The 284,936-nt window shown below is 42.2% G+C and overlaps 27 protein-coding genes across 47 annotated transcripts; 15 read left to right on the top strand and 12 right to left on the bottom strand.

Moving 5' to 3' along the window:
- Nucleotides 1-23,360: 23,360 nt before the first annotated feature.
- LOC122625644 (galactose mutarotase) lies at nt 23,361-24,649 on the top strand. Its single transcript, XM_043805747.1, has 2 exons — nt 23,361-23,748; nt 23,814-24,649. Exons 1-2 carry the CDS (start codon nt 23,422-23,424, stop codon nt 24,591-24,593), a joined length of 1,107 nt encoding a protein of 368 aa, XP_043661682.1. The 5' UTR covers nt 23,361-23,421; the 3' UTR covers nt 24,594-24,649.
- Nucleotides 24,650-61,618: 36,969 nt separating this feature from the next.
- On the top strand, nt 61,619-66,937 carry LOC122615047 (V-type proton ATPase 116 kDa subunit a1). Its single transcript, XM_043789884.1, has 4 exons — nt 61,619-61,719; nt 64,214-66,413; nt 66,479-66,650; nt 66,712-66,937. Exons 2-4 carry the CDS (start codon nt 64,235-64,237, stop codon nt 66,803-66,805), a joined length of 2,445 nt encoding a protein of 814 aa, XP_043645819.1. The 5' UTR covers nt 61,619-61,719; nt 64,214-64,234; the 3' UTR covers nt 66,806-66,937.
- A 9,365-nt stretch (nt 66,938-76,302) lies between these two features.
- LOC122626091 lies at nt 76,303-76,794 on the bottom strand. Its single transcript, XM_043806215.1, has 2 exons — nt 76,660-76,794; nt 76,303-76,603 (listed from the first exon to the last, which is right to left on the bottom strand). Exons 1-2 carry the CDS (start codon nt 76,730-76,732, stop codon nt 76,404-76,406), a joined length of 273 nt encoding a protein of 90 aa, XP_043662150.1. The 5' UTR covers nt 76,733-76,794; the 3' UTR covers nt 76,303-76,403.
- Nucleotides 76,452-77,251, bottom strand: LOC122626092. 2 transcript variants are annotated; one of them, XR_006326687.1, is made up of 4 exons: nt 77,127-77,251; nt 76,882-77,073; nt 76,660-76,817; nt 76,452-76,593 (listed from the first exon to the last, which is right to left on the bottom strand). XR_006326687.1 is itself a non-coding variant. In XM_043806216.1 (2 exons), exons 1-2 carry the CDS (start codon nt 77,209-77,211, stop codon nt 76,907-76,909), a joined length of 252 nt encoding a protein of 83 aa, XP_043662151.1. In that variant the 5' UTR covers nt 77,212-77,251; the 3' UTR covers nt 76,844-76,906. The 2 variants fall into 2 exon arrangements, 1 of the variants encoding a protein (XP_043662151.1); XM_043806216.1 differs by lacking the exons at nt 76,452-76,593; nt 76,660-76,817 and having other exon boundaries at nt 76,844-77,073.
- Nucleotides 77,252-77,286: 35 nt separating this feature from the next.
- On the bottom strand, nt 77,287-77,711 carry LOC122626090. The gene is made up of 2 exons (XM_043806214.1): nt 77,600-77,711; nt 77,287-77,540 (listed from the first exon to the last, which is right to left on the bottom strand). The coding sequence occupies exons 1-2, from the start codon at nt 77,673-77,675 to the stop codon at nt 77,335-77,337; spliced, it is 282 nt and encodes a 93-aa protein (XP_043662149.1). The 5' UTR covers nt 77,676-77,711; the 3' UTR covers nt 77,287-77,334.
- Nucleotides 77,712-112,292: 34,581 nt separating this feature from the next.
- Nucleotides 112,293-113,343, top strand: LOC122626250. The gene is made up of 3 exons (XM_043806442.1): nt 112,293-112,452; nt 112,507-112,622; nt 112,686-113,343. Exons 1-3 carry the CDS (start codon nt 112,404-112,406, stop codon nt 113,178-113,180), a joined length of 660 nt encoding a protein of 219 aa, XP_043662377.1. The 5' UTR covers nt 112,293-112,403; the 3' UTR covers nt 113,181-113,343.
- Nucleotides 113,344-113,781: 438 nt separating this feature from the next.
- Nucleotides 113,782-115,019, top strand: LOC122612583. The gene is given in 7 exon segments (XM_043786336.1): nt 113,782-113,886; nt 113,888-113,913; nt 113,972-114,028; nt 114,098-114,142; nt 114,201-114,233; nt 114,290-114,346; nt 114,408-115,019. Coding segments are annotated over 7 exon segments (765 nt in total). The 3' UTR covers nt 114,850-115,019.
- Nucleotides 115,020-115,037: 18 nt separating this feature from the next.
- Nucleotides 115,038-116,335, bottom strand: LOC122623511 (tetraspanin-12). The gene is made up of 3 exons (XM_043802718.1): nt 115,496-116,335; nt 115,283-115,390; nt 115,038-115,226 (listed from the first exon to the last, which is right to left on the bottom strand). The coding sequence occupies exons 1-3, from the start codon at nt 116,240-116,242 to the stop codon at nt 115,107-115,109; spliced, it is 975 nt and encodes a 324-aa protein (XP_043658653.1). The 5' UTR covers nt 116,243-116,335; the 3' UTR covers nt 115,038-115,106.
- Nucleotides 116,336-116,491: 156 nt separating this feature from the next.
- Nucleotides 116,492-118,141, bottom strand: LOC122611468. The gene is made up of 2 exons (XM_043784588.1): nt 117,972-118,141; nt 116,492-117,899 (listed from the first exon to the last, which is right to left on the bottom strand). The coding sequence occupies exons 1-2, from the start codon at nt 117,991-117,993 to the stop codon at nt 116,596-116,598; spliced, it is 1,326 nt and encodes a 441-aa protein (XP_043640523.1). The 5' UTR covers nt 117,994-118,141; the 3' UTR covers nt 116,492-116,595.
- Nucleotides 118,142-118,664: 523 nt separating this feature from the next.
- LOC122612915 (gastrula zinc finger protein XlCGF8.2DB-like) lies at nt 118,665-121,279 on the bottom strand. The gene is made up of 3 exons (XM_043786839.1): nt 120,849-121,279; nt 119,593-120,096; nt 118,665-118,918 (listed from the first exon to the last, which is right to left on the bottom strand). Exons 1-3 carry the CDS (start codon nt 121,165-121,167, stop codon nt 118,665-118,667), a joined length of 1,077 nt encoding a protein of 358 aa, XP_043642774.1. The 5' UTR covers nt 121,168-121,279.
- Nucleotides 121,280-123,395: 2,116 nt separating this feature from the next.
- On the bottom strand, nt 123,396-136,697 carry LOC122611466 (gastrula zinc finger protein XlCGF57.1-like). 10 transcript variants are annotated; one of them, XM_043784586.1, is made up of 8 exons: nt 136,408-136,697; nt 133,385-133,497; nt 131,120-131,235; nt 130,245-131,009; nt 127,504-127,671; nt 126,015-126,752; nt 125,128-125,340; nt 123,396-125,040 (listed from the first exon to the last, which is right to left on the bottom strand). In XM_043784586.1, exons 4-8 carry the CDS (start codon nt 130,777-130,779, stop codon nt 124,424-124,426), a joined length of 2,271 nt encoding a protein of 756 aa, XP_043640521.1. In that variant the 5' UTR covers nt 130,780-131,009; nt 131,120-131,235; nt 133,385-133,497; nt 136,408-136,697; the 3' UTR covers nt 123,396-124,423. The 10 variants fall into 10 exon arrangements, with proteins under 10 accessions (XP_043640521.1, XP_043640520.1, XP_043640517.1 ...); XM_043784585.1 differs by having other exon boundaries at nt 126,015-126,755; XM_043784582.1 differs by having other exon boundaries at nt 126,015-126,755; nt 129,711-131,009.
- Nucleotides 136,698-137,358: 661 nt separating this feature from the next.
- LOC122611469 (cyclin-Y-like protein 1) lies at nt 137,359-141,102 on the bottom strand. The gene is made up of 3 exons (XM_043784589.1): nt 141,009-141,102; nt 138,812-139,878; nt 137,359-138,737 (listed from the first exon to the last, which is right to left on the bottom strand). Exons 2-3 carry the CDS (start codon nt 139,629-139,631, stop codon nt 138,355-138,357), a joined length of 1,203 nt encoding a protein of 400 aa, XP_043640524.1. The 5' UTR covers nt 139,632-139,878; nt 141,009-141,102; the 3' UTR covers nt 137,359-138,354.
- A 255-nt stretch (nt 141,103-141,357) lies between these two features.
- LOC122611857 (calcium/calmodulin-dependent 3',5'-cyclic nucleotide phosphodiesterase 1) lies at nt 141,358-228,951 on the bottom strand. 7 transcript variants are annotated; one of them, XM_043785211.1, is made up of 10 exons: nt 205,948-206,122; nt 190,387-191,088; nt 168,360-168,632; nt 164,976-165,552; nt 162,252-162,365; nt 161,709-161,771; nt 159,286-159,873; nt 145,963-146,212; nt 144,690-145,827; nt 141,358-143,962 (listed from the first exon to the last, which is right to left on the bottom strand). In XM_043785211.1, exons 2-10 carry the CDS (start codon nt 190,871-190,873, stop codon nt 143,802-143,804), a joined length of 3,651 nt encoding a protein of 1,216 aa, XP_043641146.1. In that variant the 5' UTR covers nt 190,874-191,088; nt 205,948-206,122; the 3' UTR covers nt 141,358-143,801. The 7 variants fall into 7 exon arrangements, with proteins under 7 accessions (XP_043641146.1, XP_043641149.1, XP_043641148.1 ...); XM_043785214.1 differs by lacking the exons at nt 190,387-191,088; nt 205,948-206,122 and adding an exon at nt 228,591-228,951; XM_043785213.1 differs by lacking the exon at nt 161,709-161,771 and having other exon boundaries at nt 205,948-206,121.
- On the bottom strand, nt 156,095-158,372 carry LOC122611860 (polycomb protein esc). Its single transcript, XM_043785224.1, has 4 exons — nt 158,139-158,372; nt 157,933-158,066; nt 157,691-157,862; nt 156,095-157,181 (listed from the first exon to the last, which is right to left on the bottom strand). Exons 1-4 carry the CDS (start codon nt 158,196-158,198, stop codon nt 156,270-156,272), a joined length of 1,278 nt encoding a protein of 425 aa, XP_043641159.1. The 5' UTR covers nt 158,199-158,372; the 3' UTR covers nt 156,095-156,269.
- LOC122611861 (serine protease inhibitor dipetalogastin-like) lies at nt 162,956-163,989 on the top strand. The gene has a single exon (XM_043785225.1). It carries the CDS (start codon nt 162,985-162,987, stop codon nt 163,846-163,848), a length of 864 nt encoding a protein of 287 aa, XP_043641160.1. The 5' UTR covers nt 162,956-162,984; the 3' UTR covers nt 163,849-163,989.
- On the top strand, nt 164,357-164,689 carry LOC122611868 (chymotrypsin inhibitor-like). Its single transcript, XM_043785231.1, has one exon. It carries the CDS (start codon nt 164,442-164,444, stop codon nt 164,643-164,645), a length of 204 nt encoding a protein of 67 aa, XP_043641166.1. The 5' UTR covers nt 164,357-164,441; the 3' UTR covers nt 164,646-164,689.
- Nucleotides 167,237-167,892, top strand: LOC122611869. Of its 3 annotated transcripts, none has more exons than XR_006325566.1 (3): nt 167,237-167,436; nt 167,563-167,630; nt 167,697-167,892. XR_006325566.1 is itself a non-coding variant. In XM_043785233.1 (2 exons), exon 1 carries the CDS (start codon nt 167,246-167,248, stop codon nt 167,387-167,389), a length of 144 nt encoding a protein of 47 aa, XP_043641168.1. In that variant the 5' UTR covers nt 167,238-167,245; the 3' UTR covers nt 167,390-167,436; nt 167,697-167,892. The 3 variants fall into 3 exon arrangements, 1 of the variants encoding a protein (XP_043641168.1); XR_006325565.1 differs by having other exon boundaries at nt 167,238-167,436; nt 167,487-167,630; XM_043785233.1 differs by lacking the exon at nt 167,563-167,630 and having other exon boundaries at nt 167,238-167,436.
- On the top strand, nt 171,497-171,932 carry LOC122611865 (leech-derived tryptase inhibitor C-like). Its single transcript, XM_043785229.1, has one exon. The coding sequence runs from the start codon at nt 171,562-171,564 to the stop codon at nt 171,766-171,768; it is 207 nt and encodes a 68-aa protein (XP_043641164.1). The 5' UTR covers nt 171,497-171,561; the 3' UTR covers nt 171,769-171,932.
- On the top strand, nt 172,161-172,705 carry LOC122611867 (leech-derived tryptase inhibitor C-like). The gene has a single exon (XM_043785230.1). The coding sequence runs from the start codon at nt 172,289-172,291 to the stop codon at nt 172,493-172,495; it is 207 nt and encodes a 68-aa protein (XP_043641165.1). The 5' UTR covers nt 172,161-172,288; the 3' UTR covers nt 172,496-172,705.
- On the bottom strand, nt 173,234-173,705 carry LOC122611862 (trypsin inhibitor ClTI-1). Its single transcript, XM_043785226.1, has one exon. The coding sequence runs from the start codon at nt 173,602-173,604 to the stop codon at nt 173,365-173,367; it is 240 nt and encodes a 79-aa protein (XP_043641161.1). The 5' UTR covers nt 173,605-173,705; the 3' UTR covers nt 173,234-173,364.
- Nucleotides 174,165-174,401, top strand: LOC122611870. Its single transcript, XM_043785234.1, has one exon. The coding sequence runs from the start codon at nt 174,260-174,262 to the stop codon at nt 174,392-174,394; it is 135 nt and encodes a 44-aa protein (XP_043641169.1). The 5' UTR covers nt 174,165-174,259; the 3' UTR covers nt 174,395-174,401.
- On the top strand, nt 174,536-175,065 carry LOC122611863 (agrin). The gene has a single exon (XM_043785227.1). The coding sequence runs from the start codon at nt 174,649-174,651 to the stop codon at nt 174,880-174,882; it is 234 nt and encodes a 77-aa protein (XP_043641162.1). The 5' UTR covers nt 174,536-174,648; the 3' UTR covers nt 174,883-175,065.
- LOC122611864 (serine protease inhibitor Kazal-type 1-like) lies at nt 175,156-175,434 on the top strand. The gene has a single exon (XM_043785228.1). It carries the CDS (start codon nt 175,168-175,170, stop codon nt 175,399-175,401), a length of 234 nt encoding a protein of 77 aa, XP_043641163.1. The 5' UTR covers nt 175,156-175,167; the 3' UTR covers nt 175,402-175,434.
- On the top strand, nt 178,658-181,153 carry LOC122611859 (maltase 1). Its single transcript, XM_043785223.1, has 3 exons — nt 178,658-179,852; nt 179,912-180,258; nt 180,319-181,153. The coding sequence occupies exons 1-3, from the start codon at nt 178,662-178,664 to the stop codon at nt 180,533-180,535; spliced, it is 1,755 nt and encodes a 584-aa protein (XP_043641158.1). The 5' UTR covers nt 178,658-178,661; the 3' UTR covers nt 180,536-181,153.
- On the top strand, nt 181,394-185,457 carry LOC122611858 (maltase 2). Of its 3 annotated transcripts, XM_043785220.1 has the most exons (7): nt 181,394-181,467; nt 181,829-182,990; nt 183,062-183,212; nt 183,271-183,466; nt 183,524-183,664; nt 184,854-184,943; nt 185,018-185,456. In XM_043785220.1, the coding sequence occupies exons 2-7, from the start codon at nt 181,851-181,853 to the stop codon at nt 185,166-185,168; spliced, it is 1,869 nt and encodes a 622-aa protein (XP_043641155.1). In that variant the 5' UTR covers nt 181,394-181,467; nt 181,829-181,850; the 3' UTR covers nt 185,169-185,456. The 3 variants fall into 3 exon arrangements, with proteins under 3 accessions (XP_043641155.1, XP_043641154.1, XP_043641156.1); XM_043785219.1 differs by lacking the exon at nt 181,394-181,467 and having other exon boundaries at nt 181,738-182,990; nt 185,018-185,457; XM_043785221.1 differs by lacking the exons at nt 181,394-181,467; nt 184,854-184,943; nt 185,018-185,456 and adding an exon at nt 183,806-183,982 and having other exon boundaries at nt 181,745-182,990.
- A 41,224-nt stretch (nt 228,952-270,175) lies between the features above and the next one.
- On the bottom strand, nt 270,176-271,751 carry LOC122626538. Its single transcript, XM_043806836.1, has 3 exons — nt 271,570-271,751; nt 271,348-271,414; nt 270,176-271,298 (listed from the first exon to the last, which is right to left on the bottom strand). Exons 1-3 carry the CDS (start codon nt 271,723-271,725, stop codon nt 270,808-270,810), a joined length of 714 nt encoding a protein of 237 aa, XP_043662771.1. The 5' UTR covers nt 271,726-271,751; the 3' UTR covers nt 270,176-270,807.
- A 3,236-nt stretch (nt 271,752-274,987) lies between these two features.
- Nucleotides 274,988-276,085, top strand: LOC122617668. Its single transcript, XM_043793610.1, has 2 exons — nt 274,988-275,574; nt 275,630-276,085. The coding sequence occupies exons 1-2, from the start codon at nt 274,996-274,998 to the stop codon at nt 275,636-275,638; spliced, it is 588 nt and encodes a 195-aa protein (XP_043649545.1). The 5' UTR covers nt 274,988-274,995; the 3' UTR covers nt 275,639-276,085.
- Nucleotides 276,086-284,936: the final 8,851 nt, after the last annotated feature.

Genomic DNA, 284,936 nt, shown 5'->3' on the forward strand with positions numbered 1-284,936 from the left:
CAGGCTGGAATCGGCATGCAAAATAGTGCCGGGATATGGCCTAAGACAGGCAAAGGTGTCCTTTGTGGTCCGGACGTTACGGACGTAACGGACATTCCGGACACTCTGAGCTCATGTAAATCCATTTTAATTAATTCGAGACAGAGGTTATTTCCCAGCATAATAATGAAGCCGTGCTTCCGAGGGGAAAAGGGGAGAAGAGCGACCAGGACGAGTCCCTAAACCCTTAGGTGCGGCAGGATTTCGCAGAGGATTTGCATTTCATTTGAAGTGGATGAACGAATCTGGATTGTCGCTGCTGCTTTTGTCTACGAATTAAAACTGTACGATTAGAATAAATAGTGGACGAGTCAAATACGAGTCGCTGCTCACTGCTCGATCAAAAATGGCAAATTTTATTACATCAAATTGAAATGGCAAATGGGATTTGAATATATTGATTGCAGCTTAGTGCCGTTGAAATCGGTCTATTTGCATATTGCTTTCTGAACGACACGAACTTTTCGAGCTTTCGACGAGCTTGGCAGGCGACGGTCTTACCCGCTTTGTTCGACAATGCTGCCAAATCAGCTTACCGAAATTACAGGCCACTCGGGCGTATGCTCGATGTGCCCCGCCTCTGAAACTGTGTCCTTTTCGTGCCACGCCCTGCATCTGCAGGGAGCCCGAAATCTGCACTTTCTTAACTACATTACGCTCGTTGCGCAAATAAAATAAAATTTGAGGCCCGGCGGCAGTACGAGTATCAGGAGCAGAAGCAGAAGCTTCCTAAAAAGGGGCAAAGAAGGCACGTAAAAGTTGCTGCAGGATGGAAACTGACTAAACCGATTCGACTGTACAGCAATTTGGCCTGGCTCATAACAGTTGGGCCGAGCCGGCCGGCCCATCATTTATGCCTTTGAGCGCATAATTGCCTTTAATTAAGGTGTATTGCCGACTCCTGCAGGCCGGGGCCCAAACAAAAATTCGATATCGTGCCAGGGCTTTCAAATTGCCATGCAAATGCTGCTGCATCGGCACAAATTCACCCCCAACTCACACACAGAAATGTCGGGCAAGTGTCTTTGAGCTGTCATTAAACGCCAATCTGCAAATTGACAGCCTGCTAGTTAGCCGAAATGAGCTGCAGTCGAGTCGAGTCGAGTCCTGGCAGCCGGCCAAAAGGGTCTCTTAATACGAGTATGTAACTTACTTCAGTTTACTTGCGCCCCTGTGGGCGGGCGGCTTTTAAATATTCAGCGATTAATGCTCAAAGAAATGTGGAATTAATTACTCGTTTCGGGCATTTAGTCAATGGAATTTCAATGCACATTTTAAATTCATTCGCTGCAGGTTACAGGCAACTTTTGCCAAGACAGCTGCGCCGTGTGCATATGTAAACGCCTGTCCGCGGGCTAAACACGAGCAGGATAATCAAACACAAAGGCACACACTCGTGCTGGGAAGCCAGGAGCTTTGTTTGTTAATTAAGAGCCAGTAACAGTAACAAAGTCATAAAGAAGACAGCAACATTACAAGTGGAACAGGGTGGAAAAAAATACAACCCGAAGAGAAACAAAAATCCAGAAGGGCATTAAGTACTAACTGCCGACGCATCTAACACACTACCAACCTTAGACCTAAACAATAACCAAAACTTTAGGTTAACAAGTTATAGCTTATACAAATTATACTTCAGCTATCAGCTTTCGTCATAACATTACTTACGTTTTTTCGATATCAACCGATTTTTTGTAAGGGAATCGTAAGGGAAAATAAAAACCATGTGTGTTACATGAAAGCATTGCTGTTTATGTTTTTTTTTTGCCAAAGAACCTGCTGAAAATGAAAATTGACTTACATTTCGCCCCTTAGACTGTTGTTTTGTTGATTTATTCATAATTTCTGGAAATATTGAAGCCGTCAGTGCTGTGCGTTTTAAGCGATCCTGCTGCCTCACAGCGACTGTCACGTTATAATGAGGAAATTCGATTTCATTGTCACGCATTTCCAACTGCACTGCATGCGGCTCGCTTTCCCCGAACGCAATCGCAAAAATTACTCATACGCCCCGTGTGCGACAAACGTGTCTGGGAATCCATTCTGGAGCACATCACTTAAAGTAAAACCGAGCCCGGCACACGGCTGAATTTATTAATATATGCGCAGCGCGTTTTCCATGGCCATTGGAGCGAAATGCCGCTGCTGATGGTTTCTGGACATGGACATGGACTTGAACCACGACCAGAGTGTATAATTATGGATGTGCGTGTGTGCGTATTTGTGGCAGCCAAAGAATAAATTCCTCTGTACAGAGCACAGTGTGCGAAATTATGAAGTTGATTCTTGTATCTAGGCAATGTGGGATTTTCAATAACACAATGTAATTAAATGGCTAAATTAATGGTATTCAATAAGAACAACTTAAGCTTCTTCATAAATTTTAAATTTTATTTATTTACATATTAAGGGTATGCACTATGGGCGGAGATTATAAAATCAAAAGAGCTAATCCAGGAGTCAAGCTTCTTTGTAAGAGAGTTCCAAATTCAAACAGAACTCTCTGACTTGTGGTAGAAACTACACTTTCAGTGCACCACAACATCCGCAAATATTCGCTCCTTCTGCCACAACATCTTCCACAAAAGAAGGCATCAGCAGCAGCCGCAGCGCAAATGCATATGCAAATTCGATTTTTTAGCAAAAGCCGCACATACTCGTATTTGCATGCCTCCTCGACGCCAGGAGCGAGATAGGACCTTCGAACTCTGCCCCTGGATTGCAGGACTCCTCCTCAGACTCCTCGGCAGTAAACAGCTTCTTTATCTAACCCGTTTTCGTTCGCTCACTCGCTGGTTCTGGCGCAATTTTCGGTCTTAAGTAGAGCGGAAAATTAAAAACAAATTTGCCACAAATTTCATGTTTTCACTTTACCCTCTGCCTGCCATTTTTTCTTTTTTCTTTGCTCTTTACTTGCTGCTTTTCACCTGCAAATTGCATTTTTCAGGTTGTCTTTTAAAACGATTGTTGGTGGTACACATACATAAATTGCAAAAGAATTACCAAATCAAGTATAAGTTTAGTATTTATGTTGCTTGGGTAATCTTAAAAATAGAACCACTACCAATGCTTAAAATCTCTTTTTATAAATAAATTTATTTTTCTATTATTAACATGGATCAATATCTAAGGTTGAAGACTTTTAAAATTATACTGGCATTGTATTGATATATTTGTAGCACGCTATTGAACTTCTTCCGCAGACAGATGACTCGATTCCCATCGTTTCTATTGATTCCTGTATCCAAGACTTGAAGTAAAACTTCCGAAAATTTCCACCCAGCTGCCTCAGAGCCATTCAAAAATTTCGTGTCTGTGGCAAGTTACCTTTAAATAGAAACGACTCCGTAACATGCTCCCCTCATTGCGCATTCATACAAGGACATTTAAAGCAATTACGCCCCCGAGTATTATTCAGCTGCAACTGCTGACAACGGCCAAGGCAGTGGGCCAACAAAAAGAGAAAAAGAAAAGTGTCTGCAACTCCAGTTTCCTACGCTCGAGCTTCATTTCCAGGACCCCGAGTCCTGAGTCAGCAAATCGAAAGTCGAGCAGGCCGCAGAGGCACCAAAGCAGAAATAACTCGGCAGGCCATAGGATTTGGATATAGAAGGGCTGTTCGGAGAGACAATAACATTTAAATGATTTTAATGGCAGCTGTTCGATTTTATTGACTTACGCCCGTCGAGGACGCTTCGTGCATAGTCCTTCGTCCTGCGTCCTTCGTCCTCTGTCCACCCATTCCCATTGTGTGCGAATGTTATTTGCTAACCGAGAGTAATCAGTGGCTTGGGCTCGCGGTGGTCTCATAATCATAAAAATTATGGTTACTAGCGACGAAAATCTATGTCACTGGGTTTTTTGTGTGCTCCCCCCACTTTTCCCGCCAATTTTCTTGCAGAATCGCCGGCGGCAATCGAATTGCGCAGCCAAGCGAAAGTTGCTCGAGTGGAAATGCAATGAAAATATCTGGAAGTCAGGCGAAATGCTTGCGGCGCACCAAGATAATCAGGATTTCGCTGCAGCACAATGTTGTGTTTGTATACTTTTTCGACTCAAATATTTACCCCTGTATGTGGTGTTATTGCAATTTGGCCAGCCTTTGCCGGCGAAAGTCCTTTTTTTAATCGATATAAAAAGCAGAAAGAGATGGCTCAAACAGATATTAAATCTGAACTATACGCTGCACAACACTTTTTACCGATTTCACGAGGACGAAAAACACACGATTCCATCTGTCAAAGAGTGTTTGTTGTACCCCTTTATAGCCCCAAAAAGAAATATTGTTTAAATAGTGAGCGCACCTAAAAAAATACTGTTTTTTCTCGCTGGTACCCATATGACAACCCTGTGAGTTTGATTTAAATAAATAAAAATATATATATTATATACATAAATGGGTTTTTTTCGCCGAGCGGTCTGGGCACTGATATCGTGAAATCGTGAAATATTCGTAATTCGCATAGTTTGGTGAAAGAGTTGGAAAAAATTGATGCGACACACAAATCCGAATGCCAATGGCTATCATTACCATCTGTGAAGTAAACACATTCAATAAAAACACACAGTTTACTACGTTAGGTAAATGTACTGTGAGAGGGAGTCAAAAGCTTAAGTAGGCCATAAAAACTTAATGCCAAAAATGGAATATTTTCTGTGTAAAATATCAGTGGAGATTATTACAACAGTTCCGCACTCCCGCGAGTTAAGTAACCGGTATCTGAAAGTCTAGTAACCCGATTATAGCGTTCTCTCATAATACTGATCAATTTTAGGCAATTGTAACTTACTTTTTGAAGTAATAAAATCTTACTGAGATCAAAAAGCTTATTGTCTATAGATTCTATTTAATATTTGTGCTTCTGTAGAATAAATAAACTAAAAGTAGTAGTCGAGTAGTATAAATAAATATAGAAAAATATTATAAAAATATAATTTTGACAAATAATATTTCTATCTTACTTTTCCTTTACTTTTGTAAACTTCTTTATCATATTTCAGAATAATTTCTTAAGGCAACATATAAATTTGTGTAAAATTATATATAAATTGATACAATAAGAACTAACTGAAAATTAACATTTAGGGCAATCCAATTTTAGAGGTATTACACTGCTCTGTTATCAATAAAAGTCCCTCGGCAATTGGCAGCCCCATAATTAATCCTTGCTGCCAGGCACATCTTCTGGCTCCATTTTCTGGCTCTGTCATTCAGCTGGTTGCATAAGGGGCTCATCGTAATTTCACAGTCAATTTAAAATTAATGCGCCGCTGTCAGCCAGCCGCTTGCAAGTCGCCTTGTAAGATCCCCGACAAACGTCTTTGCAAATGCAAATTGCATTTTGTCATAATCCCAAATGCAGCTGCGGGAAGGATGGAGGCGGTGGGGTGGCAGGATTCTGGGCGAGAAGCTTTGGCAGGATAACAGGCGGAGTGGCAGGCTGACTGCAGGACTGCAGGGGTGTCTGGGCTCACATAGGTGCAAACAACCTTCAGCCGGGATAACTGTCTTGGCGCAGGATCCGAGTTGAAGCCGAAGCCGAAGGATCCTCGTATGCGTCCTGTGTTTGCCCTGTGTCTCGCCTCTGAGTGCAATGTAGTGTGCGAAACCTCAGCTGCGTGTCAAAAGCAGCCCGGGTAAAAAGGATATGGGGAATGACTTTGTTTGCAGTTGAGTTTAATTAAAAACGGATCTAACATTGAGGCTCAGGCTGGGCTCAGACCTCACATGGCAGGCTTGTTTGCAAGTTTAATTGAAGCGCAGTGCCGGCTCGAAAACTTGACATCTCTACAAATTTTCGGCACACACGAGAGTGGCGGAGAAGTTGGCTCATATTTCGGGGGAAACGTAAATTAATTTCGTTCAAGTTTTAGGGCCCATAATTAATTGAGGCGAACTGCGGCGCCAAGGGAAAGCAGTCGCAGTCGCAGTCGAATCGCATAATAAAAATGCAATTCCCATTTGCGGAATCTCTTGTAAATACTGATGAAAAGATTCATTTAAATATGCCTATGGGGTTGCCTTCGCATTCGCACTCGCACTGCATTTGTTTTCTATTAAACTTATTTACGAATGGCTCGTGAGCACCTGGAAAACGCGTGCAAATAAATTAAAATCCGCACATTTGTTTGCCAGCGAGTGCAAATTGAGTAATCAGGAGGCGGTAAATAAGTCATTAACGAGAAATATGTGCTATTGCCGCATTTGCTGATTGACTCACCGCAGCTGATTGCAAATAATATTTTTATATTTTACACCCATTAATAATTAAGAGTGTTGCGTAAGCAGATTTCGCAGTGCTTGTTGTTCTCTCGCTGTAATTGCTTTTCGGCAGCTGAAAGTAGGCAACTCGAATACTTTACGACACCAAAATCAGGTAGAGATTCACTTTGAGACACACACACAAAATGTATTTGGTTGGTGAATGTTTTGGTGCAACCATTTGCATTTCAATCTACTGGGATGTTACCCTGATTTGGACACAAACATTCAACTGCCTGGCTTAAATTCTCCTTCGCAGCACTGCCATCAAGATGTGTCCCCTTCGCATTCTGGCATTGGCCAAAATCAAACACATTTAACAAGTCATTTAAAACGCACCCAGCCGCCCACTTGGCCATCAATCCCCATTGGGATAGTTTCCCCAAGAGGATCACCCAGCTCCCAGGCCAAAATGCATGGCAGGACTTTAAATGCAGTTGCAGTTGCAGCTGCAGCTGGCAAGCAAACACTTTGGCAATTTGACTTTTGGTCAGCAGTGTCAACAGCATCACACACACACACATTAACGGCGATTGAGGGGGCGTGGTGAGAGAGGAAGGACAGCGCCCCAATCCTGGGTACATTCATTAATTTTCGCCACAAATTTTTGCAATTAAAGTTTACTGTTTGTTTATCAGTTTCGACTGGCGTTCTGTGGCATGAAAATCAAGCGCCATGAACACGAAGTCAATAAAACTTTTGGCGCTACTTAATGCGAATTTATAGTGTAAACATAAACACACATAGACGGCGAGTCCTGGAAAGGACATGGACTGCTGCCATTGCTGCCACTGCTGCTGCTGCTGCTGCTGCTGCTGACAAAAACGACAAAATTGTGTTACCAACAATTGCATAACAATCATTTCAAGTTTTCCTGCAAAATGGTACAAAAAAAGTTTTTATTGTTATTATGAGAACTACAACAGCAGCAGCTTTTGCTCTTGCTTTTGCTTTCGCTTTGACTTTGTGTGGGTGGCCAGGACATTCGGGTCTGCGGTAAGGATATATATATATGTGCTATGTACATTTATGTATATATATCTGTGTATATAAATGGCCGCACATCCTTTCGCCGGCGCTCATTTTGGCACCCTCAAAAGTGGAAAACCGACAACGGACAACCAGCAACATTCGCATAACTATGCAAAATTGTTGTCATTGTCTTTCGCTTTGTTTTGTTTAGCTTTTGATTTTGCCCACTGTTGTGCTGTCTTTGTGTGTGTGCCTGTGGGTGTGCCAGTGTGTGTGTGTGTGAATATGACTTTGCTTGGAGGTCGAAAGTTTTGGGATCCGCGGTTTCGGGGGAGTGCGTCAATTGCGGTCCGTTTTGCGGCTTCCGTTTGTTACTTGCAATTCCGTTCGCTTTTTTGGCCATTGCCGTTTTCCAAAGCGGATGCGGAAGTGGATTGCGGATCCGGATGCGGATGTCTGCCATTCAGAGCGACATTTTCGCCAGCGGCTCCTTGCAACTCGCCGCCCAGCGATCCCTATCTCCATCTGCTGATGATTTTTTAATTGCACTTGCCGCGAGTGGCGCGCTTCATTAACGCGGCACTCGTCATTAAACGGCAATTGACAGTCAGCACTGGCTAACCAAGAAAAGCATGTTTTTGCGCAGATTAGTGGTGTCAGCATTTTATTCTTAAGTAGTGACACTCGTCCAATTTAATGTTGTTATTAAATTGTTAAAAGTTATTAATAAATTATGGGGTACAAATATTCATCACCTTCTTCACATTTTTTCATTAGTGAAAATGTAAAAATAATTTATATAATCTACTCAGATGATTCTAAAGCTATAGTGGAATTAGAGCCACATTAAGAATGTGGAATAGTAGGAAAGTAATAAATTAACAAATTCTCTTCAAACAAACAGCTCAGCTCTTATAAGCAGTTTCAATATAACTTGTATAGATAAGTTTTATAATAACTTTGTATAGATAACTTTAACCAAGAACACATCACATGAAAGTGTTTTCTGATCTATTGGCTTGAAATACCAAGTATCCCGCAGTTGCAGCCCCTCATGCATCCCCTAATTTGTGTGCTGCGGCGAGGTCCTGGCATTGCAAACCCTCTGTGTGCGGTACAGCAAATTATCAACGCAGTTTACTTGCTATTTAGCACGTGTGCATATGACCTGCGGCCATTTCTGCTTTTGCAATTGCGATTGCTGTTGCGATTGCATCTGCTTTGGCGATGCTGGGGCTGTCGATATCCATAATGATAATGAAGATGCGGCCGATGAGGTTGATGGAGCGATGATTGCGATATTCGGGATCCGGGATCCGGGCGAGGCCAAAGGGGCCATAACAGTTGGCTGCACTTGGTGGCCAATCGAAATTGCGTATTTTGGACGTTCTCGGCTTAATTATGCGCTTGGCCCCTGAATATGCAATGCCAAGTTTTTGCTTTGTCAGATCGAACCCACTGACTTTGAGTCAATGGCGGCGGGGGCAGTGATATTCGGGGTGGCGGAGGTGTTCCTGTGCGTATCGGGGCTATGATAGTGGGTGTAGTAGGGTCTATTGGCGGAGGGTCGGAGGTCACATGCTCGGCAGTCGAATCATCATTGGCATTATGGGCGCAGCTGCCGTTGATTGCGAGTGCAAATTATGCATGCGCCTCAAGCTGACCGCTTGCGAGGGTACACACAGAAAACTGAAATTAATTGGAATAGAAATTGAAACTTAATTACTAAATTTAGATGATTAAATTTAGTTTAAACAACCAGTCACACCTTGTAGATACTTTTGAATCGATCTGAATATAAGAGCACATATTGCTTATGGTTTATTTGTTATGGAAAGTAGTGTACAAAAGCAACCTTAGATCAGCCACCTCATAATCAGTTAATTCATTAAACTTTAAAATATTTTGTATATTTAAAAAAAGTAAAACCACAATAATAATAGTGAGAATATACTTCCACTCACCTCTTTACACACATTCCCTATAATCAGTAACCTTTATTTCTCATGCCAGCCAATATTATGAATTTTTTTAAGTGTAACAGCCAAGTCAGTCAGTTATTGGCATGGCTGATTGGCCAACTGGACGGCTGCGTAATGCCGGCTGTTGCCAGCGTCATAGTCGTGGCTGTTTAGCGTAATTGAATTACCAATTTTCCGTTCACGGACTTCAATTTATGGTTATTAATGCGAGGCTAAGAAAGCATGGCCCCTCGCAAGTCGTTGACTTTCCGTAGGGAAACTTGTCTGGCTGCTGGGAAAAGTTAAAGCATTTGTATACCCCGGAGGGGTTGGGGGGTCAGTGGAAAATATGTGCAAAAACTTGGGAAAACTCGACTGCAAGCCAGGTGCCTGGTGGGTGGGGGGAAGGGGGGCACAACCGAATGCGAGTGCAATCCAAACTTCAAATAACAACAGGAAAATGCTCGGCGAAAGCAAAACTCGGCACAAAGAGGGAGCTTCGGCGAATGAGGAGAGCAAAAAGCAGCCGCAAAAATATTTATAGAAATTCGAAACAACCAAAAACGCGAGCAGAGCAAAGAAATTGAAAGCTCAAAACGCACACAAGCGTAAAAAGCAATAAAAAGAAAGCTGAGGCGAATATTTTCCACAGGACCTGGCAGAACCTTGAATACCCTAGGTAGCACAAACGGGAAATTGGGTTAGTACCCATACCAAACTGGGTATGGGGATATTAGGGATTGGGAGGGGGGCACAATAGTTGCCAGGAATAGTTTGAAATCCTTGCGAATGCCAAGTACTTGGCCGAGAATTTCCCTCGTCGATTGTAGTATCATTTTCGCCAGCTGATCCAAAGGACTAATGAAGAACATTACCGGTGAACCGTTCGGAAATTTCTAAGAACCCTTTGAGTTTGGCCAAAGTCAATGGCAGGCTTTGCGGTGGCCTTCCTAATGGATTTCTTGGCATAATTAACCCATGCCGCCCCCCCTGCAAGCGTTCGGGTTGAGTGGGGATTGGTAAAGTGTTGATGGTTTTCGGCAAAAATGCCAAAGGCAGCGCCAAAAAATATATATATTTAAGCCAAGTCATGCGTGGCCCTTTCCAGCTGGCTCGGCCACAATGCACACACCATATTTATATATGTATATATGGCATGTCCTGGACCTTGGAGGATGGAATCCGATTCGGACTCAATGACATTTCTCATGCGTGGCAATTTATGTGGCAGCGGGTTAACTTTAATTTGCTTTAGCCAAAGTTTAAACTATTTGCCGCCAAAGCGAAAGGCGAAAAGCGAAAGTTGTAGTCGCACATAAATCATTTCCCCTAAGCACTTATGTTATTTATACAATTCCAGCTTACTGCTCACAGCTTACAGCACTTGGAGCTGGGAAATCGCAGGGGAAATGTCGTAATAGTGCCGGCTGCTCCCATAGAAAATCCATAAAGTGCCCGACCACTCGTATCTGTTTCAATTTGCATATCTTTGATTCGCCAGCTATTGTTGGTGCCACAGCTCTACTCTACGTCCACTCACTTCTGTTGTTCCTGCTGTCAGCACAAGTCCCCAAGGACACACAACACAATGCCACAATGCCACAAAATCTACCACGCCTCTTGCTCCTTTTCGGCTTTTCGGTCTGTGCTTAGGTCCTTGGGTCCTTCGGATTCTGCGGGCTCACGCTTGGGGCTCAGGGATCAAGGCTCTCGGCTCTCGGCTCTTGGCTGGTGGCTCTCGGCTTTGCAGCCAATATCGCCACTAAGACGGAGAAACCATTTCATTTTACGTTTGACTAATAGAAAGGATTCATTATGAATTATACATATGCGCTGGCCTATGCGCGCATGTGTGTGCGTGTGTGTGTGCTAAGCCCAACCCATAAGCAAGGATATGCCATGCGTGTCCTGGATAAATTTGTTTTCGCCGAACGTGTCCCTGCTGGCGTTGTGGTAATTTTTTAGCCCTGGTCATGGCCCAAGTCCCTGGCTGGCAGTTTGCTGCGGTTAATTTTCAGCGGAGATTTGCCCAGGACTCGGGCTTGATTAGAATTGATGAAGTTGATGTGGCCAAGTGTCAAGGGTTGGGCCAATGTCCCCCACTCTCGATTTCTGGCCTTTATTATTTATGAGCCTGGCGCAACCTGCGTAACTGCAGTGTCACATTCGTTGCTTTAGGTAAGTAAACTTTCCATTTCTATGAATAATTTATTGGATATTGTCATGGTCTTACATCTAAAAAGCATTGACAAGATTTCTTTAGTACACTTTTGATATATTGAAGTAGATATTTAGTAGCGCAGCAATCAAGTTTTTATATGAATACCATGATAGAGAAATAAAGAAACTACATGTAACCCCTAATTCGGGTCAATGCGATTCCCAGATGTAACCAAACTAACCCAAGTGGCTTTTTAGAACAACATCCGAGATTAATTCCCAAAATTAACTCACCTTTTGAATATTCCGCCGTATTAAGTTTGACCATCCACTGATTTTCTTGAACCACGGCCCAAAAGCCCAAACTCCTGCCACATAAATAGCATAAATAACCAGGAGACAAGGCACTCAAGTGTGTGCACACCCAGGAATACACACACACGCACAGAAAACCAAGGAGCGGAATGCAAAACTATTTTTGATATTAATTGTCGAGGCGACAAAGCTGAGGTCAGAAGGACCCCAGAAGCAAATGGGTGGCCATTAATTTCCGGTCAAGTGGCTGATAGACAATCATAATTATTTATTTAGCACACATCAAATTGACCAAATGCACACGTGGTTGTGGTTCTGCCAATGGGCGGTGGCTGCTGGGCGGTGGGTGGTGGGCGATGTTTGTTGGGTGGTTTTTTGGGGGGTGGGGCTCGGAGATCTGCAGGATGGAGCGGTTTAGTTGTGCGGTTTGCCAAGGTGTTGAAATGTTTACTTTGTTCGAGGCCGACAACTACTGCGACTCGGAGTTAATGATGCATAACACTTGCGGTTGTCAAAGGCGTCGTGGGGGGGCGTGGCCCCACAATATGTGGGTGCTTACAATTTATAGACCATAATTGCAACAATTTTGAGGCCCCTGCACTCTCCCTTTTGATGCTCGCCCACGCACTTAACATTCTGATTTATCCAGTAAATGCACTCTAAAAGGGCCAGGTGGGCGAGGCGGTAGGGGTGGTAAGGGGGCGTGGCCGCAGGATGTCGAGCAATTTTAATGACATGCTGGCAGGCATCCAATCTATATGTTAAAACAAAGAGCAAGACTAAAAGGAACCTTCAATTTGCGCAATAGCTTGGAAATAATTTATAACAGTTCTGCAACGGCATCGTCGAACGAAAGAGAAAGGTGAAGGGCTGAAAGAGAAAGCAGGGAGAGCAACTTCTAAGGACATTCGCAGCGACATCAGGTCCTTGCGCGAGTCCACATAGTTACGTGCGGTAAAAAATGAAATCCAATAGGTACGACATTTGTTCCTGGCAGTTGGATTTTTGTTTTAAAAAGGTTTTTATTTTAAGGGGTCTCAATGGTGGAGCTAAAAATGAACTGCTTATCAATAAAGGAAATAGGTAAAAGTTGAATACGAATTTGAACTTTACTTTTACCAATTATCGCAATTTACTGAACATAAAATTTCAACCACAACAACATTGAGTGCATTGAAAACATATACAGCGCATTTAAACTTGGCCGCCGGCGCTCATTAAAAGCGACTTAATTTCTTCTGCGGACCCTGTCCCTGTCCCTGTTACTGTCCCCAATATATCATGTCAGCAATCAAGTCACAAAGAGAAAATCTGCTGACAGTTTGCATTTTGGCCAACGTCCGAGGACGAGGACGAGAACGAGTATCCCTCCTAGAAGCCCATCCCTCGGGCCTGGTAATTTCATGCTTGGCAACATTTCGCCCGCTCTTTGAGTCTTCCTCCTCCACATTTTTTTGTTTTTTTTTTTTTGGGCCAGGAAAGCGATGATTTTTTCATTGCCGGTCAGTGGGAGACAAATTAAAAAGTTTTACGCATCTGACCCGTCGTCCTAGAAGTGCCGCGGCATATTAAAAACTTTTATAATTTATCAAATATTCCTGGCTATTTTCGGACGCACGACGACAATTGTTTGCCGGACACATGACTGTCACATCGCCGTCCTTTTGTAATTGCCAACTGGCTTGGAATTTAAGTGGGTGAAATGCAGAAATCAATGGGGAAATAGGAAAATTATAAGTACACGCTTCGACAGTTCATTCTTTATGCATAAGCAGTGGGGCAGTTGGGGGAAAGCAGTTGGTGGGAAAGCACCCACTCCTCGAGTCACCTGCCACTCGCCGGCCCATCAATCTTGGTCTATGATAACGCCTGGGCAGGTAGCTCGTAAATCTCGGCGCTATCTGGCAGCTCCTTGGCTCACCCACCCCACCCACTATTTTCACATTTTTTTCCTGTTTTCGGTTTTTGTTCTACGCGGTGCGCTCCTATTTGCGTAGCTGTCAGCCCGCACATGTGGCCCGTGTGAGTGAGCGATGAAGGGGATGGATCGGATTGGATCAGAGGGAAAGGGGCATCGAAGTGCCATCAAATCAATTCTGGAAAGGCTCTCAAGTTTGGCCCCCGATGAAAGTTCGTCTTCGTCGGGCTTCGATCAAAATATTCATTGCCCGAGCTGGTTACATATTCATATTACCTGGCCACGATGTAGCACTCTACATTGTGTGGCGCTGTCTGCACTGCCTAGACAAACTACACGCAGATTAAATTAGTGTATGATATACTGCACTAGCGTTGCAAAGATTGCTCATATTTATAAGCTACACTTTAAAATAAATTTAGTTGATATTAGTTACATTATTATTATTATAATATTACTGGAATTCAATTCCCCAGGGTTCTGCGAGTGTAAGCTGTCTGACTTCAGAGAACACAGAGAACAATCGCTGTATTAGCAGGTGCATCTCATGTTTGAGTGCACTTCTGGTCGGGAGCTTAGCACGCATCGAAGCCTTTCATTATTGGTAATCGCACCACGCCATACGGCATCAATCAAAGGCAGCCGGGCTGGTTTAGATGCCCCAACCTCTGGGGTTATTAATCAATGACCGGGTGAGGTCGTGTCGGGTCAAAGGGTGCATTAGAAAGCCACTGGCTTAACTACTGCCAATCGAGTGAAATCAGTGTTCGGACATTGGCATTGCTGCCAGCGAGTGCAGCAGCGTGTGCACGGTGCGTATACGTAATGTGGCGAAGCCAACGGATGAGTTGGCTCAAAGGTGTGGCCACTGATTCGAATAGAAGAAGCCCGAAATGAGCTCCTGGCTGCTGTTATTAAGTTGCATGCAATTAAAATTACGCGCGTAATCAGAGCGAAAAAAGAAGGATAAATTCGTGTGATAAATATATTTCCTCCCGCACGCGTGCTTCGCGAAAATGTTGGGTTCTGCGGCGAAACGGAGTTGGGATCTCGGGCGTAATCAGGCTGCCGCACTGGGGGCTAATTAATTTCGCCACTTTACTCCGTTACGGGATCTCCAGGGTGGAGCTTTGGCTTAGCAGCCCGCTCCGCTGGGAAAAGCTCTTGTATCTGTGCGCCCAGCTTTGATTTTCACTCGTTTTCTTTTTTCCATTTTCCGCTTTACATTTGGTCTTTGTTTTCTTGTTTGCCACAGCTACACGTTTTGTATTTATATTCCAGTGAAGGTTGTATCGGGCCTCTATGGAACTGGCAAAGCGACTGGGTTAAACAAAGAGTCGCACTTTTATTTGGAATACGAAGGTACTTTTTAACTGCCAATTTTCTGTAATTAATTTATTTCTGTGTTATCATGCTACTTAAAAATGGCATTTAAATTAATCCGGATTTAAGCAATCGTCATTAATAAGGATCCTCCAGTACATACACAAAATGACGGTATAATTCTTGCTCAAAAACCTAACGAAATCCATAAATGTTGTACTATTTCTGTTTAAGCTTACACCGCAGCTCGCAGTCGATCCCTCCCCTTGAAAACTATAGCTCAACTCCTTTGTACTTATTTAATTTGGGCTTCTCTCCCACTTACTTATAATTTTTTCCCAACTAATTAAAATGGCTCATGTAGCTGGTGTTGCCACAATATTTCATCCCCCATAAGCTAAAGTGCAGCAGCAAAAGTTTAAATGCAATTTCCCAACGTGCTTACTTAGCTTGCCAAGCGCACGAGCAGGACCATAAAAATGGCTAAAGACAAAGAGCCGGTAACCAGGAATTGGAATCTTGGCCTCAATGCGCACGCATAAAAGTTTTTCTAGATGTTCTTATTTGAATTTTCTTTTTTTTTGTATTGTTCCGAGCCAAAATAGTGAAGTTGCAGGCTCGACGGTCAGCTGATAAAGAGAATGCATGGCAAGAAGTGCTGATAAAATGTAGCCGGCAAAGAAACGAAAAATGTCAGCGGGCGAACTACAAGTTTGAGTACAAAGCGCAGGGGGCGGGGAAAAATAAGTTTTCATGCGGCCGAAAGGGGCGTGGCACGATAAAGTTGCCCCATCGCCCCGCTGCCCCGCAGCCCGAGGAGCAATGGTTGTTGGCCAACTGGCGACACTTTCGAGGAGGAGCATGCAAAGCGAGTTCCCGGGCAAAGTTGGCAAACAACATTAGTTGATGGCCCAAATGGGCCAACATGGCGCTCGTGGCAGTCAATAATAAGCAGGCGACATGTTGGCCAGAGCACACTTTCGGCCATCTCCCAAAAAAAAGGCAAGGAAATAATACAAAACAAGAGAGAACGCTATAGTCGAGTTCCCCGACTATCTGATACCCGTTACTCAGCTAGTGGAAGTGCGAAGGCGAGTCTTCAACACTGACAGTTTTTTTCGATTTGAGGGAGTTAGAGTGGGCGTGGCAAAAAGTTTTTTGGCAAATCGATAGAATATTACAAGACTAATACAAAAATGAAAAAATATCAAAACATTTTTCAAAAGTGTGGGCGTGGCAGCTTTGGGCGGTTTGTGGGCGTTAGAGTGGGCGTGGCAAAAAGTTTTTTGGCAAATCGATAGAAATTTACAAGACTAATACAAAAATGAAAAAATATCAAAACATTTTTCAAAAGTGTGGGCGTGGCAGTTTTGGGCGGTTTGTGGGCGTTAGAGTGGGCGTGGCAAAAAGTTTTTTGGCAAATCGATAGAAATTTACAAGACTAATACAAAAATGAAAAAATATCAAAACATTTTTCAAAAGTGTGGGCGTGGCAGTTTTATGCGGTTTGTGGGCGTTAGAGTGGGCGTGGCAACATGAATCAACAAACTTGCGCTGCGTCTATGTCTCTGGAGTCCGTATGTTTAATCTCAACTTTCTAGCTTTTGTAGTTCCTGAAATCTCGACGTTCATACGGACAGACGGACAGACGGACAGACGGACGGACAGACGGACATGGCCAGATCGACTCGGCTACTGATCCTGATCAAGAATATATATACTTTATATGGTCGGAATCGCTTCCTTCTGCCTGTTACATACTTTTCAACGAATCTAGTATACCCTTTTACTCTACGAGTAACGGGTATAAAAATAGGAGAAAAGCTGAAAAGGAGGCAGCCTAAAAGACCTGGCTCGGATGAAAGTGTAGATGGAGATGAAGACTTCTTCTCAACAAGTTTAAAGTTGCTGTCGAACTCTTGTTTCCTCCCAAATGGAGGGTAAAAAGTTGCAACTTTCCGAGAATTTATGTAAATTCGTGCTGCATTAAAGATACAGAAGGCGCAATGAAGAATGCACAAGTTTTTTATTTGGAACAAGCTGGATCACGAAAAGTAGAACTTCCTTTCCACCTAACAGCTTAATCAATAATGCGATCTATGTGAAAAGCGAGCCATCCAACTCGGAAAATCCAGCACATCTTCATGATTTCGCTTTTCAATTATAGAGGTCAAGAGTTCAGCCAGTTGAGCAGATAAAAATACGGTTAATTAATGACTGACACTGATGAGCTGGCCAACTTTGGCTGCGCCGTGCCGCAGCGCTTTCATATTTAACCCATTTAACTCCTAATTAATACACTTCACACAAATTCATTTTAATTACACAAAATAAACGAAATATGCATACATATATGTAAATGCCGACTGTCACTCACTCGCATGCGTATATTTTCCATGTTAATTACGCAAAAATCCGGCGTTGTGGGGGCGCAAAGCGGGAAATCCTTTCACCAGGCCAACACAGCGACAGCGTTTGTTTGCCTGTCAGCGCCATTTGGCGAGCGATAAAATTAAAAACACAAAAAAAAAAGAATACGTAAATAAGGCAGAAACCAGCCGACAATACCGCCAGCGTCAAAATGAAATAAATTTTATTTGCGGAAATAAAAGGGATTGCTTACCTTGCTGGCGAACGGCACAGTAAGTACAACTGAAGTGCTGTTTTCAAATCAGGTTCTTAGGCGCTTACCATGTGATCAAACAGCAGTTAATATTAAATAAACAAACTACCTTTAAATAAAATAAGAATATAAATGATTTAGTTCAACTGAAAGTTGTAATGCAGTTGGGGAAAATATTACAAATACGTTCTTAATCCCACAGCTAATAGACATAACATTCTTGCGATGCATGGCTCAATTAACCGCGGGTTCAGATGGAGTAATTTGTATACTCGCTGCTCCTATATCCTGCTATTCAAGGATCTCGGTGCAAAAGAGTGCGACTACCTCAATCCCACACACCAACACACCCACACACACTCCATCAAACAGCCACTGAGGCACAAACACATATGCATATTTCGTTTGTAATTAGTGTCGCAGCGGCTGTTTCGTTTCGTTTCACTGTTTCGTTTGGCGCTGCCGCGTGTAAATTCAGGACATTAATTTTCTTAATTAGAGTATGCCAGTGTCCTTAATTGCCGACAAGGCGTCTCGCATATGCGACCATGTGCTCCATCTGGCAAATAGAGATCCAAATGCAAATGCTTATTAAATTAAATATGTATCTTTGAGTCGCTCGCCCACTCTCATTACCATATAATTGAGTCGCACAAGCGGATAATTCAGTTTTGGGCGCAAAAGAAATCTAGCCGCGATTTATTCGCATTAAAGGGAAAGTCGGGGGAAAATTGGGTAGATAAATGGTGAGGGAGTAAATGGTGGGCTCCAGTAAAGGAGCTCAGCCACATGCTGGTCGGCGAATGTTGGTCCATTATTTCATGATTCCTTTGCCATTTATTACCTGCAGGCAACGAACGCAATCGTTGGGCGAAATTACAAATAAAATGAATTGCTAACCGGCCCGGGAATGGATGAAAATGGCCTCCAGAGCTGGGCGGATACTCCACGTCCCAATGGGGTGGGCAAAACAAAAGGGCTCTCACCTGGACAATTTGTCAAATCGCCACCGCAATTGCTCTGGTCGAGTTTCGATTTCCGGCCAAAGTCTTGGTCTTGCCGGCATCAAGGTGAGTGAATTTTCCGCACTGCCATTGTGGGTGGAAATTAATTGAAAAACTTTGCGCAATCCACGCGGTTAGCTAATCGTCAAATACTTCAAATAATTGACCGAATTAAAATGCTGTCGAGGGTGCTTGACTAATTTAGGCAAAGTGCACATGAGCATTTGGAGAATGCTTCACTTGCTTCAATTAGGGCAAAAAAGTCAACCCAAAGGACATCACTTAGGTAATCCTGTTGCACATTCCCATCTCTCTTCCCAGTTGTCAGAGAATTTCTAGAGATTTATGAAACGATTTTGATGGAAAAGAAAAGGTGAATTTTTTTCCGTTCCCCAGCTTAGTCTTTAAAAGGGACAAAGTGTATGAATGCAAGCAGAAGGCCACATGAAATTCAAATTCCAAGATACCGGGCAACAATGCAGGAATATGAGAGAAATCTGTAAATTGTCATTCCGAAAACAATTCCCATTTCTTGCACTGTCAATATGGCACACCTCCAACTACTAGTAGACCTTCTCCACCCCGAAGGTCGAAATTGTACATTTTCATATGCCATGTTCCCATGCCGGAATTCATATTTCTGTGCATATGCATGTGCACAGGCAGATGAAATTGTTATTTTTTTCTCTTTGTGTTCTATGGAACATATAGGCAGGCATTCCGCACTGCCCTCTAACTTAACACGATTTTGCACTCGTCCTGCAGGAGGCCTGCAGTCCGAAAGTGCAGGATACAAAAACCGAAAAAGACTATATTGCATATAAAGTGAGCTCTTCGAGTGGGAAACTGGGACAAGTGAACAACTATGTAAATGGCTCTTCATTTGGACCATGTGACAGGCGAACTACTGTCGCATTTATTTTTGGCACATTGCACTGAGAATATTTTGCAATATTTAGCCATTGATTTGCTCCACCCTTTCATTATTTTATTTCTTTCTTTTTGCAGTACAATTGGAGCTTTAATCGATTTGGACAGGCATGTCCGAAGCAATTTAAATTTGAAATTGTGCCACTGCGAGCGGTAAATAAAATCACCAATTGCCAACCAATTCGGTTGAAGAGCTAAATTTTCACCCGCTGACAGGCCAATCAAATTGGCATAAAATGGCCAAGACCGATGTCCGACAAAACCGAAATGCGAAATCCGATATGCGGATATGCGGATCTAATTGAAATTCACGCCGGTGTTCGGTGTTCAGTGTTCGGTGTTCGGCTTAATTTTAAATCAAATTGCAAAATGCCAAACAAATTAATCGCCGTCAATGTGTTTAAGTCAAGTTGAATTTGCCGCCACCACTCTGCCGCACAGAACTCATTACAATTTTTAATTAATTTTGACAATAAGCTTCGTTGGCCAGCGAAAACGGTGTCCGCACTTTCGGGCTGACAGTTTGATTGAATTTGGCAAGGGCAAGGGTCTGAAGGTCCTGAAGGACTGCGGATTGGCATTGATTTTGGGCCTCAGTCGACGCGGGACTCACCTTTTCCTTTGATTTCCCCAGAAATGTAAAACAATGTCAAAACTTGTTAATGCCCGCAATCAGAAAACCAAAGTCCCAGGCCCAGCAGTGCACCTTTGTTTTCCATTTGCGGAAGCTAAAAATTGAAATGCGCATACACAGTTCTCGAATACGCGTGTCTACAAAATAAATTCAATATTGGAGTTTGCGTCGCGTTTTCCCAAAAAAGAAAACTGCCTAGCTGGGGAAATACCGAGATGATGACCACGTCGCCGCCGCTCTCCCGCTGTCCATCAATCAATCAAAGCAAAAAGGTTACCTGAGGGAGAAATTTGCATGGGTTCACGCAGCTTTCCCGGCGACGTCCCAAACAATTTGTGCGGCTTGCCTTTTTTTTTTGGTTCTCCTTATCCATTCCCTGGATGGTTTTCTTGTAGGGAGGCACAGGAGGAGGGCACAGCCTTGAATGGATGGGTTGAATGGTCCTGGCTGGGGCAAACTTAACCGCAGACGTATGGTCAGAAAGCTCTGGAGAATTGGCTCATGTTTTTTGCAAAGAGCTGTTTCTTTGCCTGCATACTTTCTGCATACCTTGTAGGAAAGGCAGGGTAGCTCAGCGATTTCAATGCCTGATAATATTATATATGCTTTTTTAGGTAAATGATTAGAAATTAGAACCATAGGACAACCCTTCTGAGACTTAGAACTATTGTAAATTAAATAGAACAATTTTACATTAGGCTAAACTAAATTCTTTATTCATAATATAAAATCTATGTATTAAAATATAAATATCTATATAATATGTTATATGTTATAAACGAGGTATCCAGTTGGCCCATCCCGGAATTCGTTGCCCGTTTGATTTGCATGTCCATTGCTGATTTCCTTTTGCGTTTTGCTTTATGCCTGAAGTGGCCGGGAAAGCAAGTGCAGAAAGCCAGGAGAAGAAAACAGCCGGGGGTAAAAAAGAAATAGAACTCGATGGCCGGGCGCCGTGTGGTAAATGGTTAAGGGCATGTCATGGCAATTTGCATTTTCAGCTTGACAAAGGATGTGCAGGACTATATAGCTATAGCCGGCCACGCCCTCCACGCCAGAGCCCACCTCCCCTCTACCCACCTACCCACTATTCAATTTTTGGCCGGGCAGCAGCTGCTGTTAATATGCAAACTGGGATTTCTTTTGTGGCTTTGATTTCGGTCCGAACCGAACCGCTGGACAATCACCGCTCGAAGCCACGGTGCCCATACAGCTGGAGCCTCATATTCAATATCATGTTCAATAATTTGGCCTCGTCCTGCGCCACCGTGCATGCATATGAATGTTTGTACATATATGTAAAAGCAGATGGGCAATATTTGTGGCCCTGCCAGCATTGATTGCCATCGCTGAGCGTTTAATTGACTTTCAAATATTGCCACTTCGGCTTCGGTTGGATAATGCGCAGGATACTGCGGCGAGCGGGATATGGGCCAATAAGATAATTAATGTCCTGGGAGATGGCCAGACCCTACACTCCCTCATCCCCTCAACCCCTCACTCCACCGAGCCGTGGAAATCTACCCCAGCGCCCAAGGCGCCGACAAGGACGAACTGAGAGCTGGACCAACGCGCTGATTGCCTGCGTTAATGTTAATTGCCCTTGATGAGTTTTATGCGCTGCGCTAATGAACAAATGACTGCACATCGCCAATATGTACGAATGAATGGGCCAATACGGCGGCCATATCCTTGCACACACCAACTATGTGCCCCACAGGGTGTGTTTTGCGAGCTAGGGGTCATAGGATGCTGGCATTGTTTGCCGGAGGCCAGGCAACATTTAATTGCCGACCGGGGTCGTTTGCTTTGGAGCGTTAACGCCGCAGATAGTGGCCACATACATGAAGGTGGTTAATTGAATATTTAGGAAAGCGAATTAAAGTCAGTTCTCAAGGGGCTTCACTGCGAATAAGGATTATCACTTCATTTGCCGAAATGTTTTTTATGGCACTGTACCTCTGTGCTGAGATGTGTATTAAACACATTTAGCTGCATAGTTTTGCTAAATTGGAATTAAAAGGAAACGAATATTCATGCAATTTACAAGCTTTCAACAATTTCCTTTCGAAAAACAATTTCCGAAATGTGTATTTCCCCTGAAGAACCGCTATTATATTATGGTCTACAAAACAGCGAAGCAGGGGAAAGTTACTCCATCAGGACTTGCAGCTGATGTTCTGCCGCGTATCCCAAAATTTACATTCAACAGACTACAAAGGGAATTTGAAACCGAAAACAAAAACAAAACCACCGCTGATGGCTGTCAGAAATAAAGAAGCGAACGTTTGCTAAATTACGTAGAAAACCAAATTCCTGCACCGCGTTGTCCCGCAATCCACTGGCAAGCTGCAACTTGCAACGTCGCCTTTTTGCGTTAATGTCGGCGACTTCAACTTCATTTCCTGGCCACCAAGGACCACCAAGAGCAGGACCAGGATCCAATTTGCAAGGAGCGGTGGCATCTGCATCGTAGGCGTATACGTAATATTGTGGGCAAGGCATGCAGCCAAGGCACAAGCCGAAAAATGTGGCAACAAGAATGTGCCACTCCACAGCCGCAATCACAGAGCATTTTGGGTGGAGCCAGCAGTTTTGGCCAAGACATTGTCTCTCTGTCTCTCTGTCGCTTCCGTGCCGGCCACTTAATGACTTCCGCAAATAAAACGCTTTGTTCTGGGACAAGTTTAAAGCATTAGCACATTGCTGGCAAAACACAGAAGCTTCAGCAGTTGCTTGTACATATTTATCAGACTGTTTTTGTGCTGCAATCTGCTAATGCATTTGGATGTGCGTCTAATGAATATTAATGACACCACCGTCCGTCGAGAGCCGGGAACGAATGGCAATAAAAATATTTCAATTAGAGCTCAGCTGCCAACACACGCGGCAAGATCAACGACTTCGTTAATGCCACAACAAGCGGAAGATGCAACTGCAACCGAAGACAAACCACACAAATGGCACACAAAAAGATAAAACGATGCCAGCACGTTGGCATGCATAACTGATGGCCAAGGGGGGAGAATCGGGTAATGTTGGGGCATTCGCATTTTAGAAAGTCTAGGAAAACACTTGCCCCATGGAAAATACCGCAGAGCAAAGCTATTCAGAGTTCCTTATTCACTATCATTGAATAATATGTGCTTATTACTCAGTTTTAATCAAAATAACAAGGCATTTACATATATGTGCTTACTACTCAGTTTTAATCAAAATAACCAGGCATTTCCTATCAAATTTCAGGGCGGGGGCAGGAATCACAGCTGAGGTCACAAAAATGTCTGTCACGGTAGAGGAGAAGAACTTCGGTCTGGCCACGAATCCGCTCACCGAAGCCCGGGAAATGGTTCGCTGCTACACGCTGAAGAACACCAAGGGCATGTCCGTGTCGGTCATCCAGCTGGGGGCCACTATCCAGAGCATCTCCCTGCCGGATGGCTCCAAGAAGGTGGAGGACGTGTGCCTCGGCTTCGACGACATCGCTGGCTATGTGACAAACAAGACGGCCTACTTCGGCGGAACCCTAGGGCGAGTGGCGAACCGGGTGGCCAACGGTGGGTTTACGATGGATGACACCACAGTCAACCTGACAAGGAACGTAGAGGTAATTCATTGAGTCATTTTTATGTATTTAACTTACCAATACCTATCTGATTCTTTATCATTCAGGATCAGAATCATCTGCACGGTGGATTCGTGGGATTCGACAGCGTCATTTGGGAAGTGGAGCAGAAGACACCAGAGGGTGTTGTCTTTCGCCATGAGTCCCCACATGGTCACGAGGGCTATCCTGGCACTCTAAGGTGCTCCATCAAATACCGCCTGGACAATGAGAACCGTTTGTTCATCAGTTACGAGGCCACCACCGATCGCCAGACGATTGTCAATCTCTCGAGCCACGTGTACTTAAATCTAGCTGGTCATTATGCGGGAGCCAAAGGTCTTGCAGAGCACACGGTGGAGATAGCTTCTAGTGAGATTGTGGAAACGAATGACATGCAGATCCCAACAGGGGAGTTAGCCCTAGTGGACAACACTGTATTCGATCTCCGATCACCTGCGGTCCTGGGAGATCGCCTCAAGCAGTTTGAGAATGGCGCGATCAAGGGTTTCGATAACTGCTACGTGGTCAATGGAGGTCAGCTGCTGAGATCCACCGTCAAGGTGGCCAAGATAGTGCACCCGCCCAGTGGCCGAGCACTAGAGGTCTGGACAGATCAGCCAGGCGTGCAATTTTATACCGCGAATAACATAACCAAGGTAAGTGGCAAGAAGGGATTCCATTACATGAAGCACGGAGCCTTCTGTGTTCAAACGCAGAAGTTTCCCGACGCCGTACACCACCAGAAATTCCCGTCAATTAATCTACAACCTAGTGATACATACCGGCACGAAGTTGTGTACTGGTTCAAGATCGAAAAGATCTGCAGGTGCTGTTATAAAAAGTAAACACGGACCTCGTAAATAAAAGTTCCCAACACCTTGGGTTGAGTTTTCATTTTTAATTGACTACCGGATTTTATAGAACATTACCATATATATGTAACTATCAAAAATATTTAAAATTTTGTTTCCAACTATCCAGTGATGAAATCGCTCTTCACATTATTTTCCCCATAGGATAAATAATTCAATAGAAATAATCGAAAAACACAATTCATAAATCAAGTGCCGGACTCCACACATTTCGATGCAATTTTTCAATTTTGGTTACGAAAGAGCTGCAGGGGCCACGCGATAACCGGGCTGTAAATTCACCACAAACAATATGCAGTTAACCAAATTTTGTTGCTCCAATATTGCACCTACATATGTACATACCTGTCTGAAAGCTCACTTGTCCGTATGTCCATATGTCCGTATGCCAGTGCGTCCGTATGTCCGTGCACATATATATGTACGTGTGATTGCGGCAAACCCTTTGGGGTTATCAGCTAACATGGGGCCACCTTGTCAAAATAAACCATTCAATTAGTGTTGGAAAATTGAAATTTCCATGCAGCCTGTTGATGCGGTAGCTGTGATAAGCTGCGGGCAATCGACCGACACCCTCCGCATTTCTTGGCCACATCATGGCACAAGAAATTTCATTAGCCTAACGAGTTGTTTGCTCGGCAGGTCGAGCTAAAAACTTTGTCATCTCTCGAACGACTGAAGTTGTGTTGCCAAAGCTTAGGACCTTGTTTGCACTTCAGTCCTTATGAAAATAACCTGAACAAGTGATTTTGTGGAGAAACCGAGCGAGAAAAATGCATTACCTGACAATAAAAATTGATTGAAATAGGTTTAAGCTTGTGCTTATAAATCAATCAAAATTAAAATATGTACTCACTTGGCAATCTAATCTACAAGAAAACGCATTTAGTTAGACTTCTAGGATATCTAGGATATCCAATTAGTTTACCAGAAAGCGTTCTTTGTACTCTTACTCTTTTGAAAGTAAAAGAATACTCCCAGATGTACTAAGAGACGACAATTCCCACAAACGACATTAATCTGTATTCAGGCAGTATGCTCTGGTCACATTATGGGCCCGCACAAATATTGTTAACAAGCTCATAATTAAATATTTGCACAATATTTTCCGTGATTAAAATAAAAGTTAAACACACACCAAAACAGGACAGCAAAAGTTGTTTAAAATGCACAACACACATAAACATGTAATGATGACAACCTCGGCTTCAGGTTAACCGCACAAACGAAGCTCACTAGAAAATAAAAATAAAAATTAAGCTCGCCGCTGCTGATTACCTAACAAACCAAAAAACCCAGAATAATTTCCATGCGAAAGGTTAACAGATTTTGTTAAAAATAAAACAGGCAAATGGGCGAAAAAAAGGCAACACAAACAGAATGCTAAACAATCAAGAGTTAAACTTCCACCAGCACTGCTTATGTTGCTCTTTAACAAATTCATTATAACTTTTGCTATTAAAAACATTAGAAGCGACTGTACGCATTCCGTTCAGACTTAAAACCGAGAACGATTCCCCCGCTTTGCCATATATTTACATACGCAGTTCGTCGGCTTGCCAGCCGGAGCAATTTAACCCAAATGCTTATCATTTAGCCATTTAATTTAACCTTTTGCCCGGCACACACATGCCACCAAAAAGGAAGGGGGCAGAAATTGGTGGCTAAAGGATATTTCTGAGTATGCTGTTCTTTTGAAAAGTCACTTCAAACTTGACATGAATGATATGAAACAATTTCAAAATTGTACCATCCAAATTATGTTATATCTTGAATAAATACAAGTACTTTTAATATTTTTTATATATATCTTTTAATATTCATATACAATTTTACATAAAATTTCAATTTTAAATTGTGGAAACCAAATTGAGTTATATCTTTAATAAATGTGAAGATATGAGATAGTTTGCTTTTAATTAAATTTAAAAATTAAATTACTAAAGTATTTCTTTCACTATGTTTTTAGGGTATCCCTGTGGTCTACTTCTTACCGCATTGTTCTTCGAACTTTTTGCATATCACAGTCCATTCTCTTTTTTCCCTGTCTTTGTTTTTAATACAAACTGCTGCTCATATTGCTAATGATTTTGGGTCACAGTCGTCCTCACACACTCGAACCCTTCGCACACCGATACCCACACCCACAGCCACAGAAGACCCAGCACCAAAACACACACTCACGTAACACGTATGGCAACACGTACTTGGGGTCCGTTGCCAGTTTTTCGGTTGCGTTGCCAGCCGTTGTTAAGTATACGCCGCATTCCTCTGTTTTTCGGGTGCTGTGTAATGTGGAAGCGTTCCTCTAAATGCCCCATCCTCATCTCCATTCCCATTCCCTTTCACCTGCGTTGTTGCACAAATTAAAAACGCGCAACTCTATCTCATTTGTTGCCACTGCGACTCCAGCATTTTATTAAAATGTTGTTGCTTTAAACGTGATCCTAGCTTTAATTGTTGTTACAACAAGGATGCTGCCTGTGTGTGTATGAAGAGGATATACAAGGAGGTAGCTGCTTTATTTTTTAGTAAATGTAGCTTGTGCAAAATTGTGTGCAATTAGTTAGTCGACAACTTTCGCAGATGAATTCTGGTTTTACCAACCAAAATTAGTGAACAAGGTTGTGTAATTGAGAAGTGCCTGGAAAACGAAACAAGCAAGGAAGATAATGGAAATAAATAAACTTCTTAAAATTTAATATTTTGCTACTTCTTAATCCGTTAGTTTTGAGAACGAATTTCATTCTTTCTGTGGTATTTTAACAAAAAATTATTAAGCTGCTTGTTCATATTTGACCAAGCGTTGCAAGAATTGCTAAATTTTGCACATTAATGCAACGCCTCAGGAACCCATCGAGACAGCTTTAAATTCAAAGAGACTCCTCTCAGCCAGACAGGATACGGATGAGCTCTACTTGAGCTCATGGTTATGCATCGGTTGCATTTGCCTGTTCGGCCCAACCTGGCAGATAACTATTCTGAGGGCGAGCTGGCATTAGGATGATTTTGTTAATTGAAATTCGACGGCAGAGTGCACAGGAAGAATTTCCTTTTGTTGCACGTGCATTGCGTATACGCACTGTGTAAACCGATGACGATGATGGGGATGCTGATGGTGATAATGATGCTGATGGTGATGCTGATGGCTGCTCCTGGTGCAGCTAGAGTAACAATGCCAGGCATTCGCTAATATCGAAGAAAGCTTTTGTAGTCCGCCCAGTGCGCTTCATTTGACGCAATCCTTGCCTTTTGTTTGCTTTTGCCGGCTCCTGAAACTCGACTTGCTGTTATGCCCACGTTAAGAGCACGTCCAGCGATTGTATTTTCATTTTGCTTGTAAGTCTTACTATCCTTTACTGACACTCCCGGTCCTCGTGGTCTTTCAGCCTGTAACTGCCCGCCAGGACCTCCACTTTGCCGCCTGGTCGTGCCTCGTTCCTCGTCCTTTCCTCGCGGCTTCTTCCTTTGTGTGTGTGCAGGACAATAAGTTGCCTTCCGCTTGCTTTGCACGCCATTGAAAACGTTAAACTTACGCTTATTGGTTTTGCCAGTATGCAGTTCACTACGTAATTACACCACCCAGCAAGTTGAGAAACTCGCAATGCAGTCTCTGCGATGAAACCATAATTATTGTAATTAATTATTTTCACGGTATCTATTTTCACCTATTAAAGTTCATTCTTCAGAAAACGATGCAGTGCTCTTTTGCACATTTTTACTGGTACGCGTTGTTTTAAATTTTACGCCAACTTATTGACAAGGCTCCAATTGAAAATCGGTTAAAATCCACCGGTTCTTAAACTATATATGAGTTTCATAAGAAATGGAAACTCACTACATCGGAATGTCAGGCGTAGTGCTACAACCATTAAGCGGCGGCCAAAAGCATAGAAATAAAAATGCTTTCAGTGTAATGAATTCCTCTGTTAGACTTCCTCGTTCTACAAAGGCTTATGGAGCTGCACTTTGAGCAAATACATTGAAAATTATTGAAAATATTGTATTTAATATAAATATTTGTTCATCATAATGATAAATTTAATCAGTTTACAAATACAAACAAATTTTGTACATAATTAAAGAAGCCAATTTCTATTGAACATTAAAATTAGCTGATTAAAACTAATCAAAATATTACATTTTTTCCCATATACATGCAAAGGAAGTAAAATCCTTTTCTCCAATTTCTCAGCAACCTTTACAATTTGTAAGCTGAATTTGCTGCCACTGGGGGAGCGAGTAAACAGCACAGTGCATTCATATCTAGGATATAGAAGAATACTACGGCTGACCTGCCTGTCAAAGTGATTGTGACAACTCGACGAGACAGTCAGCCTGACTTTCAGTTCCAGGACGTGGTGTGGTCCAGAGACCCGATGTGCCTTTCTAGCCATGCATTGCTAAAGCAAACAGTCAAGTTTACGGCTTGGCCTGGATGAAGACTTATTCTGGCCGAGCACTTTGTGCTGATTAGGAAAACGTTTCAATAATCCCGACCGGGATGCGGATGGGGATGGGAATGGGAATTGTCTCTGGGCAAAAAGCGGGCACAACAATTGCAGTTCAGGGCACTGGAAACGGAAGACTTTTAACCCAACCAACTTGGCCTTGCCGGTAATTAAGGCTTAAACATCAACAATGGCCAACTGTTGGGCCAAGCTCGCTGCCTAATTGGGAAAACTGCCTTTTGTTGTGTTTTTATTCACTTTCGTTTTCGTCGTCGAAAATCATCAGTCAGATGTAATCAGGGTGCCGAGAATACCGCATTGTTAATGCGGCATCAATATTAATTAAGCCGGAGGGGGGAGTTTCGCTTCCACATTCCGAAAGAGCACGTTGACTTGGCCGATCTGAGACAAGTGACGCAAATCTGACAGCACTTTGACAAGAAACGCACTCTAAGCTGGCTACCGCAACATAAGCGACATGTCAAATGCCAGGAGTGACTCGCCAAAGATAGGTCCTGCGATATCTGAACGATCTGGAGTTGGCTGCGAAGCTCCGCACCCCCCTCGCGGCTAAAACCGCTGCTGAAGTGGCTGACAGTTGACAGGAAGCCTGATAAAATTCGAAACAGTGGAATTTGGTTAGCGCCAAAAATAACTTTGCAAGCTGCAGCAGCAATGGGAGTAAAAATGTACACAGACATTTCGAGAGCTTATGAATTTAATTTAATAATTGGGTACGATTCCTTATAGCAAATATATGAACATATAGCATCTTTGTATCATTAAATTCATATTTTTTTGAATTTTTTCATATAAAGTAAAAGTTGGAGTCTTGAGATGGAGGCACATGAAAGCCACATTTCTTGCATTATCGTCGACCACAATTCGCCACTGTGCCGCGTCGCCATTCAGTGGCAATAGTTTATCGAGGCCCAGCAGCTGCTCGGCCTGGCCTGGCATTATTATTAATTATTTTTGCAATTAACGCGTCATTGTTGCTGCATCACGTTGGTTAAACGGCTGCGTAAGCATTTCAGCATTCCAGCATTTCGCTCTTTTGCGAACGAGTTTCGGCTTACACGCGTCATAATTAGCGAGCTTTGTGCGCGCGAGTTCGCTCATTTGGAGCCTTTCAAGCCAGGTCGTCCTCGTCGGGCAGATAAAGTTCGCAGCAGGCAGCAGGCAGGAGGCAGCAGTGCCATTGGCCATGGCCCCTGGGTAATGCCGATGGCTAAGGCTCATCCGCCGCTCAGGCGGGCGTAATCCGCTAAAAGTGTTGCTTATCGGGCGGCGGCAGTTCGTCACATGCAAAAACTTCCGGCGCAAAGCAGGCGAATGTGCAGATCTGCAGACGGCACTTGGTGGGTCGGGCTCATAAAAAGTTGACGCAACACGCCCAGAAGACATGTGAACGTTTTATTGGCATTAAGGGATCAAAGGCAGCTCCGTCACGAGGGTGGAACGGAACTCTTTGTGCGTCGCCAAGTAAAGGGAACGGCGTCGGCCATGTTTGCACAGGCATCCACTGGTACTTCACCGAAATTTTAACGCTGACACAAGAAAGATTTCAAGAACCGCTCACACAGACTAGCAGACAAACAGAAAAATGTATGCACCTGAAGAAAACGAGTAGTAAGTCTTACAAATTATATTAAAAATGCTGGTTTTATACCAAGCTAACATGGAAAATAAAACATTTTCATAGAAAGCTACTATCTTATAAACAATATAAGTTACTTTGCTTATGTTTTGGTTATTTTTCCAAGTGCGGAAGACGGCACGGAATGGCAACTGACGGCGACAAAGGCAGCCATAAACTTTTAGGGCACACGCTGCGTATACGCAATCAGCTCTGGGCAAACATTTACCCAAATAGTTTTCGTTTTTAAAGCGCCGAAAAGCGCAAAAAAAAGAAAAAAAAGAGCTTGCTTAGCTCGGCGTTTTATTAGCTGCTTATATGTGAATGAGAATTTAGTCATAAATCTGTAAACGCGCCGCCGCCCTGCGCACTGTCGCATGAAATTGAAATATAGTGTGATTTTCACTTTAGCCACTCGTCGAAGCTTCCGGACCACGCGAAAATCTCACTTCCTCCTCATTCCGTGACCACTGAGCAGCGAAGGCAGCGGAATTCGGTGTCAAAAGCTCAGAAATGCCAAGAAAGCCAGCAAAACAAGTGGTAAAAGGGGCGAAACGTACTGCGAGATACCCTGTAGAAGATACACTTAGAGGTTCTAGTGCCTAAGAACTTACGTTTCGGATTTCAATTCAAAGATATGCTTTCGTTTTCATTATTCATCTTCTGTTTAGATGCAGAAATTGAGAATGTACATTAAAAATGTACAACTTAATTCTTAAACTATAAAAAAAATGTAAGTAATTTTAATCAATTGCGTTACTTCAAAGGAGATTGAAAACAGACCCATATTATTGAAAACCATTATCTTGAGTTAACTGCGAACTGAATTCACGACAAAATTCCGCAATTGAGATTCTTCTCGATGACAGGGTGTGGCGAAACAAAGAGCAGAACCACTGCAAAGGAAGCCATTATCCTTGCGTTATTTATGACAATTTCCTTATGAGTATTGCTGCCCCACCCCACACCACCCACATCCACCCACAATGGATCGCCACCTCCGACCTGCCATTTCCCGGTGCCCCATCTATTCTCCCATGGACACATGTGCGTTTTCACTTTTTGAGGCATTTGGGAATGAATGGCGACGCCTTCGGCGTTTGACTTTAACGCGGACCACACGGATGGCAACTTTTCTCCATTGCGTGCAGTTCTCTGCCGGGAAAAGGCCGTGGAAATGGGAAATGGCGAGTGGCGAATGGCAAATGCAAAGCGTTTCCTTGCGTGTCTATCTAAATGTTATTATTAGTTATCAGCGGCGTTTGTTATTTGCCCACTTCGCCACTCGATTAATGCTTTTCTACCGTGTCGCATGCCATTTGCCTTGCCTGAGAATATTTTAGCAGGGCATGCCATCTAATATGCAGAAATGTTAATACAACTACCAAATAAATGGATATAAAAAAGTAGTTAAAGTGCCTGCGTAAAGCTCTCTTAAATGAGTCATTAAAGATTTGAAGTACTTTTGGGATTCCACTTGGGCAATTAGACAGAAACTTGTTCAACTTCGCTGGGAATAGGAAGTCAAAGAGCTAATATTATAAATAAGTCCTTCTGGGAAGAGCATTAAGTTGAATGCCTTGGAAGCCCTTCAGGTGAGCAGGTGAGTCTCGCAAATTCAAAATCATTTCAATGGCTCATAAAGTAAGCCTGCAATCTTGATTGGCATAAACTGTGGGAAAATACTTTTGCATTGCCATCCGCTCCTGCCGCCAAATGTATATTTACATATTTGTGCGGGCGCTTTATCTTCGTCATGCTGGTCATACATATTTAATTCGCATGTTTACTGGGGCACCGACATGTGGGGCACCCGATGTGGTGAAATGACCAATGCAAAATAATAAATATCCTGCAGGAGCATGCAACCTAATGGGCGTGTCACTCGAGTCGCGCCGTGTGGCGTGCTCATGTCATAATTCTAAAATTTGCGGTTGTCATGCTGCGCGGAAGCGAAATAGGGATAATGTTTACGTGAGTTCATACATTAATAAGGCTAACACTCTATTTATATAACTCATTATTTTAATCAGATTCTATTCGTTTAAACATTTAAACAAATGTTTCGTCCAGGAAAACATATCTTTTGAATACCTAAATCGAGGGCAATCACTTCTTGGCTTAATAAAAACTTCGAATAAAACCGTCTATAGTTCCTTTTATTTAAATCCATTTGCTTGGTTGATTTGTGGGAAAGCGTTTGAGTCATGACAGCCATTCCAGTTCGATGAGCTTCGGCAAGGAGCAAATGGGAGCTTCTCAGACAGATAACCGTTACCATATACATACGTATTCGAGTATCTGTGATGGTTAAAGATTCCGAGCAATCCTTGTATCTGGCGAATAGTTTAAGGTAATTTGCCGGGTTGCAGATGAAGAAACTGCTGTGGGCGGCGTGGTGTGATGTGTGTTGTGGCCTTGGCTGGGGCAACAACACTTTTCGGCTGCATAACAAATACACTTCAATCAATGCCAAATGGCCGTGCTGGCAATCACAGGACACTAACACCCATACATGTGCACACGGGGTTTGCTGATGCTGGTGTTGGTGCTGGTGTGTGTGGGCGCCACAAAAATGAAAACAAATTTTGGCATGATTGCTGATTGTTTGTCTTTTTCATTGTTTGGCACGAATGCTGCCGCTGCCAACGCAGGCGCACATTTATTGCTTCCCAATTGGAAATAAAAATGGAGGGGTGCCAGCCGAGAAGAGAAGAAGGCTTACTATGTAAAAAAAGCGGTGGCCGTTCAACTTCAGTTGAAACAAGAGCGGAAGCTTGGTTCGGCATACCGAAGCTTACATACCCTGGCAGTAGATATAAATTTAAGGAAGATCACATATGTATACCCAAAAAGAACTCTTTATTATTAAAAATAACGAAACTGATTTCTATTCCATTCTAATATTTTCAGTTTTTTTCTGACTCTTTCTATGCGATGTAAACTTAATAGAATCAATATACTCTCTCCAAGGGTATAAAAAAGGGGTACTGCTGGATAAAGGGTTTTTTTGTAGTTGAATACTCTTTTGTTTACAAAGTAGAAACAATGTTCAATGTTAAGGTATCCAGTTGAATTTAGTTCTACGTTTAATAAGAACTTTTTGCTAAATTAAAAACTAAATCACATTTGCTGTACGTTTAAGAACGCTTTAAAGAGTTAATCGTAATGAGGGTAACTTTGATATAGTTTTAGAATTGCCATCATTGGTGCAGTGTTGTACCTTTGATTAATTCCAGTACAGATGTAAAACATATTAAATAATAAATAAATAATAATAAACACAGAAATTCAAAATTCTTCTGTGTAAAGAGTGCATCTGCTATTCATTTTCGATAGTCCCAAATAGAAATCCGTTCGCCAAATCCACATACCCCGTTCCAGCTGCAGAGTAAGTTGGCACACTCGAGATGTACAAGGTTTTCTTCTTGGTCTGGCTTTTGATTTGATTTGCTTGGCGGTCTCGGGCTCCTTTTTTCGCTTTTCCCCGTTTGTTTCCCCTTCCCGTGCCCCGTGCCCCATGGGCTAGGATGCAAACATTTGCCGCTGACTCCGGGCTTTGCCGTCACCGCTGATTAAAACAAACACAATGCCTGCGTAATGACGACATATGTACGTCTGCGGATTGCTGGACCCACCCAACAGCCTCCAACCGGAAAAACTTCCCAATCCATCGCCTTTTTTTCCGCACAATTGTACAATTTCGGCTGCTTCTTTTTTTTGATTTTTTTGCGCCACGTTTTTTGTGCCGCACGCGTTTTGACTTTTTCTTCGCTCTCGAACATTGATTCATAATTGATTAGCATTACTTTAGCTATTGTTCGATTTATACTTGCGAATATATAGGTACATCAAATGTGTGCGTTGAAGAACATTGCCCTTGGGCAACGTCTGCGATGTTAAATTAAGCGTAAAATGTTCGGTTTGCTGGCGCATTTTTGATGTATTTTATTGCTTTGTGCAATTACTCTGCTGATTTTATGTTTATTTATAGCCGCCCAATATATATTTGCCTTGATTAAACAATAGAAATGCGCAGGGCAACATCAATACAAGGATATTTCATAATTTAATGCTTGCTTTAATCTTGCAGAATGCGACTTTACCTTGGTCGTAAAATGATTCCATTCGACCGGAGTAATTTGTTGAACTTTTCTTTCGTAATAAACTACGAGGAGTCTGCATGAATATTAAATTTCAAAACGTGCGCTGCAGAGGAGTATGCTTTAATAATTGCCAGAAGTATTCCGCTGCTGCTGCAGCAGCTACTATACATTACCCATTTTTAATTAGACCGGTTGTGCATAATCAGCTGCAAGTTTTTCTTGCCGAACTCCTGGCGAACGGACCTCAGCTAACGAACTGCGTGTTCCTGCTGCATGCTGCATGTTGCATTTAAAGTTTTCTGTAGCGCACAATGCAGGAAATCATTTTAACAGTTTTCCACCCCCCGCCCCGCCCAATTTATAATTTGCCTTCTGTTTCGCAACTTTGCTCGTATTTTCTATACACAAGTTCAGTGCACCCCCAACGCAGACAACCTGAAAAGAAGCCCCAACACCAACTTCGCCTTTGTGCCACGCTTGTTCGGCTACCAGGCGGCTGTATGGTGTGGTACCCATTAATCGCAGGGGTAGATCGGTGGTAGGGTATATCGGTACCAAATTATATACCAAATTATTCAGTTTGTATGTGTGGTATCACCAGTTCCATAAATCGGTGAGTATTTTGAAAAGTCTTGCTCTTTTTTGCAGTCGCGATGGCGGCTACTCCCTTTTTCCTTGCGGTGGTAACTTGTCTGTAATTATGAATGGCCAGCGGGCTAAAAAGAAGGTACAAAAGTCATTGACTCGCTGCTCCTGCACTTGCCTTTTTGTTCAATTAAAAGTTTATGTGAGCTATCTGCCTGTTTCATTTAATTTTCCCGCGAGTCCTCTTATTCAGTTTTATATGCTTTGAAGATGAGCGTGACCTGTTTAATTGACAGGTCAATTGCAAAGACGGCAAAAGGAACTCAGACCCAAACATGTGTTGGCATTTGCATGCTACTTCCGCAGTTTCGACCTCTCCACAGGCGGACGCATAAAAACCTCCAAAGTGTGTGCTTTTGAACTCAAGGCAGGAGGGAAAAAATGAGCCAGAAGTCACCTGCTGCCCTAAGGTCAAAGTGTAATCGAAGTCCTTTTCCCATAGCAACCACACACATCCTCTATAATTGCAATGTAAAGTGTTTAGACACAATTTAGTTGCTCCGAGGCTTGGAATTTTTCCTCCTTCCGAAGGATTGCCGAGTTAGGGATGTGTGTTGAAATGCCTTTTTTGCTGATTTTTTGCCTGACTGTTGGGCACTTTTGTTACTTAGTTTTGGCAATTGCCTTAATCATAATTGTGTGGCAGATTACCAAACACCAGAAAAATTTTATTTAACCTTTGCTTGAATGGTAGTCTATATATTTTAATAACTTCTATTAATAAACAATTCATAAAGATACCAATTAAATTCCATGTTATCCAACCTCATTGGTTACATAAAGAAATGTTTACGACAATATCACTGCAAGCATATAAATAGTACGATTGAAACTAGATCAACGTAGTTGTACTAAACTTGTCCCTAATTAATAAATCAAGTTTCAGAATTTGTTTTGTCATTTGTCAGCCCATTTGGATTCTCATTCACTTCCGACCAAAACAACTTGAATGTCCATTGATTGCGAAGAGCAAACGTAATTGAATACTTTCCGCATTTGTTTGGTTTTAGCCGCTTCCAAAGGCGCTTAAATACTCCTAACTGATACCGGGGCTGCCAATCTGGAAGCCATGACAAATAGTCGGCCATCAAGGAGCAAGGAGAAAGCGTTTTTTGTTTGCCGAAATTTTATCTATGCATGCTTCTGACCCAAGTCCGAGTAACGACCATCAAACAAACTTTGATTTATGACAATCTAGTTCATTTGATTATTGCTGCCGACAACTGGGCACACGCAAGGATAAAGCTAAGGAGATTTCATCTGAGTGTAAGTGTGTGTGTGTGTGGAAAACATTTTCATTTTCCATTCAAATTCAATGCTAATCTACTTGCACAACAAGCCACATTTCCTTGCAGGCCTAGCGGCTCGCTCGAGCATCATTTATCAAGGAACTGGGAACCGTTGTCCCTTTTTTATTTCCTTTTTTTTGCTTGGTTTTCCTGGCCATTTTGGATGGAAGTGCCTGTGCCGGGCATTATCAACACACATCGAGTTCATTATTTTTATCGTACAAGTGTTTGATACTTCCGTCTATCCCGGGCTTATATCACTCGGACCAACACGCGCCGCACATTAAGCAGCCAACCGTGTTCTAAAAGGGCCAACTTGTATACTAACGCTGTGCAACTGTGCGTATACGTAATCTGAGGAGTTACTACTTTCGAACGGGTTATAAGGAAATTGGTTTCGGAAGATTCTCAAGGGGTGTGTCCCTTTTGAAATGCAAATTTTCTACAGCTGCCTTTTGAAAATTAACTTGAGCTAGCTCCATATTTTAAATAAATTTCCTAATGAGCTAGCAAAGAAACAAAGCCAATACCTAAATACCTTAATATTTTGCAATTATCTAATTTGTTTTTATTGTATAAAGTATGGGTATAAAGTTATACAGTTAAAGTATAGATTTTTTAAGCATGTTGATTTCATTCGCCTTAATTAAGCGCAAACATTTTATACTGAACGTGCGGCTATAGATTTTTGTAAACATGTTGATTTCATTCCCCTTAATTAAGCGCAAGCATTTTATGCGGAAGTCAGCCGAGCTTTTCATTTGATTCCATTTCAAAAAGCATCTGCTGCTTTGGGCTTCCCAGTCATGAAGTGTTTGAAAGCCCGGCCAGTCAAGTCTTTGAGTCAATTCTCGCTCATTTCTATGCGACTCCTTGCCCTCGGAGTCTGTTTTTAATTTACTCCAGCCTCGGAACGAGTTGAGTTCGCCTTGGAATCACAGGAATCATAGGAATCACGGAAACCAGAGGAGACTGTCAGCTTCATCGCCGCCGGCTGCAGGTTAAGCGTCTACTTGAACCTCCGAGTGGTGGCGTTACATGAGCCGAGGTGTTTGTTTGGCACCTGGCTTTGACATCTGCACTCGCATATTCCACACACGCCCATAAATTGAAGGAGTGTCTGGGCCTCCAAGGGAGAAGATTTTAGTACCCTTTATTCCATGAATGCATACCTGATAAATACATTACGAAGAATATCAGAAATACTCTTCTTATGTGTGAGAGTACTCGTGCAAAATATTGTTAATTTGTCTTAAAGGCTAAAATGGATTTTGCAGTCTAATTTTGTTGTATAGTTTTAGCAATAGGTACTTTCTAGGCGATCTTCCAAAGTCGATTTCAGCATTCCTATTCTTAGTTTTGTCTACCACCTCGGGGCAATATGGGCTTGACCTGTTTTGGTTTCTTTGGCACTACTCCTGGTTAATGCTTCGCTACTAACAAACTGCAAACAGATTGCTGAAATGTCGCCAGTTGCTTCTGAGGGAATGAATTGGTGTGAGCACAGCTTAGGTCCTCTAACGGATTACGCAGTGAGTTCAATGAGGAAGTACTGCTTTTGCTGGACATGAACCTATTACAAATTAAAGAAGAAAACATGCGATAGTTATAATGAACTTTAGAAGAAAACGGATGAAAGGCAGAAAGTTTGAGAAAAAAAATCTAATAAAAGCAATAATTGGTTTGATTAAAATTACACCTTCGCAGCAGACACAAAGTTTTTAATGTACAACTTCGTATAATATAAGTTACAGGTATGCATAGCACTACATAAATATAAGAAGATGTAATTAAGAAGATGACTGACTGTACTACCTAGACGCTGCCTCTCCGATCGTTGTACTTTAAGTTGATTGAATGGAGAATTCACAAACAGCTATTTCCCTTCTATGGAAACTAAGCCTCCTCCATAAAATTTCACCCATGTCCGGGCCTTAGTCCTTGTGGACTTTTCTATAATTCCATGTGTGTGGTGCAAAGAGCCGTCAGCAAGTGGCCCCCACCCGCGTCCAGCAATCAAAGCCCCGGGTCCAAATACTCCGGCTCTCGGGCCCAAAAGCCTAATGAAGCAATTTCGGAAAGCCGCAAGCAGTGGACAGATGATGGAACTGCCAGCGGGCAGCTAATTATATACGTCGCCGAAAAGAGGGCTCTGTGGCAAAGCCGCTTTAATTGGCGCACGCACACAGTTATAGCCATGATTTTGCAACACACACACCAATCTTTCACATGTGCGTTTGTGAAATTAGCTGCGATTTCCTGCGAAAAATCCGCATCAGGTAAGCGCACAGGGGCTTTAAGCTCAAAAAATGAAATGATTCAATTCCCAATATACTGCCTAGCAACCAGTCATAATCTTACATCACTCCCCATCTCTTAAATCATTTGCAACCCATTTTTATATTTTTACATACGTATTAGACGGGTAACAAAAAATTGTACATTGTAACATTGTATGGCATAAGCTTTCTTTTTAACCCAATAAATAATATATATATAATTTATTAAATCAAAAGTACAAATAAAGGAATGAACTTAAGCATGATGTTATTATCTTAAAATGTAACAGTAAAAAGGAAATATATTGAATTTAAATTTTAAATTAAAATTATTAATTAATATGAAAATTTTCCCATGACTGGCAGTAGTCCTAGTTTTGGTTTTTCCAAGTGCTTTATATAAATAGAATTATTTATCCCAGCCTTCAGAATAATCTGTGCTCCTAACCAGGTGTTGGGCAAAGATGGAATCTTTTGGGAATAGACTTGCACCTAGAGTTTCGACATGGGGCGCGTAATTAATTATTTGCGTCACAAAGTTGCACCATTTCCATTCCTGCCGCATATTTTCGCCAGCCTCAATCTGCCGAGTCGTCGCCGACGTCGTCTGATTTCTCTTTGCATAATTCAGCCGTGGCCAGGCTGGTCACGTATCTGTTGCAAACGGCGTGATTAGGGTTTCTCGGTTTTGGCCGGGAACTCAGCCAGCAACTGCCGCCGAAAAAGAGGCCGGAAAAGCCGCAGCATGCGTGTGGTATGGATGTATAGTACATAGTGCTGCGCCTTGTTTCTGCCACCGCCTCATTAAATGGCGAAATCAAAGCCGATTTCTGCTGCTTTGCGGCAGTGTCACGGCATTTTAATTGTTAAGGTTTATTGATATTTGTGGGGCGATGGAGGCACTAAGCACTAATTTTCAATTATGCAAATGATACTGGCAACATTTTAATGAATGTAATTTGATATTTGCCCACCACCCAATGCTACAATAACCCATTTCATTTTTGGTTTGTTTAATTCTAAGACCCTTTCTTGGCGTTTTGTGATGTTTTTTTCTTTACTGGTCTCATTTGGAAAGTACGAGACAGACATAAATAATCTCAGCACCGCACATATTAATTGCGTGTATTTTTCAGCTAAGGCTGTCTAAGGCTTCATTAGTCGTCTAGGGAGCCGAAAAGTTCTTAATTGTTTCATTAATGCAACGCAATCCGTTTGCCTGGCACTTAATTTCATTTTATTTGCTGTCGTCACTGGTACTGGTACTCCGTTCCTGCTCCTGTAGTTTTTTTTAAATAATTGTGCACAATTATTTCACCCAATTTAACAGTTCTGTTGCCATGAGCATCGTATACATTTAAATGACGTCATTTATATTCCAGCGGGATAAGCACTTAATGCAAAATTACATCCAAAGCGACGCAAAATGGGTTGAGCTGGGTTGAGTGCCTGCCAGAATAAAAATAAAATATTCAATTAAACCCGTTCCGCCAGCATCCGAATACGAATACGTATAGGAATCAGAATCAGAATACGGATCCGGATCCGTTGACGGCGATATTAATCTGGCGTCATTTTTATTCGCCGAAACGCGCTACCATTTCTGTTTCTGTTTGCCCGCTGTACAAATTAATTAATATAATTGTTGCTACCACAACGCCCTCCCTCTGAGTTTTCGTTCTTTGCCTAATAAAATTGTATACCTGCGCGCTGACAGAGCCAAGCAATTTATTATTTCCACGGGGCACGAATCCACTTCAGCAGCGAAATGGAGTTGGCAGCGGGGCATTTTAGAGCTCTATATCTTTTATTACTATATTTTTCCCTATGCATTTCGTGCTGGGCTTTAGTTCGTCCGAAATATTCCCTAAGTTTAATGGGTTGATTTGAAAAGTTGACTGCACTTAAAGTTGATACCCTGATAATGAAAGTTTAATGGGTTGCTCCCGATAATATTACTCAATTAAATAAACTTAAGAGCTGAGTAGTAATTCTTCTCGAAATAATATAAAATATTTGGTATAATTTAAAGCTTGCTTTGCCATTTTTTATAAGACTAAATGGTACCAGGATTTTCTATAATCCCCATCCGAATAACAATGTTTGCTTATACGTTCTTTTAAATAAATCCATAGAGTAAGCCGCGATCAGCGCTCGACCGTATTATGCTAACCTCTTCATCCTTTTTGTCAGACTTTTATTCATACATACTTTTTCGCTTTGCAGAACGCAAAATTCGCGCTTGCCAAAAAAGAGTCGAGTAAAATAAGGCAAAATAAGAGCCCATGAAGTGTGTGTGAGTGAGTGAATGACTGCAGTGGAAATGCAAACTGCCAGTCAGTCAAATATAGTGAGTGCGGACTGCACTCCAATTCCCCCCGCACCCGGAAAAAAAGGGGAACTTCAAAATAAAGTGAAAAACATTGCCTACTTTTTAGCTGTAGTGCTGCGGTTGATGGGAGAATGTGAATGCGGCAGCTGTTTTTTGTTGCCACCGCCACAGGGCGCATTCACGACTGGTTAAAGTCATTTATTTCGAACAAATCATTTGCCACAACCCAACTAACGAAGCCTCGACGCCGCGGACCCGCCTTCAAACTGAAAACTAACAAGTTAAAGCAAGAACATACCCATCCCATTCACCAATTGATTGGATTCTTTGGCCAAGGGCAATTTTTCAAATGGGGGGATGTATTCAGATAGGGGAAGGATGAAAAAACTTTGACTGACGCTCGTCGTTGTCGTGCGATATAAACTTGGTTCGATGCCCAAAGTTATTGAGGCGCAAACAGTTGGCTCGGCTTAGACTTCCCTTTACAGACTTCCCTTTACAGCCACACTGCACAAAAAATGTGCTCCTAAATGGAGCATAAATCATTACGGTGATCTATTGGTAAAGGTAAAAAGAAAACCCCTGTAGCAAATTAATAAATATTTCTAAAAATACCGATAAGATGTTAAGCATTATAGAAAGCTTAATTGGTAAACGATATAACAATAAAGAAGAGCTAAAACCAAGGAAACATTTCAATGAATTTTTATCTTAGCTTAATATTATAAGTATATGTATGCTTCCAGTGCTCGGTGGCATTCTTTTCAGATATTCTCCACGCACTCGTAGCCAACAAATGTCTGTTGCTTAATGTGCAGACATAATAGAACTCGTAGTCGGAAAACCCCAATGCTCTTGTCTTTGAACTCACGCCCCAGACAAACCCAAACCCAAACCCGAGACCTAACGCCAACTTCCCCCGAAATGGCACCCTCATTGCCGTTCGGAGTTTGCCGTTGTATGATAAACTTTTCTAATTGTCAGTTTCAGCAAGTGACAAACGACAGAAATTATGTTATCTTATCAAAGTTGGCGATACTTTGCTTTCCCTCCCGGCCTCTTCTCCCTCCCCCCTCCGGTGGGTTGGTAAATTTAAGAAAATTATCTTTGAGTTCCTCCGCTTTTTGTGCTGTTTGTTCAGCTATTACCTATTAGCATTACAAAGCTCGTGTGGATGTGCGTTCCGCTTTGTGGCTGAAATTGAGTTGCTCCAAATTGACTTCCTTCCCGGCAACCCCAAAGTTTATTAAAATGCAGACAGTTTCTGTTTCTGTGTTGGCTTTGTTTTCTGCTATTTATTCCGTTTTCCTTCGCTGGCAGGCACTTAGCCAACGGAGTCAGCTGCTGCATTTCCCAGGCCTACTCGTTCGATTTTAGCCACATTTTGGGCCATATCATTTACCATGTCCGAGCCTTGACTGCAGTGTCTGCCAAATGTTTCCCTGATTGATAACCGTCGGGCGAATGTGTATTTAATAAATGAAATCCCCAGGACCCCGGAACGATTGATTTTGTCTTACAAAGAGTTGACACAGCCGAGGGACCCTCAGCAGATTTTGTTTTAGTTCGGTTCGGTCTGCAGTTTAATGAAATTCCTCAAGGGTGAGCCAGAACTCCCCGGCGAGCAGTGCTTTTCTTAAATAACAGTTAGACGAGCAAGCATACAGAGTGGTTATCCTACTTACTTCTCGTTCTCCCCTCTCCCTTCCTTCATTTTCCTTTGGATCCGCGCTGGAAAATGCTGTCAGAAATGAAAGGAAAAGGTCTCACGTAGCCGGGAATCCACGCTGAAGTAGTAATAATATAAAATAAACTTCTCTCCTCGTTTTAGCCATCATATTCCACTGGCTGTGCAATTTTTGTGTAGCGCTCTTTACGGCGTGAAGCGGAATAATTCAATCAGCGCCGAAGTGAGGAAAAAGTGCCAAAAGCTCAACTTGATGTTGGCCAAGTGGGAGAGTGGGAAAGTGAGATGTAGGAGTTGTCCCGTACGAAATCCGAGCAATTTAAACTCAAAACGCTTGCACTGAAGCACAGGGCGCGTGCAACTTAAACAAACCGGAAAAGCAAATACAACGCAGCGACACAGTTAAGGAGGAACTTCCTGTTTGCGAAACAACAGCACCCAGTTTTTACAGTTCCAAGGAAGAGACAGATAGACAGGCAGTACGAGTGGCACGGATACCTGTGTAATGGTAGCGAAAGTCGGGCGTCTTGGCCAAGAACATGTGCGCGTTGGCAGCTTAATTTCGTTTACTTACCTGAAAGCTGTTTATGTGCTTGCGAAATTACGAATTAAATTTTTAATTTGTCAAAAAGAACAACAGCTCGGCAACCGGAAACGTAGAGTATCTGTGTATGTGTACAGTGTGAGTGTGTGTGCTCCCATGTGTATCTGAACCAGCATCCTGCATCCGTGACGTTTGCCGTTCCATTTCTAGATGATTAACTGCAGCTAGCGCACTGATAACCCAAGCAAAGCAATCCAATTAAATCTGATGGCTTTATGGCAATTTAAAGCCAAGTGGCTCAATTGCTAACAAAATACGATAATTCACAAACATATAATTATTTTATGTAATGGGTTATGATTATTTATCTATTTGTATTTTCCTTGCAATTTATGTACGCCGTTTCTTAGCTTAAAAATATATCCATATTTACTATCGTTAAATCTTTGACCAAATTCACTTAAATTAAATAAGCATATAATCATCGCATAAACCCCTTTAAAAAACTAATAACACGTACCTTAAACTCCATCTACATTGCAAAGCTCTGAACAGATATGAAATTCATTATTGGATTATTTCTTGGGGGCTTCTGCATCATTAATTTTCCCTGCCGTCCCGATTACGTTTGTATAGGTGCTACATTGGCATACACTCTCATCGCCAGGATCTGCAGTGCATATGTGTGTGAGTGTATCCTGTGCTCGTGGGTGCCCGTGGACCATAAGAAATAATGTTGTTTATGCTGTGCAAACATAAAATTCCTTCTTACTCCTTGCTACTTACGTACACTCGCTCACTTTCACGAGCATATACAGACACACCTATACACATACATATATATTCCCGTACATACATTTTCACAATTTTTGTCCTTTTTCCCGAGCGGGTCGTATTCTTTTTTTTCAGCCGGCCTGCGCTGGGCAATAAAGTTGTTGGAATTTAGCTGAACCGAAAATAGTTTATGGCGGAAGTCATTAAGTGGCTCGGTTTACAGCAGCCGCAACATGAAAAACAGAAGTGCCCGCCCCTGGGCTCAGAGCCAGGATCCCCATATCCCCGTATCCTGAGGCCCATACGGCACGCCCCCTTGGCACACGCCCATTTTCTGGCCTCCTTTTTTACGAGATTTTTATAGACGAATTATGGTTTTTATTTGCCGCTCTACATGTGACCCTTTATGCAGCAGTTCTATTCGCCAGCGCACATACTTCTTTTTAGTGGGCAAATTTAATTATTTTAAAATGATTTGCGCACATATAAATACAGCAGGAAAAAGTGAATAAAAAACAAATGCCGACCGAAATGCGCAGTGCAAGCAAATTGCTTTTTTATTGTGTTAGATGCACGCTGCAACGGCATTCAATTAGGACTTCTTTATGGGCCCGTAAATGCGTTAGCCTTCGCAATTCCGTGGATTACCAACCGCAGGCCAAGTTTTGTCACACTTTAAATACTAATTTCATGCATTTTGCACTCCAAGTCAAAGACTTACCCGAACATGATTTGCTTTTATGACTTCGCCGTGCAAAACGTGAGGAAACTTTCGAAATTTTGGAGTTTTGATCCGGTCCCGGGGCTTCTTATTCGGAAATCGGCACGGCTGGCAGGGCTTTTAATGTATTTATTTTGGTGGAGTACCGAGATTGGTGTGGCAAGCGTAACAAACTTAATTTATAGCGAACTGATTCGTGTTATAATTTGTTGGTTAGATCCAAGAGCTCGTGCACGGCGCTATAACATCTAAAAACGGCTCACCACGTCTTTAATTCGCCTTTATTTCTATGTTTCACATAGATTTTATCTAGTAAACGTCAGAAATTCATATAGCAGCTGCGTTCTCTGAAAGACGGCTTTTCATTCTTGGTCTCCAAAGCTTTGCAAACAAAAATCGTAAATTTATAACTTGCACTCGCCATGTTCTCCATTAATTTTACTGTTTAGTTCAAGTTTCTTAACAAATTTATCACCTATAAATAATTGCAGTTTCTTCTGATTCCAAACCACGTTGCTTGCCTGTTTAAAATATGACAAACTATTGTTTGTTTAGCTTTATTTGAAATGGTAGCAACAATGCCAAAATTTATGAAGTCTTATACATATTAAACTAATGTTTTTTTTGTGAAATCCTTAAGGGGCTGTGAAGCAGCTTAAGCTTAAACAACACAGGCAAGTTTATTTAGTTAAACAACCAGCATAAGTCAAGTTCTCGGTGGGTAAATCTTCGCAAAATTATAGACATTATTTCACAAGACTACAGCTGACTGCTGAAGCTAATTGATAGCTCTAAGTATATACAATAAATATGAGCAAAAAATGTTATTTGTTTAAAGTTGTGCAACCGCAAAATGGCTCAAGGCGTGGCTGAAAGGATGATGTTGTTGTCGCCTTAACTGTTATTCGGGCGACGATTTATGAGTGCACACTCAGCATAATCAATTCTTATAAATTATTGTTATTGCTGGAGGTTAGCCAGCGGGATAACCCCGCAACTCCTGCGGGCAGCTGCTGACAACATTAAACAATCCCCGTGAGTTATGGGCTCGATGAACCTCCTTCGCAAATTCATTTGGTGCCGGCCACGAATTAAATGCGAGTTTTAAAGCCGGCTAACACACACACCCCCCAAACAAAAATGGGGTTGAACAGTTGCCGCAAACAGAGTCTGGCGCAAAAGATCAATGACTCCATTGAAGTTCAATAAAATCGTCCTCGGCCACGCTAGACTTCCCCAAAAACCAAGGTGCACCAGGCACACACACACACTTCAAATACACGGAAAAAATGATTACCTTTATACCATATGTTACCAACTATATAAATAATGTTTAAAATAAGTTCCCTTTAAGGGATGTGTGATTCGAATTCTACAAGCCATTTGTTCTATTCCAGCTGTCATATTTGTTAAATAAATCAAATGATCTTTTTTTGAGTGCACTTACCTAAAGAATGCAAAAGTACTCGGAAAAAAATTGGCGAGCGCCAATAACTGCGGCAGACTCAAAGAGCATTGTATGCATAAATAATGCGGCCAACTGGCCGTCTCTTTCCCTATTGCGCTTTCACTTCCCTTCCTAAAATGGGAAACTTCGGAAAACCCGCCAAGAACGAGTATATATATGAATTGTTTATTCTCTTACCACTTTACTTGCCATTTTATTTACTCAACTGTCTTACATAAGTGATGCAGATAATCAATTTAATGATTGTGGCTGTCTTCCAAGATACTTTTACAATTTATTATATTTCCTACACATATGCATATATATATATTCCGTTCCAATTTATATAAATTTGTGCAGATATATTAAGATTATAAAATTCAGTTTAGTCCAATTGCTATTGGTTCAGGGTATCCCGTGGATTTGGTTAGTGCCACTGCCACCAACAGACGATAAGAAGGATGACGACAAGGACAATGCAAATAAAACATGTCGCAAAGAACTGTCGGCTATTTTTTGCGCCATCCTTTTTCCATCGGCCATTTTCAAAAGGTAATTTTTTAGTCACTGCAGGTGGCAGTTGAAATGAAGAAGTTTGAACGCTGGAGAGCTTAGTTTTCTGGTATTGATTTGCCTGCCAGTGCCTTTTTATGTGTATTTAAGACGACGTCGGCCAACCAACCAACCAGAAGGGTGAAAGCTGTCGAAATTGATAATTGAATCGACCACAGAAAACGTCAATTGTTTGCACCTGCTGACAGTTTTAATTGAATTTATTTTAGCCAAAGGCCTCGGGGTTTTTGCGAGAATTCCAATTCCATTCCCGATGGACCACGGACGAAAGTCAAAACAAACTTTTACCCGTGACGGGCATTCCGAGCAAATAAATCAGAAAAGAAGTTTATTGATTAAATTAAGTAGGCCATCGAATTAAAAAGCAGGCTTATTAAATGTGATATTAATGATATGATATTAAAAGCAATAAAAACTGTTTGTCAGTCATTTAAAAAAATCATATTGGTTTTCTTAAAAAATCACCAACTTCATGATGAATTCCCATAAAACTCATTAAGCAGAATTAAACGGTTATAAAACACTTGTAAATATTTTGATAAAAATCCACTAAAGACGTCACTTGCAGCCCAACCTGTGGAACATCGTGCCACATACACGGCCCATTTAGAAGAAGGCCAGCCCCCAAGTCGGAAGTTCCGGGCCACGCCCACAATGATATATGATTGTCGACGCCCGGTGGCAAAAGTGCAAATTCAAAATCAGCAACAATGAATGCAGGATTCCGCTGCGGTGGCCAAACACGCAGCAAATCAGCTCAGCGCGGGCTGATCGGGCCAAGGGAGTGGCTGCGGATTGGCCAAGTACTTGGCAAGTGCCAAGGCGCTGTCAGCATAAAGTTAAGCCGGGGCTAAGCAGATGCCCGTTTGCGGAGTTGGCCACTCCGAGTTCCCAGGACCCAGTACCCAGGTCCTAGGACCCAGTTTCCAGCTTCCAGCTCCGGGCTCACTTCTCCACTTGCAGCACAGCACCTCTGCGGCTGCACATCATCAATCTTCTTAGACAGCGACAAGCTCCCCGCGCCCTCCCAGGCGGCCACTCTGCAGCTCTTCTCCTCTGCAACTGCATCAGTTTTGTGTACCGAACGTGCTGCCATTTCCTGCAGGTGGAGCGTAGTAGTGGGGCTTTTTGGGTGGGAGAGAGCTGCACTTGGAGAAATAACGCTCGGCGAAATAGCTGAAATAAACTAAACAGAAATGGAAGCTAGCTTCAGCTAAATATTCTATTCGGCTTATGCAAATACGTTGCAAGCTTCTGACTGAAAAAGTTATACTCTCTGGAAGGTTATTAAAATGCATTATAATTACTGAATGAATTGTATATATTTATTTTAGCAAGTTTCAAAATTGGTTTAAGCAAGTGGGGTATTAACATAATTATAGAGTAGAGATCTAATTTCCTTTTTAATTATATGTCTTTTAATATTTCATACATACAAGGATTTAAATTAAAACAGCGACTAATGACAATACCTAATAACAAATAGCTTTCTGATTTTTACTACATTTTTCCGCTGTGTTAATATAATTTACCACCCAATATATTATTTGGTTTGATATTGAGAACATGTTTGTATTAAGTACTTTTCAGAAGTGAGTCCCGTTGGCACACTCAAATACACGCAATAAAAACACAGTTTGCCTAAAAACCTATAATATTTTATTCGCAAATTGCATTTTTGTGAGTTATTTGGAGTGCTTTTCTCGCACCCGCTGTCTCGCAGCCCCGCCATTTTTGTCATCGCCGAGTTGTCTAACCTTTTTGAGTTATGCTCCCCAAGGCAACCCCAACTGAACCTGAACCCCGGCTCCTCCATCTTCCCCGGAATCCCCAACCCCAACCTGCTGTTGTGGCTGGTGGCGAGTCGTTGACTTGGGCTTCTTGGCAGTGGGCTGCATCTATTTTGCAAGTATTTTATTGCCGGGCTCTACTTGAACAACTACCAGCACTCCAGCTCCAGAAAGGTCTGCACTTTGTTATTAATGCGCATTTAAGTTTTTTCTTTTCCTGTCCCTTTGCTCAGTCAATTTTTATGCTTTTTCTGACTCTTGTCGGTTGTTGGTTGCTGGCTGTTGGCTGTTGGAGGGCAGAACGACACGACTTCACCTTTTTGGCTGGCGCTTTTGTGCGCCTTCTAATTGAGGAAACATTAAAAGTCAAGTTCTGCTTGCCGCATTGTTATAACCCAGAAAAACACGAGTGCACTGCAGTCTTCTGCTCCTGACTCTCCAATCCTCCTCCTTGTCCTCCTCGGGCCGTCAGGGCTTCCTTTTGTCAGCGTTGGTCCTTTTTTAATGAAGTTTCGGCTGCCATTTGTTGAGTTTGACTTTTTGACATGCAGTTGGTTTCGTTTTTTCGAGTTTCCATCAGTTGCCACCACTGCAATTGAAAGCCATTGAAAAGGCGTTCTCACAAAAGTGGGCAGGGGCAAAACGGTGGGCGCATCAAGCGCTCAATTAACTGGCTACAAGTTAGCACCCCCCAAAGGAGCAGGACCCTCGGATGTCTGGGGCTCGGGCTCGGATTGTCTGGGGCACATTAATCATCTTTTGCATACAATGAAATCCGCCAAGCAATGGGAACAAAACAGTGCAAGAAAAAGCGACCAAGCTGAGATTTAGTTATTACTTTAGGGTAATAACCAATATGGACAGATAGGATACTTTATGAAATGAATTTCGGTATTCATATAATAAATACTCATTTTAAGCAGCGTAAGTTTAAATCACTCCTGTGATATGCTGCTTATATAGACTAATATTTTGATTTACTTTTGATAGTTATTTTTATCAGTGTTCTGAACTATCCGCCAACGAGTCGGCTAAGGAACTCCTGACAAGTTCAACGGGCCAAGGAAAAGCGCTTCGACCCAGAGCCAAATGCTTAGCGATTATGCGAGTTTATAATAAAGCCGACGAGGCGCACGGAAAATAGGTCCTGCCATTAGTAAAAGGGATGCACAGGAGCGGAGCATCCTTGCCAGCCAGCCATTTGTCAAAGTAGTTTGCCGCCGTAACCTCGTCACTATCTCTCTTTCAGGGCCGCAGTCATTTATCATTTATGCGTTGCATATCGCATCTACTCGTACTATGGGTGTGGATGTGGGCGTGGCTGAAAAGGAGTGACTATGACTAGGAGTCATTTTCAGGCCTGCCACTGCCACTGAAAAGCAGCTGTGCTCAGCTCAAAGCCGCTGCTGATTTGCAAAGCCCGGGGCACTCGTCCGTTTGATGTTTTAGTTATGTGACATTTGATACTTTGAAGGACTCCAAAGGCGCCCGCACAGAACATTGTCGAAAACCGCAGTCTAATACTGGGGGAAGCTCTGTGAAAGGGAGTCCTTTTTGCATTCACACATTTCACGCGGATTTCACGCATGTCACACAGAAATTTGTCAGGATAACAATGAAAGAAGCGCACACGAAGAGAATATTTTAATACCCTTGACGATTTATTAAAAGTTTAACGTAAATTCAGAGCTTCTTCGGTTTGGATTTAATTGAGATTAATATTGTTCGGACGAAAAAATTATTATTTCTTTTTAAACTAGTAGTATAAAACCAACAGAAATCTCACAAACATGTTTGCCTAGCTTGTGCTGTTAGTTACTTGCAATTCATAACCATTATAAGAAGTATGAAATACCCTTAGCAAGTAGGAAATATCTTACTCTGGCCAAAATGAAAGATGGCCCACTCGTAATAAGCACACGCAGCTCGAAGGACCGAAAGATGGGCGGGTGAGTCGCTGGTCATACATTTCTATTGGTGCCGATTAACTAGAGTAAGGAGACTGCTGTGGGTGGATTGATTGATAGCCTAGGAAAATGGATTTTTCATATTTCCACCCCCCTTCCCACCGCCGCACAAGTAGTTTTCCTAATATTCTTGTCGCCGGGCAATTGGCACGTGTGACCGATACGCACACAGATGCCCCTTTCGCACACACACACGTGGGAAAAGCCACAGCGTGTTAGGCACATAATTATGACCTCAAATAGACATGAGCTTTGGCATTGCTTGTGTAAACTAGACGTTTTCCAAATTAATACTCATTTCGAATATCAAAGGAAAGGAAAGCCAGTAAATCATCGAACGGCAGCCATTTCAAATGTAACTGCAGTTCCGAGAAAATTCGACTTTGAGCTACACCATATGGCTGCCCGAGCCAAGTTTACGAAGTCAAACTCTGTTTATGGCCAAACAAATGACCAAGTTGTAATGGCATCCCATATTTGCTTGTTAAATGTGTTAATAGATTTGCCCAACTACTGTGTGCACTGCGGGGCCCTTGAGCTCCGTGTACCAGTGAGCAGATGCTTGGATGTTAAAGTACCTTTAACAAATTATTCCGCATTACTTGAGCATTAATACTCGCCAGCAATATGCTTAGGCTTTGTGGCTGTATGTTCTACATTTTGTGCCTGCAGAATGGTCGAATGTCCCAAATTCCCACAGGCAGTGCTCGAATTAATTGCGCAATTTAATGATTTAATATTTCTATTTAATAATTTCTATCAACCGAGAATTGTATACATACATACCCTAAGATTTAACAACCAATGTTAATACTGAATTTATTGATGGATAGTATATTATACTGTTTAATGTAAGACCAGACGGGTATGAAAAGCTTCCACAAATATTGGGCTAAGTATTGGGCGATCGCACATCCGATAAGTTTACTAACCTTGTTTGAATTCAAAATTTGATACACAAGAAAATGTTCAGCTTCTTTGTACAACAACTGAAAATGATTCCCTTTTTTTAATAACAGAGCGATATAATGCCGTACATTCTTACAAACAACGTTTTCATAAAATACTCAATTAAATTAGAATTGTTTTATTATTTTTAAGTGTACACACAAAATGTAATGTAATATTGCATAGATTTCTAGAATTATTTTTTAAGTTCAATAAGTCTTCAAAACAGAAGACGATCATTATCATTATTTTTGTAGAACAATCCCAATTGATACCTCTTTATCTTTTAGCCTATATCGACCTACTTTCTGAGTAAGAGGGAGTTTCTAGTGTTTATTTACTATTCCACTTGAAATCGCACTTGAAAACAAAGTTTCACTTTATGGAAGAAGGACATTTACAGGGAGCCTCAAGCGAGAATATGTGTAGCAAATATCGAGCACTTTTCAAACAATAATCTCAGAAACAAAAGATATCCCAGCACTTTAAAGCTACAGTAAGCCAAGTGGAAGTTCCTGAACCATTTCCCTGTGTATGAAACTCCTACCAAATTGGCAATTACTTCTGGTCATTGTTTTATTTTGGATGCCGGGACAAGTGCGAAAGTTTTAGCTTTGCCTTGGACTCGGATGGGCTCGAACATGCGGGATTTCCCTGCCGGCACAAATCTATTTTCCGCACAACTTCAGCAGCAAGTGTAGCCAATGTGTGAAACATGAGCAATTTCCAAAAGTTGCAACTCAAAAGCATAAATCGAAGCCAGGCAGCTTTGCTTTCCTCCAGGAATCCCCAGCCGAAAACTAAGCTTCAAAAGCTAAGGGAAGCTGGCTTACAACTTGCCCAAAATCGTAAACGGAATAGCCAAATGGGGATTCGGGGATTCGAGGATTTGGGGAAGAAGGGTACAGTGTTGCAATGAGCTTATGTTGCTGGCCACTTGCAATGCGAATATCTTTTTAGAGAGCCCGCCGCCCTCTTGGCAGTTGCATTTACAGAAAACCAATAAACTTAAATGGAAAATCCGTAGACTATAAATCATGGCTTAAGTCCATTTCCTACGTTGTCAATACGTTTCCGCTTTGTTGTGGGTTTTCAAAATGAACACATTCGAAGTGGAAAGCCAAAAACCAGTTGTAACCAAGCCTCCTAGCCCAAAAACCCCCCAGCCCCACCCCTCCCTCCGCCATCTGTTAACGTAAGAGCAAAAAGTGCAACAAGAGTTGAGTTGAGTTGAGTTGAGAAATGGTCATGATTGGACGACGGACTGCCCTCCATCCAGAGCGGCACAGGCTTCGCCTGCTTTACATTTTTTTGGCATGTCCATTTGCAAAGTCATTTACCCACTCCCTTTCGCACACACACACTAACACACACTAGCACACACACGCCACTCACTCAATATCCAAGTCAACGTTCAAAAGTCGCCTTGCGTCCTCGTCGACGTCGTCCTTTCACTGGTCCTGGTTGGATTTGACAGTCCTGCCTGTCAGTCAATATATTTGCAGCGTGCTTGTTGTGCAGCGTTTTCGACAACTCATTTTATTAGACCGCACGCACAGCTGCGGTGAAAATAGTAGGACACTCTTTTAAAAACCTCTCAAAGCATATTTTAGATTTCTTTGTTACTTTAAAAATTAAATATCTAAATAGGTTTATAAGATCGATTTCGATCTAATGTATATTTGCAGCGGAAATAGCCTAAATTTTCTTTAATATTTTCCAGAACTGACAAAAAAACTTTTTTTGTACAGCTTCAAACTATATATTGAAAATTATAATCGAAATTTATAATTGTATTTCTTTTGTATGATCTAACCGATGTCTTTGTACCAAATTATATTTAATCTTTTATATCACCTTTAAAGACTATTACCTATTTTCTTGGCCACAGCTGTACATACACTCTCGGCTGCTCTTTCCTTCTCACTGATGGACTGATGCACTCGGCGGACTCGCACGTTTGCGGTCAGACCTAGAAAATTGATGTGACTTTTTATCACCAAGGGTCGGGGCACTCGATGAACTATGTTCCTCGATTTCGGTATTCATCTGTTTCATCTGTGGCCGTTGACATTGTTGCCATTGTGTGGCTCAAGCAAACCGAAAGCACGAGCAAAATGAATCTACACGGATGGGTTTTTTCTTTAAAACGAAAAGCATTCTTTTAAGGAGTGCCACACGAAAAAGCTTCACATATTAATCAGCTAATTCAATTCCGTGTGGATATGCTCTATTAAATTATTAATAACATTAGGAGGAAAATGAATTGGAATTAAAAGGAAATCATGCAAGCAACATATAAATTATGTATTCCTAATCAGAATCCAGACATGCCATGTCCGTGCTCCAATTCCAAGGCAGACTCATAACTCAACCAATAATGCCAAACAAATTGTTGACAGGCGAAGGCAAATTCGTGATACATAAATTATCTGCTGGCATTTTTTATGACTGTCACAGTGTCAGCGGATAAAACACGAAGCTACATAGTAACTAAGCATTAAAGATTCACGAAAAGTAGATTAAACGACTTGGGATTGGTATTGTAATGACCATAAAACTGCAAATGGAAATGGAAATGGGAGCTTTATCAGGGCTCCACCACCTTAGTAATCTGTATAATAAAAATGCCCAATATTATTAATAACACTCCTTTGGGGTTGCCCCAAAAACGCTAAGTAGTTGGCCATTTCAATGCCCTGTGCACAAGCTGGTCTTAACCCCCAATGGCCCACCCAACTGGCTCCTGTATAAATACCACAAAGCAAATAAACACGCGCAGCTCACGGCCAAACAATATGAGATATATTGAAAACGTGCATAGCAACCCAGCCACTTAAGGCGGCCCGGCGACAGGACGCTAATAAAATCTGTGCGGTCAGTCGGGGTCTTCGGAACCCAGCATACCCATTAGTCGGATAGCATTCGAGAAGTGTGCCACATCAAAAAATATTTTAAAGTTTGAAGAGAGCTGAAAAATCTGTAATTTCTAAGCATATATGGAAACGAAAGCCATTAACATACAAGCAATAGTGATGAACAAATAAATTATTAACTTACAATAATTCATGCTACAGTGTGTAGTATACACTGACAAATATAGTACTAATATAAAAAACCACATGCAAAAACCAGTTATCCAATATCAGTTAAATTTGCCTAAGACGCCCACAGCAACGCGTTTCGCCTACACCGTAAGAAAAAGGACAACTATAGCTAGGGGCTGAGGCGGCGCAGCTGGGAGTCCTGGCTTCTTATGCGGCAGTGTGGGCTGCAGGACAATAGGCTTGGCCAAATATGGGTTTATTGCTTGTAAAAATCCATGTTAATAACATCAACAAAGGGTGTGCAGCGGAAAAGGGTAACTGGAGAACAGGAGCCATTCAACGTTCTGTCCGATGCTCAAGGCTGTACAGCAACATAAAACTTCTGCATTGGTATCCTTTTCCTACGACTTTCAGCACGTTCTTGCCAATACACACACACATACACGCACATACGAACACAAAGGCGACGGAAAATGGAGGAAAGCCAGGCTTTGAGCTGAGTCCTTGCAACAAAAAATGTAGGGAAAAAAGGTAAGGCATCAGAGCTGGCGCCGCATCATTAGTGTCATATGTGAGAAAGGTGGTGAGCTATTTATGTTATTCACTTGGCATAATAAATCAAAAATTGTTGCCAATAAATTTATTATTGTAGATTATCTTCAGCCACCTTCGGCACAAAGGTAGTCGTCTGCCTAAAACTGAACCAAAAGAAACAAAAAACAAAAAAGAGCAGCTACATAAACCAAAAAAAAATGCAGATGTCGAATTTATATCTACTGAGCTGCTTTTTATGAGATTTAACAATGCAGTCTAACGAAAAAATCTCTATATTTTCGCTTCTGTACTAAGTTTTTCAGCGCCTGATAGCGGATTTTCTTGTCATTCAATTAAACTGCGAAACTTTGTGCGCCAACAAGAAAGCATTAACTGGAGTATTTTTTTTTCGTTTTTTCTGTTTTTTTAAGTGCCAAGAACATGGCGACAAATGGAAGTATTCTAGCATCGATTCTATATTAACCAAATGAGTCGCGAATGGAAAGAAATTTTCGGATTCTAATTGATATCTATGCTGCTTGCAACCTTTTCTGCCATTCAGAGCTAATTCAAGTTGTTATTATAATCAGCTAAATGCAGTCTCGCTACGGAGTTTGAGCCGCGTTTCGTTTCTTGGCTGAGCGATCCGTGTTTCCAGGAAATGTCTGCCACCTGCTCGATTTAGCGTCCGTTTGGCTCGCACTTGCGCTATATTTGCGCCAACTAGATAAAAAAAAATGCACTTGCCATCGCAAACTCCACGCTTTTTCCACGCCTTGCTTACCTGACTGTTCAGCGCTGCCTGAGTATCTTAAGTTTTCGCCATTTTTGCTGCTCCTGGTTCCGTTTACTTTGAACTCCTGTGGACGCCAAATAAAAACTGGCGTCAGTATCTAGCGGGCATCTCCGCTCTCCAGCCACCTACGTATTGCCGAATTTGACAGCTGCTATGTCTCTTTTTAAGGCCGCTTACGTCATTTGAGCGGGATCTTGTGTTTTTTTCCACTCATTTCTATGCTGTCCCGCATTCGGTCGTGTTTGGGGCTCACATCGACGGTCTAAGCCAATCAATATTTAACACATTTAACCCTTTGACGATAGCGAACAATGCCACGCCTGCTATCCTGCTACCCGCTGATCGTCCTGCGTAAAATTAGCATAAAATTTGAATTTTACAGCCAAGTGAGGCGTATGCAGCGCGTGATTGACAGCAGTCAAATTCAATTGAAAGCAAAGGGTGCCATGCTCAAAAAATGTGGAATGAAATGAAATAAAATAAAATTTAATTCAAATAAAGCCAATTTTGAAGCGTTCAGAAGAAATATGCCAACCCCCGTAGGTACATGGACTAACCTTTTGCCTCTGGGGCGACCTTGTGGCGAAACTTTTCACGTGGCGTCTACTTTTTCTCCATTTTACCAAATTTTCTTCGTCCGTTTTTGTTGTTTTGGTCCACGTTGATCTGATGCCAAAGGGATGCACAGCGAATTGGCAACGTATCGGCGGCGACTCCAGGATATTTTGGCATGGCCCGAGGTTGCCAAGCGCGTGTCCTGGCGGGAAATTGTTATTGGGGTTGGGGAAAATCCGGCGTTCGGTCGTCGAAAGATACCTGGCGCAAATCAATGACGCTTGCTTTTGAGAATATTCCTAGGGATAATTTAATTTTGTCCATGCAATCGCATAGTGCAAAATTCCGAATAGAAAAATGTTGTAAATATGAAGTTGTTCTACATATTTTGGTTCATATACATGCCAATTGATTATGTCACATCAATACTATACAACATGTTTTATTCATTAGTTATTAAAATTGCAAAGCAGCATTCAGCAACTATAAAAATCGTTTGTGCTTTCCGTATATATTTAATCAAATAATATTCAAAGTATTCGGAGGTCTGTTCTGTTTTATAATTCAATTTAGACAAAGTACACGGCATATATGAGCAACAGGCTGGCCCATAACACTTCGCCATAACAATGAAAATGAAAATAAAAAATAATCATATAATATAGTTGAGCACACGCAGCACCAAGCAAATTGAGACAAGCACGACAGGCTCACAGGAGCCACTACGATGATATTTTTGCCATTGTTTGAAGCACATGGAAGAGGGGAAGCGGGGAGGGGAAAAGCGGGGAAAACGCAACAGTTGACTTTTATGCACGACATGACGCAGCGCAGCTTTATGTACCCAATCGGTTTACTTTTCCGCTGTTACCCGGCACAACCCCGAACTGATATGCATTGCAGTTGAGCTGGCGCACAACGCGGCGTATGAGTAATACCCGTGACAATGTCCATAATTGTCGTGTTTCCCTCTTCTCACCAAAAGGTCTCATTAAATTTGGAATGGCTGGGAACTAAGTATGGGAACTAAAAGATACCGCATTTTAAGGCTAGCTAACTCATCATTCAATTCTTGTTTAGCTCATTTATATAAATTAAATATATAATAAATATGTCTAAAAGAAAGCTTAACCGCTGGAATCGTATTTTACACACTTTTTAACCGTTTCCATTTATTTTAACAGCACGCGGAAATTATTTACAACTTTTTCCCTTCGCCATTTTCCAAATAAACACACCAACAACAATTAAATTTATTGTCTAGACTGCCCGCAATTGTTGTGTAAGCCCTAACATTGTTTTAGCCACAAACGATATATCATTTCGCATGTGGCACGGCATATTAGCGCTGGTTTTTACAACATTTTCACACATTCTCATTTCTGAACAAATTACGTGCATTACTGCGGAACAAAAGTGGGAAGCAACAATGGCTGAACCCTTTTCACTGCAGAATTTCGAGAGTTCGGGGTTCTTAGGGTTTTTTGGCATTATGAAAATGCTTTAAGCAGAAAATTGGATTTTTTCATCTTGAATGGAAAACAAAACACCAAAAACAGGAAAAAAAAAAGTGAGGCAATAACAGTAAAGCCCCCCCGGTAGCTACAAAAAATAATAAGTATTAAACATCACCCAAAAGAGTGGCGAAACAAAAAACAAATAAATGTTAGATATGCTGACAAAGGTAGTACAATAAATACGAAATGACGTTGCTGCCACGGCTGCTGCTAATGTAAAATTTTACGTAGCATACTTTCGGGCCCCCTTGAGGTGGGCGTAAGGGGCGTGGCTGGGGCAGTGGCCAGGAGTTCTCTTTTTTTCGGTAGTTCGTAATCGTGCCGATTGTTCTGTTTCTGTTTTTTGTTTGGGTTCTTTAATTTCATTTCAGGCCATTCTTATTTATTTAACATTAGTTTTTATTTTATGAGCTACAAAGCGAACACTTGCCAGCAAAAATGAAACGAAATGAAATGCGAATATTGCCGAGCATAAGCACACAATATTAAAACGTATCTAAACTGTAGATTGAATTTAATGCGGCTTTTATAGTGGGACATAAATCAAGGCTACACAGTGCCTAATTGTTTAATCAAGAGTGTAAACGATGATAAACCGGGGCCATAAAAGATAACCCAGCGATAAGCCACCGCCTTACGAGAATTTTGACTCACTCGCCTCAGTAATATACCTACATAGTACACACAAAATTCCATTCTGGGCATGTGTTTACCCACAATAAAGCCCCGAGCCCGAAAATCACTAAAGATAACGAGTTGGCGAGTGCCCCTGGAACTGCAATTGCAATCGCCACATAAAACAGGCCAGATCTGCGCTATTTCGCGTTGGGAAACACATCAGAATCCAATTGGCTGCACGTTTGTGCGGCAAACCACGCCAAAAAGCTCTTACACTGCCGGCTATTTTGCTGCAACTCGTACATATTGGCATTAGACTAATCCAGAGTACCGCACGCAACAACTTAGTTATTGGCCATAGCCGAAAGCAGTCGGCAGGAGTCGGCAGAAGTCCTGGAATTTACCGGGAAATTGGCTCACTGAGAGAAAAGCGTGACGTCAAAATAAACTTGTACTTTAGAAAATCACATGGAACTTTGGCTTATGGCAAGCTGAATATATTATTTGATAAGGCATTACAAATTGTACTTAACACATAATATCAAACATTAATTATGTTATGAAAACACTCACTCCATTTATTTTAGATAAAATACATCTGGTAAAAATATAATATTTAATAAATGTAAGCAACTAATACCGATTTTTTTGAAAGTGCATCTACTTGGGTCTTAACTGCGTTTTTTTGGCCCTGAGCAGACGGAATGGTGACGCACATTAGCCGATAGTGCAACTCCAAAAACTCAGTGGCCCAGTCCCTGCCCCATTTAATGTGCAACAGCGAAAAGTTGAACGTGCTGGCAGCTAAATTCCTTTTTCATCCTCTCTCCTTGGCAACAAACACACTCACTCACACACACTCGCTAACTGATGGCCATTATCAGGATCATTATGTGGCATTAGGAGCCGCGCCACCAGGATGATGATGTTGTTGCAGCTGAAAGTTGTATGCGATTTATTTGCCCCCTTGTCTGTGTGTTTGTGTGTGTAAGTGTGTGTGTGGACGCGCATGTGTGTGAAAAAGCGAATTCGAGCTCATTTAAATAGCATAAATTAAGATGCTTAAGCTCATTAAGCGGAAGTTTTTAATTAGCAAAACTGGACCGAAGTCCTTGTAATGACCGGCGACTGGCAGGTGGTCGCTTATCATCCCCGGGAAAGCCAAAAGGCCATCATACCATCAAGTGGTTGCCAAAAATTATACTAATTATACAGCTAATGCAGCTCTCACGAATCTGCGTCATCTATGACCATGATAGATAAGCTACGTGAATCACAAAAATCCGTTGTAATTTTGTAAATAAGAAAACAATTATATTTATGAATGTGAGTATATCATGGATTACATTTCAAATGAAAAACCGATAAAGGGCAAGCGTTTAATCTAAAACGGAAAGATTAATTACTTTGTGTGTACGATTTTGAAGTTAAAATCAAGTAGAGTGGAAAAACTTGACTACCGAAATCGAGAAACTCAAAACGCGATACTTTGAATATTTTATGAGACTTTTCAATAATGTTCTAATACTCAGTTGCCTTTAAATTTGATTGCTCGGCAATAGTTGAATATCAGAGATTTATGGGCCATAAAATAGAGAGTGAATTTGCGAATAATTTCAAATGAATCATGTGCTCCGTTAATCAAACGTTGCCATACCAACCGGAGCACGTGACTCACGATAAGACCGGCGTACTTAAGACGGTTTCCATAGACCGCGCCTGATAAACAAAGCACTCGACTTTGGGGCTAATACCAATTGAGCAGACATAAGGTTGCCATTCAGGCTGCCTTGCCTTTACACATCCTGGCAGAAATCTTGAAGTAATCCCTGCGTTTTGTTCAGGTGGAATGGTTGTTTTCGGGTGCTGCCACTTGCAACAGGAGATAAGCAGGTTTAAGCCTGCGAGAATTATTGAAGTTTGCCAAGGGAAGTGTGCAGTCCCTGAAAAGGATTACACATTCAGCTTAAAGCTATAATTAGAGTACGCAAAAGCTATTAAATTTCTTTGGATCCAAGCTTGTACTCGTATAACTATACTCCGAAGTTTTAGACAGTAAAGACAGTTAAATGCAATCGTGAATAGAATGCTGTTATTTCACCAGAAATAGTTGGTTTCCTTCAAGTTGAGTTGCAACAAGATAAATGGACTGCAATATATGAATGCAATGAGAACTTATCTCGGTTCATTTTCAACATTCATGGCTTTAATATCTCATTCACCTTTTGTACGACTGCCAATGGCCGATGATTGATTGATCACCCCCTCAACCGCCTGGTACCTGGTGGTGTCTTAATAAAGTCTGCATCGGTGGCAATGCCATATCAGCGGGTGTCATATTGTTGCAACACAAGGGACCCACTTGCCCGAATAGTGTCAATCAGATAATGGAGTTGTGTGCGTGGGTGGTTGGAGTGTTGGAGTGTTGGACCGTTGGAGTGTTGGCCAACTCGTGCTTACACTCAATCATTGATAATGCCTTGGGGAATGGCCGGCCGCAAGAAAATTGACCAGCAATCGGAGGTTGCTGGACTGGCATAATTGTGTTTCGGTTACTCGCCGATTACCGTCTCTCACCGGCGATAAGCCACAATCGCAAAGTGGTTTCGAGCGTGTGATAAAAAATGAATGTAGGCACAAAGATTATGAAGCTCTCTCCCATGGCAATTGGCCCAGTGCACTGCCGTGTATTGGTGTATTGTTTAGATTAGCTCCAGTCTAATTGGCCATAGGGCTCAACAGGTCTTAGGCGATCGCACAGTTCTTTCTGCGCCGCTGAGGTGGCAGGTCGCGAAAAAATCTAGTAACTACCATTTGGCAACTTTACTTTCTCACGTAGTGTAAGTGTAGTGACTTAACCCGAAAGTATCCTTAAACAGTCCTGACAAACTAAACCTATTACTGGCTCTGTCAATTCAGCTCGTTGCCGCAGTGACTACGTGAAAGAGTGCGGCGTTACTCATACGCCACGTTGGCAATCATGCTGCTAATGCGCGTGTTAGCCGTATTCCTTAGCCATTTCTTGGCACACACTCAATGTTATCAGTTCCCTTAGGGTTAATAATAGGTTATCAATGTTGTCCAAGATAAGCTCTAACTGGGCACATTATAAGTGTTCGTTCCTTCTGAACAGAAAAGTTCGGTTGCCACTCCGCACGTAATTATTCAAAATTGCATTTGGTTTAATGATAATTTCTTCAGCGATAAGGTATCTTAATTGGGAATTGATAATCACTCGATAGCGTTCATTGAACATCGATTTTCATTAGCCTGACACTAGTATTGAACTATAAAATGGTTTATGTCTGCTATATGGCGCAATAATCGCCTTGTGACGTTAGAGCACGTGATGGATGGATCATGTGGGGCGTACAAAGTTGTACCACTCAATCGTCAAGTTGAAGTCGAATTTGCCACCCAACCGATTGGCGCTTCGATAATATTTTTACGGCCCACGAACGGATTTCTTAATGGGCCCCGTAACACCGCCTGCAATCCGAACAATCCAACAATCCCCAGTGAACCCGTAATTGCTGACATAAACCAGCGGGAATGGAAAATGGGAATGGGCAGGGGAATGGGAATAGGCCATAGGTACTGGGTACTGTGGGCACCCGATAATCAGGCATTTGCGTGAAGTTTGCCCCCAAAGATTTATGGTCATCTTAAAGGCAATTGTCTGGTCTGTGCAGATTTATGGCTTAGACTGATGTACAAACCTAAAACCGATAAGCGCCGACTTGCACTGATTTATCCACAGATGGCCATCAGCAAATCCCAGCCGGCTGCAGTTAATCAATTCTATGAACCGTTTGTGCAAATTACAGAGAAAGCTTAAGTAAAATCAATTCAATTCCAAGTTGGCATGCAAGTGTCTCATAGGGAAATCATTTTTGAAATCAGCTAGAAATATCTTAAACACATGAGCCAAGCGTACGAACATTCTAAATTTAATTACTTCCTGTTGACTTTCGCGTCAAAGTGATAATGAAACGATTAACGATAATAAAACCAAACTTCTGGATATTTTCAATTGATTGATATGAGAACACAACCAATTGTTCTTCATAAGATATTATTTCATTTGTAGCGACTGACATTCCATTGCTTTCAACCATTTACGAAGCAACTAAGAATATCAACAAATACTTTAAATCCCACAATTCCGCTTGGAAGAAACCACTTCCCGGCGCTGTAAATCAAATTTCTGGTGTCTGTGATAAGTCGAAACTATCAAAAAAATAGCTGAAGTGAGGCCACAGACTGCTTGTCTTTTTATCAGCCAGTCGAGAGCGAGAGTCAATCATGATTTTATGGCCGGACAGGCGGGGCAAAATCTCAGCCAGGCATTGGCCTAACCATAAATATCCATAATCTGGCCTGCCCAAAACGGTTATCAGAAGACAATGCACTGGGTCCTGGGGCGGGTAATAAGCGTTTAATGCAATAAAAGACTCTCGGGGCTTATTTATAAACCAACTGATTGGCGGTAATTGTTAATAATTTCAAATTATTAATGCGCTCAGCGCTCAACGCCCACTCCAGATAGTGCCCCGAATGCCAGTAGATGATAACAAGCGAAACGATCTCGATAGACAAGGTAGCCTGTGGCCCGTAATCTAATCTATTTTGGCCAGGTTCTGTTCCGAATTGTTGGGCTCCACTTAGGTGATTGATTGCGACATTGGCAGGCACTGCATTCAAGTGGACCGGATCATAAACAATGTGCGTCATTTGGATCAACATAGTTGCGTCCACCTGTCAGCAGGCGGCCCCATTAAAGCTCGGCAAAACAGCTCATTATCCAAACTGATTAGTAAAGTGTGACAAGCAGCACTACAAAAAATTACAATATTCTATTACTCTTTAATGATTGTTAAATTTCCCTTTTCCAAATAGTTTCACCTAATATAACTTTTATTTATTCCAAGTTTATATGGCTTTTGAATTTCTGTTTTGCTCATGGTTCCTATCATTTCGACACCGTTGCAAACTAATTTTATTAGTTATTGCCCTTTATCATTGTTGGAATTTTCGGTGACTAATTACTACGATTGATCACATGCCTCGGCCATAAAAATGTCTAATAAAGCTTCAAAAGTCAATTTTTATGTGCACCTAAATTACGTTGTCATAAAGGCAAATAGTATTTTAAATTACACCAATTAAGAACATGAAAAACTACATTTCAAAAATCTCCATAGAAAATAAGAAAATATCGATCTCTATTAATTATAGATCCACCATTGAACTACACATTTTGTCCTAAAGAACTCAAATTAAAGAAATTTATATATTTTATTTATATATTAATTACTGTCGTTTTTTTTGCAGTAATAGACCCTCGATTTGAACATGGGTGACATGTTCCGCAGCGAGAAGATGGCCTTGTGCCAGCTGTTCATCCAGCCGGAGGCGGCCTACGCCTCCATCGCCGAGCTGGGCGAGAGTGGATGCGTCCAGTTTCGCGATCTGAACGAGGAGGTCAGTGCCTTCCAGCGGAAGTACGTCAACGAGGTGAGGAGATGCGACGACATGGAGCGCCGCCTCCGCTACGTGGAGTCCGAGATGAAGAAGGACGAGGTAACGCTGCCGGTGCTGCGACCGGAGGAGGAGCCCAGTGCCCCCAATCCCCGTGAGATCGTCGACCTCGAAGCTCAGCTGGAGAAGACCGACAACGAACTGCGCGAAATGTCCGCCAATGGAGCCAGCTTGGATGCCAACTTCCGGCACATGCAGGAACTCAAGTACGTGCTGGAGAACACCGAGGGCTTCTTCTCAGACCAGGAAGTCATTAATCTGGACGTCAACCGAAAACTGGACCCAGAGGATCCGGCGAATTTGCCAGGAGCCGCCCAGCGGGGTCAACTGGCCTTTGTTGCCGGTGTTATTAAGCTGGAGAGATTCTTCAGCTTCGAGCGCATGCTGTGGCGCATTTCCAGAGGAAATATCTTCCTGCGGAGAGCCGACATTGATGGCCTTGTGGCGGACGAGGAGACCGGAAGACCTGTGCTGAAGACCGTCTTCGTGGCCTTCTTCCAGGGCGAGCAGCTGAAGCAAAGGATCAAGAAGGTCTGCACGGGCTACCATGCCGCCGTCTATCCCTGTCCCAGCTCGCATGCCGAGCGGATAGATATGATCAAGGATGTGAATGTGCGTCTGGAGGACCTCAAGTTGGTCCTCAGCCAGAGCGCCGATCATCGCAGCCGGGTCTTGAACTCAGCCTCCAAGCATTTGCCACGCTGGTCGATTATGGTGCGCAAAATGAAGGCCATCTATCACATCCTGAACTTCTTCAATCCCGATGTGACGGGCAAGTGCCTGATTGGCGAGGGTTGGGTGCCCACCAACGACATTGCCACGGTTCAGGATGCACTAGCTCGGGCCTCGAAGGTCTCGGAGAGCTCCATACCGGCCTTCATGAATGTCATCGAGACGAATGAGATGCCCCCGACTTACACGAGAACCAATAAGTTCACCAATGGCTTCCAGAACTTGGTTGACTCGTACGGCATGGCCTCATATAGAGAAGTGAATCCGGCTCTTTACGCCTGCATCACATTCCCCTTCCTGTTCGCCGTGATGTTCGGTGACTTGGGACACGGCCTGATCCTTCTGCTCTTCGCCTCCTGGCTAATCATCAAGGAAAAACAACTGTCCTCGATCAAGGAGGAGATCTTCAACATATTCTTCGGCGGCAGATACATCATCTTCCTCATGGGAATTTTCTCCATTTACACCGGATTCATTTACAACGACGTGTTCTCCAAGTCCATGAATATATTCGGTTCCGCTTGGCACATGAACTATACGAGGGACGTGGTCCAGGATGAAAACCTCAAGTATATCACCCTGAGGCCAAACGATACTGTTTACAAGACATATCCCTTCGGCATGGATCCCATTTGGCAGCTGGCCGACAACAAGATCATCTTCCTAAACACCTTCAAGATGAAGCTGTCGATCATTGTGGGCGTGATCCACATGATCTTCGGCGTCTCCATGTCGGTGGTTAACTTTGCCTACTACAAGAAGTACGCAAGTATTTTCCTGGAGTTTCTGCCCCAAGTCCTGTTCCTTCTCCTGTTGTTCGGATACATGGTCTTCATGATGTTCTTCAAGTGGGTCGTGTACAACGACACCGTTGAAGGAGAGCTTTCGCCGGCCTGTGCTCCGTCTATTCTGATCCTGTTCATCAACATGATACTGCAAGGCAGTCAGGACACTCCTGAGCCCTGCAAGGAGTTCATGTTCGAGGGTCAGAAGAGCATCCAGCAGGTCTTTGTCATCGTTGCCGTCATTTGCATTCCTTGGATGCTTTTGGGAAAACCTCTGTACATCATGATCAAACGCAAGACGAACGGGGCTCCGCCACCAAAGCCCGAGGGCGGTGGAGGCGAGGGTCATGGTGAGGACGATGCCATGGGCGAGATCTTCATCCACCAGGCCATCCACACCATCGAGTATGTCCTGAGTACGGTCTCCCACACGGCGTCGTACCTCCGATTGTGGGCCTTGTCCCTGGCTCACGCACGTAAGTTGCACTTTTTATTAATGTTTTTATTCATTATTAATAATTATTATGTTTCATGTTTACAGAGCTCTCCGAAGTGCTGTGGAGCATGGTGTTTTCCATGGGATTCAAGTACGACAACTACCTCGGCGGCATCCTCATCTATGTGTTCTTTGGGGCCTGGGCGCTGCTCACAGTCGGCATCCTGGTGCTCATCGAAGGACTCTCGGCCTTCCTGCACACACTGCGTTTGCACTGGTGAGAGTCGAATAATGAGCACGCATTTCAGATGCATTTTAACCTTGTTTTGCTCTTTCAGGGTGGAGTTCATGAGCAAGTTCTACGAGGGCGCGGGTTACGCCTTTGAGCCTTTTGCCTTTAAGACCATTTTGGATGTCAGCGAGGACGACTAAGGAGCACGGCTCGAGAGGTCAAAGGAGAACGACAGGGCGCAGGACGCACTTCCTTAAAGCAGTATCCGTTTATTCGGTTCTATCTTTCGTTCTTTCACGGAAAAATAAATTTCGTTTGATATGCATACAGAGTGCTGGTGACTCCCTCTGTGTTCCTGTCTCATTTCTGGGTTTTGTCTGCCGACGACAAATGTTTGGCATATGCTTTCTGACAGCTATGCTTTGGGCACGCAAGTGACAACTGCAAAGCTCGGTCTAGAAAACACATCTTGTGTGAGCGAGCATACGCACACATTCCCAAACGGACTGACTGCATATTCTAGCAACAATCTCAAAGCAAATTGCTGGATATCCGCAAAAGATAGTTTGCTCATTCGTGGGTGTGTGTGTGTGTGTGTGGGAAAGTCCGAATTTTTCTCATTAGAAATGTTGTCATATGCTGAAATTATGTTGTCAGTTCGACTGTCCTCTGGGCATTGAGTTGCGAAATTGAACACTGGGCAATTTAAATAATAATATTAGACAGATCGCATCATTGAAAAGGAGGCGTTGTTGTTTCTGTTACTTGGTGCGTGTGAAGTGCCCATAATTGATTTATTCAGTGACTTACTATAGATAACAAATAAAAAACCCCATATGTAAAATAGGAAATTTTTACTGAGCATAAGTAAAACATACAACAATATATTATTTGTAGGCGAACTAAATCTTTTTTTATATAACTATAACTAACATAGCAATCAAATTGAAGCATTCCATGAATCACATACCAACGATTTTCCCAGAAAAAAAATGGTTAAATGGCGCGAAATTCTTTTCAATTTCAATTTTGAGCATTAGCCCTCGGTTCTTTGGGTTCCTGGGACCTTTCGCCGGTGTTGTTTTTGCTTCTGAGCTGCCCTCTGCGCGTTTCCAAATATTTGCATTCGAACTCAATTGGCTGCGTTTTGTGTTTATTGCCTATTGCTTGCTGGCAAAATCGAACGTGTTCTTTGTGTGTATCTTTTTTGGGTTTTCGCTGTCGCTGTCGTTGTCGCCGCCATTGCTCTCCTGCCAAAAAATATTTTCGCGAGCGGCGGGGTGTTGACAATCGCACAATGGACATTGGACATGGGACATGGGACATTGGACATTGGACATTGGGCACTAGGCACTGGTCACTGGGCAATGCTCAGGTGCTTTGGAGGAGGACAGGTGATCCACAGGCAAAACACACGCAATGCAAATAGGAATTCAAACAGGCTGCAAACGCTTTGAACCCGCATGTCAAATGCTGTTTTCCCATAAACCGAACAACACAGGCGGCTGAAAGAACAAGAGCTTGTGCTTCTACTGAGTTGGGACACTAAAATACCCTAAGAATACCATTGTGCCAGTGCAAATATTATTTTTTATACAAATACGCTTATATTGATATTCTTTCTTTTCAATGACATTCGAGATCGGAAATAAATCAGTTTAGTTACGCCAACACATTAACACATAAATAAATAAACAGAAGTACAAGTAATGTAAAGGAATATAATTTCACAAATTTGTAAGAGGCACATTTAATACTGGAAATAAAACCAGGGTATACAAATCAATTCGTTTCCTATAAAGAGCTTTAAATTCTCAAGGAAAATTCTGTTCTCTAATAATCCGAATTAAACTTCTGTGACACTGACCGATTTTTGGAAACCAATAGCCAAACTGAGTATGCCACAAAAAAAGCAATGAACTATCTGCCACCCAGCGGCTAGTCGGGAGTTCTGGCCCGAAGGCATCCATGGTTTAGCCGTGTTTGTGCAGCTGACATTCTGGTCAAGTTCCCTGCTGCCGCTGCGCTGTTTGGGAAAATACACCATTTCGCATTACGTATACGCCGCGTTTCGCCAACAACAGCAGCATCGGAAATAAATGCAACGAAAACAACAAGGGCAACTCAGGCAATTCGGGCGATCGGCATATAAATATGGCTGCAAAATACATTAAACAAATAAATGTTTGTGCATGCATAGACAGTTGGTCGTAAATTATGTGAACTGGCCTAATGCATTTGGCCTCGTATTAATCAATGTTTGTGCTGGTTTTGGTGTGGCCTCCATTTTTTGTGCCCAAACAACTGCGGCATTTGCTCTTTCGAATTTGCTTTAATTTATTTGGCCGTCGCAATTATTTGCATTTTGTTTTATCAAAGTTTCTTTTGGCATTTATGTTTTTTTCTGGCAATGTCGTTTGATTTTTTATGCCCGCTGCAATAGCATAAATATAAATCAAACTGTTCGGTGTCGTTGATTTTCAACGGGATTTGTTTATAAATCCGCAAACACATCCCAAATCGAAATAATAGTTTCTACCTCGCCCCATAAATGCATAAATGTATCCATAGATATTGCTTTTTAATTGTTCGTCTCTGCATGTTTTCTTTATAATTTTGTGTGCGTTTTTTTACGACATATGCAGCCATTGGCCGCCTAATTGAATAGCAAAGCAAAACTAAATGAGACTTTTATTGTTTCCCCTGCACTTTTATTATTTTTTTCGCGTTTATTTCGGGATTTATTGGAAGCAATTAAATAAATATGCAATTTGTTGAGTTGCTTTAATATATATTATGTGGAATACTTGACCAAAATTCTGTTTGCATTACCAATTTATTTGCTTGACGTACTAAAGCTTTTATAACCATCGAAACTCAAAGCATGAGCTCAAATCTAGATCAACTTCTTGGTGTCCCAATTTTATTATCACTTGCCACAAAAGCCACGACCAAATCACCGAATACGAAATTACCCCGCGTGGGCTTTACCAGATTTTACGACCACGTCCAACAAAGTCCGTAAATCAAAAGCAGATAATTTTCCAACAGCTTCACTTTCTTGCGGCCTCACCTATCCCAGCTCTCAAATCCTCGATTCCAAAGAACCAAAACCAAAACCAAAACCAGAACCAAACCGAACCGAAGCGAACCGGACAACGAAGAAATAAAATAATTGTTCACTGAGAGAGCCACAAATTATAAAATTTTTACGCTTACTTTCCCCATCTCTGAGGCCACTAAATTTACATACTCCCATGACGAGCGACCGCCCACTCAGCTGGACGCACGTTCCAAGTTTTCCTTTATTTATGCCTGCGAAAAGGACGAAATCGAGGACCGACTACCGAGGACCAGCAGGCAAAATGGCCAGGAAAGTGGTGGAAATGTTGGAGGTGGCGCAGGGAAAGTGTGTGAGCACAATTGCGCGTCATAAATTTGAATTATTGTGCTCTTTGCATTTGACAACGACTTAAAAGCACTTGCAGCGATTTGGGCCAGCTCAGTCCAGTCCAGTTCAGTTCAGTTCAGCGAGAAGTCCGAGGCAGTCAGCTGTGAACATGTCCTTGAGACATGTAAGCGAACAGAGTGCAGCACTGAGAGAAAAAATGGGGAACATCTATTGCAATCAGGGAAAACAACAAATAAAAATGTATAAGAGTTTGTAACGAGCGCATTTTCATCGCTCAAATGAACAAATTGATTTTGTTTTAGCTGCGTTAGTTAATCTATTTGGTTTTATTTAAACATAAAGTTTTGACTAATATTCGTGCATAAAAAATTAATAAATATTTTAAATAAATGTAGTATTCTTTTTCTGATTCGTTCTGATACTGAAGAATAAAATATTACTAAATGGATTTTATTCGCATATTTTATTCGAAGGTAAATGTTTGTTTTATGTGTACAAAACGCCGCTAAGCTCACACCACCGCGTTCTTTTTTCGTCCTGCGCCTGGCCGCCCCTTATGCTGCCACGCCCCCAGGGGCAGCAACAACAATGCCAGGGACATTTTTAGTGGACATTTATTTTATGCTTGAAACGCATTGAAATTTGCGCCCGAGGCGCCAGCTTTGTTGATGATGAAGTCGGTCATCTCTGTGCGGTGGCCTGTCTTTTGTCAAACCATAAAATATACCCCACCATCCACCATCCTCCATCCACCAGTGAGCGGCCAGCTTCCTTTTCGGCTGTCAGTGGGAACAGTAAAGTGCATTAGCCATTTCAGCACTTGACGCACATTCATCCGAGACCGTGCCGAAATCTAATTCCTAATTAGCCAGAACTGCACTGCAGCTGCAGCTGCCACTGCCTCTGCACTATGGTGGTCTTAGAATTGTTAAGGTTCTAATGTTTGGAGCGGATTCGGAGTCTCCATTTCCATCTGTCAACTGAATCCCCTGACAGACAGCTGAAAATGGATTAATTCGTCTCTGAATGCCAACTGAATGCTGACAGGCGAGCCAAAGCCGCAAATTGCTCAAGATATATACATTCTGGAGCCGCATCAAACGAAAGCCAAGTAATTTGATATTTTGAGAAATACTCATATACGACTATATAAGGGAGTTGCATGCCACAGGGCTGGCGCATGGGTGGCGTTGAATTGACCATGTTAACAATAAACAATTGACCACTGACATGACAACTAACGAATGTGCTGGCCAAAAATGCTTCCATCAAAATTTACTTTGTGGTAAAAAGAGTCGTTACAGAAATACCTATTCCACACAGGACTTGAAAGGTGCTACAGCGCAACATAGTAATTTTTTATTCAGTGCAGCCTAATTATTTGATATTTAAAACATGCGAAATAAAATAACTAATAATATTTCAGAGATTTGTATTTTTAAGTGAGGGTTTAGTATATGTTGTATCAAAAGAGCAATTTTTTTTTAGAAAAAGTTTTTTATTTTATTTGAAGTTTCTTGGGATGCTTTTACTTTCTATAAACATGTAAGACCTTGATTAGTGAGTATCAAGAACGCTTGTGGCCAGCAATAAAACTATTAAACGTTCTTGCACTCGCAGACACATACATGAATGGCCTTTGTACTCGTTCAATTGTACAGCAATTTTATTTGTATTTTTTTTTTTTTCGATGTTTGGGTTTTTTTTGGAAACTCTGGGCCATGTCTGCACAAATGTTGCATAGCAATTGCTTTGTGTGTTCAATTTTTGGTATAACAACAAACAAGCGCATACCCCCCACACACACACACACTGATGCACACACACACACACTGATGCACACACACACACACTGATGCACACACACACACGCACACGACAATGGGCAGTCAAACAAATGAACAAGAGCGCACAAATTTTGCAGCTGTCAGTTGCACGAGCTTGGACACGAGGCACAACAGGAGGCACAAAGCAAAATTTTTATTTGCTGAACGAAAAAATAAAAAGAAAAAAGAAGAAAAACCAAGGAAAAACGAACCACAAAATTGTGGTATAAAATAATTTTTTGGTTCCCTTTTTAGTTGTCTGAGAAATGCAATGGCTGGCAGCCAAAAAGTGGGTGTGCGGGTGGGCGTGGTCGCAAATTGTTAAATGCTTAGATGTCTGCAAAGAATTCGTCGCCAAGAGGCGTTGGAAATGGATTTTCCATTTTCCGTCGCCGTCACGTATACGTAATATGGCCGATGGCAGCTGCCCAATGCCGAATGTATGCACCGCAAAGGGGAGTTTTTCGCGGGGAAATGGTTGTTGATAAATGTTTTTAGTTCGCCCACTCCATCGGTGGTATGAAAAATGGAGTATTGATAAATGGCATATTGTTTTAGTTAGCGACAAGTTTTCCGAGCTTGGCAAACAAATTATGACGAATGCAAGTGCATTAGCTACTAAATCTTTTGTAAATAAAACCAATAAACTCATGGAAGTATAATTTACTTTTCTTCTTTTGTAAAATATGTTTATTTTCAAGCTGAGAGAATATAATTACATTTTTACATTCTTAAAAGCCACTAAAAGGTAAATTAATTGATATTCACAATTTTATATAACTACTCGGCAACTGTAAACTAATAGGCTACACATCCAGACATTCATTAAATATATATTTTTACGTTGTTGAAGTACTTCAGAGACCAATAGAATATGTGGTATCTTATAAAAACAATATGGTTGCCAGGCTATTTAACATATGACCGCACTATGCGAGAATCCTAGGCAGTTGTAATTACGCTTACAATCAGCAGCTAATAAACCTCAAAGCAGCCATTAAATGCAATGACTGCTTAAAGCGTTAAGCACACACACACACACAGCAACACTGACACACATACACTCACAGCACTCGAAATATGGCCACGTTATCCTTTGTTGTTACTGCCAGTGAGGCTCCTTTGGCCAGGGTCACATTTAATTGTGCGCCATGTTCAACAGGCCATTGTACATGCGTATTAAATGTAATTAACTCATTATAAATGATAACGTGGTCGCAACGAGTCGCCTCAGGTATGTCTCAAGCCGCCGAAGTGTCCGCCACACAGCCACGCAGCCACCGAGGACGAAGGACATGGGAAGGACCCTCCGCCTATGCCACGCGGCTGTCACAGCTAATTTAGCCGGGCAGGCAGCAGAACAAACGTGTTAGGTTGCCACCGTGCTGGGGGTAAATGCGGAATTATTACCGGAAAAGGACAATGAGCCGCACTGGCTATTACTCAGGTTGGGGGCCACGCAGGACTAGGATTTCCTCGCTCCAGGACGTGGTAATAAAAACTCTTTTATGCGCTCGAGTGTGCCGCTCCCAGTGATATTTGGTTTATTTTATAGTTTGTCTCTCGCTTTATTTTCACACTCTTGCCACCTCGAGCCATCCTTTTAATTATGTAACACGCGCCGCCACTGGAGTGTTGCCTTACGCACTTCGGTCTTCGCTCTTCGGTCTGCGGTTCTTTTTGGTGGCAAACATTTCCATTTTCCTGCCACCACTTTTCCGCACTGGGGATTTTCCCGCACTTCCGTTGGCCAGTAGTTGCGTGTCCTCCACGTGTGAACTTGATTCAGATAAAGCGAAAATTCTGATAAGTTTAATTGCTATCCTAAACGGTGACAAAGCGTTTGTCCCTATTTACATGGATATGTGAGTAGCCACAGTTTAGTAAATTCCATTAAAAATATTATATGCCTAAGTGGTTATGGGCACACGCATTTTGCACATTTAATTCGTTACCACATTTACGTGCCATTTAATGTAATATACATTTTAATACGACTGTAGATTTCACCATTTAAATAAAGGTTTATCCAAAACCAGACCGCAGTAACTGACCAATTATAATTATTTTAGTAAAAAAAACAAGTATTTCTAATGAATTTAATTTAGTCCGGGTTTGCAGCTGGCTAAAATTCCTGGAAGCTGTGAAAAACTCAATTCAAACTTTAAGGCAATTACAGATAAGTTTAATTGGCAAAGTGCTTTGGTTAAATGATGACAAAGCACTCGCATTTTTCAAGCGCAAATCATTTGTGTTTTCTTCCCGTTAAAGGAAAATCCGTCAAGAAAACTTAAAAAAAATATGTTGAATTCAATTCAAGTCTTGAAAACAGAGGAGAGTCAACGAGGGAGAAGAGTAACTGCCAACATTTAGCATCAATAGCCGCATTTGCTTATATCAAGTGAAAACTTTCTTATCGGCAGCACAGCGGCAACTTCAATGACAAATTGAGACAGCTATTTGGATGTGGATGTGGATGGGGATGTGGTGGTGCAGCAATGAGTGCGAAAAGAGCCGAAAAGTTGGCTAACACATACATACGTATATAGATTGGTTTGTCGCTGTGACAACTTGCCACTTTGAGCACGTAAATTTCTGTCGTTTCTCGCCTTTTGAATTGATAAGAAAATTCATAAAATTTCCTCGAATCGCAAAAAGAAAAAGGAAGTGAATGGAGATGGGGATGGGGATGGGGAAATGGAAATGGAAAAGGTCGGGCCAAATTCAGAAAACGCAATCCGACTCAAGTGTGTCAGCAGCCGTGAAAGTGGCATTTGAGCCAGGCTGCAAACTTTTGCTTTCGCAACTTGCTAATCTAATGAACAATTGTGGCTGCAGGCCACCTTTAACACCTCCTTGCCCCCAGGACGAACTCTGCGTGAGCTCCGACACTCCAGTGCCTCCTGTTCCTCCTCTGCCTCCTGTGCCACTTGTGCTGCCATTGGCAGCCCCCGGAAACTTTGTGCACTGCAAATGCACGGAGATTAAAACGAAAATTAAACTCGATCTGGAATGTCAAACGGGTGCCATTTTTTCGGGCCCTGCCCGCCTAATTGAATTTTCCGTCAACGGTTTCGGCAGGAATTTAATGCAATTTGGAGAGTTTTTTAAATTGCAAGCAAAGTTTGCAGACGACGAACTCAAACAAGTCAACAGTCAACTTAATTGTCATAATTTGTGTTTACAAACTTGACGAATGTGCTAAAATAAGAAAAAAACAGAAATGTGTGTAAAAGGCGAAAAGGAACCCAATGAGGATCCTGGGGCATATGTGGCCAGCTGGCTGAGCAAAGTTTGCCGCTCAAAACAAACTAACAAAGGCCAAAGCAAATAGAACAGTAGCGGCATCCGGGAGCAAGGATTCTGCTGTGGCAAGCGAAAGCCGAGCACAAAAGAAAATCAACCAAAAGAAAAAGGAGTAATCCAAGCTAGGACTCTGTCGTTCTACTACCCTTTCGATTTTTCACCACTCTGAAATCCCCAGAAAAAATACAAAAATTACAGTTCACAACATATTTTATTTTAGTTCGCAAAACAACTATTTGTATTCAGAGTTTCCCTTTAAAATACCAATAATCTGCCCATTCAAATACTCAGTACAAACAATTGACATTCCTATGGCATTAATACCAAAACAAATTAAAACAACTTTAATTTATTTATTATATATTTGACTAAGAAGTGTAGAGTACTATCACCCTTAACTGAGGAGGGCAAAAATATTATCACCTAAAAATACCACGGCGAGTGGAAGCCCTGAACTAAAATTGGACACTTAATGCTGGCAAGAAAGAAGACGACGTCAGAAGACAAATAAAGACTGTGCAAATAAAATCTAATAAAACCAAGGACACAAAAACTTGAGCCAAGCCTGTGAAAATGAGCTAAATGCTGCGAAGGAAGTGAAATGGGATGGGTGGGGCTGAGATTGTTAGGGCGAGGCGAGAGAGCAAATGAAATAAAGTGCCAGAAGTATGTTTCATTAGCGGCAGTTGCAAACCAGACAACAAACAAACCAAAGGACAATGGTCGTCCAAGGACACATGCTCCACTGGAGCTGCCTGATGAACTTCATACAGCCGGCAAAATAAACGAAGTTCCCTTCCCAGTAAACTTATACCGGCAGCAATTCTTGCTTACGCTCCAAACGAAAAGTCTGCATCTTTAAAAGGCGAGGAGAACCTTTAATAACTACGCTTACAAGACTAATTGTTTTAATTACATTTTCTTTTGAGCATGCAAGCGAATTCGAATTTAAGCATGAGAGACCGCCGGTCTGGTCGATTTGATCGACTATCAGATACCCATTACTCAGAAGAACAGATGGACATGCTAGTGATTCAGATGAAGAAGTATAATTTAAAAGGTCGGAAACGCTTCCTTCATCCTTTAGCCTTTAACTCTACGATTAACGGGTATAAAATGCTTAACAAATAAAATTAATACAAATTTGACAGTGTTAGGCATCGTCTTTAAATTCATTCATTTCCAAATATTCAATACAAATTGCCGATTTCGTTATCATAAAACGGCCAAGTGTTATTTGATGATTTGTTTATCTTATCTTTTCCATATGTGTTCATTCCAAAACTTTGTTATTTTTTTTTGTAGGCAGACCTCTTTGCAAGCCTTTTCGCTAATAAAGTGCCCGCAGGGTTCCTTTTCAGGAGTCACAGGATTACAAGTGCGAGCATTTTGGTCGAATACCCAAGTATTTTCCTCGACGCAGGGGTTTTCTGCTTTATGCCGCCTGCAAAGCGCTTTTAATATTCGAATAATGTTAGGAAGCAACGGCAAGTTTATTAATTGAACTTACTGGTTCTGATTGAGACGACATCCTTAAACATCGTATTGAAGAGCAGTACATACAATATATTTAAGGTATACATGGTAACTTGTGAAGTAACAGAGAGAGAGAGAGAGTTCCTGAGAATCTTAAACGACCTAATGTGATAACCATTGAAAATGTAATTTCTACGGATATAGATCATTATCAATAACAGTTAGCTGATTTGTACAAATGAAAGAGCATACATATATCGGAAAGAAACTGCTCATCTGATTTACCAAGTGTGCTTTAAGCAAAAGTCCTTGCATCCCTTTTCGCCATCGAAAAAGCCACATGGCTCCTCATTCTTGTGAACACGATAGCATTTACGAGTACGCTCGTTGTAGCTCCAAGTGTTGTCTTGATAACAAGTTATTGTACCGCCCGTTCGCCTGCAAACAGCTTTACAAATATTTCATATATATCTACATTAAATAATCGAATAGGGCTCTTACTCTGATAAACTGGACCTGAAGCGTAAGTTTGGCTCCATGCAAAGAATGACAGAGCCTGTACAAAGAAAACCCTTTGGACCTTCATTTCACTGCTAACTAAATCAAGAGTACAGCGGAAGCCACCATAAATGAAATCTTTATAGTTAGAAACCGTGACCAATTCTTAAATGTCAACTGTAAGAGTTGACAACAGAAAAGCAAGTATATTTTAAGGCAACTTTCGAACATATAACTCCAATTGGGATATTGTCCACGATTCCTTGGCGCATATTTTTTCGCACGTGTCCATCACGTGAAAGAATCCACAAGGCTGCATTAAATATCGGGAGATCACACATTGATTCTTTTTCTGGTCCCAATAATATGTTTTCATTTTCTGGCAAGGGGGTCCAGAACCTGGCTTGAAGCACAACTCTGAAAGTAATAAACTTTCGCCATTTAATTCTTCATTTATGGTTAGTCAAAAAACAAACCGGCTATTATGTTTTCCTCATCTTCCTTGTTCCCATGACAGACCAATAGGAATAACAGCAAAATGAAGAACTTCATTTCGCCGCAGCTGCAACAGTTTTAACTCAAAAGCAATGATATATTTTCATTTAATAAGCTTATAATGCAGCGTGACAAACAAAATGTTCCCTTTTATAAATATGTGTGTTTAAATTTTAAAGCAATAGAAGGGAAAAAGGTCGAAAAGGTGCGTTTATTCAGTAGGATTCATCCTACTGTCATTTGACTGAGCATCAAAGTATCTTTGCGCACAATAGTTCGCTTTTGTCGAACCATTTTCAAGGCAACAATGGCAGTTTAATCTTATTGCGGCACGCAAAGTTTGAAAATAGAACAATGAACAAGCAAAGAGGCAGCAAAATAAATAAAAAAAAAAAAAATTAACCGCGAAATGCCGCAAGTGCTGTCATAAATTTTAAGCGATTTTTTAATGGCCACAACGTCTAGTTTTCACATTATGCTCGCTCTTCTGGTTCTCTGCGTTTTAATAACATTTTATGTGCGAGAAGGCAACGCCGTCGAGTCACGATATTTCAATTATACGCTCAGTATGAATTGTGTGACGAATAATGGTCTTAAGCAATGAGAAATCATTTTTAAAATTACAAGCACATACATGGACACAGTAATTCACTTGTTAAATATTTCAGCATTTATGCCACAGTTGATTCGTTTAGTTCACTCACATGGCCTAATCGCTTAATTAAATCGTATCATTGACTATAAAATTGTGGGCAAAATCCACTCAAGCAAATAAACTGTCAGGCCCAAAACTCAAAGCACTTCAGAGCAACCTTCAGCAGATCGGCGGTAACAATTTCCCTCGTTATTAATCTCCATTAATCAAACGAACACACACACACACGGGCAGCAGGGTAAACACTTCTCGAATGGGCAATTTAAAGGAACTTAGAAGGCTTAGCCAGGATAATCGGTGGGTGAGGTAGGCAAAAACTAAAACTAAAACAAGAACACAGTTTCTATACAATTATGCATGAGACATTAGGGATAGTTTTGACAATAACTCAAGCAAAAGAAACTTTATGTGTGTGCCTGGGCTCATTATGCATACTTGAATGATTTGCTGCTTATAAGTTCTGCGGACTCGTAATTCGAAAATTATATGTGTGGCTTTAATTGCTCACTCAGTTGGACTGAAATGTTGGGTCATAAATACGAGCCTGAAAATCGGTTAGTATCGCTTGGGTTTCCATATGATTATTAAACTTTACAAATTTGTTTTGAAACGTGATCTAAAAATAATAATAATGATTGTTTATGTGAATGAAGCCATAAAATTAGTGCACACTTTCATAATCCTGTTTTAACGCTACTCTATTATACACGTTTAAACAAATCTAGTTTACCCTTTTGCTCAACGAGGAACGGGTTATAAAAGTCAATTTCCAATAAATCCTGATTGAATGCATGAGCGGAAACTTTTTCTAAATGCTACCAAACGTACTTTGTTGTTCCAAATCAGATCAATTGGGCTTATTGATAGTATTGCTGATATAAAGTGCTGGATTTTTGTTGCTGAATTATTTATAAAGTCCAGCTATCAGAGCGGCTCACTCATGCTGGCGAAAAAGCAGAACTGCAGCCTAAAGGACACTCACACGAACACACACTCGTACGCATGGACGCATACATATGTACATGCACTCATGCTGGTTTGACATGTTTTTACAGTTGCATAACAAACAAAAAAAACCACGCCAGTCAGCCCAGTTAAAAACGGAGGGGATGGAGGGAGGGATGGGGGGTTGGGGGTTGGGCAAAGCCAAAAAGACTGCAGGCAAATGTAGTGACAGTTAACATTAACACCAATACAAGCGTAAACATATGCTTACACGGAAGGAGGGTGGTGTTGGTGTGCAATTGGGAGTTTAATGTGTGTGTGTGAGTGAGTGTTGTGTGTTCGATTGCATATGCAGATCTCCTAATGAGCCGCCATTGCAATGGATTGCAACGGAGTGGATGTTTGTTGCCGGATGCTTGTGTTTGTGTTTGGCCGATGTAGCTGCCAATTTTAATTGAATTAGAAAAACACAGAGATGAGAGTTTGGCAACACTGTAAATATTTAACATATTTCTTCAGTTATCTTAAAACCAAATGTATTAATATAAACCTTCTTCAAAAATCTGTGCTTAACAAAGTTTAGTTCATAAAGTACAATGTTTGAAATTAAAAATAAAATATTGTATATTTTATAATTTTCCTAGTGCATTTCAAGCACAGATAGGCAGGCGCACAGAGGCAAACCGACATGCAAACACACTCAAACGAGCATCCTGTTTTTGGCCTACAACATCCGCACACTCATGCACTCTTCAGCAAACACACACACACGCACACCCACCCACACATGCAGACAATTTCACAATGTCACTCAAGCAGGTACTAAAGTTAATTACTGCAATTTCCGTGGAAAATTGTTTTATGCATTGACAGCATGAGGGTTGAACCGACGACTACCGTGTGTGTGTGCTGGTGTGTGTTGGTGTGCGATGGTGTGTGTTTGTGTGGTCCTGCCACACGCTTATATTATTAAGTGCCGCTATTTTTCGGTTACAGCTATTTTTATGGCTCCTGCACATGCGTGGGTGTGAGTGCATTCCTTTCCCTTCCCCTTCCCCTCTGAAAATTCAGCGCAAAATTTCGAAACGCGGACGAAACTTTCCAGGTTTAATTGTTTTCGAGTATGGGATGTGGGCTAAGTCCCCTTCGGGTAACAACAAAATTAGACAGCGGTCTGCTGGCGAAGCTTCTAAATTATTAGCATAAAACTAATTTCGCACTAATACAATTTACTGCTTTCGGTTTGGCATAGAAATTTATATAGTTAAGCTGGGCTTAGCTTTATATCGGCTTTAAGCTACAATTTGAATGCCAGCTCATTTGTGTCCCACTTATTAAATAGTTATCTTTTATCTAATTGCTACATTATTGTCTTTCTTATCATCTATATAACATATTATTTTCAGGCATACAAATTAAATATGCTTTAAGAGTCTTACGACTTAAAGTCAACGAAAGTTAGTATGTTCAAAAAAATTGAAACTATTTTTAAAAACTATGATTTTAAAGATTTAAAATTTCAATTACCATTTCAACATTAGACAATTATTATTATTCACTTGTAAAAACGTATTAAAATTTTAGTTTTTTTTATTAAAAGTACATAAGATCTCCTTTATATCACTTTCTTACATTTATCATTTCTTTTTGTCATTCCAGCCGCGTTTTAAAGAGAGATATGGAACTTTTTACCGCCAAAGGGCATTCACCCTGCGACTTTTCACTCGATTGCACTGCTATGACCGCTTTTGTTTTATTTTCAGCTGTTTAGTTAATGGTTTAGCGTGTTACCCGGCGCTCTGTGGCAACAATTCTTGTTTATGCGCCGCAAACATTTTTACCACTCCATGCCACATGCCCCGTGCCCCGTGGCCCAAGCCCATACACACTGCTCCTTCCCACGCCTGTTGATGGCATTAAATTTTATTTCACTCAAAACCGCGCTGGATTTCTCATGTGTCCCATGTGCCTTCGGCTTTTGCTGTTGCCATGGCCAACATTGTTAGCTTTGACGGGTGCACATGCCGTTGTATTTAAATAAATTGCAGCCCTTCGCCATTGCAATTGTGGCGCAAATTGCGCTAATTTCGCTGATTGTGTAGTTTTTCTATACGCCGAGCAGAGCAGAGCGTTCTCCCCCATTTTAGCCGTTGATAAGCTGCAGAGTTTTATGGCATTTGGCGTGGCCAACATTTGATTGATATTGGCCAGACAGCCTCGGTTGCCCGCCCATCACAATGGATTAGATGCGATGGAAATACAATTAAATTGTCCGTTTTTCCCATGTTTGCCTTGAAAACGAAAATGTAGTATTATTGCCAACATTTTTGGCAGTTGAAAAATCTAAATTTAATAATGGTTCCCAAAATGCTGCCATCTTTTAGGAAAATCTAAGCCAGTTTGTTGACCAAACTTATCCCTTGTCCAGTTTTGGGTATTCTCACGCCTTTTAACTCAAGTAATTGACCTTCTTGGTGCTGTGGGGGTTGGCAAAGTGAAGACAAGAGCCACATTTCTCGAGCTTAACAACTTTCACATCACTAAACCACTGAAAGTTGTTGACTTTATGCAACTTTTTCGTGGCCACCGTCAACTACGTGAGGGTCTTTGCCAACACTTCAGACCGCCATCAAACACCATCCTCTAAAACACCCAACCACCGCCAACCACCCACCACCCAATGCCACCCACTGGAAGGTTGACAAACAAGTTTGTTGTGCCTTGCATTTTTTGCACTCCAGCGACATTTCTTCCGCACAAATATAAACTCGATAAAGTGGGCGTGGGCTGTCCAGTGCCCAAAACTGCTGGCGTCAGTTGCTTTTAACATAGCCACACACTCCAAAGGCTTACGCATGCACTGGGAAAAATAATATTGCTACTCATGGCATTCATTCTCAAATGAATAATTTAAAATAAAGATAATAGTGGCAAGTGTACAGAAATGTTACGCTGAAACTACAGAGGTATATTTTACTATTTGTATGACATTTAAATATTTACCTATTTCGATATTCATTCTTATATACTATCTATATCACTTGATTTGTTTATTTATCTTTTTATAAAAAGGGGTTTTTTCTCAATGCACATATGGGTGCAAAATATATATCTGTAGACAAGCACTCACATATCTTTGTGTACATGGCCAAACGACACGTGCTGCAATTGAATTTGTTCGCACAACGCAATAGAAAACACCCACTGAAACCGAACGGAACGGAATAGAAAGAAACCGAGTTAGCTGAGAACTTAAAATTATTGCCCCTGAGAAGGACACGAAATCGTGTTGATCCTTAAATTTAGTATTGAAAAATAGTGTGTTTTTACCAAAAAGATTTGTCTGTTTTTGGACATCTGTATAGAGAGAAATAGTTTCGCCTATGAAATAAAGTGCAGTAAAACTATCCCAATAAAATTTGTTTATTATAAAGTCCCATATAATATTTACAATTCTGTTGCTGTGCCAAAAATTATAGCCAATTTCTAGAAATAACATAAATATTGGTCTGAGAAACTCAGAAACGTTTCCGAAAGTAATATTTGTTTAGTATAAATACTGAAAATATAATTGAACTCCTACACAAATGTTGCTATGTTGTTGTTTGCTCTGTGCTCCAGTTTTGTATTAGTTTATACTTCGATTCCCGTTCAAATATTAAGTTTTCCCTGCCGGTCAGCAGCATATGGAAAAATCTGTAAAATTTAAAGTCCCAATATGCCGCATTTTAGTTTTCGGTAAACGAACGCACACACACATATACACAGAAGAAGAAGGGCTGGCAAAAATACACAAACGCTGCAAATTCTTGTTGAAAAATCTAATGCCATGCCACTTGCCGGTGGGTCAGAGGGCAAAATTCAGGGGGGAGATGGATGGAGTGTGCAGACACGTAACGCGCTGAAAATGCTCCAGTTTTCCGTCCTTGCACGCACGCATGCTTCCGCAGCGCCACCAGCATGGATGCAGGACGAAGGACGAAGGACACGGGGCGCAGGACGCAGGACACAGGATGCAGGACGCTTGCGGTAAGCACTTTTCGTTTTGGCCGTGTCCTCGAGTGAAGCTGCTTTTTGGCCAGGTCACCGCCTTCGCAGAATCAGCTATTAATATGCCGTGAAAACTTTCACCTGCCCAACAACTGGCAACTGCCAACTGGCAACTGGGAACTAACTGCAGCAAGTGCATTTCATTAGCGTTTTTAACAACATAAAACTATTAATATTTAGTGCACGGCTTCAGCGAACTATAAACAAAACATAAGCAGTCCGAAACGAAGAAGAGGATGCGGACCAAGTCAACACCAACTTAGACAGAGCCAAAAACTTTTGGCTAAGCGAAAACTTCGGCCGTCGACTGGTAAAATTATTTTGAAATTAAGTTTCTCGTTGCCGTTCGTTGCCGTTGGCATTGCTTATTTATGGCTGGCATTGCGTATCGATCGATCTTCAGCCGCCGGCAGCAACACAGAGGGCGAGTAACTTTTCCTTAAATGTAATTAAAAATGTCGTCGAACTTATTTACGAGTGTTGTTTGCATAGTTTGGCCAAGTTTTCAACAGCCAAACTAGGCCGAAATCGCGCGGAAATCGCGTGGAAATGGGGCGGCACAACGTTCAGTTCCTTAAAAAGTCGCTGGATATAAAAATGCATTTAGCACATAGTTAAGCCGAAATCAAATTAAGTTTTTATAGCCCTTCGGGTCCTCGATGGCGGTGCAGCTGCAGTTTGAGCGGGTTCAGCTCAATGATTTGGAAGTAAACTGTTAATAAAAACTACTTTGAGTGCCCAGTAAAAATTGGAAACGTAGGGGTTCCATTTTCCCCGGCTGCACTTGGAAATAACTATTTTCCATACCTCTAAATTTGCTTGTAATAAACTAAAAACTAAATTGTACCTAAATTTTTGCATTTTTGTGAAGGAGAAATATGTAATGTATGTATGTGTTGGACTATATTCCAATAAAATAATATAAATAGTTTTAAAAGAAATGTAAAGAATAATGTCCTTTATACAACTTATATTAGTGTTTTCTATAAATTACCAAAAAAAATATATACTTTGAATGACATTCAAGTTGATTCTATTTTGTGTAAGTGCACCTAGCGACAATCTGAAATCCCCAATTATCTTTTGTATCGATAAAATCCCCCCAGATGAGAATCTCCTTTGACGTCAGCTGAGTTGCAATATCGGGGAATGTTCAAAGTGAGCACGCATCGCCTGACATGTGTGTGACACAAGATCTGAGGGGAAATTCACGAACAGATTCTATTTGCCCGCTTTCAATCACATTTTCAGATTTTCGACATACTTTGACCTTGAAGGGAGGATGGTGGTGCTAGGTGGATAGATGGATGGATGGAGGCCAAAATGGAACACAAAGTGCCGTCAAAGTTCTGCCAAAGCGTCCGTCATTCATGGCAACGTTTCGCATTCATTGCAACTTTGGTCCGAAATTGCTTCTCAACGTTTTACTCAACCAAAAAACCGTTTTACTTTGCGGTCAAATGTAGCATGTACATATGCACCTCTCAGCCCCAACGACGACCTTTCCCACCGTGTTGCCACTGGTGCCACCCACACAAACCAACCCACCCACCCAATTTCAGCGGCAGCGGAGCTTCAGCCAGAGCCAGAGAACCAGGTCACGCCCACTAAACAAACGCTCTGCGGTATGCTGTGAAAAAAAGTTGTTTGATAGTTCTTCTTGTTGTTTGAGGCTGCCCAACTTCCAGCCCCCAGTTCCCCCAGCTCCACCCACCTCCTGCCCCCCAAATAGGGGCACCCACTGCCTCCCCTGTGTAATTTATGTGTAGTAAATAACATTTTCCGTAGTTTCTTTTCCACGCAAAGGGTCTTTTGATTTAGACCTTTAGGTTGCAGTACTTTATAAATTTTATAATTAATCAAATGCTTATTTTAGAAGATATTATAACAATTGATACATTATAGTCTTAACATTACATTAGCGTGTGAAACTTCACCCATGAATGTTATATGTATACCACAATTGATTCATAAAATCAGGGTATTTTACAAATCGGACTCAAACGAAAAGATTTTTCTGGCGCCTTTTTTTCCCCACTCGCTTTGCGCGAGTTTCAGTTATAGTTGTTGTAGTGGATTTTGACCTTGTGCGGAAATAAAACTGAAAATAATGGCAGTTAGCGCTAAATGGAAGCAAAGTTGCAGCAGCATTAGCGCTGAAATCCTGAAATGCGATATGATGAAATGAGGCAGAAGCAGAGGAGACCCTAAAAAAGGAGGAGGGAGTGGCCAGGATATAGGCGAGCGATAAAATGGGGGCTTATGTTTAATAGTTTAATGAGTTGTGGAATGGCTGGGCTAAAATACAAAATCTATTACGGCATGCTAATAGTTTGCTTTGCACAAAATAAAGTTAAATGTAATCCGAATTGTTTCACCGAACTTCCACCGCATGCAGTGCGTTTTAAAAAAATATTAATATCTAAAAAAGCATTAGTGGATATTTTACTAAAGTGGCTAGCTGGATTGCACTTTACTTGCGTTCTATGTTTAATAGTTTAATGAGTTGTGCCATGGTTAGGCGTAAATATACAGTTTACTTTATACATAAAAATAAAGTTTATAATTACCCAAATTGCAATGTAAGTGTTTTACTCAAATGTAGCACTCGAATACGTAGAACGAATACCAATATACCTATTTAAATAGCCATTAGTGGATTATTTATAAAAGTGGCCAACTTGCTTACACTTATACGCTGCAAATGCTTTTCAAGTTCATTTGTTACCGGCAACCAAAATGCTGTTAAAAAAACGGCAAGCTGACAGCAATTAATATGCCATTTGGTGTATGTTTTCCCTCTCGTCCTTCCACACCCACACCCACACAGCCACACTCGAGGACACCGTGGTGTACTGTGGTTCCACTAATGTTGATTAAATGGCGTGGGAGTCACGCCTGCAGGCGCAGATTGCACTCGTTGCAATGTCCTTGCGATGCCCCGGGGATACTCTTCCAAATTGAACTGCATGCTGTACACAGCAACGATTGGATGCGATAAGTTAGGCGCTTAAGGATACAGCTCCAGATAAATTCTGGCTAAATACCCGCTTAAGCTTAAAAAATAAGGTCCTAAGACGAATTTTCAAGTTAAGTTCCAAAGAAAGGTTAAAATGGATATGAAGCAATTACAGTGATATTTGTAGTTCTTTAAGTTATTGAACATAATATCTATAGCATTTTCTCTATTCACATATTCTTAATATTAACTGTATCGGATTATAGATCAACGTGTTTGCTTTATTAAAGTCTTGTTTGGGTTGCCAGAATACCCCTGCATCCTTTTGGTTTTTTCCCAACGAAAATGGTTGCGAAAAATGTTATAGCCAAATTCATGATATGGTTTACCTTCCCATCACTTCACGCCCCCCTCTCGCCGTCTTTCGGCTATGACATAAGCTGTCCAGGCTCAGTTGGCAGATGAGTCAGTGGCTAAGTTGGTAAGCATTTGTTATGCCCACACACACACATACACACACACGCAAGCACAAGGGCAACACCAGGATCTCGGTGAAAAGGGGAGTGAGTGTGGGATGGAAGTGAAGACACCGCGCACATTTTCTTTACAGCCATTTACCAGGCGATTTACGTAAATCTTTTATTTATACAGAGAACGTATAAGTTGCAATTTATCAAAATCTAAAATGTTTACCCGCACAAGTTATTCACTTGAAATCTCTACAGTGCAGCGGTTTATACGTATGTATGTATTCATGTGTCGGGCATCCTCGTGGCTGGCCATATATATTCGTGTATCTATGTATGTACTCGTATATCGCAAATCCTAGACGTATTGTAGTTGGCTGCGTTACGTATACGCGATGTGTGCCAAGCCAAAGGCGGAGGCACTGCGTCCCTCGAGTCTGATGCCAGCCAGGCAGCAGCTGAACAACTGTGCCATGCATATGCTTATTTGTGCGAGAGTCCCTATAAATATGTATATGCACTTCAGCACGGAGAATAATTTTATTAAACATAAAACATTATATTACTATCCAGTACTTTATGAATATTTTTTAAGCATGAGCACAGAGGTTAAATAATGTTCTAACACAACCCTGATATTTTCGTTTGAAACAAAGTAATTCATCCAAACTAATGAAGTATTTTCTCGCTCTGTACGTTTATATGAATGTGTATTATTTTGTGTTTTGCGCGCACAAATTGTCTTGTGACAGACAGTGAAAACTACAGAAGCGGCGCCGAGGATGTGGCGGATGCCTCTTTGGCAAGCCCGCCGCCATGCCCACTTTTCCATCCGCCCCCTTTGGGCATGGTTTTAGTCAATTTGCGGTTGGTGGCGATGCAATGTGTTTTTCATTTGCATGTGTGCCCGTGGAAGAGTCTACCCACTAAAAGTAGTTTATTTCCATCTTATCTCTTTAAGCCAATAATACGCCCACAAGCCCACTTAAATGTGCAGTCACGCTATTATTTTTATTCTCGTCGCTAAGTGTTGCTACTTAATTTATATCGTATTTACTCGGAATATTTGAAGAATTTACTGTTACTGTTAAATGTACATTTTAAATGATACCTTAATTATTTCTAACGAAGTGCTTATGTATATCATTAATGTTAGCGACAAGAAAAAACACCAGAGTCAATGTTAATAAAGATATACAAAAATTTGATTTCAAGCTATCAAAATGTTTGCCTCTACCTACATATTTTTGAATGTATGTATATAAAGCTATTGTGTTTTTTATATTTTAATTGTGTCTTAATACATATTACATCTTATTTTTATGTTCGCTTTGTTCGTTATGTTGTGTTTTGTAAAGCGAATGGAAAATTAAATTAAAAATTCCAATGCCAAAGGCGGAATAGAAAAGCATCCGCTTACCTGTTTCAAACGACCGGCGAAGTACTTGTTCCTGGAAATCGGGTAACTTTCAAAGCTGATGTAATATGTATTTTTCGCTTTTCCAGCGAATATATCGCGGAAGACGTTTTATTCTTTTAAAAGGTTGTTTAGGTCAAAGTGTTCCTTTAATTCTTGGATTTGGTCAGACATCAGCTGTTTTTGGTAGGCCAAATTCGCACACCATCGCAGACCTTTATTGCTGCAGCTTTGCTGGAGGAGCTTTAACTCCCACATTATTGTATAATAATCACGAGAGTATTTGGCTTAAATAGAGCGAGAGCTTTTTAAGGCTAAGCCCACTGGGTATAAGAGTTCATCTATGTGGCATTTTGAACCAGCCGTGGGACTTTTAATAGTGGGAACAGTTTAGTATTAACAAGAAATAGACTGGCTTTTCAAAAGCCATTATGTCCCAAACATTTCATAGCAATAAATATGTTATATCTTGTATATGTACTTTAATATACTCCGAGATTTATTAGGAAGCAAATGTATTATTGCACTAAAACAGTTCTAAACGCATAACTAAATACTTATCAAAACTAATTACATTTTATATATGAGTACAGACAACACAAAAAAAATAGTCTATCCAAATGAAAATATTTCTTTTTCCAATCGAGTGCATAATTCTAATGCATGATTTATGAGACCTTCAACTCGCGTGCTCCAATTAGGCGTTTATTAAACAATGATATTCGTAATTGCGGAATAATTTCAATATAAATTTGCATCCGAAAAGACAACTTTTCAATTAGTTTCATTTTGGGTATAATTATTATACGCAAGGCCATATGAAATGTGTTAACAAACTAAATTATACCTAATCCCCCTAAATGTTCACATCTGAAAATAATTTGTCATTAATTAGAGTTGGGGCTACAATGCACGCATTACCATAAATGCAATAAATGCAATTTACTAATGCCAACATCCTAAACATATCTAATTAAACGTTTTGAGGGCCAAAGCCGAGGTCGCCAACAAAAATATATATTACAAAACTGATACGGATGCCAGTGTTTATGCGAGCCTAAATTCCAGCAAAAGAAAAAAGCAATAAATAGTAAATACATTTGGAGCTTTGCAGTATTTCCGAACCGCAGCCACAAAAATAAGCAGCTCATTGACAAACTGTGATATCTAAAAAATAATTACAAAGCTCATTTGGCCGAAATGAGGGCACAATGTGGGTGGTGTGGCATCTACGGACAAGCAGAAACACACGTAATCACCATCTAATAACTAAAATCCAAATTAGCTAATTCAGAAATCAACACGCACAATTGACAAATTATGCCGCAGCAACATTTCCGGCCAATTGGCTGCGTGAGAGTCCAGATCGATGGGTGGTGGGATTTTCGGGGCGGGTGGCAAGTGGCATGTGGCAGGTGGCAGGTGGCAAGTTGACTCGGATGTTGGGCACGTGCGGAAATATTGTCAAATTATTGGCAATACGAACGCATTTGTTGTTGCGCCCCTCTAAATTGCCTCGTCTGCTCCTGAGTTATTCATTAAGTGGCATTATTCGCAGACATTTTCCACTCATAAATAAGAACCACAAACTGCCGGCGATTTAAACTCGATTCAGGGGGTTGGGGCAATGGTTGAATGGTAGAGTTTGTGAAGTTTCACAGGTGAGGTGGGGCTATACCCTCCTCCATCTGACATTTCCACCTCATTTACAGTTCAAACACGTCGCATGCATTAACCCCAGGCTGCCTGGTTAAGTGCGCGACGCTGTTGATGGGACTGCTGCTGCCTCGCCTCGGCTTCTAATTATTAACTAATAACATCAAATTGATTTGCAACAACATCCAGATCAGAGCCCACACGACTCACTTGCTTCACTGGCCTTACACTGCAAGAAACATACCTTGTGGTAAGGCAAACTTCCCTTATGGCTCGAAATTTTCGATCATATATGTGTACTTTTTGAATTTTAAAAGTCAGTGGTGACTACTATAAATCCAACTATGATTATGACTTCATACTGGCTTTTGAAAATGTAAATTTTGAGTTTTGCTTCCATTTTTTATAATAAACACAATACATTGGGGTTAGTACTTTAAATAGAGGAAAACACCTGGACCGTAATAAATATTTTTTACCGTGTTTTGTCGCTTCATTTCGTTTCATTTCGGTTCGGTTCGTTCGATGTACTATAATTAACATGCATTCCACATGATTGCCCCGCTGGCGCATAAATCTCTAGCACTCATACAGAGGACCCCCAACCATTGAGCACTCAAATGTGCCCCCAGCTAACCCCACGACTAAGTGGAGGCAGCAATCAGTTTGCAGCAGCAGCAGCAGAGTCTAGACCAAAGCCCAAGTAGGAAATTAACATTGTAACATAAAACGTGGCCCAAACCGGCCATTGAACGGGCACTTAACTTGCAGCCAACTAACCGAGAAGGAGAAAAGGAAAGCCGAGCGGACGGACAAGCGGACAACCGGACTGCTGGACGAACGGACAGACGGACAAACGGACAAGCGGACAGCCGGACGGACGCTGCTCTAATGCACGATGATAGATGGCATACGATACGTTTCAGCATTTGTCAGCTTGTCTTCGGCGAAGCGCAACACAAAGCCAACGCCCCCCGTCCAACGCCCTGAAAACTCCGGAAAGGAAAAGGCGCGGTGAGCATAAGGCGGTGGGCGGTGGGTGGTGGTTAGTGGATGGTGATTGCGGCTGTGGGTGTGGGTGTGGGCGCTAGCGAAACGAAAAACCATTTTCACGCTCACGCGACTGTTTGTAGCAAGTTTTCGTTCTTTCCGTTCTGCTTTTTTTGCACTGCCACAACTATCAACTGACTCACACCTGGCAATCCACCAAGGCGCTCCATCCGACGCGACTGGCCATTTTCTTGGCCCCAGAGATAAGAGTTAGTCAAACCCTTCTAAAGACGTTTTTCTCTTTTTTTGGGAAAACTACCTCAATTATAGAGTAGACGGCTGAGTACCTCGGTAAAAAACAGGGACTGAAATAAAATTATATTAGATGTCAGGAGAGAATTGGATTAGTGTGCACTAAAAGTTATTATTATTAATTAATCATTCATAAAATGTTTTCCATTTATCTCTTTATAGTTTTATTTATCAACCTTTTTAAGATTCCCTGCATACCCCAGGAAAACAATATATTGAGGTTTTATAACTTTAGCAGGAGACTGGGAGCCACCTTCACCATCAGAATCCAAACCTTTCTGAGCCGTCTCAAGTCGCACGTCGCGCGGCATAATTTATACGGCGCTGTCTGCGCCGGAAATGGGTTAATTTGCTATGATTTAAGCGTAAAATTATTGAATTATTGGCGCTGAAGATTTAGTGGTATTTTTCGCGCTTCGTTTGAGCCCCAAACAAGGTGCAGTCGAAACCGAAGGGAAATAAAACGAAAACAAAACGGAAAACAGAATAGATAACCACAAACACTGAAGCGTATTTCGAGTTTCGGATTACGGGGCGGATGAGTTATCCGTTCTGCATGCGATGTGCCAGAAAGTTGGGCCATTCCATTGAATGCATTTAGCAAATTGCTGATATTTTCTTTGCTCTGTCTTAGCTTTTAGGCAACCCCAAAAATAGCATGTTCAAAGGGGATTAAATTTAAATCGCTCAAATTTAGTTAAATAGACAGGGCACGGCCAACATGTGAATGCAATGACTCAATACTCGTCTGAAATGGTTTCGCACACAGTTTATTTGGCTCTCCAAAAGTATTTGTTATTTTAATTAAAGCTTACTTTTGTATAGTTTCCTAATAACTGCTAATAATTTTAAAGGGAATTATAAAAGAAAACTTATTATTCCAATCCATATTGTAATCCTTTCGTTCTGAATTTTATGTTTCGATAGCATTTGAATACAGATAGAGCTCTTATAACAACATTCTATTCACAATAAGTACGGTAAAACATCTCATCGTGGTTGATCATACTCAAGTTGTGTGTTTCAAAAGGAAAAGTGGACAGAGACTGGCAGAAAACAAATGCAACAAGAGCTCAGTGTCTGGCACTGAATCTTCTGCCCACTTCGTGCTCCTGCAGATGCATTTCTCATGCAAAATATGCAAAACTCTAAAGTAAGCTTTTAGAAAATTACAAGTCCAGAGCTTGATAGGGATTCGTTTGCGCACACACACCCTGCTATTACGTATATTTTCATGCTTTATATTTATGGGCAATGGGCAGAATGCGTTTGCTTTAGTTTTTGGCATACGCAATGAAGATAAACGACATGCAACGAAAAAATATCGTCAAATTTAAAGTGCAATAAATCAGGCGGCCATTGGAGACGTCCGGGGACCGAAGTCTGGTCGTCTGCCACTTTTCAGTTGACAGGTCTCGAGCGGAAGTTGCGCCATTTTGCGCAGCGTGGCGGTTTCCGGCATGAAGTCTCAGCCATAACTATCCGCGCAGACATATTTTGCGTAGCCCTTTTTTCCACTTTTCCGTCAGCTAAAGCCCATCCCTTTGAAGTGCCCTTTGAAGATTTTCCAAGGAAATCAGTTAACCAGAAAAGGGAATCAAAATAGGAAAAATTAAGCCAAAAATGAATCAAGTTAAACCAATTTCTGTGTTTTACAACTCAAATAGTGAGAAAAAGTTATATTAAATTTGATAAAAGCCAATAGTATTACCAAGACAAAAAGATTAATCTTTAAAAATACGTTTCATTTAAGAGATCGTTAACAGAGTTAAGCTGACATTTTTGCTTTATTGGCTCACTGGCAAACATAAGAAGAAGAAGCTGGATTATGAAATCTAAAAGCTACGAAAAATCATTTTAAAGTGAAGAGACATTTTTGAATCGCGGTTTGCTTTTGCCTTCAGGACTTCTTTGTACCTCTTAAGGCTTTTTATGGCGGCCATCATTGGCAAGTCGTAAAACGGCGAGTGACGACACCCAGCACATGGCGTCAAATATTTCATAAGCTCGTGCTTAAATTTTTTACATGCCCCACATGGATGAGAGGTGGCGATGTGGCGAGAGGTGCTGCCAGCTGTGCGGATTGTAAACACGTGATATGAGGGCACAGTTGTTTATTAGGCAGCAGGCAGCTAGCCCTCCTACGAGTTAATTATCAGGACACCCTGAAACCCTGACCATCTGCATGCTCCATCAGAAGGACAATCAGCCCCAACTGGACAATCGAAAATATCGCATTGACAATTGATTGACACACACCCGCTGTGTGTGGGGCTGATTTTAAAGTTTTTAGGAGACGGTGGGGCGGATTCTGCCGCCATTCATCACATAATCGTTTCGCTCATTGCCTGAGTGACCGGGAAAGTATGCTAATAGAATGAGCGTCGCAGCAGGCGGCAAGATATGTGCACTGACAGAAAAGTAATTAAAAGTCGTTAATTGGAACACCCTAATTTAGTTCACCAATGTGAGTAGATAAACAAAAGATGAACTAAGGCAGATAAATTTAAAAATATATATAATTCAAATAATAATATAGTCATATATTTAAACACTACTAAGATATATTAATATATTTTATATATTATTTGCTATGTTGGGTTGAATAATAATTTCCAAAAAAGTATTTGTAGTGGCCACCACCTCAGTATAAAAAGCTCAATTTGCGGACCATCCAATTAGTATGAGGGAATTGAATCGAGTGAATGTATACTTTTTGACAGTGTACGCGTCTGGATGCCACCCATATGTCTGCAGCTATTCATGGCGTCGATGCTAGCAACAGGCTTCTTGTTTTCCAATGCAACCAAAGCGGCAATAACAAGTACAACACAAAGAAAAACAAGAACACCAGCAGCAATTCATTATGAGTGAAGCATTGGGGGAAAACCGCAAAACCCAACGAGAACTTCATCAATGCGGTTTTCGCATCCAATGCATTCTCGATTTGATTCGTTGGCAATTTTCCTTTCTCGCAATAGGAATTTGTAATCACGCACGCACTGTGTGTGTGTGTGTGCCATGGATTTCCCATTGCCAATCCCCGAATTTATGGCTAGCTTAAACTAAACTGCCACTGCAAGTCAAATACGTTTAAATGCGCAATCTATTTTTTGATTTCCCACACCGCAGGACCTTAAATGAAGTTCCCTTAAAGGGATGTCAAATAAAATCGCCACGATAGAAATTCGAGTCGCGCCAAATAAAGTACTCCAGCAATCCGGTAGCTGCATCGACTAATCCATTTTGGCCGGCTAATGACATTACTTAAGTTATTATTTTCCATGCTGAAATGTTATGCTCCTGCCCAAGGACAACTGGCAAAAGCAGTCGCTACAAGTGCTGCAGCATCAACAAATTCGCCTGAAAGAGCGAATTTTCTTTCAACTTACAGCTGCAGTTGCCTCGATTTAGCAGTTGCTTGAGTTCTTTTTGGTACCCTCTCTTTTGGATGTTAGTGGGTATATTACGATTTTGCTGGATAGAAATTTTCAAAATCAAATATCTAAATTATACATAGAAATTGTCGATAAATAAATTAGTTTTTCATTTTTCAAAATCAAATATCTAAATTATACATAGAAATTGTCGATAAATAAATTAGATAAGCATACAAATGAATTTTCATATTTATATATGTAAGTGCACCCATATTACCCAATTTAATTGAAATGCTTTAGGAAACCTAAGGTCGTCACTGGTACGCCAAAATATCATTTCATCTATGTCTGTGAGCAAGTTTTCGCGAAGGGCATTTCGTGTAATGGACTTTAATGGAATTACAGTTTTATATACACTTTTGTAGACCTTTGTACCGGCTTACACTTCAAAATGGTATATATATCTATACGTAAGTATGTATTTCCCGGTATGTGTGTTTCAAGTGCATGGCATAAGCACGAAAAGGGCGCTCGTATTTAGTTACAAAGTTTACTCGAGCTGGGGCTATTATATTATTTTTAAGTGCCACCAACCATGTGTGCACTTAACAACACCGGAAGCAACTGCCAAAGCGCTGCTTCAACTACTTCTTCAGCTGCTTTTCCGTGCTTTGCTTTGCTAGCATGCTTCTCAAGCAATTTGGCTAAAATGCAAGCGAGCCAAGGGCCTAAGGTTCGAGAGGTCGCCGGGGTCAGCTATTGACACTTTGAAGCTCCATTCGAGTGGGATAAATCAATGGCCCGCCAATGGCGAGCACGTAAAATATTTCACAACTCTCCTTGAGGTCAGCACGTGCCACTTGGCCACGCTTAATCTTCGTTAGTTTTGGCACTTTTCTCGGGCTTTGCATGCCAAGCAAACACGCTGCAACCACCCACATATATACTCTCACCCACACACACCCACACACACAAACTGCAGGAGGGCGGTTAGCTGGTTGCTTCCTCGAGGGGCGTGGCTGCAAGCCAAACTCATCAAAACCAGGCGACAGCTCCTGTGGGCAGCGAGCTGGTCCCAGCTGAACTCATGGTGCTGGGAAAATATTTTGAGAAGGAAATGAGTTTGCGGTGCTGAATCATTTCTCCCTTTTCTTGGCTTAAAAAGCGTGAGGTGCGCAGTTTGTGGCCGGCCGTTTTCATAAAAGTAAAGAATGTGAAATCATTTTAAGCCAAGCATTTAATATACATAGCTTATGTACTAAAACTGCAGCTCATTTTTGAGATTAATACTAAGAAATACTTATACTACTAGTCTTACTACTACTACTAATAAGTTCTTTAGCCTAGAATCCTAGAAACACATGTATTCCAGCTTTTAAATCCTCTCCTAAAAAAATAGATCATTGACATTCAATTACACGGGAGGAAGTCAATCCTTTGCGCAAAACCGAGCCACAAAAAAACTCCTTAATCCCTGTTAAAAAATACTTCATGTATCCATAACTTATGTTGTCGTCTCGCAAAATCGCGAGTGTTTTTATTCATATTTTGTGGGAAAAATCAGCGATTGCGTGTGCGTAATATGAATGTATGGAACTGCTGTCAACGCGAAAAAGCCAAGAGGATCCTGTTTAAAATGCAACAGCAGGAAAAAGTCAGTGCCAGGAGGTGGCAGCGTGGGGTCGGTCATGTTCGGCGATGTTTGTGCCCCGTTGCAGCACACAAAAGTTGCATGCGCAGTGCCTGCATGTTTGCCACATTGGCAACATTATAAATGCAGGAGCAACAGCAACGGCAACGGCAGCGGCAGCCGCAAACTATGCAAATCAGACAAATGCATCGCTCGAACCCACTTTTGGCCTCTGCTAGTCCCTTTCTTAACTCGCATCCTTCCCCAAAGTCGCCCACAACATGTTTGGCTTCAGGAAACTCATGCACGACAAAAAACAGTTTTAAGTCGCATCATTAAGCTTCAGTATTTTTATAATAAATATGAAATAAATTATAGTTTTTAGAAATAAGATAGATAATTCAAATTTTCAACTAAAGAATATATACTGCATTTTGAATGATATTTGGTTAAGTGCAAGAAACCCTTAAAAAGTTGTACTTAGTATGAAATTGGCTGGCTTTCAGCGCAGTTTGCGTTGCATTTTCTTGTAAAGTGTTCGCCTTGTCTTGGCCCCACCCACCGTTTTCCACCACCCCCCGCGCACTTCGACTTCCACCACCACCGCCTGCATCGTTGCATATGTGGCCAAATGGGTATTATCTATAAAATGCCCGCAGGTACTTTTCCACTGTTTTGGCCATATTTCAATGCGGCCCGACTGCTGATAGCAACTGCTGCTGCTGCTGCTACGGCTGCTGCTGCCACAGCCGCTTCGCATTGTTGTAAATTTTGATAATTCAGCGGGGAGCGGAGTTTTGGGGCAGAAACTTTGAAGTGGCATTAATACGCCGAATGCAGACACACACTCACGCTGACTTTTCGAGGACGAAGGATCGGCTGGCTGGGCGCCCCTTATCGCCGACTTTGCTGGGAGGCGCTTCCGTTTTTGCCATCATGCCACCATTGTTTTTGGGTTATGGTGCACAATGGTGCCGTTTAAATTAGTTAGCTTTTCGGGCCATGTTCGGCTCTGTGTGTCTACTTGTACGTACGTATGTGGCTGACACAATTCTAGTCGCCGTTGACTTCCCATTGAATGGGCCTCGTTACTATGCCTTATCCAATTCCGCAAACCATTCCCAGTTTCAAGCGTCAAGTTTGAAGCCATCGTGATTGTTGTGGTTTCTAGGGATGTGGCTTTCAACAGAAGGGTAGTGATGGCTAACACTTGTCTACTACTCATATTTAGTATACAATTTTATTACCAGCACATACATATATATTATTGCATTATTAAACAATCATCATCCAATTCTACTAACTTCTAAATATTTATTTATCCAGTTAACTTTTATTATTAAAATCCATTCATGAAACCAATTACCCATTTATATATTTATGTTAGCTCTTGTTTAGCTAAATATTTTCTCTGCTAAAGATTATTAGCAGGTCGACTTCCGTCCTCTCTTTTTGCCTGTCAATTTAGCCCCGTGACTTGGCCATGTATTAGTAATATGTTGTGGCAAAAGTTCGAAACCATCGAAAGTTTTTGGCCATTGTTTAGCCTTGCTCGCCGCATGCTCTGCATTTAATAACATTTAATGTTTGGCTACCTCAGCGGTTACCCATTGTGTTGGCTGGAGAGGGCGCTCCCAGGGGGCGTGGCACCCAGCATGTACATTTTTCTTATAAATATAAATGAAGTGGATCCATTGTTGCACTTACCGCATTGTTAGCCTTTGGCTTATACTGCAGCTTGTGGAAAAAGTACCTAACAAGGAATATGCATGTGGCGTTTGCATATTGATTGATTGTCAAATTGCATTATCAAGCTGGCTGAAAGCCCCTTCAATGCAGCGAGGATACCGAGGAAACGGCGGGGGGAAGCCACAAAAACTCTAATTGGATTGGTTTTACTCAGCCAAAGGACTAGATTTATTAGGGGGCAGGGATAAAACATAATCGTCTTAACAAGCAATTTGGGATGTAAGCAGAGAACAGAAAAGATTGCGTTATTTTATATGAAATTTAAACCCGAAATAAATGACAATTAGGATAAGTGTGTTAATTACTTTGAATTATATAAAATCAATTTTTATGTATTTTCTAAAGCCTTTTATTGTCTCTATATTTACTTTAAGCTCTGAGCTTTTAAGCAATCAAAACGTTCTTAATGCTTACATCTTTTTACAAATGTCGAATGGTTTGATTTGTACTTTGCTTAATTTAATATTAAAACTTTACTTTATATTCCTTATTGCTTATAAATAAATGTAATGAATAGTAATATTTGAAATACCAAGTAAAGCATCACTCTTGACGTATTTATTTTTCTTGGAATGACTTGAGGTGAAGTCTCGGACATCTAAGTTCTGAGCTCCGCTCCACCTATTTCCCAACAAGTTATTTAAGACAGTAGTCATTTACCTGAGAGCGTGTTGTCCAATTCAGTAATCCAAGGCATCAGGAACAGCCGACCATTCCTCCAGAGGGCCCTTGGATGTAACAGCCCTCCTGGAGGATTCCCTTTTCTGTCTGCCAGGGCGAGATGCCCTTATCCCCTTCCCTTCTGCCCCGAGCTGTTGCAGCCTGGCTAGAGCAACATTTCTTGATTGCATTTTGAAAGAATAATGAAAATTAGCTGCCACAAGTACAAAACACACACAGGCACATACACAAACAGGAGAAACTGCGAACGGTTAGCAGTGGGTTTTCATTTTCCCTTTTTCCTTCCCATTTTTTTGTAATTTCTGAATTGTTTTCTTTTTTTTCGTGACTGGAGGGCTGGTTGGGTGTATTGTTTTTTACGTATTCCGCGCAGCTATCAAATTGCTTTTGCCGGCGCATTTTTTAGTAGCACGCGCAGCACACAAAGCCGAGTTTCAAGCTTCCAGCTTCGAGCTGCAAATTCCACTTGGCCGCCGGCTAGCAGATAGTGAAATTAAATAAAAATGTAACACAAAGTTTGCCACGCTGGGGTTTCTCGTTCTTGGCTTATTTGAATTTGAATTTGAATTATGCTGAATTAAGAATGCTTCTTGTTGTGCCAGTCGCACTGCAAAAGAATTCGTGCACATAGAAAAGATAACTTTATTCAAATTTTAATTGCAATATAATATTTCCCAAAACTATAGAAATGGTTTCTTCAAATTACTAATAAGTTGAAATAAATAAATAACTTTTAAAATCACTTTATATACTGCTTACATTTTCCATTAAATGCATTAAATGTTGTTTTTTTTCTGTGCACCTATTTGGTACTTATTTCCTCTTTTGGGCCACGTCTTCACTTCGTTTCGATATGCAGAACTTGATTAAAGTTTGCCATAAAGACAATGGGGAATAAAGACTGCTGGCAAATGCATAATTCATTGCAGTTTGCCTTACAATTAGCGCACGACCTAAAAAATGCATTAAACTTTCATCAACACAATACAGCGCACAATGTCTGGGGCAGTTAAAGTTTAAAGAATACAAATTCCCAGCGCAGGCGTCGCTTGGCCTTCATAAATCTTCATTACTGGACGGCGATGGCGGCGAGGTGGAAAGCGTTGAAAAGTGAAAATTCAGCGCTCTTAATGAGCATCGTTGAGTAATTAGCCAACATTGCGGTTGCCAGACCTTATCCCTATTTCCCATTCACTATTCCCTATTCCCTGTTCCGTGTCCTTTATCCTTCGGTGCAGCTGCATTCACCATCGTGGCTGCACAATTTCCTTAACTATGCTTAATCAATTATTTATTGAAGTCGCCGCGGTTTTTCTTTGCATTTTTTTCACATCCAGCACCGTGGCGAAGGCAATTCAAAGCTGCCCGGAAAAACAGCTAAAGCTGCTTGGACTTGGATTCCTCTTTGGCTGGTGACCTCTTCTTCAATGGCTGCCAAGGAATATTTACTGCATTGGGGTTGCTGGATAAGTGTTCTACAAATGAGTTCATCAATTAACGCTGCAACCGGACCGCAATTGGGTGTGTTTATTATGAATGAAGTGCTTAATGTATTGCTTTCTATTAAATTAAAAAGGTCCTGGGGCCACTCAGTTTAAATAAAAAGGGACGTCATAGTCGAGTTACTTGACTTTCAGAAACGCGTAGAAAAACGGAGAACTATTTCCAGACACTAGCGTCTTAAACTAATATAAATTAACTCTTCTTCACAACAATTCCGAAATGTACTACTGAGGCTATTTTGTGTCAGACCAAGATCTATCGACACCTGTTAAAGGGCATTTGCACAGCTTTGAGCCCTTTCAGTCAAGGCTGATTCAGCTGAATCCGGTAATTAAAGTAACCCACATTCTATTGGCTTTCTATGGCATCCGATTGCTTTCCCTTTTTATGGATTTACCTGGTGTTCACTGCTAAAAACACAACAACGCACTTTAGTGCCCCACAAAACATTTAATTGGCCGCTCAACTGTAAATTCACTCGACTGCATCAAAGATTTACAGCTTGGTCCTGCAACCGAGCAGTCGAGGATGCTGGATCCTGGATTCTGTATCCTGGATGCTGGAGGGAATGGGTACTGGGTAATGGGTGCAGGATTTTCCAATTGCTTGGACCGAACGGGCAGATGTTTTTGGTCTATGCAGGCGGTTTGCATTTGGCATTTATTGCTACGCCATGGAAACTCCAAATTCAACTCCATCTACATCTCCATCTCCTAGATTCTGACTCCAAGCTTGCATTTCTGTTCCTATTTGGGCTTGGCCAGGAGCAGCTGCACTTGGCTCCTCGGCTGTTTGTTGTTTGTCCTGGCTCGACTCTAAGTCGGCAAATTCAAATTCAAATTGTGTTGAATGTAAGCCCGTGAAGGACGGTCATTCTGGCCGAGCAATAAATTTGCAAATTGTTTGCTGGCACTGACTTTGATTACGTTGCTATCTGTTAAATATAATAATTTAGCTGTACTTTGCTCATTGCTAAAGAAAATGGTGAAGCCTGGATAAATATAATAATAATAAACCTGAAATTTATTTCTATTAAAAATAGTTTCCAAATTTAATTGTCAGTTCTGAATGCAAGTGCACAGTTACGAAAATAAGACCTGAGCAGTGCTTGTATTTCCTCGTGCAAAATTGATCGATTCAAACTTGTATTTCCTGATTAAATATCAATTTTGAAAAGCTGTAACCGAATAGACACTCAAAAACATGAATGCCGCATATACAATGTTGCAAAGTTATGTTTGGGTTCAGAGAAGTGCCGTCCTTTGGTAGATTTCACACCGGACAGACAATCGTTCAGCTGTAAATTTATATTCAATTAAAAATCATTTCTTTGTCAATTATTTATTCATTGTGCAACGATTCCTGGCAAATAGGACGCCGCTCTGGCTCAGACAGTCAGACAACCAGTCAGCCGTTCATTAAATTTATGAAAAATAAAAATCAATTTTTATTTATATATTTGTTTTTTTTTACCACCAACAATTGCGCTGTACATACATCGCACACGGGCAAAACTCCAGCCATATTTATTGTATTTCATCTATTTTTTGCCCACTCCTCTTTCGTGTGCATGCGAATTGTGCATTTCGCAGTTTTACTTGGCTGCAAGTTGAATAAATCAAAATTGTTAATCCATACATGGGGTCTATAAACAAAATCAAAGTGGGGGAAAACATCAACTTTGCTTAAAGCTACGTTATTTTTAAAAGCAACTCATAAATACAAATTTTCATTTGCCACTGTATATATATTCTTTTGATTCCCTTTTGTTAATCTTTTAGTGGTTCTTTGACTTAGTTTATGGATTACATAAGAGTAACTCTTTACACAAAATCCAAAACAGACCAAGTTTCAGTGAAGCCCAAAGCTGGTAAATCCAACCTAATCAGTTGAGTAAAACTAATAGTAAACAGTTGATAATCTCGAAACTCTGTGCAAGCCATATAAAAGTGTTTTCCTTGGCATCGAAGCAGATTTTGAACCTCTTGTGTGCCTCCAATGGGCACACATTGTGCCATGTGTGTAAGCCCCATAATATATATCGATAATATTTCATTACGCCCCCCTCGACCCACCCACTCCTCCCCCCCTCCCCATTCATTCACAACGACCACTCCCCCTTGAGTGCGTCGAAGTGCCCACATAAATTTGGCAAAAGTAAATGCACTGGCATATTGGCCAGAATGTTGGGCGAGTATGGCCCCCAAGTCCAAAAGATGTTTCCCGGGCGAGGGCAACGCAGTTTGCTTGTAATGGAGCTTAATGCAATTTCCGAGCACCCAGCCAACATGATTTCTCACAGCAAACATATTTTCACTTTGAACTGGCTGCCTTTGGTCAGTCAGAGAAGAAGGAAAACAAGTTAAAGGTAAAAAAAATATCGAAGGATAAGGGAGAAAACGAGTAGTAGAGTGGGGGAGAAAATGCAATTTGTTTGGCACTTGTTACGGGGCGTATACTCGATGTCGACATTTGCCACTGCGGAGTCTTGCTAATTAGCTGCTGGCAGATTTGCAGCCAGAAGAACGCCACTGAGCTGAAAAACAGTGAAAGCTAACGGGCAACATCTGAGCCAAGCTAGAACATGAATGGCATATTTTGCCAGCTCCTCCGATGGCCGCATAAAAAATCGCTTAAGTTAAGCGAAGCGTCAAGTCGTTTGCCCGTCTGTGTCCACCACAAAGGATTTGGCCAGTTAGCCAGCCAACACTCGAGTGCTTCAGTGGTTCCTCCCGCCCAAAGCCGGTCTAGAGATGTACCCAAGTCCCGATGGGCTTGAAACTTTGTTGGCAGCACTTTTTGTGAGTTCTGCTGTTGGCCAGCTGCTGTCTGGGGGCATGCGAAATGCAAAAGTATTTTTTTGCGGAACAAGGCGAACACAAAAATATTCAAACTGACACTTGCATTTTATTTTTATGGGTTTTCGGCAAATCTTCCAACTTAAACGGCAAATCATAAGTAGTTTTCTAAGTTTTCCAATAATTTTAGTTCATTTTGATGAGATGTCGAAACAAACTATTTGTATAAGTAATATTCCGTATACATTATCCTTAACAAGTTAAAAGTTCAATAATAAAATGAAGTATTTAAAGTGACTTTTTTTTGTAAGTAGCCTCTTAAAATTGATCAAGTATTTCGGTGATGAAATAAATGGTAAATAAAGTGGAATAAAAGTATATGCTTAACCACAGAAGCATTTACTACTCAAAACTTGAATGCCTAATATATATGGTAAGCTCAAAGTGAAGAACTTCAAATGTAGGAGTGGTTAGGAAGCGGATGAAGTGGCTTTCAGGCATTTTTTGCAACTCCAATCGTGGTTAACTCGACCATCTCTAGCCGCAGACCAGTGCAAAACTAACCAACTGAAATGTTGTCTTTGACATGGCTGTCGGTTTATCGCGCCGCTTGTCAGCACAGCTTTCCCGCACCCGGTTTTTCCGATTTCCCCCTTCATTTTTTCAAGCAGAACAGCTTCGGTTGCATGTCATTTGCCAGCGGGGTGGTGGGGAGGATGAGAAAAGCGAGTCAAAGAGGCTAATCGAGAAGGGAGCAAGCTGGGGACCTGGGGACGTGGGGATGTGGGGGCGAACAAGTAACCGGAACAGCCTCAATTTATTTGCACTTATGTTGCCGAGGACAAGAGGTTAACAATGCAAGTGGCAGCTGCTTTGCTCCTGTTCGTTTCTCCATCCTTCTGTTTCGTTCCGTTCTGTTCTGTGCTGGTTTATCTCCGTAGATGGCTGATGGGGCCACACACCTGTGGCCAAGGTGGCCAAGAACCACGGCGCCACTTAATTGCTTAAAAATGCGAAAATAATTGCACCGAATGCATTCGAGCCAGTTCACGAAAAGGGCCCACGGCTGCACAGAAAGCCATTCAAGTGATCCCGTTGACCGTCCGAAAAGCGTCATGAATTTTCATTACTTTAACGGGAAAAAGCACACGGAAAATGCACTGCCATTTCGGCCAATGAGCGACAATTGCCATCGCATTGCATCTGCATCTGCATCTCCGGTCCCCGCATCTCCGCATCCCCGCTTCCTTTTGGCCACTTTCTGGCGCTTAACGTTGGCCTTAGCCTTCAGCCATGCAAATTCAATTTGGCAAAAGGACGTCGAGTCAGAAGAAAACGCTCGAAAAAACACGACGACATACGTTCAAAAGTCGCGAGTCGCAAAGTGAGTGGCAGGTGAAGAGAGCGACAAAAAGTCCTGCGAGGAAAGTGGATTTGCAATGGTCGAAGGGGTCTTACTTATACCAGAAAATCGAAGATGAAATAAATTTAAATTTAAATGTAATATATTTTATACTTTTTTAAATAAATTACTGAGAATTTCTTATGAATGTTCCGCCATTAAATATAGCTTTCATTACTTAAAGGGTATGAGAGGAGGTCTAGTCAAGGTCCTAGCGTTTTTTTCTTCCTTTGCTGTTCCAGTAATATGCCAAAAAAGGGACGTCAAAAGGACGACTGCAATTGGGGCATCTGCCATTGTCACTACCTCCTTTCGACAGTGCAACATGCGAGGTTTCAGCCTCAAGGGCCAGCCATTTGCTGACTTTTCCTTATCTACGCAAGCCGATTTTCCTGAACTGCATCCACTTTGCGTCCCATTGTGGCGGGAATGGCACTTATCCAAGGTCTTTGAGGCAACTGTAGCCGGTTTTGGTTACATTAGCTTTCACTTTTTGCAGATGGTCGTTAGAAGATGAAAGCTAAATAATAGTTGAAAATACTACAAGACACCGAAGTTTTGAGCAGAACGTGGGAATCAATGTATATATTAAGGTATATCTAAATGTAATCCCCTTTATTCTTATAATGGGTGATGGTGTGGTATGGCATTTAAACATTGGTTTACATCTGAAGCCGAGGAAATGCTTTTATTGTAAAGCTTTAAATATGCTTAACTGATATTCTAAGATGAACAAAAAATTTATAGATTTAAATACTGTAACCACTTATTATTCTTAGCAAAAAATTCAAATGGTAAAAGCTATGGTACGTATGAGCAGACATTTGCATATTTTTTCATACGCCTTTTCTTTTCCTCCTAAGTACTGGCCAAATATATGTGGTAATAATTTCCCTGAACAATCTACATGCTGGCAGCAACAAAGGCAGTGATGCCGCCCACTTTAGTGGTAAAAATTATGCTATAATTCAAAAACAGTGCCCACAAACACACACAGACGTCCATGTGGCGTTCATTAGCACAAAACCCACACATTAATTCCTTGTCTCTGTGTGGGTGTTTAATCCTCAGGGAGCAAGAATGCATGCTGGTGTGCCATAAAGGATATAAGCCGTGTTTTTAACACGCCCTAAAATGTGCATGTGTTGGTAACTTTATGTAGCACCACGACTGCAGCATTAATATCGAAAACTCAAGGCGAAAAAATAGGTATCCTAAATAGCAGTTTTACGACTCTTAAATGCCCTGTAGCTGGAAATTAAATGTTTTTGTTGTTTAACAAATTTTGTTATTTTCACTTCTATTATTTACAGGCAAATATAATCTTGTAACTATTTTTCTCTCTCTTTCGGGATCTCAGAGTAGTTTCTAAAAATTACTCATTCGCAGTGTAGGTTTAAATAGTTTTTTCTTATATAAGTACTTAAAAGCACTTTTATTAGATTCACTTAAGTGCAGGAATTTTAAAACTTTTGCTTTAGGAAATTAAAATAAATAATAAAATAAACTTTACAGACAACTATTTAATAAAGAAAATATATTTAAATTTTATTTTCGATGGTCCAATGGGTCCGGCCAATGTGCAAAGGCTTGAGAATTTGGCTTAAATGGCGACACGGAAGAAGGACATGAACGAAGGAGTCTGGGGACGAGGCCAATTTCAGCTTCGGTGATAAATTCTGTGTAATAAAGAAGACGTTAAGCAAACGCCACGGAGAATGGCAAACGAGACTGACAAGGACAACAAGGACCTCCCGTTGCCTGGACACATTTTACACCTTGCTGCAATAGCACTAAAAAATTTTATATTATACTCATTTTGGCTTCTAAAAAAAACCTTGTATTTTATAGTGTAAACGTTTTAGGGTTCGCCAGTATGCAGTGCCAACTAATTACGCTCATAAAAGATGGCCGTGGCAACCCTAGGGAATATGGACCAGTGTTGTCGCCGCTCGATAGTTTCAGATTAAATGCCAAACCATTGCTTTAAAATGAATATTAAATTAGTTTGTGTACCTTATGCCAAAATTCAATACATTTTGATCATTGAAACGTAACCGAAAAGACCTCACCAACACAATATCAATCGTAAAACAACATCTCGTATTGTGATGACAGACTAATGGCATTTAAAATTTATGCAAATTCATTATTGATTGTGATTATTCAACTATACAAATCACCAATGGAAATTATGTGCGTGCCATGCCTTTCAGCCATTTGCAAAATGCTCGCCAATATGTACATACAAAATTAATGAACCTAATGTGAAAATATTTTTGATTTTTAATTTTCTTATACGCCAATTGTAATTTGTGTTTTTGTTTCGGGTGCTACCTAAAATCATGTTTTTGTGCACCTGTTTCAACAGCAGAGAAGTTGATAAATAGGTGAATGTAAATGGTTAATTAATAATGGATTTAAATAAATGGTTTGGCACTATTTAATTTTATTACTACTAAATATTTAAAATACTTTTCTAGTACCTTGCAGCGGTGTTCAAAAAGGGTAAAGTAAAATGTGATGATAGGCTTGCTGAAAGATCTAAAAATCTGTTTTCGATTCAATAATTCAATGATGAATAATTTGTTTTGAGTGAAAGTAAGAAGCCGAGCAGCCCTAATAAACGCAAGCAAGCACAAAGCTCCAGTTACATGGCTGATAAAACCACAGCTGGACACCAGGAAAGCCATTTCCCACCTGAAAGTGAGCTCCTCGACTTTTCCTCAGGCGACTTGCCTTTGCGATTGCGTTTGTCACTTCTCCGCAGCAACGGAAGTGGGCTGCTGGGGAACTATCAAAGTGCACCGTGCACCTAGACGGGGACTTGAGTTTGACACGTTTAAAGGCAGACAGCTGATGCTGGGCGAAAAAAGGGGGGTGCTGGGTGGTGTGTGGTCTGAAGGCCGCAGCCATGCAACAACCACAAGCCAAACAAGCGGCAACAGCAGAAAGAAATTACACGCAAGCAACAAGACAACAAAGTTGTCAATGTCGATGTCGACGTTGTTGGGCAAGCAAAAAATTTACATGCTCCTCATATCAGGGGCGTGGCCTGGAGAATTTCCCTTTTAAAGGGGCCCATCAACATTCAAAATTTAAATTTTAAAGCCCAATTACTTTTAATAAAATACCTTTAGGGTTGGCAAAATATTTACACTTATTTTATAGCCAATTTGATCTCATATCTGCAGTATTCTAAAGAAAATGTTATCTTATTTTAAAAAATACTTGTGATTGTGTGACGGGAGGTAAAATATGTTAAATAAAAAACCAGTTTAAAAATTCATATTTTTAAATTTTCGAGTGACTATGAAGCCTCTGATCCTTATGGTGAAAATGCAGCTGGGAGTGCGGCTACAACTAAAGCTAAGATAACGTTTCCAGGGCCACACACCACCCACCGCCCACATTTTCCCTTTTATCCTTTTCCCTTTCAGTGTTTAAATATTAGCTGTGAAACAAGCGCTTTCTTTGTTGCTTTTGCTCCAAAATTGCTGCTGCAATTACATACATATGCAATGCCAAAATGCAAAACGAAGGAGTCGAGAATTAAGCGCCAAGTGAGAGACAACACAAAAAAATTGGCATACAATTTAGCAAAAAAAAAATGGAAATGCAACAACCAAAAATATTTTGCTTCGTTAAGTTTTTGGTGTGCATGCGAAAACAGCAACAATAATGTGTTAATGTGTGCAAACATACACACACACACATGTAATATAAGGGCAACCGCAGAAAATGCAAAACACATGCCAAGGAGAAATTCGCTCCATTGAAGAGAGTAGGATGTGGAAAAGGACACGCCGGATGTGGCACTGCATCCGAAGGATGATGATGCAAGGACTTGGGGACACAAAACGTCGTCTACTCCAAGCACATGCAAATGTAATAAAATAATATAAAATAGAACTCAAGACACTGGTATGCGGGCAGAAGTGGGTGCTTCTGACATACGGATTTGTTGATCAGGGATTTTAAGATTTCCATATTACCTGCTTTGAACGACATGTTTGCTATTCAATTTATTTTCTTGGCATTTTTATTTAAAAGAAATGCTTTGAAGAAAGACTACATTGTTGCATATGTATGCTTGAATTATTAAAACTAATGTTTTGTGAACCAAAGAAATTTCTTATGATGATTTTGTTAAAAGTTTTTTAATAAATATTTTGCAGTACTTTTTCTGAATTTATTCTTCCGATTTACACAACAGTTTCATTTTGCCAAATTAGTCCAGATTATCCTTTTTTTTACTTTCGAGTTTGTTGCCTTTTAAAAAGTTGAACAAATATGAAAATATTTCCCAATACACATATTTTTCATCAAAACGCAGCTAATCAAACTCAACTCCCAAAAAGCGGAAATAAATGCGGGCAAGGAAGCAGAATTTGCGACAATGAGTAGCGCGCAAACATATTTATTTCGCCATGAAATGCACATGCATACATGTGAAAAACTGAACACGAGCATAAATATAAGCATATGCACATATAAGCACACACACACACATACATTATGGCGCATTCAGGACTCACACATAGAAACACACACCCACACCAAGACATGCGTTACTCGTGGCCCGGCATTCATTTCATTTTTATTCCGCACTCACTTTTCACTGTTAGTTATGTCTGCTTGTGGTTTCCTTCTTTTCACGTTATTTATGTTTATTTGCATATATTTTATTTCATTTTATTTTTCTGGGGGAAATGCATAGAGGAACGGAAATGCAACTGAAACACGCTCATTTATCTCCGCATACACCACGCGAAATTTGCGGCTAAGCTAAGCTAAACATAGCATACTTCTGAGCACCCCGGGTGCTTCGGTTGCTGAAAATGCATCTGCTATGTGAGTGGTTGGAAAATTAGTAGACAAATGTTCGGAATGTGTAAACAGTTACAAATTTAAAGCTGCAGTTCCTTGAACTCAGAAATAAATATATGAAAATCCCCATCAGCAAACAAACACACGCTGAAATGATTTTCAAATGTAAATTCTCATGTGCACAGCTTATGTAGGTATGCCAATATATCGGCGGCATTTAAGCAGCTAAACATTTGTCAGCAAACAATCGTCTCCAAACAAATGACAAGTAATGCATTGAGGTTGCAAATTATTAGACAGGTTAATTATGTGAATTTACCCAAAGGCAATCTAATGTTATTTAATGGTTAAACATAACTAAATGAATGTATTTAATCCTATTAAAATGAATTTTAAAATCCCCCTAGGGATAGCAATCATGTTTAATTTTATTAACTTTAAATATGAAATTTTTTTCGAAATTGTATTAATATTTACATGTATATACTCAAACCATCTGCTGCATAAAAATTATTGTAGCCTCGAAATAATATATATTAACGTCTAAAAATGTATGATAATCAAAAGTGCAGGGAAATTCTCGCCTGCAGGACTGGCTGTTCTAAGCAATTCATTTTATGTTTGGAAAACCTGCTAGCAACAGATGTGCAGAGTGGACAACAAAAAGAACACCAGCCGGAAAACGCAACATTCCCATCGTCATCAGTAAAATATTCGAACCATTTTGCTGCCGCTTCTTTGCCATTTGTAAACAGACCGCCCAATTCCTCCCAGGAATAGAGTGGGTCCCTTAGTCATGTTTGATTTGCAATTTTGCACAATCAAACTCTTTCCAAGGCTCGAAGTGGGTGGAGCCGGAGTTGCAGCAGCAGCCAGCAGGCTAAATCCCAAAAATTGCCAATAAATTTGTACTGTTGACTGTGTGTGGCTACAAATTTGCTGCTTGCATATTTTATTTGTGTAGCGTATGTTGTGAAAATTCAAATGCAAATGCAGGAGCTGTGACCAACTTCAGCCCAGAGATACATAGTAGTTTATAAATGTAAAAAAAAGAGTTAAAATCCAAGAAAAAAGACGATAATGGGATTGTGGTACTTGAATAGATGTTGTATATTTATATTCCTATAACAGCTTTATGGAAACGAAAACAACGACAGCAATTTGAATGCCTCTACTCTTTACTTAACACCCAATATTAGAAAATGATTTTGTATAATTACTCAGAAAACAAACTAAATCGTTATTTAACCAACATTTGTTGTTTACTACCATTGTTTTATTTATTAAAAAAGCCTTCCAATTTAAGAAAGGGTCGAAGCGTAAAATTAATGTTGTGTGTAAGGTATTTCCAAATCATTGATTAGGCAGCTCGAAGGCCGGAAACGAAGCAATGGCCAACACGGCGTATGAGTGTTGCGCGAATATTTCAGCAGTCACGCAGCACTTACAACTGGGCATGTTCAAGGTATTTGCGGGTATGTGTGTGCAGTCGTGTGTTATTTGGTGTAAATTATATGGCTGAAAGATGCAAAATTAGCCAAATAATGGCTGCCTAATGTGCCGGAAAGCTGGCGAGCAAAAGTTAATGGCGAAAATCCTTTAGTTCCCTCCCCATAATGAAAACATAAAACGGAGCCACTAAAAGCAAATCGACAGCGCCACATATTTGCTAATCCAATAAGTGTTAGCTGCTTCACTGCCTGCAAAAAGCGGGGGCATTAAAGGGTTAAAGGAACGCATAAAATTTGTATACATTTTCGCCACTCAGTGCGCTTAAACTCGTTTCTTTAGCTAACAAAAATAATTCAAGCTGGCGTTTTATTTTATTTATTGCTGCCCTGTCAAACGTGTTTCGCGGTAATTGAACGGACTTTAAATGCCAGCTAAAAATTGCACAAAATGCGGGCTAGCACAAACGGCTTTGGTCCAGGTTTTTCTTCTATTTATTTTATCCTTCCTTTTTTTATTTATTTGCCTTTGATGTGCAACTAAACTGAGGTTTGGGTGGGTCGACGGCGAGGGAAAGTAAAGCCAAATGCAGTTGGGACTTTATGGCGACTCCTATGCAAAAGAAGCAGTGCTCGCCAACGCGACGACATCGAAACTTTTCCTATTTTTTGTCCTTTTATTTTTGGTGTCGTAGTTTTAACCAGAGAAATTGTTCGGTTATATAAAAAATAGTGTCAGGAAAAAAAATTATGCAAAAAAAAAATACACAAACTAAGACTTCATATTTACCTTAACAAAAAATAAACTAATATAAATATATATCTGAAATATAATAAAAAACGTATCTCTGTTTTTTAAAAAACTTAAAAAATTCACAAGTAACTAAAATGTTTTTTTTTTAAGGCATAAGCTAAGGCATCGAACTATCATATGCAAATTTTTAAAACCGATTCGAGGAAAATTTAATTTTATAAGTGAGAACAGAGATTCCTGCATCACCCCAGTCCGTATATGATCCTAAAATACTCAGGGTATTATGACTTTCCATGGGGAGAAAGTCGAGCTGAAAACTGCCCCACATAAAGAACAATTTTCGGGTCGAAAAGGCGCTCCATGGCAGCGAAAATGGCAAACTGACTTCAAGTGGCATTTTGACATTTTGTTGAATTTCAACTCGGTTTTCGTTTTGGGATGAAACGATGGGAGTTTTTTGGGTGGTGTCCGGGGTTTGTAAAAAGTGAAAGGGGCGTGTTCAGGGGGCCAGAAAACTCGCAGGTGGCTGGGCATGCAAACGAAATGCAAAGAGACGCATATTTTTTTCGTTGCTTAAATTAGAAAAACAATTGCCAGCGTTGTGGGCAGTAAAAGCTGCAACTTTGGTCAGCAGGTTGACCACACAAAAAGTTCGCAAAGCATTTACTTTTTACACGACGCATTTCAACTTCGCAGAGCTGGTGTTAAAACTTCCCCGTTTTGGAGTCCCGTTGTTACACATAAATTGTTTTTTAAGCCCGATACCTTTATTTTTGAACATTTTTTAAAGCATTTCTGTTAAGTTATTTGAAAGACTGTACTTTACTTACGAGGAAAATATATATAATTTTATCAATTAGCATCACAGATTTAATTCTTTAAAAAATGTATATAACTAGCAGGAAATTGTCGTATTTTTTAAATAATCATATTTTCTCAAAAACCCTTTTTTAATTTTTTCACGTGACTCGAAAACTTTTTGCACCATCTCTAAGTGTGACCATCACCTGGAATTATGATCACATATCTTAACTATCGATATGGCGCTTTATATACGATTTCTGTCCGGCGAAAAGTTCCGTTAGGAGCAAGAACAAGAGTTAAAGCATTGGTACCAAATAATATTGCTCCAAAAGTTGTTGTCTCTGTCCCAATAAAAATGGAGTTACGCAGCCGAACAAACAGGAGACTAGTGGACTTCCTCAAAAGTAAGATATCCAATATTAGCAGTCCTTAAATCATATTACGAACTATTTGCTTAGGCGCTGGCGTTTACGAGGAAGGCATGGACATCGAGGAAATGACCGAGCTAGCAAGTGTCATGCAGCAATCTGCGAGTATCAGTCCCCAGGACGAAGATCTGGAAAGGGCTCTGCAGGTGGGGAAGTATTAAATTAATAGGAATCAATAGTAATTAACTTGCGTTGGTTGATTTCGGCAGGAGAGCGAGTTGGAGTTTTTGACCTCGCACCCTAGTGCTTTGCACAATTCCACGATGATCATATCGCCGCAAATGACCAGGAGGAATCCCTCGGACATGGACAGTCCACCGAGCGAACCAATCCGCATAACTTTTCGGGCTTTGGTGCATCATGCCATGGACTGGAGTCCCACCTCGGAGAATCGAGTTCCAGATCGCAAACGAAGTGCCGCGGATAACAACCAAATTGTCGAAGTAGGTGGCAAACGTTCCAGAGCACCGGTCATCAGCATAGGCCAGGCTCCGGTTGAGGAGCCCCACAACGGCGATGTCACACCCGTTCTCCAGGGCAACGAGGGCGACTCCGGCGTCAGTTGGGAGGAGGTATCTCTGTCCAGCGCCAGCGATAGCAGCACTTTACCTTCCATCGGTGAAATGCCCGATCGCCATTTAATTAGCACCAGCAGCGTCGCCGTTTCGGATTTCTCAGATGTCAATGAAATCAGCCAGGAATAAGCTGTTATTGCCAATGTTTTGTAGTTTATGTTTCCGAATCGAATGCAGCAAAGATTTTACAATGTTTATGGCCCCAACATGTCTATAAAATGAGTACTCGAATATGTTACCTATATGTATGTCACATTAAAGGATTGAATGATTGCCCAAAAGTCTACCAGAACAGCATTTGGTTTTTATTCGAGCTCTATTGGCTAGAACTTTCTATTTAAAAATACATACATATGTATGTAAGGTTCTTTAGGACCTTTGGATTATAAAGTTCACAAATTTCAGAATATTTCCAAAACTGGATTTACATAGCGATGTTTAAATATTACAACATTTTACATACATAAATTCGTGTTTTCGAATTGCGTTAATTGGCGTTAGAAAGTAAAAATGCAACAGAAATTGATGACCTTACTTTAATTATGTACATATGCATTTGAAAGTTATAAATTAAGCCCGTTGTTCAACACTGTAACGCTGTTTTCTAGGAATTAAAACTTTTTATGTTTAGCTGCAATTTGAAGGGAAAATTGATCTAAATCGAAATTTTTAGGTAATTTATAAGATGTTAAAAACATTTATTTCAGCTCAATGTTACATACATACATACATGTTCCAGAACTTAACATTAATCAACACTAAAGATTTACTAAACATTTTTGGGAGTGGACACACTGTTCGCAAGGCTTTCCACATTGTCAATTTGCAGGAGCTACATAGGCGTTAAACATTTGTTAAAAATGTAATTAAAATCGGAGCAGTGGATAAACGATAATATATTAAAGGGTTATTCATTGCAGGTCCCTACCAAAGATACCTCACATTGTGGGCGATGATGATGAATCTCAAGGAGCTTTGTAAGACTTCCTTGATCTTGATTTTAATAAACATACATATATATTTTTTCTTTGTATGTATGTAAATAGGAAAAGTGCTACAGAAAGTGACGGGAATACAAACGAGTCCTCTCTGTAAGTATCTTATTTTTTAAGGTTTAGATAACTTATTAACTACTAACTTTATAACTAGGGAAAGCGAACAGGATGACGACAACGAAGATGAGTGAGTAGTTACAAAGTTTTAAAGAAATGAATTTGTTACCCTTTTTCGAACTTTAGAATGGATCTGGATGGTGCCGACTGGTCGCCGTATGTCACCTATGAGGCGGGCGCACCGTAAGTTACATATCCGTAATATGAGGAACATCTTTTGATAGGCATTCCGGTTTCTCTATAGAAGACGTCCTCTCAATCCCTTGAAGATTACCGAAATCACCGAGGTACCGAGAAATACATCGGAAAACCCCTCACCTAAAATAGAGCTTCTGAAGCCAGAGACTTCGCAGCCCCACTGCCTGGGAGTTCGCAAGCGTCTAATCTTCTCTCGCGCCAACTATGCTCCATCGGAAACTATTGGGGCTCGCGTTTCCAGACGTAGTAGGGGCAGTTGGGCACCATACGTCCATAGCATCAGCACTGCTCCCGAAGCTGCAGATGACACCGCCTCGGTATCACCAGGTCAGCTGGCAAAGCCCGTGGATGTCACCGAGTTCTTCCATCGTGTTTCTGTCGGTCTCGTCGAGCAGCGCGTCTGCTTGAAGCCTTTCTTGGAGTTGCGCAAACGGATCGCTCGCATGGTGACCCAGACCTTGAAGGAATCAAAGCGGATGCGCAAGTAATCCATGTAACATCTAGGTTTACAGCATCCATGTAAAGAGAACCACTATATGGATAATGGTCACTAAAAATTTAGTTTTGTAATTCTACCACCTAATCTGGTAGGTAAACAAACAGTAAAAAAAATATGTAATATTTTCGGTTATGGCCATCTCATTCATAAAGTTACTGAATAGGAAAACTAAATAAATAAAGTTAACCCAAATCCGTAAATTTAATTAAATTAATATAAAATATAAAAGTAAATTAAAACACAAAATTAGTATCCACACTGTTCGTCATCCAAATCGGTGCAATTGCAATAGTTAACATCGGGAACGTTGTCGGAAACCAGATCATCCTCGCCAATGGTCACACAGCGCACGTTACAGGGATATTTCTGGGGGATTGACTGATTTAGGTGCTATCGATGGATAGTAAAGAATCTTAACCCACCACCACGACCAAGGGATGTCCATCCTCGTCCGTGAGTCCCACATTGTCGCAGCCATCTCCCTCATTCTGCCGGTGAACTATGAACTTGGTCATACAGCAAAGCACGATCTAGAAACAGGATTGTTAACTTAGGAGGTCTTAGCTTAAAATACTACTAGATAATACTATCTTTTGGTTTTGTCTCATTTCCATTGTCAATTGCCAATTACTTACCAGGAACTTAAGGGCCAGGACCCATAGGGCCAGCAGGATATAAAAGAAGCTCCACACCGCACTAACGAACACCGGCAAGCATCCGTTCGCATTGATGGAGTCCACGGTGAGAGCGGGAAAAGGCTGCCGGCTACTGATGGACTGCCCCTCACCGGGCAGAAAGTTATTGAAGCAGCTGTCGCAGGAGCGCTTGCAGCAGGCGAAGGGTGCCAGGACCATCGAGGAGCAGTTATTCTCCCGACGTGGCATCCACTCCGCGTTCATCCAGTCCTTGTAGCCATGCACCCCGCAGCACTCCTTGTGCCACTGCAGTCCGTCCCACAGGAGCTTCCACTCGGGACACGTATAGTACATGTCGATGCCCCGGGTCAACGAGGTGTCCGCCGCATTCTCGAGGACATCGACACCTCGGTAAAGGTTCCAAACGCACCCGAAACCGGAGGCAATGATTACGCAGGAGTAGAAGGCCCACACGGATAGCAAGAGGCGAATGTTGGGCGTGCAACGTCGCCTCCAAATTCGCCGCCACATGGCAATGCTGCAGAGGAAGGTCACCACTAGCTGAGCCCCAAACACGTAGATCCCAAACAGATAGCCGTAGATCAGGCGGCACTCGATCTCCGATAGATAGCCGGTGAGCACGGCGTGGTAGTAGGCGGTCACCACCAGGATCAGCAGTCCGATCACGGCCTCGGTTATTAGCAGCAGGTGGAGGTAGACGGAGGCTCGGCGGAAGGGCTGGCGCATTTGGTCATCCTCGTGGGCATCAGTCCAATATTTTGGCTTGTCGACGAGGTTTTAGCTCTGAACTCGAATTTCATTTGGATTGACGCTGATGGCAAGGACTTATATGTTTGGATTTTAAAGTTTAAAACTTGTGCTAAATAAACTATGTTATTAATGACCAAAGTGATTTAAACCAATAAAGGTAATATGTAAAAACCTTTTTTTATTTGGTATGCAATTGACAAATGGATAAACTTAATTATATCAGTTTAAAACTTTTTAATTTGAGCTTGATCAGTTGGAGCATATCCCAGAATAGCACGCTGCGAGAAGTTGGTGGTCCTTCAGTCTTCCATCCATCATGGGACAGTGGGTCACCGCACAAAGCTAAACTTGAGGACGCCAGACGTGTAGTCCATGTTGGGTCCGATCTGTTTAGCATCCACCTGTATCAGCTTAATGTTGTCCAGGCAGCGCGGACTTTGAACTATTTCCGGATTGATATCGCTATGCCGGATCCACAACTCCAGGGGACGACTTCGCCACCTTTGCTTGGCCAAAATGGCAATGCAGCTCCAGACGAAGGACTCTCCATGGCACCTGGATCTGGTGATGTCGAGGACTCTCAGCTGTCGACAATTGATGACGAATTCCAGCAGGCCCAAAGGACTCTCCAACTGATAGCCACACAAATGAAGTTCGGTTAGCTCACGCAATTGACTGGCGAGTTGCCGCAGCATCTGATCCTCCAGGCACTGCAACTGATCGCCGTCCTCCTCCTCCGGCTGGCCATGCAGCTCCAGGCGCGTCAACTGCCTGAGATTACCCAGCTCCCTGAAGAATCTTCCATAATCGTGCAAAACTCCACTAAAACGAAAGGCCTCAATAAGTCTGACTGCTCCGGGAGGGCTGGTAGGACGAGCTATCCTCGATAGCACATCGAAGACAAAGTTTTTTGAATATATCGACAGCTTTCGCAGGTGTGGCAATCTCAGTAGCTGCTGCGTAATATCCGACTCCATGCACAGGTGGTAGTCCGCAATCTTGATGTGCTCCAGTGTCGGACACAGCTGCAGATCCGCAAGATCACAGCAATTCACCTCGTCACAGTCCTCCATTATATCAAATTTGCGCAGTCTCAGCTGCCGGAAGATATCCCTGAAGTGCTGCGACTCCAGAAACTGGCAATCGTCCAGGCGGAGATCGGTAAGGTGCTCTAGGTCGCATAGGTACTTCCCGGTGATTTGGCAGCCCCTAAGTTTGAGGCTCTTTAGGTTGGGAAGTACCCGGTGAAGCAGTCGCACATCCTCGTCCACGAAGCGAACGCGTCCTCGTCGATGTCCATTGCCCAACCACTCCAAGGAGTGAATCCTCTCCAGGGTGTGGCTACTAAGCAGTCGCAGTCTTCGGACATCCAACTGCTGGCAGCTCAGGCGCTGCATGTGCGGAGCCAGGGCCACAATGAAAGCCACAAACTGTCGGGAATTGGTTGCCGAGCGACCGAACATCTCGTCCTGCAGGACAACGTTGTGAACACGGGTCCTCCAGAGCATCTGCACTATGCTCTCCAGTCGCCTGTTCAACCTGCCGATTTGGAACTGCTGGTAAACGTTCAGCTGGCGGATGATCAAAGCCAGGACATCGTCATTCAGCTGGAGCAGCGATGCTGCAGTGGGTTCTGAAAAGTTAAAGGACGATCATCTGAATGCGCTCAAGGTTATAGGTTTTTTGTTTTTGGCCAATTTCTTACCTGTATCGCTGGCGGACGTCATCTGCGGTCTGTTCTCGATCGTGGTGCTTGGAATACTAACGAATTCGAGACGTTGCCACGGTCAGTCCCATGCTACCTAGTGCGAAGGTCATTTAGGGGTGGGTTTCCAGGCAAATCGGGCGGAATTTGCGCTACCTAAATGACTTATCCTTTTGGAGATGGCAAAACGAAGCGATAGTTTCTAAAGTAGCTCAGCGATATAAGGCTATACAGGACTACCAAAAAAAACTTTAATCCTGCAAAGTGTCGTTGTATACCTCAGTTTTAAACCCAGTTACCAGCTGAAAAATAAATATTTAAAAGGTTTCTTGAAAATCAGTTTTTATGCTTATGCTGCGCGTTTTTGCAGCTCATTTATTTGTTTTGTTTAGTGCTTACTACTTCATAAATTTTAATTACATTTTATTGTAACTTGTACAATATATATCGCCCGGCCCCGCGATCAATGAGTATTTTCAGTGTGAAAGCAAAATAGATGCATATCAATGATAATTTTTTTACAATTTTCAATTGTTCCCTGCATTCTAAGTGTATTCAAAATGTGCACTTGCTGCGATGATCGTGAATGAATTAAATTAAGTTAAATAAAACCAAGTTGAGTCTTTAAATGTTGAAAAACACAGTTTAACATTTTCCGTTTATTTGTGTACAGTTACAGTTTGTTAAAATAAATTAAAATTCTATTTTAATTTTCTGCAACTGATCGGTTTCACTTATGATCGGATTCACTTCCTGCTTGACTTGCGTCAGCACACCAGCCGGTATTTGCGGATGCGGATGCACGGGTGGTGGCGGCATCATAGCATCCGGGTGATTCATCTTCATGTGGCGCTTCAAATTGCCGCGCTCGACGAACGCCTTGCTGCACAGTGTGCACGCGTGTGGTTTCTCACCCGAATGGGAGCGCATGTGCGAGACCAAGTGACCTGCGAAACGGACAATGGAAGCGACATGAAGATCTGATCGTCGGGGATCTTGAATTTCGAAAACGGCTCAGGTAAGTTTTGGGGGCTTGCTCTCACAGTCGTTGTTGGCATGCAAATTAGGCTTAAGAGGTTTATGTCTAGTCATCTTTTGTGTTACCAAGAAACCGAAATCTTAAATATTGCTTGAAGAAATCTGATAGGTATGTAAATCAATTACTTTAGCACTGACCTTAATATGTACTTATTTGTATTATTTATTCGGGAACAATATTTAAATAATAGAATTGTATTAAAAACATAACAAATTACTTTCAATATGACTTGATATTCTATTTTGAAATTGTTTTTGTTTACTGTTTAATTAAAAGGGCTACCAATAATAAAAAACCTGCAATCTTTTCAAGTGCATGAGTATTTCAGTCTTTTAACTAAACATTAAAAAAATAAACGATTTTTGATTTGGTTTCTGACTAGACTTGACCGCCGAAAACGACATTTGAAGGCTGTGAAAGCAATCCCCACAGCAGCAACTGGAGGAAAGGATTGGGATTAAGGTTTTTGGATTATGACTGTAGCTGGAGCTGGGGCTGGGACACTATGCTGACGCCACGCCACGCGTGCCTCCACTGGATGCATGCCACGCACAGCAACAATCTCAAAGCTCGCTCACTCACCGTGGCACCGAGACATGTGGTTGATCAGATGATCCTTCCGCGTAAACGTCTTCTGGCAGTTCTCGCAATTGTGCGGCGAGTCGCCCGTGTGCAGGCGCACATGGTTCGTCAGGTGCTCCTTCCGCGTAAAGGTCTTCTCGCAGTAGGAGCAGCGGTGCGGGTAGTCGCCCGTGTGCAGGCGCACATGGTTCGTCAGGTGCTCCTTCCGCGTAAAGGTCTTCTCGCAGTAGGAGCAGCGGTGCGGGGAGTCGCCCGTGTGCTGGCGCACATGGTTCGTCAGGAGGTCCTTGCGCGTAAACGTCTTGGTGCAGTACGTGCACTTGAACGGTGTCTCACCCGTGTGCTGGCGTATGTGGATGACCAGGTGCTCCTTGCGCGTGAACGTCTTCATGCAGTAGGAGCAGCGGTGTGGCGACTCTCCCGTGTGCTGGCGCACGTGGTTAAGCAAGTGCTCCTTGCGCGTAAACGTCTTGGAGCAGAAGTCGCACCGGTGCGGCGTCTCGCCTGCTTGCGTGGCAAATGTGTGTGTGTCGCGCGAATGGGACGAGAAAATGTTTAGAGATTAGTAATCATCGCCATGGAACAAGGGGGCGGTCATGGTTTGGGCTGGCAGGTTGCGGGTCACTGGACACCTGGCGCGGATTGGTTTTTGTGTTCTATCTCCTCTTGGCGACGGGGGAAATGGCTGTGTGTTACAATCGTGTGTTCACTGTCTCCACGATCTGTATTTAAGGAAAACTAACTTCAAGAGCCCAGAGATCTGATCAAAAACAGATTGAAGCGATTAAAAAGTAAAGTATTCAACTTTGATAGCTAAACTTTTATACACAAAATTTGGAATTAGCAAAAGGTTTTTAAAACTTGGTGACTTTTAAGTTAAGTCTTATTAGAACATGTTTTTATACAGAGCAACAACCTTTGCAAATCTACTCTGTAAATGACTACGAAAACATGGAATTGCTGTCAGGAATTCTAAAACATAACATAACATAAGTAATATTTGTATAGTTAATTTCTTAAAGAATTGAGAATAGTTTTCCTATTTTAAAATGTTATGTTAAATAGCTATGGAAAAGTAATTGATCCACGAGGAACAGTGGAGTGCAACTAGCTTTTACCCCAATCCTAGCGAGAGTTCGTTATCGCTGCGCCGCCAAGTGTCTGTGTATACAGGGTATTTCATGTGTCGTGGACTGTAGCTGGAGGCTGGGATCGAGGAACAGGAAGCGGGCTTACGATTCGTTTTGTCTCTTTACCTGTATGCCAAAGTATGTGATTGGTGAAGTGCTCCTTGCGGCTAAAGCTCTTGCCGCAGATCTCGCAACGGAACGGCGTCTCGTTGGTGTGGGATCGCATATGGTTGGCTAGGTGCTCCTTGCGCGTGTATTTCTTGCCGCGGAGATCGGTAAGGTGCTCCAGGTCGCAGAGGTACTTCCCGGTGGTTTGGCAGCCCCTGAGTTTGAAGCTCTTTAGGTTGGGCAATACCCGGTGAAGCAGTCGCACATCCTCGTCCATGAAGCGAGCGCGTCCTCGTCGATGTCCATTGCCCAACCACTCCAGGGCCCTCCAGAGCATCTGCACTATGCTCTCCAGTCTCCTGTTCAACCTGATCAAAGCCAGGACATCGTCATTAAGCTGGAGCAGCAATGCTGCAGTGGGTTCTGAAAAGTTGAAGGACGATCATCTGAATGCGCTCAAGGTTATAGGTTTTTTTTGTTTTTGGCCAATATCTTACCTGTATCGCTGGCGGACGTCATCTGCGGTCTGTTCTCGATCGTGGTGCTTCGAATACTAACGAATGCGATCCGTTGCCACGGTCAGTCCCATGCTACCTAGTGCGAAGGTCATTTAGGGGTGGGTTTCCAGGCAAATCGGGCTAAATGACATCCTTTTTGAGATGGCAAAACGAAGCGATAGTAGCTCAGCTATATAAGGCTATACAGGACTACCAAAAAAACTGTAATCCTGCAAAGTGTCGTTTTATTACTCAGTTTTAAGCCCAGATACCAGCTGAAAAATATATTTAAAAGGTTTCTTGTAAAATCAGTTTTTATGCTTATGCTGCGCGTTTTTGCTGCTCATTTATTTGTTTTGTTTAGTGCTTACTACTTCATAAATTTTAATTACATTTTACTCGTAACTTGTACAATATATACTATATATATATATATATTTCATTTGTTGTCCAATTTCTGTCGTATAGGCATATATATTTTAGGTATATATAGTGTTGTATTGTATCTGATTTATAGTACATTATTGTTTCTATTTAGTATTGTTACTGTTTGTTGCTTTTAATGTTTACGTTAATTGGGGCGTTCCAAGCGTTTTCTTCAGCTTCTGTTCATTTCTCCTAGGAAACATTTTCAGCGCCATCCCAGCGGTTTATCATTAAGGTTAATGGGTGTGTGTCTGTCGATCAGTGAGTGTGTGGTGGAGAAAGTTACCTCTATTCTCACGGCTTGCACTACGCAACTTACAAGTAAAATGTTTCGTTTCTTCATTAATATTGCAACACAAGTGTATGTTCTCCTTAAACTGGCTGTCCACGTACTACACATACATATCCGTTATATATTAGTCAATAATCGTACAATAATATATATCTCTATATGCATTCTATATACTGCGCTCTATACACATCACCAAAAATCCAAAAACACCCAAAACTAACACGGATACTCAGCTACATAATCATAGATGTGTGATAGTGTGTTTGCGACTTTGAAAATGAGAATTTTTAGTGTGAAAGCAAAATAGATGCATATCAATGATAATTTTTTTACAATTTTCAATTGTTCCCTGCATTCTAAGTGTATTCAAAATGTGCACTTTGCTGCGATGATCGTGAATGAATTAAATTAAGTTAAATAAAACCAAGTTGAGTCTTTAAATGGTGAAACAAACAGTTTTACATTTTCCGTTTATTCGTGTACAGTTACAGTTTGTTAAATTAAATTAAAATTGTATTTTAAGCATTTAATTTTTGATAATTAAATGTATAAAATGTTGAATTAAAAGGAAGCATAATGTGTGGGTCGTGTGTCTGTCAGTTTGTCAGTGTATTGTGTTTTCTTACTAAATTATTAAACTTTGACTCGTGTTTAATATATTTTTTTTAGATTTCCATTTTCTTTTTTTGTAAAATTGAAAGCAGATATGTTGTTGCTTGTGGCGCTTGGGGCTTTCTCGTCAATTATTTCACTTTCTTTTATTTCGTTACGGCTCTAACTTGTTCTTAATGTTTGTTGTTTTCAACACAAGCACAGTTAAGGGTTATAATTAATTTTAGAGTTGTGCCTAGTCGTATATATGTATATGTATGGGTTGTTGTTGTTGTTGTTGTTGCTTGTTAACTTTAATAGTGGGGTAATAACTTGTTGTTATAGGTTTAGTATTCATATATCATAATCGTAATTGTAATTGTAATCATAATGATTGGGCGACGCGCCCAACTAAAAACTACTCCCTTTCCCATGCGGGAACAACTCGCTTCTCCATTCCTTCGATCCGTGTTTTCAATTATTACTTTTAGTAGTTCAACTAACATTAAATATAATAACTTGTTTGTTTAATCCCCTTCATTATCTCGTTAGTTGGGTCTGCCGTTATGCTGCTTCTGTTTCCGCTGTCATATAATAATATATATCTCGTAATCATCACAGCCCCACTTTCAGGGCTTGATATATTGTAAACTGGGTTAAGGACTACACTTGGCCAATATATGTGAACGTTTTCGCGCCTTTGCTTGTTATCAATGATCCGCCTTGGAAAATGCAAAAATAATACAATTGTGATAACAATTTTCGATAGATTTCCAAGGGTCTGGTTGCGTGTTATTTACAAACTATAAGTATATATTATAATTGTATGCCTATGCATATCTGCATATGTTTATGTATGATGAGGATGCTTTCTATGAATGTCGCTCCATAAGGATATAATCATAACTTAGTCAAAACACAATAAAAATACAAGATGGTGCGCTTTGCTGGTTACGGCAACCAAAAGCCCTTTCTTAAAGTGTCTAGCGAGAAAATTGGCTGCGTCGGATTGGTTTTTGTATCTGTTGGTTTCACTAAGCGCAGCTTAGGAACAACTGGATATCACAACAAACCATATCAATCGACTCAAGCAAAATCACGCGCCGCCTGGCACACATTTCAAAAATGTAGAAAACACGTGAATAAAATTAGACGCTAAGCGCCTAAGCATTAAAGATACACAAAAAGAGAGATACCAAGAACAAACTATGAGATGATTCGTATTGCACGTTAAAGCTGGCGGCGGCAGACTAGTTGAGAAGTATTTAGATTGCTTGCGATTGCGGAATAGCTTAATAAGTTCCTAGGGTGATTTGATTTCAAATTGTTTGTTTAGAATATTTTACGAATAAACATATTCATAATTGCCAACGAAATATTGTATAAACATCACTTGGATTTCGGGTTTTAGAAGCCAGGACATTTGAACGGCAAACCTGTACCATTTCGTCCTAAAAGTAAAATTTTACTATCCACACTTGCTTTAAGAATCGTCACACCCTAGAAACCCTGCATACGACGATTTCGCTTGGGGCCGCAGATCAGCGTAACCAGCGCGCTGCTAAAACTATTGTACATACAACTAGCTGCTTATATGGGGTGCGCTTGTTATGGTGTGTGTCCTATTTAGAGAAGTCGCGTCAGCTCGGCTCACTAGCACTGGCTCACTGGTGGCACGCTTGCCTTCACCACGCCGCTTGCGACGACGCAGTGGCCGCTATTGAGGTGCTGGTCGTGCTGCTGGAGTGAGCTGTGGTGGGAGTGTAGCCGTGCAGGAGGGGCTACTGTTAGTAAACAACCGGGTGCTGTTCCACGTTCGCAGGCAGATGCTGCAGCTGGATGGCGGCGCGTGCCAGAGCACTAGGGTCACTGATCAAGGCGATGGGCGGCGGCTGCTGTTGCTGTTGCGGTGGCGGGGCCTGCGGATGGCCCTGCTGTTGCTGCTGGTGATGCTGCTGCTGTTGTTGCTGCTGGTGTTGCTGTTGCTGCTGTTGACGATGCTGCTCCTGCTGGTGATGGTGAGCCGCCTGTTGGATGGACAACTGAAGCAGTTGTTGCTGCTGCTGCAACTGCTGTTGCTGCTGCTGATGAGCAGCCACTGCAGCCTGCTGTTGATGTTGGGCGGCCACTTGTTGTTGATGCTGCTGATGTGCAGCAGCCGCCTGTTGCTGGGCTGCTTGCTGTTGGGCAGCAGCGGCGGCTGCGGCCTGTTGCTGTGCAGCTTCTGCAGCGGCTGCTTGCTGCTTCTGCGACTGCTGTTGGGCAGCCGCATTATGTGAGATGAGCGTGGAGGTAACCAGAGGCACCAGACCCGGAGTTAACTGGACCGCACCGCCTCCGCCCGCCGCTCCCGCCGTGATCTGCTGGATGGTGTGCATCGTGGTGGTCGCCGAGTGGTGGGGAACTGAAACGGTAGGAGGACCGGTTAAGTTGGGCGACTTGGGCACGGGGAGACTCGCTTGCGCTAGCGCAGTCGTGTTTGCCGACTCACTTATGATCGGTTTCACTTCCTGCTTGACTTGCGTCAGCACACCAGCCGGTATTTGCGGATGCGGATGCACGGGTGGTGGCGGCATCATAGCATCCGGGTGATTCATCTTCATGTGGCGCTTCAAATTGCCGCGCTCGACGAACGCCTTGCTGCACAGTGTGCACGCGTGTGGTTTCTCACCCGAATGGGAGCGCATGTGCGAGACCAAGTGACCTGCGAAACGGACAATGGAAGCGACATGAAGATCTGATCGTCGGGGATCTTGAATTTCGAAAACGGCTCAGGTAAGTTTTGGGGGCTTGCTCTCACAGTCGTTGTTGGCATGCAAATTAGGCTTAAGAGGTTTATGTCTAGTCATCTTTTGTGTTACCAAGAAACCGAAATCTTAAATATTGCTTGAAGAAATCTGATAGGTATGTAAATCAATTACTTTAGCACTGACCTTAATATGTACTTATTTGTATTATTTATTCGGGAACAATATTTAAATAATAGAATTGTATTAAAAACATAACAAATTACTTTCAATATGACTTGATATTCTATTTTGAAATTGTTTTTGTTTACTGTTTAATTAAAAGGGCTACCAATAATAAAAAACCTGCAATCTTTTCAAGTGCATGAGTATTTCAGTCTTTTAACTAAACATTAAAAAAATAAACGATTTTTGATTTGGTTTCTGACTAGACTTGACCGCCGAAAACGACATTTGAAGGCTGTGAAAGCAATCCCCACAGCAGCAACTGGAGGAAAGGATTGGGATTAAGGTTTTTGGATTATGACTGTAGCTGGAGCTGGGGCTGGGACACTATGCTGACGCCACGCCACGCGTGCTTCCACAGGATGCATGCCACGCACAGCAACAATCATAGAGCTCGCTCACTCACCTTTGCAGATGAAGTTCTTGGGGCACTTCTCGCAGGCGAATGGCCGCTCCATCTCCTGGCCCTTGGTATGGCTGCGCTGATGGAAGAGCAGATTGCCCTTGAGCGGGAACGATTTGCCGCACGTCTCGCAAGTGAAGGGCCGGTCACCGGTGTGGCACCGTGACATGTGGTTGATCAGATGCTCCTTGCGCGTAAACGGCTTGTTGCAAACGTTGCAGCAATGCGGATTGTCGCTCGAATGCTGGCGCATATGATTGTTGAGGTGCTCCTTCCGCGTAAACGTCTTCTGGCAGTACTCGCACTTGTGCGGCGAGTCGCCCGTGTGCAGGCGCACATGGTTCGTCAGGTGCTCCTTCCGCGTGAAGGTCTTCTTGCAGTAGGAGCAGCGGTGCGGGGAGTCGCCCGTGTGCTGGCGCACATGGTTCGTCAGGTGCTCCTTGCGCGTGAACGTCTTGGTGCAGTACGTGCACTTGTGCGGCGACTCGCCTGTATGTTGCCGTACATGATTAACCATGTGATCTTTGCGCGTGAACGCTTTCGTGCAGTACGTGCACTTGAACGGTGTCTCACCCGTGTGCTGGCGTATGTGGTTGACCAGGTGCTCCTTGCGCGTGAACGTCTTCATGCAGTAGGAGCAGCGGTGTGGCGACTCTCCCGTGTGCTGACGCACGTGGTTAAGCAAGTGCTCCTTGCGCGTAAACGTCTTGGAGCAGAAGTCGCACCGGTGCGGCGTCTCGCCTGCTTGCGTGGCAAATGTGTGTGTGTCGCGCGAATGGGACGAGAAAATGTTTAGAGATTAGTAATCATCGCCATGGAACAAGGGGGCGGTCATGGTTTGGGCTGGCAGGTTGCGGGTCACTGGACACCTGGCGCGGATTGGTTTTTGTGTTGTATCTCCTCCTGGCGACGGGGGAAATGGCTGTGTGTTACAATCGTGTGTTCACTGTCTCCGCGATCTGTATTTAAGGAAAACTAACTTCAAGAGCCCGGAGATCTGAACCTTGAGGCCGATTCAAAAACAGATTGAAGGGATTAAAAACTTTGATAGCTAAACTTGTATACACAAAAGGTTGTATAGCAAAAGGTTTTTAAAACTTGGTGATTTTTTAGTTAAGTCTTATTAGAACATGTTTTTATACAGAGCAACAACGTTTGCATATCTACTCTGTAAATGACTATGAAAACATAGTATTGCTGTCAGGAATTCTAAAACATAACATAACATAAGTAATATTTGTATAGTTAATTTCTTAAAGAATTGAAATAGTTTTCCTATTTTAAAATGTTATGTTAAATAGCTATGGAAAAGTAATTGATCCACGAGGAACAGTGGAGTGCAACTAGCTTTTACCCCAATCCTAGCGAGAGTTCGTTATCGCTGCGCCGCCAAGTGTCTGTGTATACAGGGTATTTCATGTGTCGTGGACTGTAGCTGGAGGCTGGGATCGAGGAACAGGAAGCGGGCTTACGATTCGTTTTGTCTCTTTACCTGTATGCCAAAGTATGTGATTGGTGAAGTGCTCCTTGCGGCTAAAGCTCTTGCCGCAGATCTCGCAACGGAACGGCGTCTCGTTGGTGTGGGATCGCATATGGTTGGCTAGGTGCTCCTTGCGCGTGTATTTCTTGCCGCAGACATCGCACTGGTGCGGCGTTTGACCTGGATTTGTGGGAGAGGGTAGCAGAACAGAACGGAATTGTTGTATATAGGGAATGTCGTTTGATCTCGTTCGACAAGACAAAATCGCATTCGTTAGCGCAAGCATTTTCTTTTTTCTCGCTTAACTCGAATCAGCGGCCATTTCTCCACGAGGATCTTTGCGGAAGCTCATTGGAGAAATGTTGGCGAATCGGAGAAAAAACAAAATTTCAGATCCCCCGACCCATCCTCGCGCACCGCTCAGTCTTTTCTTCTTTTTTTTTTTTATGATAGTTTAGTGGTTGGGTGGCTGCGTGGGTGGGTGGGTTTTTTCTTTCGTATTAAAATCTTTTCTTCGTTTTTTTTCTGTTTGGTGTGAAACTGGCCGTGGCTTGCGTTGTTGTGGTTTCGAACGAACGAAGCGAACGGAGGCTGCTGGCTCGGGCATATGGACGTGGGCGTGGTGGTGTCAGATGTGGTGTGGATTGTATGTGGTGTGGATGTTCATTGGATGTGTGTTTTGTTTTGTTTTGTTTTGTGTGTGCCTGTCAACTCTGCTTCTACTCATTGCTGGTCCTCAGGATGTTGTTATTTTTTTTGTTATCGTACTTATTCTTTTTTACGTTTTTGTGCGGAACGTGGGGTTCCAGAAGAAAGTATCGCCAAAGAGCTAAAGTTAAGGTAGGTATCTAAGCCTACATAGCAGATATTATGCAGATTATGAGCTGGGATGTGTGTGTGTTTCATGTGTTGTGTGTGATCCAATTGCTTTCGTGTGATCGAGTGTTAAATGTCGCAGTTACACAGAGACGTTGGCAATCGACAAGCAGCAACAACGAACTTTTCTTAGCTTTTCTTAGCTTTTCTTTACTTTCTTGACTTTTCTTTGCTTTGGTTTGGACACCCTGTTTGACAGCAGAGAGAGCGTAGACAAAGTTGCACAGGCATTAAAATCGAATCGAATCGGGAGTGAAGGATTGGACTTGGACTTGGAGTGATGGAGTGGAGCGAGCACTGGATGAAGTGTTTGGTGGTGCATGTGAGCATGATTAAGACTTGGTGAAGCTGGGGATGTGTGATGCAGAGATCATGGTTGGGGGGAAATGGAGCGGTATGAGCGAGTGAGCGTGTTTTCTTTTAATTTTGTAGCGGGATTAGGCGAGGAGCGTTCTCCAATTCTCTGGAGATTCGCTCACTTGAAGCGTTAGTTGACACAGAGAAAAAAAATCAGAACAATATCTATACCAAAGTTGTTCAGATTCAAAAACAATAGCTTGAGTGCAATGGGTGTATGCAATTATTAAATTTATGAAACCCTAAAGCACAATTAGTTACTATGTTTCTGAACTGATTTGCAATACTATCCTTAGAATGTTATATCATTTAAAAAAAGGAATTCATGCGGTTCTAGTGTGAGTATATATAAAGGAATTTAGAAAACATTTCTAAGATGTTTTTATACGAAATGAAATTAGGATTTAGGCACTTTCTTTCTTAGCAGGTTGTCAGATAAGTGAGATGTTTGGCCAGGAAAAGGTACCAAATTAATGACCAAGATGAGTTTATGTTTTTTCTCTCTGTGTGAGTACAGTGGGCGGGGCTGTGGGAGTTGCGGGTAGAAGAAGCACAAGCGATGAGCGAGATAGAAGTGTATGAGAGAGTGGGTGGAAGAAGACGTAGGACGCACGATGAAGTTTATATAAATTTTTTGCGGTGCTTTTTGTCAATTCTTTTTGATTGGTTTGGTTGGTTGGTTGAATTTTTGATTTGGTTCTTGGTTGGTTTGGTTGGTTGGTGTGATGTGGTGATGGCTGTTGTTGTTCTTGTACTCTATGGATAGAATTTGGTCTGACTGGAGTTGGTCTTGGATTTTTTTTTTTTTTTTTTGGTATTAAGTTCTGAGAGAATCTGATCTGTCTTTTTGTTTTGGCGCTCGCCGCTCGCATTGTCCGCCCCCACCAATCAATCACACTCACCAGTGTGCCACATGTAGTGGTTAACATAGTGTTCCTTGCGCGTAAAGGACTTCTTACAAATATCGCAACGATGTGGCGTCTCACCCGTGTGTTTGCGCACATGGTTGACCATGTGCTCCTTGCGCGTGAACGTCTTGGCGCAGTACTGGCAACGGAAGGGCGTTTCGCCCGTGTGCGAGCGGAAGTGATTGTCCAGGTGCTCTTTGCGGGCAAAGGTCTTTTGGCAAATGGTGCAGGCGAACGGTTTGTCCGTCGAGTGCCGTTTCATGTGCCGCTCCAGGCTCGTATTGTTCGCGAACACATTGAAGCACACGATGCAGGTGAACATGGGCCCGCCAATGTGGATCTTGCCGTGGCGCGTCAAATCCTGCGACGTGGTGAACCCCTGGCCGCACACCTGGCACATAAACGGTTTCCGTTCGCTGTGGTAGCGCCGGTGCACGATCAGCTGGTACCGGAACTGGAACATCTTGCCGCAGATGTCGCAGACGTGCGTCCCCGTCGCAATGGGCGTACCGTCTGGCGCCAGCGCCACGTTTTGCCCGCCACCATTGCCGCCATTGCCGCTGCCGTCCACGCCATGAATGCCGCCCTCCATTTTAGGCATAAGCAACTCACCCGCCGTGGTCGTGGTGCCCCCACTGGTGGTGCTCCCGCCGCTGCTAGTCGAGCTGCTGGTCGTCGTCACCGTCACCTGCTGGCCCCCATTGCCGCTGGTGGCCGGCGGTAGTCCTCCCCCCGCCGATGCAGCTGCCGCCGCGGCCGCTGCTGCATTCGCTGAGGCCATTACCGCTGCAACGGCGGCATTATTCGTCGACGCCGCTGCTGCGGCTGCCGCTGCACTTGCCGCATGGCTGGTGACCTGTGGCGGAAGCGGAGGAGGTGGTGGCAACTGGCCTCCGTGGGCCGCTGCTAATTGATGATTGACCACATCGCCGTGGATTTTGCCAAAGACCTCGTGGTACGTGAAGAGCTGCGAAATGTCCTCAATGTTAACCTTGTACATTTCGATGCCGTGCGGCGGCTTGCCATCCTCTTTGTGCTCGGATTTAGGAAGCGGTGGTGGGCCGCCCAAGGTGATCGTTGTCCCACCAGTGGTCACAACTGGAGTTACTACTGATGGCACCGAGCTGGCAGCGCTCACGTGCTGCATTCTTGTGTCCAGATCCGGGCGATCGTTGTGGCGTTGCTCGTGCCCTGTTTTTTAAATATCCTAATGATGTTATTGTTGTTGTGTTGTTTATGGGAGTTATTGGTTTGTTCTTGTTGGGAGTAGTTGTTGTTGTTGCTGCTGTTCTTGGTTGTTGTATTTCATGTGTTGCTGTTGAGGAGCGCCTACATATTGCTGTTGTTGCTGCTGTCGACTGCTTTCGCTGAGCGTGGCTACAACAAACAAAAAAGGCAAGTGGAAGGTGGAGGTGGTGTCACTTAATCTCTGGCTGCTCAGGTATTATTCACGGTCTTTCTTATCGACGCTGACGGGGGACAATTACCATGAAATTGCTGCTGTTGTTGCTCAGGTTCCTGTGGGGCTGATGGTGTGGCTGCTACTGTAACAGTTGATCCATGTGAATGTTTAATTGGCGCACAACCAATCTGTATTGTTCACCTGCAAATGGATGAAAATTATTGGTTGCGGAAAAGGGGTATATCATCTACGGGAATATAATGTATGTAAGATGCTACACATTTGCTGCATACCCCAAGGCGTTAACCCCGCAAACTGAAAACTTCCTTACGAAAGGACTATTCATATGATATTTAGCAGGATGAGCAGACAAAGATAACCACATGGTCGAGGTAAAGGTGTTGGTCTTGTGGCATTTTCACAGCATCCTGGAGTCGAAGGACATTACAGATTTGCAGTATAAAGTGCGACCATTAACCGTGCAACAATGCAAATGTCATATGCATGTATGTATGTGCACACAAGTACAGTTGAGGCCTAACCCCCCCCCTCACACACACACACTTAAAGTAAACAATCATCACCCAGGACTAATTTATGTAAAAAGATGTTGGGCAGCTAGCTCTTCGTTTTATTGATTTCGCTGCTGGGCATTAAAAGTGATATAAATTGCCCATTAGCGGACCACAGGACTCACACACATACACACACACACCCATATTGCTATGTATGTCTTCATCACCGAAGGAAGAGAAAGAAGAAGAGGGCGCACAATGAAATAACTTTATATAAATTGTAAATGGCAAAAAGCAGCAAAACGAATGACAAGAGACACGAAACTGGGAGTGGAGCTGAAATTTGAGGCTGTTCAGTCGAGGGAGGGGCAGGATCCAGGATTTAGATATCCAATCAGAGAATGCAAGCAGAAGAGTGTGAGAGCGCAACGAGAGAGACAGAGGGGAGAGCAAAACGAGTTAGGTGCCGGGGGAGGTGATGTAAATATCAAGAAGTACAAATCGATTAAAGACAACGCGTAAGTGTGTGCGTGTGTAGGAAAAACCGAGCTGCGAATTAAAGATGGATGAGAGAGTGCACGAGGGGCGAGAGCAAGGGGAGCTCCAATAGAAGAGAAGGAGAGCGCGCGCATGAGCGGGAGAGGTGGGGAGTGTTTGCATAGGTCCTGGTTTCGCCCCTTTTCGCTAAGCGCTTTACAGTTACAGCTTACAGCTTACATGCTAAGCAAATGCTAACGAGAGAGAGAGGAGAGGTGTGGAGCGGAGCTCCCCCTTGATTGCTCTCTCACACTCTCTTGTTTTTCTCGAGCAAATAATTCAGCAAACATCGAGGAGAGCGCAGAGCGGGAGAAAGGACACTAAAAAAGGGCGCCACTTTTAATGTGGTGAGGTAGGAATGTTTCATTGATGTGTGTGTGCAAATCTCCAAATACATATGTATGTCTTCTGCACGCACATGTGTGAGTGTGTGCAAGTGCCCAGCCCGGGCAGAAACACAAAAACAACAAGAAAAAAAAGTGGGCGGGTTTCGTTTCGGGCATGTAAAGTGCTGATGAAGCCAAGCACAGAGCACAAGACAAATGGCCCAATCTGGAAAGGGGGTGGACCCCCCGCCCCCTATTAAGTAACTGTAACTCAAGCATCGCCACAAAACGAATTAATAGAGTGCAAACCACAAACGCAGGTCAAAAACCTTAGTACTCTATCAACACATCTAAAGTATTTTGTAGAAACTACCGGCAACTATGCCCAATTCAATTTATCTAAGCATATCTTTAAGATTATAGCTTCAAAAGTTTCTTCTTTGATAATATATTTTTCCTACGATTAATTCAGTGAATCACTATAAATAACATTTAAAGCTAATGATAATCTTCAAACTAATGGATAATATAGAATTTATCAGTCAGATTATCCTAGAATCATTGCGATCGATCTACAATAGACTGATGACATTATTAGTCTATCTATAGGATGAAAGAAATATTAAAGACGAAACTTGGTTAATATATCATTTAAATGGTTCTGGAAAACTTATCTGTTGATGAAGTAATATCCACCTGTATATAAGGTAACAAGAAAAAACCGACACGATTCAGGTTTAATTTGTATCTCTGAGATTGCACTTTTAGCAGTTGCTTTCCAGCGAATTAGGTTACTCGTTACGGAAGGGATTATAAATTTCAAAATCGCTGTTTTATACAAAAACACTGAGCCATATGGTCCAAATACAAGAATGATCCGTATCAAATGGGGTTGAATAACCCCTTTGGGTGGTGAGAGGTAAAATCACCCTGTATCTTGATGTGAAAGCAGCGGCAATTGAAATCACTTACCTCATGTGATTCTCTTCTTGGCCCGATTCCGCCGATTTTACTGGGGAGGCTCGCCAGGAGCGGACTTGAAGGTATATTTAGACGGATGCGGAGGTTCCTTTGGGGCGGGCCACCTGCAAGCAGAAACGAGAGGGGAGACATGGCAACAATAATAACCAGTGAGCAACAGTTTGTTTGCGGTGTTTATGTTTACGCGAAATATTCAAACGGCCCGCGGTACAGTCTTCCCCTTTTCCCTTTGCTTCCAGTTTCGGTTTCAGTTTTGGTTCCACTTCCACACACATACCTACATACTTGCATACGTGTGTGGAAAGAGCGGACGGGGGGCGAAAGCAAATCAAGCGAAAATTTATTTGCAGTCAATATATGTATATGTACATACATATGTATGCAAAAGTCACAAACACAGCGAAACTAAGGCTGCGTCTGCGTGGAAAGAAGAGCAAAAATATTCTAACTCTAATTGGAAAGGGAATGGGAATTGGTATAGGGGGGTATTGCAAATTTTACATTTCCAACTATTCCATTTGGAAACGAGCGGTGCGGTGCGGTGTGGTTTCGGTGCTAACAAATCAAATTAATTGTATCTATATCTAGAAGAGCTGTATGTGCGTGCATCTCTGTGGCCAGCCAGTCTTCTCTGCTTTTCATCTAGATTCTAGACGGGGGGCCTCTCCTCGTTCTCTACTTCTCCCCACTCTGCTTTGCTTTTGGCTGCCAGCAGGGAAAAAAAGTTGTGTCTTTCTTGCCATGCCGCCTCCTCTTTGTTCCCTTCTTGCCCACTGCTTTTCGTGCACTTTTGTACACGGCTTTGCTTTTTTTTATTTTATTTTTTTTTGTTATTCTTGTCTCGTCTCTCTCTCTCTCTTGTCTGCCTCTCTCCCTCTCTTTGCCTTACATTGTCTCTCATTATTCATTGAACGACAACGGCAACGCCACCCCTTAGCCCCCTGGCCCAGCAACAACAACGTTTTGCACGAACGACGCTACGTACAATTCCCAGCCGCCTAAAGCGGAAAACCAATAAAAACGAATTGAATCGCAAAGCGTAAGTACAAAATAAAGCGAGGAGGCGAGACAGAAAAATGAAAGCTGAGAGAGCTGCTAACGAGCGAGCGAGAGAGCGCGAGAGATAGAGAGGGAGAGAGTGAAGCGAGTACAGGCGGCGCGTCGATACAAGTTTTGCCTTTTGGCTCACATTCTATATGCCGAGATCCGAAACTCGAGTTATAGTTATAATTATTGCCGCTGCTGCCGCTTTTTATTTTTAATTTTGTTTGTCTGTCGCTCAAATTTCGAACGAGAGAGCGGCAAATCGAATGGGAAAAAGAGCGAGAGAGGAGGATCGAGTTGAAGAGTCGTTCGTCACATTTTCATTACAGCCAATTAGTGTGCATTTCATAATTATTAAACAAAACTCACAGGCACACATCTAGGCACAATTGGAAAAGCCAAAGGAATCGAAATTTGGAGCTGTGTTCTAACATATGGCGGCGAAAAAAAGTGCCAATTCGGAGAGCGCCACTGATCGCTTAAAGTGCTATAGTTAATAAATTTCAAAAAATGCAACCCTGCGTCTCCCCTCTTCCTCTCTATAACTTGCAAGAATGACACGATGATGACGTTAATGGGAACTCTGTAGCTGTGGATGTGCGCAGCTCACATACACAAGCACACACAGATACTCTCGCACTCACAAACACTAATACACTGGCAGCAAAGTCGACCGCAAAGTCATTTGATTAAGAATTCTCGCATTCTTTTTTGCATGCGAATTTCACAAATAAACACAATTGTTTCCAATCAACCCCGGTACTCTCCCCTGCTTGCCCCGACCCCTCTAGCAGCTACCCCCTCGTACAACACTGCAGTTTTTACATGCTTTAAAAAGGTTGTTCGGTTCGTTCTTATGACGCCAGTATATGAAAATTTACTTGATATTGCAACGGTGGTGGTGGCGGGCACACTCTCCGGCGAATGTGTGTGTGTGTGTGTGTGTGCAACAGTAGTGGCAATCAGAATCGAAACGCCGCGCGGGTGAGAGGCGGTGGTGAACGGCGAACAGAGCAAAGCAAACTGAAAACTGAATGAGACGCGGAGGCAGCAGAAGGCGAGCAGGCAAAGGCGACCGATGTAAAAGTTCTTCGTGCGGCGCGTTCGGGCGGCAGCCGAAAGCACAAAAGTCCAGTGGGAGCACCAGTGCAGCCGGTTTGGCTTTGGCGAGGATATCTACGAGCGCGACTCTTTATTTTTTTTGTTATTTATTCAACTCCTTAAATGTGGCAATGTAACTAGGTTGTCTAATGTTATATCTAGTGTTTAATAATCAGCTATTAAATTCTTAAGCTCTGTTGCCATCCTTTATTTCGACAAACACTTAACAGATTAAAGTAGCTGTTACAGTAACATTAAAAGAATAGTTAAATGTTGTTTCTGTTGTTGTTTACTAAATAAGCGTGTCATGTTGCTGTATAGCTAATAACAATGATTGGATTACCCCGACCTTCTCAGCTGTAAGGGTTTTATAATTTACCTCTGCCTTACAAAGGATCAACTGCTAAAAGCTAACATTAACGTAAGCCACGTAATAAAATACAAATTAATGATTGAAAATCCGTCTAAAGCAATATTCTAATTAGACGAACCCTACTTCAACTAAATTTACAAATCAGAGCAGAAAAAGAACCAAAGCAGCACCTGGCTAGAAAGAATACAAATGGCAGCACTGGCCAGAGGTGTGGAGGCAGCGAGAGAGCGAGAGCGAGTACGAGAGACACCGCAAGATACAGATACAATGCGTGCTCGAGCCCGCATGTGTGTGTGCGTGCGATTGCGTTGTTCTTATTAACGATTCGCTGCCGCCGTCTCCGCCTCTCCCTCCCCAACCCCTTCTCGCAGAAGTTCTGCTTTTTTGGGGCTTGGGCACAAAAAGGCGGCAAAACGGTTAAGCACACAAATTCGACCGGGTCCAATTGACCACTTTGAATATGAATGCGGGCATCGCCAAATCGAATTGCACTTACCAGCGATATAGTTAGGTTTTATCCATAGACCAGCGAGCTACCACTCCTTTTTCTGGTTGCAGCAGCGTCCCTTTTCAACAGACGCCGTTCCCGGATTGCTTAATGGCGATCTTGGCTTTGTGCCCCGATCTCGGATATCACTCTCCACTGATCACTAACTGCATTGCGCGCACTGTACACTTGTGGTTGGCCATTTAATTAGAGCGGTGTCTTTATTTTCTTAACATTTATCGCGGATCCAGAGTTTTAGTTGCGGGCGGAAGAGCGAGAGAAGCAGTGTATAGAGCTGGAAGAAGTATCGATATGACATCGATACAACGCGGCCAGTGGGAATCGATAGATCTCCAGCGCCGGCAGTGTGACCGTGCTTTATGGGCATTGTAACTTGATAAATACCAAAAGCACAAAAATACGGAACTAGAGATGGCACTGCTTCGATAGCTTTGGAAATAAAGTTTTGTTTTTTAATATTAAATAATACAAATAATTAGCAGCGTAAATTTAATAGATTTTGGTGTGTAATAATTGAAATATAAACTAACCTGGTTAGAAATTACTTAATTTGAAATGAGATTTATTGCATATGCAAATTTTGTTTTCATAATTTTTTGAAAAAAATTAAATGCGTAACGAAAATTACACAATTTTTAAACCAGATTTTGGGGGAAATGTTTTTTTTTTTTAATGTACTCATTGGATTATGCGACACATTTTATAAAACTTTCAAAATAATTAATGTGATGTAGTTTGAAACATGTTTTGAAATCTAGATAAAGTGGAGAAACGTCAGTAGAGATTTTTGTGGGCATGATATTTTATAGAAAGACTATCTTTATAATATAAAGAAACTTTCTCTATCATATAGCCATAATATTCCAATCTGAAAACAAATGGCTTTCGATTCGAAAATCCGTTTTCGAACAAAAGAGAAAAGAACGAGGTTATAGAAAGTCTATTTCTTTGATTTGCTTTTATTTAGCTTTATCGTAAAATAAATTACAAAATAAAATACATTTTGCATATAATTCGTATCCTTATATGTCTAGTACATTAATTTACTCACAAATCTTTTGGGTTAATATTGCGCTGTGCTCCTTCCAACTCTCGCTCGGATTTTGTTTGTTTTCGGTTTCGTTTTCCTAATGCTAAGAACCAAAAAACAAATCAACTAATCAACTTGCCGCAGGCCGCGCCCCTAAATCTTTTTGTGCCTGAAGCCTGAAGACGCGGGGAAGCCGAATATCCGAATATCGTTCATCGTATAAAGCTAAATGGAAACTATACGAATCGCACGAAATCATGTAAGGACATTAAGAAAATGGGTGCAAAGTAAACAAATTAAATTCGTAACAAATGTACAGGGAAATGTTTTGGGCGCGGACGCTAAGTAAATGACGATTTTGTGGCCGCGAGGCCAACCGTTGAGATTAAATTGATTAGATGCCAGCTGGGTGGCCAAGTCAAATACAATATTTAAGCCTTTTGTACAAACAATTCTCTACTGTTCTGTTTCTGTGATCATTCGTTTGGCAATTGGTTACGCGTTGCTGTAGTACTTCTGTGTCTCTGTTTAAAATCATCATCCAAATCCTTGGCTGCATCGGTAGTTTCGCTAACATACATCGATCGCATGTATATGTAAAAAGTGGTCCTTAATTCGAGACGTGTGGTTAAAACGCTTTTCGTGTATATATAAGACTGTGATTCTGCACGTATTTAGGTGTTCCTTTAGAGTGTGCTGGCTAAAAAGCCTACCCCCGCAAAGTTAATGCAACCGGGTGGCCTACGAAATGAATCTGTATCTGAATCTGAATCTAAATCTGATTCAGCGGAGAGCTACGGTTCTCAAATAACGTTCGATCGGACTACGGGACTACAGAGTACGGATCTCTTGACTCATTGCTCATTGCTGCTGTTGGTTGTTCGTTTCTAGTAAGCTAATATAAATCACGATAGTATGGCCACGCTACGTCGCGGCCCGCCCTGACTGATGTTGTCCATGGAGGACCACTTCTTGATCCCGTTCTTCAGGGCCTCGGCGGTGACCTTGTCCTGCATCACCCGCGACATGGCCTCCAGCTTCTGGGCCCGCTCCTTGGACAGCGGCTCCGTGGGGAAGTTGAGCTCGTTGGCCTCGGCGAGCGTGCGCAGGTCGAAGTAGTATTTGGCGTACACCGAGGACGGCACATTGATGTTGAACTGCAGCAGCTCGAGGAACTGGCGCTCCAGCTCGTTCATGTCCTCCACGGTGATGTCTTTGAGTATCTGGCAGTAATCCACGTTCCAAACGGCCTGGTCATCCCACACCTTCGAGGCGAGTAGAATGGCACCTGCCGAAGATCAGTTACGGATTAGTAAGCATTACTATATTATAGATGTTACATCCACTCGCATTGGAACTCACCCAACACCATGCGCTTCCAATTGCAGGGCCCCACGTCCAGCTCGGCGTAGGTGAGTAGCCGCTCCAGGTAGACTAGCGTGATGATCGCGCACTCGGCCGTCAGCTGGGCGGCGTTGAAGAGTGTGCGCACGAACTTGTAGATCTGCCGGTGCTCCGGGTTGTGCGTATCGTAGTTATCCGGCACCTGGTCGTGGGTCAGCGGATGCAGCTTCTCGTCGAAGATGTCCAGCCGGCGATCCGATTGCCGATTCTTGATGTGATAGTAAATGGCCAGCGAGACGCACTTGACCGTATTCTTAAGATTCGGCTGCGACACAGTGCTGTCGTCCAGATAGATCGTCGAGCAGGAGGAGCTCTTCTTCATGCCACCACCACCGCCGCAACTATTGCCGCCGGGAGTGCTGCCGCCGCCTCCTCCGCCGCTGCCGGCCTGCTGGGCAATCTGCTGCTGTGAGCGCTTGCGCGTCATGCCGCCGTTCTCCACCTTTGATCGTTCCAGGAACATGGTGGCGGCGGTGGGATCCACCGAGGGATCCTCCTCGCCCTCCAGCGCCTCTCGCTCGGAGATGTGCTGCAGATTCTGCTGGTTCTCATAGTTGTCACCGCCGCCGCCCTGCTGGTTGTGCTGCTGATTGTGGCCGTGTTGGTGGTGGTGCAGGTGCACCGTCGACGCGGATCCATGGTGGCCGTCCAGCTGGTGCTGCGACGTGTGCGGCGGATGGCTCAGCTGGTGGCGCTCCTCGAAGACGGGCGGCATGTCCTTGGACTTGCGGTCCGACTGCGGACTGGAGTACGCGCAGCACGAGTTCTTGTTGCCCATTTCGCCGATTCGGATTGGGTCGGTTGGTCGGGCGCTCAAACTAAATGCAACTTGGCTTGGCACTCACTCGCTCCCTCGCTCGCTCGCTCTCTTGACTAGCGGATGGATTCCGGATACGGATCCTGCTCCTGGCAGTCGCTCACGCTCGGTTCTCGCTTTTGGCACTTGGTCGTCGTGCGTCTATGTCTATGGGCATGGCGCTGGCGTTTCTATCGCTCCACAATTACCGCTGCCCGTCGAGCGTTTACTGCAAAGAATAGAGATAACGCTTAGCCTGGGCTTCCATTCGGTCTTATCTGCAAATCTGTTCTCATCCCATAACCCATTATTAATTGCACTGCCCTTCTCGGCGGGTGCTATTCGATTTCAGAGGAGGTTTGCCGACTTTTCCTAGTTCTGGATGCTACCTGATACCTGTTTATAATACATTCGAGTGCTAACTGATATTTTGATATGATCTACGTGATAGCATTACTTTACCCTTGAAATTACCAATCTAAAAGAGCTTTGTAGAGAAGTGAGATCAAAATATGAGGTTGATAAGAGGGCAAACTGTCTATTTGATTGATTTTAAAGTTTGGTATACTCTTGCACATATGAATTGTGGGGAAAGGCAGCTGTAGATATGATAAAAACGTTGTTGTTTTAAAAGATAATGGCGTGAAACAAGTCACATGACGAAACCAAAAGATTCCATGCACATGGGCCTGCAGTGAAGTTAAGAAAGTCCACTGGGCAGGGTATACGAGCATTCGACCTGCAGGCTGTGCTAGTTTTACTATCTACCGATTATTTGCTCTGTTTACAGGCGGAATCGCTTTGGCTTAAAGGCCGGCCAGATTGTTGTGCGAAAAGTTAATTAGCCCGCGACACGACACTGGGCTGCAGGTTGCCTAATTTGGCGAGGTCTTTGCGTTATTTTCGCTGTTTTCTGGTTTTCTGCGTGGGGAGCACGACTTTTTCTTCTTTTTCCTATTTTCGGGAGGGGCGGGGCGGCAGCGAAGCTTGTGACTTTGTTTACGGCGTGGAATACCGGGCTATTGGATAATTTGTCACCGGGTGGACAACTACTGATGGGCCAGTTCCCCGATTGCCGAATCGTATCACTACTCAAATCACTTCGAGCGTTTTTCCCCGCACATTAATCATTGCAGTGAATGAATGAATGAACGCTGGCGCCGCTGTCGACGCCGGCAGCGCTGCTCGGCCTCTGCCCGGAGAAACACCCACGAATGGCCACCAAATCGGAATTATGCCGAGATTGCCATATATGGTGGCTATTAAACTGATGGCGCGATGGCCGCCAGTTGGGCGAGCAATTGAGCCAACACTTTTCACACATCTTTGGTGATTTACTCGCGTTTTTTGTTTAATTACCTGCTCGAAAATGAAATGTATCGTATTTTATAAATATCGATAAGTATCAGTGTCAATGTGGCCGTTGATGGTTAGCACGAAAATACCATCCGGCTTAGTGTTGATTGTTGTAAAAAAATACCAGACAAATGCCTTAATCCCTGGTATTAAAAACGTAAGTAATGGAACTGTATTCATCGATATCATCGTTTTGACCAGGTGGCAACATTGAAACCAAATACAAGCGCGGGCTTTCAATAAAAAACATTTAAATTACCTTATTAAAAGTCTTCCAAACAAACAAACCATCGCCAGTTAGGTTTAATAAGAATTTTTATTAGTATATTAAAAGTCATATGGTGTTATTATAATGTACTTGAAAGTATTTCGTAATAAGCATACATCTCAGCCATATACCCTTTATCTCAAATATTTGTTTGCAAATTTTAGACCATCGCCGTTAGTTTATGCATATTAAATGTTGAGTTTAACATAGTAGGAAAATTAAAAACGTCTCATTAGTAGGCTTTTGTTTTGAGAAAACTTGTAAAGTACACAATTAGTTTGCTTATACGATATATCAATAACTGGGCTAGAAATGAACAGATGAAACAAAGTTATTTACAGATCTCAGTAATATGCGATTTCGGTTTTTGTTCTGTTTTTGGTGTGGGATGGCTACTTTATTCCCTTTAGTTAGAGTGCATTCGCTAATATACTACATCTTTTTGCATCCTGTGCAAGTTGTATTTACACAAAATGTATTTTTCATATTTTATTGGGGGGCTTTATAGTTAAGTAGTTCATATTATTATTATTAAATGTAATGATTGCTTTCAACTTATTTACCGTATGCAAGTGTGTATTTCATATTGTTCCATCAGCTATGTTTCTCGATAACAAGTTTGCACATCGGCCGGAACTATTTAATATAGTATGTCTATGTGTGTTAATGATACTACTAGACTACGTTTTGCTAATAACATTGAATCGTAAACCTCATATATGTATGTATATATCCGTTTGCATACGTTCGATTAGTAGTGTTTCTCATTTTCATGGCTTTCTCAATTTCAACAGAGATAAATAACAACTTTTTCAGTTTCCTTTGAAGGTCTGCAGCCTAGCGCTATATTAATCAGGACTTTGTACAGATTTTTGAGAGAGGTCGCTATACACATACGATATATGTATTTTATATGCGCATCGCTTTGAGCGTTCAAGTTTGATATACACTAACACACACTGTTTGTTCAATAATATTTACGGTCCGCATAATAGGTATTCGGTATTCGGTATTTGGTATTCTGGCGCTATATTTATCCCATTAGTGGGTGGGCTAGGAGTAGATTAATGTTTGTCTTTAATTTGTGGCTATGGCTACTAGTAGACATCCGCTATACACATCTGCATCTGCATCTGCACCACGATTTTTCGTACATTTATCGACTACCTTAATAAAGCTATGATCCCAATTTCAGCTGATAATTTGGTACCTTACTGCTAAGCACTTTTACCACTGCCCTTTGACTCTCTGCTGTCTCTGCTGTTCCTCGACTTTTTTCCACTTCAGTTTTCCCTCATTTCCGCCGCTTTTCGCCTGCTGCTCAAATGGTAAAGAGCAGTGGTAAATCTTAAAAGAATGGTCCCGCTATCAGACATTTTGAAAAACGTTTGAAAACATTTCAAGTTGATTAAGGAAAAGAAAAACCGAAACGAAAGGAAATCAAATCCTCCTGCGACTCAAGCCCCCAACATCCTGCTCTCACTTTTGTCCCGCGCTCACGTATAAAAATAAATATGTTTTGTAGAAACGTGACTATTATATCCTTAACAATAAATATTATATATCCCATCGTGTAGGTAGCTATGTGCATTTGTAGAGTGGAAAGTTTTCGAAATCCTCGCTTTCGTTTGGTTTCTAGAGTTCTTCTTTTTCAGGAAAAGTCTGTTAGGGGCTGGGGTTGGTGTGATGGAGAGTATATACAAGTCGTATAGCTAGTTGTCAGGTATTTTTTGGTTTAGCTTTTAGTTAGGTACTTAATATCTAGACAGATCGTCGAGTCTGTCACCACTTCTCACGAAAACCACTCGTCAAATTGAGCAATTCGAATGCTTGGTAAATGCAAACACACAAAAACACACAAAACACGAAAAGTAAGGTGGCAAATAAAAGGTGGAAACGATTACAAAAATATATATGTATTTAATTAGAACGAAATTGCGTACATCGAACTTATACAAATCATACGATAAATTCCACATTTGACTAAAACTAACGAAGTACAAGTACAACTGAATTCTAAATATAAATGCTCGCAACGAACCAACAAATTCACAACAAATTCCAGTTGAACTCCTCGCTATTTACATCTACGCGTTTATTTTCCTCTGTTCGTTTGTATTTGTGCCTGGCCATTTTCATAGGTTTTCTTCTGTTTTTCAATTAGCTTTCCCGCTTGCAACAACAAAGTGTACACTGTACAGTATACAGTGTACAGTATTTATACATATATATATCAATATTAGTGTACCGCAACTAAGCCTATTTATATGTATGTAGATGATGTACGCTAGTCTAACTCTACCACAATTCACATAGAGAGCGCATTTGAAGCGTTTTGTTATCTGTTAATATTCTAGGCTGATTCTAAGCTTAGTAAACAATATTCTTGCAGCTTCGTCTCGTTCGTTCCGCACTTTCTCTCAGTGTAACCATCAACGTGTCCTCTTGTGTGTTCTGTTTCATTCCGTTTTCGTTTCCGTTTCAGCTTGCCGTTGGCCGCCGGCCGACAGGTGGCGCACTGGCCCCCCTTAGGCGGCAGCGCCATCTGCCGGCTCCGCCGCAGCCTCACTCTGCTCGCCATCGGCCGCTTCCGTTTCCGGCTTGCTCTCCCCCTCGCCCTCCTCCGCCGCTGCTGCTGCTGCAGCTGCAGCTTCTTCCGCTGCGGTGGCCAAAGCGCGGGCCTCGGCATCTGAAAAGAGGGGAATTTTTAATGTTCCAATTGTTCACTGCATCGTTAATTAATTAAACTTAAATTGCATTACTTCCCAGACCACTTACTGTTTTGGACAAACAATATTTATGCTTCCTAACTCGTTTTATTCTTAAGCCATGCTCCGATTATGATTTTTTATATTTAAAATCTAAATAAGACATATAGTATATGACAGTAAGTTATTTGAAGTAAACTGAGGAAATAATATAAGGAATGCTATTTATCCAATTTAAAATTCCAAGGAATTTCAAGGCGTATCAAATACTGCGTTTTAAAGGACCTGTTGATTTGAAGGCACATAACTTCCCGTCAAATCCTGCAACTTTTCCTCTCATCACTTAGTTTAGATCGTAATAGGATTGGGCTTGTCTTTTAAATGATAAGGAGGGGTTCTTGATTCTTGATGCCTAATGACCGCTCTTTCGGCGCCGTTCCATCAGCTCTGCGTAAGAAGGTTTCGCATGAATAATAAACGCCCACAGGCAGGCGGCAGATCAAAGCGAAGGTCAGGTCAAACTCAATTAGCGCCCTTAATGTGACTACAAAAGGCGGCCGAGTCGCCAGGCAATTAATATGATAATGAAAGCGCATTACACAGAGATCTACGCTGAAATGTGGCATTTCAGTAATAGTTCCTTACTTCGAAAGCTACTACTAAGTATATCTATCTACCATCGTATTTGCCGCAGTGCATCGAACTCACCTTTGACGGCCTGCTCCTTCCATATCCGCTTGTTCTCCACCAGGCAGGTGAGCCACGGCTTGGGTATGTTGAACTTGGAGGCGGCGCTGACGGTGAGACTCTTGCGGGCGAGGCACTCGGCGGCGGTGGTCTTGGCCTCGGTGCGATCGCGTGGCTTCTCCATGCTGGGCGTGATGCCCGAGTTGGGGATCACGATGGCGGAGTTGGTCGTGGAGTTGGCGGTCGGCTCGTGCTCCACCAGAGTGGCGGGCTTGGCCTTGTTCATGGGCGCAATGGGGGCCAGGATGAGCTCGAGCATGTCGGACATGACGCCCATGCTGGGCTCCACGATGAAGTCGATGAAGCAGATCTGCGACTCGGCCACCAGCGTGTTGTTGCGATCGCACAGCGGACTGAAGGGCAGGCCCAGCTCCTTCTCCAGGTCGCCCTGGCGGAAGAACTCCTCCAGCAGGAGCATCGTCCAGCGATGGTGGACGCCCCACTGCTTGGCCGGATGCGAGATGTCGCAGCAGTGGAGCACCAGGGAGAGCACCTTCTGCTTGTCGATGGTCGCCTCCTGGAGCGTCAGCAGCTGGCGCATGGCCTTCATCTGCTGGAAGTGATTGGTCATGTCGGTGCCGAGCACCATTTCGATGACCAGGCCGCGCAGCTCGCGGAACTCCTCGCGCGACAAGTGCGACAGGATGTTGTACTCATCCTCGCGCAGCAGCCGGAAACTGGCGCTGGCGTGGTGATTCTCCAGCACAGCCCGATCGTTGTAGAGCAGGGCCGTCTCCGATCCGGACATCACGTGGAAGTTGTTGGTGGTGCCGGTGTGCTCGTAGTCGTGCAGCAGGGCGGCCAGCAGCGAGGCGAAGATCTCCAGGTCGGTCAGCCAGTTCATCAGACCCGTGTTGCACAGGCAGTAGTGGATCGTCTGCATCACGTCCACGGCGTGCAGGTTGTTGTGGTACGGATTCCGGTACCGGCAGTAGCCCTCCTCCACGCGGTGCAGGAACGCCTCTAGGATTCCCGGCGCAATCTTGAACTTGTGGATCGAGCCGTAGCGGTTGAACAGCTCGTAGGCCACGTACTTGACCACCTGGCCACTGGCCGCCTCCGTGAGGGCGAAGACGTCGAAGGTCCAGTCGTCCAGGTTCTGTGGCGGATTGAGAGATTGGTTTTGGATATGATGGAGTACAAAGATGGTTTCCTATTGCTCTATTCACAAGATATCACTTCGTATCGAAAGGATACTGTATAGGCACCTATATAATATTTCTGGAGCACCCACCTTGAGCAGCCTGACCACGTCCGGTGGGAAGGCCGTGAGGGCCGAGCTGGAGACGCGGCGGTACATGCGGTCCACGAAGATGCCGGCGCGGATGGCGTGGGCCACTGAGCGGAACTTGGGCTTCTCGTCGCTCTTGCGCCGGCTGGTGGCCATCTGGCGGGTGAAGGTCGAGGCCAGCCACTCGCGCACCTCCGGCGGCACTGCATCCGGCTGCACCTCCGACAGCTCATCGTCCTCGTCGGCCAGGCGCCTGTTTGAAGGAGATCCGGATGAGGGTGGGGTGGGGTGGAGAAAAGAGTCATCTGTTAGTTGAATTGCACTTGAATGGGTTTTCCGGGTTAATCGGTTACCAAAACAATACTCAGAGTAAATGTACAAAAATGAAACCGAATCTTAAGTTGGTTATCTGCTTTCAAGTTCGACAAGCTATAGCTAAGTTCAACTCAAAATGGAAGCCAAATTTGAAACAAGCAAAACTTAAGAGGAAACCAAGTTTCAGTGTTGATTAAAATTTTGCACGTAAAAAGGAAAGTTTTTCGTGTTTTTTGGGGTAGAAACAAAGTTTAGTTTTCGTATAAAAGTTTAATTAGTGAGCGCAGGAAAATAAGTAGTTTCAGTTGGTTAGAGTAACAATTACAGATGCAGATACGGATACGGATACAGATACATTTGCATGTTATATATTTGCACTAGCTAGTTAACATCTTGAGAAGTTGGGAGGCGTGGTTTTGTGGGGGGAGCAGAGTGGGTGGTGGTGGGGCAAAAGTTTCTACTATGCAAAAAGCTAACAAGAGCATGCTTTGTGTGGCAAGTTGCAAGTGGCATGTGGCATGTGGCTTGTGTTGCGCTTGTGGGCGGCTGTGAGTGTGTGTGTGCGTGTGAGTGTGTATTATGGGCGCGGTCGGTGGCGAGTCAACGGATTTTCTTAATTGCATGCCAAGTATCTGTGCATATCACGTGCAACATCAAAAAACGAGAAAGAGAACGAGAAACGCAACGGCAACCGAACTTCGTGCGAGGTACGGCCAGTTTCACTTGCCACAGTCGCCAACTGGCCCACAAAAGCCAGTCTTCCCAGTCTTCCTAATTGGCTCCGGAATTCGCTCACCCATGCACAGTTGCAAATCCGTAATAATTGGCCCTATCAATGACCCTCTCTTTGCAGTGGGCACCCAATCAATGCATTCCCTTGACAACCAGGACATCCCCCTGCCCGGCATTTGCATGATTGAGCCTCACAGAGTTCTTAAAATTACGTAAGCGGATGAAACACAACCCACATTATTCCCAAAAAGTGTTTCAGTAATGGGAATATGGAAGTATTCAATTATTGTAGGCTGCTATGCCTTTAAAGACGCTTAATACTAATAGTTTATTGAACACAATTTGCCAAGGCAGTACTAGAAATATTGTTGTTGCTTTTTTTTGAAATGGTATTAATATTAGTAACTTAAGTTTCTTGCCAACCAACGTTGTTGTTATAAAGCCAGAATCTTTAGCAACGTTGCCTTTTGGCTAAGAGCTCAAAGTATTGGATGACAACAATGGTGAATATTAAATTCCCATTAAAACTTCAAACGAAATTGACAGTTTTCTTGGAAAATCATTTCATTTTCCTCTCATTACTCGCCATTTTCCTCGTACCCACAATATGAAAGCACTCTAACTGAAATCTCAGCAAAAAAGTGAGGGAAAGAGAAGGGACAAGTGACTTAAGCAAATTAGAGAATGATTCAATTATGGTTAATTATACTAACTTCGGAGCTCATTCAGTGGCCCCCTTCATCACCTCCGCCCCTGCTCGCAAATATTATAAGCTGTCTGTACGCGATTTCTGGCCAAGATTCTCGAGTAGCTCTTGGCTCAGTGGGTTAACACGGTTAGGTGAGCCACGACATGAATTCCTAACTAATGAACGCGGTTGGCTTAAGTGGAACAGGGATTTTAGTAAACCGAATGGCTTTTACGGGGTATTTATTCAATTTATAAACTAATTTAGGAGTCAAGATTTAGTTGGCAGCAAGCAATTTCACTATTTGGTGAAGTGGAGCATCAAAAGTTAATAAAATAATTCCGTTTTTTCATTACTAATATGGATATAGATAGTTCACTTTTTTGTGTCAGATAATTATCTCTTTGAATATAAGAAGATAGTAGATAATGATTCTCACATGATATGATTCTAATATGGATAATTCACTTTTTGAGTCGGAAAATCAGCACTTAAAGGATCACAAGATAGTAGATACTGATTCCACTTAAAGAACCTGCATCCACTGTGTGGCTTTCAGTATAGTGTGCAATACGCTTTCCTTCCTGGTCCAGTAACTCCCCAACGAAGTCCCCAGAAAGGGGCGTCCTTCATCCCGCAAGGACGACGTCCTCGCAGGACACTCGCTATAAAGTGCGGCGACAGTGTGTCATGTGGATATTTATTCTCTGTGCACTTCCTACCAATGTTGCGGTATGCTATTTATTTTGCAGCAAGTGAATCACTGGGCTTTCTTTGTTTCAGACTGTGTTGGTTTTGGGTTTTGCGTTTTGGTTTTTGGTGTGGTTTGCAGTAGAATTACTCCGATTTTAATACCATTCGCTCAGCATGGCATGCTCCACTTCGGACACACAGAACATAGTGGATCTTGTCTTAGAGTTTTTGCAAATTATATGGAAATCCGACTGGCTATGCAAGATCGCACCTTTTCTTCTTCTCCTGCGTCTCCTTGGCGCGATACTGAATGATGAACTGTATCAGCTCGACGGTGATGACGCTTTGTCGGCTGCTTTCACGCCTCAGACGACTCATGGCGCGAACGGCGACGACGACCACGGTGGTAATGACGGTCAGCCGGCTGGAGCGGCTCGCCGATGGCTGCTCGGATACGGATACAGATACAGCTACAGATACAGATACTCCTGTTGGCTCAGGCTCAGATACAACACCCTCCGCGCGGCTCGAGCCTGGTTCGTACATGGAGTTCAGCTGGAGGTTGACTTTGTGGCAATGTCGTGCCCGCTGTTTTGGCACTTGGAAATTAATACATCACTTTCACGGGGGGGGGTTTTTTTTGGGTGCTCTGCTCTATTGGGGCGACAATTTCACTGCCACTTCACTCTCGTAATTAGCTGGCAACACAAAATGCGCTTTTAATGACGGCGGAATAGCAAATATTTGTGCAGCACTTTTTTCGGGAATTCTTCTTTCTTGTTATTCTTTCTTGTCGCCGCTCGTTGTTCGTTGCCCGACTTTTGTGTACTTGGCCCGTCGCGAGTTAAATTTAAACTGAATGGCGGCGAGCTGGGAGCGAAAAAAATTTACCCGCAAGCGGTTAGCGAAATTTTGCCACAAGAAGCCGCCATTCCCCGGGAGCTCCAGCTCCAGCTCCAGTTGCGTGATACTGGAAGTCCGCCGAGTCCTGGCCCAGCAGGATTGCGTGTGCACAGGCCGGCACACGCCAACTGCAGGACGAGGAAAAAAACTGGAGCCGACCTCCAGTTTGAGGCCGGGAGAAAATGGAAAACTTGGAGAAAACTGTGCTAGCTGGCCCATATCAATTATGTCAGCGCTAAGACATCGCCGAGTCATGCCAAGCCCACCAGCGCACTATTATGTACCAAAGGCCAGGCACTGAGCGAATGATCTGCTATTATATGGAATATTGACCACTAAATATTGTCTTTAGAGATGCAAGAAAAATATGGAGGGAGCTACTAAATAATTCAAACTTTGTAGGTGAATTTTCTAGAACATAATAAGGATACTGCACCAACTTAAATCTACATTATTGTTACCACAAACTCACCCTGCAAATACAAATAGCATAGTTCTCATCAGAACTGAAACTAAAATCTGAGAGCTGGCAGCTTCGATTTGCCTATTTTCCAACCTTTTTCTCAATATTTCTACCCAGTTTGTGAGAGTCTTTTAATGGCTTCAATACCATTTAATTGCGTGCCCCTTTGTCCTGGCAGCGTACTGCCAAGCTGGATCTAGTCCACTCGCATACACTTTTACCATTTGCCACAAAACAATTACACAAAATGCCAAGAGGCATCCGCGAAACAATAGCAACAAAGTATCCTGAGGAAGAGCGACTCTGGCCGTAATAACCAGCAGAAGTAGTGGGAATAAGCGGAGCCTGATAAACACGACAACGTCACGAATTCATTTAGCCAGAATTCGGAGCAGCCAGCCAAAGTATCTGTGGCTGAAAGAAACTTCTGTTTTTCGGGGCCTTGTTTAATGACTTTCCACCCACCTCCACTCCCCCCGGCTGGCCATGCGATTTTTATGGACTAGGAATGGTTGTGAAGGCAGTTTGGAGGAAGGTAGTCATAAAACGAGTGCCAAGAAGCCACCAATTTCGACCGAGTTCTTTTGCCAATTGCATTCACCATTCGTGAGCACTCGACTTATTTTCTTTTGATTCAATTTTCATTTGCCGAGCGTGCAGCAAATTGCGTGCTGCGGCGTTTGCTAAAATAAATTGCATCGGTTATTGGCACATTTGCATGATTTCTCCATGAGCATTCACTCGACTTCCTCCTCCGCTTCCCTGGATTCCCTCGATTCCTTTGCGATATGCAGTTGGCCAGCACGCGAGCTTTAAGCTGGGCAAAATGGCTTGAAGTGTGCAACAGGTTGCAGCTGGATTGGAACGAGTGCCACTCTACAAAGCGGTGCATATTCTTAGATCTATATCAGCCAGTTGAATTTCAAATATTTTCATAATAAACGAGTTCTTCCTGGTCACTTATAAACCTATCCTAGTTTCCTGCTTACCTCTACAAAATGGGCAGCCTAAACTTTCATCTTCAAACTGTATGGAAATGGTTCCTTAATGTTTTGTGGACTTTAGTTTGGGTCATTTGCCGAAGGAAGCTGGGCCCATAAAGGGGCAATGATAATGCGTTTGCCTGGAAGCCCGGCTTTTGCCGCCCAGCCACCCACTTTGCCCGGGAAACATGCTACTTAATAGTTATGCGTGCAATTTCCTGTGTGAGTACTTGTGCCCCAAGCGCTTTGTCCTTGCTCACAGGATGTTTTTGTGGGCCATTCCTGGTTGTCATCGCCATCGGAGGCACACGGGAAATTGCTGGCAAATTGACAGCTTTGTTTTGTGCCAATGATTTTGCGTTGACGGCGGCTTTTTGAAAACTCACCCACCAAATCGGCTCACATGTCCCAAAGCCCTGGGCCCCACAAGCGGAATCCAAGCCCACTCCCCAATATTTATGGAATGGGCGGAGATTGCACAAGGACGTACGTGTAACATAATACAAAAGCCAGGGGATAACTCGGCGAGGGGTGCTTGAATAGTTCCCACAAGCTAAGTAGTAATATCTTAATGCTGAAAGAGTTTCAGGGTTTATCTCTTCATTCTAAAATCTTTTTTAAACATTTTTCTTGTAATATATAAAATACTTCCCAGGATTAATTAGTGCCAAATAAATATGTATACCACCGTTAATCTGATGACTCTTGATAGTTGCATAAATAATTAATTTTTTTTTTAATTTTTCAAAAGTTTACCCAACTGTTTTCAATTAAATTTACAAGATTTACAGCCAAAGTTCTAGCAGTGGAATATCTATAAGGTGCCATTCTTAAAAGGTTATATATTGAATATCTTGAAATTAAAATTTACTTCCGAAACAATTCAATAGCGACCCTCGCAGCTGGAAGTACGCCCACGGCTTTGAGCGATTAAAGTGCGTATTCGCTTTGTGTTACCAGAAAGGCGGAAGACAGGACGTCGCAGAGCAGGACCTAATGGCTGGACAGCAGAAAGGACTCCAAGGTCCTTTCACTTGATGCGACTATTTAGGATATTTGGATACATTTCCCCCCCTCCCCTTCTCAGACGACCCCATTCCATGCGGCACCTTCGAGCTGCCGATGTGGCAGAAATTGGCAGTTAACATCATTTGTTATTGATTTTCGCATTGGATAGTTGCTGGATAGTAGTATCAGCTGTGCCACGGCACTCGTCCTGCGATTGTCCTGCGTCCTGTGGGGTTATTCCCTTCTTTTTCTGGGTCACTTCCATTGTACTCGCCGAAAGATGATTGATGATAGGGTGTAAATTCATACGTATATACGATACTCTATTGTAACCTTCAACTTGGGCAGCGTGGTTGGGGTTTCGGGGTCTGTTGACCCAATTTCTAAGCGGTCGATGGGGGAGCTCGCTTCTGACTCATTTGAATATTATTCGCAATTTTAATTGGACCCTGCTGCTGATGTACTGGTACGTACCTACTATATGCTATATACGCAGACCGCTTAATTATAATGCACATACATCACTTAATCGCACCTGACAACCAGAGTTAATGACTATTAATGGTACAGTTCCAATTACTTGCTTGCCACGCCCTCTCGCCGCTGCCGCCTCTTCTGCGGCATGATTGCAGATTGGTTGCCTTTAATTGTGATTTATTGGATGTATTGAATAATTGCTATTTATTTTCGCTGACTGACAGCCCTTCTTCACATATTTTCCACTATTTTGTCCGTTCAGCGCGTTGTGTGTGCGCCAAGTCCGAAAACGAAAACTAAAATACATTCAATTTTTTTTACCACCTTATCGGCATGAATGAAGCCGCAAAATGGCATTTAATTTGTGAATTTTTAAACAATAGATATCTGGGCCGTTGATTACGGCACTCACATGCGCAGTTCTATATCTATATCTATCTGCCTTTGAAATTTTCTTTACAGAGTTGGTGATTCCTGCAGTTCCCAGTAAAGGCTTTTTCGAAGTTTTATTATTATTTGTTTTTATCATAATTAAACAATGCCAAAATTGCGTCAGCGACAGCGGCGATGATAAGATACTTTGGATATCGTCGGTTTTATGGGTCTTCAGTGTGGGCAGATATGCTAATCGAATGGGGAACTTATAAATTGGGGAGTAATAAACTTAGATTGTTGTTATAACTGGGTGTCTCTCCACTTAGTTTGCGATATTTAGAAAGGATATTTCTGTATTTCATTATAGAGAACCCCTTATTTAATACCCTTCAAAGTGTGTTACACTAATATTACTTTGCACTGATATACTTTTGTTTCATGAGGCATATTTTGCAGCTCTTCAAATATATTCTATCAACTTTAATACCTTTAACAAGAGAGAACGCTATAGTCGAGTTCCCCGACTATCTGATACCCGTTACTCAGCTAGTGAAAGTGCGAAGGAGTCTTCAGCACTGACAGTTTTTGGCGGTTTGTGGGCGCTAGAGTGGGTGCAAAAGTTTTTGGCAAATCGATAGAATTAGAAGACTAATACAAAATGAAAAATATCAAACATTTTCAAAAGTGTGGCGTAGCAGCTTTGGCGTTGTGGCGCTAGAGTGGCGTGGCAAAAGTTTTTGGCAATCGATAGAAATTAGAAGACTAATACAAAATGAAAAATATCAAACATTTTTCAAAGTGTGGGCGTGGCAGTTTGCGCGGTTTGTGGCGTTAGAGTGGGCGTGCAACATGAATCGATAAACTTGCGCTGCGTCTATGTTCAGAGTCAGTATGCTTAATCTCAACTTTCTACCTTTTGTAGTTGCTGAGATCTCGACGTTCATACGACAGACAGACGGACAGACGGACAGACGGACGGACAGACGGACGACAGACGGACGGACAGACGGACATGGCCAGATCGACTCGGCTATTGATCCTGATCAAGAATATATACTTTATATGGTCGGAAACGCTTCCTTCTGCCTGTTACATACTTTTCAACGAATCTAGTATACCCTTTTACTCTACGAGTAACGGGTATAAAAATGCCCCTGATTACAAGTATATTCCCCTGAGGTTTTTTATTCCCCTCCGGCTTTTCAGCTTCGTAGATTAAAGTAATTTTCGGGCTTTTGGAAATTCTTAGTCGGCTGCCTTTTGACGATTTGTCTTCATAAATCGAAAGTGGGCGTACGCAACGCCCCCCTTTTAAGAGCTTAGAACCTAATTCCGGGATTTTCTCGGCCTGATTCCGTGGGCTTTTAGTGGAAACAGTTTCCACACCCCCAACTCCCCCAACTGGCCCAACTGGCTGACTTGTGAGCTTTGCCAGAAACTGACACGCTTAACTAATTTCGGTGTCGACGGCACATGTAAACCGAATTAAAGTGACAGCCTCCTCCAAGGAGGAGGACGCACCTCCTCCCCATTCCAGTGGCTCCTTCTTGCCGGCGGCGCGGCTCTTGGCTTGATTAATTTTTGGACCGACAAGTGGCAGACGCAGATCATCATCGTTGTGGGATTGGGATTTGGATTCAGATTCAGATTCGGATTCGCATTCGGAGTTGTGGTGACGCGGTGCAGGGTGCGGGTAATTGCGTATTTTGCGAGTGAGCACACAAAAAGACTGCAGAAGCAAATACACAAATGTACTCAAAAAAAAAGAGCCTCTTATGTATGTAGATTTCGAGGTATGTATGTTTTTTAAGACTAGAAATTCATTAATATTCTCTTTTTTGAAAGAATTTTAAAAAAGCGCACTTTACAAATTGTTCTATAACATAATGTTCAGACTTTATAGTGACATAAGAAGTTACCCCTACGATTTCAACCCTTTTTTTGTGCTAAGCATAACTTATTTCTTTAATTTCGTTGATATTTTCGTTGCTATAGCTATGATACATTTAAGTGCGATTTTTTCGAGTGCAACAACATGAGACAGACAGCGTGGAACATCAAGGAACATGGAGGAACATGGAGGAGCATGATGGGAGGACAAACCGCAGGCGGATGATGCGTCGCTTGGTGGAGTGGTCGTAGTCGTTCTCGTGGATGTGACTGTGGCGACGGGCGTAGCTGAGGACGTGTGTGGAGCTGGTGGCCGAGGAGCGTGCCGAGATGCATCTGGACAGACAGACAAACAAGTACGGATGACAAACATAATGCAGCGCGCAGGAGGAGCCCCACTTGGCTTTTCAATTTAATTTATGGCCCGAAAGAAGGAAACTAGAACAATGGCTGCGGATTGGCTTAGCTCGACTTTGCGTGTCAAGGCTAAAGCCTCGACGAGTTCTGGGAATCATCGCCCAACTTCGACAGCTTAATGCCGATGCCAAGTCGTTCCGAGTCAACTCCAGCTAATTACTCACAACCACCAAGTGGAGTGGAACCTCCACTACCCCGACCCGGTTCGCAGATCCAAGGAGAGCGGACAGCGGGCGGCGGACGCAGACGATGCCAAATCCAATCAGCCAAGAACGATGTGAGCCAAAATATATACATATATGTTAACCATACTCAGAACTTTGGGATACCCTAGCCTGAACATGCTACTGCTTAAATATTAGGAAAATAAGGATTCCAGCAAAACTGCTTTGAATTTTGGTTCATACTCTCAAAAATGCATACGTTTCCATCATGGTAAAGCACAATAGTTGAGAAAGGCCAATGAAACCGCAGGAAAAATATGGGAAAGCGAGCTATATATGTACATGTTTGCACAGCAAATGAAAAATGCGGCTGAACCTCCATCATAAATTCCGCTTCATGTTTATGTTGCAGAAGTAGTGTTCCATTTGGGAGCCCCATCAACATTCCCATCGTAATGAAACAAGCTATTTTCATAAGCTTCCATTAGATACACCCAAAAACAAAAAGAGCCATGATGGAAATGGCCTGCACTTTCATCAGACGAGAGCGTTCAATAAAAATTCAGCTAGGGTATGGCAAATCATTGTGGGACTCCTCCGCTCGCTTAATCAGCCTGCTGGGAGCTGTTATGCCTGGCTGGGATCGCTGTCCGCCGCCTGGCTACCCACTCATCCCGATTCGCATTCTCGTATCTCGCAGTTTCAATTTCGTCGCGCTTAAACCACACATTTTAACCCGCGCAACGGCAGCAGATTGGAGCTGGATGGCAGTGCAGCAATGCATATAAATGACGTAGCAATTGGAAGCCATTTGTTTTGCGGCGCTTTGCTTTGTTTCACAATTAGAATTGCCAACTGGGGACACGCAGCCAGCTTGAAGGCGTTTACATAGCTTAAAGAGCAGCAGCATGGATTGTATTTAAGCAGAAGTATTTATCTTTAATGTGAGGTATGTAGCATATGAAAGTGTACTGTCTTTACTTCATTGGCAATAAATAAAGGAATCAGTAAATTGAATTAACAACTGTTCATTATTACATCTTGAAACCTCGCCCAATTATTAATTGGATTTATTAGATATAATTTGAGGCAGTAAGCACTGTAATGCTATCTTAAGGCTAACCAACTAGGAACTAAATGAGGGAAATGTTGTAAGTTTTGGCCACGTGAGTTTTGGTTTGTGGTTGCGCCCGGATGCGCCATCAGATGGAAGTCGTTTGCCTGCGGTTCCATCGCCACACGGTGGCGTCATCGCACACGTAGACCAGCACGCTGGCATCCCGGGAGAAGGCGATCTGCCGCACCGTGGCCACGCTGCGCGAGTTGTGCAGGGTGGTCATGTGGGCGCCCTCCGGATCGCTGGGATCCAGCTCCCACACATACACCTTGCCCTGCTGGTTGCCCAGGGCGATCACCTTCTGCCACGGGTTGAAGCCGAACCTCACGAACCAGATCTCGCATTCGTCGTACTCGAATTCCGCGATAATCGTGCAGGAGGAGTCGCTCGGCTTCACCTGCTCGAAGCTCTGATGCAGTTGTCCCGGCTTCCAGCAGACAATGGCATTTTCGCAGGACTTGGAGAGCACAAAGTTGCCAAACCACTGCACACAGTCCACGTAGTTCCTGTGTATATCCCGCGTGGAAAAGTCGGGGAAATGCTTGGTCACCGTGGGGAAAGGCAGGGTGGACTTCTCCTGGCTGAAAGTATTCGACAGCTCGATCTTGTGATGGAATTCGGGCGTATTCAGACACCACAGTTTCAGCGAGTGATCCATGCCGCTCGACACAATGCGATCTCCACGCATATTGAAGTCTATGGATAGCACCTCGTCGCGATGTCCCTCCACTCCGCCCAAGATGGCAATGCACACGTGACTCTGGATGTTCCACAATCTAATCGCGTGATCCTTGCTGCCCGACAGCAAAAGCTGCAGCTTGTGCGGATGGAACTTCAGCTCGTTAATGGCCTGTCCATGGCCGATGTAGTTGCCCACCGCCTCGTTCTGCTCGACGTCAATGACCCTGATGACTCCGCGGTATCCAGCCGCGGCCAAGAGCGGCGAGGAGGTCTTTAGGTCGTACGACCAGGCGCAGGTGTAAAATACCTCATCGGGCTGTGAAGTGAATTCAAGTTTGGTTGATATATTTCGAGAGTGTGAAACTATATTCGTACCCATATTGTCAGTTATTCTTGGCTAAACTAACAAAATCAGCTTTAACTCAATACATTGCTGCCTAAGAATTTTTTTTCTAAGAATATTTTTTAGTATTTAGAAGTGGCGTAAATGGAATTTAAAACAGCTAATTCATGGAAAATACATGCGCTACTTACAGCTTTAGTGCCTCTGAATAAGACTTCTAATCAAATTCTAACTGGAAGTGCTAGTTTCTGATATTGCGAAAGCAAATTGCATATAAATAGCTCGTAAGAGTGGGTGAGTACCTAGCGAAATGACCATTAAATGGTAAACAAATAACAAAAGCGATGCCCTATTTCAAACGTTGACTAGGCTAAGCCACATGTTTTCTTCAGCTAAGAATCCGATGTTCAACATAAGATGCCCTAACTTTAGCCAACTGATCAATAGGGTCTGGAAGATAGTTCTGTCTCCTGGCGACTCACATCCGGATCTGCGTAGCAGTGGAGCAGCTGCATCCCGCCCTGTCGCGGGCACTCGTAGACGGTCACCCGGTTGCTGCCCGCCGTGGCAAAGACCTGGGGCTCATCCTTGCCCAGCAGCGTGTTGAAGGCGACGCCGAAGATGTTGGCTCCGTGGTTCTCTTTCACGTGTGTGCTTCGGGGTGATTGATTGGAGGTGGAATCGGTTCAGAATCAGTTGCCAGCGCAGTAATTGGGTTTCTTACTCGTATTTGTAGGCGGCGCGGCTCTTTGGCTTCGATTTGGTGCTCCGGCGGCCGCGGCGCTTGCTCCGCGTGCTGGACGACGGGGACTTGCTGCGCGAGGTGGTGCTGTTGGTGGTGTAGCTGGCCGACTCATCCTGCAGCCGGCACAAGGCCCAAAAGATCCATTAATTCTCGGTGCGCACAACCATTTGTCATTCGCTACTCACGCCACATGATTCCTCCGACTCGTCGGGCTCGTTGCCGTTTTTTACTTTATCACTGCTCATTGCGAACGCGCGGCACGTTTACACGCTTAAATGTACCCCAATTAGGCCCCGACTTCAATAAACTATTCGATAATGCTGCTTTAAATGTTTAAATAGCGAGGCGAGCAAGAAATGTTTTTTTTTGGCGGCAATAGTGTGACCCCAGTCACGGATCGCGCAAAATGCCAAGGCATTGCAGGCAGTACGGTCTTACCATTGCGTAGCGTGGCCACCTGGTCACGATCAGTTGGCCAGTGTTGGCAAACGGTAATCGGTATTTTATACACAGTTAGGCGGGAAAGTTAGAAAGTTCAAAAACGACAAAACACATGCGCAAGCTAGTTCTTTAATAAAGAAAACAAACAAATGTAGGACAGTTTACATGCCATGGATTCATGTGCGGTATTCAAACTTTGTACACGTATTCACAAAATTACACTGGTCGACAGAACTAGGAGAAATGCTGCTTGCGAGTGATGCAAGAAGTGGAAGTTGTAGTTTTTCAGAAATCGGTTCATTTATATTAATGGACAACCAGAAAAGTCTATGTAAAATATTTAAAGAGGCTGTTTTAATTTTATTTAACATATATTACTATTAACTTTCACATCTTCCAGTTCTTACGCCTTCAAAAGCTTACTACGTCGATTGGAAATATTTAAGAATATCTCGGAGTATTTAATTGTTTTTGTCAAATCGCGACAACGAAACATTTACAATCACGCAGGGCGCGGGTGGGAAACGAAACAAGTGTCCTTCTTTTTTTTTTTGATTAGTCTAGGATAATATATGTAGTTATTTACAACAGAAGCGAGCAAAAGATTTGGGGAAGGGGACAGAGGCTAGACAGAAGATTACAGCAGTGGAAATCGCAGACAGAGGTCAGCAGACAGATAGATTGGATAGAGGAGAGATAGAGATTTAGAGAGATAGAGAGACAGAGTTCATAGAGTTATGTGTGTATATATAGAAAGTAGTTCATTCTGGAGCTGTGTGGTTGTTGTTGTTGGCTTGTTAACGCAAACGTGAAACGATAAAGGCAAACCGAACGAACTGAAGAGGCGTAACGGATAACGTTAGTCTAGCTTAGAAATCAAATTGCAAGTACGTTTTGTTCGTCGACATGGACCTGGCCCAGGTGGGTGTCCTTAGGCGCCGTTGCCGGTGCACCGCCGCTGGGTTACTGCAACTGCCACTGCTGCCGGCACTTCCCACCTGACTCTCGGCCGCCTTGGCACTTGGCTCTGTGGTTGCGCTGGTGGAGCTGCTGGATGTGGAGGTGGTGGCGGTGGTGGTGGTGGTCGGTGGTGCAGGTCCCTTGTCGCCGGGGTCCTTCGAAGGACTCTCCTCCATCACCGATTCCCTCACGGTTTCCAGGGCGGGTTGAAGCTTAGGGGCAGGTGGTGCGATGGTTTCGCTCGTGGATGCGGATGGTGGTGGGCCCGTTGGGCCACTGTGGGTCTGCGGGGCCTGGGAAACGCCCTTGGTGCGACTCTCTATGCTGTCCTGGTTGTCGGCTCCATCTGCACCTCCACCTCCAGCGGCATCTGCACCTGCACCTGCTCCTGCTCCCCCAGGCGTCGCCTCCTGCAGGCTGCAACTGCTGTTCGAGTTGTTGTTGTCCTGCTGCTGGTCATCTCGTCCGTGGCTGTGGCGATTGCAGCTCAGGTTCTTGCAGTTCCCATTGCAGCCCCCTCTGCAGAATTAGTGGCCATTGGACATTGAACATTGGACATTGGGCGCCAGTTTCGAGTGCCAAGGCAGGCGGTCAAGTTTTTCGGCGCCCAGCAGTTGGCAGTGAGTAACAGCGAACCGGTGCGAATGGGCAATTTTTGGGTTACGAGACACCACGTTGATTTGATGTTGCATGGCATTCGGATTGTTCGTGTGTTTTGTGTACAAGTTTTCGTGTATTTTTATTTTTTTTAGGTAAATAGTTTGGGCAATAGAAAGAAAGAATATATAAATAGAACATCAGTTGAGAGATTGTGATAAAGCTTTTGGGTTTTTCGGTTTAGTAGGGGCACAGAATTGGACTTTTCCCACGAAGATTGCCTCACTATAAGCAAAGTCGCCCTGCATTTATACAAAAATTGTAAAAATAAACAATATAAAAATGCAGGCTTATAACTGTTTGCCTACTACAGAAATACAGATCAAAAATTCCATTTCCTTTTTTTAGGGCAAGTTTTAAAAATGCATCAGCTGCGAGTTAAAACAAAATGTAGACCAAGTGGTAATCGTAGTTAACTCCGTAACTCTGTGAGTTGTTTCAAGAAAAAGAAAAGCATTAAAATAAATTGGAAAACGACTTCAACTCAACCTCACTTGGCCATGTAAATCGAAGAATCGTGTCATGTGTGGGGCTCGGTAGGTGGAAAAATGTTTATTAATTCATGTTCCCGGCACCTGAACACAATGGATGCCGCATACTCCATACATATGCAGATGACATTCGGGAGTGGTTTGGGGCAGGGGAAAGGGGGGATTTAATTGAAAGTGTGGTAAATAATAAAAATGCACTGATGCATTGGGCTCGTATTTGCGGAGTGTTCACTTCTGCGGCTGGGAAGCGAACCAAAATCGGGTTGTAAAATGCATTGCTTACCGGAATACGATTTTAGCATTTTCAAAATCAATAAAAATTCCTCGTTTTCTGGCATGCCAAAAGGGATTAGGCTCAGTATTCAAGCTAACAATATGCTTTATTGCTAGCTGGAACGCAGAGTCCTGGAAATATCCTCATAAATATGGTTTCAATTTTAGTCCTTCAAAAATATTCTAGTTGAGGTTGTATGTCGAATTCAAAGGCGAAGTTATAGCAGAAGAGAAGAGAACGGATTGAGTTCAGTAGAAGCACACAGAGAATTCCATCTGGCGAACTGAGTAGACGTAATGCAATACACCGAAAGAAATGGCGAGCACATAAGTAAGACACCGAGAATTGAGTTAGAGACAGATCTTCAATAAAATACGGTGCTGCGATTCGTTAGGGGCGGTGGCGGTGGCGGTGTCGGTGTTTTGGGGTCTTAACCTTAGCTTAGTAACTCTCAAGATCCGAAGAATACAGTACAGTACAGTTCAGTTACACAGTATGCATTACGTAAGGCTAGGCTATGGCTAAGAAATACTCGATCTCTGCAAACGTTCTATGACAATGAGTTCGATGAGTTATAGAGGACAGTATAGATACGATTGATGGGGATGATGATGAGTCTAGAGTTCCTTTTTTACTGATAGAGCAAGGCAAAGAAATGGATCTCGATAATCGAAATACACGAACTGAAGAGAGAGCACTACAAAGAATGAGGATAGAAAAAGTCGTTAACAGAGTTAGAAAGAAGTTGAAAGTAGAAAATAGAAAGAGGTGAGGTAGTAGGTGGTGAGATAATAGTGGTTATTGTGGGTTATTGGATTCATGTAGGCGCGAATTGGGGTATGGCTTTACTATAGAAGAGATGTTAGAGTTCAAAATCAACAGAGTTAACGACAAAACCAAAGCGACAAGGCTGGCTCGATGGGAACACTTACTCTTCGCTCTCAACGGATGAGGACGCAATCTGCCCCAACTTTGTTTTACCTGTTGTGGGGCTTCTGCTCAATAACACAGACACACACACAGTAACAGTAACAGAACGGATATAAAAAGAAAAATATTCAGATATATGTATACATTCAATAGGTAAAACTCGAACCTTCGTTCGTTTGGGAGTTGGGAGTATGTTTATTATACTTGTATAGCGAAATTAGATGATTTGATGATGGGTAAAGATAACTATGATGACTATAGGTTATCGCTGAAGGGAAAGCTTGCCTTGGGTGCAAATCTGAAATTTTGAAACTACGCAGCATTACAGTTATCTTGGGCCCTACTCAAAATGGTTAGCAAGGCCTACACCAATTCGATGGGAGCCCCAAAGAAGCCCAAGCTGAAGCAGAGTTGTCCACAGATCACAGATCACAGATCAGTTCGATTCGACTCGCTATCCTCTAGCTGGCGAAATGTTTTTTTTTTTTTTTTTTTTTTTTTTTGGAAATATCTTTCTTTGGCCTAAAGCCACCGCTTTCACCTACCTTGATTCGTCTATGAAGACGGCCTCGAGCACACGAGCCGCGTAGTGCAGATTCCGCTGCATGTCCTCGTAGGCCACGGCCTCATGATCCATGCGGCGGAGAAGACTGCGTATTCTGTGGATTTAAAGACCATAGTTTAGAGATCATAGGTTTGGTACTGTGAATGGGTAAATATGAAATAGTATCACTCTACAACAGGAAGGCAAGCCGAAGCTTAAATTATGCCTGGATTATACAAAGACACTATAAAAGGAGTTCATTCATGGTATATTTTTTTTATATTTGAGTTTTTTTTGGACACGAACAAGCGGAAAACGATAATGTAATTAAAAAAAGATAGCCTCTAGTATGTATGTTTTTTGTGCCCGTTTGATTTCCAACTATCACAAATAAGATTAACTTAAAATCCACGCTTTTCGTTGTGGTAAAATATGATAATATTTCGGTAAGATAAGCAGGAATGAAATTAAATGATAATATTTACTGGGCAAGTCTCTCGAATTATGGAGACCCAATTTTGAATTCAAGAAAGAAAGTAGGATTGAGAAAAGCCTTGTAAAAATCCCTTCTTTGTTAGCGACAATTTGTCAAGGCAGAATAAGTTAATCATAAACGTGAACGTGATAGATTGGAATGTCTCGCTATAAGTGTATAATTTCTCGGGGTTTATTTAAAAATGGGCCCATATTCAGTATTCAGTTCAGTCTTTCTCCTCCTGAGCTCTACTATAGACATGCGTTGTGCTGCCCTGATCGGTTTGTGCCTTCTCGCACTTATTGACTATTCTGAACAGCACATACATATACCAAGGCATGTATTCGATGTACATTCAGATCGTTGCGTGTGTCCATTAGTGAATTTCCCTGTATGCGGAGCGGACGGGAAAACCTACGGCAACCAATGCTTTCTCAGCTGCAAAAAAGTTCGGTTGGCGAAAGAAGGCCCATGTGATGATAAAGATATAATGGAAGTTGATGTCACCAAGTCTTATGTTCCTTTCCATATCCATGGGCCTAAATCGGAAATAATCACATATATTCCTGGGTTTGAACGCGGCTGCGCGTGTCCATCAGATTTGAATCCTGTATGCGGATCGGACATGAAAACCTACAGCAACGAATGCTTTCTCAACTGCAAAAATGTTCGGTTGGTTAGACAAGGAAAATGTGATGATAAGGATGATATAGTTGGACCAGACAAGTATCCTGTCGCTTTGCTCAAACACCCTGGTTGCGTGTGTCCAGCAGCGAGTTTCCCTGTATGCGGATCGGACGGGAAAACCTACGGCAGCGAGTGCCTTCTAAGATGCGCAGATGTTCGGTTGGCTAGACAAGGAAAATGTGATGATAAGGATGATAGAGTTGGATTTGAACGCCTTAAAATTATTGACCCTTGGTTTTCAATACCTGCGAAAGTGTTTGAAAGCCCTGGGTTGGACCCTACAAAACCTTGCTGGTGTCCATTAGTGTATTCCCCTGTATGCGGAGCGGACGGGAAAACCTACAGTAACATATGCCGTCTAAAATGCGAAAATATTCGGCTTTTGAAAGAAGGACGATGTGATGAATATGAGTTCATTGAATTCTCGAGACCATAAAGTATCGAAACCGCTGTTCCTCATTTTACACACACTTATAAAAATGCTTCCCAAAACACAAACACTTTCTGCCCAGACATTCAGAGAAGAAGCCCTAAATTAAATAAATATACGCTCTGAATAAAATATAATAATTTACCATTTGTTTGCCTAACTCCTAACAACGGAACTCACTTAACAAAAAATGTACTAAATATTATAGCCATGTCTAGGAATATGTCAGAAAAAACTCAAATAAATGTAAGGTCACGATTATCTTCTTAAAAGACATTTTTTAAAGTTCAAACCTATTGCGACCTTTTAATGTAATCCGTTGTTAACGGCTAAGCATTTTATACAAAAGTAAGAACTAAGTAAAATTAACATTAGTACCAATACATCTATCGATTCTGAGTAAAATGTGTGACTGTCCTAAATTACGTTGTTGCAATACCCCAATACGTGAAATTAAAATGTATCGCCTCCAAAACGAACCACTTCCTGGTGCATATATATAGTACATCTGTACATCAGTGCATCTACTTGTACTTGTGCGTCGATCGGCACCGATCGCATTCGCCACATTCGCATCTGAGCAGTCCAAAGCGTAAGCCATGAGTAGCCCACTTTTCACCGCCCTGTGCCTGCTTGCAGTTGTGCTCCTGACTGGCGCCCAGGTCACGAGACCCCTTTGCCCGTGTCCAAGAATACATTTGCCTGTCTGCGGATCGGACCACGTCACCTACGTCAACTTCTGCGAACTGCAGTGTGCAGCGGAAGTTAAACACATTGAAATGGTCAAGACGGGCAGATGCTAGTGTCAGAGATACAAATAATAAATGTACACACATATTTCACCTTATAGTGGTAATGAGTGTGCCGATTTGGCTAAGCTTAAGTGCTGAATTTAACAGAGCCTAACACGTGAAATTCAAATGTAACGCCATCTACTGGTGCCTTTACAAACCAGTGTCGATCGGGAATCTGTACTATGCACTTAATACCTATACGTATACTTTTTAAAGATATAGAGGTTTCCCTATGGTTGTCAAAGGTGCGATCGTCACTAGGTTTCTATCCTGTTTTTTTAGTACCAAATACGTACTATAGTTATTATTAGTAATTGGCAGTTTTTGATAGAAACTTACCTCCCGGCCGCTTTGTTAAGGGCATCTGGCGTGTCGACTGGCGGCAAATTCTCCGTATCCCATTGCCCGGCGGCGAACGACATATTCGAGGGCGTTTCGAAGGAGTGTCCCGACTCCTGCGGAATATCGGTGTCGCCCCGCAGCAACGAGTTGTTGCCGACGCCCACGTTTATCGAGTGCATGGCGGTATAGTCGGCCGAATCGCGACCCACGACCATTTCGGTTTGCGATAGATTGGCCGACGAGATCTGAATATTATCGGCCAGATAGTTGGTGGCATTCGGCGATGATGGTTGCATTTTCGCGGCGACGGCGGCGGCGGCTGCGTTGGCGGCTGGTCCGGAATTCGATGGGCCCTGATTGCTGGATCGGCTGTCGCCGGCGGACGCGGATCCGTTGGAGCCACCGGCACGGAAGCACAGTCGGTCCGCAAGTGGTTCACTGAGCGGCGTCTGGGCGAAGCCAATTCCCGGCACTGTGCTGCTGCAGGCGGTGGTTGAGGGCGATGCCAGTTGGCCGTCGAATTGGTTGAAGTTGCGGCTGTTGGTGCGTCGGATAATCGTCAGTGAGCCGTGTCCTGCAAGAAAGCCGGAGAGAATTCAGTGGGCGAAGGAACTGACTCGGCTGCTTATATAGTTATATCACTCTCACTGTTGACACATTGATTAAGGACCTACTGGGATCAACGAAGCTCACAAGGCCCCCAAAGGTCGTGAAAAGGCAGGGATTCGGGTGAAACGAGTACAGTGGCCACAGAGCTATGCAAACCAAGATTCAAGAGGTGTATATGGGTTTGGTTTTATATTAATACATAATTTAAACATAGATGAGGTTGCGAAAACACTTCTATTCGCCATGAATAAAAAATTAAGACACCTTTGCATTTTGATTTGCCATTTTTCATCCGTTGTTCGATCAAAAATCGTTGGGCCAGCATGGCAATGGACAAGAAATCAATAATTTATTCCCATCATTTGAGGCCATTGTAGCGTGGAATTCTTTATTTAGCTTAGCCCCCCCTGAGAGGGGAAAATGCTTAACGAGCAGCGAACAAAAGCCCCAAAGAAGCTCCTACCCCAAGGCATTTCCCTGCCCCCAAACCCCCCGCCTCCAGTTCCCCCTGAGTGGCATCATCCTAAGTTGGCCCTAAGTTGCCATCCCGGGCGTGTCGAAGAAGTGCAAAGGATTTATCTGTGTGTGTGTTTGTCAAGTGGGGCAAGTCGGGGCGCAGAGAGCAATCTATCTGCAAATACCCCAACCTATGGAGCTGCGGAGTGGAGGAGCGAGAATCTTAACTGCATTCCATTTATTTGGACACTGCAAGCAGCTAGCAGCTAGCAGCTCGAGAGAAAGGTGATGGAGCAGTCATAAAATCCGCTTTATGCTGCACTTAAATTTATGTTACACCCGAGATTCTTTCGCTTAACTGCTAGATACGCGGGCTCTTTATCGAGTCGAGTTTTGGGATGAAATGTTTTATGCTCCTTTTATGGTAGTGGCGCCTCTTCACGTTCCACGTCCTTAATGACTTTCAACGCTTCATTTTACCCCACAATGTTGGGCAAAATGCTCTGCTGACCCCACCTGGCATCGCCTTACTACTAAAAACCCAATTCCAGTTGTTTTCTTTTTCGACCCATGTGAGCGCGGTGGTGGAAATTGCCGGCAATTAAATGGTCTGATGGCCGCTTAAAGTGCGTTTCGCAACTGGTAACATGATCGATGGGCCACCATCAATCTTTTCTATGCACTAAGCTAGTTTAGGTTTCCACCTATATCATATCATATATACTCGTAAATATATTTGGCATAAAACATGCCAGTTTTTTTTTTAATGTCTATATTAAATAAAGAAATGTGGAAGTGGGCTTTTCCATTTTTTAGGTAGCTCAATTAAAACTACTTACTGCAAATTTACTTGGCAGTGTTTTACTAGATATATTCCGCTAAAATACTATTTTTCCGTACTATAAACATATATGCATTTAAAGATTATATGCAGATAGATGCCAACTGATTTATTTATTCTATACACAACCTAATTCATGAATATTTCTATATCATTCTATATTATTCAATATTTATAAATCAATATTTTTGCACCACATAAATTGTTTGTTTTGGCATTTGCAGACTTGTGATATGCTAGATTAAAAACTGCTCATATAGTGCGAAATTATGGATTTAACGCTCTGAAGTCTAACGACTTCCTGGCTTATGGCTATATAAATAAGATTACCATCAGCTGATGTTCACTTTATTCTGCGAATATGCATTGCTACATTCCCGTTGCACTTTGCCTGTTCGCTCTTTTGAATTTGACAAACGGGGTGAACGAAAAGGAGAGGTCAACTTATTGTGCACCCGGTCGGTGCTGGGATCAAAGATATAATCAGTGGAACTCGGGAAAATAAATGCGGTGAACGCTTGCGATCAGAAGATGGTTTTGTCATTTTTGAAGGTATTACAAAAGATTTAATATTTAAGTTCAACGGCATTAGTTCGAAATAGTTCTTTGGATCTTAGTACTCTTTTCAAGTTTCTTTTCTGTGTATTCTGTGCATTTAAAATCCGACATTTTTAATAGCTATATGGTGCGAAATTGTGGATTTAACGCTCTGAAGTCTAACGACTTCCTGGCTTATGGGTATATGAGTAAGATTACCATCAGCTGATGTTCACATTATTCTGCGAATATGCATTGCTACATTCCCATTGCAGTTTGCCTGATTGCTATTTTGGACTTGACAAACGGTGTGAAATTTAAGGAAACCTTCTCTTCTTGCGCACCACCTTTTAAAGGATGGTGCTGGAGTTACAATCTGGACGTTTGGAGCTGGGGAAGATAGATGCGGAGAAGCAAACATTGTCTTCAAGCCTCACAAAAATAGTTAATGAATAAATGATTAAAATGTAACTATGAAATACTAGTTACTACTACTACTAATGCTTATGATGCTTATGCTTTCTTTCGGGCTCAAAATGAGCTCTCTATTTGTGGCCAAATTAATTTGGTTAATCCGAGCAATGTACCAAAATGCAATTACGACAACCGCGGTGCATGCCAAATTTCAATTAGCCGCTTTGGATTTGGATATCAACCACAACAACCCACGAATTGCTATCCCATCTAAATTCCTGCAACTTGCGAGCGATGTCAAACCGACTTAGCCACCGCAATCTCCGCAGCTGGTGCTGAATGGATTATGCCAGCGGTATCCTGTCCTCAAAATGGAAACTATAATGCCACCTCCCCACTACCCACCTCCCCACGGAGCCACAAAACCCGGAGCACTTGGTTTAGATGATGAAATATGCAAAAATAATGCACACAACAGCGGGGACACATCGGAGGCAAAATGCCATGAGCTGCTCTTTACTTACTTGCCACTTGACCATTTATGGTCGCATTTGAGCCACTGCCACTGAGCTCGGAGACCGTGGGACTGGCGGCTTCCTGTGCCGGCGAACTGACACCACCTGCTCCTCCGGACGCCGATCCCGTTCCCGTTCCGCTTGCAGGGCCAACTGACCCACTCGCCGCTCCGCTCGCTGCACCACTGCTGCTCGCTGCCGCACCACTTGTGCCGCCGGTGGTGCCCGCCCCACCACTTGCCTCGTCCCGCTTGCTGGGCAAAGTCTCCGGCGTGCTGGCAACTGAAAGTAGAAGTCGAGGTGTTATGACTTGCTACCTTTTGTCAAGCATTCTGAATGAAGTATATTGCATTTGAATACATCTATAAAAACTAAATTTCAATTGTTTAACCAATGTTTTTCTTAAACATGTATCTACATTTCAGTGAGGGATCCAACAGGTTTCTGCAAGGCAATCAGTATTCAAACTATACCCGCTTGTGCACACATCCTTGTGAGCCCCAAATCCTTTTGTTGTCCTTCACTTGCTGCAAATCCCTCGTTTCTAATGCTGTCGGGCTTAGCAAAAGTGTATTTGTGTTGTGTATTTTGTTTGCTTCTTGGCCAAAAGGGTCGGAAAACGGAAGGGTGTGACTTAGAATTAGGCGGAAAATGGTTCAGTAGATGCCGAAAATAAAATATATCACTCTTATAATAGATTTAAACTAATAGTTTAAATTTGATAAATTATTATTCAAAATGAAATTTGCTGCTTTGGCTTGGGATCATCGCTATTTTATAAACTTTGTCTGTTATAAAAATGAAACAAAGTCGTATGCATATATTAATATTCAAGTATTAGCTTAACAATTTATTTAAGTGCATATTTATACAAGCTGTACTTTATAAAAAGAGCATTGGCCAATCACCATGGCATTCGAGAACTTCCACTTATTCTCCTGCTGCTCAAGTTTTTCTTCAGCTTCATCGTGTAATATCCTCTGCTTTGATTCAACCAGGCTAAGCTGCCTCCTTTGCCACTACAAGATTAGACTGAAATTGCTTTTGTGCGTTGAAAGGATTTTATTAGGCCAAGCTAAAACAGATTTTTTTTGTGCGAAAGTTGCCAAGGCCAACAGCTGCGAGCAACTAGCGAACTAGGAACAATAAGCGTTTACATATATATTTATAGAAAGATTCCAGTTTGGATTGCTCATGCCTAATAATGCGTATACGCCACGGCGTCGAGATGATAAGCAGTTCCCATTGAGTACCAGATTATTTACAAGTTGTATATATTAGGTTACCTACAAATTACACAGTTACAGCTAAAATCAGTTTCACCAATTCATAAACCAAACCGCATATAATTCATTTCCCTGAAAAACACTTTTGACACGCTCTATTACTGCAGTTTTTCCACCAAACTACGGCTTGCGAAGGTTCTGGATATCTATAAATAAGTGGCATTCAAGTGTGGAGGGTCTACTCTTGCCCAACCTGTCTAGCATTATAGCCATGCGTTGCCTAGCTTTCTTCGCACTCTGCCTGCTTGCTCTTCTGGCCCTAACTGTGGGCGAGAAGGAGAAGACCCCTTGCATATGTCATCGCAACTATGATCCTGTGTGCGGATCGGACTCCAAGACCTACAGCAACGAGTGTGAATTGAAATGTGCAGTTGAAAACGGAGCCTCCATTACCATTAAGAAGAGGGGAAGCTGCTAGGAAACGGAGCATGGATCCCAATTGGTTGTCGAATAATATGTGAATAATAAATGAGTCTTAAAGAGACAAATAAAAAAAGTTTTAACTATTTCTTCAATAATTTCAAAGTGACGTATTAACCTTTTTTCAGACTTTACAGTATTTGTTTCCAACAAATGCCAGTGCAAAGTATTCAAATATTAATTTTCATTCAATTGGTATAACAAAGCCGGAACGGAAATATATTAGATGAAAATCAACTGTCTACAGAGCACTGAATTTATATGTGTGCAATCTTTTCAGGCTTCTGTTATTGACCCAATTGTTGGCTTGGATTCTATTTAGACAAATGTTGCCATAAATTTAGCCAACAAGTACAAAAAATAATAATAAAAAGCCCTACCATGGCTGCGAAATGAATGTATGTTTATGGGGTTTTGTGATTGGCACTACAAATAAAAAAAATGTCTCTCGTTTTGTGTCTATTAATTAAAGTAAAACGCAGTCTTGTTGGAACATTCAGAGGAATACGACTGAGAGCATCGGGTAATATTGAACTTTGGAAGTGCTAAAGTCTCGATTTATTGCTGTAGTTTTTCCAGCGAAGTGCGGCTTGCGGAGGTGGCAGGTTAAGGCTTATCTATAAATAAGTGTCGATTAAGTGTGAAAGCTCCAGTCTTGCCCAACCTGTCTAGCATTAAAGCCATGCGTTGCCTAGCTTTCGTCGCACTCTGCCTGTTTGCACTTCTGGCCCTGTCTGTGGGCCAGGAATCCAAGGTCTTTTGCCCATGTCCTCGCAACTATGATCCTGTGTGCGGATCGGACTCCAAGACCTACAGCAACGAGTGTGATTTGAACTGTGCAGTTAAAAACGGACGCTCCATTACCGTGGAAAAGAAGGGAAGCTGCTAGAGAACGGAGCATGGATCCCAACTGGTTGTCGGCTAACATTTGTATGATGAAAAGTGAATAAATCGTTAATATGTGTAAATATCTCAAAAATATCTATGCTTCTGGTATCGGACGAATCGTTACAGTTTAAACTACAAACGGTACTGTTTTATAATTCTGTGGTTCAAATAAACACGACTTGAATGGCACACTCAAACCATTTCTAAAATATTTCCAAAGTGCTGTAATTACTTAACATTTTGTCAGACATTTATACAAGCGTTGACATATATATTTATGTATAGAAAGATTCCAGTTTGGTTTGCTCATGTCTAATATTGCGTATACGCCACGGCGTCGAGATGATGGGCATTTTCCATTGAGTACGAGATTATGCACACGTTGTATATATTAGGTTACTTAGAATTTATACAGTTACAGTTAAAATCTGTTTTTTCGTACCAATTCATAAACCAAACCGCATTTAATTCATTTCCTTGAAAAACTACTTTTGACACGCTCTATTACTGCAGTTTTTCCACCAAATTGCGGAGATTAAAGTTTCTGGATATCTATAAATAAGTGGCATTCAAGTGTGGAGGGTCTACTCTCGCCCAACCTGTCTAGCATTATAGCCATGCGTTGCCTAGCTTTCTTCGCACTCTGCATGCTTGCTCTTCTGGCCCTAACTGTGGGCGAGAAGGAGAAGAAATATTGCCTATGTCATCGCAACTATGATCCTGTTTGCGGATCGGACTCCGTGACCTACAGCAACGAGTGTGAATTGAAATGTGAAGTTGAAAACGGAGCCTCCATTACCATTAAGAAGAGGGGAAGCTGCTAGGAATCGGAGCATGGATCCCAACTGGTTGTGATGAAAAGTGAATAAATCGTTAATATGTGTAAACATCTTAAAAATATCTATGCTTCTGGTATCGGACGAAGTTTTAACTACAAACGGTATTGTTTTAAAATTATGTGGTTCAAATAAACACGACTTGAATGGCACACTCAAACAATTTCTAAAATATTTCCAAAGTGCTGTAATTACCTAACATTTTTTCAGACAAGCGTTGACATACATATAATATATATTTATAGAATATTTCCAGTTTGGTTTGCTCATGTCTAGATGAGATGATGAGCATTTTCCATTGAGTACGAGATTATGCACACGTTGTATATATTAGGTTACTTAGAATTTATACAGTTACAGTTAAAATCTGTTTTTTCGTACCGATTCATAAACCAAACCTCATTTAATTCAAAAAAAATATGGCTTGCGAAGGTTCTGGATATCTATAAATAAGTGGCATTCAAGTGGGGAAGGTCTACTCTTGCCCAACCTGTCTAGCATCATAGCCATGCGTTGCCTAGCTTTCTTCACACTCTGCCTGCTTGCTCTTCTGACCCTAACTGTGGGCGAGAAGGAGAAGACCTATTGCCTATGTGATCGCATCTATAATCCTGTTTGCGGATCGGATTCCGTGACCTACAGCAACGAGTGTGAATTGGACTGTGAAGTTGAAAACGGAGCCTCCATTACCATTAAGAAGAGGGGAAGCTGCTAGGAAACGGAGCATGGATCCCACTGGATCATCACTGGTTGTGATGAAAAGTGAATAAATCGTTAGTATGTGAAAATATCTTAAAAATATCTATGCTCCTGGTATCGGACGAATCGTTAAAGCTTAAGCTGTGTTTATACAAACGGGTTTGTTTTAACATTCTGTGGTAAAAATATACACGGCTTGAATGTCAAACTCAAAAAATTTCTAAAAGATTTATTTTTACATTGTGCTTATGATTTTTTCAGACTTCGAAGTATTTATTATCAATAGTTTCATGCCAATGCAAAATAATCCAGTTAAGTAAACAAATATTCCTATTTATTCAATTGGTTAACAAAGCCGGAATTAACATAAACTAAATGAAAAACAACTGTTTTTCTTTTTAAACATGTGTTGTCATATCTTCCCCTAAGAAAAAGCCAAAAATTGTAATTTTAACAGCCTTACTAGGTCTGTGAAATTAAACCACATTTTTAAGGTGTTCAAATTAGTATCACTTTATTTATAAATTTACAAGTAATTACATTTTTAAATCCTGATGAATAATGTGGAAGATAAGTTTATTCAAAGTGACTCATCGAAGATTAATCTTTAGTAGCAAAAGCCACTTGATCGAAAGTAGTAGGTTCGTAAATCACTGCAACCCTCGGAAGTGGGTACTAGTTTTTCGCAGTGTCGCGTTTCGTACGATTCGTATTGGCGATAAGGTGTTCAAGCGCTATCAAATGCAATGCCAAATACTCTGGCTGATAAGCTGATTTATTTCTATATTTTCACATTGATGATTAATACAAGGCACTTGTATGATTTTATTTCTGGATTTTTCCTTGATTTTTCTTTGGTTCTACTGTCGAAAGGATTGTGTGTTTCTAGCAGGTTCCGCTCCTCAGAACTCCCATACTGCGTCCCTGGCGTTCGACACTTCGCTTTACACAGTCGAACTCGCAGCGATTTGGATAGGTGACCAAGTTGGATCCACACACGGGTTCGTAGTTCCGGGGACAGGCACAGAATGGCTTCTCCGCCTTCTCCGTGTCGTCGCAGCTAATTGGCGATATGGCGAGGGCCAGGAAGAGGCACAGGGCCACTAGAATGCTGAGGAATTTCATTGTAACTGGGTTAATCCACTTGCAAGACTGACTCGATACTGGAGCTCCACATATTTTTTCATTCAATGGAGCTTTGGCTGGCTTCGATTTGGCCACCTATCTTATCAGCTCTCGTGGTGCTTTGAAGTAGTGGGTGTTTTTTGTTTTTAGTACAGTGTGATTGCTATGCAGTTGAAATACGAGCTACGAGTATGCCAGTTCCTAGAGTTTGCTATGCTAAGTACATACGAGTATATGCATTGCAAATTATTTGAATAATTTATGGGCTCCGGCACTTCCAGCTTAATTACTTATTTAGCTTATCGCAGAACCAAACACGCAATTGTTTATATTCGAAAAAAAGCTCAGACAGAAAAGCTAAACGACACTCACTCTATTACTCACTACATTTAAGAGCTTTTCCCCCCATTTCTCACTGCCTTCTTATCGGCGATCAGGTATAGTCGAGGGAATTTCCCACTCTACACAGAATTTACATGCACTTTGCTTCGCTTTTTAAGGGGCACGGCAATTAATGAACCGCCCGCCTTTTTGTGAGCCAATTTACACGAGTCTAGCTATTCAATTTCAATTGGCATTCAATTTCAATTAGCTTGGCTGCCTGCCCCTGGGGAAATCCAGCTAAGTTGGATCCAGTTGTGGAGTCACTGCCGCCATGAGAGGTCTACTTCTGGTTCTGATGCTCTGCATTTTCGCCATTCTGACGGCCCGGGCTCTAAACTGCCAGCCGTGTAAGTTACTGGAAGCCCGCAAGACACATGCAAATGAAACGAGTACCCAGCAGATGTGAGAAAAAGTGGGAAGTGTTGGAGGTTTTGGATGTTTTGGGGGCGGCAGAGCAGTGCGAAGTAATCAGCAGCTTGTTTGACTAATTAGCAAAACTTACGCACACACAAACACTCACAAAGGCATCGACAACTTTTATTCACACTCTCGACAAGCGACTAATTCGAAACTCAGTCTTAATTGAATGCTCGCAGCGAAACGACGACGTGTTGCGCACAGAAAAACCTATTCATTCCATACATCCACGTAGAAAAAACCATGAAGTTTCTGACTTTGCTGGCCGTCCTGGGCCTTTTGATCGCCCTCTTTGCCGGATCCACGGAGGGCAGCTATTGTCCTTGCGACCTGAAGACCAAGGGCACTGAGGTCTGCGGCTCGAATGGGGTTACCTTCAAAAACCGCTGCGAGTTCGAGTGCAGCCAAAGGGATTACAAGAAACTGGGACGCACCCTGAACATCAAGAACGAAGGACCTTGCAGCTCGACGATCTGATATGTTTCTAAATCTTCGGTCCCAATTGGAATTGGAGTCAAATCCGTAGATACTGTAGTGATGAGATAGTTCTCGAGCTGAATAAGTAACTATCAAAAGCTTAATACTCTTGTTGAAACCATCTGAAAATGCTTCCTCTCGTTTATCAGTAATGTATATTATAACCAAGATACTCTAAACAAATAAAGCCTTGTGTTTATTAATTAAACTGAAACGCAGTCTCGGTAGAACATTCGGTGGACTAGCACTGCGAGTATCGGGTAATTTTTCATTTTCTAGGGAAAAATGAAGTTCATGGCTATAATGACTCTTTTGGGCCTATTGGCCATGTTATTGGTGGCTTCATCGGAGGCCAGCTATTGTCCCTGCAATCTGCGAAAGGCAGAGGTCTGTGGAACCAACGGGGTGACCTACCAAAATCGGTGTGTTTTTGAGTGCACTCAGCGGGAATATAGGAAGCTCGGCAGAAATCTGAACATCCAAAAACTGGGATCTTGTCCAGCCATGCAGTTCTCTTGATACAGCAATTACTTCATACTTAAATGAAAAAAACAAAAATAATAAAGAGTAACCACTTATATGATCAGCATTAGACACGATGAGCTTTTTTCTTTAAACGATTTCAAGTGTTCACTTGAATATGAATAAGCTGTGCGGTGTTATTTTCGGAAGTACTATATATATTTTCACGTAATGCGCCATTAGTTTAATGGCATAGATGCCTTTCTGGACTTGTAATTCTTAATAATCATCTGTATTTTAGTTTACATATAAATTCTCCTAATTAATAAATTGCGTATCACCTGATCTTATTTACATTCGAAATGCATGAACAAGGTCTAAATATAAGAAAGTTTAATTTCTGTTTTATAATCTGTTTCTCGGCGAAGCGCATCGGTGTGTATATATGCAAATAGCGCCATTCAATGCTAATTAAAATCGCCGCCGAGTGCGTCATCACCTCGTTAATCAACTGGTGACTTTAGGTGGGAGCTTATTTCCATTGACACTTTTGGTTCCAGCAGCTCGAAGGCGCTTTCCGCTGCGATTAAACAGTCGCCTCACGCACATCAATCAAATTTATGCATAATTAATCGTTCGCCAGCAGCGATTCGATTTTCGGGAGGATGGCTGATGGCTGGGATTTGATTTATTAACTCTGCACACTGGCTTGACTAATTGAATCCCAATACGTGCGTCGCTCAACATCCAAATTGGGAGCAAACAAACCAACTGGCTAATACCGAAGGCGAAGTACTAACAAGACCGAACAGCAAGTCTAATAAAAGTTATGGGCCGCTTTTACGGGTTTCGGTGGAGCTACTGGCATTGGATTTATGACAGGAAGCTGACAGCTGCAGTCCGGAATTCTACTGGCCGCAATGTTATTAAAAAGATAATATCACACGGGTTGAATCAGAGGCCCAAATGGGTTTCTATCTCGTTCCAGGGAAAGATTATATTAAATGAAATCATTCTAGTGGAGCTCATAACTAAGTAAGCTGAAAACCAAAGTTCAGCCACTTTATAGAGTATTTCTAATGGCCATGTTTGCTCCTAAAACTTGTAAGTTCACATATTACCTATGTAATAACGAGCAAACAAAAAGTCTCTTTTCAAAACTGTTCGTTAGCACAATCAATATTTTTGTTTACCTTGTTTAGGGTGTGAAATAATTCCCCTCGTTTAAACTTTTAGTTTTATTGTTAAATAGTCACAATGGGAACAGCAAACTAGATTTAACTTTTAACTCGTTTAACTGACTCGCTCTCTGCAAATAACTTATATGGGCAAATACGAATTTGTAATACCAATTTGTAACGAAACGCCGAACATTTATCAGTCAGTGACTTGGCTGTCAGCTTATCAAACGGAGCCAAAGCAGATAAAATGATAATATTTGGCCGAAAGAGGATTGCCCCGCCTGGAGTCATAACAATAACGGCAAGATAGTGAAGGTCGGTTGGGGCCGCAAACGAAAAACAGGCAAATAAACCGGCATAGATGTGTGGAAATTTACATGTGGAGGAATCCACTTATGACAACGGCAATCTCGACAAATGACAACAAACCAACAAACTCGCACCGCTTCTGCCGCTGTTTTTGTAATCGATTTCTGATAACAAGTATTTGATAAGCGTAAACCTATTGACAGCACTAAATAGCAGCCCCAAAAAAATCAAATGCTGGATGAGAGACCGCCCAACTCGAATTTGCTGATGCTCAAGGGTTGTCAGCCAACGAGACACACAGACATAAAAAATGGAATGGATAAGGCGAAAAAAGGAGGAAAATGCGGATGAGGGAAAACCGTAGCATATGTTTAGGCGCGTGTGCTAAATTCGTAAATATATCTGGGGCTACCGGATTAGTGGGAGCTGATTTTAAATATGCCAAGCTGGAGCTGCTGGAGAGGCACCCCGAATTTTGTGATATGATTAAATATTTACATAATAAAAAATGTAGGCCGTGTATATTTATTTATACGAACCGGAGCAGCCGGAGCAGCCAGAGAGCCAAATTGAAAAGTGCTTGTAAAAAATGAATTTCCTTCCTCCTTCGGAATTCCCCAACACAAAAGGCTGCTGAAACGCGTCCTCTGCTCGCGCAAAAGGCAATTCAATCAGCGTCGCGACATGAAAGGTAAACCCTGGTGTCCTGCAAGGAACCCACAGACAGCTGAGACAGGTGACTGAGAGCTGCCACAGTTTGGGGATGCAGGCGGCGGCGGATTAGCCGGCTCTGCCCCCTAAAACATTTCGCTTTAACTTTTCACTTTCCACTTTCCCCGCCTCCGCTTCCCCCATTTCCCCAGAGGTGTGGCCTCAAAATTACAGCGAATTTTCCTCGCTTTGATTTCGGTCGGAAAAGGAATCTCATTGCGAACAGCCACGCCCCCTTGTCAAACCCTTTTCATGTCGCCGTGAAAAGCGGCAAAATTATGCCGACTCTGCGCGCTTACACGTGAAGATTTCTGCACATATTTGTGCGAAAATTCTCAATATACATAAACTCCTAAGCAAGCAGTTTGCTCAAAGGTAAAGAGGAGCACAATGGCAGCTCCTTGGATTTCTCGTGTCGACTCCAGGAAAATGTTTAATTAAGCTGCCAGATTCAGCCCACATGAAGTCCATGGGGGATTGGGTGAAATTCCATTTGGTCGCCCTGGTCACGCAACGGAAGTTCGCGGCTGGAAATCTTAATTGGCGTATATTTAATAGGTGCTTGTGAAGTGGGTAAAAATCTGTTATTTAAAATGGAGGGGGTTTCAAATTGAACTACATGGTTAGAAATTGTGGAACGCCCTTTCTAAATGTTCCGTTTATGCTTGTTGAAATAATAATTGATTATAATACATTTCATTAGGAATTCTGGTTAAAGACAAATGTTTATTCTGTTTTATATTTGTAAGTAACGCATTGTTTTAGAAAATGGCAAAGTAGCAAACAATACTTTACAACACGTCGTTTAGTAATAACTATGTATCGATTTAGTTCAGTTCCTCTTTGCCGTGTTATACATTTCCATTGTTTAAATGAAAGGTTAGAAAATTTCGCACTGTTTGGTCAACTGGCCGTTGTAACAACCCGGTCAAACAAAAACCATTCAATGTTAAATTTGGTTCAAACCATTTTCAAAGTGAATCAGCAATTGCTCAAATATTTAAGCGATCAAATCGCCAAGTCAAATAACAAAACCGGAATTGAAAAGCCGGCAGCAGTATAAAAAGCCGGCAAAAGTTTGATGATAATAGAAAACAAGTTCGTGCGTTGACCACGATGGTTGTAGTGAAAATAGCTTTCATTTTGAGTGTGGGTCTGGTGGGGATTTGGGCCCACAACCACCAGTCCAAGGAGCTGGATGCGAAATACAACTGGTGGCAGCACGAGGTCTTCTACCAGATCTATCCCAGATCCTTTCAGGACAGCAATGGCGATGGAATTGGCGATCTTCCAGGTATTACTTCTAGGTTGCAGTACTTCAAGGATACGGGCATCACGGCCGTGTGGCTGAGTCCCATTTATGAGTCACCAATGGTGGACTTTGGATACGATATATCTAACTATACGAACATACAGCCGGAATATGGCACCCTTGCGGACTTTGACGCCCTGATAGCCAAGGCCAATGAACTGGGCGTGAAGGTGATCCTGGACTTCGTTCCCAATCACAGCTCGAACAAGCATCCCTGGTTCATCAAGTCGGTGGCCCGAGAGCCAGGATACGAGGATTTCTATGTGTGGGAGAATGGCACTCGCTTGGAGAACGGAACTCGTGTGCCGCCCAACAATTGGCTGTCTGTGTTCTCCGGATCCGCTTGGATGTGGAACGAGGAGAGGCAGCAGTACTACTTGAGGCAGTTCACTTACGGACAACCCGATCTGAACTACCGGAATCCCGCCGTGATCAAGGCCATGGACGATGTGATGCTCTTCTGGTTGAACAAGGGTATTGCCGGCTTCCGCATCGATGCCATTATATATATTTACGAGGATGCTCAACTGAGGGATGAGCCTCCCAGTGGCACCACCGATGATCCGAACAATGAGGCCTACTTGAGCCACATCTATACCAGAAACCAGCCTGAGGACTACGGTCTCCTTCAGCATTGGCGGCAGCTCCTGGATAACTACACAGCTAACCACGAGGGACCACTGAGGATAATGATGACCGAGGGTTACGCTTCGGTGGCCCAACTAATGGAGTACTACGAAGATTCAAATGGAGTTCAGGGTCCCCAGTTTCCCTTCAACTTTGACTTCATCACCGAACTGAATGCGAACTCGACAGCTGCGGACTTTGTCTTCTACATCTCCAGGTGGCTCATCTACATGCCACATGGTCATGTGGCCAACTGGGTGATGGGAAATCACGACAATCCGCGAGTGGCTTCCCGATTTGGTGAGAAAGCTGTGGACGCCATGAATATGCTGCTGATGACATTGCCCGGAATTGCTATTACCTATAATGTGTGTACAGATAATTCATTGCATAAGGATCATTTTATACAGATCTTCCTTTACTTTAGGGCGAGGAACTGGGCATGACTGATTACAGGGACATCAGCTGGAGCGATACGGTGGATCAGCCCGCTTGTGAGGCTGGAATCGATAACTACAAGACAATCTCTAGAGATCCTGAGCGCACTCCCATGCAATGGAGCAGTGGTCTCAATGCTGGATTCTCCTCCGCCAATCGCACTTGGCTGCCTGTCAATCCGAATTATAAGGAACTCAATCTGGGGAATCAGCAGCAGGCAAGACGAAGTCACTACAAGATCTATCAGTCTCTTCTGAAGCTCAGGCAGCTGCCAGTTCTGAAGAACGGATCCTTTGTGCCCGAAGTGGTGAATCGCAGGGTGTTCGCTTTCAAGCGGTAAGTTAATAAGAGCTCAACTTAACGTAATAATATTATATATTTTATTTATATTGCCAGAGAACTGAAGAACGAGCACACTCTGCTGACCATTGTGAACGTGCAGAACCGCACCGAGCTGGTGGACATCGCGGACTTCATAGATCAGCCCAATCGACTGGTGGTCCTTGTGGCGGGTGTGGACTCGCCACATCGGATGGGGGAACGACTGAAGGCCGAGGCTATAGAGTTGGCGCCCAACGAGGGATTAGTTATTCAGCTGAATAAGCGAAAGTAGGCGGCGGCGAACTACTTGGCATTCCACGTTAAAGTGCGAGAAAACTTTCCATTTGCCACCGAGCCGTGCTTTTCTAATTTCGTATTTAAATGTATCTTGCAGGGGTCATCTAATCGAGTTTCCATTTCATTTGACAGCGGAACACATTTCCATTTGCATTAGCGCATTGCAAACATTTTAATTGAATTGAGAGCACTTGGTGAGCACTTCACTTTCCCCACTGTTGGCCCTCGACTTTAATGCAAAGTCGTAATTCATAATTGTCGTCAGGTTTTTAGGCCCTTTTTGGGGCTCAGGCAGCTGATGAATGGTTGCCGAATTTAATTAAGTTTCCACTTAGCGGTGGTTGACGACCCTAAACTTGGCTTTGATTTGTATTCTCATTTCAATTGTGTTTCTAATCAGCTGCTGTAAACAAGTTGATTAGTAGGTGTTCTCAAAGCCATGCATTATTCAAAATTTATGACAATCTACTGATGTTATCTCATATATGGCCCGTTTTTGTGTTGTATTTGTAATTATACTAGACAATTGGAAACTTTAATTTTCCCATCAATTACCAGATTTTCAGTGCAGTGAAAGAAAAATGTTAAACTACTGCTACACTACAAGCTAAGAAAAGAAAAAGCTTAAAAAATAAGTTTTGGGGCTAGAAAGAAGTCCTAATAGCTTCGATAGAAAATCTTTATTGTACAAATATATTTTATTAACAAATATTATTAATTTATAACCATCTTTTGTTTCTTTTATGGTTTTTTTGTTTGCCACCTGAAAGTTCTGCACATCATGATCTGCTCCAATTGCCTGTGGATCGAAAGCTTTCGATCAGCTGCTCGATCAGCATCCACTTCCACAAAAGCTTTGAGTTGATTGCCGGCAGATGCGAAAATCGCGAAATATTTTTGTGTTTAGTCTATTTTGATTTCCTTGAGGTGAGCATAGTGATTTTGGTATCGTTCGCCGAAGTGTCTATAAAAAGCATCTAGTTTTTACACCGATTGGCTTGTCAAGTGCAGTGTGCCGTAAAATTGGGAAAAACAAATTTGTTTACATTTAATTTGCACCGCAATTTGCTTTGATTAGAGCTGATAAAAATCTCGCATCAAATTATAGCATTAAAACGACTGCTGATAATTAGACAAAGACTAATGCAAAAAATATTTTAATTATATGGTAGAGTCGCTTTAAAAGTGCCTGTCGCACTGCCAGCCCTCGAGCACATCGAGCACATCGAACAGAATCAGAATACTTGGCCGAAATGCGCGCTCCACTCATCCAAATCCTTCTTTTTAGTCTGCTGAACTCCGGCTCCATTATGGCCGGTCTGGTGAAGAGCGACACGGATGACTTCATCGACTGGTGGCCGCACACGGTCTTCTATCAGATCTACCCGAGGTCCTTCAAGGACAGCAACGGCGACGGCATCGGCGATCTGAAGGGCATCACCTCGAAGTTGCACTACCTGGCGGACACGGGCATCACGGCCACCTGGTTGAGTCCCATTTTTCTGTCGCCCATGGTTGACTTCGGCTATGATATCTCCGATTACAAGGCAATCCAGCCGGAGTATGGCACCATGCAGGATTTCGAGGAGCTCATCGACACGGCCTTCGAGCTGGGCATCAAGGTTGTACTAGACTTTGTGCCGAACCACAGCTCGGATCAGCATGAGTGGTTCAAGAAGTCGGCGGCCAGGGAGCCGGGCTACGAGGATTTCTATGTGTGGCACGATGGCATCCTCCAGGAGAATGGCACGCGAGTGCCACCCAACAACTGGCCATCGGTCTTCTACGGATCCGCCTGGGAGTGGCACGAAGGTCGTGGGCAGTATTACCTTCACCAGTTCACCAAGGAGCAGCCGGACTTGAACTATCGGAATCCCAAAGTGGTTCAGGCCATGGATGATGTGTTGCTCTTCTGGCTGAAAAAGGGCGTGGCTGGTTTCCGCATCGATGCAGTGAATCATTTGTTCGAGGATGAATCTCTCAAGGATGAGCCATGGAGTGGCAAAACAGCGGACTCACTCTCCTATGATTACACCAAGCACATCTACTCCAGGGATCTGCCGGAAGTGCTGGAGATGATTCATCACTGGAGGCAGCTGCTGGAAGAGTTTAGTGCCAAGCACCCCGAAAGACCCACACGCATCATGATGACGGAGGCGTACGCAGGACTCACCCAGCTGGCGGACTACTACGAGGATTCCAACGGGGTCCGGGGCTCCCATCTGCCCTTCAACTTTCACTTTATCACGGATGTCAAAGGCGACTCGGATGCGCGTGACTATGTCTACAACGTGGAGAAGTGGCTGATCTACATGCCGCGCGGGCACGCGGCCAACTGGGTCATGGGCAACCACGACAACCCCCGGGTCGCCTCTCGATTCGGTCCAGCCAGCGTGGACGCCATGAACATGCTGCTGCTCACCCTTCCCGGTGTCGCCGTCACTTACAATGTGAGATTTTGCTGCTGAGTTGGCTGCCTGATTGCTTGTGGTTCTTTGGCTTTATTCCGCGACTTTTTCAGGGTGAGGAACTCGGCATGGTGGACTACCGCGAACTGAGCTGGGCGGACACGGTGGATCCACCGGCCAGAAACGTTGGCGAGGAGCTCTACAAGGAGGTGTCCCGGGATCCGGTGCGCACACCGTTCCAGTGGAGCAGCGAGAAAAATGCCGGTAAGCCACTAATAATATTATTGTAATTTTAATTTGTCTGACTAACTAATTCGCACAGGTTTTTCCACGGCCACTAAAACCTGGCTGCCTGTGCATCCGAACTACCTGCAACTCAACCTGGAGGCCCAGAAGGTGGCCAACAGAAGCCACTACCAGGTCTACAAGGACCTCCTTGAGCTGCGCAAATCGGCCATTATGCGTGCGGGTCGCTTCAACATTGAACCCCTTTCCCGTTGGGTGTTTGCCTTTAAGCGGTAGATGATCGAAATCTTTTCATATGTTTTGATTAATTGGAAACCGTTTTGCTGTAGGAGCTATCCCAGTTTTGAGTCTATCATTACCGTGATTAATGTAAGCGACGAGGAGCAGTTGGTGGATCTCTCGGAGTTTCTCAGCCAGCCCAAGAAACTGGTGGTTGAAGTTTCCGGAGTGGACTCCAAATATCAACCTGGGTAAGTTTGTTCCTTTTCAGTTCCGGTCACTCATTTCCCGCTTTTCACTGTAAGATACTACTACTCGATCCTTAAACGCTAAAGAAGTCCTTCAAACCTCAATGTCCCTCATACCATTTTCTTTCCATATTCCCACTGCAGTCAACCCCTCGCCGCAAGTGCATTGCTCCTGGCCGCCCGGGAGGGACTCGTCTGCCGGCTGGTCTAGCCGGGAATGGGATTAGAGGAATTACCAGCTGATGGCGGCAAACTTTGCTCTTTAATTGCATTTCCAGTTCAAAGTGTCACGCGATTGAATATATAATGGCGGAAAATTAATGACCATGGAGCTGGTGCCTTTTTTTCGTTTGACTCGATTGAATTGAACGCTGTCCAGTGGTAATAAAGGCGGATCCTGTCCGGAAAAAGTGCTCACCACGTCGCCTGTTCCTGGCAACTTGCCCAGAATTCATGTTGTTGTTCATGTTGGTGTTTCATTCTCGCTTGCCCACTGTAATTTTTCTTGTATGGAGGAAGAACACACCCATGAGCCCAGAAAGATTTATGGAACTGGTGCAGAATCCGCCCAGCCTTTCGGAAATGTCGCAAGGCCGGCATAAAATAGAATACCACATGCAAAAGTTTTTAAATGTCCTTTAATAACTGAATTTAATATTTGTGAGTGGCAACTATGGCAAACTTGTTGGAAACTTTTGATTGCTCGATGCTTGTGCAAATATTTTCGCAGCAAATGGATGTTGTTGGGAGTAGAAGTTAATAGTTGGAAATGGCCGGAAAAATACGAAAATGTTGGGAAAATCCAAGCAATTTCATTAGTTTTCTTTTGGCTCGACAATAAGAAAACTATAAATTTATTATTTGTACAGAGCAAAGTCTTTAATCTTTTAAAGTTTTGGAATTCTCAAGCTTAAATCCTGGCCATTTTCAGTAAAACCTTAAAAGCTTTAAGCGATAAGTCCTCATTCAGCTCAACGAACGTCAATTAAAAATTGCTCGAGGCTTTACCCATTCACACAAGTTGAAACATTTCATTACCCATACGCCACGTTGAACCGGATCTCTCATCGGATTAAGAGTATATATATTTTGCTGTCTATATGCCCCGCTGCGTTTCATCTCGTTCTCCTCTTTGCCCAGTCTGTTTCGGAATCGGGGAAAGTATTAAGTATAAACTATCTGAATAATCCAGCGACATCATTAATTTGGCCGAGAACTTTGGATTTAATCTGCCCCCTGGAGGCGGAATTGTTTTAAGAGAGCGCAGCTTGACAATAATGAGGTGAGTTCCGGCCCAGGATGGCTGTTTTAGACAACTTTTCATGCTGCTGATAATGATTGCACTTCCGTATTTAGCCAACAACGTCGCAACTTGGTCAAGCAGCTCATCAAGTCGGCCAATGTGGTTTTGGTCGCACTGTTGGTCTACAACTTGTGGCGTCACAAATGGACCAAAGTGAATTTCAATCAGCAGCAGCAGCAGCAACGGCATCAGCATCGGTTTTGATTGATTTTAGCTATTCCCCAGGCAATTGCTGTGTGTGTGTGTGCTCGCTGATTGATTGATTGATTGATTAATTAATGAATCGAACATCAGCTTAAATGTCATTAACAGTTGGCCAGGATTAACGACTCCTGAATGTGGCCGATGGGATTTGCAAATTTAATTTCCTCTAACAGTGGATCTGTCAAGTGGCGAGAAAAGTTCGGGGTTTCCCCCGTGCGGTGATAGATGGGTATTTCCTTTTGAGTGGAATATAATGTGCAACTGATTTCCACGTGACTGGCTTTATTCTGATCAACCTTGTATTGCTAAGCATTATAGTGCTTGATATAATCAATATATTCAAAGTAAGCTTTTTTAATGTTACCTTATTAAATAAATTAAATTAGATTGTGCAAACTTGTTTCTTAAACTTTAATTAGCTTTTCTGCTACTAACCTACAAGGTACAGATTAAGAGTGACATTATCTATCCACCAGAACTCTCATTTTCATTTGGCTCCGCCTGTTCATCCTAATGCCCTATTAAATATTTGAGATTTCGCTGGTAAAGGCACTTATCTTCCCACTAAGCGTTTGACACTCTGCAAAGGCAAAAAGCAAATAAATGTAAGTGTTATCCTCAGACGGAAACTGCATCCCTCCATATCACCTTTCAAATCCGTGCGCGGAGAAGGAAGTGCTACTTTTTTGTCTTCATCTGCACTCGTGCACTAGCAAACTTGATAAATTATCCTGGGCCAAAGGAATTTGAAGTGAGCGAGTTCAGCGGTGAATGGGAAAGTGTCGGCTGGTGCCTATTCAATTTGTTGCCGCTTTCAAATAGTTTCGCGATTTGCAAGGACAGCCGTCACTGCGAATTTAACGCATTGATGCCTTCGAACAGAAGACATCCTCCGAAGCTGACTAGTTGGGCCAATGACAGATGCCTTGGCATTGGAAGCTGGTACAGCCGGAACCGGATATGCCAATGAAATTACAGCAAAGTGCCTGCAAATTAACCAGAGCGAAAAGCTGGCTGTGACAACAAGGACCTCCACGAGTGAACGATTAACTGGGGAGCTGGTACTCGGATTTGGCAGGAAATGTGTTCTGAGATTCGATATAAGGCCTGCTACATTATCACAACAGCTCCAAGTATGTGGTTTTATATCACTAAAAATCTTGTCCCTAACAAATAAGTTTGTAAAGTAGCTTTTTGTAACTTTGAGCCTATAACTTCAATCAAAGGGAGAAAGTTAAAACCCCCAAAAAAGTTATGTAGCGCCTAAAATTTGCAGCACGCTGAGTAGTACTTAAAAAGTTTAAATTACATTTAAGTTTGCTCACTGAAACATTTGCGCCGAACAAACTTTACAGCGTCTAACTGAAAAGTTGCCAAAAAATCTGCGAAATTGAGTTGCAAATTGTGACAAGAACACCTTGTCGAATTGTCAGGACAACGGCGCTGCGATGTCTGCCCTTTGTTCTCTGACATTCGAGGAGGCACAAGGCAAACAAGCGGCACAAACACGCACAGATACACGGACACACATACCCATGCACACTGTATGGCTAAGCGATGTGTGTGTGTGTGTGTGTTTAAGCCTTTGTGCTAGTTAGCCAAATTGTAGCAGACAGGTAAGGGCAAAGCTCTGGCAGGAGGCTCCTTGGTGCCAGCAGCGAGCAGTGGTATCCTTGCGGGCATCCTTTCCGACAGATTTTCACCAACATTTCGGCGCGCGTGTTTCTGCACTTGGCAGCAGCCATTTTGGAGTTCGCTTTTTTATGGCTTTTTTCTGCAGGACTTTCGGCTATATGTGTACATACATTTTGCAGACAGTCGTTGGCGCCGCTTTTAACTGTTTTTAATTAAAAAATTTTCCGAGCCCGGGAAATTGATAATCATTTTTATGTCTGTGCCTTTGTCTGTGTGCTTCGCGAAGGGTTTAACGAAAATTGATTTTAAGCCTTTCTTTTTCTTTTATTGTTATGGCTGTCGCTGACACTTGAAAGAAAAAGTTGTCCCACAGAGACCAAGGCAAATTGATTGCCAATTGAGAGGCCATTGCCATAAAAGAGAAAAAGAAAACTCGAGGGGGCGCAAAAAGGACAGAGCCAGTTGCATACATTATCCTTTAAAGCATGCTTTGGCCAAGGAAAATTCAATGAAGCTCCCTTACATGGCAATAAAACTTTATGTTCGTATGTATATGTGTTGGCTTTACTTTCCTTGCCTTTGTCGCATTCCATAGCATTCGGAGAATTTTTGAACGTTTTGTGTTCAAGCGGAATTTATGCAAATTTGATTAAATTTCCTCAACGCTTTTGGCCAGAACAGCCGTACCACGCAGCTCCGTCAGGTCAAGGCATCCCAGTAATGTGCTGCTCCATTGCCACGCCTGAGAGAATGCCACGGATTCTGATAACTCACGATTCGAAGTTATATCCTGGACTCCTGGCCCAAAGCGACCAGGCGAGAAGTTCCTTTCTGCCTAAATTATTTGAAAGTGGCTCCATTGAAAAAGTTTTCTTTTACCCTGTGCCCATAAACATCACTGGATTATGCTAGTATAATTGGTCATAGAAAAGTTGCTTCATTTATGTTATTAATCAAACAATTTAAGCATTTAATTTAAAACTAACTGTAGGCCTTTTGGCTTGAAAATGATCATTAAAATTGGCTTGCATTAATTTTAGGTGCAGTTTAAAATCTGATTCCCTCCCGTTCATATATTCTCTCCAGTTTCAGCTATACTTTTTGGCTGTTGAAACTCTAAGTCAACTTAATCGATCCTCATTTGAGTTCCTTTTTTGCGCCCTCTTTCCTTCTTGCATTTAATTACTTAAAAGGCAATTTTTGAAATTAACCAATGAGCCGCAAACTAAATGAGCCACTTAACCCTTTTCTCCCAAGGCCAAGGGTTTTTGGGTAAAGAAAATACCTAAAAATAGGGACTGGAACCATCTGCTGTTTGCCGGCACATCAATTAGACGGCTGCCTATGGGTCGAGCTTGTTGATAGGTCGAATGCTTGATCAGCCAAGCGGTGCCTCCAGCCAGACGAGAGCCATACAAATCCCGTCCCCAGAAACATCCATCTCCTCCCCGTCAGACACGCCCCCCTGTCCAGAAGAGGGGCGCAAACAAATCGACGGCAATAACCAGTAAAAGGGCGAAAGACAAAACAGCCGCGACCAGGCCAACAACAAGTGTAATATGTCAATTGAAGGACACTTCCAGCCAAACACTCGGCCAATCACATATATACATATGTATATATATACTCGCACACCATGGCAAACTCCTGACTATTTATTGCAATGCTGTCTGCGCTGTCGCCGCAGGATATGCTACGGATATTTGCGAAATATTGCAGCGCCCATAAATTGAAAGCCAAAAGGACAGGCGGCCGCCAAGCGCCTTGGCTGCAAAGGCACAAAAGGAAGGCTCCGTTCTCGGGCTCGGAATCAGAATCGGAATGGGAATAGGAATCGGAATCAGGGGGCGTGGCTGTTGGGTCTGGTGGGGTTCAGAGTCCACGTGGCCCGGCTTTGTCTCAAAATCGCCACACGATTTGTGGCTGCTACGTGACCGGGTAAACGAGCCACCCCAGGACATGCCGGGACATGGCAGGACATTCAAAGGCTCAAAGGGGCCGTGTGGCACAGACCTGACCTTGGGCTAAAAGAATTGGCAATAGTATTATGGGCAAGTGCTTAATTTTGGCCGACTATTTTAAAGATTTAAAGAGATAGGCGATTTTAATGAATACAAGGATTAAAGCTTGCAAGTAAAAATTTATAAAAGGAAATAAATTATTTATGTCTAGGAAGCACCACCAAATATTTATATATATAAACTAATAAAAATGTAGATAAATGCTATACTAATATGTGACAGGCACATCTAAAAATCTAAAATTAAAATCAATACTTATTGCATCTTCAATAAAGAACCATAACCAATTTGCAAATAAAACCAGCGTCTATCTAATGGTTTTCACAACCAACGAGAACACATTTTCCATTTCCTACAGCTGCTGGTATGAAAATCCGAAGTTGCATGCGTATTTTGCTGAATATCTGATGCACTCCATCGGTGCCGGGTGAATTCGTTTACTCCGAAACACAATTCATGAATTTTAATCTCAAATGGACACACAAATGGAACCCAACCCTCTTGAGCTTACACTGTGGTCCCGGGCAGTTTATTAGCCGAAACACAACTGGCCGGCCAGCATGTAAGCCAAGTTGAAAGGGCCACGCGGAGGAAACGGAAATACGTCGTACATCGTACATCGTGCATATGGCCAACAGAAGGCGGTTATCCAGGTTGGTCAGAACCGGGCTGCCACTCAAAATGGATCGGGGACGGAGAATGGTTTGCCTGGCCAGGGACTTTAAAAATTTTCCCCACCGTGTGTACGCAACTGGCTGGGAATCTAAGCTTTGGTGGCCGGGAAATCTGCGTGGCATATGCAGGAGGCATAAAAAGTTTCTCATGAATTTTTACCTCAACCGGGCGGCAACCAACAAGAATCCTAAATGAATTGTTGCTACCCGCTTGGATGATGGGTACCATGTGGGGAGTGGGGCGAAGAGATAACTTTTATAATAGCCCAGCTCGTTGGAAATTCAATTTCATTTTCAATTTAATGCTGCACCGAGCCACGAACGTACCTTTCCTCGCAGCGAATTACCCTCAATCTGCTGCTTTTTGTGGAGCTCGTTTTGTTGCCATTTGAATTGACTTACCTGCAATGAAATGATAGAAAAATAAGTTACACACCCGCATACACGTATTATTTTATGAGTTTCAAGAGGAACAATTTAAGCTAGATCTTTGCGACTCCTTGGACTTTTGTTCGCCTCATTGTTCACGGAGTTCACGGAGGGAAGGTCAGGTCAAAGCTTGGAAACAAAGGAAGCCAGTCCCAAGGTGACTCCCGCGCACAGTGGTTGTGGTTTTAGGAAAATATTTTTCCTTCAACTCTATCATAAGCTTAAAAGTGTATAGTACTTCGGAAGTTTTTCAACGTTAGTTAGTGGTTTGATAATATTTGTTTAATTTGTACTGGTATTTTATCTATTTTCTTGGTTTTTTCTAAGCCCGTACCACCAACCCACTTCGCTTTTATCCTTCCATTGTCCAATGGTTCCCTTGCAGGACCTTTCATTGTACGTACTTAATAAAAGAGGAGCTTTGAGTTGCACTAAATCCGACCAGCAGCAGCCACTTACCTATGACATAGGAGTACCCGTCCAGCGTGAGGACGCACTTGCGGGTGGTGGTGCCCACCAGGTTGCCCATGACACTCAGGCCAATGGCACCTGTGCCGCCGGACGGGTACCTGGAACTGTTGAGCCGCGCCGCCTTGCCGAGACCGGAGGACATCGTTCCCGGACTGCCCACCTCGCAGCTATTCAGACTCTCGCGTCGCGGCTGGGCATCGATGCCCATGAACTCGTCCCGCAGTTCGCCGCTCGAAACCAGGCCGTCGCTCGAGTGATCCCGTTTCTGATCCCGATCCCGTTCCCGATCCCGATCCGCGTGACGCAATCGGTGGCGCGGTACGCGGGCAGCGGGAATGGCGATTGAGGACACGGGGGCGGCGGTGTTAGTGGTGTTGGTGGAAGCGGGATCCGATCCCTGCTCCTCCTGGCCAATGTTCAATGTTTGTGGCTTGTCGCGTCGCGTGGGCGGCGTCTCGTCCAGAGTATCGCCCATTTTAAACGATTTAGTTAGTAGCACGCTCTACGTATATCGGTGGAATTAATTTATGACTCGAAATGCATTTTACGAAACCGTGGGAAACAATTTGCCTTGTCGACGTACGCCAGTTGAATTTGTTGTATTGGAATTACATTTTATATTCATTTTTCACTATTGAAATTCACTTGAACTCACAATGTCCTCTTGCAATGGACTTTTATGCTGTCTTTCTGTTTGAAATTAAGTTTGAATGAAAATGAAATAGGAAAAGTGATAGTGAAAACCATAGAAAAGCACTGATATCACGCATACGCAGCGTTGTGCACTCGATGTGCATTCGAAATAATACAATTAAAGTGGAATTACACAAGAGAATATAAAATGAAAATTTACTTAATAAAAAAATGTTTCATATATATTTCAATTCAAATATATGTATTGCTTTGATGACCGAAATTGATATATCTGACGACAAAGTTGGTGATTTTCGGTTTTATGCCATTTTTCCGTGCAAATAAATAGCTGCAAGGCTGTCCATTTTGGTTTTTTTGCAGTGTACATAACCCGCACTCTAATTGCACTTTTTTCCCCGATTCCACTGTCAATTATTTGGCTCACTCGACGGCTGTCCGTCCTCTCAATCCCCCCACCACTCCACTTGTTTTGACTGACATTGTTTGGCGTTATTTGATTCGGATTTTATCGCCTTTCGCATGGCTCTTTGGTTGGTCAGTTTGTCATTGGATTTTTTTGCATATTTGTCATAACGCTCGTCCATTTATCAAAAATCCATCAATGCCATATGGCTTCGCTTCTCTTTTTATGCGTGTTCGCCATTTTATTATTGTTTATGCTTCCAAAAAACCATTTGTTTTAACTCAACACCGATGTCAACGCTTAAATTCTTTTAAATCGTGCTTCATGTGTGGCCCGCACAAAGGCTTTTGCATTTATTTTGATTTTAAACCAATAACTATATATATATTTTGCAGTCACGTTTACCGAATAAAGCGAAATGGCGACACTTTTTGGGAAAAATGGGGAACGTGGTCGTGGTGGAACGAAGGTGGAAACTCTTTCTACTTTTGGCACGTGGCCCAAGCCCTTCACTCCACTTAACTTGGCTAAAAAGACACTTGAAAGACGTGCCGCCTTTTGGGAATGTTGCAGGTCGTTGCCGCAGAAGAAGGATTATTTGCTGAATGGGAAAAGGGTGCTTTTATCATCATTAGCCACCTAATTAAAACGTAAACAAATGGGGCCGATGGGAGCATTCAGAGCTCTAGCTCATCTAGACTAAGAGTATTTCACATTTAATTAATATATTTAAGTCTGGTTGTAATTAAAGCGAATTTGGTCTATCTACGAGTATGCAGAGCCATAACTTTAATCAAACAACATGTTGTGGTTGAATGCAGTAATAAGTTTACTACTATAGACCTTTAATGCTATATTGTGGACACAAAGATTGTTATAAAAATGTTGAATGAAAAACAACTACAAACGACTTTAATTAGCAAACAAAGTACAAGTGTTTCGAGATTGTTTCCCTTATTAAACTCTAACCCCTGCAAGGTAAACAGATGAATTCCGAATGATAATCATAAAATTTTAATTAAGCTTTTATGTACATATATACAAAATGGTTTTCGTTGTTGCTCGAGAATGCCCGCATTGAACGAAAACCCAATTGCCTGCCTTTTTGTCCTTTGTCCTCTTGCTTTGTGGTCGAGCTTATTGTTGTTGCCGCTGCCACAGGGCGTCCACTTGAATGAGTGGTGCAGAATCGAGAGGCAGATGTCAGGAGCAGCTGACAGGACTTACATAATCAGGCCTAAAACACTCAGCTTAAAGTCGCTTTAAGGAGCTGAAATATTGCGCATTCGCCGCGTTTATCAGCCTGCCTAATGAGGTATCAATAACAGCGCATTTACGACTCAATTAACGAAGGATGTTCGCCTAAAATCAATGCCAGTGCCCTGGGCAACGAACAGAAAGATATTATGACCACGTGGAGAACATTTTGCGTTGCAATTTTGCGATTGTGGCATCATAAATCGCGATATCCGTCTTATCTCTGCGGTTTGAGGGGTTGGATAACCCCCTAAACTAGAGACATTACGAGTTCAGAGAACTCCTTTTGTGGAATAAATTTAAAACCAATACTCATTGGCCAGTGCTTGAACGAAAGCGAGGTTCTTGGCCATTTATCTAGCACCGCCCACATTTATTATTGGTTTTTTGGGGGCAAAGTTTAGCGACCCGCATAACTAATGTCGTTTTCTGTTGTATATCTGCTTATATGTTCCTCTGATGGGCCACAAAAGTCAGCCAGCAGTCGAAAAGTTTCAATGAACTCGCGTCCGTCAGTCGTTCTAGCCAGCATCATAAACACGTCTATCTGGAGAACTCCACACATCTACATCCACATCCACATCTTGTTAGCCTGGCCTTTTTGCCTCACTGATCTGACAGATGAAAGCTGGATGAGACCGAGACCCAAACAACTGGGCACACGCACACACACACACAAGATAGTCGAAACATAGTCAATTATTTAATTAAAAGCTGTCACTTGCCAGGACAGCAAGTCCATGTAGCAATGTAGTTAATGTGGGCGTTGAAGCCAACTTAAGTCGGGGCGTGGCCCTCGTGAGGGCTCGTGATGTCCGAAGGAAAACATTGCAAATAACAGGAGAATAATAAAAGTGAAGCGACAACACCATCTCATGGCAATAATTAAAAGCGCGTGCACAATTCAGATGGAAAGCGTAGGGAAAAGGAAAACTGCATGGACATCATACACAAAAACGCAAAACCAACAGGAATCTCCTATAAATAATGCTTTGAACTTTCCAAGGCAGGCAATTACAATTGGCAATTTTAGAAAGTGTTCAATTATTGAACGCACTTTGTTTTTGTGCGCTTCAGTGCTTGCGGTTCTATGCTTCTGTCCAAACAATAAATTTGTGGTTTGCAGCATGTCATTTAACTGATGTTCCTTACACCAATATTTCAAATGCAGAACAGACGTTCCTAATATGTGTTAATTAGGGACACTCTCAGAACATTTACTCTTTAGACAAATTTCTAAAGAAAATTTGCTTCGATAATTAAATTTATTCGCTTTTGTTTGATTTTATTATTTAAACAATTTCAGAGATAATAAACCATGTGCCACACTTGAAAATCAAATCAGCTCCATCGCAATTTTTTCTAAACCTAATTTTGCAACTGGAACTTGTTCCTACTTTAGTTCAGTGTATATTAAATGGAGCTGCATTGTCGTCCTTGTCATTTGCGCATATAAACGAGTGTATGTACATATGTATATACTGGGGCATTCGCTACGGTTTCCCCCCGTTTTAATTGTTGTAATTTGGTGTTGTTGCTGGTGCTGCCCCTTGACATGACCCATTCCCGTTGTTTGTTGGTGTAATTTTCCCCCAGTGTTTGGTGGTGGGGGGCGCCAATGCGTCGCCGTGGCGGGTTTGTCTCGGCAGTGGTGTAAATAAAAGATGAGTTAAAGAGCGATAGTTTGGGGCCAAGAATGTTGCGCAGGACAGCAGGCCTGCAGCCGAGAAGGATGTCGGCCGATGTCAGGACGATGGTTGAAGGATGAAGAACCCGGCGAATTGCAGCCGTTAATCACACAGGACATTCTGCGACGGATCGATGCGGGATGCCATAAAAAGCCAGAAGGAATTGCATGTAATTGAAGGGGAGCAGGAACAACAAACCGAGCGACAGGAAGTGTGCAATAAATTGTTCAACTGCCCGAAGGGGCGACACTTGGAGGAAAAGTCATGGAAAATACGAGTACACACACAGATAGAGTGGAAATTTCTTGACTCGGCTCATTAGCATTTTGGGGCAAAGGGAAAAAGGCAAACTTCAGTGCCACATGAGGCCAAATGTGAAAAAGGAAGCCAGACAGGCTGACTTGACTTTGTCCACCTCATCATCGTCATCATTGGCTTCGGGAACCACATTATTGTCAGCATTTACATTGCAAATTGCTTTTGTTTTTTGTTATTTATACACACACGTAGACATACACACAGGACACCCAGCTGTGGGGTAAATGCAGTTCCTGCCACAAAGTCCCATTTACATAGAAGGACGAAAGCCAGAGACGAAACGGCAAACAAATGAGAAAAGTCGCATTATTAATTTGCCGCACCGCACGACCATAAATAAGGATGTCTGTCCTCGGCTGCCCCACTTCGTCCCGCGCTTTTTGCACACACACATAAAATTCAAAGGACCTCCTCGGCATCCTTGTCCATATGTTCCGGTTTCGCGACTGGGCTTTTTCGCCCGCCACACCACGCAATTTTCTTTAGCAATTTATTACTATTTTGACTTGTAGATGTGCTGCTCCTTATCTGTGTGTTTGTGGCTTCGTATCGCTATCTCGAGTCCTTTTCCTCTTCTCCTCTCTTCCCTCGCTGTCTCCCCAGCTTTGCGACAATTTGTAAAGCAGGCAATTATCCTTATTAGCCGCTTATTTATAGCCATGTTTGTTTACTCGTTTTCCCATTGACGCATAAACAATGCGAAAACGATAATAGGGGAGTTGGCTTATTCCCGGCATAAAATAATTGCCACAGATTGGCAATCAACCATGCGGAACTTCATGCAACAATTGGCTTTCGCTTTCTTTGAGGCCAGAATTGTGTTCTTCAGATAGGGAGTTTATCTTCGTAATCAATAATACATTTTCATTGGCATTGTTGAATGGATTTAACTTAGTGAGCGAGCAGGTAGGATTAGTGGAATATATATTACAAATATATATCAAATCGGACTTATTCAAATGCAGCCTAATGCCCAATCTGTTTTATTTAAAGGTACATTTTACGGTGGGCTAAGATCTGTCTTCATTGCCAAGGAAACCATATTAAATATTTAATGGGGGAACAGGAAGCATTTGTTTAACCCTTTAAGGGGAACCCAAGGTTGTTACCCACCCGCGAAAAAGTTCCAAGTCATTTTAAATTACTGCATAATGAGTTGAGCCACCTTTCGCAGGCGGATGGGGGAAAACTGTGGCGTTGAAAGCCTTTCGGCCGACTTTCTGAACATAAAGAACATTGTCAAATCAGCGACATTTTTATTGCCACCCCCTTTTCCCTTTCCCTTTTCATTTTTCCCCGCCCCTGGACACATCATACATGTAAATGTTCGTATATAAAAGTGAGTCCTTTATGCGTGTGCTCGCTTACATGCTGATGATGTCGTTATTAAACGCATAAATAAATTGTCAAAAAATATGTGCGCCAAAAAGGACGTAAGGAAGTGCCGGAGCATAAAGGCGGCTGGGAAGGGGGCGTGGCAGTGGAGCAGTAGCCTTCAGATGCGTTTATTGTGCTCACATTTTAGCTCTGCTTTATGTACTTGGCAGGGCGACAAATAGAAATGTTCGTGGGCCCCGGAGACCTGTTTCGCAAAACTTTTTCCCAAGGCTCTTCTCGTACATTTCCTTTTTCTTGGATACTTCTTTTTTCACACTGTTGACTTTGCCAATGTTTTATGGCCATATTCCTGCTCAGCTGCAGACAATTGTCAATTAAACGGAAGGTTGAGAGGAGCTCGCCCTGGGCTCTGGCACCGAGCAAGACCACAAAGGAACCTCAGAACGCACTGCACAAAAGTTCCACTTGGGGTGGAACGTGGCGATGTGCCACGTATTTATTATTTATGGCATACGCAGTGCAGAAAGGGAAGCATTGGGTCCCCCAGGTGGGGATGGGGGTGTCAGTTTGCAGAAGGATTGCCGCCGTCCGTAGGGAGAAGTTTAAGTCGTCGGATAAGGTTCGATAAATCTTGAGCCATTTTGCCAAGTTTTAAGCTTACGTAGTTTTGCATTAAACGTTTAAGGTTAAACACAAATTGCAGAGGTGTTTCTTGAAGATGGCTCCTACTTTCACTTCGCTGCTTATCTAGAAATTAGAAAATATTCCTGGTATCCTAATATGTATACTGTAAGTAGTTTTGCCTAGCATTTCGCACCTTAAGATTATTTTGGCTTAAAAATGCAATAAAAAGACTATTAAACTGCACACAATTTGTACTGTTGGTATGCTCCTCTAGTATAGTACACTACAAGCTATTCTCAAAGTCCGGCGGGCAGCTTTTAAAGTCATTAATGCGGCTTCATTTGCATACGGGCCACGTCCTCCCGACGAGAAAACCTATCTATTCCTATCTGCCGTTCTGCAGTTGGTGATTAGTCGTCGTCCAACGTCTATCAACAGTTTACCCTAATGCCCGAGCAACATGCAACACAAGAACTGACCTCATTCTGTTTGCACTTGCAGCTGTTGCTGTGGCCACCCAAGCACCACCCACCACTCATTGCACCACTGAACCACTGAACTATTGCACCACCCACCCACCTAACATCACCCACCGTTGATTGTCTGGAAGTTTTGCTCGGTTCTTGTGCAACTCATTGAATCCGAGTGTGGTTCAAAACAAATCAAGGCGGCAACGTCATTGTTGCTGCTTTTGTGGCACGTTCTCCTGTTCTCCTTCTCTTCGAAGTGCAAACTTTTTGCAACAGTTTTTGCATAATGCCCCTAAAATCCCCCCCACCCAAAACACAATTGTTGCCTGGGCTGTTAAATGCAAACACTTCATTTGGCCATCTGAACAGAAAGGAACTTTCGATTAGTGCCAAAATGGCCAACCAACTTTGGCCACGAACCCCTACAAAGTCTCTTAACTGTTTTGGCCATAAAAGTTGCTCTGTGAGCGTACATACGTTTGCGTGAAAGTCGTATTCTTGGCCAAATTTGATCCGCTCAAGCGGAAAATGGCAAAAAAATTGGGAAAATCGAATGGATATACTCGTATTTCTGAAATGCAACTTGTATTTTCTGCCTGACTGGGAGTCTTTTATACTTCATAATTTGTATGTTGACAAAATCGTTTGAATATATGTATATCTTATTTATACTTAATTTATTTGATTTATTGGTTATGGAATTTTAGAGAATTTAGTGCCATCAAAATTTAGTTAGTTAGACGTTTAAAATGCTTTAAGTGCACATTCAAAGGATGTTCTCTGATGCGGTTATAAAAGAGTTGAATAGGGGTAGTTAAATGTCTTACATCATAAACAGAAATATACTTCTCCGGATAGCCTACTGCTCGTTCCCAATTCTACCCCTACTCGCTTGTATTTGTGCAATTTTCGTTTTGATGTTTGCTTATTTGTATTTGCCACACACACAAAGTTGTGACTTTTTGGGTAAATAAACATGCCCAACCACTTGCCTCCTCGAGTGCCTTCCACACTCTGTGGATGATTCGGCGAATCACTTTGGGAGTCCTGGCACTCGACACCACTTCACCACTTGGCCTGTTCCGTTCCAAATGATGCGCCATTTCTCAAATCTTTTGGGGCACGCAACAACAGCGATTTGAGCAATTTTCTCACATGTAATGGTGTGAAATTCAAAATGGCGCCCGGAGGTTTTTCTTTCGGTCATTGTCATTTATCAAGTTTATTAGCGGAGCAAAATTGCTGGGAGGTCGGGCGTAGCATCTATTCATTTGCTAAGGTATTCATGCAATTAAATGCGATTTATGAGGTCGTAAGCTTTGAGTTTTTGGAAAGCTCGAGGGAGGAATAAACATTAGTGACATCATCAAATGCATACTCAAGTGTGGCTATAAATTTGTGTATCTTTTGCATGTACTCTCATGTAAGCAATGCCATCTAAATGGAATGATTTGGCTAAAAATAATAAAGATTTTCTACCCCCTAAAAAATATTCCAATTAATTATGAGTAATTATGCCGCATAGTTCAATGGCAAGCATGCGTTTGCAAAATATTCATTTTCAATTAACATTCTTAAAACATCACGGCGACGGCATTCCAGCAGGAAAATAAGGAAAAATATGAAATATCTTTGCTCGGTTGTAGAGCAAGGTATTGCAATTATGATTAAATATATCCTGGAAAATTGTGCTCTGCCTGCTGGTCCCTTGCCCTCAAAAAATCCTTGGTATTTGCATGGTGCAACAAACTTTAGCTAAGCCCGGCAAAGTATGCAACATTTTCGCACAGCTTTTTGGCTTCCGAGAATGCGGAACGGCATAAGGAACTTCCAAATGCCAGCAACTACTGCCACCAGCCCAGATTTATGCCCCTTTCGATGCCTTCGCCGAGGCAACTTCCTGAGCAGTTTGTGCAGCACCGACTTTTGACGCTTTTGGCATGTTTATCGCCTCGCTCGAACCGAGTTGAAATGGTCCAATTGGCCGAGGGCCAATCCAGTCAGGTCAGACAGTGCTGGCCAAGTTTGGCCATGCCACTCGCAACTGCTTTGTCGGCATTAATTAAAAGCAAATTACACTTGCTTCTGCTTTTACTGAATACAAACTTTTTGCTGCAGCATCATTAAAAACTTCTTAGAACAGTTTTTGTATTCTTTTTTTATTTTAGGTTGTTCTTTAGCTGAGCGCTCTGCGTCACATTTCATGAATCAACAACTTGATTAGCAATTCAAATGCCCCGACTTCTTCACCCTCCCGCAATCATTTCCACCTGCTCGGGTTCCCAGGACAACAGCTGGCCCCGGCAACCGAAGTTTTCCTAATTAAATGGGCTTTCAAAATAGACCGCAACTGAAAATCGGTAAAAAAAAATGCTGCGAAAACTGCCAGAAAAATTGTCAATGAAGAAATAACAAAGAGCGGGTGGGTAGCAGGGCGGCATGACAGGCAAAGGAAAAAAATTTAAATAATTTAGCCGACAAGTAAAAAGACATTTTCCAGGACCTTTTCTGCTCAACAACAAATGACTGCGTTGTGTTTTCTGCGGCCTCTGCGGCTGGCAGGCAACCAACATTTTGCAAAATAACACAGATACACAATGTAGCATAGTTCTAGGCGCGCTGAAATGTGAAACCATTTCTCTGGGCCTCCAAAACACACACCACTCCCCGCAGACACACAATGGCAATGAATACGAATTTGTCCCAAAACCTCACAAAATGTTTCAAATTGTCAGGAAAAAGTTTTCGGCTTCGGTTTATCCACATCCACATGCATAGCTATCATTCGTTTACCATTTTCCAGTTGTGAGTTTTCTGGCAGGCGGTTTGATTCATACAGCGGAATAGTAAGAGTTTTAGGGCAGTGATTTCGTGTGGCAGCCAATTTAAGCGATCAAAAGTTATCCAAAAGTTTGATGCTCAAAGCAGAAGTCATCTTTTGGTAAATCATCTTGATAAATATTCAGCATACATCACGTATACGCCGTGTGGCCGTACGCCTAATTGGAGATGAATGCAAATGAGGGAAATTTCTGTGCCCTCAAGCGTCCGAAATTATTCATGTGAGATGTTTGTCAAGAAATGATGAATGGTATAATATTTAGTTTTAATTAATGAGAGAATGTTTTGCATATTTGCCATTTGTGCGGTTCTGAACACTGCCATTAGTTGTATTTATAATGCTTTAAACAAAATGTTATTGCTATAGCATTATTAATAATATAAATTAGGTGAAGATCTCCTTTATAAGGAATTAATATTTTATAAACAAGGTTTTATCGTTTTCCCATGCCGATCCAAATTTTCCCTGATTAATAAGCTCTTTAGCTGTTGTCTGTGCCACTCTTCTGTCGTTTTCGCCACCCACTCTCGCCGGATTAATTAGGCTAGCCGCCATAAATTCATTATGCCATTAAGTGCAAGCCGTCAAATGGCCGCAGTTTTTGGGGTGCCCATGTATGGGCATAAATGTGTGTGTGTGTGTGTGTGCGGAAAATCGTTGCATACAGCTAGGCGTTGGCAGGCGGCGATTGGCACGTGTCGATGTGTGCTGAGCGGCGCGTCGCCAGGACCATTAAGGCAACGCCTCTGCCTCTGCCTCCGCGGATCGAATTTCGTTGCAAGGCTGCGCTGCGAAGTATGCTACGAAAAGCGACAACAATGGCGGCGAAATAACTTCATCAATTTCGCCAATATTCCATTATCGTCAGCACGAGTGCGCCAGTGTGCGTCTGTAAGTGTGCGTCTGTGTGTGTGTGTACTTAAGTGCCGATGAAGCTGTGTGTGCTGACGTACGCCTGTGTGTGTTGATTTTATTAGGCTCGCCCAACAATTGTTTGCTTAAAAGTTTTTCACACACAACGAAGTCAATGCTGTCTGCTCTTTGGCCTCCGCGTTTGATTTTTCCTTCTTTTTTTTAAGCACGTCCTTGTCTTGTCGTGGTCCCCAACGGTTGTACACGTTTGCTATTCGGACATTTCTTGCGATTATTGATTAGATAAAAACACACATAGAAGAAAGCCCCGGAGAACAAGGCCTTGCAAGGGCGGCGGAAACAAAAACAAAAGAAGCGCAAAGCCGACGCCGTAAAAGCTTAAATAAAAAAAAGAAGCAAACTTGACGGCACTTAAGTCACTTAACTTGGCCAGTGGGAGCGACTGTTATCTACTCGATAAGTCGAGAGTGGGTGAGAATTAGACAATGACAGTGTTCTTAATATATTGAGTCAGCAGAAGATCTCCCCGATTAGCAAAGAAACTCCAAGTCCCAGTGGCTGAATTCAAGTTAGAAATTCACTTTCACTTGAACGCTTTTTCTCTCATTGGATGTTGCAACACTTATCTCGTTAGTGCTAAGTTATTCCACTGACTAAATGAAATATTTTATATATGAAATATGCTTAAATACTGTTGTATACAACATTTACGGAAGAATACTCGCTCCCCAAAAAAACCTTTTTATATTCTTTGCTTATAATATACTTTTCATTTGCATAAAATGTATTTCACTTAGCTTGCTTTATAAAAGTTATACGGTAACTACAAACAATATAATCATATCAAAGTCGCAGAAATGATTTTATGCGTTATCTGATTTGGTTGACACCTGTCCAACGTTTTCAAAACTCTCTGTCAGTCAATCAAAAGGCTCGAAACGGCGTTTAATTTTTATAGCAGACGTTTTTCCGCCTCACTTCTCACCAATCCAAAAATGAAAAGCGTTGAAAAAAAACAAAACAAAGGCAGCGAAAACAATGCCAAACAATGAAGGAAAATTACAAAACAAAAGCGTCGGCATTTCCACGCCGCCAAGCAAACACACCGAAATTTAAAAGAAAAGAGTGCTGTGAAAAGTCAGCAGAAAGAAAGAAAAACAGCACATTAAATATTTTGAGAACATTTTCGGAAAGCTCTTCCCCTTTTTTGTGGCGTCAGAGTTTTTTGTTGTGAACTTTTCTAAGGTCGCTCGCTGACATCTAAATTTATCTATAAACAAGAACCACAAATCTACTTTTTTTCATTATTTATCTTAGCTTGTTTATTCGAAACGAAAACGAAAACATTATGACAGGCTAATTGAATTAATGTGCATTTATTACGCATCTTACACGCGTTTTTAGCTATACCCTTTGAATGGAAAAAATTCCCGATTATTCAAGGTCTGTCGCTTTAATTAGCACATAGCTGCGCATCATTTGCGCTGCACTTAATGACACTCGATTGTCCAGATTAAATCGTATTCGTAATTAACACCCAAAGGGCATCGTTAACATCATTTATGGCAGTTAAGACAGCTCCAGAAAAGCGCCCAGCGTGAGTGGTCCACCCCGTTCCCTCTTTTGGCCAGATTAAAACCCGTTTCTGGCTCGCAGCTCTTCACTTGTGATCATCGCGAGGAACGCGAAGATGGCTAGTGGACAATGCAGATACGATGACAAAAGGCAATTGGAATATGAAGTGGCCGGTGAACTGGAAGGAGGCTCAACTTGATCTCGACATGGGGATACCCTTTAAAAAGTGGATAGCTTTTTTGGGATTTTGAAATGGTGAAAACCATTTTAAACATATTATACAAGTTTGATGAGCAAATAGAAATATCAAAATATTAATATAATATCTTTATATTGATACGGAAATACCAAAGCGAATAATAGCTACTTTAAAACTCCAGCGCTACATTTACAGATACTTCAAAGAAATACAAAGTATTATTGGTTAGCCCAAAATATGTACTCAATAGAATCTGCTACCCTGCGATGTCCCGTAAAATACAGAAATTGAAGAGTCAACCGCAGCTGGCAGTAAAAAGCATAAATGCCTTTAATTAAATTGCCTGTCTCGCTGTCCTGAGAGGCCAGCTCCTGTCCTCCTGCTCCACCACCGTTTTGGCCATGTAGTTTTCGGCAACGTTGCGTGTAAGCCCGAAACAAGTTCGCCGCCTGATGGGCAGTGAAAATTGATGGGCCGCTTCAATATCTTCGGTTGTCTTGTAACATTTTGTATCGCTGTATCTGCGTCGAATGCTGCATGAAATTTAATGAGATTTTCGCTGCTCGCCTTCTGGTTCGGCTCAGCTTTTTGTTTTTTAGTATCATAACTGTTTGTATTAATTTCTCGTTGAATGTGAATGTAGGTCAAACATTTTTGGCATTTCTCGAGTGCCTGTCGCCGCTTAAAAGGGTAACCGAAATCGGGCAATGTACACGCGCTGTTTGAATTGCATTCCAATACCAGAGTATTTCTTGATTTCTTGTCGCCCATTTAGGCCTAGCCGAATCGCGAGTGCACTACCTGGCTTTGGCTCTAATTGATCCCCTGGGCATGGGCGCAATTAGCTGGCCAACTTGGCATGTTGGCCCAAAGCAAACACTCCACCGGCTGTCCACTTCAAGACACTCTAAAACCTCGACGCGACTTATTTTCTCATTTTTGTTGTTTTTTTCGTCTGCCGCATCTCGCAGCTGCTGGACTGGATCTTGACCATGTCTAACAATAGTCCAAATTAGAAATAGACATCGACAATGGCAAGCCAACCAGAATGACAACCAGTATCGTATCCGAGAGCTGCGACATAGCTATTCAGAGAGCGTTCGCTCATTGCAAATTTTTGCAAATGCAATGGCAGTAATTACATTTCTGGCGGCGAAGTGGAGGAGGAGGAAGTGTGTTTTCACAGAAACTCAGAGTGTGCTCGTAATCGGAAAATTCCGTACCGTCTTTAAATTATAATTTAATTGACATTTTTTTAAAAGCTTTGCCGCATTTTATATTTTACTTAATAGTTCATGCAGTTTTATGATTGAAAGCATGCGTTCTAATGCTTGTGAATTAGGGTTAGCTAAAACTTTTTAAATTAAATTGATTTAATATATATAAATATCTCTATATTTATCTATAAATTTACCCTAGTTTTTTTTACTGTATTCAATGGGAAAATGAATAAGGGAATTTGCTTTTCTTAGGTTGTGGAAATGAATATATTATACGAAATGTAACTTTTAACAGGTTTTCATAATCAGGTCATTGGTACGTTTTCTCGTGCAGTCATTTCCAGTATTTTTTTTTGTTATAATGTTGCATATCAAACATTTCCGAATTGTAAAAAATTGTTAAGATAATTATGAGCTTGATAAAAGATACCTCTGGATTTTTGATTTCAGAATAGATCATCTGTTTGCAATACCATTAAGGGAAGCGAACTATATATAAAAATATTTTTTTGGAAATCCGTAAGTTTATAATTGTCCATTAAATCCAAAAAATAAAAAAAAAATGTTATTAGAGTATTTTCAAATCGCCTAGAGTTCTACCGCACAAACACGATAGATTTGATCACCGCACAGTGGGATCGATTTCATGTGCCACTGCGACCACTGTGCCGATTTTCGGGGGCGACAAATGCTGCGGGCAATTAACAATATCTATATATGCGATATTTCTTATTCATATACGTTTATACATAGGCCAAGTCTGCTTTTGGCGGCGTGACGTAGGCGAAATGCTGAAAACGTGCTAGATACTTTTGTATCTCGGTATCTTTTTGTGGCGTGCGTGTGCTGTTGATACTGCATCCGTTAGGTGTGTGTGGCTGAATGCAAACGATGTGAATTTTCGGCCAACTACTAATATATATTTTTTGATGCCGATTTCGACTTCGACTGCGACGTCAGCGCAGACGCGTGCGTCCGGTGCGCAGTTGGCTTTGATCAGCACTAGAAGGGGTGGGGGAGTGGTAGGGGAGGTGGAGGGGAGGGGCGTTAGTAGCCAAAAGTTTTTCAACTTTGTTTGCATTGAAGTACGTACGTACACATGTTTGTGTGTAGAAGCGGCAAAATGCTGTGGCCGCAGTTTACTGAGATTTGTATAAACATTTTGCAACATTTAGATGTGACTTTAACGATATGTCTCGTCCATTACACATTGAATAAAAGTGGTTTGGAAATGCGAGAAATGATTGAAAATCAAATGTTCAGTATTCAAGTATTTTTATTACACATTTTTATGTCAGCCCATTGGGCTGAGCATTAATGCGTTAACCATCGAGGAAGTTCATTTTCCGTTGCTGGCGACGAACAAATTTTCCGATAAAGTACGCATAAATCTGTGGCCCTCGAATGCGTGTAGCGATATTATTATTGATATTCACTAGATTTTTATGATATCATAAACGAGGCCGAGCAGCATATTGAGCGTCGGATTTGCGTTAATCATTTGTATAAATTTATTTATTTCTTTTAAGTGTTTTTTAATGGAGTGGCATGGATTATTGTATTTATTTATGCTAATATAATGACGTCAAATCTGACAAATCTGATTTCCCCGCCCCAGCGAATCGGTAGCGCAGATATATAAATTTGATTAGCAACAATTCTCGTTGTGCCATTTTTTACACTTGGATTGCAAAATTATTTGTTTTACTTGCGCGGGGGGCAGAGCTCAGTAATTGATACAATCGATTTGTTGTTTTGTTAGTTTGACAAATTGCATTCTGCTGATTGCATTGAACATAAATCAAGCAAAATTAGTGAAAATATACCGAGCTATATATTTATCGTCCACTTTTTTTTTGCGTTTTATGATGGGTGTGTGAGGGCGTAATAAAGCTAACAGGGAGATAAAAAGTCAATTGCATAAATAACAAATTAAAGGCACGGGCGTGTACGCTTTTGATAATGATAAACGAAAAGTTCCACAAACCGAAATTTACAAAACAAAATAGCGGAAAGACACACGTTTGGTTATGCACTTGTTCAAGTGATTATAATGCTTATAACGATGATTATTATTATTATTATTACTGATTAACGGATTTCCGAACAGCACACGGTTCACACGGAAATGAACTTCGATATCTGAGTTTCCGATCTGGCTTCCGATCTGCTTGCAATAAACACACGACTAGCCGGCGGATGGAGATGCTCAGGTGAAAGAAAGCACGCGAACGCGATAAGAAAATGCGGAGCAGGAGCAGCACTACGTCCGCACATGCTGCCTGCTGGGGATAAACTGGAACTGGATTTTTCGGATTCGGAGTTGATAGCAGCGGCGCAATCACAGAGACACCGAGATCCAAAACAGAGACCGCACACACCCATACACACACACACACACACACAGACACTCGCGAGTGTCTAACCCGTCCAGAAGCAGCAACAACAACCACATGGGCCCACACCAAAAAGCTTTCAGGCCCGAAGAAATCTGCGCATGAAAATTCGCCAAGCTCGCCGCTATTTCCCGCTATTTTCACGGACGGGGAAATTGGCTTAAAGCTCGGCCAGCCAAAGAGCTTGTGGTAAGAAAAGCTGCGGCAAGTTGCTGAAAGCTGCGGTTTTGAATCTAATTTAATTTTGGGAAATGTTTTACCTACAAATATCAGTATTTAAATAAGTTACATAAATTATCTATTTATTTTAAATTTTAATTTTTACTCTTTATTGTACGTAGTACTCAAAAAAGCTTTTAAAATATAAAAGATCCCAAAAATAATAAAAAATATTAGTCAACATATATTGAATAATACTTGTGGCCTATAAAATATATTTTTTGGTTTATTTAGCTTTTTCCGTAGTCATCTTTTAGTGAGAAAGTGAAAACTGGAACGTATCAATGAATTTCCCAGTAATTTCCGCCAGCTTTTCCTTCTCCCAAAATCGATGGCTCTCCGCTCTCCTATGGCTTCGCTTTCGGAGCATGGATTTTGCCTCTTTATTTGGTTTTTTTGTTGTTTACAGAGGGGCGCCTTCAACAGGTTGCCACCCACAACTGGGCGTTATTTCAGCTGCTGCTGCTGCTGCTCGGGAGTCAAAACAAAATGAAAAGCATTTTCATCAGGGCGACCCTTGGGCACACACACACATACACACGCACACACTGGTGCATAAATAATCATACAGATACTTTTATAAAATAAACCCCCAGCACGCACACACCTACGCCCCCTTTTTGTGAAGCGCCTTGAAGATAAAAATATTCTAAAAATTTCTTGTTTCCCTTAAGTTGTACAAGTGTTTGCAACTTCCTTTCCAGTTCCTGCCTGTCGTTCACTCCCCTTTGTTTTGCATATTATTTGCTTTTAAGGGCTGACTTACCAGGCACCGAAAATAAGCAAAGCCCCTCGAAGATTTTAAGTAGCACAGAGTATCTCAGCGACTTACCTGAAAGAAAGCAGATGGAAAACAGTTATCAAAACAATTGTAATACGTGTAATAATTGGAGCAGACTTATCGAGGATTTCAAATGATAAATCCTGTTTTTCAGGGGTTGGAATCATTAAGCTCAAGTAATGTAACAGTCAGGCAATCAGCATTAATTGAGGGAAACGTGAGATTGCGGCATTGCGTGAACATATCTCATAATTAACAGATGTTCTAGCATCCGGATAATACAGAAAGACCCGCGACGGAAAGATTAGAAGGTCCTTGTTCGTATTTCTTTGTGCCCCACTCGGCATTAAATATTTATTAAGGGTTGCTTCTTGAAATATTATCTCCATTCGCATGATTGTTAATGAATAAATATGCTTTTCCTTATAGCTAAAGTCTAATATTACTTTAGTCTAATATTTACTTTAAACATATATACATTTTTCATGTTTAAACTTACACCACAAACGTATTACAAAATATTCAGAGAAAGATTGTGTCAATGCCTAAAACAAGTATTATGGTAACATCTGTATTTGGGATGATTAAGTTTGCATACTCAATATAAACTCCTTTTCAGGAAATAATAGGCACACATCTTGTTTGGCAGAAAATTAGATTGGCCTTGAGCGATATGAAACCCGAAAATCTTTCGAAGTAAATGTGTTAAAATTCAAATAAAATTTCTGTTCAGCTGCATTTCCTAAGCTGATCAAGTGCATGACAAATTGCTTTACACACATCAACGGACACTGTCAAAATTTGAACGCTCCGAAAATTGAATTTAGCAACAACTGCATTTAAATGTCTGAATTTACAACACTACGCCCGACATTCAGAAATTGAATTTAAGTTCATGATTTCATCCATTACATATTTGGCTTCTTGGCTAACTCAATGTTTATGACTTGTGCTCGGCAAATACGTAATTAAATTTGGGCTATGCAGAGCAGTGCAAAATGCAATTTACAGCTGCACAAATGTAAATATTGCTCATACGCAACGTTGTGCGCCTGGAATGCCACATCTGCGGGAAAGGGGGTCTGCATTTGGCACTAACAATTAGGCAGGCCAATTAGTGAAGGGCATCAGAGGCTCTGGCCTGGCTTGCAATAATTATCCCAATGCTAATTGCTAAATTCCAAGACATTGCAATTCGGCCAAAGTTATGAGCACCTATGAATTCCGACAAGATAAGTTGGGAAGCGAGGGGAAAGTATGCTCAAGTTTGGCTTCAGCTTGAACTGACTTAATGACGAATTGTATCTATTCTGCTTTTGTTGAGTTGTGATATTCACACTATATATATATATATGTTATGTCCTTTGGTTTGCCTTTAAGTGGGCGTTATCCTTTCAACACTAACCGAATGGAAATACGATTGTTTCTCGTTCACAGAGTGGTTGATTCAACTTGGCATAATAGTGAATATTGATATTCTGCATCTGGGCAATATTAGGTGCATACACAGAATTTATCCAGTTGAGTCCGCACTCACCTCAGGGTTATCCAAATTTTGAATCTACATGGGCTTTTGCCGGTTTCCTGATTAATTATTGTATCTCATTCGGGCTTGTTCAACTTTATCAAACGATTTAAATGCTGCACCGATACGCGACCGGAGCCTTGTGATCAGCTTAAGCGACGCTGCACTTCTGCAGCTGCCCAACCACCGAGTGGTGCGTGTGGAGCTGGTGGTGCTCGTGGTGCTGGTGGTGCTAGTGGTGCGTGCTGGCCAGAAAGCTGGTTTGGGGCTTGCCCAAAACTGGACAGGCTCGGAGCGCGGAGCTCGTAGCTCGGATCTGGCCTGATTCGGATCGGATCTTGGCATTGCGTGCCAGGCAAATAAGCTGCGGGCGCCACAGTCTCACCGGTCTGGAGTCGGAGCCGAGCACTTAATCACTGCTATTAATAAATCAACAACTAAATCAATAACGAATTCTAATTAAAATTAGAACTAGACAAGCGTCAAATGCGAGGTGCAAAAATGAAAAGAAATAAAATTACTAATTTGCCCCGAGATGTTTGCTGCCTGTTCGTTCGAATTTCACACAAATCAGCTTTAAATGTCAAAACGCATGTTGCACAAATGCGTCAAATGCCAAAAGCGGCCCACCGGCAATAAATCATCATGCGCAGATTTTTGAGCCGCGCTGCAGTCGCTATCTAGATACTTTTGCCCCTCTGAACCACTCGGCACGGGAGAGTGGAACGTCAAAAACCTGTTGACAGACATGAAAGCAATTTCTGGTTGCCATCGACCGATTCGTTGACTGCCCTACGGAGCCGATTGATTAGCCAGAAAATCCCATTAGCCGGACACGGAAAGGGATTCGCTGTCAACTACTTCCAATTACACTTGCGAATGAAGTATAAAGGTACGTAAGTATAAGTTTTTCCCACTATTAGTGGGAAGTTTGTAGCAGTCAAGAAAGACTAGGAAATAAAAGAAGAGAATATACACGTAGTCAGGATTAAGTCAACAAACTTTCTTGTTCTAAAATAGACAATAAATTAATGTAATATAAGCAGTACATTTTCACCAATCTTCCATTTTTGCTTCAACGAAAGTCTGGAAAGTCAGGAAAGCTATATATTCAAATGATTTATTCTTCAAAACTTGCAACAATTTGTTATAGGCTATCTAAAATACATGACTTTTTTACCAAGCGATAAAAGCGCCGCCTCTACCCACTTTATGTAGCGTATCCATAAACGTACAAATTTAATAAAAATAATATTTGGACTTTTTATACCCCGCCACTTTGGACGGCAACAACAAGAGACACTTTGTATTTCAGTTTTTGGCTGCATTAATTATCGCCTTGCCATGAAATATGCGCGCCACGCATGCGCAGATTGCGGGGATATCTATTTTATTTCATTTTTTGGTCAGCAGCGGGGCGAGGAGTATTCAATCCAATTCGATTCGATACGATTCGATTCGAAAATGCCGTTTATATGGCTGGGCAGCGCGTGTTTGAGGCGGTGAGAAGCCTTAAGCGACCACCGAATGTTTGGCTGACTGACTGACTGAGTGAGTGACTGCTTACCTGGGCTCCAATTAAATTTAATTCAATGAGCCAGTCGATCAGCGGGCGATACAAATTGTGGATCGCAGCAACTTTCGATGTTTTGCCTAATGAGCGGCGGTACCAGAATTACCGCTGCGACGATGCCATATCCATATCCACAGCCACAGCCACTAGCCATTGCCACTAAACTATTACTTGACACCACTTGACAGCTAGTTAGCCATTTTCATTTGTTCCTTATCGCCCAATTGTCAACGGGCGGTTAAATACCGGCCAAATAGGTGCGCCGAACTCCAACTGACAACTGAGCCTTGATTTTGTTGGCTTTTAGCCTGCAACTTAAACTTAAAATGATTTTCCAACTTCTCAAAAACATCGGTTTCGGGCTTATGTTTAGGAATATAGCAATATAGCAGAAACAACTAAGCCCTCTGGTAAGAAAACTAAACTTGTCTTATCAAAAGGTATTATAAAGGCAACTAAATTGTATGAAACCCACTGTATAAAACCTTAGCTTAAAATATTTTATTTTATTTTATTTTTTATTTTATTATATTTTACTTATAAATCCCTAATAAATACTATTAGTAGAGAATATAAATTTTGGAAAATAAATGCTAACTTTCTTTGCGACTACAGGCGCCATCTTTTGTCCGCAATGCAAACAAGCAAGTAACCAGCTTTTGCAAAAAGTTTTCAGAAAGCCTTCCCAGTGGTGAAAAGCTCTGCTCAGAGCGATACAAAGAGAGTCACAGTTTTTCACTTGTAAATAAGTTTTGTACATTTTGTGGAGCTTTTGAATGACTTTCTCTTAGTTGGTCAATACACTCTCTCTTAGCATTTGGCGGTGATAACGATAAGGACCGCCATTCCCGCTCCCCAAGAACAGAAAATGGCATAAAGGGACGAGTAACACCAAAATCTCATCAACTAACCCGTCTTAATTGCAGTCATTATGTGTGTGCTGGCCAAAATTGATATTATAATGTGCACGGAGATGTTTCAATTTCGGTTTTCGACTAGATTAAGCCACAAAAGCGGTGCCCAAAATCGCTGGCCCTGATGGTATAATAAGTATATAGTAAATCATAAACGGTTGGATGGTTCGGGCTTTCGGCGCTGCCAAGTGACGCCCTACCCACATGATGACGAGGTGGGGGGTGGTAGTGGGGGGTTCGTGGTAGTGTGGCATCATCAACACCCTTTACACCCCTTATTTCCCATCTTGTCTTTGCATTGCCATTGTGCAAATATTTGCATATTTAAGTTGTTGCTGGTGGTGGCGGTGTTGATGGTGTTGCTGCTGTTGTTGCCGAGGTTGTCGAGGTTGCCGCAAAAACTCATAAGCGCATTTTAGTGCCCTCCATGTTGCTGTGTGTGTGTGTAGGTTCATGTGTGTGTTCGTGTATCCTGCTCATGTTTGCCAGGTCCTTGCACACATTGCCCACTGTGCTGTGTGTGCGTATCCATCTTGCCGGATTCTTGGATTCACTTCACGCCCCTCCGCCGAAGGTCAAGCGCTCGCATTATGAAGCCGACACCTAATCCCCTGGATTCTTGGATCCGTGGATCTTTGTATCCTCCGGGGAGGCGGCGGCGGTCCTTGATTGTTTAATTATGTCAGGTGCTAAAAATGCCATTATCGCTGGGTAAGCCACGTCACAACCCACACCCTACAACCCCCACTTGCCATGTTGAACACGGTGCGTATGCTTAACCCCTTAATTAGCTGTGTTCGAGCCATCGATCCGGGTGGAATGTTACTCTTTGTTATTCTTGCAAATGTGTATAGTGTAGACAGAACTATTTAAGAAGTTTATTCAGTATATTTATATTAAGACATTCCTTCAGGATGTTTAATGTTATAAACAACGTTTATTTAACTACTAATCTAATGCATCATTTCTAAATCAGGGCCCAAAGTGCATTGTAACCTGCATATTAAAAATTAAAATATTATTAACTTAATTCCCAAGAGGTATTTAGCAAGGTATTTCAGACTTTATCCAGGTGTCTAGATGGCTAATGGGCTAAGCACTGTCGCACCACAGTGCGTATGCTTAATACGACAAGAAACTTGGCTTGCATTTAAAGTAGACACAATGTCTTGCCTTCCCCTACCCCTGACAGCTTAATTAATTTAAATTGTGCAGGGTTGCTGTGGTGGGAAGGGGGGAGCTAGGTGCTTGAGCTCCAGCAGCTGCAATCTGTTTCACTTAGTTTGTTGCCTGTTGTTTTTCCCTCTGTCGTAATCGCCCACCATCCCCCATTCACCATTCACCACCCACAGTGCAGCTGGCGTAATGCACTTTTAATGCACCAGGCACCGAAATCCAGCCAAATCCCAGCTTTTTTGCAACCCTTTCGGAGAGTTTCTTGCTCAGGTTAGTAGGAAGTATTTTTGGCCAGGACTTGTTTACCGACACAGGATGCCTGTTAATCTGCTTTGTTTGTCCCATTGTTGGCTCAGCTCTCCAGATTGGGCTCCAATGATTCGCCTAATTGACTACGTGTAATTACACTACACCGAAATGAAGGACAGCCCTGGGAATGCAGCGATTGGGGACGTTTTTACGCCAAATTAGATGCTTTGCTCGGAACACTGTCAGCTGAATTGCTGATTCCTATTGCGTGGAACGGATTGGTGGAACAAACTTGGGGAGCGTGTTAAGCTGGATTTGTGTTTTTGCATTCACAGTCAGCTTCTTGGAGCTTTGCTTATTTACCTCTTTCAGTTTTAATATATTTATTCTTGCCTCGCAACTGCCAGGGGACTTCAAGTACGAAGCGGAAAAAGAGGATTGTGCGGAAGTCGGAAATGGAAATAGGATCCATATATAAACAGGAAGCTGCAATGTGCCCAAAGGAAGAAGCCGACTGCTGGGACTGGTAGTTTGTATGACAAAGATCAGGAAAGGAAATGCAATTTAAATTTGCTCTTCAGATTGCACTTAATATCAATAAATTTAAAAATATGTTGTCAATTAAACAGTAACATCCAATCTAGTTACTTAACTTAAAGTTTGCAAAGTTTAGATAATAATTTAAAGACTTGAACTTCCTCTATTGAAGAGGTTTCTACACTGTGGACCCTTCTTTAGATTATCCTTAATCTGCTACTCGACTATCCACCTGATTTTTTCATTCCTTCTTTTTCCAAGAAAATCCTCCCTTCACAATCTCATGAAGAGTAATGCAAAAGTGCGGAGGGCAGTCACAGACAGGCACTCGTTCTATTTCATTTTGATTCATTGCGCTTCACTTCATCCTGAATTAAGCAAATTGCATGCAATATAATTTAAAGCTTCCAATATATGTGCGCGTACTTTATAGTCTCCTTTTGTATGCCCCACCATTGCAGCTGTGCACAACAACCAAATTCGTAGTGAAATAATGAACAGGCCAACAACACGCGCATCAATCACATTTACAGCTCATTAATAAATGCCGACATAATTTTGATGTACGACAAAGCATTTAACATAGGACGAGGACACGGGCAGGATATGAAGGACCTGCCTGGAGAGTTGTCACGACCTAAAGTGCTCCCAAAATACATGTACACTGGTAAGCGAAATATCAGGTTTAGTTTATAAATACCTAAAGCGCATAATATGAATTATAGGCATTTTATGCTTAAGAAAATCTGAACAATGTAAATTATACATTAAATGTTGACTATATTAAATAAATGTGATTATCAAGACCAGTGATTTCTTATCTTCGTCTTTTTTTTTGCTTATACTCGCATTTGTTAATTAACTTAAGGAACCTTAAGGACATTATTTAGTAGATTTTCTTTCCATGCAGCCTTCTTCACGTGAACCAACACCTACGACTGAGGTTTTCGCTAATTTTAAATCAACGTTGACAGAGATCCACTAAATGAATTATAAAGGAGCTGGTGGAAACCCACTTAGGATTAGCATTGGTTGGGTTGAATTGAAGGAAATAATGGCAGCGGAGTTGCCGTGCGTTGGTGGCGAAAGGATCCCACTCACAGCTAATTCATAATTCACCGAATAATGCGAAAACGCTGCGTAATTGTTGTTGCTACCGCAGTGATATCAGAAAGCAGAAGGCGGAACTGCCGGAAACGGAAAATGGCATGACGGGAGGAAAAGCCCGTGAAGGAGGAAAATGAGCCGGCGAAGACAAGAAAAGCAACAAAAGTGGTTAGTTTCCAGCGCCGCGGATCCGGACTAAATGAGCCAAAGTCTACTGCCAGCCAACCAGGCCAACAACTTGAAACAGCTGTTCCAATTTAACGCCCCAACTGCGACCACAAGACACAACACATTTTTTTAGGAATTTCGCCATAATGGATTCTTGCTTTCACTTGCTTTCCTCAGCTATGAACGATAACAAAGGATTGATGGAAGGAAAAATTGGCAGGAGGGAAAAACCTTTTTGATGGGAAAGTTTTAGTTATGTACCTATTGTTAACATAGAATGTTTGATTCGAAACATTTTTTAATTTTTATGTTACATTAAATGAATAAAATAAAACAATGCCACCTTTATGTGTAATTGTGATAATCAATGGGAATTTGTATAGTTGACTTTTGTGAGCTTTGAAGCATAAGCAATCTTTTTTTCCAACTCATAAGATTTTATTTTAGTTTTCTATTTAAGAGTGCTCAAGTTGTTAGCTAGCTTTTCCATTTAATTAATTTAATTTTAACTACCTTCTTCTTCAACCTTTCTAAGTGGTAATGCGTGATTAAAAGCTCATCCACGTGAAGGCGGATTTGAATTTCCGCATTCTCGGCATTGTAAATTTCCAATCGCATTGATTTATTGTCTGCCACCCCGAGGCCCTCGTCCCTTTCCGTTTTTAGCCCGCTTTTCGGCCGTTGAGGCGTCATGCTAATCCATCTCAAGTGTCAATTCGTGCGTAGGAACGAAGTCAGTCAGCGATTCATTCGACCTGCTGATTGAGCACTTTTTCGGCAGCTCCTTGAAAGTTGCCTTTGTTTGGGGCGCCCCAAAGGCTCCTTCCTTCTGCGCCGCTTTGTCTTTCGAGCGGAAAATGCTAATAAATAATGCATGCGTCCTTGTGTATTTTGTCTGTCTGCGGGTTAATGTGCTGTCAGTGGCTCCAGCGACTCCTCAAACATCCCGTCCTGCCCCATTCTGTTCCATCCTGTGCCAACCCCCGCTGCTCTTTGGCAACAATGCAATTGATTTTGCCACGCCCACAGGGATGTGAGGACGCCCGCTATGTAAATGTCGCTGTCAACATGCAGGGCAGAGATTGTACAGCTGTATACAGGACTGACTGACATACATACATACATACATAGCAACTCGTACCCGTGCCAAAGTCCCTGCCAAAGTCCCTGAGTACTCCCTGCCAAGATAAACATCTGATAAGTGGCTTGGGCCTGGCCAACACACAGAGAAACGGGCTCATTCAATGTGATTTAGTGGCTGTGGTCAAGTGGGCCATGATTGACTTGGCCGCATTAAGGGCCAAGCGAAAGATATATAGTACGAGTCTGACTGGAGGGAAGGAATTCTGGGAATCTGGAAATGAAAACTCTCTGGCCAGCGGTCAGGATATGTAAATTCTACTCATTGGTATATGGGACGGCATATTTCACAGTCGGTTTAATTTGATTCAATTTATGTGTAACTCTACTTCTCTAATACAATTAAAGTGTATGCATTGTGGGAGTTTTTTTGGTTTTAAGAGCATTTACATCACAGTTATTTTAATATTTCATATTCCCTATTGATTGATCTGAATTCAGGCTGCTCTAAGATATTTTAATCTCCCTACAAATTTCACAGCCTATAAATTGCCTCTGAAATAGACTTGCTACACAAAGCCAACAATTTCCAGTATTGAATTCAATCGGTTTAACAGGATTTTCCAATATGTGCAGTTAGAACTCACTTGTGTGCTTAGATTTCCAAGCAGTCAAGGAGCTTACAGAATGTATTATTCTAAGTGAATATCTAAGTATTCAATCATTTCTAAAATATGCTTAGCTCTTTGTGCAGCACAACTTTTTTCTAAAGCAGAGTAACTTCAATCACATTAAAAAAAGTCTTGCACATAAACTCTTTTCCTGCTTCCACTTCATTTTCTCCCGTCACTTGCTGGTGAAATGTACAGAGACTACTTTCTAAAGCAAAGGAAATGCATGTGTACAAGTCGGCCACAGAAATTGGTCCACAATGACACATAAAAATAATTCGCGTTGCAGACATTTTGCCAGCAAAAAAAAAAAATGAAATGTAACAGCCAAGGAGAAAGCGGGCCATTGGAGGCGGCAGGAAGACATCACGCATACGCACTGGTGACGGGCAGACAGCCGTAATGAGATGTCAGCGCTGACTATCAAGTGGCCGCAGTGGTGGGCAGAGCTGCTGGGACCCCAGCGACCGCCTTCAAGTGTTGTCCACGACGACAGGACGAGGAGGAGAGGGAGAACTACGGACAACGGACAATGGACAACGGACTCCGGCAGGACGATTTTCATGCAAACAAGCGTCGACGTGCTCAACATTTTTTAAGCCATAATGAGCAGCAGCAGCAGCAACAACAACGAATGCCGAGGCGTGACTCTTGAGTAGAACTGCACACGCATAAATCGTATCCTGGACCAAGGGTCTCCCCCACTCTCTGCTCTCTCTTGTCTCCTTTCCGGCAAGTGAGGACTAATTTTTAGTCCTGCAAGCCGTCCTTAATGATGACAAATGCGCGTGTCGGCCACCGCCCACCGCCCAACGCCCACAGCCTCCCCCTCGTCATCGTCATGATGACAATGATGATTGCGACTTACGACAAAGGAGTTGTGCCAAAAGGATAATGCTTAAATAAATTGCTCGACGTTTCCCTAGCTTACCCGCCGCACTGGCACAATGTTATTGAAATTGTAAATTATGTCAAGGACACGCGAGGACGACCTAGGGGAAAATCCGGCGCACAGAAGCGCCCATCTCTAAGCGCCATTAATGAGATGTCCTAAATGCCCCGGGGGAATATTGCCGGCCAGATGACAGCTGAGGAGTAAAAGTCATTGGCGAATCAAGCAGCCGGTAAACTTGGCCGGAATTACCGAAAGCACCGTAATTGACGGGCCTCAAACTTTTGTCCAAAATAAATAACAAAAACAAAAAAATGTGGAAAGGCAGGGAAAAGTTTTAATTGCCTTCAGCTCGACTTAATGAGCAAGTTCGTTGACATACGAGTGTATAACTCGCCAGACCGCGACGTTGTTTAATAATTAAAAAAATAAAGCCGCAATTTATGCCAAGGCTTCGGGGTCATTTGCATGCTTATCCCAGCACATAAATCAGATGGCTAATGCATGTACTGCAGTCAGACATGCGATGGGGTCAAAAGGTAAGTTGGGTGTATTTTATTAAATAATAGTAATACTAGTGCTTTTCATTTAGTCACCTCGCAAGAAAGCAATTATCCGGGCCTTTCACTTGCACACTGACGCTGAAATGGGCGAACTGTCGCCACAACTCAATGGCAGTCGCATTTGCCATGAACAGTGAACAGGGAACTGGCAACAGGAACAGGAAACCGCACGACCACGCCCCCTCCCGCCCAGCGCATCCTGCCACATGCCACCTGCCACCTGCCTCCTGCCAGCCGCCCACCTTCGATTGCCGGCGAACAACAGTTGCCACAATGACAGGGCTAAGCAGCAACAATCGCTGGCCAATTGTATGGCCTCGTTGGGGCAGGAAAATCCTGAAAGACGTTGTCCCAGCCTCCAGCCCCCAGCCATTTTGCAATCACAAATGTTAATCCCATTGCAGGACTGCAGGATACCCAGAAGTCGGAGTCGCAGAACCCAAAGGATTGCAGCCATCAGCTGCGAACGGTGAGCGGATTCTGCTCCGGACTTGGAATTGGAATTTCATATTTCGTATTTGGCCAGACACGAAAGTCCTTGGCAAGGAATTGCACACACACACACACACTCATAAATCAATATTTGCCGAGGGGAATATTTAAAGGCAATTGGCCAACACTTTGCCACTTTGCTGCACTTTCAATCGTAGGCTAGCACGAAAATTGTCCAAATTGAATTGCCGGCAAAGAGATGCCGATAGCCAAAAGGATAACACCCTTCCCTGCCGATCGATTTTGCCGTCAGTTGGGTAAACTTTTGTGCGCAAAGGAACTCGAATTAATTTCAACGAGAGGCTTTTAAAGCTGACAAAAAATAAAACGTTGATTGCGATGCACTGACGAAATGAGTTATGTGCTCAAATGTAATTAATACGCAACTGGCTTAAATATTCATCAATTACATAAAAATGAACAGTGAATATTTTAGTGGTGGCCATTAAATGAATAAGTAAATGAATATATTGTGCGCTGTTATTTAATTCGCTCAAAAGGCATTCATGAATATCACATTTTTGTGACCGATTTAAATAACTGTTAAGTTTGTCGACTACCATGCAACCATATTTGATTTTTAAGCGAATGTTTGTGTGCAAAATGGCACTTAATCACCATAGTTTCAGTTTAATTGAAGTGCTTTTATTCGAAGCAATTCGCTTGTCGAGCGAACAAAGAGCAGCGAACTTCGGCCAACTCCAACTTATCCGCTGCCACTCCTCATCCTTTCATATTATTTTTTCCGATTTATCCTGCTTCACTTCTCCGCAACTGACATGCAATATAAAAGTTTTATTAAGAACCATGGCCTGTAAAGCTGCCATCTGCAATCGCAGCGTTATTTTGATGCCTCTCGGTCACAGTCACCCAGAATCCAGTATCCTGAACCCAGAATCCTGAACCCAGAATCCAGAGTACGGAATCCAAAAAGTGACAGCTCGGGCCAGCTGATGCTACGTGCGAGATGCAGAGATCTCTTAAATCACAGTCAGTCCACTTGACTTTACGAGGCAGGGAGCGGGAGAAGTGGAGGAGTGGGGAGGTGGAGAAGTCGCAGGACGACTTTATGTATTAATGCACTTAAAAGTCCTGGGCACGAGCATAAGAGCTGTAAGAGAGTGTTAAAGAGCTGCCAGGTACTTGGCAGCAATTCACCTGGCACGACAGGGAATACGTTGGTATGTATGTATGCACACGGTCTCCGCCTTTAAACTTTATTGGGTTAATTCTAAAGCGCACGTTGTGGAAGCAGGAAGTATGACATACACCGAGAAAAACAGTGATCACCAACCATATCATGTATTTGAAATTTGTCTAAGAACTAAGCAGATCAGTGTTGCCAACGAAATGCATAGTAATGAACTTCTAGTACACACTATCCCAATTTCTCTCAGTGCAAGTGCCACAAAACAACTGCTGCCGGCAGCGGGTAAACATTCAGCAGCCACAGTAACAATCTCGAGCTTGTTAGTACACTATATTTTCGCTCCTAATTAGTTTGGCTCAAGTGCCCCACACCCTTCACTTTCGTCCTTTCGACCAAATATGCTCGCATACGAGTATATGCACACATACTCGTTTCTCCCATGTCCTTTGCGAAATACAAATTAATTATTTACCGGGCAGCGAAAAGTTTGAACATTTTTCGGGCCTTTTCAGCGTATTTTCAGCATATATTCAGCATGCGAAATGAGTGCATAATTTGTGAGTGTATCAAGTGCATTGCATATGCAGCAGTCGCATTGTGAATTAATCAACAAATTGTACGGGTCGCGCATGAAAATCGATTTGGTTTTCATTCAGCATTAATTTATTGACTTGCTGCGGAATATCACGGAATCTTTTTGATTATTTATGCGCACGACTCCATGCTGTGCGTTTGTGCGGCAGATTGATTGCAATTGTGTGCCTGCACCAAGGATTCAGTAGGATTCATTAAGTCCCGAAGCCCAAGGCCCAGATGTAATCATGGATTCGTTGAGGCATCTGCTGGTCAAGTCGTTGAATGGGCAAGTCGCCTGCTTAAAAAGCAAACAACATTGCCGAGCACTTCTGAGCACAGAAATCAATGACACAGTGGGAATAAAATGGAATGGGTGAGATGGTAAATATCCTTCCTCCTGAATTCACCGGAGGTCCTTATGTTCCCTAGGCCGACTGACGAAAAGGCGAGTGGGTTTCCCTTCATGCATGACTTACTGCCCAGGCTTTTGGTCAGGCCTTCCAATACAGGGTGCCTTTGGAAAGAATGTTACTTAAATTTATACACTCTTATTAACTCAAACCATCCTTTTGCTTGGAAAAGAATACTCTGCTTATGACTGATTAATCCAGAAGAGAGCACCCTGTACCCTGTCTCGTACCCAAAGATAACTCAAATGCTGAGGCCCATTGATCGAAAGGTTTTCCCTAATCGCTTCATTGCTCAGAGCCTGTCTGCCTAATAACCCACATATCATTAAAGATACTCAACTGGCGTGTATAAACCGCAGCCGAACCATCGACCAACGAACATCCCTTGCCTTAACCCGCTCTTTTTAGCTAAATGAGTTTGCAAACAAATCGAATAAAAATCATTGCGCACATTTGACCAGTCCAGTTCAGTCCAATCCTTCCCATCCCTTTGAGTTCTAAGCAGGAGAAAAATAAATAAATAAGTAATTGAGTGCAGTCAACAATAAAAATGAATTTTTGTTTATTTGCTCGTGTGCGTCTGATTACAGTTGAAACACAACACAAGCAAATATACTCGTACATACGCACATGGATGTAAGTGTTATCCTGTACAAGGATATAGAGCATAGAGTCCAGGATGCCAAAGGAGGCAAAGTCCTGGGGGCAAAGCAGTTGCCACAAAACTTGCCAACGAGGAGAACGCCGAGCGGAAGGAGACAACTTTTTCTATTTATGCCGTAGAGGAATCCTCCAGTAAGCCACTCCATACCCCTTTTTTTGCTTTTTTGGCCCGCTAAGTGCGCTCTTGGCCCACTCGCCTCGTTTTGGCCATAAACTTTTTAAAGTTCGCAATTCAATTTCAATTTGCCGAGCCAACGTGTGCATCGGTTACTGCGGCGCCAGCGGAAATGGGAATAGGAACCACCAAAGGTCGCATGTATACAAATCTATGGATTTTTTTCCAAATACACATCCATACACAGATATCGTGGGGAATGGTTATAATAATAACATCAACCAGCAGCTGCAGTGGCATCAGTTTTCCAAACACGTACCAAGTGTTCGAGCGGCGGCGCAGAAGGTGAAGTGGGGGGTTCGGGCCAAGTTAGTGGGGATAAAGTGCCGAGTGAGGGCCATCAAAATCGTTGACCAGCGCATAAATTTGATTTGTGTTGCATAAAACAGAGGGAGCAGCAAAAATGTTACGTATACGCAGCGTGTGACAGCGAAATGAAGATTGATTCCCGCACGAATGGAGAGAGATATGAAAAGGAGCTTGTGCTTTTTATCGGTTTATGAGTTTTGTTTTTTTGTGACTATTTATTCAATTAATTTGCAAAGTTCGAAAATAACTTGTTTACGATTACGTCCCTAAGGTGTAGTTTTAAACGTTTTTCTTGCAATACATTAAATAATCTTCAGATTTTTGCATTCTAAATAAATGGCATAATGTTGATCTAGAAGTTGTATTACATATTTTTAAAAAACAGCTAAAATTTGTCTATACAAAAGTTTATTTTAACTTGCGCAAACTAAATGTTCATGCTAATGTCAACTATCTGTAATGGACTTTTGAAAGATAAACAAAACTCAACTTGCCTTTGGACTATCAAAGCGAAAGTTTCAACTAATCTATTCAAACATTATTACTGAGCAACCAAAGGGAGCTCATATTATATATACTTTAACAATGATTCAAGACATGGCCCAAATGTTCTATGTTTAACGTAAATCCACTGAAAACTTGTGTGCATCCATCCATTCTGGCCTTTCAATTACGCGGCGCGAAGTTTAGTAGATTTTTATCAGCGCCCAAGGGGCAGGGAAGTAGAGCAAAACTGCGGGCAGGGCAATAAACGGGCCAAAACCCAGGCAGCAGCGCACTAACTTGGCCGGCACGCCCCAAGAACACAATTCTCTAGCGTGTGCGATGGCAATGACGACCTCCGTAGTGCGACACACCCAGTAATGCCCATCGCATCCCACTCTTTTCACTCTACATTTCCGTTTACCCGTTTGCCCACAACAAGATGGTGGGGTAAAAATTGAAAAAGAAAGGGGGAAAGTATAAAGCAGAAAGTTTTCCTTTGTCGCATAGATTTACAGATAAATTGCAGGAGACTGGCAAATGGAAAACTGTCTATGGACATTTGCAAACTAAACCTCGCTAAGTAACGGAGCGACTCGGAAGAGTCAAAAGTGGCCCGCGGCCACAAATTATGCAAAGTGCGAACGCGGCATTGGGATAAACTGGTTTTCCCATCCATCGACAGGCCAACAATGTCGGTGGCACGTGATTATTGCGGGGCATCATCATTTTCCAGGTGCACTACTTACTGCTGTAGTAGTAAGTGCCGAGCCAGTCACGCCCCTATTGTGCGTGGCAAAGTTCCACGCGCTGCAGTTGAAAAGTTTACTTTAAATTTAATTTACACGAATAATTTACACGGCGAAGAGGGCAAAGCAAATAAGGATGCTTAATGAATGCCCAGCAGTTTCATTCACGTTGTGGGCGCCACAGAAGAAAGCCATAAAAAGTGCCCAAAAAATAAAGGAGCCAAAAAAGGTAAAAGAGATGTGGCCATAAAAAATATCGCCTGCTGTGTTATTGTTTTTCAGCTCTTTGCGCATTCTCTGCCTCTCGTTTTCGTTCTCGTTCTCAGACTGGCCAAAGCCATTTTCCTTAGGGTTTTCCTCAGCTGACGCGGGACCCGAATAAAAGTCACCGATGATTGCCATAATAATTTATATCGAGGCTGTCGGTTAGCAAGGTGCTCTGGTGTGCTCTGGTATAGTGTGGTGTGGAGTGGAGTGTGTTTTGGTAAATTGATAAGAATATTGCTTATGCTGGCAGGCTGTGAAGTGCGCATACGCTGCGTATACGTTATGTGGCTATGATTGATGATGCTACTACAATTTCAATTAGGTTGCGGTCTGCACGCTGGAAAGATGAACTCTCCCGTCATGCACGGGATATTTGTATACACCCATTGACGTCGGGTTATATATGGTTTTGCATTCGAGATGTAAATGAATTGGAGGGAAAAGTGTGTGTGAAATATTCCTGAAAAGTGCGCAGCAATCGAGCCACAAAATGTGCCCTTTGAGCTCTCAAAATGTTCCACTTTTCAAATACGCTCGAGCGCACTTTACAAGAGCTTTTAAAAACTGTATTTAATTTTTAGGTTTCTTTTTGCCTTTATTAACTGCTACAAATAAAAGCTGTCCCTGCGTTTTTTCGCCCTCCATCAGCATAAGCCCGAATCGCATTTTCAACACCATAGACAATCCATACAAAATAGTTTATTTTTTCCATTTTCTCGCAATGTTGTCACCCGCCACGCAGAGGCTTTGGCGTTGGGCCATGAAATGTAAACAATTCGGTTTTATTTTTGCCACTTCTTTTGGCCCACCCTTTGGGTGGAGACTGTTGCCAATCGAGCTGCTTGTATTTTAAATTAAATTTCTCGCTGCTTTCTCTGCAGTTTGGGCTTTGGAAATAAACAAAAAGTTCGTTATCCTCAGTGGAAATTCACGCGGGCGGGTTTGCGTTTGCGTTTGGGTTTGGGTTTGGTTTTCATTCGCTATTCCGGCGATAAAATAAATATGAAGCCAGCAGTGGATTGGGCAAACAATAACTGACGGAATAGATATGGCCACAGAGTCCAAAGTGTATATATTGAGTGGCATAGTATACGCGTAGTACAGGGAATACGGCGAGGCAAACTTGCTTTCACTTTCATCACCTGCACGAATGTTGTTGTCGAGGGGGCGAAATGGATGCTCGACGTTTGCGTTTCAATTTCCGTTGATTGACGTTGGCAAACGACTTGCCGAACACCTGGCTGGCCATGGCGACCGGGCCAGAAGGAAGGCCTATGGATCTGGGCCTAGTTGGCGGATAGCTGGATATGGAGAGCAATCAGCTGCGGAAACGATGGCAATTAAATTGAATGCCAGCGCCATTAAAGATGAGATGGCCGCCGGTGTGGGTGTTGAAAATGTATATATTTATCTTCGCCTGATTTCCAAGTACTTATCCAGTCTGGTCTCAGTGTTTTATGAGCTTATCACTCGGCGTTTTGGGGCTGATGGCAAATGTTAGGCCCGAAAACTTTCGGCCTAAGTAGTTTCATTCGATTAACACAGCTTTAGCCACAGAGTTAACTTGGTCCGTGCTCCTGCTTGACTAATAAACTTTTAATTGAATTTTAAGCCTTCAGTGAAACTAGGAACTAGAAAACCTGCACAATTTGCCATCATCCCCGCAATTTCAGAGGCTCGTCACCATCCACGTAACGACTTTCCGTTATGGCAACATTTCAATTTCCCTAGTCCCGTGTGAAAAATTAATGCCAAATTCGAAACAAATTGCAAAAGGCGGTGGCAGAGTGTTGAAGTGACAACGGCAGTCAGCGACGGGCGCAGGAAGTAAAGGATGCCAACAGGATGTCTGACGACGGAGCTACTCTGCCATGGGAGAACTAATGAGCGGGTAGCTATGGAATGGATTGGTACCCTAACCAGTATAACATAATCCTTTTTTTCGAATTTTGCTACTATAAAATATGATTCAAACCTAAACGTTAAAGCACAGTAACTTGATTAAATAATATTTATACCCTTTATTGCTGGTTTCTAGCTCTGCACTTCCACAGTTTTGCTACAAATTCGACGAGCTTTGCTGGCCATTAGATTTGCCAGACAGACAAGCCTCGAAAAGCCCTATATACCCCTATAGCTTTCTGTTTGGCTTGGTGGAAAAACGTTTTTGCCAAAATATGCCCGCAAACCTCAACAGAATTCTCCGACATGGGACGATGGAGTTAGTGGCGAATCCACTTGTTCACTCTTTGCCCGGAAAAAAGAAAACCAACATTCACAACCAAATAATGTATGGCTGTGCGTGGGTCCAAAAGGCTGGGTTCTCTTCTCTTCGTTTTGGTTTGGTTTTTGGTGGGAGGTTGGGCTTGGTATAGTCTGCAGGTGGCAGTTGGTGGCAGAGCAGAAAATCAATGTTGCCAGCAACAACAGCACTGACAGGAAGAACACAAGGAGCTGCAGAAACAGGACGAGAGGAACGGGGAGCGGAGACATCTTGTCAGGGTCGTCACCTCGAATGCCTAAGGAATGTTTTCCGCCCACAAGTCGACATGTTTCCTTGTTTTTCCACAAAGAACAACGCCTCTGCCTCCGCTGCGAGCCCTATAAGCATTTTAAATTTATAAGCGCTAATATTGTCAAAGCGTAACGCAACAAAGAATTCCACTCGCAGTCCTTCCGTCGCATCGGATCGGGATCCTTTTTGCATTGTGTTATCCTCTGGCATGCTGGCACAGCAGTCGGCTTTTGTCGGGGGAACATAAATTAAATGGCCAAAGCAATAAAAACCAAATCAATTTGAGCGTGAAATCGATTTTCATTTTTCTCCCACTCGCATGTTGCTCGCCACCAGGACTTGCAAGGACCGTAAGGACCTTCCTATGGCGAAAATCGATAAATTGTCGATTGCAACAGGTACGACTGCTCCAATGGCCCGAGTGGAAAGCAACTAAATCAGCGACTCTGCCATGGTAATGGCCCTGGTCATGCCCCGCCCACTGGCCAAGTCATACTGGCACCATCGTTTACTGCCTTGATTAATGTCGTTCTGCGGAGTGGAATGGATCGGCGAATGGAAGATGCGGAATGGGAATGGGCACTGGGATTCCCTTACCTTCCCTCTTGTCGCCTTAAACTGCAATCAAGGTGCAGAAAGGCGTTGATTGCCGAATATCCTTGTGTGCACCAGGTAGCTCACAAAGTTGTGAGACAAAGTCCCAAACGGCTTAAGTCATTCGGAAAGCTTAAAGAGAAGTTTCACAACATTTTTGATTTCTTGATATGGCTACTGAACTTATAAATTGCAAAGTTTCCAAGTCACTTTTACATAAAATACATGAATTATATAAATATGTTTGAATACAGAATCCTCCTTCAAATATAGGTGCATATAAAATAATTAAATTATTGATTTGCTGACCTAGACGAGATTTCAAAAGTGCTGAAACCCATTTAAAAGCCAGAGCAACCCAATTTGAACTTCTGACTGGGAAATCTCCGTTGTCATTATTTTTAATTTGCGCATCCATGACATCAGTCAGCCAGGAGGCGACTTGCAGGACCTCAGGAGCTTAAGCCAGCGTGCAGGACCTTCGTTGCAGGCTGGCCAGAATTTCCCACACTGGCAGCGTTGACAAAGCAATTTCCGCCGACTGCAAAGTATACAGGCGGACATCGACGACGGGTGAAATGGAACCTAGGAGCATTGGAGCTCAGGAACCAAGGAGTCGAAGAGTCGAGGAACCGAGGAACACAGGAATCAAAAGGAGTGAGTTTGCAAGGTGGCAGGACGAAGTTGGGCTGTGGTTCCTGTCGGCGGCAAGGGCTGATGCCCACTTGTGGGGCAGCTTCCGTCGCTGCATACATAATCAACAATTAAAGATTAAAACGCCACAGACAAAGTTTGGCCTGCAGGCAGGCTTATTAATAAAAGGTTCTTGGAGAAGTGGGAGACGCACATGTTGCCAGGTCGGCCGGACTTGGGAGTTTCTTCAATTTTCCTTAGCCATTTTGATGCTGCCACTCTTAATTGCATTACGCCCTGTGGAAATTGCCATGGATGCAACCCGAGTCCCTGCACTCTTAACCTCTTCCATTTGCTTCCAAGTTTTAATTGATGGCACACAGCTGAGGCATTTTCTCTTTGCCATTCCCATTTCCATTTCCTTTGAGAGGTGCTCTGATTGTCTGACCATAAATAAAACCAACCACGCATCATTAAAAAATGCTAAGTGACGCGTGTGTCATTGATACAGATACAGCGATTCATATACATCGATTCAGATACAGCGATCCAGATGCAATTACATTTCATTGTCGCTTCACGGCCTTCGCAATTAAAAATATTTATGTCTGCGCGCAATTTAATTTCCACTTGGCAACGCGGAGCTCGAAGGTTCGATATCAAACGATTTGCATATAGCCAACGATTTCGAGTAGATTCCCAGGACATCACACCCACGCACAAACACACACACACGCACACAAATTTAGGCAGGTAGCGAGCGAAATCCTCTTTAGTCAGCAAAATCTGTTTACGAATTTTCCTCCTGGGACTCCTGGGCCGGATTCAAAGTTGCGTGCCGTATCAAAGTTATCTTCGGCATAGCTCTGGGAAAAGCGGAAAAGCGGAAAAGTGGCGCTCAAGGATGGACCAGTAAGACACAGTAAACACCTAGGCACGTGATTTCCAATTTCGGCGACAATTGCTATGTCAACACACGTCTTTCCTGCCAAGGCATCGCATTTAATTGAATAAGAAGTGGCAGGCGTTCGATCAATATTTGCCATCAGATATTGTTCTTGGAATTGGTGTACTTCAGTTGGATCTTTAATAGAATCTATGATTTTGTTTAAGCATTAATTATTCAGGGATCTTCTTACTATAAGTAAGTACATTTTTTAAAATATATCTAATGTTTTTGATTTAGTTTTCACATCAATCCATCTTTCTTCAGAACATGCCACACAAGACGAAGACGGTTCACACTGAATCACCCATTTTGCTGCGACAGTTGTGGCAGATCGATAGGGAAAGCGAAAACAAAATCGAACCAGAGTGATGGCAAAACCTGGCCAATGTCAATCGGTGACCTTGCCACACAATGTCAGGTGGGCGGTGGGTGTGGCGATGGGTGTGGTTGGCATATAAAACAAAGGTGGAAATGCCGAAATAACGCATTTGCTATGCATGCATCCCCACTCTCCTCTACACAGACACTTGTTGACCTTGTAATTGCCTTTGTTATGCCCCTTTGATGCACATGGGAAAATTGAAAGATTTCATTTGCTCTTCGCATGAAAATTTGTTACTTTCGCCTGCAAAGTTGTGTTCTTCAGGGGTCTTAATTCATTTACAACTACTTATTGTGCATTTTGTCTTGCTAAGATGACTGACAAAATGTGTTTTATGACATTTCAAAGGGAAAATGTTTAAATTATTTCTCCAAGCGCACGAAAGTATGCAACAGAATATAATTCGTTTGAAAGCCCAAAGGAAAAAGGATCTCCGTTTCCATAGTGCACCTTTTGGCACCTTTAAAAATGCAGAATGTTTTTGATGACTTTGCATCCCATTATTTCTTTAGTGTAGAAAGGAGATAACTCACCGATTGTGTAGGTGGCACCATCCACCGTAAATGTGGCCGCTTTGCATTTGTTGAAGAACCGCGATGCGAAGTCCAGAGCCGAGTTCTTCAAGCTCGACGACACCCGGCGGATGGGTGAGTCCGGACAGGAACTGGGTGCATGCCGCTCCGAAGACACCGCGTGGTGCAGCACCTGCTGGCTTGCCACTTCGCTGGCCACCGTGTTGTCCGAGGTCAGTCGTGCCGTCAGCACCGCGGGCACTGCAGTTGGAACAACTGGATCAACCGGACTGGCACCGGGAACAGGAGCTCTACTCATCACAGGTGTGGCCGTCCCGGGGGCCCAGCGACGTGGGGCATTCGATGGATTCAAATTGGACATTTTGCACACTCGACGGTCGCGCGGCGCTCGTTTCCTTTTGCTATGTGGACTTTATTTCTGTCGCAGGTCACTTGATAACACTCATTTTGCTTTGGCACTGAACAAAGGTCAGCGTTTTAATTGGGCACCTGCTCATCCGAAAAAAATAGTTATAGGGCGAATCTGGAGTCCCGACCAAGCCAATTTGTTGCAATTAACGTGGGGAAATTGAAAGGCAAACAGAAATTAGTTCGCCTGTGGCACGGATTAAATGGCCATATCTGGTTCGATAGTAAATTGAAAATGGGTCCCACGGAAATCAATTGGCCTTTCAATTATTCGGTTGTTTCGCAAAGTAAAAACATCATAGTTTTATTTAGAAATCTGATTATTAATTTCCCCTTTTCCACTTTAAAACCTCAGTTGTTTTAGGAAAGCCAACACATTTGTTTCTAAATCGTTAGTAAATATTTCTGAAAGTTTTAACTCGATAAAATCGGTGTTCTTCTGCCATTCAAAGACATTTATTTCTTAAATTACTACTTTTGTTTAGGAAGTTTAAATGCGAACTTGCGACATTTTCCATTTTCACAGCAGGAAGTATTTGTGAAATTGCCGCAGGCATGCCAGCCAAACCCAATTTCCATTCGAAACATTTAATTGAGCAATAAAAAACGTCCGAATGTCTCATTACCGAAGTTAATTTAAATTTCGAAAATATTTTGCCTCAACCGCAGAACAGCAAATTGTATTTCTGTGCGGGAATGTGGCAAAACAATAGATATGTTTCAGTTTATCTACCAGCTTTGCTTTACCAGTTTTGCCATTTGCAGTTTCCAATTGCTTTCATCGAAAATTTAAAGCAAAATTGCAATTACTGCTGAGCAGTGTGACTGTGTGAAAAGCAAAATCCTGGAAAATTACTGTCCGCATACAAACACATGTCGAATGCCGCCCCCCCGTAAAGCAAGCAAGGCATTGATGGTGATGGTGATCATCATGACGATGATGATTGCAGTCAATAAAAACGGAATTACCCAGGCTGAACCAACGTTTTCGGAGGGTGGAGTTTTTGGGTTTTTGGGGGGCGGCACAGGTTAAGCGGATGCAGAGTGGGGTTAAGTGGAAATCGGGGGAAAACGAGGTGGTACTGGCGGTACTGTGGCATTGAGTTGATGACTTTGCCGCTGTCTCTGGCATATTTCTCTGGCCGGGCCCTCTAAAATGCGACGAATTAAAGTAAATTGCTTGGAAATAATCACATCCAGTGCCACACACAGGCCTAGAAACACACAGATACCCAGAGGCACAGATACACAGAGACACAGATACACGACCACAAGCACAACAGGCACACCCGCACAAACAGGCGAAACCAGCAGACAATGAGTGGCTGGCTTTCTGCGGCTAAATTGCCACCGGTTCCTGCCCGCCGCCTATCAGCCAGCTTTTTGTGATAATGGCATTCAAATGTATACATTAGTGGTATGGGTTTTACGCTGTTTTTACCCCGCTTATCGCACTGCGGAAAAGGCGCCGGGAATTGCCACATCAAATGCCATGGGAAAAATGGCAGCAAAAGCAAAAGAAGCAAAAGCAGCGACAAACAATGGCCGTAAAAATAAATTCAAACGCAGATGGGTCACTATTCATGAATGGTGCGTTATTAATAGCAAAATTCTGGAATAATACCCTACACTTAAGCTGATTTCAAAACGATTTTAAGCCGCAACTGGTGGTTCTACTTGCCGCAGCGCACAAATCGTAATCCACATAAAGAACCACAGAACTTTCTATCTGGCTTTCATGACTCCGTCTGTCTGTCGTCAATTGACGTAACATTTTTGTTGCTCATTTATCTATCTGTCGAAATGTTCAAAAAGCTGGTATTACTGTGCCATATAGACCACTCAGGTTTTATTATCTATGTCTTTTGCTGGGTTTCCTTCGCTTACGTCGTGTCAATACCCTGAAACATGGTCTCAATGTGTCGCCTCTTGAAGGAGAAGCAACTACCAGGCTGGGATTATGGATTTGTATATCCCCGAGTTTTATGTACTCACAGCAAAAATGTCATGCACTTTAAATAAATGCAAATAATCAAACAAATTTCCGGCATTATTATCTTAAAATGCTTTTTTACACAATATTCCACATATGGAAAATGGATTAATGGATTAAATACTTGCGCACCTTAAAAAATGGAATTTTGTTTGATGTGAAATCTACGAACATATGTTTTAAAAACCAGCTTAAATTAATACTATTACATTTTTAAATCTAGCCCGAAGATATGCATTACAGGTTACAGTTGTTTGCTTTCCACTGATTTTTTGTTCGCTGGGTCATATTAATTAATACCTTTGGGTGTTCCTCATGCATAGGTGTTGGTGCTTATGTGTGTGTGTGGGTGTGTGCGGCCATGTTCGCAGATAAATTGCGATGCTCAGTGGGTCGGATAAGCAGACGGGCTTTAATTTGGTAAATTAATTCTGAAATATTTAGGTCGCAAGTATCCGACCCAGCCCCCCAATGGACACACGACCCCCACGAAAATCCAACCCCTAGCACAAGGTCACGTCATGAGGCAGCTCGACGCAGATAAAAGACTGCGCTCTGTATATATACGAGTATATCGAACAAGGAGTGGAAAAGTAAAGAGAATGCTGAAAATTTAAGGATTCCAGGATATAAGGATATACGGCTACAAAGGGGCGGCCGTGGGCAGCCTTTGATTTGCGCCCGGTATAATCAACTCAGTTGGAAACATTTTCGCGTTGAAACTGAAACTGAACGGGAAACTGCCGGAATATCTGCTTTTCCAAGCTGCCAAGCTACTAAACCAATAATAAAAAAAAACAGCAACGTGGAGTAACCCGCAATGGACAAAGGCAAATTGCTGAGGCCGGGTCCAGAAATATATTTTTGTGTCTATATGTGTATGAGCGGACATAAATAAAAATAAAGGGCCAGCAAATAGAAAGTTTGGGTAAATTTTGCGGCTTAAGGACAACAATTGGTTGCTCACTTCTCTGGGTGCACTGGGCAACAAAGGCCAGCACAGCAAAGGCAGCAACTTTTGAACTTCTAATGAAAATTAATCAAAAATGTTGTGCGGCTTGTTTTCGCCAAATGCGATCAAAGGCCTATGCAAATTGGTTTTGTGCTCTTCGTGCTTCGTTTTTGTGCTTTCCCGTAGCTTGTTTCTTGTTGCATAGTGTAATTTTCGAGTTTAGAAAAGTTGCCCTTAAAAAAGTCCGAGCAACACCTGAAAAGGGTTCCTAACCCCAGTTAGATTGACTGAGCAAAAGGTTCTCGGGTCAAACAAACGCCAGCGGGTGTTTTATATTTTGTTTTAAGGTAAGAAGGGTTTTGTTTCAGGTCGGCGGGTCATATCATTGCCGTCGAGTTAAGTGTTAATCCGCTTTTGTTATTGTTTGGCACACACAGCACAGCACAGCACAGCACAGCACAGGATCAGGTGTCCTTTGCCGGGAGGTTTTCCCTCTTTCGAGTTACATAATTGTTAATTTAAAACGTGTTTAATGTGCAGTTCAGTTGTCTTCTCATGCCCTTGTGCCCTAATTGCTGACAACCAAGCCGTGCATTAAGCTGTTAATTTATCGAGGCGCATAACCAGCACAAAGCCAACAAATTGCTGTGCAAATATTTGCTGTTAGCCAGCGATTTGTTGTGGTTCCTCCTATTGGGGAATCGACCATCAGAAGGGCAACAGGTTCTGAGCACTCAACAGACTCAAAGCAACAAGTTGACTTGGCCGAGCAACCCAACCCATCCACTTTCAGCGCAATTTGCCTCCCTTCGCCGCGCATATATTTTCTTTAGTAATTTCCTGAGTAATTAAAATTGCCACTCGAATCACTTTTTCTTTCTTTCATTCTGAGCCAGCAACTTCACTTGAACGCGGGCCACACGAACTATGCATACACACTATACACACTGGGCCAAAACGAAGCCGTGAGGCCGACAACTACGAGCCCGATTCGGACGGAAGTGGCAAGGACACGCGATTGGAGGCACTTCCTGTTGCTCTCGACTGGGCGTATTACCTTCCGGCAAACGTGTTGCCAATCAACTGACTGCCTGCAAATCATGTCCTTGCCTCAGCTGGCATGGCTGTGTGTTGGTCCTCCGAAGAGGAAGAGCGCGCCTCTCTAGAGCGGAAGCTCAGTGATAAAAGCTTTGGGCAAAGCAAAGAGCGAAATCGCTCTGAAAATGCTCCAATTGTTTATCAGCCAGAATGAAAACACACAATTGGCTAATTATAGAAAGTATATTTGTGCAATAAATAGTTTTGGAGCGCTAATAGATGAGGCCAGCATTTGATTACATTTCGGCTAATGCGTTTTACTAGCTTTAAGGCAGTTCAATTATATTAATCAATGTTTCTCTTAATTCATATATAAATATATACATATATGGTTATTTAAATATTTTAAAATATATCATTACAAATAAACTGAAGCGTGCTTTTGTATAAATTAATAAATAATCTTATTATTAAATATTTAGCAAAATTATTATATTTAACTTATGCGTTATTTGTTTATATTAACATATATAAACTAAACTAACAGGCGTGCCTTTTTTACATTACATATTTTTCATAAAGTATTTTATGTAGATATTGCAGATCAAATAGGCTTTGCACATAAACATGATTTTTATCATCTTATCAACCAAAGTAACCTTGAGTTTCCTATTGATTAGCTATGTGCATATGTTTCGCTTATCCTGCAACAGCTGATTGAAAACGACATTTTCTCGCTCTTAACTGCCAAAGCTTTTCACCACGCAAAGCTCGGGAACTCTTCAGTTCAGCTTGCGCTACTGGCCGCAGGATGGCGCCTCTAAGAATTCCAAGTTCCTTTCGGAGGCAAATCTGAAGGCATTCCTTTGGTTAGTCCCGCCAGCAAGGATATATTGACAAATGTGCGGCGTAAAGCAGACGAGTCGTGTGTAATTTATAATGCCACTGCAGACACGACAAACGGCCGGGGACAGTCACGAAAATAAGGGAAAAAACCCAAAAAAAAGATAAGGAAAAGTTAAGGAGTCCTTGTCTCCCAACATTCTGCAGGTGTTTAGTTATTTATGCCTTGTCATCCGACGTCTGCATTCCGCATGCTAAATAAAGAAACAAAACAAAGGAAGGCTCCTTGCTGAGTGCGAGCAGACATCATCGGAATGGGTTTCTTCCTCGGCTCAGCCATAAAGGATTTGACCCAATCCTCGACTCACTCACTCTGTGCCATTTCTCACATTCAAACTGCTCTGCAAATGCCGAAAATACTCCAATAAAAACATTTATTGGGCGGTCGTATAAACGAGATTTGAGCAGCTGCCTCAGCCGAGTTAAAGTATGCACATTTACATGTTGATGGTTTGTTTTTCGGAAAATAATGCGACTGCTAAGATATGCGCAACTCTAATTGAAAAAGTTGTCAGTGGGGGAAGTGTTTTGTGATCCATAATTAAGGGAATGCCTCTCAACATTTGCGTAGATTGCATCGCAGTGGAACTACTATTTAATGAATATGAAAATTTGTTAATTAAAAACGGGGATGTTTTCTGACATGCTTTTAACACATGTATCTTTAGAATGATCTGGCTTGTTGCAAACAAGATTTTATGTTTACTCTGCGCACGTAAAACAAAATTATGATTAATTTTAGGCTTTATTAAACTGGGAAGACTTGAGTTGGGAATTATTTTAGTCAAGAATTATTTAAGCTAGATACTCGTATATTTCTTATCCAGCATAAATATTTCAAATATCTCACATCCAAAAGAAGCATGACATTTTTGACTAAAAAATTATTCCGAACCTAAAATATTCGTAATAAAAAGAGCATTCTCAAAACCAAGTTTTAAATTAAATTCTTATCCACCATTTAATAGCTTTCTGTGCTGCTTTGTGAGCCACTTACTCCGCTTTCAAGTCTTTTAAATTGCAAATTTCACGGCAAATTAAACAATAGTTCAAATTTCGCATTGCTGTCCCACTTCCCCGTTGGTCCTACATATTGTGGCTTTCTCTGGCCATATATCTAGCTGGATATCAAGTCTCGCATGTTGGCCACAAGTCAAGTCGACTTGAGTGGAACTGCGTAGAGTGGAATGGATGGAGTCTCCTCGGTCTCAAGCTGTGCTATCTGCCCCACTGGCCCACTGCCTCCACTGCTTGTGTATGCCACTAGACTATCCTATCCTATCATGACATTTGAATAATGTGAGCACATTTGGCATTTTATTTTATCATCAGGCATTTGCTGCTGATGTGCTTACACTTCTGCCCCGCGCTCCTTTACAACAAAAGGACGCATCATCTTCTGATGAAATTAAACTGCTCCCGTTTCGTCCTTGGTCCTTGACTTGAGTTGCTCAGTTGCTCAGTTGCTCGGCTTTTATTTGCCTTTACTATTAAATTCTCATTCATTTGTCTCATCACTTCGCTCACGCCCACAGGGCGGATGTGGAATGAGCTGGCCATCTTCTTTCCTCATGTACTTTCCTTTTTTTTTGTGCTTCTGCCCGCCCATTGGGGGCGTGGCCTAATTACAGCTTGGAGAACTTTTTCATTGTTGCCGCCGTAAAAGTGAAGCTTGCAACAATTCTTTTTTAGAGGGCCATAATTTTGGGTAAACTTTCCAATTAGAAGGTTAAGTATACGCAGCGTAGGCCAGACACAATTTTCCCCTGGCTTGTCGCAAAGTTTTTCAGCCATTCCTTATTATTACCGCCCGCCGCTTTGCCTTGGTCGCTTTTTCGCTTCTGCCAGCTCTTCACAACAATGCATTGAAATTTTGATTGCTACCATTAAGATGCAAGCGCCACTCGCCGCTTTTCCCCGCCCATCGCCACCCATCGCCACCCACATGGCAGCGCATAATGAGCGTTCCATGCAAGTCCCGCAGAGCGCAAGGTCAGCCAAGGACGCCATCACAATTGTTGCTGCTCTCCGGTGCTCCAGGTGTTGTTGTAGTTGTTGTTGCTACCGCCCTTAGTAACCGCCGCTGCTCGTGTTTTTATAATTTGCCACAATGGGGCAACGAGAGCTGCGGACCCAGCAGCGACAGCCGCAGCAATTAGAGCTCGGAAAAGCGAAAACAAAACAATTCGAAAGAAGAAAAAAAGAGGAAAAAAGGCGGAAAACAAACTGAAAGCTGAAACACCCGAAATGTGCAAGACAAATTGCCATGCCAGCTTGGGCCAGGCAAAAGTAATGCGAAAACAGAACATGCATAACATAACAAGTGTCCAAAATGTTGCACAAATGTCAAGGCACTCTTACAAAATCCGCAAAATTGTGAAAAAAGCTTGAAAAAAACATTTATTTAAATAATTCTTAAATTTACAACGAAATAGTTGTATAACTTTTATTTGCAAAATATATTGTTATTTAAGTAAATTAATGTTTTGTTAGTTAGTTAGTTTTATTTAAAAATCAACTAACTTTTTTTCTACATTAACATTCCTTCAAAATGTCGTTTGTTTATTACTATTAAAGTGATCTGACAACAATTTGCCAAAACGACTCCATTAAATTATGGGTTTTCCTTCTAGCAAATTTTGAGCGGAAACATTGCAGCTTCTGCACTCAACGCAAAGTTGCGGAAAAGCCCAGATTATTTTTCTTTTCCCTCGTTCCATGCTTCCGTGAAGTACATCGAAATAGTTTTCCCCCAAAATACAAGAGCGGAAAAATGTGGACCGCAACAGGCACTTGTAATTTGCTTTTGGACCAAGGCGAAGCGAATAAATCAATAAAACTAAAGCATGGCCAGGCATAAAATGTTCTCGAGGCAGCCATGAAAAACTCTTGGCCCGAGACATGGGTTTAGGTTTTGGCTTGGGTTTTGGTTTGGGTTTTGGTTTTCAGTTTGAGACGGTTTCTCGGTCTCGGTCTCGATTCTCGAGTGCCCACTTGGATCAACCTCGGGGCTCGCTTGAGTGCACCCGCCCACAAAAGCAAAATTACATTCTGGGATTTCAATGTAATACAATGCAATCCAAATATTGATTTGCAGTAATTGTTTGGTATTATTATTATGCGAGCTTATTAATGCGACAAACGGACAAATTACATGCCCAGTCGTATTTCTCCCACAGCTCGCCATTGAAATGCAAGTCATTGTGCCACATTATTAATACAACATTTATGAGTCACTTATTGTGCGCTCATTATGTAAACGGCCGTTCCAAGGAGTCAGGGGTCAGCAGTCGGCATTATCCAGCAAATGACCCACACAGCTGGCGGCATTGACCATACCGCCCACTTTTGGCTGCATTTCTACTATGTTCGGCCCACATTTGCCGCCCTTTGCGACCTTTTGCGTGAATGGTGAACGCACAAATTAGCGGATATTATGCAACGATAATATTGTCCAGCTGCTCGTTGAAAAGGCAATTCGATTCGGAGTGCGGATTCCTGGCGCTTTGACTATTTTTGCCAATTCCAGCTAAACCGCAAATTGTTCAACATTTCCCGGCAGCAAAAACCACCAGACGATGTCTTTTATTGGAAACTGTCCACGATAACTAATTTGCAATCATAAGAGGATTTATCAGCCGTAAGCGGATAACAAGGCTAACAAACACACATACATATGCTTCAAAGGGTTAACTGCGCAAATGTTGTAATGCAATTGAAGTTATGTAATACGGGCGCATGGGGGATAAAAGTTTTAATTACCAAATAGTTAATGGCCTTACTCGTTTCAACAAAAATTGTTTCTGCTGTTGAACAATTTAATTGTTGGCTTTTCAAACGAATGCCTTTACAATTATGGAGTAACATTTATTCTTAGCCATTTTAATTGCGTTGTGATTTGAAAAATCCTGCATAATTATTATATGTATAATATCAGTGTATCCTGTGTATCTTTAAAAGCAAAATTAATGTATTTAAAGCTATAACAAAGTTCTACAAAATCATTATACTAGTTATTCTCTATTTTAGAATATTTTCTATTTTAGGAAACAAACGCACTAGGTATAAAAATACAAATAATTAGTTGGGAAACAATTTACCATTTCAAAAATTAATTATGTTAAAATTAATGCCATTCAATGTCGTGCCAAATATTTCGTTGTGTCCACTTTCAATATTCAGGGCTGTCCGCGTCGCTTCAATGAGTGCCGTCCACAGCCATCAGCCGGCGAAAATGTGACAAGGGGCGCAATGATAATGCCTTAATTATGCAACAAGGATTCCCTTTTTCGAGCCACGAACATCGCATAAAATGCCATAAAAGCCCTACCAAGTGCCATTGACAGCACTTTTCATGGGGCCACAACCAGAGGCCAGAGGAGAACACAGGACCAGAGCAGCAGAGCGTCAACATGCTCACACGTATTGCCCCGGAATGACCAAATATATTTCATATTTATAACATAATTCGATATAATGCCCTTAGCGGTACACCAAACCAGCCACCACACCGCCATGCCTCGTCATAAAAACCATGTAGACCAAACAATTTTGCGGCCACATTGCGTATGCCAACAACAAATGCCCGTGCCCATGCCCATGCCCATGCCCCTGCTGACCACAAACAGCCAACGGATGTATCCTGGCCAGAAGAAAATGGCCAAGTTGGTCGCTGGCAACCGGGCCAGATAGCAAACAAAAGGCCAACAGCAAAACGCACTTTGCCTACCAAGGCATTAACATCTGTTGTCAGCTATCTGGAGTCGAACTGCCTCTCCTACACACTGCATACATACTTCCACTGGAATATTTCCTGGTAGTTGACCCCACAAACGAGCATAGTTTCTATTTATAGGGTACGCCCGAAAGGAGTCCATAAATAATCGGCATAGCTAATGGATTTCGGATTTGGCAAATATGCCAAGGCAGCCACAGATTGACGCTGCCTTCAGTTTGCTCCATCGATATTGCTGAGCAACTTCCTCGCTCACTTGGGCACAAATGGGAATGAGGGCTTAGGGGGCAAATCAATTAACAATTGGAGTCATTTCCATACACTTGAATGCGCCCTAATGAAGGCCATCATGACTGTGGGGAAATTAAAATGTAAGCACTACTCTGTCAAGTAACAAGCGAAATTAATTCACTTCCTTTAAAGTAACTGCTATGAGAAACGCTACCCACAGGATAGAAGTAACTAGCTGAATGCAGTGAAAGTTTAAGGTGGCAGAGTAATGTGGCTCATTAAGAAACGCAATCCTATAAACAAGCGCTCACATCTGGAGAACGATAAAGTGGAGTACTTAAATGAAGTTGGCTGCCTCCTGCTGGGTGAGTGATGATACTTGCCATTCATCAATTCAATTTGTTCGCATTTCCATTGCTAATCCGCTCCACAATTCCGGTGGGGAAACTGCACTTGCTTGCATATAGATGATGGCCAGGTGAGGAGGAAAAACCTCTTGCCACTTGTCACATTCCTGGCCGAGACCGAGAAGAGCTGTGCATAACTTAGGACCCCCTTTTATTAGGCGCTCCTTCGGTTAGCCAACTTGAGCTGGTACCCGGATACTGATGATCCTGATCCTGGGCTGACTTTCAGGTTCATGCCTTTGAATATGCTAATAATTCGCGACGCTGCTTTATTAAATTTCTATGGCAAGCAAGTAAACTGAAATGCGCCCCAAAATGACATAACTTATTTAGCTTTCGCCTGGTGCCGCCGCTCAAAATTAACGCCGTTCGCTTGACGAGGAGCAGGGGATTCTCGTGATACTGCCGGAAAAACCAGAAGTCGACACACAACGCCCCCCTTTTTCCGACTTTTCGCCAACTGTCGGTTTCGTTTTATGGAAACGCCCATGAAAGTGGCTTTCGCCGCCTTTCCTGCTTTCGCCTTCTTTATGCCAGCTTTAAAATCAGAATTGTGTCGTTAAAGCGAGTGGCACTGAAGGTTGATGCTGAAATAATTATTTTATCTAATGCGGCTGCTTTAATCATTTGGCATAGCGAAAAATCCCAGCTGATGCGGCAATATCTAGTTTAGTGTGCTGGAAATTATTACCTAACTTTTATTTAATATTAGTTCAAATACGTTTGTAGTTTAAATTAAGTTCACTAATGCCGAAAACGAGTTTTAATCGTCTGCACGTCTGCACGATTATATTTTAATAAATTATTTACTTTCGCATGTTTGCACGACCAAATATTAACGTAATTATAAACGCAAATAATGGTCAATTAACTGCAAATAATGAGTAAATATGTCCGGTTCCTTAATAAAATAAATTGTAAACAAACAATTATGCACTGATACTTAAACTTTTTTGCTATCACTGGCAATGGTAATCGATGCCATTAATTGGACGGGAAATCCGACGATAAAGCTGTCAGTGGTGACAGCCAATAATAAAGAGGGAAGAATGCGGCCCAATACAATAAGCCTTTTAAAACCATCTGGTGGGCTTAAATGGGAATGATTATGCACTTTATAGATGGACAGGCTTTGTTGCACTTTTGTTTGACCAGGCGCAAAATCTTCGTTAATTACGAGTTCGTAGTCAATTTGCCGCTGTCTGTTTGCCGAAACGGGAAATGAATTTTGTGGGGGCCCAAAGCTCATCATCACCTGCCCAAAAAATCCATAAATCACAGCTGGCTGTGGGGTGCTAACTCCCAGTGGGGTCTTAATAAATATTGACACAGCGGGAACAATTAATCACGTGCGGCACAATGCGGCTAATGTGTAGATTTTTAATTATACAAGGCAAATACGCACCAATGCTCACACGGAATATTCGGTCACGAGCTTAGTAGATACATATTTAACCCAGAGATTTAAAACAGGATACTTGTGTCGAGGGTTGGCTTTCGAGGCATACTAAGACACATATTAAGCCTTTATTTAAAGGGCAGAGTTAAGGCTAAGACTGCTATACAAAAAATGATATAAGAACAGACCAAGTAAGTTCTGTTTCGGCTACATACAGTATATAGAATCTTACTTACAAATAGAGAGGCACATAAATGAAGTTTGCTGCAGAGAAAATATGATCCCTAAAATCCAAACCCCTATGTACTATACATTAACTAGTTTATGCCTACCAATTTACTTTTAAGTAAGTAAAAGCCGTTCTGGTTTTGTATTTAACCGTATGTTATTTTAAATGCTTTTTATCAAAGTAACTGGCGCTTTGGCCACTAAAGTCACTTCGCAGCTTCATAACTTATGAACTCGCCCATCTCACAGCCATATGCCAAATGCAGATTGACGTTGAGAAATGATATTTTACTGGCTATTTATGTACACCCATGTCGGCGGCAGAAAGTGAAAGCATTCGTCAGGCGTGATAAATATGCAAATTGTTTGTCTGCTCCCTTGACCCCTCGAAAGGGTGGCTCACTCGATCACAATGGGCATCCAAAGGGTCAGGACACTTACCTTTTTCGCCTTTCACCGTCGCCTGCAAGCAAAGAGAATGGTAAAGAAGTCGATTAGGAGGGCAAGACAGTGACTTAAACGCTGCATAAACAGGATTCACACACATGCATGAATATCAAATTATGGAGAACTAAAAGCTTAGCACAAGCACAAACAGAAACTGAGATTGAGACTGAGATGGAGATGGAGATGGAGATGAAGATTGACTGTCCGAAGGATGGAGAAGTGCTCAAGAGATGAGCGTGTTTGCCTTTACGACGCTGCCCCCCAAAAAGTTGGGTATCTAAGCCGATTGCCAGGACATCTCGACTTGAAGTGCCCCGCACTGGGACTCTCACTCACTTGACTTGCATATTTTTGCAGCTTATAAATATTATGTTACGGCTCAATAGGCTTATGGCCAAAGGCCAAAGGACCCCCTAACTGTGCGCAGATTGTCACCCATTAGTCATTAGCATCCGAGCCGGCAAATTTCGCAGATGAAGTGTGACTCGAGTGGCCGCTGATGAATTGATGCTGGGCATCTCGGATTTATGACAGCCAAACATATGTGGCATTTGAAGCTGTCGGTCAGGTCGTGGCCCTAATGGCTCTTGGCCAACTCGGACAAAGATATTCCCGAAAACTTGACCCAAACAAGCTGAGTTGGCTAATGAGGAGTGGGTGCGCTGAGGTCAGAATGAAAGTTGTTGGCTGGACGGCGTCGTAATGGCACTTATAACGCAGCCCAAGGGACAGCGATGGGGAGTCCTTTCGGAGCGAGGAACCAAGGAGTCCTTGCTAATCGTCTTGGCTTTTGCACCGTTTGCATAATGCCAGCGAGCAGACAGCGTTCTTTGGATCTCTTTGTGTGCAAATTTTTATTTTTAGAACAACTTTTTCCAGCTTCGTTTCTTGGCCATTTTCCCCTTAGCGCAATCTAATTATGGGGCTGTGAAAATTCATTAATGCTGCTCTACGAGGGGCATCGAAAAAGGAGTGCACTGCACGAATTTTATGGTCTATATAACTAAAGATGCCTACCTATTATTCATTTTACTTTACAACTTGACTACTTACAATGAAATAAATTTACTGAATTCTTTTACAAAGAGGATTTCTTAAAAGTTTAAGTTATATTTGAAATATTCTGAGAATTTGTCACGTTTTTTTTCCAGTGCACTGTCATACAAAATTAATTATCCATCTGAATTAGCGGCGGATTTTGCTTTCGCTTTGTCACTTTGCATATTTTCACGCCAGTTGGCCAGTTGGCCATTCGCTTGGATTTCCATTAACTTTGTCACACCCAAAAGCCCTGGTCATCAATAAAAATTTAATGATTGCGTTAAGCTGCAGCTGCCGCCTACTCACACACACACCCATACACACTTGCTCACACACACTCAGGCAGCGGTACTGCTATTCGATTAAGTTGGCACATGTACATGTGTGTGTGAGAGAATCCTTTTTCCCTGAGGGCGCAAATTCAGCCGAGTGTGCAACATTTTGGACGAGGGCAGCACCCGACATTTTAATGAAGTTGTAATGAGTGAGGGGAGGAACTCGCAGGTCCTGGCAAACTGCAGCCTTGCGACTACCCCTCGTCGAGGACCATGGCATTATCCTGATATTGGGGCACGCAAATATTTGCTGATATAAATTACAGACATACGCGTATCTGCGTGGCAGCGACAACGCGTGGCACGTTTTACGTGCTTTGAATTTCAAATTACACTCACTTTTTTCCATCATTTTGTTTTTCTCACCCGACGAAAAATATGGACATGACTGCTAGGTCACCGGAGGTGGGGCGCCAATATGCGAGGTTCCAACGAGATCCACATTTTACTGCAGGCTATGCCAGCCATATGAATTTTGAGAACGTAATGTTGGGGCATAAAATTAATGGATCGCATGATACGGCATACGGTTATTGTTTTTAAAGCACAAATAATTGAAATTAAATGGCTCGGCAGTATTTATATCTGCTAATAGAATTTAAGAAGCGATTCAGCTATATGAAGTAAAATTGTACATAATTTTTGCATAATATTTTTGGGTATGAAATATCTTATCTGACGGTCACTTTTAAATAGCGATGTATCAAATTTCCACTTCTTAGATACTTTAAATATTCTACAAAACAATAATCTGTAAGTCGTCGTAGTAGAACAATATTTCCCAAATGAAATGTTATGATCTCATCGCTGAATTTATTACCCTACCTAAATTTTTCCCCATGGAATGCTAGAACGATCTCAAGTTCGCATTCTCTTCCCCACAAGACACCGCAGATTATAAATCAAATCAAAGTATTGGCAAAGGACCCTCCGCCACGAGGCTTTTCGGGATGACTATGACAATGTCCTTTGCGATTTTGGATTCTGCACACTCGAGTCTGGAGTGAAAGTGAATAAAAGCGAGTCAGGGGCTGCGCACATTTTGGTGGCATACTTTCGAGGGCTAGGTAATTGAAATTTATGCATAAATTATGCGCATAAACGGACACGGCGAGGCAATAAACAAAAATAAAAATGTAAAGTGCTGAATTTTGTTGGGGGGCTAAGAAGCAATTTCTCCAAACGCATGAAATTTTGATGAGTTCGCAGGAAGAGGCGAAGAAGCGGCAGTGTAAAAATGTACTTGTCCCTCGCTTACTGCTACTGTATTATTTAGATGTTTTGCCATTCAAAACAATTTGTTTGCTCCAATTAGGCAGTGTATTCGAGGCGTTAAAGCTGCTGCAAATGCACACGATTTCATTTGGTGTTCGTGTCTACAGCGTTTGCAGCTGAATTGTGGAACAGAAATATGCAAATTCAGTTTCTGGTCGCATGGATGTGGCGGCACAGTTGCAGATATGCATCTATGCGATTGTTACCAGCTCGCCATGTCCTTTTCGTCCTGGTTCTCTCCCTTTCTCTTTCTGCCAACGACTCGTTGCACAGTTGACTGCCCCGAAAATTGAGCAACGTCCGGGATGGCAAATTGTATCCAATAGCCAAACGTCAGCACAACTGCACACTGTGGAATGTATCTTTGTATCCGATGCTGCATCGGCTTTTGCTTGCAACAAAATGTCTCTATATGTGTGTGTGTGTGTGTGTGTAATGACTTCTCCTTAACATGGAAAGCATATTGTGGGGCATGCGAAGGAGGCAAGGATCTGGGTTACATGGCGAAGGGCTGTCAAGCGCATTTGTGCTGCGCTTTATTTAAATTACTCAATTTGCTAGACAATCTGCTACGGAAGTGAAAATTAAGTACAGATGCTGGCAAACCGGCAGCACCCACAGCCCCATCCGATTTTCCTCGTTCACTGCAGCCCACTGCCAATTCAATTTAGTGGAAACTTTTCACTCATATGTATATGGGAAAACTTTTAAATTTAGGTTGCTCAGCCAAGGATGTCAAGAGTGCAGAAGATGGTCACAGATACGACGAGAAATAAAGTACATTTTATATATAGGGAAAGGTGGTTACACTGTACAATTTCAAGAACAATTAATGAAGGTTTCTATGTAATTAAAAATAAAATAAAATATAATAAATATATATACCGCCTGTTAAATGCACAAATAATTCAATTATTTCAAAATAGGGATACATTAAATACTCTCCAAGATATTAAGAAGTGCAGCTCAGTATTTTTCATGGTAAGAAAAAGTTTTTCTGAGTGTGTTCTTGCACTTACATACTAAATATCCGTTTCTATGTAACTTGTGCTTTTGTAGGTTTCTTTTCCCCTTCCAAGTAGCAACTGTGCTCCTTCCCGCAGGTGTGTGTGGTAGTGTGTTGGTTGTGTGTGTCGGGTGTGTGTGCCCTCTGAGGCGGCTTAAGGCGCTTACTCTGTCACCTGGCTAACACCGACACAATTTCAACCCCACTTACACCAGCACCACTCCTTCGAGCCACTGTGGACGTGTGGAATTGCTTCCCTTTGAAGAGGGGCACCCACTCGGAGGCACTCCACTTTTCCGGGGCCCTGATGTCTGAGTGCTTTTCGACCCAAATACGAAAGGCGTTTGCCATTTTAAAACAATGTTACGAGCTCACCTCGGACGTTGTGGGTATTTTCTTATTTATATGTGTATTGAGAATTCTGGGACACGACAGTCACAATGGCAACGGCCAAAAGGTTCTGGCCTAAATCCGATTCGCTTATTTTCCCAAATATATTTTTGACAATTTTTCGTCTCTTCAAAATTGCAAGCCGGCACATTCTTTTTTTTTTTGGGGGCTGTAATAAGCAGCTTACGAAAAACAATCTCTAATACAAAGCTGCAAGTCAGTTGCTCGTTCACCTGACAGTTTGTTTAAATTGGAACTAGGAATCGCAAATGATGAGGGGGCTAATGCGATGAGGAATTTCCTTAATAATCTCTTCTTTCTTGCGCTCCCTTGTGGAAATGTTTAAATGTTTAAATTGAAATTTGGATAATGAATGGTAAAAAGAAAGATGAAATTATGTGGTGTAGCTCTAAAGAAAGCACGACGACAAATATGATTTAAATTCCGCCATCAGAACAATTGCCGTAATGCACAACGACTAGGAATATCTCAGTTGACCACATATTTCAGATGAAATCCCCCACATTTCTAAGCAGTTCCCAGGCTAAGCCAGCACTTACAACGCAGCAAAGCTTGAAAATTTAGATAAATGCCCGTCCGGGGAGCAGGAGAACAGAGGGGGGAGAACTGATCTGCTCGAGAGCAGGAGCATAAATTGCAGCTGGGCCAACTCAATCATCCGACAAACATTGTATGTACGGAGGAGTGCCGGTCGAGATATACATCTAGCAAATGGTGAAAACACTTTTGTTGTGCTTTTATACGCTGCTCTTGTTTATAGCGCATTTTGCTGAAACAAAGCAGCCTTCCGGAACATTGCACAATAAAATGGCAGAGCAACAGCAACAGCAGCAGTAGCAGTAGCAAGTTGCAAACTCAAAAATAGAGCACCGAAATAGGCGACAAACTGAGCCACCAGTCCTTCCCCCCGTCCATCATTTTATTCTCGGACCCCGCAAATTGATTTTGATAACATGACACCGCTGCCGCAATCCCCGCGTCCCCCGCCAAAAAAAAACAGAAGAGGATGGAAGGTCCTGCGGCGGAAATAAAAAATACGAAAGTAAACGCCACATTTTGTTTTACTCGTCACTTGTCAGGCAGTAAAAGCAAATTACTTAAAGTTCATTGCTTTAAGCGACAGGGCGGACATCGGCTGTATCTACTACTATACTGTTCTATACTATAGGGGATGGGATCTGGAACACCCACTCCCACTCCCATTCCACAGGCATTGTGATGGGATTTGGTGGCAGAGTGATGGAATGGACGCTGATGGGTGATGGACGATGACGTCGGCTCGACTGAACCTTCTTCATCCATTTCACTCGATTTCAGTCGCCGCGTATGAAGTACAGTGAGTCCATGACAAAACAACGACAATTGATGGTTTTTTGCAGTGTTATCTTATCGGAAATTTTCTATTGCTTTGGCTTTGCTGCTTTGTTTGCAACTTACAGGGAACATTTGGTGAATTAGTAACATTTAAAAGCAGTAAATGTTGCAATTAGAAGGCGCACATCATTTAATCCAGTTCACAAAGCCCGGGACAATTAATTACGTTTAGGGAGAAATTATGATTAATTGAAGTCATTACAAGCGTTCTGTATGACCTTTTGAATATTTTATCCTTTTGATTCCATTTCACTAAAAGAGATGTGCTCATTACTTTGATAGAATTTCATTTAAATTGTAATCAATCTGGGGTAAAAATCTCTCAAGATAAAATCAAACCCAATCGATCAAAATTTCTGCAGTACTTTTCAGCTTTGGCAAAACATGAGATATTTTATTTTGATTTGATAAAATTGTCACAAAATCTGAAACCAATCGGCAATTGTATTTCATCAATGTCAGAGCAGCGATTTTTCTACTTTTCTCACTCGAATCAAAGCGAATAGATGAGCAAACTCACTCATCGAGTTGCTGAAATCAAAACGAAATTGATTGTCAGCACTTGACACAAGCATTTTTATATATTTTTATACATTTTCCCTTTTTGCAGTAGATCGATCACTGGTGAATGGTGAGTGGTGAATGGGGAATCGGGGTCCCAAGGACATCAGCTTGACCAGCTTTTGGGAAACTTTACATGGCTGATTGGGCCTGGTGACGGGGGAAATCCTTTTGTTTTATTTTTCCCTTTTTTTTCCCCCCGTCGAAGGAGGATTTTGGCCTTGTCCATTTGGCTGTCAGGTCTAGTATTTCATCCCTGTTGGGCATTTTTATTGATCCCCCGGGAGTCGGGACACCGTGGCCGATTTGTGTTTGACATAAATTATGTCAATCGCTGGCAATTTGTTGGGCATTAATGGCGGAATATGGGAAGTGTCGCGCTTCGAGAATAGGGAAAAAGTGTGGGTGGTTGGTTGGTGGCCTGTCAACTGCATAATTAAAGGACCAAAAGGCGCTTAGTGTCGTAAGACGCAAAGTGTGTCAGGGCGAAAACTTTTCCCTGCTCTTTTTTTCACAAGTATTTTCTTTCATTTGCACCTGTCTTGCCATTGTTTAATTATGCAAGAGTAGGCGGCGCTTGCGTTTGCGTTCGCTTTTGCGGCGAGAAGGACTTTTAAAACAATGTGCGGAGTGGGAGTTGTTAGATAAAAGTAATATGCGTGGAGCAAGTTTAAATGAAATTTCCAGCCACACCGCCCACTGCCACCCCCACCCACTCGATTACACGCACACACGTACACACACGACTTGGAGGACAGCGACTAAGGAGACTGAGAGGGCTGAAAGCCAATAAATCAATGACAAGCCCAGCGAAGAAGGCTGGTAATGGGAATGGATGGGCGATGGGCCCTTGTGTGGGCGGATGGAATGGGATGGGATGAAAAAGTTCAAGGCCGTAATCCCATTTGATGCCGCCACAAATACGCCAATCATGTCATACATAATGTATGACTCGCTCCACCACAGCTGCGAGGAGCCAGAAGCCACTGCAGAGGAGTCCATTTAAATGCCCAGCCAATTGTCTGCACATTATCGACAACAGGTCCACGACAATCTCGCAACTCAATCTCGCCTTTAGCCAATTACCAAATTTCACGCGCTTGAAACCCAAAACTATATCAGCACAGAAATAAAATCAGAAAAAAGAAAAAGAAATGCCGAAACTTTTCCCATTACCCGACCAAACTGGGAAAGTGCTCGGCAAAGAGCGTCAAGAGCCTTGAAATCGAAAAGCCAACACCAAAAGGCCCCAAAAGAAGGATGAAATTTGTTATATCAGAATTTGTTGCCCGGCTTCCTGCCACAAATGGAATCACAACAAACTCTAATTGAGTTTCGGCCGAGTTGAAACGATTTAAAATGGCAGAACAACAAGACAGCCAAATGTTTGCACATAAAATAAAATAGAATACAACACAATTTGCCAAGCAGATGTGGGCCAAAGGTGGAGAGTAGATAAACAGGAATTCATGTGTGCCAAACAGAAATACTGAATAGATTATATTTACAGACCCATTATTGAGTCCTTAAAACTTATTCAGCGGAAATGGAATTTCGACGCAAAGTTTAGTTAAGTTTTCACTACATCATTGTGATAGATATGTAATAAGAAATTACCTTGTTTTCAACGTCCTATGATTAAAATGATTTATTCAGCCACAAAGAACTGCGTAGATTTCTTGTGATTTGCGCGTTTCAATCGGAATCAATAAAAGTAATCAGTCAAGCCAAAGCAATTAATGAACATCAGCCAACAAGGCAGCACAAAAACACCAAAAACACGAAAAACACTGATTGTAATGATAGACAATGGAATTGGTTGTTTGGATCGGTGGGAAAAACTCCCGAAGGGTTTTCCTGTTTTGTTTTTCGCCGTTGCCTGCTAACTATACTGCTAACCAACTGCGTGCCGCACTCATTATAAATAATGCATGGGAAATCGATTTATTGACTGATATTTAGCGTTTCAGTCGGCGGCACTACCAAAAATTCCGCTTAACCGAGTGACTGAAGAAGGGTCACACAATACATACATTTGCACACAAACACATACACAACTCGCACACAAAAAGGACAGAAAACGCCTAAAAGTATGCCGCCATAAAATGACAAAATAAACGAAACACGAGGCAGCGGCAACGAAGGAACAAGAAATGACCATTTTATGAAGTGTTTAATGGATGTTAAGTGAGTGTGAGTGTGCGTAAGTGATGTGTGTGTGTGTGGGTGCGGCTTATATGTGTCAGTTTGTTATCTATTCAACGCTTGGCTGACCACAATCCGAAAAAACAGACCAAAAAGACTAGACAACAGCCAAGGCGAAATAACTTTGACTTGGATTTGCTTTCCCCCCCCCCCATTTTACTGCTACTGCTGCTGCTGCTGCTGCTGGGGGAATTAAATTGATTTTCTGTGTTTTATCGGCTTCGACATAATTGTAAACCAATTGATTGGGTCACCACAAAAGGGAAGTGATTCATTTGCATCACTCGATGGAAAATAACTTGCCCCTTGGCTTTTTCTTTGACTGCTTGTTATTCTTTTCATTTCCCTGCCACAGCAAATGCATACCAACTTTAGATCGTTGTGTACAACCTAGCTTTAAGCTTCTAACAATGAAAACAAATAATACAATCAGAGACAGTATGTATATTTGTAGATTTTTATTTATTTTGCTTTTCAGTTTGTCTGATTTGTAGAATATTTGTTGACAGCGTCACGAAAATATGGATACAATCAAACAACGTTTTTATGACTTTGAAAATAAAAACTCAATGTAGTCGCCCAAAAAAAACTATTAAGAATTAAAAAGTATGGAATATTCACTAGATTTTAATAGTAAATCCAATTGAAAAGCAGCTACTGACTAACACATACCATATATCGACAACTAAGTAGCTCAGCTCTGTCCCTGCTGGTTCCAGTTTCTCGATTCTAGCTTTACGATGCTATTTAGTAAATCAAGTTGCCATGGCAGGAATGCGAGTCTTTGACAATACATATTTATCTGCAGAAATCTGCAACCTTCTGGTCGCATTTAAGTGCAGTGGCAAGAGAATGGAGGCAAGCGAAGGAGAAACTAAAGCAATCCCATCAACTAAAAAGCATCTCAACGTGTGTCCGCACACACACTCGTGCTCACACGTAAGTGAGAGTATCTGTGTGTGTGCGTGAATCTGTGTGTGTGTGTATCTCAAATGAGACTGAGGGAACTAAGGCGCTTCTAGCTGCAAATGGCAGCACTTAAGCCCACCCCATCCCCCATATACCATATACCATATACCATAGCCATACCCATTCCCATTTCGAGCCAGCGATGACAAGCGCATAAAAATGGAAATGAAAATGCCAAAGCTGCTCGTCCTGCCACGCCCCCCTGGCTAAGCGCCCCTCGCCGCAATCCCTGCCGGTCGGATTGGAAAATGACAAATTGCTAGTACGCTGAGCGTTAAAATTATTGCGGCCTGATTGCATTAGTGGCCATGAAACCGTTGATTTGTTTAACTACCCAGAGTCTGGCCTGCAGGCGACACGGATACGTTTACGGTTACGGCTACGGCTACGGCTAAGAGCTATGGGTTACGGTTACGGGTAACGGGTCACTGGTAACCGGAAGGAGCGGATAGCCCCACAGCCAAAATGGCGACCAGGCAATTAATGACACATCCAAGACCTTAGCACCGAGGCCACAGCCACGAGCTGTCCGACGACATCCCCATCCTCATACCCACACCCACACACCCAACTACGAGTACATCCACATTCACGGCCGGAAAATCCTCGAGCCACGCTGACATCTGATGCCGCCGAGGGCAGTGGCAAAGAAAATATGGAAGGGCGAAAGGTTGAGGAGAACAAGAATTGGAAAAGTAAAATACGTGACATGTGTTTATTTCTGTGACTTTTTTACGGACGACACGAAGTTCGTTTCGAACAAATGCAATGTTTACTTAGTTCAAATGACCAACTAAATGTGAATGCCATGCATTTACCTTAAACACATTTGCATAACGAATCAAAAGAGTGGGAATTGAGCCAAATAAATATGATTATATAAATAATTGAGCTCATGATTTCATGAATTAATAATGTCCTTTCCAAACACAATCAGCAATGGAGAAATTTATGAATTAAATACATACAAACAATACAGAAATTAAATTAGATCTAAATAATAGAGATAACTCTGTACAATTGATTTGAAAACACTTCTAAAAGTCCAAGCTGACCGTAGGCATTCCTTAATTTTATTGCCTTCTTAATTGGCGTTTACCGAACGGCGCAAAATATTTGAAAAACAGGTGCACAAACAATTTCAAGAAAATCCCACATGCGCACTTAATTATTGTCCTAATTGTCTGGCTGCATTTTTGTTTTAAAGTTTGCCAGGTGGAAAAACACGTTACCTAACCGGCTACCGGGTGAGATATTTTCCTGTTGGCGCCAAGGCTTCAAGGAGGCCAGATTGAAAGACTATTTCCCCGCCTTGCAGGATCCTCCTTCCTGAGCTCATCATTCGCCCTTTTGGTCGCCGGCAGTGGAAGTGGCCCATTTAGCCAGCAGGCCTTCTGACATGAGTGTGTTCTGTAGCGGATTCGGATTGGGGGTGTCGGGAAAAGTGAATGGGAAAACAGTTTCCACTCAGGAGATATGTTTAACGTGGGCCAGTGTGATGAGAAGGGCGATGGCAACTCGTCTAATTTCGCCTTGCCATGTTGCTTCCTCGAGTGGCGGCGACGGGCAGGCTAAGCTCACTTTTGGACCACTTGATGAGGAGGGACATCACTTCTGGCCCATCCACTCCGATTCTAAGCCCTCTTTGCAAAATAGTGTTGCCCATTTGGCCTGGTTTTAGTTTTTAACGAAAATTAGCAAGGGAAAACCAACTAACCATTAAACTAGCATCTAAAAATGTTATGTTGATGGCATAATATTCCTTGATTCCAATAGTGACGGTTGTAGGATTTATCTACATTTTACTATTACTATTTTAATATCTTTGAATAAATAAAATAATTTTTTTGTGAGACTGCACATTTTAGCTTCCATTTTTAGCAGCACTGCTGCAGCGCGCATGGTGTTGAAAATGTTCACTGCTGCGAAGAGTATTTTTCGCACATAATTTCCAGGGCGGAATTTCGAAGCGGAATGGGACGTCAGCAAACAGCTTCAACTTGTTAACCTCCTTTTCTAGCCAGCCAGTGCTGGCTCTTTCTATTTTTTGCTCCCTCTCTCTCTGTTACATTGCCGCTGGCATTTACATGGACAATCTACGCCCACTTAAGCGGCGCCTCCATTGTTGGCCGCTTTTCCCAAACGGAAGAATGAAAACAAAATATTTAAGCGCCACATTCCCCTCGTTCTTGCCTTCATTTCCCTTTGCCTTTCCCTTTGCCTTTGCCCCACTGCCCCGCCTCCTGTGAATTTTCAATTAAAAGGCGCTTTTCCCGCATTCACACATGACTTTTCTGGCGCGCGAAATTAACAGCTCATGAAATATGCCCTGAAATGTATGCAACGCGCCATTGTTGTGAATCTCGTCCTGAAGAGCCTGACTCGTCCTTGCCTGTCTTGAAATAGCGATGCCAGAGCCCCAAAGGCGGCAATTTAATCACCTGCACGCCGAGAAATGTAGGAGGAAAGTCGTATATTTTCAACTCTGAAGCGAAAGTCATTAGTTCAAAATATAAATAGATTCATAAAGCCAGCAGAAGCATCCGCTTTCCATCTCTGCGATTCACTTCACTTCCTGTCCGCACTAGGTTTTAATGAGCCTCTCAATATGCATGACACACGGCTTAAATGTGTAATTGCGAATGCCAGCCACCACGTGTTCTCATTACCATCCACAGAACATAAGAGAACAGAACAGAACAGCGGCATCAGCGGAAATTTTTGGTGAATGGGTGACAACGCTGCGTGTACGTAATATGCTCTTGCTGCGAGTGCCACTCAATGCATTCGGTCTATGAAATTGTATTCAATTTGTTGCTGCTCCAGATAAATAATATGCTTGAAAATCGAAAGTTTCAGCACTGAAGCGATGTGGAAATATTTATACAACCCCTTGCTGGGAAATCGCAAACGATTTATCAGTGGAAATTGGGGTGAAAAAAGAAAAAAAAGAAAAAGAATAAAAATCGCTTTTAAGAACTCTCCATTCAGCTGGTATTGAGCGTGAATATGTATTACACATACTCGCACACCACACACTCATTCCCACACTGACAGCTTTACAAATTTCAATGCATTTGCTTGGCACTCACTGCCATTCGCATTCAGAACTCAACATTCAACCTCCAACATTCATCGTTCATCGTTCGACATTCCGATTTCATTTCGAAGATGCGGGCCATTGTGTGCGGAAAAGTTTTCGGGTTGTGCAAAGTCTGCGCTTAAACTATCATAAAATAATCACAATGAAAAACCAAAAGTTCCTCCTCTGCCCGGGCCAAGTCATATAATAAATCAGACGGAGGCCTCCGCCACTCACATGCATAATGAAAATGGCCGAGGAAAAAGGGAAATTCTCCCTACAAGGGCAGAGCGTAGAAACTTTTCTGCGCTTTCCGCTGAGAGCTGCAAAGTTCAAAGGGCCTGCGAAACGAAAATATACCCATCACTAGCAGTCCGCACACCTCATACTCAGACTCAGATTTAGACTGAGATTCAGACTCAGTTTCTGGCAGCAGGTGATTAACAGATGCAAAGGACCAGCAGGCCAGCGAAATCCATTCATTTGTTATTTGTCCAGATTTGAGAAATGATTCAGCCTTTGCTAATACGTTTTTGTTGATAATTAAGTAGCGAGCCAGGGGAACGAAGTGCAGGGTGGCGAATCTTACAGAAATGCGCAAAATTCTTAATTGGGACTTTGCGCAAAAATAAACAAAAACAGCCATCGAAACGCAGCAAAACGGGGAGTAAGCAGCAGGGTTCAACGTTAGAATACCCTTTAAATAATATATAATATATTCTAAGGATAATGCATTCAGATACTGGCATCCCTTCAACAACTAGTCTTTAACCGAAATATATACCCCTTTACTGGTGCAGTAAAAAAGTATTCTAGATTCGGTGAAAAGTATGTAATAAGTATAAGGAAGCGTCTTCGACCTTACAAAGTATATAAAGTCAGTCAGCCGAGTCAGGATGGCTTTGCAAGTGATGCAAGTTTGAATGAAAACATAGATGTCGGCATCCATCTATGTATAGAGGCTAACCAATATCCCCTAAGGTACAAGGTATTTGCAGTAAAGAAATGGTTTTCCTGTTTCTTGTACAGCTTTGGCTGTTTTGCATACCGCGCCACAAACAAATCAAAAGTAAATTGAGAGTGAAAAACACTTTGGAAAACGTTAAAAAGTGAACACTCGTTTTATGTACTTTTATTAGTATACAACTTAAAAGTCAATTAGCTAAGCTAAAATTATTGAAACACGCTCATTCGAGAATGGTTAATGATCTCTTGGTTTGATGGACTTGTTTTCCAATTGAATTATGTATACAAAGAAGAAACCACTGCATTTCCCCATACTTTATTTGTGGATTCTTTTGAGTGTATTGCCTTCCACCCAGTTTATTACGTTTAAAATTTAGGTTGTTTGGGTGTACCAACAAAATCACTAATTCAATTGATTTTCCAAGTATGTTGTGTTGTTTCTTCGAATACAATACATGTGCATTCGATGTTTTGGGTAAACAAAATATTGTGTGTTAATTATGGCTCTGATTTTTGGAGGTAGTATTTTCTAATAAGAGATTTCAATGTTTTTGTTATAGAACAGTGCTTAGTTGAAGTACGTATAGTACTTATGGCAAAACACATTCAAGTTTGCATTTCGAATAATGTTTCTATTTTTAAAGTTAAGTGATATTATTTGTTATACATTTTGATCAGTTTGTTTTGCAGACAAGTACAAACTTCGAATCTAACTGACAATTTGGGGCATATGACTCCTCTGAAGTTTTTATTAGATCCATTGCAAGTGCATTAAAACAGTGCCAAGTGGACAGCACAGGACGAGGCAAGGAGGAAGTCGGGCCGACGCCAGCATTTTGTGTGCCAAAAACTATCCTTGACTCGCATTTGCATTTGCATTATGCATGACTTTGCATTGGTTTGGTATTGCTTGGCTTGGCTTGGCTGAGTTTGGTTTTTTGTTCTGTTTCAGATTTCCTATGTGATCTGGGGCTTTCGGAGGGAGTGGAAGTGGGGTTTTGAGATTGAGAAACGACGCGTAGGGTAAGGTCATCAGTGCTTTCATTCCGCTTTACTTACTCAGCTTCTCGCCGGGTTCCGCTCTGTGTGCTTTTTGCCTTCTCGGATTCCGCTTAAATTGTAATTATTTGCTGGCTCCACTGCTTGCACACAGTTTTGGTTTTGCGTTCTGTCCGCCGAACTTAGGGCATTTGAGAATGGCTGTGATTTATACGGCTCCCCCTGTTGGTTGCGACTGTAAAATCCGACTTTGATTTTGATTGATTGCAGTTAGTACGGGTATATTGTTAGTTATGAACGCGAGCAGCTGCCGAATCGCGAATCATTTTTCGACAGTCGTAAACTTTTACTGTGACACATGCCGGGACTGCGCAATATTTAATAAGTACCCCAACATACACAAGCACACACACTCGCACACCACACACACTGGGATACAGTTAATATATGCCTGTATCACTCATACGTCACGTTGCCGGTTTTTGTTTCGGCTGTGGAAAGGGGGAAGGAAGGGGTGGAAAAGCGGCAGGGAGGGTGTGCGACAGCGGTCAGGAAAAGCTGCTTTTGTACAGCACGTGCACTTGACATTTAGTGCCGCAAGTTTCCCAAAACCAATAACCCCAGCTCCCGCAGGTGGGGCAGGCCCTTCAGCTTTGGGGGAAATGGGAAAATGGGGAAACAAGCGAGCTGGTCCAATACAAATTCAAAGCAGGCGGCAATCAGTGACGTGGGTAGTGAAAGTCGAGCCAAACAAAACAAAAGTTATTTAAAATTTGATAAACATTTGTGTAAATAAAAATGGCACTGAGGTATTGAGGTACTTGGTATTAAAAAGTAAAATACAAAATCATTTTACGGTCACTTTATCATTTTTACTTTATCTTACTACTTTAAACAGTAGTAGTATATTGAATTTGGGAATATAAATATTGTTTCTAGCTTTAAGTAAAACATTTCATATAAATATTTTAATCATTAATTGATAAACTATTCAGTATTTAATTTTCACAATTTAAAATAATCTTCCACTAACTTGTTTCACATACAAAATCATTCAACATAGCACAATAAATTACTTTTTTGAAGTCAAGATCATAGGTTTTGGAAGCATTCCCTTGGACTTTGAATTAGTCAATAGCATTTTCGATTAGCTGACCCCTTCCTCTCTCTTTTCAATCGCGTGGCGTGTCTGAGCACAGGAAAAGTACAAAGGGAACGTGGCATTTCGTCGTCCTTGATGGCGATTGTCAAGTGCGAGTTTCCCGGATTGCCCCGCTTCCTTTCCCGCTGATTTTCCCTCGCTGGCACGAAAAGCGCAGCTGTCGCAGCCACTCCCCCTTTCGCTGGCCGCCCCCCTAAGCGTTGCTGTAGCCACTTGTGCTGGGTTTCCTTCGAGTGGCGTCGCCAATCATCGAAAGTGAAGTGTCCGAAAAAGAAAGTGCCGAACACAATGACGGAAATGGAGGGGGTTTCTTTTTTTTTGGGAGTTGGGAGGGGGCAGTTCGAGAGGAAATAGTGTATAAGCGTTGGCCAACTTCCTGACCGGTCGGTCAGTTAACCTAATGACCGGCATTCATGGCCATTTCCCTCTCGTGACGCCTCGAAAGTTGGACTGGCCCAGGCTTTTATGTGGCTTGTCTTTTGTCATGTATCATAACTTTCGGACGTATCCCTGCGCCGCCAGAAACTCTTTCAATTGTCCAACGCAAAATTTAGTGGCAATAAGAGCCAGACCTTCGGGTTGGGCTGGCAACTTTAGTTTATGGCTTCAGCCAGTGGGGGAAAACAAATTCTAAAATTAAAACATTTTCCCATTGCGTTTTTTTGGGAATAGGGCATAGGGCATAGGGAAGGCATAGCCCGGGGAAAATTGTCAAGTTATGTCGGCAATGAAAAATTATTGCATAAATTAATTACGCCAGGCTACGTGCCCCGGCAAAGGTTCGACTTGAAAATATGAAGCACGTGCCCCATGCGCCGCATGTATGAAGGCGACTGAAGCCAGTTTTTGAGGTCGGTGGTTGGGAGTCGGGAGTCCATGGCGTATACGTAATGGCTGCTGCTGCTGGGTACATTGTGTGCGTTTGAGGAGGACAAGCAATTAACCACATGTGCATTCAGGTCGTGCGGTTGCTTTGCGTCCTTTGCCCTCGCTTTTACCTGGAAATTAAATTTCCTGCCTTGTAAGGCGCTCGGCATTGATTGTCTGAGCAAGTGGGTGGGTGCTCCACATGGCTGCTACTTTTCGAATGAATTTCCGCTGAAATGGCGTGGCATCGTTGATGGCCCATATGAATTGTTTATCGACAAGTGAGTTGTCTAAGATGTTCTACCATATGCACACCCCTTCCTCTACATTATTGATTGATTCAACGAATGCCGCGGCTTCGCGTTGGGTAAGCTGTTATAAATAAATTACTTGACAATTATACCCCAGGCCCATTTGGTCTGAAATCCAATTCTCACATCAATTATTAGCCCTAGAGCACTTCACTGTAAATACGCATTGCGTAGACGCCGTGTGCCGCCTGTCTGATCAAAAACAAATCCGTCAGCACAACACGCAGCCACGTTGACAGCCTGCCAACGCATCAAATTAGCGTGTGACATTAAACAAAATAAAAAACAATTGAAAAATAGAAAAAATATCAGCAATAAGAAACGAATTCAAGAGTAAACACCAGTCACACGGGACCATCCATCAGAGTCCAGGACACTTGTATCCTGCTCCCCTGTCAATCGGAGTGCCGAGATTCTGGCAGCTTTGCCGTCGCGTTTCGTTTGTTCAATTAAATTAAATACATATATGTATATATTTTTATCCGATGCGAATCTCGCTGCACTTGGCTTTCACTTTTTTGTCTTTCGATTGGGCGGTTCGCTGGCAACTACAACAGCAAAACGCTTAAAAATAGCATGGCCCGTTGGCCAAGGACAACTTATGGTTATTTCTGAAGCCGTACAAATTGCAGCCCAGCAGCAAAACAAAAGGTGACCATTTCATTTCAATTCATTTTTCAAGTCGTTACTGCTGTTTTTGTCGGCGTTCTACATTTGATTTGATTTGAATAAGTGGTATAGCTTTTAAATTTTACTTCCACTGTCCAAGTTTCTCGTTTCGTTACATTTCCCATTTGTTTTTCTTGCACTTTTCTCTCCTTTGTAATTTGTGCTTGCGCTAGATTTATCGAGGATTATCCCTCACTTTTGTCACAAGCAAACTCACACTCGCACACACACACACTCGTTCTATTGTTTTTCACACGTTTCTTGAACAGCCTAGCACAATTAATGGAAATGAAAATCGAAGCGCATGGAAAATCCGACGAGCGTACCGTTAGCTGCAATGGCTTCCAAACAACTGAATTTTGAAAACATTTCTTGAGAGTTGCGTGTTCGGTTGCGGTTCGTGCCATGTGCTCCGAACATGTTCGATGCGGCATTTCATTGTTGTGTTTTGGGTTCGAAGCGAGCCGACTGCAGTAGCCGAAGTGGATTTTCCCCATTTCCCACCCATCCTAGGCAGAGATGCTGCAACTCGCATACAAATGGAGGAAACCCGAAAGGGAGGCCTTCTGGTGGCCAACAACTCGCTGGTTGGAAAGCGTATTTCCACGCGAGGATTGGCTCTGAGAAATTGCTTACAAATGGAAATGAAGCGTGTGTGCAAAGGTAAGTAGCGACATCAAATAAATGGCCATTTTTGTTGCGCCACGGACAGCTGAGGAATGCCTGACATATGGCCCACGTTCAAGGATTATATTATGTGTGGCCCAGGCCCATCAGCGGCTAATGGTGAGCAAGTGGAGTATTTATTCAGATTTATAACATTTTAAGCATTAATAAGATTAGTTTCGTGTACAAATTAGGGTTTTTAACCCCTATGTTTATTAACTTTATCACAGTAGCTACTAAAATCCGACAAAGTATACTGATAGTTTCAGATCAAGTTCCTTTGTTGACTGTTTTATATAACTTCCACTTTAATCCACTTTAAACTGTCTTTAAGTAATTCCCAGTATAACGAATTGGCTTGAACGAGACTACGGAAACCCTCACTAATTGTCCGCATTCCGAGCTTTCTCCATAACTTTCACCTGCATTCATTGCCAATCCCCTCGAACTACTCCGGCATAATGGATGATTGTCCTTCCAGTGCCCAATGTCATGTATTGATGATGCTCCGGACCTTTTGTCTGACCGCAAGTCATCCCATTAATTAAGAGCACGCCATGAAATCCCCATTCGAATACTTCGATTTCACTGGAAGAAGGCCATGAAGGCCGGACATGCATCCCGGATCCGGATCCGGCCAACTTCTAATCCTTGCCGTGGCCCACTCTCCATTCTCCCTTCTCCCTTCTCCATTCGCCATTCTCCAGCGTATTCCAAGCCCTTGGCCCGGCACGTAAAATATGCCAACTGTAAGGAATTTTGCGGCAACGCCTCGCAAAGCTGCCAGCGTGTAAAATGAGCGATAAGCGGTGGGGCAGGATGTGCAGGGGGGCAGGGGGAGAGGGATATAACTACACGCAAAGAAAATACACTTGATCTCTTAAAAACGAATACTAAGAAATACGCACAAGGAACTTTATATCTTGGTTTTAAACAGATTTTAAATTACGAAAAATTGAAATATAATTTATATATATTAAATATTATAATTCTTATTTTATCATTTTATAAATTATCCTTTAATAATTTTACATTTTACATTTAACACATGCATTTTTCACTCTACCCATTTCTAATTTTAAGTACTTTTGTATACTATACTTTCCAAGCACACAGTAAAAGTGTGATGTTTTTATTTCAGTGCACACGCTGGGAATTGAAGGTGTGAACGAGAAACGGTAGTGCAGAAGCTGGCTTCGCCTGCATTTTATGGCATTTGTAGTTAATAAAGCGCAAACAGAAAACCCCAAGACACCGAGGGCGCCCGTGAGAGAGAGACGGCAACAGGATGAAAGAGAGAGAGAGTGGAGCACAGAGTGGAGCACAGCTTGGAGCAGAACAATCAATTTCACGTCAATTGGTTCATATTTTATGGGCTGAGCTGCGGATGCGATGACGACCAGCGTCGTCACGGATATCGAAGGCAAAGACGCAGGAATTAAGGTTATAGTTCGAGGTCCACTTCCAGTTCCTCCACTTCCCAGTTCCCTCCTCACAGGACTCCACACAAGACTGCCAACTAATGGCCAAAACGCAATACTCGACCCAAACAATATTTGGCACTGACAGCAGGGCTAAGCCCCGTCGAACAATTGAAATGTCAGCATTTGTGGGCGTGTAATAGCTGCGCTGCTGGCCAAAAGCAAAAGGAAATGGAGCTGCTCCCAAAAGCCGCTTAAACCAGTCGGCGTGAGTTAGATATACATAGATGGCACCCAGGCAGCTCATAATTTGACAGGACGAACTCGAATTGCACTTACCCACCCAGGCAACAGCTGAACGGGACGTGTTGAAGATGGCATAATCAAATAATCCAGGTGGAACAATCAATAGCGTAGAATTCAGTCTGCAAACGAATATGGCATTGTTCAAGATTATGGTGAATAAAGCCTCTTTTCAGGGCAACATATATTTTTAAATTTTAGCATATCTTACATTTTTTCCACTAATTTCAAACTAAGATATTATTAATGGGATTAGTGGTTCTATTATATTTTTAAATGATTTATACTTTAAACTTGAGAAGAATAATGTACATTATACTAAATGGTTACAACATAAATTGGAGTTAAGAATATTACACATACCTAACTTTACCGCATGATAACAATTTAAGTTTAATTTAAAGTCTTAAAACTGGCGCGATAGCCGAAGTTTACAAAGTAGCTCCATGGGTCGGCAAACTTTGCGCTGCCATCCTTGGACTCAAATATTGTTGTGCCTTTGCCAAACCTAAGCTGACTATGCAAAACTTTTGTTTGGCAAGCGAAACGCGCGCTCCATGCAAAATGGTAAATGGTAAATGGCAAATGGTAACCGGAAACACGGCTAGCAGATTAAGCCAGGCTGAACTGGGCCAGATTGGGAGCTGGGCTGCGTAATTCGGGCGCATGATTGATTGCCCTCGTGTGTTGTCTGCATGGGCCAACCGGGCGTATGCGCAATATGGCAATATGAGAACATAACAAATATCAAATGCGCGTGACCGCTGTGTTGGTGTCATGTCTGTCTACCCGTTTTTTTCCCCCTTCCATCCAATTAATATGCATCTCTTTGGCAGACGAGAAGGGGCTTTCGGTCTTTCAAGTGCAACTGGGCGTGGTCGCACATTAACCTGCTAATGAGTGGGCGTGGCAAGGTCAAATGTGCATGCACTTAGTCTAATGATAAGCAAAGAATGCCAGCCCAGCAGAACCGTACCGAAAATTCCACGAATAGCCATGAGAAAAGGCGAGGAAGTGAAACCACTGCCACAGGGAACGGGGCCATCGTGGCAGTGGCTCTGGTTAGGGAAAACTACACAAATCGCTCAACACTTGGCGGCACTTAAATGGGGAAAACCACATGATAAAATTAGACGATTAGCAGTGGCCGCAAGTACAGATACACAGACACCAGTACTGGGGCACTAAGCACTTGGAAACAGGGGCGCACCCAAAGGGGATAAATAGGGAGATAAATAAATACGAAGAAAAACCTTGTAGTACAGATGTAAAATATCAAACTTTTAAATGTATAATCTTAGGAATGATATAGGTTTGCAATGACTTTAAAGCTAAAATAAACAATTAAATATAACTTTATGCGAACTTTAACTATACTTACTAGTCAAGTATACAAACTTTAAATATTTATATACCACCAATGCTTAAGTTTCAATTCTTAAAGAATGTAAGAATGTAATGTAAGTTACGGAATATTGTTAAAAGTATTCACCTTATGACAGCCTACCCTTGAAAGTGTCCCTGCTTGTAGTCTGCTTGCTATGGCCAAAATGTACACACTACATGACCTGATTGTTGGCTGCACAAATAATTGAACGCCCCCTGGGGTCACGCCCCTGACAAGAGCACACAGAGCAGCCCGGAGTCCATTCACAGACCTCGAGTAGACCAAGTAAACAAACGGCGAACGCAGCTGTTCCACCGCCACTCGATTTTGGAGCCCTCTAAAAACCAAAACCAAAACCAAACCCAAACCACTTCGCCCCCTTGACCTCTTAGTGCTGAAAAAAAGAAGGAATACATATAAAACCATATAGCAAAAGAAACACACCATTTTTGGCGCAGTTCTGGAAAATCATTCGAAATTAGTAACGAACAGCGATAAAGCAATAAATACTTGACACAATGCCTTCGAGTCGAGCGTAAACAAAGTATGAATGTGGTCAATGTCATGGGAGATATTATATCGGTCTGTGGGAGATTCATTTAATTTATATAATGCATGGGTATCTTTCAGAAGCTAATTAGCAAGCAGAAAGTATACATATGCATAGTATTTAAGGGGAAGAACTGCAAACTCATTTCCAGAATTAGATATTGGCCAGATTTCAAGGTGCTTTATCTGCTTCATAACCATTCGCAAATATTGACTCTATGGATAGAAGAACGAGGCGAACGAATATAAGGAACTATATTACTATTTTCTGCCAAGTGAACATTTTTGCTATATTTCAGTTTGCTGACGATGCCGCCTCTCCTTTCGTTCCTTCTTTTTTGGTGGTTCCAAGCAGAGAGATCGCAAAATTCGGGTTATTTTCTGCATTTTATTGCTTTGATATTTTGCACATTTAATGGCACAGATTTTTTGCGGAACTGCAGCTGAACCACATTACCGCCTGCTTATCCAGCAATAAACGCGATGTGCTTTTTATGGGTCTTAAACTTTTCAATTGACTTTCTGCGTCAAGTTCTAGATGAACATTTAATTGTTTACCCGAATTTCGCTGCTGTTTATCTCCCAGTTGCAGAATTAGTTCTCGAAGGCTAATAAAACGAATCCTTTGATGCTAAATAGCTAACATGAGGCAATGAAAATCTAATAAATTATTTCAAGACCGTGTGACCTTGCCTATCACAAATCGAACACCCTGAACAACCAGATGGGTCTTCGTCCTCTTCCGAAACCTTGGAACACTTGATAAATTTGAAAACTGTCAGTTTCGCCTGATAAAACCGGAATACTTCCACCAACTCACACTTTCCGAGGGGAAGTATATCGCAGGCCACGCGCCAGTAGTCCTCGGGCGCAACTGTGGGGAAAAATAAGATTAAATTACATTTTGCACACAGTTGTGATTTTCATTAATTTAGTGCCACATAAACACACACTCGGAGCGGAGGGCAGTTGGGGCCGAAAAATCATATAGAAAAGAGGAACTTTTCAAAAAAATACCAAATCAAATAACTTTGGCAACTTTTCCTTTTCATGGAGTGGATTGGAGTGGAGACCGCAAACAAAAAGCACAAAAAGTTTGCCAAAATAAGAAAGTTGCAGCTGCCTCTTAATTATACCGCACAGTCAAAGCGAGCATGTTGTTTACTTTGAGACGTATGCTACGTTTTAACTAAAAGGGGACCCTACGTGTTAAAAAAAGGAAAATTAAAATTTTTATTGCAAAATTATAATTTTACATTTGTTGGTTAAAGGAAAGAAGTGGAACCCCCCTTTCTTTTCAAAACTAACAAATGTGTGTCAATGCCGTTCATTCCGGCATTACGTATACGCAACGTATGCTTTAACGAAAAGAAGAAATTTTGTTCTTAGCCTTGGCAAGTTTTATTCACTGAAAGAGCATTACCAAAAGGGTACAAGAAACCTTAAATAGTACCAGGAAATGGAAAACAGAAAAACAAAATTGCATACAACTCCCTTCTTACGGTGTTTTAGCGCAACAAAAGACAATGTACGCGAACTATTTGCATTCAGAACTTATCGATTGCGGTTATAAAACATTTGAAAGGTAAAAGTTTCAACTTTTTTAGCACCAGCGAAAGAATCTATACTTTTTTATTACTCCCAGCAGCTGCCGATAAGAGTTTTAATGTCGCATTATGACAACTTAGTCCGTACAGTTGCAACATAGATCAAGAGACAACACTTGCTCGACTTTTTAACTGCAATATTAATGGCCCATTTTGTATGCTTACTTACGGCAAATCAGTTGTGTATAGATCACATTGTATTTAAACCCTTTTATATAAAAAAAATAGTAATCGATTTTAACATTACACTCTATCAACTTTTTATACCCGTTACTCGAAGAGTAAAAGGGTATACTAGATGCGTGGAAAAGTATGTAACAGGCAGAAGGAAGCGTTTCCGACCATATACAAATGTTTTGATATTTTTTCTTTTTCTTTATTAGTATTGTCAATTTTTATCGTTTTCCTTTTTAATAGTATTCATTTATTCTTGGTGTCATGCATTGGACATAACATTTTTCTAACTCTTGACTTATCTAATATTAATTCTTCTTATTATAAATTATATTATATTATAAATCGTAACCGCACCACACACCCCCCATGAGTTTTGGTTTTTTGATTAATTTTTGGAAATTGGATCGATTGGAAATTTAATTACGAATTCAACGAGATATTACATTCCATATTTGGACCCATATTTCGAATGTTCTGATCAAAATACTGATATTTAATCGCAAAACAACAAAAAATCAATTTTCGGCCAAAATCCAAAAAAATTGCTAAACAACAATTTGTTTTTGTAAACACAGTTTGATTTGATTTAATTACGAACTCAACGAGATATGACAGTCCATATTTGGACCAGTATTTCGAATGTTCTGATCAAAATACTGATATTTAAATCGCAAAAAAACAGAAAATCAATTTTCGGCCAAAATCCAATAATCATCAAAAATTGGAAGAAATTTGAAAAAAAATTAAATTTTTTTAGTAAACACAGTTTGATTGGAAATTTAATTACGAATTCAACGAGATATGACGTTCCATATATGGACCAGTATTTCGAATGTTCTGATCAAAATACTGATAAAAAAACAGAAAATCGATTTCCAATAATTATTCCAAAATCATCATCAAAAATTGCACAAATAATTCCCCCCCGCACCCCGCAACCCACACCCCGCACCACGCACCACGCACCCCACAACCCGCAAAAATTTTTTTTTTTGGATTTTGGCCAAATATTGATTTTTTGTTTTTTGCGATTTAAATATTAGTATTTTGATCAGAATATTCGAAATATGGGTCCAAATATGGAATAGCATATCTCGTTGAATTCGTAATTAAATTTCCAATCAAACTGTGTTTACAAAAAAAAATGAATTTTTTTTAAAATTTTTTCCAAGTTTTGATTATTTTTGGATTATGGACGAAAATTGATATTCTGTTTTTTGGGATTAAATATCAGTATTTTGATCAGAACATTCGAAATATGGGTCCAAATATGGAATGTAATATCTCGTTGAATTTGTAATTTATCTCGTTTTTAATCGTTTTTAATCATTTCTTATATTTCATAAATTATATGTTATATTTTTTAATTATTAGCAGTTAAAATATTTTTTATTAATTTTTAAACATATTATATATCCAGATTTAATATTTTTACATTAATTTTTAAAAGAATAAGAATAACGTTAAAAAATTGGTCGGGTTTCTATATTTTATGCCGGTTTTGAATGCTTTATGGATTTGAATGGTTTATATTTTTTAAACAACGAGTCTTTTCATTTCAAAATGTAAACATATTTTTAAGGATTATGTGTAAGTTTAAATAAAAAAGGAAGGCTATTTAAGTAAACCGCTTTTCAAATTGTCCGTTACAAAATGAAAAGATTTCCTTTTATTTGCTCCGCATACTACCCCCAAAAGCAGGCTATTCTTACTGAACAACAGTTGCGTTGAGTCATTTTTCGAGTGCGCATACTTATAATTCCCAACTGGTTCTGACCGTTTGTTCATGGAGACCCTGTTCGTTTGCAGTTTCAAGTTATCGCTTTCTTGGCGATCTTGAATCGTTCTATCATTTTTGTCATTAATTGTCTAAATCATAATTTGTAGAAATTGTTCTCTATCGGTCAGCTTGAACCTTCATCATTCCTTCGACCAGTAGCGAGAATTGAACTTGTGCTGTCCAACAAAGAATAAGTCAAGTCCTTAGTTGTTTAAAAAGTAGTCATGGCGTCTCAGCGAGTGCATTTATTCGCCCGGCGCCACCCACAAGCGGCTATTATATACCGTTGCCGGGTTTGTGACACTGATATCCCGCGGGGCATGAAGCAGCTCAAAGCCCACGTGGCCGCGAGCTGATAAGAGCAGATTTTTGAAAAGAGCCATAGTATTCCCAGTGAATGTTTGCCAGCCTCTGGGACAGGCCACCTGGCTCACCCGAGCGTTAGTGTTTGTTTTTATTAATTTTTTTTGTTCAACATTTATTTTCGTTTTAGTTTTTAAAATATATAATTTTTCCAAAATATTTTATTTTTTTCTTTTTTAAATTTTTTATATGTTTTTATTTTTAGGAATGTTAGTTTTTAGTTTGAGGGAGCTCCACTTGGCAGGGTGAACTGCCTGATCCCGGATACATGCTCCACATAAATGTCCCGGGACCACCTGATGGTGTCGGCCACCATCAGTCTGCGCATCAGGCCAGCATAAAACCTGGGTCCCACGAGCCCAAGGCTCCGACAATGAATGCCTCCAGTTTTACCTGGTATCCCATGGCGCGCAGGGCTTCAGCTTGGGGGCGGTATTTTTCTTCCTTCTCGCCCCTCGCGTTATCAAACGCTTCAGCCCCGTTCTCGAACGGAACACTCACGTCAACTATGACGATTTTTCTGCTCCGTTCGTCGCGCCATAGCGTGGAGATCTTCGCCACCTTCCCCTGGTCGGGTTTATTTAGGAGGATGGTCAGGAACTCATCCTGAGCTGCGCACCTAAGACGTTGGATGAGTTGGGACCTGGAGTTCGAGTCGGTGGCCACTGGTCGGTTTCTTTGTCCTCTACTCTCGACCAGTAGCTCACCTCCTCTCCAGGCCCAACGCACCCCCAGATGCACAGCTTGCCTTTTGGTGGCCATCCTCACCCTCGACCAGAATCCGGCGTCGCCAAAGCTGGCTGTCTCCCCGGATAGAGTGGAGCCTGAGAGAAAGTGGGCCATCTCTTCGCCGGATGGCTCCCGGTTTATTTTTCGTTTTACCGCTTCTCTCAGGCCCTCTGCGGCAGATACAGCCATTTTTTAATGTGTTTTTTTATGACTGTATCCAGATGACGCAGCGGGGCCCGCAAGGTGGCACCACTTCGTAGCACGAAGTCAAGCTTCGGTGCCACGAAGGTGCGGGCCGCGTCGATCTTTTGCCACTGGGCGAGCAGCGAGTCATCTATCTTGGCGATGTCCCCGACTATCGCTTCCATCGCTGCCCTGGGTGTTTGGTCCACGTCTAGACCCACGGGGATGCCGAGATATTGGTAGGCATCCCCCTCTGACATTGCCGGTATTGGCGTGCCACGGACGAGGAAGCCGGTCTGCACTGCCCTCCGCGAGGATTTCTTCCCCGTGAGGTGCAGGGTCGCGCTCTTCCCGGGGTTGAAGTGGAGACCGGCTTCTATTGCGGCGTCGTCCGCAGCACGCAGCAAGGACCTCATCTCCTCTGGGGAGCTCGCAATTAGCACCAGGTCATCGGCGTACGCCAGCGTGCTAATGCGGCTCCCGTTGAGCAGGTACCCCGCGTTGACGGTTTTGATTTTGCGAAGTACCCGCTCTATTGCGATGTTAAAGAGGATTGGGCTGGCTGGGCAGCCCTGTCTGACCCCCGCTTCGATCGGGATCTCTTCCGACATGCCATCAATGGTTTTGGCTGTGGTCGCGGCGCCGGTGGCCAGCTGGTGGATTATGGTCCGGATCCTCGAAGGGATCCCCATACCGGCGACCGCGCCAGCCCATGACGAGGTCCTTGCCTTGACGTCTGCTTTCCTCCAGCACTTGGCCAAGAACAAAATTGTGTTCATGGCAGCCTTCGTGCTGGAGGAAGCCTTTTTGCTCCTCGCTGAGCCTTTCTCCGTTTGTGAGGAACGCCGTCAGCCTGTCTGCCATGACGGCCGCGAACAGTTTGGGGATGGTGTCACCCATGGAAAGAGGCCTCCAGTTTGACAGGTCAGTTCTGTCCCCTTTCTTGTGAATTAAGACCGTTCTGGACTTTTTCCACAGATCGGGCAGGCGTTAAATACTGCCGTGAGCATGGAGGCCTTCGGGTCTGTCTTCTTCAAGTTTCCAAAGGTGACACCATCGGGACCCGGCGCAGAGCTGTGCGCCCTTCTCAGACGTGCGAGCACCTCCTCCTGTGTGAGGGGACTCACGAGCGCGTCCGCGTGGGCCTCTTCTCCTGGCACGCACCAGACGGGCCAATCGAAGGGCCGCACACGCTCGTCGCCATTTCTGGCGAACATCTGCCTGAGATGGGCGTACTAAGCTCGATTGGTCCTGTATATTTGTTGGATCCTCTTCTCTGCGTCTGTCAGTGCTTGCGGTCCGCGCCTACCCTGTGAGGTGGACTCGGGCTATTGCGTGTGGGTGATGAAATTACTACTTCGGGGGGGTTGTACTGGGCTATTGACAGTATGACAGCGACCTAGTGGGATGCATCCCGGACGCATCCATGCATATGGAGCAACGGAAGGGTCCCACGAAGGGGTAGGCAAATACGTGCACTCGCTGAGACGCCATGACTACTATTTTTATAGTTTAAAGATAATAGATCGCTTATAATAATTTGACTTTTACAAATTTTATATAACATTTAGACAATACAAAAAAAAAACAAAGATAGTAGAACGATTCAGGACTCTCGTAAAAACATAATAAAAAGAACAGACTTCCCACTACACTAAAACAGATAAGAACAGATTAAGAAAATTAGCCATATGGCCAGTAAATGTTTGCCTGCCTCTGGGGCAGGCCGGGTTTAGTGTTGGTTTTTATTATTATTAATATTTTTTTTTTCCAAATGTTGTATTTTTATTTTTTTCTTTTTCAAATTTTATATTATTATTTATTTATTTATTTTTAATTTTTATTTTTTAATTGGAGGGAGCTCCACTTGGCATGGTGAACTGCCTGATCCCGGAAACATGCTCCACATAGATGTCCCGGGACCACCTGATGGTGTCGGCCACCATCCCGGAAACATGCTCCACATAGATGTCCCGGGACCACCTGATGGTGTCGGCCACCATCAGTCTGCGCATCAGGCCAGCATAAAACCTGGAGACACCCAAAGTCTTGAGGACCCTTTCGTTCTTAGGGTCCCACGAGCCCAAGGCTCCGACAATGAATGCCTCCAGTTTTACCTGGTATCACCTGGTATCCTCCTGTGTGAGGGGACTCACGAGCGTGTACACGCGGGCCTCTTCTCCTGGCACGCACCAGGCGGGCCAATCGAAGGGCCGCACACGCTCGTCGCCATTTCTGGCGAACATCTGCCTGAGATGGGCGTACTAAGCTCGATTGGTCCTGTATATTATCGTATCGATGATATTTTTTGTATCAAAACAAAATGATGATAATATTTTAAATATCACAAAAAATATCGATATATTGATATTTTTGATATTTTTTTGTTTCAAATAAAATATTTTCCCCGCACAATAAAAATATAAAAGTTTCTTATTAACTTGATTTCCATATTTCATTTCATATTTTCATTTAAACTTAATATATCATAACTTAAATTCATGAATGTCTTATAGAGATCATAATAATAATAATACGGATAATTTTACAGATAATAATACATTTCATATGTTAATGCCAAAACTTAGAATTCAGAGATTTTAAAAACACTCGTTCAGTAATGTGTTTGTCCGTCATCCGGCTTTGTGCGTCGCACACTACACATTTTATGGCGGACGCCAACCGCTCTGAAGGCACTGAGCTTCCCGGAGTTATTAAGTATCTCATGGCCAAGCGGTAAAGGCCCGGCATTGTTGCCTTGTGGCCTTTCCATACTTCGATGGGATTGCTTTCCCAAGCAGCTTGGGGCAAGCTAAAATATAGTTAAAGCTCCTTGCTCTCCTTGTTCTGATCGTCCAACTCTTTTGCAATGGAGCTGTTATGGCAGCTCATGAAGTCCCCCAAATCCTGAGAGCTGTCGACTTCGGAAATCTGTAAAAGTTTAAATAATTAGTATCTGTACGAACGCCTCCTTGGCGCGCTTTCCGTCTTCTGTCTCCATGTTTAATTTGTTTATTTGATTTCATATCAAAGCTATCAGAGGAATTACTAAGCTAACAGTCACGTACTGCTCACCACTTATTTGCTCCGTGGCTGAAGGAGACTACATAGTTCCCTACATATAGTAATTTCTGATGAATTCAACATTTCGGGAAGTCCCTTAGCGTGTTCAGATTTATTAATTAAAATTACTGCGACTTTGTTCGCTAGGTTGAGGAACGCTTGCATCATGTCCAGACACGAGTTCCACCGGGTGTCTATGTTTTGGACTAGGGTTTTTATTTTCCCTTCCGGAGTGCCCTCATCCGCTTGCGCTTTTCTCAGTAGGTCCATCATGGCCGTGCTATGTTTAAAGTGCATCACGATTCGCTTAATTTTATCCAAAATAAGAATAAGAAAACAAGTAAGAAGAAGTAAGAAACAAGTAATAAGTAAAGTTTTAAAATGCGGCACACATTTTTTCTGGTGCCCTTGTAATCCTTCCTTCTCTACACACCGCACTGTCATGTTGTCTTTGCAAATCATAAAAACGATTGCATCTGTGATTTCTTTGGTTTTGAAACCGTCATCTATAATAAAAGTATTTTTAAATTATAAACAGGTTTAAAACACACTTACCTTTAAACGCCTCAGCAGTCTTAAACGACTCGGTTATCGTGAAAACATTTTCGAAGTTTGTTGACAGCTAAGAATAAAAATAAATTAATCTATGTTGTGAGCCACGTGTATGTACGCGTTTGTTCTTCGATTTTCAGTAGAATCGTCTATTTTCAGTGGAATTTTGAACTTTCTGAAATCTGAACATACACACACATACATACATATGCCATATGCACATACCTTCTTTTTCGCACATTTTACGAAAACATCGTTATGTTTATTTTTAAGGTGCGAGGACATGTTTGAAGTGTTTCCACTGGTTTTTATTATTCTTTCGCACAGTTTGCATTTTGCAGTCCCGTTTTTTATTTCGATGTAATTTGATTTTATATTCATTTTGTCACGTGCACGTGTACTCGGTAAAAGCGTCGCAATCGGAGTGACCGAAGGAAAAATATCAAAAAAAAATATCACAATACCGATATTTGGGCAAAAAAATATCACGATATAAATATATCATTTACAGAAAAAAATATCGATATATTGATATTTTGATATATTATCAACAACCCTATTCCTATCCCACTCTGCTCTGGGAATGGTGGAATTGATGTAAAACTTCCGCCTGTACTCTACTGGGGTGTCGGGAGTCGATAATGATACCACCACAGAACGTAAGTTACTGTAGTAGACGTTTTCAGCCATTGGTACCGTTATCCCATTTTTGTCAATCAATGGACCTGAGATTACAGGAATGTAACAAAGTGTGCCAACTTTTACTATTCCAATGCAATCAAGAACCTTCCTCACAGGTCCTGGTAGAAAGATCACCGCTCGACACAACTTGTCGAACTCGGCACTACGGGTCAGCACTGCCGCTTTATCGTTGAAACGTGGCAGTGGGTAGTTCTCCTGAACAAGTATCACACGATACTCAAATACCGCAAGACAGACACGATAAAGAGCGTACAAATCTGGGGAAACTGTGCTCTGATTGTATGATAGAGAAGTAAACAACGCATAATTCAAGTTTACTCCAACGCCACGACTTGTTATGGATATCATCATTGCCTTGATATTGGCAATTTCTTTAAGTCGGCGATCTACTTCATCCGGTGTTGTTCCGGCATACAACTCGTCTTTTATCTTCTCGTAGTATTTTTCATTCGTTTTCTGTCCCGTAGTTTGACGATGTGCCTCCATTCTGCCTCGGCTATTCTTAGAATGGGATTTTGATGCTTTCTTGTGTCCTTTCGAAGCTCGTTGAGATTTCTTGGTAGTGGTTACTTCACTAGGTAGTTAAACATTTGTCATTTCCATGGTCATGAAGCTTGGTCGGTTTAATAAGTCCGATATCAGAACTATAAAAACCGCTTCTCGGCCTTATGGCTAAGATCAAAGTGTAGATCGCTTCTCGGCCTTATGGCTAAGATCAAAGTCGGCCTTCTTCTTCGCTTCTCGGCCTTACGGCTAAGATCAAAGTCGGCCTTCTTCTTCGCTTCTCGGCCTTATGGGTAGTGGGAAGTCTGTTCTTTTTATTATGTTTTTTACGAAAAAGTCCTGGTCTTTGTAATTCATTGTCTAAATTTTAAATAAAATTCTAAATAAAATTTTAAAATTTAAATACAATTTTTAAACAAAGTTAAAGAAGCGATCAAATATCTCTAAAATTCCAATAATCATGGCGTCTCAGCGAGTGCACGTGTTTGCCTACCCCTTCGTGGGACCATTCCGGTGCTCCGTATGCATGGATGCGTCCGGGATGCATCCCACTAGGTCGCTGGGCGAATACGGCACATACGCTGCGGCATATCAGCACATAACCCGGCGCCACCCACAAGTGGTTATTACATACCGTTGCCGGGTCTGTGGCGCTGATATGCCCCGGGGTATGAAGCAGCTCAAAGCCCATGTGGCCGCGAGCCACCCCGAGACCACCACAGACGCCCACAGGATGCTCGTGGAAGCAGCCACAGCCCCGAACCCTGCTCTACCACTCCCCGCCCCCTCCCTGAGACAGTCAGCGCTGAGCCCTGTGACGCGCGATGCTTCCCGGGAACAGGCCCCATTCTGCGCTGAGCCCCGTTGTCATGGGTGCCAGTGGACGCACTGGAAGGACTGTTGCCCCCATAACACCAACACGACAGATGGCCCCGAGTGCACCGACCGCTGCGCGGACACCATCACCAGCCCCGCAACGGCCGCCTGCCCGCAACGTTCCCCCTGCCCCCACGGGTCAAATAACGGGTGTGACGAGACGGCTCCTGAGAACCGGCAACCAGCCGCCGATGTCGTCTATACCGCCCCGTTCGCCGTCCTCGTCCGTGCTTGCCCGTTCGCCGATCTCGTCCGCGCCGGCCCGTTCGCCGACCACCACCAGGATGACGACCCCCTCCCGCACCGGTCTGGGAGTCTCGGCCCACTAGGTCTCCAAGCAGAAGGACCCCCGAAAGACCCACCAGCACGGCCACAGCGGGCAGGCCCGGAACGCCACGGCCACTGTCGTGCCGTTCAATAGCCACCTGTAGCAAGCAGGCACACTACCGTAACATACACACAGTGATTGTACATACAGTCCTAGATATACATACTCTTAGTTTTAAGTACAATTTTACGCTAATGTTAAGATCGTGCTTACGGACACTACTTTGTGCGTCCCGTTCGCACGATCAGCAACTGACACACCAATACATACATGTAATAGGCTAAGAAGGAACGGAACGAAGAAATAAAGAACACTTCGTTTGTGACAAGAAGAGAGAACGGCCGCATTTGAATCGCCTCCTACAAATTCAGAAGTGGGATTACTGTGAATTTTTTTTTTCACAAAAAACTCAACCTACGAAGCAAAGTAAAAACAATATCTTTAAATATAATCAAATGGAAACCATCGGTGCGGACGATTATACAGCAGCAGAACTGCGCAATTGGTGTGAAAAGCTCAGCATGCAGAAAAGCGGTAACAAGGCCACGCTTGCGGCGCGATTGAACGGTGTGCCCCCAGAAGCCCGAGGAGTTTGCCCGGTGATTGGCGAATTAGAAGGCGAAATCGCTAACAATGATTTGGAGCACGAAATCGTCGGAGAGTCAGCACCAGAGGTCGACATGGAAAGCCCAAGGAGCATGATCGAGGACGCCGCCGCTGGAGTGGTGCCGCCAAGCAGCGAACACTGCACCAATGCTGAAAGCATGAATGTTCATGACGACGCCAGGCCCTCAACATCTACCAATCATCGCGATTCGGAGTTGGCACGCGAGGAACATTTTCCAGAAGTTTCTACGCAGTTCGACGCCATGCAGCGTCAACTAAGGCTGCTCCAATTGGAAAACGAAATGTTGAAATTGGAATCTGCTCGACGCCATAACGCTGCCACATCGGATCAAAACAGCGCTGCCACATCGGGTCATAACAAGGCTACCCCACTAATTCGAAGCAGTGTTGCCAAACCAAATCAACACAAGGATGCCACTCAAGATCAAGAAGTCGCTGGCGGAGATGCCAGATCGGAGGAAGCATTTGTAAATAAACAAACATTGCTAGCAATGGCCAAGGAAATGATTCCGATATTCGACGGTGCTTCTAACAACAAACTCAATGTTAGCACATGGGTCGCCCAGCTCAACGCGGTCTCAAAAATGTTTAAGTTAAGCGACGATGTAATTCGCATGCTAGTGATGTCCAAATTAAAGGACCATGCTCAAATTTGGTTGCACTCTTCGGAACGTTTGCTGACTTTGCCGGTTCAAGAACTTCTATTTCAACTTGGTGAAGCTTTCCACGGTAAGGAGAGCAAAATAATATCTCGACGCAAGTTTCAAGAGCGCAAGTGGAAACCGTCGGAAGATTTCTCCACATACTTCAAAGAAAAAACGCTGTTGGCTACACAGATTCGAATAGACGATGAGGAGCTAATCGACAACATCATTGAAGGGATTCCCGACTCCCTTCTACGACAACAGGCACACATGCACTGTTTTAATTCGTCTGCGCAGATGTTGCACGCATTTGCCAAGGTCTCGTTACGTAAACCGCTACTTTCTCCGGCTGGACGTGTTAAGGTTTCGTTCGATAAGGAACCTGGTTCGGCGCCTCCAAAAAGGTGCTTCAATTGCAATGCTGTTGGGCATTTCGCCGCCGACTGCCGCAAGCCCAAGCGCGAGTATGGAGCCTGCTACGCATGTGGCAGTAAGGATCATCTGGTGTACAACTGCACTGAGAGGAAGTTCGTATCCGACAACGAATATGTAAGACCGTTTAAGATTTATTTTAGTTCAAAACCTAATGAATGCCTGTTTTTAGAATGCCTAATCGATTCTGGAAGTCCAATTAGTTTCATAAAGAAGTCATACGTCGAAAAAATTTTGAAAAAGGAAGATATTACGTTAAATGGAAAGATTCTTAAAAATTATTTTGGCTTAAACGGTAGCCCTTTAGATATAATTGGAAAAATATCATGTTTCGTTATTATCAATAAAGAAATTCTAAATTTTGAGTTACTAATTGTGACAGACAGATCGATGGCATATGGAACAGTTTTGGGAAGAGATTTTATGAAAATTAGTAATTTTAAGATTGTTAGGGAAAAAGATAGTTCAAATGATAGACATTGCGAAAATGATTGTTTAAATGATAGAAACTTTGAAAATTTTATTGCAAATGATAGACATTGTGAAAATGATCGTTCAAATGATAGAAATGTTGAAAATTTTATTGCAAACGATAGATATTGTGAAAATTATGATTCAAATTCCGGAAATGCTGTTTTAAATAATGAAAATTCTGAAGATAATGGTTTAAATGATAGAAAATCTGAAAATGACGTGGCTAATGTCAAAAATTATGGAAATAAGTGTTCAATTAATATAAATAATGGAAATGAGAGCAAAACAAGTAGTCCTTATGACGGATTAGAAATACTATCAATTGAATACCCCGATCCAATAGAATGCAGTCAGTTAAATATTAACGAGAAGTGTGAATCGAATCTAAGAAACAGATTAATAGACGTATTTGATAAACTTTATGTGAATGCGAAACGTCCAGAAATCCCAGCAGTAAAATGGGAAATGAAACTTAATTTTGACAACACAAAACCATTCAATTATCCTCCAAGGCGATTATCATATGCAGAAAAAAGTCAAGTTCAGAATTTATTAGACGATTACTTAAAAGACGGGATTATACGTGCAAGCGAGTCAGAATATGCATCACCAATTGTTCTAGTTAAGAAAAAGTCAGGAGAATTAAGAATGTGCGTTGACTATCGAACTCTCAACAAAAACATGCTAAAAGACAACTACCCTACTCCATTGATAGACGACCTTATTGATAAACTTTCTGAAAAAGTAATTTTCACCAAATTAGATCTTAGAAACGGGTTCTTTCACGTGCATATGCACGAGGACTCAATTAAATACACCGCGTTCACTACACCTATGGGACAGTACGAATGGCTCAGAATGCCGTTCGGCTTACGAAATGCCCCCGCAGTTTTTCAGAGATTTGTAAATAGAATTTTCGCAGATTTGGTAAAAGAGGACAAGGTCCTCATTTACATGGACGATATTTTGATAGCAACAAAAGATAGTAAAAGCCATATAGAAATACTAACAGAAGTGTTTAAGCGATTAGTAGATAACAAACTGGAATTAAGAATAGACAAATGCGAATTCCTTCAAAGTGAAATAAAGTACTTAGGATATGTAATATCAGGTGATGGTATTAAACCAGATTCAAAAGGCATGCAAGCAGTAAGAGATTTTCCAATGCCGACAAAAACTCATGAAGTTCAGAGTTTTCTGGGGTTGTGCTCCTACTTTAGACGATTTGTAAAAGATTTTTCAACAAAGGCAAAACCTTTATACGATCTTGTACGAAAAGATAGAAAATTCGATTTCGGTGCGACAGAGTTAGATTGTTTCGAAACATTAAAAAGAAATCTTCTAGAAGCTCCTATTTTAGCATTGTACAGCCCTACAGATCCAACAGAACTACATTGCGACGCTAGCGCTTTAGGGTTCGGTTCTATTCTTATGCAGAAAAAGAAAGACAATAAGTTTCATCCAGTATTTTACTTTTCAAAACGAACGACTGATGTTGAAGCAAAGTACCACAGTTTCGAATTAGAAACCCTCGCGGTGATTTACTCTTTGCAACGTTTTAGGATTTATCTTCAAGGAATTGAGTTCAAAATAGTCACAGATTGTAGTGCTTTTACTCTAGCATTAAATAAAAAAGATTTAAGTCCAAGAATAGCCAGGTGGGCGCTGTTTCTACAAGATTATGATTACATCTTAGAACATAGGTCCGGTAAGCGCATGCAGCACGTAGATGCACTAAGTAGAAATACAAACATACTAACAATTGATTGTAACTCTTTTGAGGAAAATTTAATTATTTGTCAAAGCAGAGACGAGAAGATCAAAACGATAGCTAAACAGCTACAACAATCAGAACTCAAAGGTTACGAAATGCGTAATGGAATAGTTTATCGAAAGAAGGATAAGGAAGTTCTCTTATTCTATGTACCGAACGAAATGGAAAGCCACGTGTTGTTTAATTATCATGATCAATTAGGACACGTTGGAATAGACAAAATGGTAGAAGTTATTTCAAAAAGCTATTGGTTTCCCAAAGTTAGAGAGAAATGCAAGATACACATTAGCAATTGTTTGAAGTGTATAGCTTATTCTGAAAAGTCTGGAAAAGAAGAGGGATTCCTTCACAACATTCCCAAAGTAAATATTCCATTTGATGTAGTACATATAGACCATTATGGTCCTGTTGATAAAAGTAGGTCGAACAAACACATATTAGTGATTATAGACGCGTTTACAAAGTTCGTAAGACTATATCCTGCAAAAACAACAAAATCAAAGGAAGCAATAGTTGCATTAAAGGACTATTTTAGGGCTTACAGTAGGCCAAAATGTATTATTTCGGACCGCGGGACATGTTTTACCTCTGGGGAATTTCAAGATTTCTTGAAAGAAAGTGAAATAAAACACATAAAGATAGCTACCGGTTCTCCACAGGCTAATGGTCAGGTCGAAAGGGTGAACAGAAGCATAGGTCCCATTATAGCTAAGTTAACTGAACCAGACAAAGGACTGCATTGGGACACTGTTTTAGAAATGGTCGAATATGCGTTAAATAATACAATGCAAAGATCAATTAACCAACATCCAAGTAAAGTTCTGTTTGGAGTATCTCAAAAAGGCAGAGTTATAGATAGTTTAAAAGAAAGGTTAGAAGAAATAAATAAAACAAATGATGACATAAATTTTGAGAAAATTAGAGAAAATGCTGGCAAAAACATCAATAAATTGCAAGAATACAACAAGTTACGAACAGACTCGAAAAGGAAAGATCCTTATAAGTATGAAAAAGAAGATTTGGTGATGATCAAGAATTTCGACTCGCATATAGGCGTATCCAAAAAATTAATCCCCAAGTTCAAAGGTCCATATAGAATAACAAAAGTTTTGCGTAACGATAGGTATGTCGTGGAGGACGTTGAAGGTTTTCAACAGTCTAGACTTCCATACAAGGGAGTTTGGGCAGTAGCAAATATGCGCCCATGGATAAACAAAAGTAAAAGTTAACATGTTTGTAGAGATCAGGAGCTCTCCGGTCAGGATGGCCGATTGTAGCAAGCAGGCACACTACCGTAACATACACACAGTGATTGTACATACAGTCCTAGATATACATACTCTTAGTTTTAAGTACAATTTTACGCTAATGTTAAGATCGTGCTTACGGACACTACTTTGTGCGTCCCGTTCGCACGATCAGCAACTGACACACCAATACATACATGTAATAGGCTAAGAAGGAACGGAACGAAGAAATAAAGAACACTTCGTTTGTGACAAGAAGAGAGAACGGCCGCATTTGAATCGCCTCCTACACACCCAATCTTCCCCTGTCAATAGCCCAATACAACCCCCCCCCCGAAATAGTCATCTCATCACCCACACACAATAGCCCAAGCCCACCTCACAGGGTAGGCGCGGACCGCAAGCACTGGCAGACGCAGCGAAGAGGATCCAACAGATATACAGGACCAATCGACCTCGCGCCATGCGAGAAGTCCTGGGGCAGTCCTCTCCCCCCTGCGATCTGCCAGGCAGAGCTGTGTACGCCCATCTCAGGCAGATGTTCGCCAGAAATGGCGACGAGCGTGTGCGGCCCTTCGATTGGCCCGCCTGGTGCGTGCCAGGAGAAGAGGCCCGCGTGTACACGCTCGTGAGTCCCCTCACACAGGAGGATACCAGGTGATACCAGGTAAAACTGGAGGCATTCATTGTCGGAGCCTTGGGCTCGTGGGACCCTAAGAACGAAAGGGTCCTCAAGACTTTGGGTGTCTCCAGGTTTTATGCTGGCCTGATGCGCAGACTGATGGTGGCCGACACCATCAGGTGGTCCCGGGACATCTATGTGGAGCATGTTTCCGGGATGGTGGCCGACACCATCAGGTGGTCCCGGGACATCTATGTGGAGCATGTTTCCGGGATCAGGCAGTTCACCATGCCAAGTGGAGCTCCCTCCAATTAAAAAATAAAAATTAAAAATAAATAAATAAATAATAATATAAAATTTGAAAAAGAAAAAATAAAAATACAACATTTGGAAAAAAAAAATATTAATAATAATAAAAACCAACACTAAACCCGGCCTGCCCCAGAGGCAGGCAAACATTTACTGGCCATATGGCTAATTTTCTTAATCTGTTCTTATCTGTTTTAGTGTAGTGGGAAGTCTGTTCTTTTTATTATGTTTTTACGAGAGTCCTGAATCGTTCTACTATCTTTGTTTTTTTTTTGTATTGTCTAAATGTTATATAAAATTTGTAAAAGTCAAATTATTATAAGCGATCTATTATCTTTAAACTATAAAAATAGTAGTCATGGCGTCTCAGCGAGTGCACGTATTTGCCTACCCCTTCGTGGGACCCTTCCGTTGCTCCATATGCATGGATGCGTCCGGGATGCATCCCACTAGGTCGCTGTCATACTGTCAATAGCCCAGTACAACCCCCCCGAAGTAGTAATTTCATCACCCACACGCAATAGCCCGAGTCCACCTCACAGGGTAGGCGCGGACCGCAAGCACTGGCAGACGCAGCGAAGAGGATCCAACAAATATACAGGACCAATCGAGCTTAGTACGCCCATCTCAGCCGGATGTTCGCCAGAAATGGCGACGAGCGTGTGCGGCCCTTCGATTGGCCGCCTGGTGCGTGCCAGGAGAAGAGGCCCTCGTGGACGCGCTCGTGAGTCCCCTCACACAGGAGGAGGTGCTCGCACGCCTGAGAAGGGCGCACAGCTCTGCGCCGGGTCCCGATGGTGTCACCTTTGGAAACTTGAAGAAGACAGACCCGAAGGCCTCCATGCTCACGGCTGTATTTAACGCCTGCCCGATCTGTGGAAAAAGTCCAGAACGGTCTTAATTCACAAGAAAGGGGACAGAACTGACCTGTCAAACTGGAGGCCTCTTTCCATGGGTGACACCATCCCCAAACTGTTCGCGGCCGTCATGGCAGACAGGCTGACGGCGTTCCTCACAAACGGAGAAAGGCTCAGCGAGGAGCAAAAAGGCTTCCTCCAGCACGAAGGCTGCCATGAACACAATTTTGTTCTTGGCCAAGTGCTGGAGGAAAGCAGACGTCAAGGCAAGGACCTCGTCATGGGCTGGCGCGGTCGCCGGTATGGGGATCCCTTCGAGGATCCGGACCATAATCCACCAGCTGGCCACCGGCGCCGCGACCACAGCCAAAACCATTGATGGCATGTCGGAAGAGATCCCGATCGAAGCGGGGGTCAGACAGGGCTGCCCAGCCAGCCCAATCCTCTTCAACATGGCAATAGAGCGGGTACTTCGCAAAATCAAAACCGTCAACGCGGGGTACCAGCTCTACGGGAGCCGCATTAGCACGCTGGCGTACGCCGATGACTTGGTGCTAATTGCGAGCTCCCCAGAGGAGATGAGGTCCTTGCTGCGTGCTGCGGACGACGCCGCAATAGAAGCCGGTCTGCACTTCAACCCCGGGAAGAGCGCGACCCTGCACCTCACGGGGAAGAAATCCTTGCGGAAGGCAGTGCAGACCGGCTTCCTCGTCCGTGGCACGCCAATACCGGCTATGACAGAGGGGGATGCCTACGAATACCTCGGCATCCCCGTGGGTCTAGACGTGGACCAAACACCCAGGGCAGCGATGGAAGCGATAGTCGGGGACATCGCCAAGATAGATGACTCGCTGCTCGCCCAGTGGCAAAAGATCGACGCGGCCCGCACCTTCGTGGCACCGAAGCTTGACTTCGTGCTACGAAGTGGTGCCACCTTGCGGGCCCCGCTGCGTCATCTGGATACAGTCATAAAAAAACACATTAAAAAATGGCTGTATCTGCCGCAGAGGGCCTGAGAGAAGCGGTAAAACGAAAAATAAACCGGGAGCCATCCGGCGACGAGATGGCCCACTTTCTCTCAGGCTCCACTCTATCCGGGAAGACAGCCAGCTTTGGCGACGCCGGATTCTGGTCGAGGGTGAGGATGGCCACCAAAAGGCAAGCTGTGCATCTGGGGGTGCGTTGGGCCTGGAGAGGAGGTGAGCTACTGGTCGAGAGTAGAGGACAAAGAAACCGACCAGTGGCCACCGACTCGAACTCCAGGTCCCAACTCATCCAACGTCTCAGGTGTGCAGCTCAGGATGAGTTCCTGACCATCCTCCTAAATAAACCCGACCAGGGGAAGGTGGCGAAGCTCTCCACGCTATGGCGCGACGAACGGAGCAGAAAAATCGTCATAGTTGACGTGACTGTTCCGTTCGAGAACGGGGCTGAAGCGTTTGATAACGCGACGGGCGAGAAGGAAGAAAAATACCGCCCCCAAGCTGAAGCCCTGCGCGCCATGGGATACCAGGTAAAACTGGAGGCATTCATTGTCGGAGCCTTGGGCTCGTGGGACCCAGGTTTTATGCTGGCCTGATGCGCAGACTGATGGTGGCCGACACCATCAGGTGGTCCCGGGACATTTATGTGGAGCATGTATCCGGGATCAGGCAGTTCACCCTGCCAAGTGGAGCTCCCTCAAACTAAAAACTAACATTCCTAAAAATAAATACATATAAAAAATTTAAAAAAGAAAAAAATAAAATATTTTGGAAAAATTATATATTTTAAAAACTAAAACGAAAATAAATGTTGAACAAAAAAAATTAATAAAAACAAACACTAACGCTCGGGTGAGCCAGGTGGCCTGTCCCAGAGGCTGGCAAACATTCACTGGGAATACTATGGCTCTTTTCAAAAATCTGCTCTTATCAGCTCGCGGCCACGTGGGCTTTGAGCTGCTTCATGCCCCGCGGGATATCAGTATCACAAACCCGGGAACGGTATATAATAGTCACTTGTGGGTGGCGCCGGGCGAATAAATGCGCTCGCTGAGACGCCATGACTACTTTTTAAACAACTAACGACTTGACTTATTCTTTGTTGGACAGTACAAGTTCAATTCTCGCTACTGGTCGAAGGAATGATGAAGGTTCAAGCTGACCGATAGCGAGCAATTTCTACAAATTAAAATTTACACAATTAATGACAAAAATAATAGATCGCTTCCAGATCGCCGAGAAGAAATAACTTGAAACGGCAAGCGAACAGGGTCTCCATGAGCAAACGGTCAGAACCAGTTGGGAATTATAAAAATGCGCACTCGAAAAATGACTCAACGCAACTGTTGCTCAGTAAGAATAGCCTGCTTTTGGGGGTAGTATGCGGAGCAAATAAAAGGAAATCTTTTCATTTTGTAACGAACAATTTGAAAAGCGGTTTATTTAAATAGTTAAATCGCAAAAAAAAAGAAAATCGATTTTCGGACATAATCCAAAAATCATCATCAAAAATTGGAAAAAATTAAAAAAAAATTCAATTTTTTTTGTAAACACAGTTCAATTGAAAATTTACTTAAGATTTCAACGAGATATGACATTCCATATTTGGACCCATATTTCGAATGTTTTGATCAAAGTACTGATATTTAAATCGCAAAAAAACAGAAAATCCATTTTCGGACAAAATCCAAAAATCATCATCAAAAATTGGAAAAAAAATTCTTTTTTTTTTGTAAACACAGTTCGATTGGAAATTGAATTACGAATTCAACGAGATATGACATTCCATATTTGGACCCATATTTCGAATGTTTTGATCAAAATACTGATATTTAAATCGCAAAAAAACAGAAAATCGATTTTCGGACAAAATCCAAAAATCATCATCAAAAATTGGAAAAAAATAAAAAAAAATTCATTTTTTTTGTAAACACAGCTCGATTGGAAATTTAATTACGAATTCAACGAGATATGACATTCCATATTTGGACCCATATTTCGAATGTTTTCATCAAAATACTGATATTTAAATCTCAAAAAAACAGAAAATCGATTTTCGGACCAAATCCAAAAATCATCATCAAAAATTGGAAAAAATTAAAAAAAAAATTAATTTTTTTTTGTAAACACAGTTCGATTGGAAATTTAATTACGAATTCAACGAGGTATGACATTCCATATTTGGACCCATATTTCGAATGTTTTGATCAAAATACTGATATTTAAATCGCAAAAAAACAGAAAATCGATTTTCGGACAAAATCCAAAAATCATCATCAAAAATTGGAAAAAATTAAAAAAAAATTCATTTTTTTTTGTAAACACAGTTTGATTGGAAATTTAATTACGAATTCAACGAGATATGACATTCCATATTTGGACCCATATTTCGAATGTTTTGATCAAAATACTGATATTTAAATCGCAAAAAAACAGAAAATCCATTTTCGGACAAAATCCAAAAATCATCATCAAAAATTGGAAAAAATTAAAAAAAAAATTCATTTTTTTTTGTAAACACAGTTCGATTGGAAATTTAATTACGAATTCAACGAGATATGACATTCCATATTTGGACCCATATTTCGAATGTTTTGATCAAAATACTGATATTTAAATCGCAAAAAAACAGAAAATCGATTTTCGGACAAAATCCAAAAATCATCATCAAAAATTGGAAAAAATTAAAAAAAAATCATGTTTTTTTTGTAAACACAGTTCGATTGGAAATTTAATTACGAATTCAACGAGATATGACATTCCATATTTGGACCCATATTTCGAATGTTTTGATCAAAATACTGATATTTAAATCGCAAAAAAACAGAAAATCCACTTTCGGACAAAATCCAAAAATCATCATCAAAAATTGGAAAAAATTAAAAAAAAATCATTTTTTTTTGTAAACACAGTTTGATTGGAAATTTAATTACGAATTCAACGAGGTATGACATTCCATATTTGGACCCATATTTCGAATGTTTTGATCAAAATACTGATATTTAAATCGCAAAAAAACAGAAAATCGATTTTCGGACAAAATCCAAAAATCATCATCAAAAATTGGAAAAAATTAAAAAAAAATTCATTTTTTTTTGTAAACACAGTTTGATTGGAAATTTAATTACGAATTCAACGAGATATGACATTCCATATTTGGACCCATATTTCGAATGTTTTGATCAAAATACTGATATTTAAATCGCAAAAAAA

This window comes from Drosophila teissieri, chromosome 2L (assembly GCF_016746235.2).
Source record: "Drosophila teissieri strain GT53w chromosome 2L, Prin_Dtei_1.1, whole genome shotgun sequence".
NCBI lineage: Eukaryota > Metazoa > Arthropoda > Insecta > Diptera > Drosophilidae > Drosophila > Drosophila teissieri.

Bases quoted from the DNA above. Each gene is read 5' to 3' on its own strand.
- LOC122611868 (XM_043785231.1), top strand. From the start codon at position 164,442: ATGAGTAGCCCACTTTTCACCGCCCTGTGCCTGCTTGCAGTTGTGCTC.
- LOC122611857 (XM_043785211.1), bottom strand. From the start codon at position 190,873: ATGGGCGATACTCTGGACGAGACGCCGCCCACGCGACGCGACAAGCCA. The intron at 146,213-159,285 runs GTACTTGCAATT...TCCTTCAAACAG, and splicing joins TCCATGTCGACGAACAAAAC to GCGCCTGGCCGACGAGGACG. The intron at 145,828-145,962 runs GTGGGTGCTCCA...AATCCGCCACAG, and splicing joins ACGTGGTCAGGCTGCTCAAG to AACCTGGACGACTGGACCTT.
- LOC122623511 (XM_043802718.1), bottom strand. From the start codon at position 116,242: ATGCGCCAGCCCTTCCGCCGAGCCTCCGTCTACCTCCACCTGCTGCTA. The intron at 115,391-115,495 runs GTAAGTAATTGG...TCCTGTTTCTAG, and splicing joins TCCTGGCCCTTAAGTTCCTG to ATCGTGCTTTGCTGTATGAC. The intron at 115,227-115,282 runs GTGGGTTAAGAT...TCAATCCCCCAG, and splicing joins GACATCCCTTGGTCGTGGTG to AAATATCCCTGTAACGTGCG.
- LOC122625644 (XM_043805747.1), top strand. From the start codon at position 23,422: ATGTCTGTCACGGTAGAGGAGAAGAACTTCGGTCTGGCCACGAATCCG. The intron at 23,749-23,813 runs GTAATTCATTGA...TTTATCATTCAG, and splicing joins ACCTGACAAGGAACGTAGAG to GATCAGAATCATCTGCACGG.
- LOC122611859 (XM_043785223.1), top strand. From the start codon at position 178,662: ATGGTTGTAGTGAAAATAGCTTTCATTTTGAGTGTGGGTCTGGTGGGG. The intron at 179,853-179,911 runs GTGTGTACAGAT...CCTTTACTTTAG, and splicing joins GAATTGCTATTACCTATAAT to GGCGAGGAACTGGGCATGAC. The intron at 180,259-180,318 runs GTAAGTTAATAA...TTATATTGCCAG, and splicing joins AGGGTGTTCGCTTTCAAGCG to AGAACTGAAGAACGAGCACA.
- LOC122626250 (XM_043806442.1), top strand. From the start codon at position 112,404: ATGGAGTTACGCAGCCGAACAAACAGGAGACTAGTGGACTTCCTCAAA. The intron at 112,453-112,506 runs GTAAGATATCCA...CTATTTGCTTAG, and splicing joins ACTAGTGGACTTCCTCAAAA to GCGCTGGCGTTTACGAGGAA. The intron at 112,623-112,685 runs GTGGGGAAGTAT...TGATTTCGGCAG, and splicing joins ATCTGGAAAGGGCTCTGCAG to GAGAGCGAGTTGGAGTTTTT.
- LOC122611862 (XM_043785226.1), bottom strand. From the start codon at position 173,604: ATGAAATTCCTCAGCATTCTAGTGGCCCTGTGCCTCTTCCTGGCCCTC.
- LOC122626090 (XM_043806214.1), bottom strand. From the start codon at position 77,675: ATGAAGTTCTTCATTTTGCTGTTATTCCTATTGGTCTGTCATGGGAAC. The intron at 77,541-77,599 runs GTTTGTTTTTTG...TATTACTTTCAG, and splicing joins TGAGGAAAACATAATAGCCG to AGTTGTGCTTCAAGCCAGGT.
- LOC122626091 (XM_043806215.1), bottom strand. From the start codon at position 76,732: ATGTATACCTTAAATATATTGTATGTACTGCTCTTCAATACGATGTTT. The intron at 76,604-76,659 runs GTAAGTTCAATT...GAATATTAAAAG, and splicing joins TGTCGTCTCAATCAGAACCA to CGCTTTGCAGGCGGCATAAA.
- LOC122611860 (XM_043785224.1), bottom strand. From the start codon at position 158,198: ATGAGCAGTGATAAAGTAAAAAACGGCAACGAGCCCGACGAGTCGGAG. The intron at 158,067-158,138 runs GTGAGTAGCGAA...TGCCGGCTGCAG, and splicing joins AGTCGGAGGAATCATGTGGC to GATGAGTCGGCCAGCTACAC. The intron at 157,863-157,932 runs GTAAGAAACCCA...ATCACCCCGAAG, and splicing joins CGCGCCGCCTACAAATACGA to CACACACGTGAAAGAGAACC.
- LOC122615047 (XM_043789884.1), top strand. From the start codon at position 64,235: ATGGGTGACATGTTCCGCAGCGAGAAGATGGCCTTGTGCCAGCTGTTC. The intron at 66,414-66,478 runs GTAAGTTGCACT...TCATGTTTACAG, and splicing joins CTTGTCCCTGGCTCACGCAC to AGCTCTCCGAAGTGCTGTGG. The intron at 66,651-66,711 runs GTGAGAGTCGAA...TTGCTCTTTCAG, and splicing joins CACACACTGCGTTTGCACTG to GGTGGAGTTCATGAGCAAGT.
- LOC122611863 (XM_043785227.1), top strand. From the start codon at position 174,649: ATGAAGTTTCTGACTTTGCTGGCCGTCCTGGGCCTTTTGATCGCCCTC.
- LOC122611865 (XM_043785229.1), top strand. From the start codon at position 171,562: ATGCGTTGCCTAGCTTTCTTCGCACTCTGCATGCTTGCTCTTCTGGCC.
- LOC122626538 (XM_043806836.1), bottom strand. From the start codon at position 271,725: ATGAATATAAAATCAAATTACATCGAAATAAAAAACGGGACTGCAAAA. The intron at 271,415-271,569 runs GTATGTGCATAT...TTTTATTCTTAG, and splicing joins TAAAATGTGCGAAAAAGAAG to CTGTCAACAAACTTCGAAAA. The intron at 271,299-271,347 runs GTAAGTGTGTTT...CTTTTATTATAG, and splicing joins GACTGCTGAGGCGTTTAAAG to ATGACGGTTTCAAAACCAAA.
- LOC122611870 (XM_043785234.1), top strand. From the start codon at position 174,260: ATGAGAGGTCTACTTCTGGTTCTGATGCTCTGCATTTTCGCCATTCTG.
- LOC122611867 (XM_043785230.1), top strand. From the start codon at position 172,289: ATGCGTTGCCTAGCTTTCTTCACACTCTGCCTGCTTGCTCTTCTGACC.
- LOC122611869 (XM_043785233.1), top strand. From the start codon at position 167,246: ATGCATTGCTACATTCCCGTTGCACTTTGCCTGTTCGCTCTTTTGAAT.
- LOC122612915 (XM_043786839.1), bottom strand. From the start codon at position 121,167: ATGCTCTGGAGGGCCCTGGAGTGGTTGGGCAATGGACATCGACGAGGA. The intron at 120,097-120,848 runs GTAAAGAGACAA...CCACGCAAGCAG, and splicing joins TCACATACTTTGGCATACAG to GCGAGACGCCGCACCGGTGC. The intron at 118,919-119,592 runs GTGAGTGAGCGA...TCCGTTTCGCAG, and splicing joins CCACATGTCTCGGTGCCACG to GTCACTTGGTCTCGCACATG.
- LOC122611466 (XM_043784580.1), bottom strand. From the start codon at position 130,779: ATGCAGCACGTGAGCGCTGCCAGCTCGGTGCCATCAGTAGTAACTCCA. The intron at 126,756-127,503 runs GTAAAGAGACAA...TTGCCACGCAAG, and splicing joins TCACATACTTTGGCATACAG to CAGGCGAGACGCCGCACCGG. The intron at 125,041-125,127 runs GTGAGTCGGCAA...CTACCGTTTCAG, and splicing joins GGAAGTGAAACCGATCATAA to TTCCCCACCACTCGGCGACC.
- LOC122611468 (XM_043784588.1), bottom strand. From the start codon at position 117,993: ATGACGTCCGCCAGCGATACAG. The intron at 117,900-117,971 runs GTAAGAAATTGG...TTAACTTTTCAG, and splicing joins GACGTCCGCCAGCGATACAG to AACCCACTGCAGCATCGCTG.
- LOC122611861 (XM_043785225.1), top strand. From the start codon at position 162,985: ATGCGTTGTGCTGCCCTGATCGGTTTGTGCCTTCTCGCACTTATTGAC.
- LOC122617668 (XM_043793610.1), top strand. From the start codon at position 274,996: ATGCTAGTGATGTCCAAATTAAAGGACCATGCTCAAATTTGGTTGCAC.
- LOC122611858 (XM_043785219.1), top strand. From the start codon at position 181,794: ATGCGCGCTCCACTCATCCAAATCCTTCTTTTTAGTCTGCTGAACTCC. The intron at 183,213-183,270 runs GTAAGCCACTAA...TAATTCGCACAG, and splicing joins GAGCAGCGAGAAAAATGCCG to GTTTTTCCACGGCCACTAAA. The intron at 184,944-185,017 runs GTGAGTTCCGGC...TTCCGTATTTAG, and splicing joins CGCAGCTTGACAATAATGAG to CCAACAACGTCGCAACTTGG.
- LOC122626092 (XM_043806216.1), bottom strand. From the start codon at position 77,211: ATGAAGGTCCAAAGGGTTTTCTTTGTACAGGCTCTGTCATTCTTTGCA. The intron at 77,074-77,126 runs GTAAGAGCCCTA...ATATTTGTAAAG, and splicing joins TTCAGGTCCAGTTTATCAGA to CTGTTTGCAGGCGAACGGGC.
- LOC122611864 (XM_043785228.1), top strand. From the start codon at position 175,168: ATGAAGTTCATGGCTATAATGACTCTTTTGGGCCTATTGGCCATGTTA.
- LOC122611469 (XM_043784589.1), bottom strand. From the start codon at position 139,631: ATGGGCAACAAGAACTCGTGCTGCGCGTACTCCAGTCCGCAGTCGGAC. The intron at 138,738-138,811 runs GTGAGTTCCAAT...GATCTTCGGCAG, and splicing joins TTGGAAGCGCATGGTGTTGG to GTGCCATTCTACTCGCCTCG.